Source organism: Panthera leo, chromosome B2, assembly GCF_018350215.1.
Source record: "Panthera leo isolate Ple1 chromosome B2, P.leo_Ple1_pat1.1, whole genome shotgun sequence".
Classification (NCBI taxonomy): Eukaryota; Metazoa; Chordata; class Mammalia; order Carnivora; family Felidae; genus Panthera; species Panthera leo.
Genome location: NC_056683.1, coordinates 40,127,474 through 40,415,831, shown reverse-complemented (window position 1 = coordinate 40,415,831; position 288,358 = coordinate 40,127,474). Strand labels below are relative to the sequence as shown.

The window sequence follows — 288,358 nt, the reverse complement described above, 5'->3', positions numbered from 1 at the left end:
AGAAAGAGAGAGCATGAGCAGAGGAGAGGCAGAGGGAGAGAGAGAGAATCCCAAGCAGGCTCCGTGCCCAGCACAGAGCCCGATGCAGGGCTTGATCCCACGACCCTGGGATCATGACCTGAGCTGAAATCAAGAGTCGGATGCTTAACTGACTGAACCACCCAGGCACCCCTTGCACAAGTGTACTATTTTAAAATGCAAAGGAGGTCGTAATGAACTGTTGAATTAAAAAAGCAGGTTAAGAGACAGGATTATGGTAAGAATTTTTAGGGGAAAAAAAGCACATATAGATATCTATGCATGGCTAAGGATCTGGAATATTAAAAATCTGGTTGATAGACCCGCTGCTACAGCATCATCCTTAATAGAAATTCATACCGGGGGCCCCACTCCAGACCTACTCAATCAGAATCTGCATTTTGTCGAGATCACCACAATTGGTGTGCACATTAAAGTCTGAGACTCACTGCTCTAGAGCTCTGGTTCTAATCTTGGGTGCTCATTAGAATTTACCTGGGGAGCATTTATTTATTTATTTAAGATTTTATTTTTAAGTAATCTCTACACCTAATGTGGGACTCGACCTTATAGTTCTGAGATCAAGAGTTGCATGTTCCACTGACTGAGCCAGCCAGGCGTCCCACCTGGGGAACACTTAAAAAAAGAATCCTGATGCCCTAGTGGCATCCAGTCCAATTAAATCACAGTCTCTGGGGGTGGGGCCAGGCATCATATAACTTAGAGTGCCCAGGTGATCCTTGATGAACAGCGTGGGGAGGGGGGGGGGGTGGTGGGCGGGGAGGGGGTGGTGGGCGGGGCGGGGAGGGGGGAGACCGGAATCACTGCTTCAAGGATCTACCCCAGGTATTATTGTGCTTATTCCGTGGATGGTGTGAATCTGGTGGTTCCAGTTTTGTCTTTTCTGCTTTTCTGTATTTTCCGATATTTGTTTTCGGAGCATATTATTTTTGTAATGATAAAGAAGCTATTTTAAATTTAAAAACCTTACACGAATGCAAGGCTGGTCTGAGGTTGAGACAGCAGCCTTGAAATGAGAACGATGTTTTAGAGCAGAATTTACAATAGGCAGAGAAGAGAGGGCGCATGCTTCTAGGCTGGAGGAGGGAGAGTGACAACAAAGCAATCTTTGTCCTATTGCTTTTATTTTTAGTCACGAAATTGAGTTTTTTAATTGTATTTTGAAATAAAAAAATATCACAAAAGGAAAGCATGAACTTTTTATGGTTAGCAAAAGGGAACATGGGTTAAGCATATTAAAAAAAAAAAAAATCAAAAAACCTCTTTTGGAGAGGAGTCATTCTATCTACCACCTAACCCAGTGCACCTCTTCCCCTTAGCACAAAAGAAACTAAACATTGTCAAGAGCTCACTAACCACCCAGTGCCGTAACAGGCATTTCATTGATCCTTGTAACAATGCCAAGGAACGGCACTACCGTATCCTCATTATAGGGGATGCTGAGCCCCAGTGAGGATACTTCCTTTGCATTTAACCCCTAGCCCTGGAATATCCAAAATGGCAGCCACTAGCCACATATGGCTCTTGAGTACTTCAAATGGCCGGTCTGAATTGATATGTGCTTGGAGTGTAAAAATGCAAAGACTTGATATGGAAAAAAAAATGCTAATTTTTTCAAGACTTAGTATGAAAAAAATGTAAAAAAGATCATTAATAATGTTGCATATTAATTACACTTTGAAGTGATGTTGGTTTGGATATGTTTGGGTTACATAAACTATTATTAAAATTATTTCACCTGTTTCTTTTTCCTTTGTTAAATGTGGCTAACTAGAAAATTTTAAATTACTTATGTGGCTCATGTTTGTGGCTCACACTTTATTTCTAGCCAGGTTGAGGCAACCAGAAGTTAGACCCTAGGGGGATTATTGACGCTTGTTGCTTATTCTTTTTGGAACTCTCCTAAGAGCAGAGGAATTGGTGAGAGAGGAAGCAATTTCTCTGTAGCCCCTCTGTTTGAGGAATGGATGGAAAAGAGGTTAAGATGGGGTACCTGGGTGGCTCAGTCGGTTGAGCGTCCAACTTGATTTCTGCTCAGGTCATGATCTCATGGTTCATGTTCTCATGGTTCATGAGATAGAGCCCCATGTAGGACTCTGCGCTGACAGTGAAGAGCCTGATTGGGATTCTCTCGCTCCCCCCCCCCCATCTCTGCCCATCCCCTGATCGCACTCTCTCTCTCAAAATAAATAAACACACTTAAAAAAAAAAGAGGTTAAGATGAATTTGAGGGCATCCTTGCCAACTGTCTCTAGCCTCAGCTGACTATTAGAGTTTCCTGGAGAGCCTTTTAAAATTCTGATACTCAGTCACACTACTGTCTGAGTAAATCAGAATCTCTGGAGAATCTCTACTATTCAGGATACTGAGGTTCAGCCAAGATTGAGAACCATTGCTTCAGCCAGATTTATTCTTCTTCACCAGGGACAAACCACAGCTATTTGGGAAAGTAGGCTAGTAACTTTCAGATCACACATCACGTGATCTTGAGGAGTGTTACTTGGGCCATTACAAATTTTCTATTTAAAAAAAAATTGAGGTTGTTGTATTTCCCTTTTGTGAATCAACCTTGAAAAGACAATGTTAGTTTAGTTATCTTGACAATTCAGTCTCTTGGCCACTAGGGGGACTGGATTAAAACAGGATAGGCTGATGTTCTTGGGGACATTGCTCAGTGTCATGCTGGTGGGCAAAGGACCAGCATGTATTGCTACTTTGTAACGTTTATTGGAGTTAAATCCTATCAGCTCCTTCAAAGGCCATGGCCTTTGTATCAGGGAAAATTGACAATATCTTTCTAGAGATCACTTTAGCAAAAGAACTATAGATCATATTCAGTGCTCACTCTATGTCAGATACTGTGCTAAGCACTTCATATACATTATCCCACTTAAATTCTCACAACAGCCCTGTGAAGTGGGTACAATTATTATCTTTTTAAAAAATGTTTATTTATTTTTGGGAGAGAGAGAGACCACGAGGTGAAAAACAGGATTGGAAAGATTAAAGAAGGGACTCACGGCCACAGAGCTGGAAAATAGAGGATTTGAACCCATGCCTCTGTCCCAAGGACTGACCTTTTAACCTGTAAATGATATTATATAAAATACACCTAGATTTTGTCCAGTGATTTTTAGTTCTAGGACTTTATTCTAGGAAATGAACAAAAGTAGGCCTAGAAAAATCTCAATGGTTCTATTGTTATAGGACACTAGTTAAATACATTAGTATATCACCATTAAGTGAAATACGTGACAGCTAAGAGTGCTGATATACAAGCAATTTATTGAAGTGGAAAAATCTTCATGAAGTATTATTAAGTTAGAGGGGCACCTGGGTGGCTCAGTCAGTTAAGCGTCAGACTTTGGCTCAGGTCACAACCTCACAGTTCGTGAGTTCAAGCCTCGTGTTGGGCTCTGTGCTGACAGCTCGAAGCCTAGGGCCTGCTTTGGATTCTGTCTCCCTCTCTCTCTCTGCTCCTCCCCCACTTGTGCTCAGTCTCTCTCTCAAAGAAATAAATAAACATTAAAAAAAATTTAAAAAGCAAGTTAGAAAACATATTCAGTTCAATATCCAGAAAGAAAAGGGTGGTGAAGGGGCGTGGGGGAAGGGGAGGGAACACAAAAACATTAATGGTGGCTATATTTAGAGGAAATACTGAAATTTTAACTTTCATCTTTACCTTTTTCTTTACATTCTAATTTTTCCATAGCGTGTTTTTCAGGTAGTAATTTTTAAAAAGGTAATCTCTAAACCCAACATGGGGCTGGAACCTGGAACCCCAAGATCAAGAGTCACATGCTCCACTGGCTGAGCCAGCCAGGTGCCCCTAAGGTAGTAATTTTTTTTTTTTTTTAAAGCAAAGCAAACTACAATATTTCAGGATGTGAAAGAACAATGCCTGACTAAAGGAAGTGGAGGGAGTAACTGAGAACTAGTTCTTACATTGTTCTGGGTACTAGATTTAACATTAAAACACGGAGTGCCAAAGGCAAAAGAGAAACAAATTGGTTGTATACATTTCATGTTATTTCACTTAGCATTTTACAAGAGAGCCTCTTAGGTGGTGTTCCTCATTTCCAGTTGTTCACTCTTGTGAGCTTTTTACGGTCTGCAACCGTAAACAGGTGCTCTGTGCATATCCCAGTTCTGTGTCACCAGGTCCATTGAACTCGGTTGAACTTGTGTTCATTGAGTACCTCCCTTGCATCAGGCTAGGCACCGAGTGCTCAGTTATCTCTTCCATGCAGAAGCACTCTGATTCTTGCATTCTGCTCACTCCCCAGCTGGAATCCCATCTAACACAACTGCTCTGGTTCTCAGGTCTAGTTCAAGCACCTCCAGCAGAGTCTCCAGTCCAAACTAGTCTTCCCCCTTTGAGAGCCCTATTGCATCACCAGTTCTCACGAAATACCCTAGTATATGCACACATTCCCTCATCATGTCATAGGCAAACACTATGTCTCTTCTGTTAGACTGAAAACACCTCGTGAACGTGGGTCTGTTCTGTCTCTAGCATTATAGCATTTTAGAGTTGGAAGGGGATGCCTGACAGCCGGGATGACCAATGCATCCTGGTTTGCTGGGACTTTTCAGGTGTTAGCACAGAAAGTAACACGTCCAGAAAAAAACCACTTAGTTTTGGCAAAATAGTTGGACACTTTGTTGGGTAATTATTTCTTGATTGGTTGGATTGTTCCATGTGGTAAAATCCTTCCTGGGGACATTCCCATTGTTAGTTATATATTGACAAAACGATAACCCTTGTATTAATATGGGTCTCTCTACTGCAGTGTTGGTATGATCCTGAGATCAATTCTGAAAGTAGGAAAAAATAATGGTTACTACTTCAGTTGAGGAAACTGATGGTGAGGAAAGCTTTGTGAATTTTTCCAAGTATTAAGTGACTAGCTAAAACCTATCTTTTAGGTCTTTTTTTTCCCTTAAGATTTAATTAATTAATTAATTGATTGATTAAGTAGGCTCCACACCCAACATGGGACTTGAACTCACAACTCTGAGGTCAAGAGTTGCATGTTCTAACGGATTGGGCCAGCCAGGTACCCCAAGATTTTGTTAAAGTAATGTCTATCTACACTCAATGTGGGTCCCAACTTAAAAACCTCCAGATCAAGAATTGCATGCTCTACTGACTGACCCAGTATCTTTTAGGTCTTTTGATTCCTAACCATGGCTCCCTGGAATTTGAAAATATCCACCATGGAGCTTTGACTTCCCGTGTTTTCCAGCAGTTAAAATAATTGTACAACAAGACTTCTGTGAAGAAAATACAAATTGTACTTTGCTATCCAAAGGGCCTGCATAAGTGGAACGTGTGAAGATAGGTTCTTCAAAATTACTTAATAAATTGAATGGAGTTTTAACTTAAAATTTCCATAAGATTTTTTTTGGAGGGGGGCGGAGAACAAGGCAAAAGTGATTCTAAAGTTCATCTGCTAGCATGCTCCTGGAATAAAAGTGTGAGAAATTTTTGAAAAAGAACAAGTATGAATGAAAGAGAGGGGCTTATACTACTAGCAACTAGGTATTAAAAGTTATTAAACCTCAGTACTTTAAGCAGTGAGGTGTTGGCACAGAATCAATCAATCAATGGACCAAAACAAAATCCGGAAAGAGAATCTAAAGTATACAAAAATTTGGCGTATGATAAAGGTGGTTCAGGTCAATTGGGGAATGGATGGTTTACTTAGAAAATGATACTAGGAGAATAGGCTGATCATTTGAACACAACTAAAACTAGGTCTCTATCTTTCCCAAAATAGTAAAATAAATTTCAGATGGCTCACAACCTTTAACATAAAAAAAAAATAAAGCTGCAAAAGAATTGGAAGAAGAACTAGTGATTATGTGATTTTTTTTGGGTGAAGAAAACCTTTCTAAATATAACACAAAAGGCAGACACCATAAAAGTAAAAACAGACTAAATTTGACTGCATGAAAAATCCATTTTAAAAAAGTACAAAGAAATGGCAACGTGGAAAAAACCTTCGCTGCATATATAACAAGTTAAGAGAATTCTTACAAATCGTTAAGAAAAAGTAAGCATGCTAACAGAAAAATGGGGAAGTCCATAATTTGCCACAGAAGTGCAAATGACAACAAAATTAGGAAAAGTTCTATCTTTTCAGTTAGCAAACAAAAATAAAGACCAAAAAGATCTCCTCCTCCATTTTTTTAACTTAATCATATTGGCAAAAAACTGTTAAACAATAATATCCTTTGTTGGTGGGAGACTAATTGGGAGCCTTTCTGGAGGGCCGGTTGTATTATAAATCAAAAGCCTTATCAACATGCATTCATTTTGATCCAGCAATTCCTTATCTAGAAATATATTTGAAAGAAATAATCAGAAGTATGTGCAGATATCTCTTTATAACTGTGTCCAGGTAATTTTCTTTTTTGTAGTTAAAAGGAAGAAACAACTTAAAATGTTTACTTCTAGGGAAACAGTTGCACAAATGACAGTATATTGTTCAGTAGAATGCAAGGCAGTTATAAAAAAGGTGCTATACAGGGGCGCCTGGGTGGCTCAGTTGGTTGAGCATCTGACTTTGGCTCAGGTCATGATCTCACGGTTCGTGGGTTCGAGCCCCGCATTGGGCTCTGTGCTGACAGCTCAGAACCTGGAGCCTGCTTTGGATTCTGTGTCTCCCTCTGTCTCTTCTCTCCCCTGCTTATGATCTGCCTCTCTCTGTCTCTCAAAAATGAATAAATGTTAAAAAAAATTTTTTTTAAAAGACAGGTACTACACAGCTGATACTGTAGAAGAGTATTCAATGACATGAGAAACATTCGTGACAATGTATACTGCAAAGTGGAAAATGTATGTTACTAGGTTATATTCACAATATGGTCCTGTGTTTGTTTATGCATACACACACACACACACACACACACATACACACACACACACACACACAGCATGAATCATGCATTACAAATGATTCTTTTCCTTTTCCTTTTCTGTATTTCCACAGAACATATTTATTGGTTTTCCAATAAGAAAAATGAATAGTTACTATTGTTATTAAATGAAACCTAACAAATCCTGGATCACTTGTTTTCTGAGGGCACAAAGTTACAGGGTTGTTCATGTCCTACAATATATACTTCTGTAATGCTTGAATTTTGTTAATCGAGTCTGGTCATTAAAAAAAATTTTTTTTTATGTTTATTTATTTTTGAGACAGAGACAGAGTGTGCACAGGGGAGGAGCAGAGAGAAGGGAGACACAGAATCCAAAGCAGGCTCCAGGCTCTGAGCTGTCAGCACAGAGCCTGATGTGGAGCTCAAACTCATTTACCTCAAGATCGTGACCTGAGCTGAAGTCGGAAGCCCAACCAACTGAGCCATCCAGGTGCCTTGAATCTGGTCATTTGTATAGTCAAAAAGAAATAATTAAAAAAAAAACAAAGGGTTGGGGAACAGAGAAGTTCGTGTTCTTCAATACAATAATTTCACTTTTAGAAATGCTCTTGACCCTGAAAATGAGCAAATATTTATGCAGAGACTGCTCACAATGGCAGTATTTATAACAGAAAAAGCAAAAAACAAGCAAACAAAAAAACCTGATGGCAAACATACAAACACCATTTAAATGTCTAATAATAGGGAGCTAGATAAATAAACTACACTAGGCCCATTAGATGGTCCTCTAGCTGCAGATGAAGTCAGCATGAATCCAGCCTGCCTGGATTCAACTCTAATCTGTCACTCACTCGCTACCTGACCAGGTTCAAGGTATGAGTTTCAGTGTCATCAGTAAAATGGGGATAGCAATAGTACCTACTTCATAGGAGAATTATGTGGATATTTATCAGTTAGAGTCCACACAGGAAACTGATGACACACTGAGATTGGGTAATTTGAGGAGAATTTAACAACGGGACTTTTTACAGATGTGGGGGCAGCTTGTAGGGAAATCACCAAGGATAGCGCGGTACCCTGGTCTAGTAAAGTAGGGAGTCATTGGGCAGTTATGGGAACCTGGAGAGAGAAAGAAGAGAGAGAAGGAGAGGGAGAAAGAGATCGATTCTAGGAGGGGCAGTGCCTTTTAATGAAAGCCCACCGAGCCTTCATAAATACCTTGACCTCACTCTCCAGGGTCCTTCTGACACACCTGGGATTAGTCTCCCATTGCTGCAATAGTGCTGCGTAAAAACAACTTGTAATCTCAGTGGCTACCAACTGTAAACATTTGTTTTTCTCACTCCCAGGTTGACTGGGTGGCTCTGCTTCAGGCTTTGGATTGGTTGGATTCTGGTTAGCTTTAAGGGCCTTTTATTCTGGGACCAGCAGTCAAGAGGCCAAACCAGACAGGCAAGTCCGTTTCAGGCCTCTGTTCACCCCACGTCTACAACCATTCCATTGGCTAAAGCATGTCACATGACCGAGCCTAAAATAAATGGAGTAGAAATATTTCTATTCCATATACTCTACTAGAAGGCACACTCACATGGCAAATGCTAACACAGGAAGAGAGAGAGAGAGAGGAGTTGGGAATGGCAATCCAATCTACCACAACGTGTCACTGGCCAAACCCAAGAGAAGTAAGAGGGTACCGAAGCTCATTGACATAGTCTCAGCAGATTGGCCTTCTGGGACACAGAGCAGATAGAAGAGGGTAGAGGTGTCTGGAGAGGCAAAGAAAGATATCTGTGCAGGATTACATGAGTTAGTATTTTTAATGAGTTTAGGATAGTGACTGGCATGTAGAAAATACTATGCAGTCGATTCTCGAACCATATGGGTTTGAACTGCCCGTGTCCACTTACATGCGGATTTTTTGTTTTGATAAATACAGTACTGTACTGTAAATGTATTTTCTCTTCCATATGAGTTTTTTAAATAACATTTTCTTTTCTCTAGCTTACTTGATAGTAAGAATACAGAATACAATACACATACAAAACATGTGTTGTTTATGTTGTTGGTAAGGATTCTTGTCAACAGTAGGCTATTAGTAGTTTTGGGGAAGTTTTTGGAAGTCAAAAGTTATATGTGGATTTTTGACTGCACAGGGGCGTTGGTGCCCCTAACCACCACGTTGTTCAAGGGTCAACTGTGTAAGCGTTGTTAAATGAAATAATAAAGTATGGTGCAATTGAGAATGATGTTTTTAGGAATATTTAAATTTAAAAGTTAATAATTAATTGTTAAGTGAAGGACGTTCATAAAGCAGGTGTACATTATAATATCACTTAAAAACACAATGTATCTAGAAGAAAGACTGGAAGGAAACTTAGAAAAATATTAATATTGTTGCTAAAAGGTAGAATCATGGGGAAGTTTTTCACTTAGGTACTATGTGTTCAGAAATAGGTTGCCATATACAGTCTCATAGGATGTACACTGTACAACTCTAGGGTGCCCCATTTGTCCCTCTTCACACCTCTGGCTTATACAACTTCCTTTATTGCCTATAGCTTCTAAAATGTACATGTGTTACTCTTGTGTAATCAAACAAATGCAGTTTTAATATATTGCAACTTTGCTTTTTCTCCCTAAAACATTTATTTTGTTTTAAGTTTATTTATTTTGACAGAGAAAGAGAGAGCAGGGGAGGTGTAGAAAGAGAGGGAGAGAGAGAATCTCAAGCAGACTCAGTGATACCAGTGTGGAGTCCTACAAGAGATTTGATCTCATAAACCATGAAATCATGACCTGAGTCGAAATCAAGAGTCAGATGCTTAACTGACTAAGCCACTGAGGTGCCCCCTCCCTAAAACATTTAAAAGGTAGCTGAAGTTGACCTAGTTTGGCATTTTTATTAGAGTGGGAAAGAAATGATCCCTATACTCCAAAATGATTGTCGTAAGGCATATTCACCAATGCTTGAGACAAACGGGGTGTTCAGTCACCACTGCAGAACCGAAAGTTTCTTCATGCACGTAGCATAAATAAAAGACACATATCTGGCCTGAGAGTGTTATTAAAATAATAAAAAATAAAAAATAAAAAATAAATAATGAATAAAATAATTTTTAAAACCCGTAATATATTTTAATCACTGGAGAAATCCAGAACTGCTGGATCAGAAATGATGAATATAAGAATGGAGGCTTCATATTAAATCCACAATGGAGAAGATTTAAAGTAAGCCAATGCTTCTTTTCCCACGGCCAGGACAAAAGGAACCTGGTTCTTAATGACATCCAGGCCTACCCTGCACTTTCTGGTCTCCATAGTTCTTGTCACATGAGATGATAAACATGTTTACTTAAAGAGTAAATACCACTGTCATTGGATATTGTATTCCTTGAAGCCAGAAAATAGATATATTCTCTTAGAAGCCCTTCCTTCCCTATGTAGAGTTAAAGATCCCCTCCTCTACGTGTCCACAACCCCTTGCATGTACTTCTGTCCCAGTCTTCAACGTGACTTGTTTGTGAGATCCTCCAAAGAATTCATGGGTTTTCTTTTATTTTGTAACCTCAATATCCCTCCTGGTATCTAACATAGAAAATATTTGTTTAGTAGGTATCAGGACTCTGTATATTCACTGTTCTGGGAGGTGTGGAGGGCACTTTTTCTTGAGAGTATGGAGAAGTGGCAGACCCAGCCCATGCACACACACACACACACACACACACACATGAGTAATCTCATAGTCTGGGTGAGGCTGTCGGTAAAGGCTGAGTCAGAAATACCCTCGTGTGCTCCTTGAAAACTAGATGGAAGCAAAAGCCACTCTAGATGCAGGGTGATGACAGAAGAGTACGTCTCTTCTTCCCACTTGAATTCTTAGGATAGTTTTTAGATATTATTTAAATTTTATTAAAGTAATTTTTGGAGATTAAAATGTTGGCTTCATTACAAAAGTGGATTGGAGAATGTGGTCTAGTTGTGATATCAAATGGGTTTGGTAATACTCTCCTATTTTGAACTTACCCTCCAAAATGCCACCCTCCACCCCTGGAGGGACAGAGGTGGTCCTGTTTGGCTTATATATGGCTGGGGGAACAGACCAGGACACACATCTGCACTCCACAGAGCAGGTTGCCAACCCCTGGCCCGGACAAAAGTGAATCCAGAAAGCCAGGCCTGCCTGGGAAGCGTGAACAGCAGTCTCCCTCATCGCAGTTTCCATTTCCATGGTTTCTATTACCTGATGTCAACCGTGGTCTAGAAAGAGGAGACCCTCCTCCTCACCTATGGTATCTTAAGGCTACATCACAATACCTATGTATCTATGTCACTCTCTTCATTTCTTTTCTTTTCTTTTCTTTTTAAGGTTTATTTATTTATTTAAGAAAGACAGAGACAGCACAAGTGCGGGAGGAGCGGAGAGAGAGAGGAACAGAGAGAAAAATCTGAAGCAGGCTCCACAATGCCAGCACAGAACTCAACGTGGGGCTCGAACTCACGACACCACGAGATCATGACCTGAGCTGAAACCAAGAGCCGGATGCCTAACCGACTGAGCCACCCAGGCGCCCCCTCTTCATTTCATCTCATATGTAGGCATTTTATCATCTCAAGTTATCACAAGAAGGAGAAAGGTGAGTACAATTCAATATTTAGAGAGAGAGAAAGAGTCCACATTCACATAACTTTTATTATAGTACATGGATATAATTATTCTATTTTATTATTAGTTATTGTTGTTAATCTCTTATTATGCTTAATTTAGAAACTAAACTTTACTATAGGTATGTGCATATAGAAGAAACCTCGTATGTATAGGGTTTGGAACTATCCAGTTTCAGGCATCCACTGGGGGTCTCGGAATGTTTCCCCCACAGGGAAGGGAGGGGGAGAACTACTATAGAAAGGCGTGAACTTCTTTATTGGTAATCTGCTAGTAAATCGGCTTCTTTGTAACCTCTCTCACTTTCCTTTCCTGGTTTGGATCGTTGGGAGGTCACAGGGTATGAACATTTCCCCCCAATGTTGGTTTGGCTTTTGCCTTCTTACAACATGAAGAACGCGGCCACTGAACCAGCTGAGGAATGTGGGCTGCAAACGTGGTCTATTTCATGTTTGATGTCATCATAATTCCACACTTTCTACACACAGTTTCAACGCGGTGGCTGAAATTATCATTGGCAAACATATGCAGGATTCTGAATTCGAAAATTTGGGCTCTAAGCTGCCAGTAACCAGTCCAGAGTGCTATTTTCAAGGTTCAAAGGTCCCAGTGGGTAGATCTGATTAATGAATTTGAAAGGCATTAATGGCAAAGAATAGGTTTAGTTGTGAGACCACCCAAACCCCATTTGCTTTTTAGCAGCCAAATTCAATGCCTTAACTCAAAGGAGGGTGTTCTGTGGGAATGTTAAATCATGTGGCAGTTCTCCTTAAGGATTGGGGCTTTATCTAGCACCCTTAAATCTTGGCATATAGGAAGCTCCTACTTTATTCTCCCACATATGGGGCTGATGTTTGTATGAATGTGGTGGAAAAGGAGACACTTTCCAGGTTTAATTCAGAAGGAGCAAAACACAGTGGCCCAGAGCAGGGACCCTTCGAGCCCTGCCACATCACGATACACTTCACCAGTTTGAGCAGAAACAGGAAGTAGGTAAGGGCAACACAGAGGCCCGCCAATGTGACCAGGGCACCATTTCTGGGTTCTGTAGAGTAAGTTGACCTCATCAGGTTCCATCCAACCAGTCTGAGACTCAGCCTCTCCTTCCAGCCTCCTCAGCCTACTACTGCTCTGGGCCCCAAGGTCCATAGCCTGCCCGGCCCTTGGTTCCGCCCTCACGGTCACAGCCTCTGCATTGTTAATCCTGGCCAATTGTCAAGAAAATAATCTCCTGGATTCTTAAGGGCCTGGGGGAGAGTGTGGATGACTCAGTGTGGCCCATCCCCACTGTTAGGGAAGAAACTCAAAGCAGATTGTTTGTGGCAGTGAGTTACTAATGTCAGCTTCATCAGAGGTTATTCTGTGGAAGGTGCAATGGTGAATAGCAGTTGCAAACCTTTTAAGACTAATTTTTGTGCCATGAAAGAAAGGGGAAGTTAGAATAAATAGACTGAGACTCAGATGATTTATTTTTCAGTTTAGACTTGCGTGTTTCATTCATTCCTGGGATAGTCTCATCTATCTGCCTTTGGGGATCAGCATAGAAAGAGGAGTGAGTCATCGCTTGGCTATGTCTTTTTTGTCTTTAATCCCTTAATGTAAAGGAGAATTAGGCAAGAAGTTTAAGCAAGGTTAAACAAGATTGATTAATGAATTTTTAAAAATTAAGCTCGAGCTTAAAACAACATGAGAGATGTGTACAACAAGGTAAGGGACATAAAAACTCTTTATTCAAATATAAGATATGTCATCCATTTACTTCCTGAAAAAAGTCAATCATTAGTAATAAGAAGAAGAATATACTCAGAAGATATTATAATGTTTCTTCATCCATGCAGAGACCCTATTGACCCCCTCCTGGGAGAGTATAGACTTAGAAGAGTAGCTCTCTCTAGTCCTGAGATGGGTTATCTGGTATTTCTCCTCATCTGCCATAGGTCTGGGTCCCCTTATGCAGTGGGCACTCAGAGTTTCCAACTGCTACACCATCCAATAAATGCTTATAGGTTGGAAAGCCTCTAGATGATGCTCAGTTCAGGGCTTGAGCGAGATACCAAAAATTTGCAAAGTTCCCTTCCTCCTCTTAAATGATAGACTTGGCCTTCAAGTTCAGCTTCTCCATCTATTCCTGCCTTCTAGTCTGTATGTGGAAGAACAGAGAGTGAAGATCCAGGAAAGATTCTGGAAAAAATAAAATTGGGTTTTCCTCCAAGAACTTCTCAAAAAATTATTTAGATTGTCAAAAGATGAATACATTATTGAAGGTAACATGGTCCTGTGTTGCCTATTAAATTTTATTTCTCCCAAGATGTTTCTTAAAACCACAAAAGAGAGGGAAATTTCTGTAGAGCAGCTCAGTCTCAGAAGATTACACTTGCAGACGTCAGAGCTAGAGCGAGGTTCTCAAAGGCACAGTGCGTGTTCGCCTTCAGAGTTGCTATGGTTTTCACAAGAAGGAGTCACTTCCTTTTCTTTGTGGGCTTCTTGCTGTTGGGTTTAGTCTACAGCCAGACTTGAAACTCCTTAGTAGAACCACAGATGAGCAACTTGGGAGGGGGGTGTCTGTGAATCCTGTGAACTTACAGCAATATTTTCATTATATGAACACCGTTTGGGGGAATATGGAGGATCCAAAGCTCTCATTAGATTCTCAGAAGAGTCTGTGACTTTGTAAGTGAAGGTCCTGGTCCAAGCCTGGAGCACCTGCATGCCTTCTGAATCAGCTGCAGAACCCATACCTTAAACGTAGGTAATATTATTATCCCTATTATACAGATGAGAAAACAGGCTGACAGTTTAAATAACCCACCCAATAGTCATACAGCTGGTAAATAGTGAATCCAGGTGATAAACCCAGATCTGTCTGACTTCAGAAATGGAGCATTTCATTAGTGGGCAGTGCTTTGCCTACACTTAACAGGTTTAAAATAATAAGACCTGGAATTTGTTAGGGTTTTTCCAACTTCCCCAAATCCTTGCAACAGCCTTCCTGACAGGTGACCCAGCTCTGTATGAACGCTCCTGGGGATGAGTGCTTCCTACTTCTCCAGGAGTCAGCAGCACTGTTGAACAGCACTCAGTGTTGAATGAGTGCCTTTAAAATATTAAACTCCAACTTACCTTAGGATTGGGTGCTGGCAAGGTTCTTTCAAATGTAAAATGCGAAACATCTTCAGGTGTGTTTTCTAGGACTGGGGTCCAAAATTCTGCTGCATGGAGCCTCTACTTCTCTCTCTTCAAAGTGGGGCACATGGGAGAAGATGAACTGTGTTGGGAAATACAAACATACACATCCAGAAATAATACAACATGTGGAATGGTGGACAGACTCTTTCTATCTTTCAAAAGCATTAGAAGAAAGTGTGCTTTGAAAATGGGAATGACCCAACAATTTCCATACATGGAAAAACTTTTCTTAGCTGCCTTGGGGGTCTTTTTTTCTTTAGTTTCTTTTGCTTATTTATTTTGAGAGTGACAGAAAGAGAGAGAGAGAGTGCATGCATGTCGGGGAGGAGCAGAGAGAGAGGGAGAGAGAGAATCCTAAGTAGACTCTGCATTGTCAGTGCAGAGCCCAAGGTTGGGCTCGATCTTGCAAACTGTGAGGTCATGACCTGAGCTGAAATCAAGAGTTGGATGTGCAACTGACTGAGCCACCCAGGTGCCCCCTAGCTTCTAAGAATGATCCTTTTTAAAAAAATGTTTATTTATTTATTTTTGAGGAGGGGGGGTGGCTCATGCATGTGCATGAGTTGGGGAGGAGAAAGAGAGAGAGAGAGAATCCCAAGCAGGCTCCCTGCTGTCAGCATGGAGCCTGACTTGGGGCTTGATCTCACAAAACGTGAGATTGTGACCTGAGCTGAAATCAAGAGTCAGATGCTTAACTGACTGAGCCACCCAGGAGCCCCAAGAATGATCCTTTTTATATCTTCTTTACACTTGAGAAAACAAGAAATCTGGAGGGTGGGGTGGGGAGGATGTTTTCTTAGAGTATTGATGATTTCTTGTGAAACCAAGTTCTTTCCTGCTTCCCAAAAGGTCCTCAATGATAGATGCCTGCAATGTCTTAAAAATTGAAAGCATTTAACAGTAATATTAGTAAATTAGAAAATTTGTTGTTGTTATTTCCTGAGGAAACAATTATTTTTGCAGTAGTTAGACTCCAGAGATGGCCCCCAAGGGTCTCTCCTCTCAGGACCCATGCCTGGGAATCTAGTCTGGCCCAGATTGCCTTCAATCAGTATAGTATGGTGGAGGTGATGCTGTGCCAATTCTAGGCCCAAACTTTAGAAAAGTCTAAAAATTTCCACTTTGGACGTTTGGGAGCTCTGTGCTAACATGTATGAAGGCCAACTATTCTGCTAGAAATGGAATGTTCAGAGAGAAAGACTATGAGACAATGTGGAGAGAGAAAGAATCCCAGCTGCCCAAGTATCCCATCTGAGTCCATTCAGCCTGCCAGCCATCTCTGAGAAGGTGCCAGACATGTAGATGAGCTTATCTTGGATGTTCCTGTGCATTGGAGCCCCCAGGTACTGTAACACCAGCCGATATCACCAAGAGCAGAAGAATCACCCACCTGAGCCTAGTCAACCTACAGAATCATTAGAGATAATAAAATAATTGTTATTTATTTTTTTTAAGAGAGAGAGAGCACGAGCAGGGGAGAGGGGCAGAGAAAGAGAGAGAGAGAGAGAGAGAGACAGAGAGAGAGAGAGAGAGACAGAGAGTGAGAGAATCTCAAGCAGGCTCCACGCTCAGCACGGAGCCCAATGCAGGGCTCAATCCCATGACCCCGGGATCATGACCTGGGCTGAAATCAAGAGTCAGACTCTCTACCAACTGACCCACCCAGGTGCCCCAAAATGGTTGTTATTTTAAGTCCCTAAGTTGTGGGGTGGTTTGTCACATAATAATAGATAACCAAACACTTTCCATTTTCATATGTCAAACCTGACTATTTTTTGTGGGTAAACAAGGTTACCAACAATGCATATTATAGCAAAATAATTAACAACATTTATTTATCTTGCAGAATACCCAATCATAAATAAGTCTCAGACCACAGTGAAATAGCACTTTACACCCATTATGATGGCTAGAATCACAAAGACAGATAATAGCAGGTGTTGACAGGTATGTGGAGAAATCGAAACCCTTCTGCACTCCTGGTGGAATGCAAAATGGTGCAGCTGCTTCGGAACATAGTCTGGCAGTCCCTCACAGAGTTAGCATATGATCCAGCAATTCCATTACCATATACTCAGGAGCAGTGAAAACATATGTCCCCACAAAAACTTGTACAGGATTGTTCATAGCAACATTAATCATAATAGCTGAAAAGCAGAATCAACCCAACTGTCCATCAAGTGATGAATGGATAAATAACATGTGGTATTATCTATACAGTGGAGTGTTATTTGGCAATAAAAAGGAATGAAGTACTGATACGTGCTACAACATGAATAAACCTTGAAAATGTTATGGTAAATGAAAGAAGGCAGTCACAAAGACCACAAATTGTAGGATTCTATTTATATGAAATGTCCAGAAGAGGCAAATCTATAGAGGCAGGGAGTAGATTAGTGGTAGCTTAGGGCTGGAGAACAATGAAAAACGACGGCTAGTGGGTACAGAATTTGTTTTTGTGGTAATGAAAATATTCCAAAATCGCTTAGATGATTTCAAACTGTGAATAGACTAAAAACATTGAATTATACAGTTTAAATGGGTGAAGTGTATGGTATGAATTATATCTCAATAAAGGGGGAGTTTTAAAATTTTATTTTTTAAGATTTTATGTCTAAGTAATCTCTCTACACCCAATGTGGGGTTCGAACTCACTACACTGACATCAAGAGTCGCAAACTCTACCAACTGAGCCAACCAGGCACCCCAAAGGTGCTTTTTTTAAAGACAGTATTCTATAAGACTGATGTCTATTTTGTTTTGACCACTTTGGGCACCAGACTCCTGACTATCATAAGATAAGGCTAAATCAACGCAGATAGCTAACTATGATGACACTTTAATGGGCTTCTGGTTGGGGGAGTTTATAGGACCAATGTACAAAATGCAAACGGAATGTCAGTTTATTATACAATTAATATAGACTAATATTATGGTAACTATTATTTTTAATAATATTTTATTTTATTTTATTTTATTTATTATTTATTTTTTTACTTTAAAGAGAACAAGTGGGGTAGAGGGACTGATGGGGAAAGAGAGAGAATCTTAAGCAGGCTCCACACTCAGCACAGAGCCCAATGCAAGGCTTGATCCCAAGATCCTGGGATCATCACCTGAGGTGAACTCAAGAATCAGACGCTCAACTGACTGAGCCACCCAGATGCCCCTAGAGTTAATATTCTTATATTCCTCTTATCAATAAGGTGACGATCAGCATAGACACTTGATCTGAATTCTTATTTTCTCTCATGAGGTTTAACCCACTTCTTAGGATCTGTGTTCTGATTAAAAAGTGATAGTAGTTTGTCAGCATGAAGAAAGGGGAGAGGGAAATATAGCCCCCTCCTCAACTTCCCAGAAAACAAAACAGTGTTCATAACTATATTTCCAAGAACCATCAAAAGTATCTGAATTCATTATTTACATGGCCAGAAAACAGTTTGACTCTCCTGCAATAGCATGATAGCACAGTGTTCATTGTCTAATGGTTACTCTGTGGTTGACTTTCACACAGTGAAATGCTTCATATGGTTTTGAAAAAAGCATGCATGTTCTATTTGCTGTTACGTGCAGTTTTGTATATATCCATTAATTCAAGCTAAATGTTTTAGCTACTTTATTCATTTGTTTATTTTTTAAAGTGTTGTTTATTTACTTTGAGAGAGAGAGAGAGAGAGAGGAGAGAGAGAGAAAGCATGAGCAGGAGAGGGGCAGAGAGAGGAAAAGAGAGAGAGAGAGAATCCAAGCAGGCTCTTTACTGTTAGCATAGAGTCCAGTATGGGGCTCCAACTCATGAACCATGAGATCATTGCCTGAGCCAAAACCAGGAATCAGAGGCTTAACTGACTGAGCCACCCAGGTACCCCTTAGCTACTTTATTTAGAATTAAAATAATAGAATAATAAATATTTATGTATTGATAAACTGAAATCTATCAGGCCCCATGCTAGGCCCTGAGAAGCCAATCCTGAATCCTACCCCTCAGGGAACTTACAGATGACAGGTGCCTCAATACATGAGAATATATGACCTGCAATGCCAATTTGTTTTTACTTTGAATATATATTTTTAATTTATACTTTGCTATTGTTTTAATTTAAAGCTTTGCCAGGGCGCCTGGGTGGCGCAGTCGGTTAAGCGTCCGACTTCAGCCAGGTCACGATCTCGCGGTCCGTGAGTTCGAGCCCCGCGTCAGGCTCTGGGCTGATGGCTCGGAGCCTGGAGCCTGTTTCCGATTCTGTGTCTCCCTCTCTCTGACCCTCCCCCGTTCATGCTCTGTCTCTCTCTGTCCCAAAAATAAATAAAAAACGTTGAAAAAAAAATTTTTAATTTAAAGCTTTGCCTATCAGGTTTTGATAAAGCAATGTTAAACTCTCTCACCATGGTCATGAAGTCATCAAATCCTCCTTTAGATCTGTCAATTTTTGTTTAATATGCTTCGAGTTTCCATTGTTAGGTGCATAGTTGTTCAGGATTTTTATAACCTCCTAATGAACTCTCCTCTATCTCCTACAGGGGCCAATCTATTTTTCACACCATGTAGTGAAATTTATCCCAGATACTATAGATTTCATCTCTAGAGGTTCAATTTGGGTCTTTTTAATAACACTCATGTCTCTACTTAACATTCTCAATCTTTCCTCCACCTTCTGGAACTTATGGGATATAGTTACAGTAGCTTAGTGTCCTTATCTGCTAATTCTGTCATCTGTGCTGTTTCTGGATGATGTGTTTCTATTAATTGACTTTTCTCCTCATTATGGATCGTTGTTTCCTGCTTCTTTGTGAGTTGAGTAAGTTTTGATTAGTTTCCAGACATTGTGTAGTTTACTTTGTTAGATGCTGGATGTTTTGTGTTTCTGTAAGTGTTCTCAAGCTTTGTTCTGGGACACAGTTAAATTACTAGGAAACAGTTGATCCTTTTAAGTATTTTTTATTTTTAAGCTTTGTTTTGTGGGATTCCAGTAGTCTTCAGTCTAGGGCTGGTTTTTCTCCACTGAGAAAAGTGCAGTATCCTGATTACTCAATGTCCCGTGAATTACAAGGTTTTCCACTTTGTCCATGGGAACCCAACTATTCCTAGCCCTGTGTCATCTCCTTGGATTGCTCTCTCTGCTCCTTTTGGGTCATTTCTACTCTGGCTTTGGGTAGCTTCCCCATACTCCTGTGCTGATGAGCACTCAGCTGAAGACCTGAGGGGGATTCTGTGCAGATCTCTGAAACTGTCTTTCTGTGTGCAATTCTCTCCTGTCCAGTACTGTGCCTGCAAATTGCAGCAGCTTTTCCTCCCTCCTTCAGACTCCCAGACTTACCACTTCAACTCAGGGAGACCACAGGTCTTCCTGGTTTCCACCTGCCTGTGCTGTGTCCCGGGAACTCTCCAGGCTCTCGAGCGAAGCAACCGTACAGCTCACCAAATTTGTTTCCTCTTTCAGGGATCCCTATCCGTGCTGCTTGATGTCCAGAGTGTGAAAAAATCACTGTTTCAAGTAGTTTTTTGGTTGTTTCAGGTGAGAGGGTCAATCTGGGTCTTGTTACTCCATCTTTGCTGGAAGCTGACGTCTAATTAATTTCTAGTAATGTTTTTTGCCTGATATTGGTATTGCCACACCAGCCATCCTCCCTATAGTATTTGCCTCCCTTGTACACTGCCATCCATTTACTTTGAACATCTTATATCTTTATGTCTCATATTTGTCTCTTTAAAAAGAACATAGTGGTTGGATTTTATCTCCTTGTCTGAGAATGTTTGTCTTTTAACAGCTGGGTTTGTTTAAATTTATTGGGACTAGTAATCTATTTGGATTTATGTCTCTGTCCTCTTTTTGTGCTTTTCCTTTATTGAGCTTTTTCTTTCTCTACATTGTTTTTATTGTATTAATAAAGTTTTTCTTACGGTCCCCTTTTTATTTCTACAAGTTTGGAAATTATGTATTCTATTTTTTACTCTTTTAAGAGTTACACTTAGCATTTTAATATGCATTTTTGACATAATAAATTACAAAATTAATTGGTATCACTATCTTCCAAAAAAATGCAAGGTCTTATAATGATTTAATTCCTTTCTCTCCTCCCCTGCATTCCACATTACTGTTGCCTAAAATGTATTTCCATCTTGTTTCTAAACCTCCCCACACAAATTAGTAATTTTTTTAAAAGTTTATTTATTTTGAGAGAGAGAGAGAGAGGGAGACAGAAGGGGCAGAGAGACAGGGAAGGGAGAGAATCCCAAAGAGGTTACACACTGTCAGCATAAAGCCTGACATAGGGCTTGATCATGGTTGAGCTGAAATCAAGAGGAGGACGCTTAACGGACTGAGCCACCCAGGCACCCCCTCCAAATTAGTAACTTTTAATGGTCAATGTTTGTTACAGTTTAGATTACCAGTCTACCTGTTTGTTCACCACTGCTTCTCCTCCTTCTTCTTCTTCTTTTTTTTTTTTTTAAGAAAATTAATTATTTTAATGTGATGCCCTTTTTGGTTTGTTTTGTTTCAGGAGAATTTAGTGATTCGTTACTTACATATAACACCCAATGCTCATCACAACGAGTGCCCTCTTCAATACCCATCACCCATCTAACCCATCCCCCGTGCACATCCCTCCATCAATCCTCAGTTTATTCTCTACGGTTAAGAATCTCTTATTCACCACTACTTTTTGCATCCCATCCCTTCAACTACCATCTTACTGGAGAATGTTCTTTAGGAGTTCTTTCACTGAGGGGCCGTGAGACGTGAACTCTGTCAAATGAAGTCCTTTTGCCTGTCTGAAAATGTCTTTATTTTATTTTGTACTCCGTCTAGAAACATGATTTAGCTAAATATAGACTTCTGGGTTGACAATTACTTTCCTTCTCTACACTGAAGATATTGTTTCGTTTTCTTTTCGCATTTGTCATTGCTGATGAGAAGTCTGCTCTCAGTAGTTATTGTTCTTTTGTAGACAATCTGTCTTTCCAATTTGGTTGGATTTATCTCTTCTTTGTCTATATTGTTCTGCAGGTGTGATGATGTGTCTAGGTATGGATTTGTATTTATTTATTCTGTCCAAGACCCAGTGTGCTACTCAGTTAGAAAGACTTACTGTGTTTGACACTGTCCTGTATCACCTGGATCCCTCTTCAGGACTGAAGGATCTAATCCTCCGGATACTAGAAGCTGGAGGTGCTTCTAACAGACAACATTCAGTGTCAGCCTCTCTCTGGGAATTGCTCTCAGCTGAATAGTGCTGCTTCACCCACAACTTCACACCCCTTCCTGAGTACAGCATGCATCCGATGATTGGTTGATGCAGGGGTATAAAGAGGCAGCCCTCTTGTCTCAACATGGAACAATTCTAAAGGTTCATCTCAGTTTCCCTGTTCCCATGGTAGAATGATCAACTCATCCAGGTTTGCCAGGGACTCGTGTATCTGAAACCCCTCAAGTTTACATCCTGGGAAATTCCTTGATCCCGGACAAACCAGGACCGTTGGTCATCCTTCCCATGAAGCTGAGTGAAGTCTTTGTTGAGACTGCATTGCAGTTTCTCTCTCTTCCGGGTCCTGTTTTCATGCCTTCCACTGGTATTGATCCCAAAAGTAGTCCATCATAAGCCTCCTGCCTCACCAATCTCTGTCCCAATCTTCCTCCCTGGGAACATGATCTGTAACACCAATGTCTCTCTAAATTTAATTATAGAAAATTCTTAGATATTTTCTTTAAATATTGCCTTTTTGCATTCTCTATTCTTTCCTTCAGGTACATTCACTAAATACATGTTGAATGTCTTCACTCTATCCTCCATTTCTCGTAGTCACCCTTTTTAATTTTCCATCTTTCTATCTCTCTGTTACTTTCATCTTCATGTGAATCTAAACTTCTGTTTAACCCATCTATGGACTTTTCATACCTTAATAACTTCCTTCAGTTGGCTTTGAAGACACAAGCTCATCTGGTTTTCTTCCTGTATTTTGGGCTGCTCTGTTTCAGTCTTGTTTGCTGGTTCCTCTTCATCGTCCCTGCTTCTAAATGATGAAATCCCTGGGGCTCAGTTCTTAAACCTCTTCTCTTTTTTTACAATCTAAACCACTTTCCAGATGAAGTCATCAGCCTTGTGACTTTAAATACCATAGATAGGCTGATAACTTCCAAATTTATATCTCCAGCTCAGATGTCTCCCCTAAACTCCTGACCCATATATCCAGCTGCCTATGAGACATCTCCACTTGGAAGTTTGGAACTGGAGTGCCTGATCCTCATTCCCCAATCCTGCAGTTTTTTCTCAGTAATGGTAACTGTTATTATAGGTGTTCAGGCTAAAATCTTTGGATCATCTTTATCTCCTCTCTTTGTCTCACACTGTAAATACTACAAATCTTCGGGATTTTGTGTAAAAATAGATCCCGAATTTGATGACTTTTTACAATTCTCACTGTGGCCCCTGTTGGCCCCTGTTGGTCCAAGTCACTGTCATTTCTTGCCTGCATTATTACAATAGCCTCCTGATGGGTCTGCCTACACTCTCTTTTCAACATGGCAGCCTCAGTGATCCTGCCAAAATGTTAGCCCGATCCTTACCTCCCTCTGCTGACAACCCACCAATTGTCACTCAAAGTAACACCAAAGTCCTTACTGTGATCTGCAAGTCCCTGCATGATCCAACCCCTGTTACTTCCTGGGCTTACCTCCCACTGCGCTCTCTCTCTCTCTCTCTCTCTCTCTCTCTCTCTCTCTCTGTCTCTTTCTCCACTGTCACCTACACTGGGCTCCTTGCTGTTGCTTAAAAACATCGGGTATATTCCCCCTTCTTGGGCTTTTGCTCTGGCTGTTCCTTCTGTCTGGAAATTTCTTCCCTACATATCTATATGATTTGCTCTCTCACTTCTTCAGATCTTGAATAAAACTCATTTATTTGCTCAGAGAGCCTTTCCCTGATACCTTATCTAAAATGTCACCCACTCTCCTTGATGTTTTATCCCCTTCTTCCCTACTTTATTTTTTCTCCTTAGCACCTATTATCCCTACTTCATATGCTATATTTATTATCTATCTTCACAATTAAGATGTAGGCTCTGTTAGGACTAAGCTTTTTGTCTATTTTTTCACTGCAATGTTCCCAGAGCCCATGTCTGCCATATAATATGAGCTCAATAAATATCTGGTAAATGAATGAATGAGTGACTCTATTTCTCATTTCTAGAAAGTTTATTTAGTTCTTTCTTCAAATCTGCCTGTTCTTATTTAATAGTGTCCTGTTGCTTTCCATTTATAGCGACGAATAGCATGTGTTCTGGCACGAGACTGCTTGGATGCAGATCCCCACACATAGTTGTGTGAGCATTGGTAAATTCCCTAACATCTCATCTGTAAAATGGAGAAAATAATAGTATCTACTTCACAGGGATTTTGTGAAGATCGAATGAATTAACATTCTGCAAACCCTCTGAACAGTGTTATGTAAGCATCAGCTATCTTTACTTTCGTCTTCATCATTTAAAATCGACTTATAATTTATGGTACCTTTCAGATTTTCTATTACTTTGACTTTTGAGGAGGGGCCAATTTTTCTGTGTCTTGCATATGCAAACTCTCTACTGATAAAGCCTAATCAGCTACTGATCACCAGGAGCAGGTCTGTAGTCTGACCACATAAGTTACCGATTCAGGTCTGCAAGGGAGGGCACTCTGGGGAAACTGGAATGTCACTCCATAAGAAGGAGGTGGGGGACATCTTTTGTAAGGTTCAGATCCCACTAAAGGATCCTGAGGATGCTAAGGGAAGTGGGCATCATTTCTGGATTGGTTGCTGTTACTGACGGGGTATTAGGAGAAGTGCAGATTAAGGATTAGGTGCTCTCATGAGGAGGAAGTGGCTTAGCAATTGGGTGCCCCAGCAATAGAAGGGTATGGCACAGTGATCGGGGGGTTAGTAGGAAAGCAGTAGTCACTCAAAGAGTCATTATGGTATTTTATAGAAGCTGCCTGACCTTGGGAGTAACAATGTTTTCTGTTAATTGCATTTGGCTATATTAGTGCCTGTCCCCTTGCCCTTCCTTCCTAATTTGGCAGAGCTGCTGTTTTTGTTTTTTCCCCCATTCCAGCCAATTTGCACTCTTTAAATCCCAGACAAGATTTTGATCTTTCACCAAAATGGCAGGGTGTTTGCAATTTCTCGTTGTGAACTTATCTTCAGCAGGGGGTGTTTCTTCCTATGGGAATCTCTGAAGCTCTGGATAGTGGCTTATCTCCATGGAGCAGATTCAGATTTGTGTTTACAAGAATGCAAAGCATCTCAATGGCCCTAAGCCAGTTTTTATGTCAAATTTTCATGTTGGAATTTGCACCATGCAGTTAGATCAATTTAGACCTCCAGTCCTGCACATGGCCTAGGCCTAGGGTTTAGACATTTTTGCTCTGCATCTAAGAACTTTGACAAATGGTGAGCTTCTTGGCCAATTTCCAGGGACTGTGTGCAATTTTTCTATCTCCATTTCAGAGGTAAGAGTTCTTCAAGGTCTTAGATTTTATGCAGAGAGTGCAATCATGGCTTGCCACCTTCTTCTTGCCCTTTACAGGCATTAACCCCTGCCTAACTCCAGATCCAAATTCTTGTGGGCGGACTGCTGTGACATTAGTTGACCTGATGGATGCTCTATTTGATGCTTGCTTTATTTGATGGCTTGCTTTATTCCTAGCATGTGGGCATTTCCCTTTTACTTTTTTCAAGCTTTTTTACTTAAATATAAATTTCAATTGTATTTTATTCAGCATCTTTTATGTATTTGTAATAGAACTGAGCCCACCTCCATATTAGCTCAGCTCACTCTAACGATGCTAAGATGTCAGTGTTTGTCTGGAGTTACACTTGGCTCTAAATCTCAGAGTCTATGCTTATTTTTTGTATGACTGTGGTAAACTCTCTAAGCTTCCATATTTTATGTATAAAATGGGAATAATAATAAGACATGCCTATACATGAGGTGATAGACACAAAATACATACATAAGAATTCAGATAACACTGTTAATACTATCAATATAGAAAATTTTAAAAATAGGCACTCCTGGGTGGCTCAGTTGGTTGTGTCCAACTCCTGATTTTGGCTCAGGTCATGCTCTTATGGTCATGAGATTGAGCTCCACACTGGGCATGGAACCTGCTTAAGATTCTCTCTTCTCCCTCTGCCCCTCTCCCCCTGCTCACACACAGTCTCTCTCTCTCTCTCAAAAAAAAAAAAAAAAAAAAAGGAAAGGAAATAAAGAAAACTAAAAAAATAAAAGGACAAGAAAGAAAATGGTGTGTGCCTTTCTATGGCAAGGCCTACCTCTCATCAACTATATTTCAATAATAAAAAATTCTTTAAAAAGATCTACCTCCTAAAACCAAAAAGCCTACCTCTGTCCATTTTTTGACATATTTACGTATTTTGAGCATAGAACATTTGCTTTTTTTTTCCTTTTTGACAAAAAGCTTTTGATTTCCTCGAGGGTTCTAGAAAATGCCTCCCTATAGTTATTCTGCCCAGGATATGGCTTACGTCTTTGGCTGCTGGTGGTGGTAGCAGACATCCCTTTTAATACGAGAGCTCTGTCCAACTACCTCTGTGTTTTGTGTTTTATGACTTGTGCCCATGGGTTAGTGGTTTTCTGCTTCTTCAGTGGAAGAAAAATGTTCTCTTTGGTGTCTTTTGAAGCAGAAACCTTTCCCCTCACCCCCCACCACATACGCCCACTCCAACCAGGCAGAAACACCAAGGCCATAACACTTCTTTTGCAACACCATTGGTTTAAAGTTAGGATTAACTTCAGCAGTCCAAGGCCATGAGAGTTAGATGTATATTTAAATTTCCTTACACATTTCTGCTTTGGGAAATCTGACATTTTTACTAAATAGTTGTACCTGGCTTTCAACTCTCATTTCTCTAGCAAAGATAAACGAGTTGTCTCTATACCTACTGTTTTTACCACCACCTTGCCCTTTCCAGGAAGTTCAATAACTGTTTGATGTATGTAATATACCCTGTACCTCAGGAATTCTGGATTCATGTATTATGATTAGATGAAAAAGCAATATGAAGGTGTTTCTTGGTATTTGGTAGGCTCGCAATGAGTAAGTGGTATGCATTGAATGCATCTCCAGCTTCTATATCCTGATGTCATCTAAGGTAGACTTTTTAAAAAGCAAATTATAATTCCCTATTATATTTGTTTTTAGAGGCTGTCATATACATAATGTATACTATATATACATATAGTACTGGCCTGCCAGTCTGAGTGTGTGTTCCTATTTTTCAGATGAGACAGTGTAAGCTCTAGGCAGCCTGGAGTGATTTATATTCTACACTCGTGGCCCTTCCCTACCAGAAGGCCGCCTGCTCTGTGTGGCTTCTTCTTATACCCATGATGATGTTCATGACTGGCCTTGTGCATGAGAATGAAGTTCCAGGGGCCTTGGAGAAAATTGCACTGTTCCCCCTCCTCCTTTCATGTCAAATATTGCAGATAGACCCACTCAGTTCCATTTCAACTCCCTCGTAATATGCCTTGCTAAATGCTTCAGCTACAAAATGAAAGGCTCCATATTTTCCAGAGTCCTGGGCAAGCGGAGTTCCAAGCCTGTCAAGGAAACACACCGGGGTGTTTGAAAGTCAGGAACAGGTAGAGGCCATGCCTCTGCGGGTTTGGTCATTTCTGCCGGCTTGCGTGCAGTAGAGATGAGTTGGGTTCTTCCGGGAAAGTGACAGAAGTCCCAGTGTCTGGTTTTTAGCTTTGTGGGTGCCCGTATGTGGTGGTGCTGATGACACCGGCTTCATCTTTGGCCCTCCATGGTGTTCATGCCCACACAACGACCTCCCTCAGAGCTCAGCTACCAGGCCCCGTGGAGGTTAATGCGTGCCCGGCCAGAATGCGAGGGGGTTGCTCTGATCTTCCCTAACGGGGCACACACAGGCATCACTGTAGATGACCAGTGGGGAGAACTGGTTTACAGAGGGCCCACCGTAGATGACTAGTGGGGAGCCTCTGGTGCACAGATGGAACCACTTTAGATAACTACCTTTCGCCTCCCCACAGTGATCCCCTCGCCCTATAAAACCTGTGGGTTAAGGTCCAGGTGGGGGTGGAGAAATTGCTGCATGGCACCTGGATCTTCTGTCTGCCCGACCTCCACCCCGCCACCATCAGTAAGTTACTCTGAATAAAACTGTGTAAATGGTGTGGCGTGCCTTACCTCGTTTTACTATCTGGAAGGGCCTTCTCAGTCTGGAGGGTTCTTTACTGTCCCTCTTCCACCTTCTTTCCTTCTTTCTTTCTATCTATTTACTTATTTACTTATTTATTTATTTATTTTGGAGAGAGAGAGACAGAAACAGAGTGCGAGTGGGAGAAGGGGAGAGGGAGAGGGAGACACAGAATCCAAAGCAGACTCCAGTCTCTGAGCTGTTAGCACAGAGCCCATTGCGGGGCTTGAACCCACGAACCCCGAGATCATGACCCGATCCAAAGGCAGATGCTCAACTGACTGAGCCACCCAGGCACCCCATCCCTCTTCCACCTTCTAACACAGGAGCAAAGTGGTCCTAGAGCTTCTGAATTCTCTAAATTACTAGGATTGACAGTAACAGCTCCCTTGTGGGCCACTTCTACCATCGTGTTCTTGGGAATCATTCCTGGAAGGTCTTCTGACACCCTTCAAGCAATTTTGCAAGCACCTAACTCCCTTGTTAAAGGGTTGTTTAAACTAGCCAAAGTAGTTTCTGTTATTTGCAGATGGACCCTGACTGATAGACCCTATAAATGTCTCCTCCTTTCACACCCCCACATTCCCTCAGCCAAGGCTGGTGGCTATAGTTCTTGCTGGAAAGTGTACTCCATTTGTTTCAGTCTTTGAATCTTATAAAAGCTTACCGAGCCTGGGAATATACAATCCACCGCAGGATATTCTCAACCAAATATAGCTCAGAAGAAGATATGCAGAAGATTTCTCCTGGTAGAAGATTTTGAATGGAGGAAAAGAAAGAAAAAAAAAGTAGGGAAAGAAGGGAGAAAGATAGAGAAAGAAAGTGGGAGGGGAGGGAAGGAGGGAGAGAGAGATAGAGAAAGGAAGGAAGGAAGTGAGGGCGGAAGAAAGGAAGGAAGAAAGAAAGGAAGGAAGAAAAATAAAGAAGGAAAGAAGTGGGGGGAGCAAGGAAAAAAGGAAGGAAGGAAGGACGAGACTACAGGTATGTAAGGCACCTTTGGAGAGGAGTTGCCACTGAGTGCAGAGAACCAGATGCTGAGCCAGAAGATAAATTTGCCCCCTTCACACTTTCACCCCATCCACCCCCAACCCAGCTTCTCCTGATGATGAGGGGCTTGTTTTTAGCAGTGTGACCATCAGGAAAACCAAGGAACTGAGAAAGGGCTGGAGAAATCCCCATATCCCCACATCCCCCTTGCCTGAGTCTGTATTCATGATGCAAATTTCCCAAAATGCTCTGTTTACCAAATAAAGAGTTGGTTGTGAGATCTAAAGAGAAATCCATGACATTACATTTGTACCCATCCTAAGTACTCTTTCAGGAGAAGATTTTTTTTTTTTAATTTAAAAGTAAAATGTAGTTATTTTTATTTAGGACAGTTCCCCATTTTGAACACATTTACTTTTTTTTTTCTTCCCCCATTTACAGCCTATTTCCTGAAAAATGTTGAGCAGATTTAAGTGTCTAATATCTCCCAAGGCTGCCTTATGATTCATCCATTTATTGTTTGTTAAAATATCAGCCTCAAGAAACTGGTTTCGATGGGAATGTTCATCTGGATTTTCTCTCCTGATTTACTTCAAGGATGACACTAGACTGAATTAAAAGATTAAAAAGTCAACATTGTGCTGAATCCCTCGAATGACAAAGAGGCCCTGTAAGAACCACGAGACCACAGCTAGCGTCACTTGTCCTACGAAACAGGGTCATATATTAATAGAATTTGTAACCATAAGGGGCCTTAGATCTGTCACCTCATTTCACAGAGGAAGAAACTGGGCCTCCAGAAGGGAAATGACTAACCCAAGCTCACACCTTCAGCCAGTGCCAGAGCAAGTACTAGAATTCACGTCTCCTGAGATTCACCCTTGGCTGTCCTCCCACTCCAGGCTGATTTTCAAGTGCATTCTTTTGATCTGTCTTCCCCTTCCGGCTCTCCAATGTCCTTCCCGGCACATACAGTAGGTGGCCTGGTGGCGAATGCACAGGGCTTTTGTTTTAAGAAGTATATAGGAAGAAGAATTTGATCTAATTAAAGGTCATCCCAGGGAGATTAATGAGGTACAAAAATGGCCTCATCCAAAGGAGCTGTCCTCTAAAAGGTCAATGGCAATTACCTTTCCAAAGTGATCATCAGGAAGCAGCGCCCGTATAATTTTTCAATCATGTACCTTTAAGATTTGTACCAGGAGGGGCACCTGAGTGGCTCAGTTGGTTGAGGGGTTGAGTGTCTGACTTTGGCTCAGGTCCTGGTCTCATGGTTCATGGGTTCGAGCCCTGCCTCGAGCTCTGTGCTGATAGCTGAGAGCCTGGAGCCTGCTTCAGATTCTGTGTGTGTGTCTCTCTCTGCCCCTCCCCTGCTTGTGCTCTCTCTCTCTCTCTCTCAGAAATAATAAATGAATAAACTTAAAAAAAAAAAAGCTTTATATCTATAGAGTATGTATGGGTCTGCATGATGACCCGAATCATGGTTGACTTGAACAGCGAGTTGCTAAAGGTCCATGATCACACGCTAGTACCCTTCTTCTTGTGTAATTATTTAAATTATGAAAGTAACATAAGCACATTACAGGTCTTTGGAAAATTTAGGAAAGAAAAAAATATAATTGCAATTCCACCATCCATCACGTTATCATTATTATTTTGAATATTTCCTTTCTGTCTTTTTTATAGAAGTGTTTTTGTACAGTTTTACACTTTTCCTCGTTTCTGTAGTGTACTTACAAACTTGTACGCTGCTTTCCCCCGTGGCATTATATCCCAAATACTTTTTGTGTTAATACATCATCTTTGTGAGCATCATGTTCAATGGCTATAAAACATTCCACCTTGCGAAGGTCCCATAAAGTGTCTGTGATCTGCTGCAAGATCCACGGACATTATTCCAGGGAATCCCAGAGAATGTGGAACGTTATTCCACTTTCAAAGACAGCGATGGCATTTGTTTGAATTCCAAAAGGTAGAAAGCATCTCAATTAGTTATGCAAACATTTGTCCTTTAACACTGAGCGGTGAGAGAATGTCTGGGCGTGTGTGGGGATAGGGTGCACAGACAGGGTTAGTGGAGACCATGCAGCAGTCCCCCAGTCCTTATCTCGCTCCATACAACACCATGGTCTCCATACAACACCATCCCGCTCCATACAACACCATGGGCTCTAATACCTAAGAAACCTATTGGGCAGGCAATTATAAATTGTTTTTATTCCTATTGCATTATTCAATCTATGCTCGTAATGGATTACAGGCCAACAGAAAGAATAAAGAATACTGTTATTACAATACAATAAGTGAATGAGAAGCATTAAAAATATAATTCTATCCTGGGGGCAGTTGGTTAAGTTTCCAACTTTGGCTCAGGTCATGATCTCGTGGTCCGCGAGTTCGAGCCCTGCGTGGGGCTCTGTGCTGACAGCTCAGAGCCTGGAGCCTGCTTCGGATTCTGTGTCTCCCTGTCTCTCTGCCCCTCCCCTGCCATGCTCTGTCTCTCTCTTGCTCTCAAAAATAAATAAATATAAAATTAAAAAATATATATATAATTCTATACTGATACATGCTACCTTTTCAAGGTGCACCTCGAAAACATACTAACCGAAAGAGGCCACGTGCAAAAGGCCACATACTGTCTGATTCCATTTATGTGAGATATTCAGAATAAGCAAATCAGATCAGTGGCTGCAGGGGCCAGGAGGGAGGAGAATGAGGGGTGACTGCTTGATGGGGTGGGGTTTCCTTTTGGGATGATGAAACTATTCTGAAATCAGATAGTGGTGGTTGTGGTGATGGTAGCACAACATTGTGAATGTACTAAACGTCATTAAGGGTATATTTTGTTACATGTATTTTGCTGAAATAAGAGATTATAATTCTAAAATTTTTTCCGTGAAATAGCTCTTGCCAGATATGCAAGTTGTATTTACTTCATAAGTCTAATAACATGAATTTAAACATCAAAATATACCTGAGACTTTAAAGTCTGTGTTAAAAGTGGGAAGGACGTCTGGCTGGTTCTTTCAGGGGGAGTGTGTGACTCTTGATATCGGGGTTGTTGAGTTTGTGCCCCACTTTGGGTGTAGAGATTACTTAAAAATGAAATCTCAAATAAAATAAAAGTGAGGAGTAATTATTTACTAGCAATAATGACTATCTGCATTCAACTTCCATTTCCAAATGTGTTTGTAGACAAATACTTGCAAATGAGAGTTTAAAGTGTCCCTCACCTCTTCATGGAAACAGAATATGAAAATTATAAAAAGAAAAGAGTTTATATTTTAAGTTAAAATGCAAGAATTCTCAACACTAGGTGATGAAAACAATTTTTACCCATTTTAATGCCATGCCATGTAGATTCTTTCAAGCTATGTGAAATATAGATTTTGTCCATAAACATATTTAGCAATTCCATTTCAAAATATATAACAAAAATTATGCTTTTTAATATAATTTAAAATGTAACTATGTAATTATTTTAAAGTATGTGTCACATGTTAATAGGAAGTTACATTTTGTCTTAACATGGATATTAAAGACCCTTGTATTAAAACAATCTTTATCATCGGTTTTAATATTATTTCATTAAAAAGAAAATATTTTACAAAAAGCTTTTAAACTACATCAATGAGCTTATATTTATAAATGTAACATTTTATTTATTTTTTTATATTCTATTTTTAAGCCATCTCTACACCCAAAGTGGGGCTCAAATTCATGCCCCCAAGGTCAAGAGTCAGATGCTTCACTGACTGAGCCAGCCAGGCGCCCCTAAATGTAATATTTTAAAATACTTTTGAAGTTCTTAGAACTGGCTCATTTTAAGCACTATGTGTGCTTATTAAATAAAAATAATACAATTACAAAATGATTTTTTAAATGCTATGAATTCTATGAGATTATTGTATGAGTGGACAAAGGAGACTTACAAAGTAAAATGTATAGAAATATATATCCATATATTTAAATCTAAATATATAAGTTGATATAAATATATGTATTTAAAAATTTTTAATGTTTATTTTTGAGAAAGGGAGAGCTACAGAGTGTGAGTGAGGGAGGGTCAGAGAGAGAGAGAGGGGGAGACACAGAATCCGAAGCAGGCTCAGACATCAGCATAGATCCCGACGTGGGGCTAGAACTCACAAACCGTGAGATCATGACCTGAGCTGAAGTCAGAAGCTTTAACCCACTGAGCCACCCAGGTGCCCCTAAATCTATATAAATATAGGTGTATCTACAGGAAAAGGCAGATTTATGTAATGATTTCCTCATTGTTGGCTGTTTGAGTTCCTGCCGATGTCTTGCTTTAACAAGAATTACTATGATGAACATTTTTCAAGCATAAAGTTCTATAGTTTGTTATTTTCTTGAGGTATATTTACAGAATTAGGGTTATTAGCCCACATGTCAGGATAACATGTATTACTTTTTTTTTTTTTAAACGTTTATTTTATTTTTGAGAGAGAGAGAGACAGAGCATGAAAAGGGGAGGGGCAGAGAGAGAGGGAGACACAGAATCTGAAACAGGCTCCAGGCTCTGAGCTGTCAGCACAGAGCCCGACACGGGGCTCGAACTCACGGACTGTGAGATCATGACCTGAGCCGAAGTTGGACGCTTAACCGACCAAGCCACCCAGGCACCCCTATTACTTTTGACATATGTCATCGTTGCTAACCTTCTCTGTGTGGCACTTACCATAAGGAAAAATAAAATGTCCCAACTCATTCAGTCCTTTGTACCAACCTTATTTTTTTTGGTCCTCATAATAACTCTGTAGGGTAGGAGGTATTATCATTCCCATTTTCTAGATGAGTAAACTGAGACTTGAAAAGTTAAATCATTACTATTTGATATCTAAGAGGTCATACTGAATTTCAACTGCAGGGTAAATTTCTTGTCTTGTGTGGTAAATTTCTTTCTCTTGGCTGAAGAGGGCAGGGAGGGGGTGGTGGTCAACTTATTGTCATCTACAAAGGAAATGGAAAAGTCTTCTATCATGGAACTGACCATGGAAAGATGGAAAATGGGTTGGAGAGGGGACCAAGGATGATTGGTAAGGTTACACGGTATATTCATTTCCTAGCACTGCTGGAATGAATGGCCATGAATGGGGTGCCTTAAAACAACAACAATTTTTTCTTGCAGAGTTCTGGAGGCTACAAGTCTGAAATCAAGGTCATGCTCCCTCTGAAGCCTCGGGGTGAGGAATCTTTCCTTGACGCTTAGTTTCTGGTAATTGCTGGCAATCTTTGCTATTCCTTGGCTTATAGATATATCCCTCTAATCTTGGTGCCTGCCTTCACATGGCCTTCTCCATGGGTTTGTGTCTTTGCATCCAAATTTTCCTTTTCTTAAAGGATACCAGTCGTATTGGATTTATTTACCCTAACCAGGGATGGCCTCATTTTATCTTGACTACATCTACATTTGGGCCCTATTTCCAAACAAGGTCATATTCACAGGTTTGGGGTAAACGTGGATTTGGCGGGGGGGTGGGGGACACTACTCAATCCAGTACTCAATCCAGGTAGGAGGAGACTGATAGTTCTGTCCCTCACCGCTTCCCACTTTGTGTCACATAGCAGTTAGCAGACCTATCTGCCCCTGAATACTGGAAAGAGACCTTTGGGTATAAGGGACAAGGTAGCATCTTGGGAGGCTGCTGATACACAGAAATCGACAGCAGCTCCACACACAGAAGGTCAGACACAGGTGCATCCCCATTTTTCTCCTTAGCAGTTGCTGAAAGTGGGTTTCAGTAAACAGCTCCCATAGTCAGGATAACAGTGAATCTCAAAGGAAAAGATGTGCACAAGGCATACATTACTAACACATCATCAAAGAGAAGTACAAAACGCAACACATGACTGATACCTAGGAAACAGTTACTAGAAGTCACAGAGGCGATTTTAAGGGAAATAGAATTAAAGTCTTCACAGGGGTATGAGACGTAATTGAATCCATGAGACATAAAGGAAGTTATGAAAAGGGACCAAGTATCAAGGACCCAAGGGCCAAGAATCAAGACCCTGGAAATGAAATGTATTCAGAAGAAGGGGAAATAGCAGAATGAATACAGACGAAGTGCTATTTAGTGAGCTAGGAATGACAGCCAACGGATTCTCCCAGAGCTCAGTAGAAGGGATGAAAAGTATGAAAGTAATGTTTAGAAACATGGAGAATAGAGCCAGAACCTCCAAAACCTGGTCATATATGTTCCAGAAGGAAAAAAAAAGAGAGAGAGAAGATGAAAAGGAAGAAAAACTCAAAATATAATAAAAGAAAATTTTCCAGAGTTGAATAAAGACACAAGTCTTCAGGTTGGGAACTGAGTAGGATGAATAAGAAATGACTACACCTTTAAAAAAAAAAAAAGAAGGAAGAGAGGGAGGAAGGAAGGAAGGAAGGAAGAAAGAAAGAAAAAGAAAGAAAGAAGAAAGCAAGCAATGACTACATCTAGATATACAGAGTGAAATTTTAAAGCAATAAGCATAAAGAGAATCCCTAAAAACATCCAAAGATTCTTTACTTGTTTATTTAAAATTTTTTAAAGGGTTGGGGCACCAGCGTAGCTCAGTGGATTAAGCATCTGACTCTTGATATTGGCTCAGGTCATGATCTCACAGTTTGTGAGTTCCAACCCCACATTGGGCTCAGGGCTGACAGTGCAGAGCCTGCTTGGGATTCTCTCTCTCTTCCCCTCCCTGCTCGTGCTGTCTCTCTCTCTCTCTCTTTCTCTCAGAATAAATTAATAAACATAAAAAATTTTAAGGTTTATTTATTTTTGAGAGAGAGCAAGAGAACGTGCATGCATATGCAAACAGGCTTGAACCTACGAACTGTGAGATCATGACCTGAGCCGAAATCAAGAGTTGGATGCTCTAGTGACTCAGCCACCCAGGCACTCTTTCTTTCTTTCTTTCTTTCTTTCTTTCTTTCTTTCTTTCTTTCTTTCTTTCTTTTTTTTTCGAGAGAGAGTATGAGCGAGGAAGAAAGGTAGAGGGAGAGAGAGACAGAATCAATCTTAAGCTGAGTGTGGAGCCCAACTCAGTGCTTGATCTCACGACCCTGGGATCATGACCTGAACCAAAATCAAGAGTTGGATGCTCAACTGGCTGAGCCACCCAGTCACCCCCAAAGATTCTTAAAAAGCATTTCTACAAAGACTGATGTCAGAAATTTCAGTGGAAGCATGTTGAAAACAAGAAGACAATAGAAACACATCTTCAAATTTTTGAGAGGAAAATGATTACAAATCTAGAATCCTATACTTACCTATTATTCAGGTGTGAATGTAAAATAAATACATTTATAGATATTCAAGGACTCAGAAAAATTACCATCCACAAACAATTAATAGAGGATGTACTTACCTAGCAAAAAATTTTAATTTAAATGTAATCCCACAGAGACGCTTATTGTAAAATCCATATAACTGAGGGTAACCACTGGAAGAAATAAGCAGATACAAATTCCAAAATTTAAAGGCAAAATAGGAAAAAGAAAATTCAATAAATTTTACAAAAGACAAAAGGAAACAACAAAAACCAGAGTAAGTAGAAAAGGCAAAATGAGATGGGAGCTCAGATGTGTCACTATCACATTCAATGTGATTGGGTGAAGTTCATGGATGAAAAGAGAATCTTATATTGGATTTTTAAAAATCTAGTTATTACAAGAGATACCTGTAAAATAAAATCACCTATGCATGTTGAAAACAAAGTGATGGAAAAAAATATTCAAAGAATTGAATGGAAATAAACTCTGTGTGAGTACGTTTAAAGTAAATAAAATAGGGGTGCCTGAGTGGCTCAGTTGGTTAAAGAGTCAGACTTTGGCTCAGGTCATGGTCTCACAGCTTGTGGGTTTGAGCCCTGTGCCCAGTTCTGTGCTGACAGTTCAGAGCCTAGAGCCTGCTTCAGATTCTGTCTCCCTCTCTCTCTCTCTCTGCCCCTCCCCGACTCATGCTCTTTCTCTCCTTCAAAAATAAATGAGCATTGGGGCGCCTGGGTGGCTCAGTCGGTTAAGCGGCCGACTTCCTCTCAGGTCATGATCTCGCGGTCCGTGAGTTCGAGCCCCGCGTCGGGCTCTGTGCTGACAGCTCAGAGCCTGGAGCCTGTTTCAGATTCTGTGTCTCCCTCTCTCTCTCTGACCTTCCCCCATTCATGCTCTGTCTCTCTCTGTCTCAAAAATGAATAAACGCTAAAAAAAAAATAAAAAAAAATAAATGAGCATAAAAAAAACTTTAAAGCAAATAAAATAGAATTCACAGAAAGCCTAGAAAACGGATCCACCCACTAGAAGTGAGCATCCCTGGTACCCCAATAGTGGTCTCTAAACATCATTTCCCAATAAAAGAAATCAGGGATCGCTTGAGAAAAGGCTGATTCCAGGTCAGGGGCAGGAAATGTACAAGATGAACCTGGAACAAGTTGTCCAATCAGAGGCAAGAAAGCTAAAAACTAAAGTGTCAAAACCACTTAGGTTTTGACTTAAAGGGGCTCCTACTGGCAAATCTGCATTAATAAAAATAATATGTGCACTGGATTAAAACACTTCAAATATAAGTTTATCAGTATGTGATAATTAAAGTAAACAATTCTTATTGGCTGCTTTCTACAAGAAATAGGAGACGATGAAGAAATTAAACAACACCATAGGGATAAAATGAACAAAATCCAAATGGTAGGAGCTTCTACAGAACCAATGACTCAGTTCTTTCAACAAATAAATTCTTAGGCAAAAAGAAAAGTGTGGGTGGGGTGGGGATAGGGGTATCTATAGATGAAAAGAGACCTAAGGGACAGATCGCCCAACTACATTTTTGGACTTAGATGGATCTTAATACAAACAAATATACTTTTAAAATATTTATGAGACATGCAGGGAAACTTGAGCCTTGGTTAGATATTTAATGATATTATCATGGTAATGTTTTAAAAAGTGTTCTGGGGTACCTGGGTGGCTCAGTTAAGCGTCCTACTCTTGATTTGTCTCAGGTTATGATCTCTCAGTTGGTGGGATTGAGCCTCGCATTGGGCTCTGTGCTGACAGCATGGAGTCTGCTTGAGATTCTCTCTCTCTGTCCTCTCCCCACTCATTCTTTCTCTCTCTCTCAAAAGAAATAAACTTTAAAAAAATATATAAAAAGAATTCTTATATTTTATTTTATATTACAAATTTTTTTAATGTTTATTTTTGAGAGAGAGAGAGAGACAGAGCGTGAGTGGAGGAGGGGCAGAGAGAGGGAGACACAAAATCCGAAGCAGGCTTCAGGCTCTGAGCTGTCGGCACAGAGCCTGATGCGGGGCTTCAACCCATGAACTGTGAGATCATGACCTGAACTGAAGTCGGACGCTCAACCAACTGAGCCACACAAGCGCCCTAAGAATTCTTATATTTTAGAGACACATGCTGAAATATTTACAGATGGAATGTTATATCAGGGATTTGCTTCAAAATGATTATTGCTACGAGTCATTTTTAGCTATGAGTTGGTAAGTGGGGGGTTATGTTATCTCTTGCATTTTCAAAAAACTTTTTAAAGTTAAAAAAAAACAAGACAATAAGCCTGAAAGTTTTATGAGTACTATAAAACTTTCCAACAAAAAAGATAATTTCTATGTTATAGACTTTATTCTAGTGTTGGAAAGGTATCCAACTCATTCTGTAAGACCAGCAAAGCATGGATGCCAAAACTGTAAAAAATGAACTGCTCTTGGAACATAGATGCAAAAATCCTATCTAAATTTCAGCAAAACAAATACAACAGTGTATCAAGGGAATCTATCATGACAATAGGTTAATTGCAGAAGTCCACAAATCTAATTTCAACTTGGAAAGTTTATATAACTGACTACATTTACAGATGAAAGCATCTGATTTATATCAATAAATGCAAAATAATTGATCACATTTCACATCTGTTAAGGATTGAAAAAAATCCTCTAGGCAGCTAGCACTATAGGTGGGAATTTTCTTATCTTAATAAAAGGACCTACCCAAAACCTACAGCTGTCATAATACTTAGAGGTGATGTTAGAGGTCATCCTGTTAAGTCAGGGATAGGACAGGGATGCTGGCTTTCATGCTACCATAAAATGTTACACCGGGAGAGCTAGTCAATGCAATAAAATAAGAAAAATGAATAGGAAACCTATAAATGAGGATGTTTTCATCTACAAATACTAACAGAAAACCTAATTTGAAATAACTTATAAAACAAATTTTATTATCTCACGTAATAAGAAATACTGAAGTAGGCAGTCTCCAGAGTTGGCTAATTCAGTGGCATACTGACATCATGAGGGACCCAGGCTCTTTCTATTTTTAACTCTACCATATCCAGGAGATCAGATATATAAGTCTCTCAAACCTGCCCCTCCCAACGCAACAACATGGCTCCCATACTACCAAGCCTCCTATGTAGAAGTGATGTCTTCCTGCTTGTGTCTTCTCAAGAGTGAGGAAATGTGGGCCAGAAGTGCTTCAGGATGTTTTGTCGCATCTCATTGGTGAGAACGAGCTCATCTACCCATCCCAGAACTGTGGAATAGAGCTCCCAGTCTGCCCATGATGGGCATGTAGTGGGAGAAAGAAAGAAAACCTTCAGGTGCCTGGGTGGCTCAATTGATTGAGCTTCTGACTCTTGATTGCAGCGCAGGTCATGATCCCAGAGTTGTGGGAGGGAGCCCCATGTTGGGCCGTGCACTGCGTGTGGAGCCTGCTTGGGATTCTCTCTCTTTCCTTCTGCTCCTCTCTCCCACTCGCACGTGAGCTCTTTCTCTCTCAAAACAAGCAGACAGACAGACAGGCAGGCAGGCAGACAATCCGGGCAGTTAGACCACTGAGATTCTGGTGTGTTTGTTACTGCAACATAACCAAACCCATCCTGACTTGATTAATGAAATCGTGTTAATCAGCATCTCTATCCTCCTCTTTAACAGTAAGTCTAGTCACTTCCTTCCAGACTGATATGCTGACCTCCATGCCCTCCTTCTCTCTGTAGTTGAGCACTTTTACTCATTTCTTTTAAATATTTCCCATATTCTTTAAGCAGATCCAAACAAATAGGAATATATACATATTTACCCCCTTTCTTGCAAATAAAGCAGAAAATTATAAATAAAGCTCGGTACCTTCCTTTTGTGACTTAAAGTAGATCTTAAAGATCTTTCCCATCTGTACATAAAAAAATTCCTATTTTTTTTGTAGCCATATTGTGTTCCATTGTGTGAAGAGGGCATAGTTTAGTTAAGCTGTTCCTTATTGATAGGCACTTGTTTCCCTTCCTTTATCATTGCAGACAATCACGCAGCAATGAATTACCCTGTACATACATCATTTTGTCAGTGAGTAGGAGAACATATAAAATCTCCAGAAGTGAAACTGCCAGGTCAAAGGGTAAATGCATTGTAAATTTGGGAAATAGTGCCAGTTGCCTTCTATTAGGGTTGTACTGTTTTTCACAACTACTGCTAACATAGGAGATGAGCTGGTTCCCTGCAGCCTTGCTAACAGAAACTGCAGTACAATTTTGGGGTTTTTCCTAATTTAATAATTACCTCAATTTAGTTTCAATTTGCATTTTTCTTATTATGAGTTCTAAGGAAAGTTTACTTTCTTTTTATATGCGTAAGGGCCATTTGTCTACCTTGTTCTGTGAACTTTCGGTTTCCTGTACTTTGCTCATTTCTCTTTGAAAGTATCGAGCTTTATTGGTCTTTTCTGCATTGATTTACTGTTATTCCTTACATATTTGGATAATTTACTCTTTGGCTATGATGTAAATTACAAATACATTTTCCCAGTTTACCTTGGTCTTTCAATATTGCTTATGGTATATTTTCCCATGCACTTATGTAGTCAAAATTACTAGCCTTTTTGTATGTGTTTTCGGTATTTTAAGTCATGTTAGCACTTAATGAATTTCACTCATGTTTTCTTCTGATAGTTCTATGGTTTCTTTCTTTTTTTTTTTTTTTTAACGTTTAATTATTTTTGAGAAGAGAGAGACAGAGCATGAGCGGGGGAGGAGATAGAAAGAGGGAGACACAGAATCCGAAACAGGCTCCAGGCTCCGAGCTGTCAGCACAGAGCCTGATGCAGGGCTCGAACTCACGGACTGCGAGATCACAACCTAAGCCAAAGTCGGATGCTTAGCCGACTGAGCCACCCAGGTGCCCCTCGTTTTTTAACGTTAAGATTTTTTAAAGTATTTGTTTGTTTGTTTGTTTTGTTTTAGTAATCTGCACACCCAATGTGAGGCTTGAACTCCCAAACCCGAGGTCAAGAGTTGTATGCCCTTCCAACTGAGCCCACCAGGCACCTGTTTTAATATTAACATTTTAGATATTTGCCTTTTTTCCTGGTAGGTGATGAGAGCTCTTGATTCAACATTATTTTTTCCAAGTGGCTACCCAGTTATTTATTTAAAATTCTTTCTTGTCACTCTGATTTGAGTTGCCATCTTTTTTTTTTTAAGTTTGTTTATTTTGAAAGAGCAAGAGAGTGAGAGGGAGGGAGGGGCAGAGAGAGAGGGAGAGAGAATCCCAAATAGGCTCCATGCTGTCAGCACAGAGCCTGACTTGGGGCTCTAACTCAAGAAGCCTCGAGATCATGACCTGAGCCAAAATCAAGAGTCAGATGCTTAACTGAGCCACCCAGGTGCCCCTGCCAGCTTTTCATATACTAAATTTTTGGAGATACTGTATTTGGTTCTATTTCTGCACCTTATATTTTTCTCTTTTATCCTGTCTAGTCATGCACCATTATCACACTGTTTGGGGGATCTATTAGTATGGTTTAATACCTGTTTGGGATAAATCTATCATATCTTCATTTCCAGAGTATTTCTAGTAACTTTTTTTTTTAAACTAAGTTTTTTAATTCCAATGTAGTTAACATACTCTTTTTTTGTTTTGTTTTGTTTTAAGTTTTTGATTTAGGTAAGTAATCTCTATACCCAGCATGGGGCTCAAACTCACAACCCGGAGATCAAGAGTCACCTGCTCTTCGGACTGAGCCAGCTCAGGTCCCCTGGTTACCCTTGCTTATTTATTTTTTGAATCAATTGAAAACCAACCTATCCATTTCCTGGAAATAAGGTTAAATTTATAAATTGACTCAGAGAATACACTTTTTTGCCAAGTTGGCGTTTTCTACTGAAGAACATGGTGTATATCTCTACTGTTCAGCTCTGTTTTAGTGTCCAACAGTGGGGTCTTGAAAGTTTCTTCACAAAGGTGCATATTTCTTATTAAGTTTATTATTAAGTAGTTTATTCTTTTGTCATTGTTTTTACTATTGCAGATGTGGTCTTCTTGCCACTCTAATTTTTAACTGGTATTGTTTCATATAGCTTTATATTAATTTTATATCCTGTAACTTACTGCATTCTTTTATTATTTATAGCAATTTTTCAGTTGATCTTCTTAAATATAAAATCAAATCATTTGAGGGGCACCTGGGTGGCTCTGTCGGCTAAGTGTCCTACTTTGGCTGGGGTCATGATCTCGTGGTTCATGGATTCAAGACCTGCGTCAGGCTCTGTGCTGACAGCTCAGAGCCTGGAGCCTGTTTCAGATTCTATGTCTCCCTTTGTCTGCCCCTCCCCCCCCTCTCAAAAATAAAAATTTTAAAAATAAAATAAAATCATTTGAAAATAGTGACATTTCTACTATCTCTTTTAAAGTTCCTTACTTTCTCTCATCTAATTTTATTTGTCAATATCTTCAGGACAATAGTAAATAACAAGGGTGATAGTGGGCATTTTTGTTCTGTTTCTGACTTCAGCATGTATTCCTCCAGTGCTCTCCATTTGGACTGATTCTGGTTTCTGAATAAATCATGTTAATCATGTTAAATAAATCATCTACTTATATTTTGAGTAATGTTTTTAAAAACCACGAACGGGTATTTACTTTTTGTAAATCCTTATTAGTAACAGTTGAGATGATCATATAATTTTTCTCCTCATATGTACTTATACACATAGATTCCTAATATGGGAGTCTTTTCATTCATGCAATTGGCATCATTTGATTATTTAAAACAATTTTTTAATGTTTATTTATTTTTGAGAGAGAGAGAGAGAGAGAGAGCATGAGTGGAGGACGAGCAGACAAGAGGGAGACACAGAATCTGAATCTGAGCTGTCAGCACAGAGCCTGACGCGGGGCTGGAACTCAGAAACTGTGAGATCATGACCTGAGCTGAAGTTGCACGCTCAACCGACTGAGTCCCCTAGGCACCCCAATTATTATTTTTAATGTACCCTTTGCTTCTGCTTGTTAACATTTTATTCCATGTTTTTATACCGATATTTACAAGTGAGGTTGGTCTGTAGCTTTCTTCTTTGTGCAGTCTTTGTCAAGGTTTGGTATCCATGTAATATTTGCCCTCAAACTATTTAAAAATACATTATCAGATTGAGGTTTCTCAGGAAACATAGGCCATGTGAATTTGAGTCCCACACCAATGGAAAAGCTAGCTGTAGTTCTAGATTTTCAGAGGATATTTTTATTTCCCCTCCCACCCACTACTAAGATTGAAGCAGATCCGTTTTCTTACTGTACTTTTCTGTAGGCTTGATTTTTCTAACTCATCTTTTAGATTCTAGCTTTATACGTGGGTCTTCTATCCCATTTTCCTCACTTTGGAAGAATTTCAATGCTCTAGGCCTCGAGAGGATGTCAAAATGGAAGCTTGAGGTCATAAAAGAGGACAATAGTGCACTTGGTATTCCACTGGGATTTCTCCTTTCACTCATTTAGCCTGTGTAACTCTTTGTAATTTTCCTGCTAACTTATTTTTAAAATTGAAAACAAATCTAATTTGTTCAGAATTTTTACTTGTCTTGCAGCAAGAAGCTGGTCAGGGTATCTGATCTACTAAACTGCTAGAAATAGACATTAGGACTTGCCATATCAAATATGGAAATATTTTATAATACTAAAGCAATTAAAATTGTGTGGTTTTGGCATAGACATACATAAATAGATTAATGGGGCAGAATGGAGACTATAGAAATAAATTTGTCTGTATGAAGAACTTAGTAGTATATGATACGAGTGTTATTTTAGATTCAATAGTGTTGGAATAATTGGGGGGAAAAGCTACATTTTTGCCATATACCATTCTCAAAATTAAATTCCAAATGGATTAAAAGGCTAAACTTAACAAAACCCATAAGCTATGAAAGTATTAGATGAAAACACAGACAAATATATACAACTACTGAGAAGGAAAGATAGTTTAAATCAAACATACGCAGACACACATAATCATAGGAAGATATGGGCAAATATTTGCAACCCATGGGGTAGGGAAAATTCTCTAAAGCAAGAAAGACTCACAAACAAAAAGCTTTACAGGACAGAGTGATAAATTTGATTACTTCAAAGTAAACTCGTGTTCTTATAAAACACACCATAACCAAGTAAAATAAAAAGCAAGGCTAGAAAAAGATTTACAGCATACCTACAGTAACAAAAATTAATATCACAAATATGTTAGACAGTCAATAAGAAAGAAAAAAGAAATTTAATAAGAAAAATGATCAAAGGCTACAAAGAGGCAAAACAAAAAGCCAGTGAAGGCATTGAAAGATACCCCACTTTTACAGGCAATTGGGGATATGCAAATCTTAATAATGAGATACTATTTTATATCAAGTGCAGGCAAATATGTAGAAAACTGATATCTAATATTCAGTTGTTGGGAATTTAAAAGAATATAATCTTTTGGAAGATAATCTAGTGATATCAAAATTCTAAAAATGCATGCCCTTTTATGTAAGAATCTTACTTACACAGAATTTGCTAGAGGAATATATGCACATATGACAAAAAGATCTATAATAATAAAAATTTTAAACAAACTAAATGTCCATCAATGGTGATATGGTTAAATAATTTATGGATTGTACAGGTACACAAGGAGACATGTACAATAACATTCATTGTATCACTGTTTGTGATAGCAAATAGTTGAAAATGACCTAAATGACAGTCATGGGGGGATATGGATAGATAAAATGTGGTCTAATCATATGAGAGTTGATTGCACAGCAGTTAGAAGGAGTAAACAAGCCTATTTATCAATGTAGATGGATCTCAAACATAATTTACATGATAAAAGCAAGTTAGTTGTAGAGACATACAGTGTGATACCATTCTTATATAAAAAAAAATTAAGCTTATTGGGGCTCCTGGGTATCTCAGTGGGTTAAGAGTCCCACTTTTGATTTTAGCTCTGGTCATGATCTCATGGTTCATGAACTTGAGTCTGGAGATGGGTTTTACCACTGACAGCACAGAGCCTACTTGGGATTCTCTCTCTCCCTCTCTCTCTGCTTCTCCCCTGCTTGCAAGCTCTCTCATGCTTGCTCTCTCTCTCCCTCTCTCTCTCAAAATAAACAAATACACTTAAAAAATTAAACTGATTATGGGGCGCCTGGGTGGCGCAGTCGGTTAAGCGTCCGACTTCAGCCAGGTCACGATCTCGCGGTCCGTGAGTTCGAGCCCCGCGTCAGGCTCTGGGCTGATGGCTCGGAGCCTGGAGCCTGTTTCCGATTCTGTGTCTCCCTCTCTCTCTGCCCCTCCCCCGTTCATGCTCTGTCTCTCTCTGTCCCAAAAATAAATAAAAAAAAAACGTTGAAAAAAAAAAAATTAAACTGATTAAATAATGCTATATATTATGTAATAAAAATATGGCAGGTGGTTTGGAAATATAGACATTGGATATCCAGGAGTAGATGTCTATGGTGATGGGAGAAGAGTGGGAGTAAAGGAGTAAAACCCCAAATTGGCTATAAATAAATAATCAGATCATGTCAATCCATTTGTACACCTGGGATCTAACACAGTTAGAAAAACAAAAACCAAACAAATGAACAGAACTGTGATACAAGCATACCAATACTTAGATGAGAATTAAAAGAAAATAATTGAGCTATATTTCTTTGACATGTAAAGATCCCCAAGCCATATTGTTAGGTGAAAAAAGTATGTCAAAAACTATATGTACAATGTTATAACACTTATGTAAAACCACACACACACACACACACACACGTATACAAATGCATAGAGAAAGTTTTGGAAAAGATAACTATGGAAAAAGTATAAACAGTGATGTGGGAAAATTTCCTGCGTTAGTTATATAAATTGATAAGTAGTTTAAAAAATTTTTAAACATTTATTTATTTTTGAGAGGCAGACACAGACAGAGTGTCAATGCGGGAGGGGCAGAGAGAGAGGGAGATACAGAATCCGAAGCAGGCTCCAGGCTCTGAGCTGTCAGCACAGAGCCCAACGAAGGGATCAAACTCATGGACCGTGAGATCATGACCTGAGCTGAAATCGGACACTTAACTGACTAAGCCACCCAGGTGCCCCAGTAAGTAGTTTTAAATAAAAATAAAGGCTGACAGAAATTTTAAGAAAAACAAAAAGCAGTAAGAAAGGAAATGTAACTCTAATGATCAGTGATTCTGCAATGAACAATATTTTCACAGTCCAAATAACGTAGAGGTTTTTATTTCTGTTTTTATATGCTCTCTCATTCTAAACAGGTATGTATGAATGGTGTATATGTGTGTTTACATGTATATGGGTATGTTAACTTCCACAACTACTTCATGCTCACAAATATTAGTGCCATGATAAAATTTTGTTCATTTGTGGGATGAAATACCTCCCTGCCCCTCCCCTGCTTGCTCACTCCCTCTCTCTCTCAAAATTGAATAAATGTTAAAACGAATTTTTAAAATTGATCCAATCCAGTATCTCTAGCTTTGTTTCCCTGTACTTCTTTGGGCTCCGAACTTATTTATCGGTTGTCTTCATCCTATTGGTATCAAAATGGCTGGTATTCCAGGTCTTTCCACATTTACAAGTCCTGGGAAAACTGATCTCTAGTCCCCAAAAGGAAAATAAAATTTCCCTTTATCTCTCTCATTTAATAGTTTTCTAACTTTAAAAAAATTTTTTTTAGAGAGAGAGAAAGAGAGAGCGAGTGGGGGAGATGGGCAGAGGGAGAGAGAGAGAGAATCTTAAGCAGGCTCTACACTCAGCGCAGAACTGCATCCCATGGCCCTGGGATCACGTCCTGAGCCAAAATCAAGGGTTGGATGCTCAACTGACTGAGCCAACCAGGCGCCCCAAGAGTTTTCTAACATTTTTATATTCTAACTGAAAATGAACCTATTTACAACATGATTGATGGTGGGAACATCCATTCTTCATAGAAAGGAAAGACTTGAAGCACTTTTGGGGTAGAGAGTGAGCTGCCTGAAGTCAGGCCAGAAGAATGGCCTGGGAGCCACCTGGGCTTAGAAAGTAATAGGGGCACCTGGTTAGCTCAGTTGGCTAAGCACCTGACTCTTGATATTAGCTCAGGCCATTATTTCACAGTTCATGCGTTCGAACCCAGCATCAGTTTCTGCACTGACAGCACAAATCCTGCTTGGGATTCCCTCTCTCTCTCTCTGTCTCTCTCTCTCTCTGTGTCTCTCTGTCTATCCCTCCCACTCACACACTCTCTCTCCCAAAATAAATAAGTAAACTTCAAAAAAATGTGGGGGCACCTGGGTGGCTCAGTCAGTTAAGCATATGACTTCTGCTCCGATCATAATTTCATGGTTTGTGGGTTCGAGGCCTGTGTGGGGCTCTATGCTGACAGCTCAGAGCCTGGAGCCTGCTTCGGATTCTGTGTCTCCCTCTCTCTCTGCCCCTCTCCCACTCGCACTCTGTCTCTCTCAAAAATAAATAAACATTAAAGAAAAAAAAGAAAATAAGTATAAGTTGTGTTTGAATGGAACACCCTGCCTCTACTCTCAACCTCTCTTACAACCTTCGGGAGGTGTTATTAATGTCCCATCTCAGTCTCAGTGCTGGTGGGGGAAATTAGGAAAGAGATAGTACTCAGGCTTGGCACAAAGAATTAGAAGGAAAAGTGGAAACCCTAACTTCTGGCAGAGATTGTTAGCAATATCAGTCAACAAAAGAAAGCCGTGTCCAGGAAAATGCTGAGCCTCAAGGTATGGACTGAGGAAGAGCTTCTCAAACACACTGGGGGATGTGTGTGGTGATATATAGCAAGTAGTCTGCTAAGGGTTTGGGTCATAATTATTTGGGTGTAATTGTTTGGGTATAAAGCGAATGAATGAACTAATTGTATATATGGGTTTCAAATAAATTGGATTTTAGCCTAATTTCTCATTAATCCTTTTCTCTTTTGGGGGATATTTTCCTAGGAAAAATGTTCCCTTATTTTACAGAAAAGTCACTCCCCTCTATAAATGAGTTTCCAGGGCACAATTCATGACCTGGCTAAGGAAGAGAAGGCTGCTTATGTAAGACATGGACGCTTCTTTGTCCGCTTAGCTATTGATTTGTTTTTGTTTTGTTTTGTTTGTAACTCAACTATTTGTGTGTCCTGTGTGTAGATGTGCCTGTTTACGTTCAAAGATTATAGCAAGTCAGAAACTGAGCCCATGGAATTCTCCTTCTGCAATGCCTGCCATTTCACTGTGTGTAATAGGACACACATGTGTAATAAAAGATTCCATGTATTGGTGACCTTCTTCTAGGAGAACTATTTTTCTAGGGCACTTGTGGGGCTGGAGATGTAGCTATTCTGGTCAAATATGAAAGAGAACTTGAAAATGCTAGACAAGGCTCTCTGGCAAAACAAAGGATTTCCTGATTCCTAGAGACCTTTATGAATGGAGTGGACTGAAACTTATCCTTGATAATTTCACTGTTCATCTCTCTGAAGGAAGAAGAACTATCGGATACTCTTTCAAGGTCTTTCTTTTTCCTTTTAGGTTTATTTATTTATTTTGAGAGAGAGTTCAAGTGGAGGAGGGGCAGAGAGAGAGGGAGAAAGGAATCCCAAGCAGGCTGTTAGCACAGAGCCTGACTCAGGGCTCGATCCCATGAACTGTGAGATCATGACCTGAGCCGAAATCAAGAGTGGGACGCTTAACTGGTGGAGCCACCCAGGTGTCTCTTGAGGGTCTTTTCCTAGTTTTGAATTTTTACATTTTAGAAATTTAAGAGCACAAAGTTTAAGCTTCCCATTTTGTTTTGCTCTCAAGGTACATAAATTTGATATTGACCATGGAAATAGTGAATGGAAAGAAAAAATATAAAGTTGAACTTAAACTTATTTTTCCTTCAAATAACAAAGCTTATGATCTGCCACATACGCTCTACAGCTTTGGAACACAATTCTCCCTCCATTTATTCCTAAGAATTATTACAGGCAAGAGAAAGATATAGGGAAGAGTGTTGCTTTCTAAATAAGATTTTATTCAAGGTTGGCAGCCATCAATGTTCTAGGAAATGATAATAGGGCAATAATAATTTTTTCTGCCGGCAAAATGCTTTTCCATGGAAGGACCATTAAGAGCATCTAGAAACGGTGACCTCATTAATCCTAACCACATTTGTGGGGGAGAACTGGTACACGTGTATATGACAATGTTATAGACGGCCAGGGGCTGCAAAGGAGAGCTAAATGATTTGTCAAAGGTCAACTTACAGATAGATCCCTAGGAACAGTTCAACAACCATTTTCATATATTTTACAGTTCAAAATCTTTGTGGTTCAAAATCTACAGTCGTACTTCTTATTGATTGATGACTAGGATTCATATCACAGGTCACAGATGTTGACTCAGGGAGGTCAGCATTGGAAGGTCAAGTTAATGAAAGAAGACACGGCTACAAAGAATTGTACAGGTACACAAATGCCTTGTTTCTCCTTTGCCTGAAATGGAGCAAAGTTAACCAGATGACTTTAACCTTCCCCCAGGATACCTTTCACTTGGGCCCCTCTGGATCACACGGCGGTCAACTTCTCTCAGTCCACTTGTGACCTAATGATGGCCTTCTTTCTTTTTTTCTTGCAATCTCTTCTATTTCTCAAATGAACAATGACTTCATCTGTGAGGTTAAAAATTTTATGCAGTGGGAACAATATCAACTTTTGAAATCGGAGCAGGAGATCAATAGGCGTGGTTTTAAAGAGAGCCATTCTATTATTAATGAGGATGAGAATTGTTATGGGTCAAAAGGAAAATATTTTCCAGTTTCAACAAATAGCTGTTTAGAATGTGTCACGTACTGTGTTAGGCACTGCTCACGGTACAGTGATTAAAAAGCCGATCTGCCCTTAAGAAGCTGGGCTAGAGAAGAAGTGTATTTGACTGTGTGGAACATCAACGGCTTAAACATAAAAGGTTTATTCTTTCCCAGAAAAGAAGTCTAGAGGAGATAAGCCAGGGATGGAATAGTGGCTCCACAAAGTCATTGGACATTGTCTGGTTCTATTTTTTACTCCATTATCCTTGGCCATGGCATCTATCCTGAAGGTCTCCTCATGGTCCAAGGTGACTTTCTTAGCTCTAGCCATCCCCCTCTTCATCTCAGGCAGTGAGAAGGTAGAAGGAGGAAAGGACAAAAGGTCCAGTCTTCCACCTGAATCTCTTCTCCTTTTGCGGTCTTTCTGTAAGTTCCAGAAAACATTTCTCCTTATGTCCCATTGATCAGAATTGAGTCACATGACCATGCTTGGCACAGTAGGCCAGAGAGGGTAGTTTCTGTGTGGGTTTATTGCCACCCCGAATAACTGGGGCCGTGTTACTAAAAAGTGGGGCAGAATGGATATTGGGTGGCAACTTCCTAAGGCAGTTCCTGCCTTAGGATGTTAAAATCTACCTGGAGAAATATGAACCTTAGGCTTGAAAAGACAGTCAGTAGTATACTGAGAGGGGCCAAGCAATGGGTTGCCAAAATTTGGAGGAGAGAGAGAAGATGTCAAGGTAGCCTGGGAAAGCTGCTTGGAAGAACAAGGATTTGAGCTCCTCTTTGAGGATGGGAAGGAATCAATAGACACAAAGGCTTGGCAAAGACTTCCCAGCAGTAGGCACTAACCTGAGCAGAAGCCTAGAAGCTGGACAGTGCAGATCAGCCTTGGGCAGGAGCAGTGGCAACCGCTTGTTACACTGCAATGTAACAGAGTATTTTGCTGGAAGAGAAGGAATACTGACTGATTTTAAAAATTACCCAAGGCAGGGGCACCTAGGTGGCTCAGTCAGTTAAGTGTCCGACTTCGGCTCAGGTCATGATCTCGCGGTTCGTGGGTTCGAGCCTTGCATCAGGCTCTGTGTTGACAGCTCAGAGCCTGGAGCCTGCTTTGGATTCTGCGTCTCCCTCTCTCTCTGCCCCTCCTCCGCCCTCTCAAAATAAACATTAAAAAATAATAATAATAAAATAAAAATTGCCCAAGACAACAGTTCCAAAACCACTTTGCCAGGATAAAATGTAAATGCTGAATTTGCTCTCCTGTTACTGGAACGGACAGTCATATATTCTATATATGACTCATGCCAGCAGAAATCATGGTATTATTTACTCCAATGAATTCCCCTAATTTCGGATTGTCCAAAATAGCACAAAGAGTGTAACCGCTGAATATGTGACAACAGTAATAGAAATAAATGGGACGCCTAAGACCACGGCTATTATTCATTAAATGGGGAGAAGAAAAAGCCTACAAAAAGGGTTCCGGGCCCCTTTCCTAAATATTAATTGTTTATTTCATGATTCTTCTCCGCTCTAAACAGACCTTAAACTGTCCCTCCTCAATATGCTCCCGTAAAGGATTATAAACTAGAGAGGAGGTTGGTTTAAACAAAGTAATCAGAAAGTAAGCAATCTTTCTCTTTCTTTCTGGCTCAAAGCTTGTTTTGTCTGTTAGGGAACTTTTCAGCGCACAGACCTCAAGGTCAAACAGAGGTCACTCTTCTGCTTTTTGAGGGATGGGTGCTTTCACGTTATTTGCTCATTTTTATTGCTGAGAATAACCATCCATTTGCCCCCATAACTGGGGCCTCCCCAACACAAAGACTTGGGAGTGGGCACTGGCAGGGGGTTAAGCCCATTCAACACAAAGCAAACAAGTTCAAATCTCATTAAATGTCGGACTTTGCGGCAAGAATACACGCATTTCCAATTTAGAAAAGGAAGATAGAAATGTGACAGAAGTATTCTAATCATTTAGCAGAATAAATTGTGCCAACACGATACTAAAGCTGTCAACTGGGTGGAAAAAAAGGATAAACTCCATTAATAATACGACAGCAGTGCTTACTTTTTCACATGAGGAAAATTCCATTACAACAAACAGCCCCGGGGCTTTTGAATTGCTTTTGTTCTAGATCAGTGGAATATTGTTATAAAGAATATATTGCTGGCAATGATAGTTTGGATCTGAGGATGAAACCTAGCTGATGTTTTAGAGTGAATCAGCAAAGACCTTGGTGGATGCACACGGGGCCGTGTGTGAATAACCCACCTTTGTGCACATTTTACAAGGTAGACCCTGGGGCGCCTGGGTGGCTCAGTCGGTTGTGCGTCCGGCTTCGGCTCAGGTCATGATCTCGCGGTCTGTGAGTTCAAGCCCCGTGTCGGGCTCTGTGCTGACGGCTCAGAGCCTGGAGCCTGCTTCGGATTCTGTGTCTCCCTCTCTCTCCGCCCCTCCCCCACTCATGCTCTATCTCTCTCTGTCTCAGAAATAAATAAGCATTAATTAAAAAAAAAAGTCTCATAAAAGGTAGACCCTTCACACGGGCGCGCGGCTTGGTGACCAGAATGCAGGCTGGAATTTGACTCCCCTCTCTCCCTCAGCCAGGACACAACCTTCTGCAGAGGGCCTGGTTGCACAAGATTGTTCTTTGAAGGCTTATTTATAAGTTGCCTCTCTGAAATTTTCTGCTTTAAATCTATCCCGGGATAGGCCCCACTACATGCAGCCGTTTTAGTTACAAGGTCCTCCGTGATAGAATTTCTCATTTAAGGATTTGAACGAATGCTTCCCACCCCCCGCCCGGTTTTGGAGCGCTTTAGATTCATCCCACAAGGGTCCTGTGAGCACCCCATCCCCAACCGGGCCATGCTCTTGGTGCATCTGGCAAGATAGGCGCCAAAGTCTGCCAGAGGCCCTGCTTGTTTAGCAACACTTCTTGGCTGACACCCGATCTCTAAGGGGACTGACTGTCTTAGCTTGGGTTCCCCTAAAAGCAGACCTTAAGACAAGGATTTGGATGGAGTTTATTTTGGAGTTGGTCCCAGGAAGCCCAGTGTGTGGTTGGGAAATTGAGACACGAGGTATGGAAAATGTCAATAAAGGATGCATCAGTGAGCAGGCGACTGCTGTGGGCAGCTGGAAGGTGGGGCGGGGGGTGGGGCGGGCATCCCACTGGGGATGCTCTGAAAGGCTGTGTAAAACACACCTCAGGATTGTCCCACTGAGGGTGGGAACGCCGAGGCACTTATTCACTAACTCCCGTCCTCAGTGAGGGTTAGCCCTGGCAGTGTGAACTGATGTGATACTGGGGCCAGAGAAAGCTCAGAGGCAGACAAGAAGCAAGTGTCTGGGATGTGAAATTGTTGGTGTGTATACAGGGACTTCTACCAAAGCTGGAGGTGGCCTCCTGGGTGGGCTCGGGTGACGGAGCATTGAGGAGCATTGACAATATCAACCTTGGAAGCTGTTACTCGCACATCAGATCGTGATATGGCCCCTGGTGGTTTGTGCCCTCTCTATGTCCTCTGAGGTGTTGGGGCAGAAAAAGCTTGGGAGCCATTTGGATACTGAACGGCTCTTTCCACCTCACTTGTGCTTTTTTTTTTTTTTTTAATGTTTATTTATTTTTGAGAGACAGACAGAGTGCAAGCAGGGGAGGAGCACAGAGAGAGGGAGACAGGCTCCAGGCTCTGAGCTGTCAGCACAGAGCCAGACGTGGGGCTCGAACCCACGAGACGTGAGACCATGATCTGAGCTAAAGTCGAATGCTTAACCAACTGAGCCACCCAGGCGCCCCTCCACCTCACTTGTGCTCTTAAAATATGGTTCTTTCTCCCCCTTTCCTCTAAATCAGTGCCTTCCGATCTTTTGTGTGTAACCGAACATACAGAAAGGATCTTATTTGTGTAGCGTGCCGACTTTCTCAGGGTTTGCTTTTGGGGTAAACAGAAATTGAGAGGTTGCTCCTAGATGGAGATGCCCAAGAATGGAGAAGTTCTAGCAAAAGGAGTTTCTGTCCCAGCATTCAACCTGTCCCTGCACACCAGTGTTGTTGGGAATGTCTGTGCCTACATCCTCCTGCTTACCAAGTCCTGCTGATACTTCTTTATCCCAGTGGTTCTAACTTTTCTGTGGCCAAGAACTGCTTTCAGAATCAAATGAGAACCATGAACTTGCTCACTAAAATAATGTGCCAACACGCACACAGATATACATCGTTTTCTTTTTTTTTTTTAAACGTTTATTTATTTTTGAGACAGAGAGAGACAGAGCATGAACGAGGGAGGGGAAGAGAGAGAGGGAGACACAGAATCGGAAGCAGGCTCCAGGCCCTGAGCCATCGGCCCAGAGCCCGACGCAGGGCTCGAACTCACGGACCGTGAGATCATGACCTGAGCTGAAGTTGGACGCTTAACCGACTGAGCCACCCAGGCGCCCCGAGATACATCGTTTTCATACAGTGTCAGGGGATCCACAAAAACTCCAAAGCTCTTCCGGAGACATTCTATGACTTGAGCTATGGCATTGCTTGCGTGTGTCTATTTCCCTCCATTTCTACAGCCCAAATGCCTCAGTTGGGTTTGCCCACCTTCCTGACCCTGTTTTTGAAACGACACGGCGAAGGGATGAGGAGCCAGGGAGCCAGGGATCATCTTAGCTGTGTTGCACATTAGCTGTGTGCCTTTGTGAAGATCTCTTAACCTCTCTGTGCACTGATTGGTTTCCTCATCTGCACAACAAAGAATGGTGCCTACCTGAGAGGGTTGTTGTGAGGGTCAGAGAGTTAGCAAACATAAAACCCTTAGGAACCATGTCTGGCACATACCAGGTGCCGTGAAGTGTAAGGTATTTTAATTGTTGTTACTTGCATGGAGGCCATGGCTTTGGAAGGTAGAGTGGCTTAATGGAAAGAGTCTAGATTTGGTGCCAGTCAGCAATTGTGTATAGCTGTCCTCTCTCAATTACCCCCTGTGCCATCTTTTTTTTTTAATTTTTTTTTTTTTAACGTTTATTTATTTGTTTTGAGACAGAGAGAGACAGAGCATGAACGGGGGAGGGTCTGAGAGAGAGGGAGACACAGAATCGGAAACAGGCTCCAGGCTCTGAGCCGTCAGCACAGAGCCCAATGCGGGGCTTGAACTACGGACCGCGAGATCATGACCTGAGCTGAAGTCAGAGGCTTAACCGACTGAGCCACCCAGGTGCCCCCCCCCCCCGCCCCCGCCCCCGCCCCCGTGCCATCTTAAGCTAAGGGAAGGTTTGTGGGTTTTTTCCCTCTCTTAGCCTAAGTTTCCTTATTAAGGTGGCAATGAGTTCACCGGTTGTCCATAAACATTTTGTAGTGTCCTTTTTAAAAAAGACATTTTGGGGGCGCCTGGGTGGCTTGGTCGGTTAAGCGTCCGACTTCAGCTCAGGTCATGATCTCACGGTCCGTGGGTTCGAGCCCCGCGTCGGGCTCTGTGCTGACAGCTCAGAGCCTGGAGCCTGTTTCAGATTCTGTGTCTCCCTCTCTCTGTGACCCTCCCCCGTTCATGCTCTGTCTCTCTCTGTCTCAAAAATAAATAAACGTTAAAAAAAAAATTTAAAAAAGACATTTGGTATTTTTTAATTTTTTAAAGGTTTATTTATTTTTGAGAGAGAGAGAGTGTGTGTGTGAGCAAGATGGGGCAGAGAGAAGGAGACGCAGAATCCGAAGCAGGCTCCAGGCTCCGAGCTGCCAGCCTAGAGCCCGACGCGGGGCTCGAACTCACGAACCGCAATACCATGAGTTGAAGTCAGACGCTTAACCCGCTGAGCCACCCGGGTGCCCCCGTAATGTCCTTTTTTAATAGCAAAGTGAAATTCACAGGTAATGTGATCATTCTACACACAAAATTTGAAAATAATTATGATGCCCGAATATAAAGGAGAAATAGAAGAAGAGAAGTTTATCATAAAACTACATAAAATGTGTAGGCCTATCATAGAAAGCATAATGAAATGGTCAGACGTTTGCATCTCTACATAGAGTCACCACGAAGGGGGTAACCTCAATCGGAGACTGATACCAGTGCGCACTGTCTTGGTGGCTTAAACACCGTGATCAGTGCTGTCAGGTGACAGACTTTTGGGGGGATTATCTTGGTAAAGCTCTGAACCAACCAAAATCAGAATCTTCTCTCGGTTTAAGTAGTGGTTTGCATTCTTGGGACAGTCAGTGTAAACCCACGACAAAACACTTTGTGATGACATGGAAAACAGAGACAGGTACTAGGCTTGACCATTCTGGACAGGTCTAATATCCAGATAAATGTCCAGTAGGGCTTTTGAAAGGTGTGTGTGGGGGGTTGGTGGGGAGGCGGTCATGGGAATTCTTTGTCGGGTAGGACTGATCCATACATGGAAGGAAAATATAGCACTTTGGTTTCCATCCGCTAATGCCAATAATGCCAATCCCCTGATTATTGTGATAATCAAAAATCCCCCCAAATTTCCCAAACACACCCTAGTAGCGATGTACATCTTTCATTGAAAAAAAGTGGATTAACTAGTCCTGAATCAAAAAAGGCTACAAAGCTCAGGACCAGAAAAAGCCTTCCTCAGTGAAGATTTGACTACACCTTCCTCTCTCCCTCAGCCTCTCCCAGGCCTTAGGACTCCACTCTGGGGGACTGAAATGGAACTGAAGTGACAGTTGGCCAGGCCAGTCCTGGGCCTGCCAGCTCCCCTCACCTCATCTCCTCCTATCTCTACAGGGCTTTTTCCACTCCTCAGGCTTTCTCCCTATCAAAACTCTCAGGAGTGGAGATGATGTTAAGGATTTATAATGGTGTGAATATGTGTTAGCTAATATCTCTCAAATGCAAATGGCCTATGAGCATATAAAAAGATGCTCAACCTCACTAGAATTTAAGGTGGTCGCGATTTAAAACAACGATGAGATGCTATTTCATACTCATCACATTGGAAAAAATCCAAAAGTCCATCAATACCAAACATTGGAAGAAAGGTGGAGAAATTGGTACAACCAGTTTGAGGAGCACTGATTTTATCTATTAAGATTGGAAATGTTGCGGTGCCTGGGTGGCTCAGTCAGTTAAACGCCTGCCTCTAGATCTCGGCTCAGGTCATGATCTCACAGTTCATGGGTTCGAGCCCAGTGTCAGGCTCTGCACCGACGATGCGGAACCTGCTTGGGATTCTCTCTCCTTCCCTCGCTAGCCCTCCCCTGCATGCTCTCTCTCAAAACAGATGAATAAAGTTTTTTAAAAAAAGATTAGAAATGCTCATATTCCTATATCTCAGCAAGTCTATTCTCTGGGCTACACCTTAGGGAAACACTACTTGGTTGCACTAGAAGATGTGTATGTTTGTGGCGGCATTACTTTTAACAATGACAAACTAAATCAACTGGAGACATATAAATGTCATTAATAGAAGTTCAGATCCATCTATCATCACATGTTCATACGAGGGAATATTATACAGCAGTTGCAATGATGAATCACAGCTTTGTGTCTGCACCGTGATAAATCTTAAAAACAATACAGAAAAGCGAATTGCAGGGTATGTAGAATGTGACACCATTCAAATAGTTTAAAAACTTGCAAAACGGTACCATATATTGTTTGTAGATACATGAATATGTAGTAAAAGCATAAAATATGTACAAGAATGATTACTGCTAACTTCACGATCTTGGTTATTTCTAAAGAAGGAGAAAGAAGAATGAAGGTGGGAAAAGGATGCACAGAAAGCCTCCAGTTGCAGCTGCAATGTTTTTGTTCTAGAAAAAATACCTGAAGGAAATGTGTCAAGCTGTTAAGATTTAATTTGCTATAAATAGTGCCGGGATAGACTAGGTACTCGTTATAGATTTATGTATTTCTATGAGAAATATACCATAATAAAAATAATTAAAAAAAATTTTTTTAACGTTTATTTATTTTTGAGACAGAGAGAGACAGAGCATGAACGGGGGAGGGTCAGAGAGAGAGGGAGACACAGAATCTGAAACAGGCCCCAGGCTCTGAGCGGTCAGCACAGAGCCCGACGCGGGGCTCGAACGCACGGACCGTGAGATCATGACCTGAGCCGAAGTCAGACGCTCAACCGACTGAGCCACCCAGGTGCCCCTAAAAATAATTTTTTAAATTGATGCATCTCTAAGGGGTGGTTTGTATTCTTGATTTAACACATTCTTTTTGACCCTCTAGGCACCGGGAGCTGAGACAGAGAATTCAGCAATGAATAAGATTCAATCGTATTCTTTAGTTGGTGGTCTTCAATTTTGTTGTGCATCTGAATCAGCTGGAGGGCTTATTAAAACACAGATGGTGGGGGTGCTTGGGTAGCTCAGTTGGTTAAGTGTCTAACTTCAGCTCAGGTCATGATCTTACGGTTCATGGGTTCGAGCTCCACGTCGGGCTCTGTGCTGACAGCTCAGAGCCTGGAGCCTGCTTCAGATTCTGTGTCTCCCTCCCTCTCTGCCCCTACCCCACTGTCACTCTGTCTCTCAAAAATAAATAAACATTAAAACACACACTCAAAGATTGCTAGGCCCACCCCCAGAGTTTGCGATTCAGTAGATCTAGGATAGGGCTGAGAATCTGCATTTCTGATAAGTTCCCAGGTGATGCTGATGGTGCTGGTTCCAGGACTTCTCAAGTCCTGTGTCTCCCTCTCTCTCTGTCCCTCCCCTGCTCACACTCTGTCTCTCAAAAATAAATAAACACTAAAAAATAAATAAAAATAAAAGCCCACTTATGATGCCCACCCTGGGCCACAAGGAACACATCTTCATCCACTTACCCCTTCTTACTTGTGTATATTTCAATTCATTCCATTAAAATTTTAGCTCCCTCGAGACAAATATACATCCTGCTTAGGGTACACCTTATACAAAATGTTAACGGTACTTATTTGTGGATGGTAGAATTATAGGTAATTTAAAAACCTTTTTGCTTGTCTGCATTATCTCTCATTCCCCTAATGAACGTCTCCAATGTGAACAAGTGTTAATTATATGATAAGGATATAATAGGGGCACCTGGCTGGCTTAGTCGGTAAAACATGCGACTCTTGATCTCGGGGTTGTGAGTTCAAGCCCCACGTTGGAGGTAGAGTTTACTTAAAAAGAAAGAGAGAAAGGATATAATAGGAAAATAAATATATATCAACTTGCATTAGGCTCTGTGATGAGGACAGAGATACTAAGAAGTCGTATGAATATGTAATTGCCTTTAAGAGATTTATGATCTCATTCATAAGACTACATAGACTGGAATAATATTTCATAATATGACAAGATATTCAGGAAAGAGTGTTCATTAAGAACTAACTATAGTTGGCAAGCACTTTGGAAGGAAATAAGAACGGGACTGGGTGGCCCTGGAAGGGGCATGTGGGCCCAGCCTTGGATGACAAAGCAGTTTGGCACCTGCCAGAGCCTCGGCAGAGGGTGAGGGAGGATACAAGCATCTTTGCAAATCCCCGCAGTGACTCTGTTCCATAGCACCGTGAGTGTTCAGTGAACACTGTTGATGAAGTGAAGAATTGAACAATTATTGAATTCATATAGAAACTTCGACGGGGCACAAGTACACACTCAGCACAAACGGAAACCAAAATCAATTTCATTATGGATTTATGCCAAGTCAAGTAGGGGAGAAAAGTCTGTCATATTCTTTGTTCACATGATTCTGTACTGATGACCACATCCCAAAGTGCATCCATGAGTTTGCCGAGAAAGACCCCTTTGGACTGGACATAATTCTTAGGCGTGTTCTTTACCTTTGCTCTTAAGATCAGAGACTTCTCTTGGATTGTCTGTCTTCTAGATTCTCTGTTCAAGGGGCACCTGGGTGGCTCAGTCGGTTAAGCGTCTGACTTGGGCTCAGGTCATGATCTCGTGGTTCTTGGGTTCGAGCCCCCTGTCAGGCTCTGTGTTGACAGCTCAGAGCCCAGAGCCTGCTTTGGATTCTGTGTCTCCCTCCCTCTCTCTCCCAAAAATAAATAAAACATTAAAAAAAAAATTACATTCTCTGTTCAAAACCATACTTACTCTGAAGAAGCATCTCCTCACCCCTTCATATTTGGATTAACATTTTTCTCTCTGTTAAAAAAAAGCCTGGAGATGTCTACTCTGAACAAGATAAAATAACAGGGACCAAATGTATCCTTCTGCCTTAAACAACTAAGAAAGTAGATTAAAATATATGAAAAAAATGAGGCAGAGGAGGGGCTGGATGGTAGAATTACAAAGGGGCACAAAGAAACTTTTGAGGGTAATGGATATATTCATTACCTTGATGCTTTCATAGGTATATGCATATTTGAAAAGTTAGATTGTATGCTTCAGGTATGAGCAGTTTATTGCATGTCAACTAGATCTCAGTAAAACTGTTTAAAAATTACTGGGGAGGGAAAAAAAAAACAGCCTGGAAGCACAGGTACTATTTAAAAAAATAATCTATGAATTAATTGGCTGTTAATAGGATAGTTTCTTTTAGCAGTTAAAAATAATTTTTTTTTGACATTTATTCATTTTTGAGAGACAGAGAGAAAGAGCACGAGCAGGAGAGGGGCAGAGAGAGAGAGAGAGAGACAGAATCCGAAGCAGGCTCCAGGCTCCGAGCTGTCAGCACAGAGCCCGATGTGGGGCTCCAATTCATGGACCTTGAGATCATGACCTGAGCTCAAGTTGGATGCTTAACAGACTGAGCCACTCAGGCTCCCCTCTTTTAGCTGATTTTTAAAATTACAGTCAAGCAGAGGTGAATATACAGTGAAAAATACTTCGGTGTTATTTAGTTGAATAATTTCTCCTCCTTTTATAAGATCTGTCACTACTGTTAAGCACAGGTATGTATACAGTTGACCCTTAAACAACACGGGTTTAAATCCGAGAGTCCACATAATACGTGCATGTTTTTACAGTACAGTAAGTGTATTTTCTCTTCCTTAGGATTTTCTTAACATTTTATTTTCCCTAGCTTACTTTATTACAAGGTTACAGTACACAATACATGTAACATACAAAATACGGGTTAATTGACAATTTATGTCATCAATAACACCTCTTGTCCAGAATAGGCTATTAGTAGGTACGTTTTGGGGGATTCGAAAGTTACACGTGGATTTTCAGCCAACCCCTGTATTGTTCAAGGCCAGCTGCACTGTGAAGCTGATGAAGTTAAGGCTTCTGGACTCTCACAGAGCTCTTTCCAAAGTCCTGTATCTAATTTTTTATTAGGCACCCAAAGAACTGTAGGGCTACGGTTGCCATGTTTAGATGTAGAACACCATTCCTGCCTTGGATAAGCCTTGTGGACTTGGCAAAGTAGCTGAGGAGCTGCGAATAATATTTAAGACTTCTTCACCTTCTATTCAAGGATTGAGAAAGCAATGTAATAGAGGAGAGGTCCACCCAAGAGCCCTCTGTGACCAAACCTTGGGGACGTTCAGTTCCAGTACCGCCAGAGAAGGAGTCTTGAAAGGTTAGTGCAAATGGGATATTTTACTACATTTGGGCCACGTTTCACACATGCTGAGTAAGAGAACCTTGCTGTTCTCTGCTTACCGGATGCACCGGTCCCTCAGCACGCAGCACAGTACCTCCTTCCTGCAATTGCTTTCCTAGATGTACCCAGCCCGGTGTGAAATCTTCCTCCCTCCAACTGGGCACTGAAGACATTTCTCTTTCTTGGGTCGCCTGGGTGGCTCAGTGGGTTAAGCGTCTGCTTTCGGTTCAGGTCATGATTTCATGGTTTCTGAGTTCGAGCCCCCATGTAGGTCTCTCCCCTCTCAGTGCCAAGCCCTCTTCGGATCTTCTGTCCACTTCTCTCTCTCCTCCTCTTTCTCTCCCCTTCTCCCCCCTCACTTATGGGCTCTGTCTTTCTCAAAAATAAAGAAACATTTGGAAAAAAAAAAGACATGTATCATTCTCAGAGCTGTGAGAGATTTAGACTCTAACTCCTATAACCATGTGATTTGGATAAGTGATCATCTTTCTGAGCCTACAGTTCCCCAATAGTAATCCATTTGCCACACTAATCATGTGTTAATTTTATCATTAAGATGTTTTCTGATGGTCATAGTACTTCCTTACTGATCTCTGAGTTAGCATGAAGCTTAACTCAGACAATATATGTAAACATCTTTAGTAAACTCTAAAATGCTGTACAAATATAAGGTACCAGTGGAGGTGATATTCCAAATATTTAATGACCTGTAGGCATTGCTGTTGGCTAACCAGAACACTCTTCAACCACAGCCCTGGAACAGAGGTGGGTAGGCTAGATAAAAGACAGGTTTGGGGTTTCCTGAAGGAGAAGCTGTGGTAACATGGGCCTAGTGGAAAGGGGCTCAGCTATCAAAATATATTTTAGGGGTGCCTGGATGGTTCAGTAGGTTAAGGGTGGGAATCTTGATTTCAGCTTAGGTCATGATCACATGGTCGTGAGATGGGGCCCTCTATGGGGCTCTGTGCTAACAGCTCGGAGCCTGCTTGAGATTCTCTCTCTCTCCCTCTCTCTGCCTCTTCCTCACTCCTTCTCTCTCTCTCTCTCTCAAAATAAATAAACATTAAAAGACATCTAAATATTTTAACCAGTATTTTAACTTGCATATCAGTACAATAATTATTGCCTAAAAAAAAGCAATACTCTTACTAATTTGCTAAAAAGCAAGAGTTCAACATGAACCTTTGTGTGCATGTGTAGTGTATGTGTGGTTGTTATTCTTTTTTTAAGTATGCCCAATCCTCTCTTATATTCTACTGGTTTATAATGATATTACAGAATTCAGTTAAGCCTGAAAGGCATACTAATCAATCCTAATTTTTGAGGCCTCCTGTTTTTTAGTCTTAGAAATGTCCCAGATATAATCCAACATCAATTAGCATACAAAGAACGAGGAAAATCTCAACTAATAAGGGGAAAAAACAATCAACAGACACCAACTCTAGGGAGATATAGATGTAACGATGAGACAAAGACTTTTCTTAATGTTTATTTTTGAGAGAGAGAGAGCAGGAGAGGGGCAGAGAGAGAAGGAGACAGAGAATCTCAAGCAGGCTCCGCTCTGTTAGCACAGAGTCTGATGTGGAGCTCAGACTCATGAAGCGTGAGACTATGACCTGAGCCAAGATCAAGTGTGGGACGTTTAATGAGGGGCGCCTGGGTGGCTTAGTCGGTTAAGCATCCAACTTTGGCTCAGGTCATGATCTCATGGTTCATGGGTTCGAGCCCCACATCCGGCTCTGTGCTGACAGCTCAGAGCCTAGAGCCTGCTTTGGATCCTCTGTTTCCCTGTTTCCCTCTCTCTCTGCCCCTCCCCTGCTTGCATTCTGTCTCTGTCTCTAAGATAAAAAAAAAAAAAAAAAAGTCAGATGCTTAATCTACCGATCCACCCAGGTGCTCCAAGGCTTTTAAACAGCTATTATAACAGTGCTCAAAGAAGCACAGATGAACATTCTTGAAACAAATGGTACAAAGAACATCTCAGCAAAGATATAAAGAAGAAATGAATGGAAAGATTTTTAATGAAAAATATAATAACTAAAATAAAAATTTATCAGATGACCTCAATAGAAGAATAGAGATGACAGAGGAAAGAGTCTACAAACTTAAAGATAAATCAATAAAATGATTCAATCTTAACAACAGAGAGAAAAAAAGAAAAAAATGAACAGAACCTCAGGGATTCATGAAGGCATATCTAAAGTTCTAATATATATTTCATCAGATGATTCACATAATCAAAAAGAAATAAGGAAGGGGAAACAGAAGAACAAAAATCAGAAAACAAACAGTAAAATGGTAAATATACGTTCAAATATATAAAAAGTTAGAAAAAGTAGGCTTTAAAGCAAGAAAAATTAACAAGTATAAAGAGGGACATTATGTAATAATAAATGGGTCAAATTGTCAAGAAGACATAATAATCCTAAGTGTATATGCATCAAACCACTGAGCTTCAAGACACATGAAGCAAAAATACAAACAAATGTACAATTGTAACTGGAGATTTCACTACTCCTCTCTCATGTATTTATTTATTTATTTATTTATTTATTTATTTATTTATGTATTTAAAAAATTTTTTTTAAACATTTATTCATTTTTGAGAGAGAGAGACAGAGCATGAGCAGGGGAGGAACAGAGAGAGAGGGAGACACAGAATCCACAGCAGGCTCCAGGCTCCGAACCGTCAGCACAGGGCCGGATGCGGGGTTCGAACTCATGGACCGCGAGATCATGACCTGAGCCGAAGCTGGACGCTCAACCGACTGAGCCACCCTACTAGGGGTGACAGGCGCCCCTACTCCTCTCTCATTAATAAATGATACAGCTAGACAGAAAATCAGCAGGGATATAGAGGAGTTGAGTTACACTATCAAACAACTGGATCTAATAGACATTTATAAAGTATTCCACCTGATAATAGCAGAATACACGTTCTTTGTAAGTACTTCATCAAGACAGACCGCATCCTGGGTCATAAAACAAAATTCAACAAGTTTGGAAGAATTTAAATCATATAAAGTATGTTCTCTTTATAGAACCATAATGAAATTGAACTAGAAATCAACAACAGAAAGATAACCAGTAAATCTCCACACTCTTGGAAATTAACATACACCTAAGTATACCTACGGATTGAAGAGAAAGTCCCAAAAGATATTTTAAAGTATCTTTGACTGAACAAAAAGGAAAACACAGCACATAAAAATTTGTGGGATGAGGTTAAAGCAGTGCCTAAAGGGGAATGTATAATGTTTATAAATGCTTATAATGTTTATAAATTTAAAAAGCTTGTATTAGAAAAGAAAAAAGGTCTCAAATCAACAGAATGAACTTCCATCTTAAGAAAGTAAGAAGAGTGCAATAAACACAATGTAAGCAGAAGGAAGGAAATCATAAAGATGAGAAATCAATGACATTGAAAACAGAAAACAACAGAAAAATCAATGAAATCAAAGCCTGGGTCTATGAAGAGATGAATTCAATTAATAAGCTCTAGCCGTACTGACAATTTAAAAAAAAGACACAAATTGATAATATCAGTAATGGAAGAGGGAATATTACTATAGCCCCACAGATAGTAAAAAGAAATATCATGAACGGCTCTACCTACATAAATTCAGTAACTTAGATGAAATGGACCATTTCCTTAAAAGCCACAAACTTCTGGGGTGCCTGGCTGGCTCAGTCAGTAGAGCATGTGACTCTTGATCTTGGGGTTGTGGGTTCAAGCTTCCTGTTGTTGTTAGGGATTACTTAAAAATAAAATATTTTTTAGGGTGCCTGGGTGGCTCAGTTGGTTGAGTCATGATCTCATGATTCATGAGACAGAGCCCCATGTTGGGCTCTGTGCTGACAGTGTAGAGCCTGCTTGGGATTCTCTCTCTCCCTCTCTCTCTCTCTCAAAATAAATAAACATTAAAAAATGAAATTTTTTCATTTCAAAAAATTTTTAACATTAGGTTTTAATTTTTTTTTATTTTTGAGAGACAGAGAGAGACAGAGTGTGAGCAAGTGAGGGGCAGAGAGAGAGGGAGACACAAGATCCAAAGCAGGCTCCAGGCTCTGAGTCTGACGCGGGGCTCAAACCCACAAACTGTGAGCTCATGACCTGAGCCGAAGTCAGATGCTTAACCGACTGAGCCACCCAGGCACCCCTAAAATCTTTTTTAAAAGAAAGGGTTGTGGGTCAAAGCTCCATGTTAGGTGTAGAGATTACTTAAAAATAAAATCTACTTTGGGGTGCCTGGGTGGCTCAGTCGGTTAAGCGTCCGACTTCAGCTCAGGTCACGATCTCACGTTCCGTGAGTTCGAGCCCTCGTTGGGCTCTGGGCTGATGGCTCAGAGCCTGGAGCCTGCTTCCGGTTCTGTGTCTCCCTCTCTCTCTGCCCCTCCCCCATTCATGCTCTGTCTCTGTCTCAAAATAAATAAACGTTAAAAAAAAAAATTAAAAAAAAATAAATAAAATCTGTTTTGTTTTTTTTTATAAAGCCACAGACTTCCAAAACTCACCTAAGAAGAAATGGGTAACATATATATTAAAGAAATTGAATCCATAAGTTAAAATCTTAAAACAAACAAATGGGGCACTTGGGTGGGTCAGTCAGTTAAGTGACCAACTCTATTTCGGCTCAGGTCATGATCTCAGGGTTTGTGGGATCTCAGGGTTTGTGGGATCAAGCCCCATGTTGGGCTCTGGGCTGAGAGTATGGAGTCTGCTTGGGATTCTCTCTCTTCCTCTCTCTCTGCCCCTCCCCTGCTCATACTCTGTCACTCTCTCTCTCAAAATAAATAAACTTTAAACAGACAAACAAAAAACCCCTTCAGGCCCAGATGTTTTCACTGGTGAATTCTATCCAACTTTGAAAGTACAAATAACACCAATTTTATGCAATCTTTTCCAGAAAATGGGAGAGTAGGGAACACTTCCTAACTTATTTTATGATGCTAGAATTGCCTTGATACCAAAACTAGACCAAGACAGTGCAAGAAAACTATAGACCAATATCCCTCATGAAAAGTACACAAAAATCCTCATGAAAATAGTAGATAATCAAATCCAGTAATATATACAAACAGTAATACTGCATGACCAGGTAGGGTTTATCCTGGGAATGCAAGGCTGGTTCCAAATTTAAAAATCAATCAATGTAATTCACTATATTAAAAAGAGAAAAATTGACAAAAGCATATCAAATAATGCAGAAAAAGTATTTGAAAACATCCAGCATCTATTCATGATAAAAACTCTCAGCAATCTAGAAATAAAAGGGAATTTTAACTTGATAAAGGAAATCTACAGAATATCTATAGCTAACATCGTGCCTAATGGTGAAAGACTAAATGCTTTCCTTTAAGATCTGGAACAAAGCAAGGACGTCCTCTCTCATTATTCCTATTTGATATAGTACTGAAAGTCCTAGTCAGTAAAATAAGACAGAGGAAGAAAATAAAATGAATGTTAATTAGAAAGAAAGGATATGTGCCTATATGCAAGTGACATGATGTCCTGTAGAGAATCCCAAGGAATCTACAAAAATATGTCCTGATAAACAAATTAAGCACAACCACAGGATATGAAGTCAACTCACACACACAAAAAAGGATATTTCTATGTATTACAATGAATAATCTGGAAACCAAAATTTTAAAAATATATATCATTTAAAAAATTAAAAAAAAATTTTAATGTTTATTTTTGTGTGTGTGAGAGAGAGAGACAGAGCACGAGCGGGGGAGGGACAGAGAAAGAGGGAGACACAGAATCCCAAGCAGGCTCCAGGCTCTGAGCTGCCAGCACAGAGCCTCATGCGGGGCTTGAACTCATGAACCATGAGATTATGACCTGAGCTGAAGTCGGACACTTAACCAATTGAGCCACCCAGGCACTCCTCATTTAAAATTTTTAAAAAAATATTTAGGTATAAATCTAACAAAACTTATACAGGATCTGTATGCTGACAATTATAAACACTGAGGAAAGAAACGAAAGGACATAATAAATGGAGACATACTGTGTTCATGGGTTAGAATACTTGATTTAGTTAAACAGGTAAACCTATAGATGTAATGTAATTCCAATAAATATTCCAATAGGATTTCTGCAGATACAGACAAGCTGATTCTAAAATTTGTTTGGAAAGGCAAAGGGGCCGGAATAGCCAAAACAAATTTTTTTATTGAAGTATAATTGACATGTAATATCATATTATTTTCAGGTGCACGTCATGGTGATTCGATATTTTTATACGTTATGAAATGATCCCCATGATAAATCTAGTGACCAACTGTCAAAAAGTTATTACAATATATTTTTTAAATTTTTTAAATGTTTTATTTATTTTTGAGAGAGAGAGAGAGAGACAGCATGAGTGGGAGAGGGACAGGGAGAGAGGGAGACATAGAATCCGAAGCAGGCTCCAGGCTCTGAGCTGTCAGCACAGAGCCTGACGCGGGGCTCGAACTCATGAATTGTCATATCATGACCTGAGCTGAGGTCGAACACCCAACCAAGCTGAAGTCGAACCCCCAACCGAGCCATCCAGTTGCCCCAGTTATCACAATATTATTGACTATATTTCCTATGCTGTACATTAGCCAAAACAATTTTGAAAAAAATGATAAAGTGGGAAGAATCAGTGTACCTGATTTTAGGACTTACTGTAAAGCAACAGTAATTAAGACAATGTGGTGTCAGTGGAGGGATGAAGGCCTAGATCAATGGAACAGAATAGGATGTCCAGCAATTGACAAAATGTGGATTGTTGACAAAGGTACAAAAGCAATTCAATGGACAAGGGAGAGTCTTCAATATATGGTATTGGGACAACTGAACACCCATATGCAAAAGTATCCCACAAAAAAGCCCTAAGAAATCTTGACCTCAAGAGCTTGTCTGGCTCAGTTGGTAGAACATACGACTCTTGATCTCGGGGTTGCAAGTTTGAGCCACGTGTTGGGCATGGAGCCTACTTAAAATTTAAAAAAATCGACTTCAATCTCATACTTGATATAGAAATTAACTAAAAAATGGGGAACCTGAATGACTCAGTCAGTTAAGTGTCCGACTTCAGCTCAGGTCATGATCTTATGGTTTGTGGGTTCAAGCCCCGCCTTGGGCTCTGTGCTGACAGCTTGGAGCCTAGACCCTGTTTGGGATTGTGTGTCTCCTTCTCTCTCTCTGCCCCTCTCCACTTGTGCGTTCTCTCTCTCTCTCTCTCTCTCAAAAATAAATAAACATTAAAAATAAAAGAAATTAACTCAAAAATGGATCATAGATGTAAAAGTGAAAACTATAAAACTTTTAGAAGAAAATATAGTGGAAATGTTCTTGACTTGAAATTAGGGGCAGCTTTCTTAGATGTGACACCAAAACCCTAAAAGAAAAATTGTTAAATTGGACTTTATTAAAATGAAAAGCTTTTGCTTTGCTAAAGAAACTAGAAGAATGAAAAGGTATAGACAGGGGGAAAATATTTTCAAATCACATATCCAACAAAACTCTCAAAATTCAATGGTAGGAAAACAAAAAACCCAACTAAAAAAAAAAAAAAAAAAAAAAAGCTCGAGGAAACCATCTTGTTAGAGTTGAGATCTTATGATCCTTAAAGTAAGGTACCTACCGTAATAGGAAACAATGACAACGCCTTTTGATTGTTTCCAATGTCTATTTAAAATATGGTCCTTCCAGGGGGCGCCTGGGTGGCTCAGTTGTTAAGGGTCTGACTTCTGCCCAGATTCATGATTCACGGTTAGTGGGGTTCGAGGCCTGCGTGGGGCTCTGTGCTGACAGCTCAGAGCCTGGAGCCTGCTTCAGGTTCTGTGTCTCCCTCTCTCTCTGCCCCTCCCCTGTTTGTGTTTTGTTTGCCCCTCTCTCAAAAATAAATAAACATTAAATTAAAAAAAAAAAAAGTGCTTCCATTCCAGGGCACCTGGGTGGCTCCATCAGTTGAGCGACCGAGTTCCGCGCAAGTAATGATCTCACACAGCTCGTGAGTTTGAGCCCCGCGGCTGTCAGCGCAGAACTTGCTTTGGATCTTCTGTTCCCCTCTCTCTTTACCCCTTCCCAGCTTGCGCTCTCTCTCAGAAATAAATATAACTGAAAAAAAAAGTATAGTGCTTCCTGGATAATTTATATCACTATAAGTGGGAGCAAAACTAATTTTACAATTTAAGTCTGCTTAATAGTATGGGATAAGTATAAGCCAAGCATTTTATTTGCTTAAGATTATTCAAGTGATCAGCTCTTCCAGAAAGCTCTCCTTGAGCCTTACATCTGATTTTGGTTTTCCTCCCCGGTGCTTTGACAGGTTCCTGTGCATATATATCTTTATCACAGTGCCTTCCTTACCTTACAATATCAACCTGTCTCTTAATGGTAGCTTTCGCTTTATCCCTAAATCCTAGCACAGTAACTGACACAACATATAGTAACCACTTGGTGTGTTTGTTGAACAAGACTTGCAAAGAAGAAATAAAAATTATTAATAAAGTAATTAAATGACAACAAAAACAACAGATCTGATAGCATTATGATGTTTCTGGAATGCCACTTGACACTCAGTAAATACTCAACAAGTGTTAGTTCGTTCATTCAATAGATATTCGTTAGATATCTACTATGTGTGAAGCACTGTTACAGGGGATAAGATACTGCAAGTTACAAGCACCTTAAGTTATAGCTGTTAGAGCGATGAACAGCACAGACCACAATGCCTGCTCTCATGGAACTTACATATTTTTGAGGGTTTTTTTTTTGTTTGTTTTAGAGAGAGAGCGCATGAGTCAGGGAGAGGCAGAGAGAGAGAGACAGAGAGAGGGAGAATTTCAAGCAGGCTCTGTGTTGATCTAGCACAGAGCCCAAAGCAGGGTTTGAACTCAGGAACTGTGTAATCATGACCTGAGCAAAAATCAAGAGTTGGACGCTTAACCAACTGAGCCACCCAGGCACCCCTGGAATTTACATTTTAATAGAGGAGACAGACAGTAAGTAAAATAAATAGGTAAAATATGTAGTTTGTTAGATGTTTAAAAAGGCAGGAGGCAAAAGCCTTAAACATGTAGCCACTTTACCAAAGTGAATTTGTATGAGGAAAATAAACACATGAAAACATGGTCAACATCATTAGCCATTAAGAAAAAGCTAATTAAAACATGATGAGATACTATTTAAAACTTTTTTTTTTTTATTTTAGAGAGGGAATACGTGGTGAGTGGGGGAGAAGGACAGAGGGAGAGAGAGAGAAAGAGAGAGAGGGAGGGTCTCAAGCAGGCTCCATGCTCAGTGCAGAATCGAACATGGGGCTCGTGACCTGAGATCAACCCTGGGATCATGACCTGAGCCAAAATCAAGAGTGAGACACTCAACGAAACTGAGCCACCCAGGTGCCCCTATACCATGATGAGATACTATCATATACCTATTAAGAATGGGAAAAAACAGTAACTACAGCTAAAACTCTCATTCATTGCTGGCGGGAATATATTTGGTACTTAGGAAAACAATTTACCTGTTTCTTATAAAGTTAAACACATAGTTACCATATGGTCCAATGATCCCTCTCCTAAATATTTACCTTAGACAAATGAATCTTATGTTTACCCAAAAACCTGCACAGCAATGTTTATATCAGCTTTATTCCAAACCATTGCCAAACACAGGAGACAACCCAAAGGTCCTTCAATGGGTGTATTAACTGTGTACATTCATACTCCTTAGCATTAAAATACTATATAGTGATATTTACTTTTGCTAGTATAATATGAATACTATTTAGCAATAAAAAGGAGCTATTATATGCAGCAGCATGAATGAGTCTCAAAGACATTATGTGGCATGAAAGAAGTCAGCCTCAAAAGATTATGTACTATGTGATTCCATTTATATGACATTTGGGAAAAAGGCAAAGTAAAGGAGTGATAGAGAACAGATCAGTGATTGCCAGGGGTTAGGGATGGGGGGGGGGTGGAGAATGTGACTCACGGAATAGCACGGAGCGGGGAGATTTTGGCGTGGATAACGGAACTGTCTGTACCCTGATCTCTCTCTTTCTCTCTCTCTGTCTGTCTGTCTCTCTCTCTCTCTCTCACACACACACACGTCAATTTTGCTATCTGGTTTTTTTTTTAATGTTTTATTTTATTATTTTTGAGAGAGACAGAGACAGAATGCGAGTGGGTTAGGGGCAGAGAGAGAGGGAGACACAGAATCGGAAGCAGGCTGCAGGCTCTGAGCCGTCAGCACAGAACCCGATGCAGGGCTCGAACTCACAGAGCTGGGAGATCACGACCTGAGCCAAAGTCGGATGCTCAACCGACTGAGACACCCAGGCGCCCCAAGCTATCTGTTAATTTAAAAAAGAAAAGAAAGCCTACACCTAGGGGCCTCTTGGTGTTTTTTAAAAATGTCTCACAAGCACATATTATTACTTTTTTAAACTAATAACTTAAATACACTATAAGAACTCAAGTCAATTTCTAACTACAGGATCTCCCAAATAGAGATTTTGTTTGGACCGTATTTTATTTTGTAGACAAGAATGGACTTCGCTGCTCTAAGTATGATTTCAAGCGATTGTAAATGAGTGCTTCTAAAGGGATTTCCAGCAGTGAGTTCCCTTAAAAAGATTTAGTGTAAACAGTTTGGCAACTCCTCAAAGAGTTAAACATAGAATTCCCATATGACCCATCGATCCCACTTTAACGTGTGTACCCTAAAGAATTGAAAACAGGTATTCAAAGAAGTACACGCACCCTCATGTTCATAGCAGCACTATTCACAATTGCCAAAAGGTGGAAACAACCTAAATGTCCACCAACTGATGAATGCATAAACAAAATGTTGTATATCCATGCAATGGGATTGTATCCAGCTATAAAAAAGGAATAGAGGACTGACATATACTACCATACGGATGAGGCTCAAAAACATTATGCTAAGTGAAAGAACCAGACAGATAAAGGTCACATAGTGTATGATTCCATTTACGTGAAAAATGCACAGTAGATAAATCTAGAGACAGAAGGCAGATTAGTGGTTGCCAGGGGCTGGGGGAGGGGAGACTAGGGACTGACTACTTACTGGTTACTGTGGGTCTCCTTGGGGTGATAAAAATGTTTTGGAACTAGACAGAGGTGATGATGATCCAATATAGTGAATGTATTAAATGCCATTGAATCGTACACTTCAAGATGATTGATTTTATATTCTGTGACTTTTGCCTCAAATTTGGAAAAAGATGAAGCGTGTCCCTGTAATCTTACTCGCATTTGTAGCAGAATCTTGGTTTTTCATGGAAATTATAATGGAGGAATTAAGTTTAGTCCATTTCTGAATAGCTAGGAACTCTGAATGGGATTCAAATTAATCTGTGATATGTACTTTTTTTGAAAGTGACCCAGATACTCTAAAATGTTCAGAGGAATTAAGTATTTGCAAGAGATACGAATCAACATAATGCACTCCCTTTGCCCTTTGTAGGAGTTTTTCGATGTTCCTCATAGGTAAAAGGTATCTACGAATACTTAATTATACCAAAATCCTTTTTTGGATTATATTCTCTTCGGTTGCCCTAGTGGCTCTAGCAACTTGCGAGATGCTTTGCCTGTCAAAGGACCTTTCTGTTGTGATGTTGACCTAAGGGCGGAGGAGAAAAAGAGTAAAGGGAGTGAGGCGTCAGCGGCAAAATTTGAATTTTGGCCCCCAGTTCTTCTCAAAAATTTTGAAATCTCAGGTTTGATGATGGTTAATGATGCTTCCTTTAACCACCCAAGCCTCTTTTCTCGAAAATTCTTAAATATCTTGTTTTTCTTTTGAGAGCTTGTAAAAACCTGTGCATAATGCATACCAAATGACCATCCTTTAAAAATTTAAATTCCTTCACTGAAGTTCATTGTTTGTGATATTTCCCTTTTGTTGACTCTTAACCCTGATCTTGTAGATTTCAGGTAAAAGTCCTGAGCTGGATATTCTTGGCCCTTTCCAGACTAGCTCTTATTTTTTCCCCAGTGTTCCTCGTGCCCTGGCAGGCCAACATTCACTGATTTTGTCAATGGGCTCCCAGAACCTCTGGTTTCCCGTAGGGTTCAACCAAAGGGAGGCACACGCAAGAGATCAGAGGGGAGGAGCAGAGGGAAGTCGGGGTGTCTATTCACCTGCCTCCTTCTCTGCAGGTTATGGGTTGACTATGGCTGTTCTTCTACCAAAGGTCTTCGCTTCTATTGTGTGATCTTCTCCTACAGCTACAGCCACAGCCACAACTTCACTAACAGCTCTTTCTCTATGCCAGATAGTTCTCTTTTTTGCCCTGTCTTAAGGATGGTTAAAGGCTCCACACGCTTTTAGTCCTCTGGTACAATACCTTCCCTTGCTGGTTTCCCTTAACCTTGCACACAGGACTGGCTACATAATTTGTGAGGCCCAGCGCAAAAATGAAAATGTAGGACGCTTTGTTTAAAAATTACTAAGAATTTCAGGGGCTCCTGGATGGCTCAGTCAGTTGAGAGTCCGACTTCTGCTCAGGTCACGATCTCGCAGTTTGTTGAGTTCGAGCCCCTGTGTTTCCTGCCAGGACTCATGGGTTCTTGCTCTCCCTCTTAAAATTGTGGTTCCTATAGGGGTTCTGGAAAAGTAGCTGTTATCTATACTTACATTTAAATTGCCCCGTGGTGCAATGTAAAACTTTTTAATAGATTTGCATCCCCCTAGGAAATTCAGTTAATCTCTCTCTCCCTTCCTTGCCCTCAACAGCTAACAAAGCCACCCATTTGGGAAGCATCCTGGGCCACCACAGCCCTTGAGCACCACCCATGTACTAACACCAGAGCTGAAATGTGTGACTCCTCAGCATGACTTCTGGGCAGGGGCGGGGATTTTTAGCAGTGGTTTCCAGAGTTAGTCCCTCTTTGTTTTTTGTATTGTATTCAGAATCTACTAAATATACTAGCTTTTTTTTTTTTCCTTCTCTTGGAACTAGGACTTAAACTGAGGACCTTCTCATAGCCTGGAACGTATTTTCTCTCTCTGGCCAGAAAGTTGCCTGAGATAGCAATCTCTTAGCATTACTACACAAACACCAGTTAGCCTCCTGTCTTGAGTAAGGTCTGCTCTGTCAACACCATCCTTAACAGACTTGGGGGTTGAAGTGACTTATGCTATCTTATTGGTTTTCAAATGGGAGCCCCATAAGCCCTTCTGTGCCATGATTTTTTGCTTTCACTGCTTGGGTTGTTACAGATTTAAGGAGGATAAAGAAATGAGCCTGAGTAACAGCCTACAACCGTATTGTTTCATTGCTTTAACTTGCCTTCACCACTGAGCCTCCGTCAACAACTGCATTAGTTACAACCTTACATCCTTCACTCATCCCTAGAGCACACATGGTCCCTTGACTTGGTCATGTTGCCTCCAGAGACTTCACCCTGCAGCCTTGGATAGAGCAGGAAGCATAGTGGTATATGCTTCTCTCCTATTTATCCATACCTCCAGTTTTTCCAGCTTTTAAGAAGTTTTCCTCACCAGCTACCTTTAATATAAAGGAACATATTATCCAGAAGGGTTCCCTTCTTCAAAGAGTTACCACATATATTGTCTCATCTTTTCTCTGAAATGCAAATTTTCTCTCAAAGAAGACAAACTTTTATTTCAAAACGGGGTCACATGTAAACATAATTCCAGCTGTTTGAAATCCGGAGCACGCACACATCCACACACACACACACACACACAAAAGACTCCTAGAACAATAAACAAATGTTCGCTGGGCCTAAAACATTTTATTTGGTTATGAGTTGGATACATTTCCATTTCTATTGAGTTCTGATCTGTTCTTGAGATAGGCAACTAAGCAGCGTGGCCTCAGATATGATCCTTTTCTTGTGGAAGCCAATAGCATTCCCTAGACTTTCAGTCTGGACAGTGGAAGGGGCAGGAGAGGTCTTGCACCCAAACTGCAAAGGAGAGAACTTAGATCCACAGTTCCGCGCGGGGTAACAGAACTGGTAAGTAGGGAGTTGAGGATTTTGCCTAGTGCATCTGATTCCTAATCCATTCAATTTTGAAGTGGCTCTGTGCAGATGTGTATTTTAGGGGAAAATCTACCCCCAATTTAAATTTGCCTGTTCCTCTGTTACCCATTCCTCTGCCCATTTACCTTCCTGTACATTGTCTTCTGTATGGTTGAATGGGTCCTGAACAATTACTTGTTCACCTCGCCCTCTGCAGTATTTATTCCATTCCCATCATCCTACCCCCCGCCAGCTTACCTCCCAAAGGCAGGTAAGACCGGTCCCGAATGTCTCACAGTACTAAAATTGCCATTTTGCATGTACTATACTCCAAGCCGGTACTGTATTTCCATAGCTTAGAACATTTTATAATTATTAACAATTCATAGTAATTGACTATGTCTGATAATCTTAAATTTTTAATGTTTTAGAAGACAATGATTTCACTTTTAAATTTATTTCAAATCGATTTGAAATATTTCAAGCATTCAACAGAAGTAGGGAAAACAGTATAATAAAGAGCTTCAACAATTATCCATATTTCACTAATTTTGTTTTTAAAAAAAAATTTTTTTTTTAACATTTATTTATTTTTGAGACAGAGAGAGAGCATGAACAGGGGAGGGTCAGAGAAAGAGGGAGACACAGAATCTGAAACAGGCTCCAGGCTCTGAGCTGTTAGCACAGAGCCCGACGCGGGGCTCGAACCCACGGACCTGATCATGACCTGAGCCGAAGTCGGACGCTTAACCGACTGAGCCACCCAGGCGCCCCAATATTTATCCCCTCTTTTTGGGGTGAGGGGGCTGGAGTGTTTGAAAATAAGTCCTCAACTTACACTCACCCCAAATCCTTCATTATGCATCTCTAATAGATAAGAACTAAAGGAGAAACATAACCACATTGCCATTATCACATCTATAATATCTATTTCACATATGTATGATACCTACATATATCATATCACCTTGATAATCTCTTAACATTTATATCAAGTCCACATTTTAATCCCCCATCTCAACAATGTCTTTTTAACTACTGGTTTATTCACATCAGAGCCACACAAGATCTAAACACTGCATTTGGTTTACTAGGCATTTTAAAAGCCATTATCTACATGCATTTGATCTTCACATTAAACCGATGAAACACGTTTGTTTCTGGTTCACAGATGGGTGAACTGGGGCTCAGAGACGTTAAGAAACCTCCTCGAGGTCTCACTGCTGATAGAGCCAGACCCAAAATTTGAATTAAGGGCTGACAAAGTCCAAAAAAGAGTCCATTCCACTCCTTCCCTTTCAGGCTACCAGAACTTTCCCTGTGCTGCAGAGAGGCAAGAGGCCTAGTGGTTAAGAGAGAGGGTTTGGGCTAGGCTGGCCTGGCTGCGAATTGGAGCAGGTTATGTAACCTGAACCTTCATTTCTGTCTGCATTTGTAAAGTAAGGATAATGACGGTTTGGGGCTGATTAAATAGGCTTGTACATGTCTAGTACTTAGCACAGCACTTGGCACATAGAAAGCCCTCAGTAAACCTCGGTGATTATTATTAGTGTACAGGAGGAGAAAGAACCAGAGTGTTTGTTTTTTTGTTGGTAGCTCAGGAAACGTAGTTCATCACTATTAACACAAATTGTTTAGGATTGAAGTTGAAGTGGGGGTTGGCGTAGGATGGGAGTGGGGTAGCCATTCTGCCTGGATTGGAGAAGGGAGCCCTGGACACAAAGACTTCAATAGGCATCCAAAGGGTTCTCTGAAGGCCTCAGCTGGAAAACAGTTAAACATGTCTTCTGAAGGCTAACCCTGGCTACCTCCACAGAGGGAAAAACAGTGGGTGTCAGACAGGGTGGGAGGGAGACTTCTCAATGTTTATTTGAATTTGGAACCATGTGAATGCATTAAAAAACAATCTCTTATTATAGGGGTAAACACGGAGAATGGTAAGACTAGGATCTGATGAGAATAAGAATGCGCTCACATTTTTTTTGCAGCCCTAGGAGGCCTTAGGTCATACAAGGTGGGCTTTGCACCAGGATTAGGACTATTTCAGCCTGACTCTGATTTCAAAGATCCAAGGTGACATTTTGATTTTAGTTATCCTCCCTCAGATACTCACTCTAAGAGTCCAGGACCACAGTTTACAGATTTGGGGTTATCCACCCCGTGGATTGTCTTCAAGCATATGCATTGTTGTGGGTTGAGCCTATCGGCTAAATAACGTCTTTGCATGTGTCATCCGTGCATCTAGCAGTGTTTTCGAGTTCCTTGAGCCATAGATTATTTTTGATGGTTAAATAAGTGAAGATTCTGGGAACCTGATTTTCTAGACTCCTTGGGAAGGGAAGAGGCACATAATCCCACCCATAATCAAGAACTTGTCTAGCCATTGTTCTAAGGCCTTTACATATATTAACTCATTTAAAACTCACAGCACTACACCGTAGACACCATTATCCCAATGCTATAGGCAAAGAAACGGAATCAAGTGAAGTTAAGTAACTTGTTCAAGGTCAGAGCCTGCTGGACTAACCATGAGGCAATACTACCTCTCTGTTGGTAGTGGCCAAAGCATGCAGGGGTCTTTGAAGGTGACTCAAGCATGGCTGGTTGTGTAGCAGCAATTCCTTGGGTCCCAAATTCCAAACCCTTCCTTTTCTGCATCTTCCGGTTTAGGAGCAGGAAAGGCCAGAGTGTGAATTTCTGACCCTGGGCAATTAATTTACTTACTCTCTCTTAGCTTCAGGTTTGTCTGTGGGGGCGGGGGCGGAGGTGGGAGGGACAGGGGAGTTTTAGATGGAAAGACCTCTCCTTGCATTACATGTACGGGTGTGTGCTGGGGTTGGGGTGTCGAGGTGCGCTGCTTTTTCCAGGTCTCTTAAGGTTAACAGGTAATGTTTGGAGGTTCTGTCCCAGCTAACTCCGTCCAAGATGTCAGGCCCCCAGGCAGTGATGGCGCTCAAGCTTAGCTATTCTTCCTCCACTAGGAAAAGGGCTGTCACTGGGGCCAGCTCCGGCTGCAGCTGGGCTGGAGGGAGAGGGAGGGGTGTCCTAGGGAGCGTCTTTCTCCCTTGAGGGTGTTAGAGATGAGACTGTGTGCTCAACAAGGCTTCTTGGAGGTAGTGACAGTGCAGTGGAGTCCTAAAGGTCTAGCAGGAGTTAGTAATAAGCAATGGAGGGGTAAGGGTTAGAAATCGCCCCCCCTCCCCCGCCCCAGGCAGAACAAAGAAGCACCACCCGGCTTACAGTACAGAGGAGGGGCTGGGAGAGTGGAGAGGTCCGTAGAGGCGAAATCACGCAGGGGCTTCAGAGCTTGCCTTTATTCTAAGAGCAATTGGGAAGGTTTTGAAGGAGTGTAGATAGGAGTTTTAGAGACTCCTCTGGCCGCTAGAGAATGGGTGGGAGGGGAGAAGCAGGCTATCACAGAAAGCAGTCGGGTTGGTTGTAAGAGACCGAGGACCGAAGTAAGGGCGGGGGGCGGGGGGGGGGGGTGGGGAGCAGCGACCGAGCATCTGAAGCCTTTCTCCGTCCCCGCGACACTGCGCTGTCCGTCAGCTTTCTTTGCTTCTATGGAAGGACCCCATAAAGGAGGGCTGGGCACCGGCCCAAAGCTTATCGAGTGAAATAGCCCAGAGCCCCCTCTTCTTGCGGGGGTTCTCTGGTCCAGGAGCCTCAGAACTGGTAGGGTTAGGCGGGAGAGCTTACCATTGCTGAAGAACCGTTACCCCTGAAAATACACACAAACCTCGGCCGCTTTTGGCAGCAGCCTCCTCCGCCCATGACCTCATGCTTTAAGCTCCCATATAGCCTTCCCCCGCCCTGTCCCCACCCAGCGCCCGAGTGGGGGTGGGGGGTGGGGGACAGTGGTGAAGGTCCGGGTAGCGGGAGCACCTTACTTATGCTGCGCGAGATTTTAAGGGGAAGGGACGCAACAATTTCCCCACACTGAAAAAAAGCATGGTTTAACTTTCCCTTGAGCAAAAACTACTCTCTTGTGTTGTGGGCCCTTCAAGAGACAGATGTCTCAGACCCGACTCGAGGTGGTCTGTTTAGCCGGCCACCTTTGGTTCACGTTCCCTCGGACCGGGAGAGAAGCCTGGAAACGCTGGGGTCCCGCGCCGGACCGACGGGCGGCCGCGCCTTTGCGGGACCCGGGGGCCGTCCCGCTCTCGCCCCCCCTGGCGCCGCCGAGGTTTGAACCCTAGGCTCGCCTTTCAGCCCGCGCCCTGCCCCCTGCTCGCAGCTGCTCTCGGTTTGGGTGCAGCGGTTTCCCCCGCAGAGGAGGAGGAGGAGACAGCGCGAGGAGCGACTCCCGGCTCGGGTTTCCGCACCAATGCCGAGCAGCCCCGGGCGGCCCCCGGCGACCGTCCCTCCTCCCCGGCACCACGTTCCACAGTCATGGCGCGCGAGGAGGGGCGAGCGCGCGCAGCCGAGGCACCCGCGCCCCCTCCCCTCCCCTCTCGGCCCCGGCTCCTCTCCTAGGCAACCTCCCTCCCCGGCCTGCAGCGCCGCGGAGATGGAGACCCCTCCCCAGAGAGCTGCGTTTCCAGCGCCGTCTGCAGCACCCCCTCCCCGCCCCCATCGGGGCGGAGGGATGGAGCCGCGCGCTTCGCGAACCTCCAGCCCCTTCCCGGGAGCCCCAGCCCCTCTCCCAGCCCCGCCGAGCCTGGGTGTAGTGGGGGTCGGCACGGGCCCTCTCCCCGCACTCCACCTAAACCTTAGTATCTTTGCAACCCCTTAAAAAATTAAGTGAACCCTCCCCCCCCCCCCAACCCCCGTCGTTAAATTGCAAAGCGCGTTACAATAACCGGGACGGCTACGCAGGAAGCAATCCTGCACTGGTCCGGGTCTAAGGCGGCAGCTTCCCGGCCACGCCGCCTTCTCCCGGGCCTCGATTTTCCGGTCACGCCGGAGAGTCCGCCACACCCCGGGGCTGACAGGTCCCGCGCGGGGCCGCAACTCGGTCCGCGTCCCCCGCCCCATCCTCGCCCAGAGTCTCGCCAGCCTACAAAAGGTGCAACCTCACGCAAATGCAGAGCACACAAATAAGGTCGGCTGCGCATCGCCGGGGAGGTTGCGAACAATGCGCCAGGCTGCCCGCGCCCGCCGAAGCGCGGCGCCCGGAGGGACAGGGGGCGCGGGTGGGGGCCGCGGCGGAGGACCCGCCGGCCGCGGCGCTGGACACCTTACTTCCTGCTTCCCCGCCCGCGGCCAGACCCAGCTCTGCGGAGGGATATCTCTCCCCTCCTCTGTCCCTCGCTCCCTTCCCCCGCCCTCCCCCTTTTTGCTTCTGCTCCCCCCCCCCCCCCCCCACCCCCGCCTTTCTCCTTTTGCAAGAAAATAATTTGACAGTCGATTTGCTGACAGGGGAGGAATTTGCATCCTGGATTAAAAAAAAAAAAAAGGCCGAGAGGAGCTTGGGAACGGTTGCTAGGGGTGGGTAATGGGTGAAAAAAGGGGGGCGCCGGGGAGCGGATAAGGAAGGTTAAGGGAGGGGGCGAGGGTGGGGAGCAATGCAAAAGGTAAGGCCAGGTTACCGCGGCTCGGCCCCGAGTGGGCTGCGGCCGGGGGAGGGGCGAGAGATACATATGTATTTCTGTCTCCCTAGCACACCCCCTTCCCTCTAAGCGATGGCTGAGAGGCGGTGCATGCAGATGGGGAGTAAGTTTCCTGAAGGGGAGGGTGGATGCACGCGCGCGGCCCCGCGCTGCAAATTTCCACCGGGGAGGGAGAGTGGCTGGATGCGGAGAGTTTGGAGTTGCTTGCCGCGGAGGGCTGGAAGGGGAGCAGGGCCGGGAAAGGGGGCTGGCGGGCGCTATATCTGGGAGTAAGTTTCCAGGATCAGGAGAGCCTGCACGCTTGCACGCTAGTAAGTTTCTGGTTGGGGAGGGCGCGTGGGGAGGAGGAGAGGGAGGGGTGCATGTATATAGAAGGGGGGAGGGGGGAGCAGATTTCCTGCGGGGAGGCTGAATGCATATGGAGAGTAGATTTCCTGAAGGGAGGGTGGAGGCGTAGACGGACCGAGTAAGTTTCTTGCTGGGGTGGTGGCGGAGGTGGTGGGTTGGTGCTTTGGGAACCCGGAGCTTCCTCCCCGGGGTGAGGGAGCATGCTGTTGGGGGTGGGGTGGGGGCGGCGCAGGGCCCTGTTCCCTGCTGGGGAAGGGGCTTGCATCTGGGGAGTATGTTTCCTGGCGGAGCGATATTTGTTTACAGGCTGAGGGCAGTACTGTAAGTGAGTAGCGCTTCGAGAAGGCGGCTCTGACATAAATTAATATTGAAATTACTCCATCAGCTCTGCTCGCCCCCCATCTCATCCCCCAAGCGGAGTCTGGTCTTGTCGGATTGCCCATGCACTTGTTGCAGAAACAGCCAAGGTAGGCAAGAAGCTTATTAAGTTTCATTTAAAAAAATTAGTTGGGGGATGCTCCGTGAGAAGACGGGGGAGGGGAGGGAAAAGTCTCCCCCCCCCCCCCCCGCCCCACTTCTTTACTTTCAGTATGTTAGCAGGGCCTTCTTTCTGCTTCCCTTCTTCGCTCTTCCCTCTGCGGGCTGTCCAGCATCCCAGCCAAGGGGGAGGGCTGAGGTGGGCGTTATAATTGGCAGCCCCCGCTTAAAGGGTGGTGGTGGTGGGGCTCGCAGTTGGAGGTTGTGATGTTATAAAGCCTTCATTCTTCCAGCCAAGAAACCGCAGGACCCTAGGGATGTGCCTTTGGGGGTTTTTGACATGATGCATATATGTATGTATATGCGCTTGTAGGCTCTTTGGGGGCTGGGTACTCCCCCAAGTTACAGTGGCCACCAGGACGAAAGAAATGTGTAAAGGGGTAGACTTGCCCCTTCACTCCCTAACTTCAGTTTGGGAGACTGGGAAGTTACTCCTGGTGGGCTGAAGAAATAGATATTGAAGAACAACACAAAACCACGTATTCACTGGCGGAGGCCAAGAGCACCTGGCGGGCAGCGTCCAGCATTGGGCTGGATGGAGCATGTGCGCCTGCCATCCTTAGGTTAAAGAAAATGACTTCTGGTTCCTCCGTGTGCCTTGGACTCGTCTGTTAGAGCCAGCTTGTGGAAACTCTTCCCCAGACTAGACACGGCTTTGGCAAGTGAAGTGTTGAAGCGGGTTTGCTAACAGCCTGGCCTGGGCTGTCTTGTGAAGTACATGGATGGAGGTGATGCTTAGGAATGATGGATCCAGGGATGGCCGAAGAGTTTTTTCAAAAATGCCTCCCAAAAGCCGGCTGGGTTCACTTTTTAGCAGGCCATGGAGGAGAGCTTTGAGAAAGGAGTTTTAAGTTGTCTCAGTTGGTACCGACCTTCTGCATCATTTACCGTTTCAAGAAAGCAATCTGGTGATGGAAAATGTGGTTTTTTGATGCCCACTGTAAGACTAACAGGCACAACTCTGCGCTTAACCAGTTAACCATCAGTCTGGGCTTCTCCTTGCTTCTCTTTTCCTGATTTTCAGCCTGCTGGTTTCTGCAGAGAAGTTGTAGGTTTTGGCTGTCAGGTACCTTGATTATGCTGGGAATTTTCACTTCGCCAGGGTAATTTTAGCACCAGGGATTCAAACCCAGGCATGTTTAGTAGGGTCAGGGAGTAAATGCTAGGTGTGTGGTTGACTAAAGTTGGTTAAGCTTTGTGCAGTTCTGTAGACAGGCTCAATTGTAGCAGGGGAAAAAGTGAGTTTAAAAAAAAAAAAAGTCCTCTCCGTGTTACTGATGTCCTGGACAGTGCTTTTCTTCTTTCCTTCTCGTCATCCGATTTCCAGATTGAGAATTTTATTTTTGGCAGCTTGAGAGCTGAGTTCGTTGGGAATTAGGTATTATTGCCACTTACCAAATATTCCTAACTGGGCATTAGTTGAACAAATTTGCTGTTAGTTTTCTCTGCTGAAAATCTTAGCCGGAATGGTGTATATGCTGGAAGGGTAAACAAAATCTTTATGTGTATTTATCCCAGGGTAGTAGAATTATTTACATGCCTACCCTTGAAGCCTAGAGCACTCATTCAGGTTTTTTTTTTCCCCCTACGTTTATGAGATTTATTTTATTGTCTTGCTTTGGCCATTAATCAAGTCTCAGTAGCTTTTTTTCCCCTCTTTTGCTGAGAATGTTCTCCTGGTAATAAAGGTTTGAAGGCCCATGAATCATAATTCATTCTTTTTAAAATATTGTGGTGATTGTCACGATTTGATTTATAGGAATTGATACTGAGAGTGACACGCCTCTTTGGGCCCCGCCCTTTTAGGCATGTCCATTTTCGCCAAAGGATTGTTTAGAAGCCAGCTTGACATCTCAAAAAAAAAAAAAAAAAAAAAAAAAACACCCAACATTTCCCTTCTGCTTTATGGGCATTGAGAATATTAATTTTGCAGGTTCCATAGTGAACATGGGTCTTTTCACAGCTTGGTAAGCAGGCTTCCACATAGCAGGCATGTGTTAATATCACATAGCATTTATGTGAGCTTGCTGTGAAAACAGTTGTTCTATGAACTGTGTGGAAAGTACTCAGTTTTGCCTCCTTTAACTCGCTTGGGCCTGTGGTTTTTATTGAGGTAAGAGCTTTCATTGTAAAAGAGGGGGCTGCTGCTTATATAATAAAATGTGTGGCCACAGAAACAAAGCTTATTTAGAAGATTCTTTTTCTCCTCCTTTGATAGTTGGTCAGAATGACCAAAAGCATTGATTTTTTTTGGAAAGTATAAGGTTCTCCTTCAAGTTGATTGATCAGAAAGTGTTAAAATTGTCTTGCATTCGGTAGTTGGCCCAGTTTACAATATTTGTAAAGTGACGAAGAACTTTTCAGGTGGGGGGGGGGGATGTCACTATAAAGAAAAGTGGGGAGGGTATCAGTTTCTAGCCATTTCTGGGTTTCGGACTTTTTGTCTTAAAAATGCAGATTCTGTCCATGAGTTTCTTCCATCTCTGAAATTTCTGTGACTTGGATCTTGTGGAGAGAGGTCTCAAGAGGTCTCGACAGGCTCTTCCTGGGCCAACGGCCAAATTGCTTCACGGACTAGGACGAGTTGATTAACTTCTGTTTTTGTCTTCTCATGGAGAGAGTGGATTTGTACCTTGGCATTCCAAAAAGGACTCTTGAGTAGCCTGGTAATTTTGACCACCAAACACAAGGAAATACTTTCACGAAAAAGTCTGCCACTGTCTTCAGAAAAAAAAAAAAAAGTGCACGGTTGTTTCCCAATTATATGTGCTAATAGAGCGTGGGGCACATAATCCCAGGCACCCAAAATAATTTCAGTTAATCTTGGAAGTTTCCCCTCCAGCCAGCTGGTTTACCTGTCTAATTATGCTTGGTCAAGTCCAAGGTTAATTGAACTGTTATTCCCAGGCCACAGGAGGAGGTAGGCTTGGGGAAGAGTGGGACACCAGGAAGCTGAGTGTGGCTTTATCCACTTTCTGTGGAGAATTCACATGTGGGTAATTGGGATTTGGTCATATGTTTGTGATAGAGTTCATGATGATGATATTGTAATACTGTCATTTCTAGGATATTCTGTATTTCACCATGGGCATTTTTTTTGGGGGGGGGGAAGCTCTTGATGTTTTTATTGACTTTGAACATTGACATGAAAAGTGAGGATCCAGACACGTGGCTCAGACCCCAGGCAGTACAAATGGATGCTGGTTGTTCTCTAAAAGCCGTTGAATTCAGCTCATTTTATTTATGACCTCATAAAACTGTGTGATTTAGGGAGAAGGGAGGATTAGAATCAGCTGGGATCTTGTGGATTAATAATATTTCTGAATTTGCATGTTGGAGGGGAACCAGAGAAATAAAGGGGAAAGTAAAACATAGTTGATTTTTTTTGTGGGGAGAGGGCGACAAGAGTAGCTGACAAGAGTGGTTATTGGCATAAGCTTGTCAATGAAGATGCTGTGGCATTTTAAGGAATAGTACGGTCCTGGTAACAGAAGTGTGATCCCCGTGGCTCTCTTAATAAATCTTTTCATCTGGGTTAAAGAAAATGCATAACAAAAAGACCTTGTGATTTTTTTTTTTTAAAGAATTTCTAAGTACTTATGGTATCTGCTTGTAAGGTCGTCTGGTTAATCTGGGTTTGCTGAGGAAAAGGATGCTTTTTGTTTTTTCCTCCTCGAAGACAACAAGCTGGGGATGGGTGGGTATGGCCAGCTATTGGGCTCTTGGTGCAGCGACACTAAAAAAAAATTTTTTTTTTTGATGGAGAGGAAGGGGAAAAAGAACCTGTGGGCCTAAATGGCAGTGATAACTCTGGGCTTCTAGAAGATAACAATTACGTATTTTCATGCCGTAACCGGATCTAGTTTAGTACATTCAGCAGCTACTTACTGAGCACGTCCTATGTGCTAGGCACTGGCTTAAGGTTCTGGGAATAGGTTGATAATTAAAACAGACGTCATCAACTCCCTCTTCCCTTCCCCCACCCCACCCCTAGCTTACAGCCCAGAGGGGGTGGCAGACGTGTACAGAAATATATATTGCAAAATGTGATAAGTGCTTTGATGAAATCCCAGGGAACAGTGACCTGGACTTACTCAGCTAAAGTAGCCTAGAACAGGCACTCTTAGGTTTGTCAGAGAGCACCAGGCGGTGGGGAGCCTATGTGGAAGGATTTTGGTTTTGGAGGGGGGAGGGGAACTAAAAAGAGGCACAGGCAGACAAGGGGGATGGAGAGAAGGCAGCGTGAGGCGAATGTGCGGGACTCTGGAGGCCTTGAGAAGGTTGGGTTTCATTTGAAGTGTAGTGGGAAACCACTGAAAGTTTCCAGTGGGAAGTGACACCCTCAAGTCTTGATAAAGGGGCTTGCGGTGGTGGAGGGGGCAGGTGTGGGGTCGGAGAGCCGGCCAGGTGAGGAGGAGGAGGAGGTGACAGGGAGTGGAGGGAGCAGGTGGGTGGAGATGCACTTTGTAGGTAGAATGGGCAGGATGGGCAGGGTTGCTGGTGGGTTTGATGGTGGCTGGGGAGGAGGAATCCAGGATGGCTCTGGGGGGTTCTGGCTTGAGCGTTTGGGTAGATGGGTGGTGCTGTTTGCCCAGATGGGGAAGATTGGGAGCGGGAGGGGGATGGAATCAAGCTATTTCCGTTTGGGCCCTGCTAGGTTTGAAATGCCTGTTAAACTCAAGGTGGAGATGACAGGCTGGCAGTCTGACAGTGGTGTCCAGCACCAAAGGAGTGGCCAGGCGAGAGATAAAAATGTGGAAGCCATCAGCCAGGGGGTGGTATTTAAATCCAGGGGACTGGGTGAGATGTCCTAAGAAACCTAGAGAGAGAGAGAAGGAAAGGCTCTGTGTGTGTGTGTGTGTGTGTGTGTGTGTGTGTGTGTGTGTGTTTGTTGGGGAAGGGGTGGTGGTTGAATGTTTCATGAGGTTAATAAGGCCAGAAAAGTCACCCCTGGATTTGGCAAAATGGAAGCCACCGGGGACTTTTCAAAGAACAGCCTCAGTGGAATGCAGGGAATGGGGGGTGGGGAGCAAGATTGGAGGGGGTGGGCAGGGCACTAGAAGGTAAGGAACTGGTCAGCATGTGTAGACAATTTTTTGGCAAAGGTTGATGGTGAAAGGGGGGCAGAGAAATGGAGTGGGGGCTGGAAGGACGTGTGCATAACGGGAAGCGGTTTTTCGGGTGCCGGTGTTACAAATTTTGAGCAAATGGGAGAGATCCTGGAGAGGGGGGTGATTGATGAGAGCAATGGGTGAGGTCAGGACAGCTGACGAGAGCCCTTGAGAAGGTTTCAGGAAGATTTGGCCTTTCCCTGGGGGGAGGAGGGTGGGGGGAGGGCCTTCCATCCTGACCAGAGGGATAAGACAGGTGTAGGTGAGCAGGAGGTGAGGGAGCTGTACTCTGTCATGGGGTGCTCTGGGCTGAGGCTGCACCCTCCTTGGGAAGGGGTCTGGACTCAGGACTTGACACCAGCCAGAGACTTTCAAGGGTTAAGACTGCATCAGAAAATTGTACTGCATATTTCTCAACATTTGACTGCATTACTGAGCAGTACAGAGGCAAGCGCGGATTCTTTCGCTTGGGGAAGAGTCTTCAGTGAAAGTAATTTGGGCCTCACGTAAGATTTATTTGAAAACTATCATTGGAAAAAGACATCTGTGATTTTCAGCCCTGTTCAAAAGTTGGTGGGCACTGTGTCATATGTTTTGGGCAAGAAGCTCCAAGAAAGGAAAAAAAAAAAAAAAAAAAAAAGAGGCCTCTCCTTCAGGCTGCCTTTCACAAAAATATGCCACAGACTGCCAGCCCGGGTGGTCCCCAACCATGGTGCCTGCATGGGAGGTGGGTGGGCAAGGAGGGACTCAGAAGACCTGGGTTGGGGTCTTCTGGTTCAGCACCGTCCTATGGCTCTGGACAAGGCGGCCTCTGGGGCTGTCTCAGCATCTGTAAAAAGAGGGTGACCCCAAGTGCCACCTCTCCTCTCAGGAGTTGCAAGGAAGCAGCCAGATAATGTATGGAAAGTGCTAAGTAAACTGTAAGAGGCCTCCTCCGTAGGAAGACAGCAGCGAGGTGAATTGATCTTCGGTCAGATCTCCTTTTCAGATAAAAAAAACTGACGCCTGGGAGGGGCAGAGACAGAGGGAGAGAGAAGATCCCAAGCAGGCTCTGCACTGACAGCCGAGAGCCCGACGTGGGGCTCGAACTCACAGAACCGTGAGATCATGACCTGAGCCGAAACCAAGAATCTGTCGCTTAACTGACTGAGCCACCCAGGTTGCCCCAGTCATTTCCAGTTTTTAAAAAATATTTCATGCTTTTCATGTAATCAGACCTCTGGCCTCTGAGCCCCGGAGGGTGATGCTTTATTTATTTATTTATTTATTTATTTTTGAATTGCTTCGTATTATGGAAAAACGTGAAACGTAACAAAAGCAGACAGACTAGGGTAATGGAGCAGTTACTGAGGGGTTTGCTCACCTGTGGATAATGGGACTTCTTGTATTTGTATAACAAATACAACTTGTCAGTTTTGAGAGATCAGTGGAACTGATATCAATTTGGTTTCATAGAGAGGGGGAAATAATCAACGAAAAATCAGAGAGAGAGGAAATGGATGCCATCGTTGAAATGACTAGTGTTTACCCAGCTTTTTATTGGTCCAAAGCCTCTTCGGCGTGTCTTAGTTTATCTGACAACAGAAACATCAGCCATCGGAGGTGGATACTCTCATTTTACAGCCGAAGAAAGTGAGGCTCAAGAAGCAGGATTGAAAAAATACAAATAAGTGATTAACCCAGAATCACATGTCCAGCTAGCATCCAAAGCCCTGTTTTAATGCCAGAATTTGAATGTTCTCCAAATATTGTGCACCTTCAAATAGATATTGCTATGAAGTATTAAATAAGAGTATCGTACAGAATATATGCAGAGGACTGTGGACACCAAGATCACCTGGGAATTTCGGGCTTATAAGTCCCAGTGACCTTAGTTGGAAACACTCAGATGATTTAAGCATGTTTTGGGCATTACATTTTTTAGAGCTCGAATCGTCTGGCTCATTCTGGAGCACACAGCTTTAAGGCTGCCTCATAATTAAAGCCAAAACTTGACTTTAACAAATTGCATGGCTGTTCTCCATCAGCCTCCTACCCTTAGCCCCGTCCTTTCTGCAGGGCCCCTCAGTGGAGGAACCTGGACAATCGGTATTCGTTTCTAGATAGCCTGGCCTCCAGTTTCCAGGCTCCAGCTTTGGACACACTGGGCTCTGAGCAGGTTGTGATCTCAGCTTCCTGAGGGCCCCTGGTCATCACAGAAGCTACGCTGAGGGCCTCTCCTTGTCTTGGGAAACCACCTTCAATCTAACTTATTTGAAAGATGTTTTAAAAAAGACAAGAAAAAAAGTTGGGAGTTGATGCCCAAAGAGTTTTAATAGGGGTGTCTTTTGAGCTCCCTCTGATGTTCTCACAATGGGAGACATCAAACTCCCTTAAAATTCAACTCAAGGATACCCGTAATGAGGCTGATTATCAAGTACTGGGGCTTGTTCACTTTTCTTTTTTAATTGGGTGAGCACAAGTGAGCCGAGGGGGTTTTCTGGGGAGCCACAGTAGGTAAGGATGTTTAGAGGCCTCTCTCCTTTGGGAGTCTCAGCTTCTTTAGAAACCAGTATGGAATTCAAACAATTTCACTGTGCGTATGCTCATTCCTTAACTCTTCCTTGAGGGCCCTGTGTGCCTGGTCCCGGGCCAGGGCTGTGGGCTGGGCTAGAGAGGGGACTCACTTGGGCTGCCTCAGCCCTTGCTATTGTCATACTTACCACCAGGTGTCTTTCACCCCTTCTAGGCTGCCTTGGGGAGGGCCGAACTGGGTCATCACTCATTTTTTGTACCCCCAGCACCTGGCACAGAGGCTGGCACTAGTTAATGCAGTATAGATGCTTATGTATTTAAGAATCAACCGGGTTTTTTTTTGTTTTTCTTTTACTTCTGGTTCCCCCCCTCCCCAGGTCCCCCATTGGTTCTTATTGGAGGGAGAAATCCAGGCCTCTCTGCCCGCCAGGGTCAACCCTTGCAGCCACTGAAGGAGACGAGGCTAGAGAATGTTTCCTCCCCCCGCCCCTTGCCTCTCGTGGCCTGGCAGCCTTTGGCTGGGGTGGTTTAACTGAGCTCTCAAATTCAAGTGCAGCCCCATCCCCCATCCTTTTTAATAAGTGACATTTTGTTAAATCAGTTATTCGAGGCCTTATCTATATTTCTGTCTGTGCTGCCTTAGTCAAAATAGGAAAGAGAGCGAATATTAGATTTCTTTACCCGTCCCCCCCCCCCCCCCCCCAGTTGGAGCAACTCTACGTAAGATTTCTGATGGGGCGGGGGTGATGTGTCCTTGAAGAAGTAAATGCTGCGTGCAGAAAAAATGTGGAGGGCTTTGACTTGTAGCGAATGCTGTTTTTCAGCAGCTGTGATTTTTCCATTTTTCTTTTTCTTTCTGTTTTGATTAGCGGAACTCATTGTGCTCCAGGGTTGGGATTGCGTTGGGGGAGGGCGCGGAGGGAACAACATTTACTGGGAGAGCCGGAGTTGGGGAGGAGGAAGGAGAGAAGGGATTTATTGAAAATATATGTCTACTTCTGCTATGATAAAGCGGCAGGCATGTAAAAATGCAACGGGGAAATCATTATTGTGGTAATGTAGGCAGAGCTCCGCTTTCTCATTAACAGAGCTTAGCTCACGTGGAGGAGGGGGCGGCCAGGCTGCTTTGAGAGTTGGGGTATTCAATAATAGCAGAAACTCAGGGGATTGTCTCCACCCCCCCCCCTTGCCCACCCCCTTTGGCTGCCTTCTCCTTTCTTTCTCCCAACAGTTTGTAACCTTTTTAAAGCTGCTTGTCGGATTGCATGGTCTCCATTGTCACCCGCCACCCCAAAACGCTGTAAGGACTGTTTAATTTTTAAAGTTGGAGGGAATGAAAATAAATTTTCTCTTGGGAACCCAAGGAGAATTTTGGCAACACACTGTGAGTCAGAGATTGGATTATATCCCTTGCATCCCGGAGAGCACCAAGAAGAGCCTATTTAGGGGCTCAGGAATTTGCATATGCTGTGGGGTATCCAAATGAGGGTTTCAAATTGCTTCAGGAGTAGTTGCTGCTGTTTATATAGAGACCTTACTGTGTGCCTGGCCCTGTGCAGATGTGTTAGTCACTTCAGCCTTATAGCAGCTGTAAGAGGCAGATGTGGTGCCCACTTTATACTTGAGGAACCTGAGTCTCGGGCGGGGGTGGGGGGGGGTGCGGTGTCAGCACCTTGCTTAAGGACACACAGGTGCCGAGTTGCCAAGCTGGTCTCCAGACCCGCCATTGACAGCTAAGGGGTAGAATGTTCAGATGTTCGTGAGAACCTTTCCCAAGCCCCTGGACAGAGCTGAGGAAAAGATCAATGTTAGTGGCTCACATCTTTGATAGAAGAAGTGAGAGAGTGCCCTCTTCCCCATTCCTGCCAGGCTACAGTGACTGTGTCGGTGCTGACAACTTGGTCATCAAGCATTATCGAGTGCCTCCCATGTGCCAGTGGCTGGAAATAACCAGGGCAAGTAAGAGAAGGAGTTCAGAATCTGGTAGGGACAGCTATGAGAACATATAAATCTGATACACAGGGCTGCCTGCCTAGAAAAAGACCACATTTCAGAAGTAGTAAGTGGGAGAGACTGTGTAGAGCAGCCAGGGAAGTCTTCAGAGAGAGGTGGTACAGGGTGGGGTTGTATGGGTTCTCCGGGGGATTGCCAGGTAGGTAGGGGGAGGGGGAGCGACTAGCAGATAGTATGGTGAGTATAGGAAGCTACATGTAATCTGGCCTTACCCATCTCCCCTTATTTTCCATTACCTTCAGTTTAATGCTCTAGAACTGTGCTATCCAATATGGTAGCCACTAGCCATGCATGGCCATTTAAGTGTAAGTTAATGAAAAATCAAATCAAATAAAAATTCAGTTCCGCAGTTGCACTAGCCACATGTCAAGTGCTCAATGGCTACATGTGGCTGGTGGCTACCATATTGGAAAATGTACGTGTAGAACGTTTCCGTTAGTGTAGAAAGTTCTTTTAGGTAGTGCTGCTCATGAACTTTGCTCTGAGGCTTCTTCTTCATGGAAGGGTTCCTCCTTTGACCCTTAGCTGGCTCACTCCTACTTCTCCAGAGGCCTTCCCCAAGCACTCCAGGCTGGGGTGCCATCCCACTGTCTATCTGGATTGCAGTGATCCCTTTCTCTGGCTGTCTGCCCAAGGGGACTTTCAGCTTCTTAAGGGCATGAGCTAGGTCGTGTTCATCTTTGTGCCACGTGGTGTTTATCATTGTGTCCCCAGCACCCAGCCAGGGTCTGGCACCTATGAAGTTGTCAGTGACAGTTGCAGGGGATGAGGCTGGAGAGGTAAGAAGGGATTGGGCTGAAATGGGATCTGATACCATGATATGAAGCTTAGCCTTGACCTGGTAGGCAGTAGGGGAGTCACAGAGGGTTTGGAGTGAGGAGAGGTGTGTGGGGAATAGGGACAAGTCAGATTTATGTATTAGGTCACTCAGAGAGGTATGGAGGACAAGCTGAACCCGTAGGCCAAGAGATCAGTTAGGAAAGTATTGGAAGTACAGGAGCAGGAAGGTAAGGATATGCACTCTTAAGCTGTACCCGTGAGTTGGAAAGAGTAGCATCGCTGTCTTGCCAAGTCAGGGTTTCCTACCATTTCTGTTTCCATTTTGGATGCTCTCATCGGTTTCTAAGGCAAATTGCAGAAAGCCTTCCCTTTCACTTGTTAGCAGGTGTTAGCAGCTTGTTAGAAAATATTAGCAGGTATGAGGAAGAAAATCACAATTGTCTTTAATTCCTCCCTGTTAACATTTTAATAATTTCCTTCCAGTACTTTTTCTAGGCAGCATAGTCTGCTGATTAGTAGTTTTAAGTTCTGGAGTTAGTCTGCCTGGGTTTGGATCCAGGACCCTTCACTCCATGGAAATAATGGGTCTGGGTGAGATGAAATGAGGTGATACATGTAAACATTTGGGGTGGTGCCTGGCAGTTAGTAAGTTCTCAAAAGGGTCCCTCCGTCCCTTTCTACTTGGAGGCCCCCAGCCTTGTTCACTTTTGTAGATGGGTTGCCACCCCCCCCCCCCATTCGTGCCCTGTGCTCACCTGTTCATTTCTTTTCAGGGTACATTTTACTCTATGTGGTCCCATGTCTGAACCCTTGTAGCAAATCAGAAGCTCAGAGCACAGAGGCTGGGGTTTCAGCTTTCTGTCGTCTTTGCTCCATGACTGATTCTCCTCTGAGGACACTTTTGGGGGCTTAAATTTAAGAAGCTTGTAGAGAGTTTTGCAAAGGAGTCTGGGAAGTAACTGCGATCCATGTAGGCTCTTTTGAGATGGTTAAAAGGAACCAGAATGGCAGGGTTAGAGAGGCCTAAGAGGATTATTTTCTTTAGGAAGGTGACGCATCGTGCTCTGGCCATGGTGACCTCACATGGTGCACGTTCGGGGATGGGATACATTTAAAAATATGACAGCTACCTACTAAGCGCAGATGCATGTCGTCATTTTACATCTATGACCTCACAGCAACTCCCTGAGGAAGGCGTTATTATACTCATTACACAGGAGAGGAAATGGGGGCACAAAGGGATGGAACCGGCTTGTTCAAGGTCTCGTGGCTAGTAAATTGCAGAGCAGGGATTCAAACCCAAGAATCCCAGATCTGTGTGACTGTAAAAGTGAGTGCCTCCCATTTAGCTTTACCAGTCAGTGTGGACCGAGTTTTATTCAGAAATGTGTCTGGTGTGATACAGAGGAAGGGGCACCACACCGACCCTGGGAGGGTATTCCCGGATAGCGGCGTGACGCTCAGAGCCTCATTTCCTTTATTCTCAGTACCTTCGCTTTACTGGTTGACAAGGTTTATTGTAAGAATCAAAGGAGATAAAGGATGCAAAAGTGCTATGGCAGATAATAAAGCCATATACTTCACTCTTCTGCATAATTGTTTTCTGGAAGAACGAAGCCCTGTGGTGGCTGGGTCCCAGTGCGATATCGGGGTTTTGGGCACCAAGTATGTGTGTGTCTCGCAAATCCCCCATTATTAGCTTCCAGGCACGCTTGAACCTGAACATGCTCTTGATTTGGGCGAATGGTTGGTGGCTGGGCACATGATGGATGGATCTTTGACCAGAGCTGGAGTGCTCTACATAATCTTGGGAAAGTCACTTCACCTTCCTAAACCTCCCTCTTCTGAGATGGTCACATCTACTCAGATGGGTCGTTGGGAAGATTAATGGCAGAATGTGTGTATAAATCAGTGCCTTGTCAACCAGATGGCGACATGTATTTGTGCAGTGGAAGTTATGGACTCATGGTCTGTTGAGTAGACTCTTGGCCCATCCCCTTTCACGGTCAGAATGTCATGGCTCACATTTACACAGTGTTCTCCTGCCGTTAAGACCTGGAGAAGACACGATTCAAAATTCCTCTGGAGCTAAGACTTTTCCACTGAGATTGTGTAAATGACAAGTGAAAGTTCATAAAACTTTTTAGTTTGGATGGGAAGGCTACAAATAGTGCGTGGTGATTATAGAGAATTTGGAAAATATTAGCAGGTGTAAGGAAGAAAATCACAATTGTCTTTAATTCCTTCCTGTTAACATTTTAATAATTTCCTTCCAGTATTTTTTCCAGGCAGCATAGTCTGGTGATTAATAGTTTAAGTTCTGGAGTCAGACTGCCTGGGTTTGGATCCAGGACCCTTCACTCCATGGAAATAATGGGGCTGGGTAGGAGAATTGAAACAATACATGTAAAACATTTGGGGCTGTGCCTGGCAGTTAGTAAGTTCTTTTTCTTTTTTTTTAATTTTTTTAAATGTTTATTTATTTTTGAGAGAGAGAGAGAGAGACAGAGCATGAGCAGGGAAGGGGCAGGGAGAGAGGGAGACACACAATCCAAAGCAGGCTCCAGGCTCTGAGCTGTCAGCACAGAACCTGATGCGGGGCTTGAACTCACAAACCGTGAGATCATGACCTGAGTCGAAGTCGGACCCTCAACCAACTGAGCCACCCAGGTGCCCCGAGTAAGTTCTCAAAAGGCATAAGCTATGCTTTAAAAAAAGCACTGAGCTGGGGCACCTGGGTGGCTCAGTCGGTTAAGCGTCCACCTTCAGCTCAGGTCGTGATCTCACAGCTTGTGAGTTCGAGCTCCACATCACGCTCTGTGCTGACAGCTTAGAGCCTGGAGCCTGCTTCGGACTGACTCCCTCTCTTTCTACCCCTCCCCCACTCATGCTCTGTCTCCCAGAAATAAATTAAAAAAAAATGGTATTGAGCTAACTTTGAATGAGACTTTTTCTTACAGTTTATTTTGAGAGAGAGAGTGAGAGAGACAGCATGAGTGGGGGAGGGGCAGAGAGAGAAGGAGAAAGAGAATCCCAAGCAGAGTCTGTGCCCCTTGAGTGAGATTTAATATTAATATCTTGCTCATTAAATATTGTTTGAATTTTTTCATAGTTTTTTTAGTATATTCTCATATGGATTCTATGTTAAACAAATATTTATGGAGTACCTACTGTGTACCAGGCACTGGGTCCCATAATTTATTTAACTAATTCCTATTATTAGAAATTCAGCTTGAGTAACCTGGGTGGCTCAGTCATTTAAGAGTCTGACTGTTGGTTTTGGCTCAGGTCATGATCTCACAGTCCGTGAGTTTGAGCCCCTTGTCGGGCTTTGCACCGACAGTGCAGAGCCTCCTTGGGATCCTCTCTGTCTCTGTCTCTGTCTCTCTCAAATAAATAAATAAACTAAAAAAAAAAAATTGGGGGCGCCTGGGTGACTCAGTCATTTAAGCATCTGACTTCAGCTCAGGTCATGGTCTCATGGGTTCGTGAGTTCAAGCCCCGCCTTGGGCTCTGTGCTGACAGCTCAGAACCTGGAGCCTGCTTCAGATTCTGTCTCCCCCTCTTTTTGCCCCTCCCCTGCTCACACTCTGTCTCTCTCAAAAATAAATAAACATTAAAAAAAATTAAAAAAAATTTTAACTTGTTTATCATTTTGACTATTGTAAATAATGCTTCCGTGAACATCCTTGTTTATAAATCTTTGATCACATCTCAGATAATTTTCTTAGGATAAATTCCTGGAAAGAAGAATTACTATGTTAAAGATAGTGGGTGTTTTCAGGTTCTCAGTAATGTTTCCTAATTGTTTTTCAAAACACTTTTCATTTTTTAAAATATTTTACTGTTTCAAGAAGATTTTAAAAATTTATTTTAGAGAGAGAGAGCGAGCGAGCAGGGAAGGGGCAGAAAGAAAGGGAGGGAGGGAATCCCAAGCAGGCTCTGTGCTCGGTGCAGACCCCCACAAGGGGCTCGATCTCATCACCCTGAGATCCTGACCTGAGCTGAAATCAAGAGTTAGCAGCTCAACCAACTGAGCCACCCAGGTGCCCCAGGGGAATCTGAATTCGAACTCACAACCCTGAGAGCAAGAATTATATACTCTACCAACAGAGCCAGCCAGGTGATCTCAAGTTTATTTTGAGAGAGAGAGAGAGAGGGAGAGAGAGAGAGAGAGAACGCTCACCTCCGTGCATGAGTCAGGGAGGGGCAGAGAGAGGGGGAGAGAATCCCAAGCAGACTCTGTGCTGACACACAGAGCATAGAGCCAACTCGGGGCTCAAACCCACAAACCTCGAGATATGACCTGAACTGAAATCAAGAGTCAGATGCTTAGCTGACTGAGCCACCCAGTTCCCCCTCTTGAAAACATTTTTAAAGATTAATTTTCATTCATACTGCTAGTGTGTGGGAGTACCGGCCTCACTTCATCCGGTCTAATAGTATTGTTTTTCAAAAAAGGGTAATTCTTGTGTAGCACGTATTACCCTTTAAACCATACGCCACATTACTTCTCTGGGGCTCAGTTTTTTTCTTGCTGTAAGGTGGAGTACAAATGTCTCTTGCATGATAACCACTATTAATTAATTTAGCAAAATCTTTGGATTTTTGTTGTGGAAAGACTGGGCAAATGACCTGAATTATTATCAAAAGTACTTCTTTCCATCGAGGTAGAATTTCTTCATGCTTATCAAAAGACTTTAGGAGTGCTTTTGTCTCAGTACGCATAGAGTGTGCGAACAGTCATTCCCTGCCCAGGGCACAGATTCTGGTTTGTACTGGCAGGTGAACAGCGTTCTCCGTATGAGTAATTGTTGCTAATAATTGACTGTGGAATTATGGGGTCTCTGTTCCAGTGTTTTAGGAATTTTTCTTTTTGAAACTTTATAAGTTTCATAAGTTTTATAAGAAGCTACTTTCACCTGCCACAAGGGTAAGAAAATAGTGTACTAGTTTTGTGTGAAATCAAACATCGAGAAAAGAGTTGTTCTACTGAAAACACTGAAAAGCATGAAGACAGTCAAAACCAGTCAGCATTCCCTCATCTAGATTGAACTTCCATTTAAAAAAAATAGTGTGTTTCTTTCTTCTTTCTGGTATTTTTTCAACATACATATCTTTGCATAGTTGGACCCATTCTGTGTGTGGGTTTTTTTTTTTTTTTTTTTTTTTTTTTTTTTTTTTAAGAGCTGACCCTAGATTAATCCTTTAACCATTTCCTGGACAGTTCAAGCTCCTTACAACCCTTAGACTCCCTTTACCTCCTTTATGCCTTTGGAAGTCTTGTGATTTTATTATTTATCTATTTATTATTTAGAGTCAAGTTAGTTAACATATAGCATAGTATTGGTTTCAGGAATAGAATTTAGTGATTCATTACTTATGTGTGACACCCAGTGCTCATCCCAGCAAGTGCCCTCGTTAATGCCCATCACCCATTTAGCCCATCCCCCCACCCATCTGCCCTCCATCAACCCTGAGGTCTTGTGATTTTAATTCTCTCTGTATATTAAACCCCACAAGACATGGACTTCAAAAGTAAATAATAATTTAGATTAATCCACTTGTTTACTCTTTTTGCTATTCTTCATTTCTTCCTGTATGACTATGCTCATGCTCCCCTCTCAGATTAATTTCCTACTTTCTGAAGAAACACGCCCTTAGTTTTGTGTGTGTGTGTGTGTGTGTGTGTGTGTGTGTGTGTGTGTGGTGAAGGATGCCTGCTGGTGTCACATTCTTTCAATTTTTGTCTGAAAATGTCTTTTTCACCTTCATATTTGGAGGATATTTTCACTGGGTATAGAATTGTAGCTTGCCTTTTTTTTAATCCTTTAAGGATAGCATGCCATTGTCTTCTAGCTTCCTTTATTTATGTTAAAAAGTTATCTGTCAGTTTTATTGTGTTTCTTTTGAAAGTAGTATTTTTTTTCTCTTTAGATTTTTTTCCTAAAGATTTTATTTTTTTAAAGTAATCTCTATGCCCAATGTGGGACTTGAACTTACAACCCGAAAATCAAGAGTCACATTCTCCACCAATTTAGCCAGCCAGGTGCCCCTTTAGCTTTTTTTTTTTTTTTTTAGCAACTTTATTATGATGTGCTTAAGTGTGATTCTCTTTGTATGTATCCCCCGTGGAGTTTGGAGTTCTAGAATTCATGGCTTGATTTTTTTTTGTCCGTTTTAGAATATCTGGGGGGAGTTACCTTCAAATATTGTTTAAAAAAATTTTTTTTTAATGTTTATTTATTTTTGAGAGAGACAGAGACAGAATGTGAGTGGGTTAGGGGCAGAGAGAGAGGGAGATACAGAATCGGAAGCCAGCTCCAGGCTCTGAGCTGTTAGCACAGAGCCTGACACAGAGCTCGAACTCATGAGCAGTGAGGTGAGATCATGACTTGAGCCGAAGTCGGATGCTCAACCGACTGAGCCACCCAGGTGTCCCTTTGAATATTGCTTTTGCCCCATTATTTTCTCCTCTTCTTAGACTCTGCATAATGTTAGACTCTTTTGTGGTATCCTACGTGTCCCTGAAGCTTGTTTTTGTATTTTCTGTGCTTTAATATGAGTATTTTTTTCTACTGACCTATCTTCCAGTTCACTAGTCATCTCTTTACTGTTTATTTGTTGTCAAACCCATCCAGTCAGTTCTTAATTTATTTGGTTTTATTGTTCATAAATATCTTATTTATAAAATGATATTTTTAAATTGTTGTTAATGATTGTATTTTTCTCTTGGTTTGGTCGTATTTCTTGATGTTCTTGGTAATTTTTGTTCAAATACTGGGCATTTTAATTTTTAATGTTTTATTTATCTTTGAGAGAGAGCGAGTGTGTGAGTGGGGGAAGGGCAGAGAGAGAGAGGGAGACACAGAATCCGAAGCACGCTCCAGGCTCTGAGTTGTCAGCACAGAGTCCAATGTGGGGCTTGAGCTTGTTTACTGCAAGATCATGACCTGAGCCGAAGTTGGAAGCCCAACTGACTGAGCCACCCAGGCGCCCCAAATACAGGGCATTTTAAATGGAAAATGGAGTGGATCAGGATGTTGTATCAGCTTAGTTCTTTTAAGGCTGGTCTGTTTGTGGTCTGCCCTTGCTTTTAGAGCAGGTGTTTTTTAAGGTCCCTCTTCCTTGGTAGGCCCTGAAAGTCATGATTTGTTTCTCTACCACTGTGAAACTAACAAAATCTCTGCTTAGCTTTTCCAGTCTTTTAACAGCTTTTTTATAATTTTTTTTAACGTTTATTTATTTTTTGAGAGACAGAGACAGAGCATGAGCTGGGGAGGGGACAGAGAGAGAGGGGGAGTCACAGATTCTGAAGCAGGCTCCAGGCTCCGAGCTGTCAGCACAGAGCCCGATGTGGGGCTCTAACTCATGAACCATGAGATCATGACCTGAGCCGAAGTCGGCCGCCTAACCGACTGAGCCACCCAGGCGCTCCTTAATAGCTTTTTTTCTGCCTGGATTTCTAGGGTGTAGCCCTGAACACACATGGCTTAGGTGTCAACAAATGCTTTGAGGGGAAATTGCTGCAGAGTATTGGGCTCACTTAAGAGCGCGTCACTTTTCCCCAGGATCTTGGCTCTCAAAGCCTGGATGTCTTTATAGTCTTGAACTCCAGCTTTTGACTACTTGGTACAGAGGGAAAGCTACTGCAAACTTTAACTTGCTGCTTTTTACCTCACTGTTGGTTATAGCAGATCAGCAAATGTTCTGGGTAGAAATACCAGCTGCTGATAGACACCTCACTGAGCTTCCCTTTCTTCTAGGGACATGGTTCTTCTGTCCTAGCCGCCTTGTAGTCCCACATCTTCGAACAGTTATTATTGTTATTATTCTTATTTTGTATTTTACTTACCTTTTACAATTGTTCTTTCTATACAGGAGGGTTGACTTAATAGCAGTTATATCATGATAGTTGAAAGTGAAGTCTAGTTTTTTAATCCTTTATCATTTGACATTTTAGGTACTTTGTATGTCCTTAAAAATTCTTCATTAGGTGATTTTTAATATCTGCACATAACTGTTTCTTATGGCTCCTAGGATCTGCTCAACTGTATTTCTGTTGTTGGATAGTTAGGTCATTTACCATCATTTGCTTTTTATTTTTTATTTTATTTTATTTTATTTAAAAAAATTTTTTTTTAACATTTATTTATTTTTGAGACAGAGAGAGACAGAGCATGAACGGGGGAGGGTCAGAGAGAGGGAGACACAGAATCTGAAACAGGCTCCAGGCTCTGAGCTGTCAGCACAGAGCCCGACGCGGGGCTCAAACTCACGGACCGCGAGATCATGACCTGAGCCGAAGTCGGACACTTAACCGACTGAGCCACCCAGGCGCCCCCATCATTTGCTTTTTAAAATAATGCTGCAATAGAGGCATGTGGGTGGCTCAGTCGGTTAAGCGTCCAACTTCAGCTCAGGCCACGATCTCGTGGTCCATGAGTTTGAGCCCTGCATGGGACTCTTTGCTGACAGCTCAGTGCCTGGAGCCTGCTTCGGATTCTGTGTCTCCCTTTCTCTCTGCCCCTCCCCACTCATGTTCTGTCTTTCTCTGTCTCTCAAAAATGAATAAATGTTAAAAATTTTTTAAAATAGTGCTGCAATAAATGTCTTTGTGCCAAAGCATTTTATCATATTTTATTTTATTTTTTGTTTATTAAAAAAATTTTTTTAATGTTTATTTATTTTTGAGAGACAGTGAGCAGAAGCCAGGAAGCCACCCAGGCACCCCAGCATTTTATTATATTTTAAAAGTATGGAATTGGAATTATCAAGAGTTGAAAATATTAATTAGTAGTGATTGTTTTCATGGATAGGTCGTGTACAAAAATAAACATAGACCTGTTCTCTCTCAGATTTTTTTTTTTTTTTTTTTTTTTTTAGTTTATTTGTTTCTGAGAGAGAGAGAGAAAATGCAAGCAGGGGAGGGGCAGAGAGGGAGAGAGGGAGAGAGAATCCCAAGCAGGCCTCAAACTCACAAACCATATCATGACCTGAGCTGAAATCAAGAGTCGAACACTTAACTGAGCCACCCAGGTGCCCCCCTCTCAGAAGGTTCTGAGAGAAGCTTTCCTTTATCAAAAGTGTTTTTATTTCTTTTTTTTTAAAAAAAAATTTTTTTTGGTAATGTTTATTTTTGAGAGAGAGAGAGAGAGAGGCAGAGCACAAGTGGGGGAGAGGCAGAGAGAGAGGAAGACAGAATCTGAAGCGAGCTCCAGGCTCTGAGCTGTCAGCACAGAGCCCAACGCGGGGCTCAAGCCCACAAACCGTGAGATCATGACCTGAGCCGAAAGTGTTTTTATTACTTTAATGGGGCGCCTGGGTGGCTCAGTCGGTTAAGCATCCGACTTTGGCTCAGGTCATGATCTCGCGGTTTGTGGGTTTGAGCCCCGCGTCGGGCTCTGTGCTGACCGCTCAGAGACTGGGGCCCCTTCAGATTCTGTCTCCCTCTCTCTCTGCCCCTCCCCCACTCGCATTTGTGTGTGTGTGTGTGTCTCTCTCTTAAAAATACTCATATAGGGATGGGGAGCCTGCTTGGGATTCTCTCTCTCCCTGTCTCTCTGCCCCACCCCCCACCCACCCTCCCCACATACATGTTGGCTGTCTCTCAAAAGAAAGAAATAAACTTAAAAAATTTTATCTCTATCTGCCTTATTAAAAGACAAGTAAAAGTATTCATATAGTGCTTACCATGCCGCAGACATTTTTTTACATGCTTTATAATACTAATTTTCATTCTCCTGAGAGCCTTAGGACACAGGTACTAATAAAGATAGTGGTTTTAAAGATGAAGAATCTGAGGCCTGAAAGGGTAGATAACTTGCCCAGGGTCACACAGATAACTTGTCCAAGGTCACACAGCCTGTCAGTGGCAGAGCTGAACCACGAGTTCCTGCTCTAGAGCCCATGCTGTTAGCTTCTAGAACCCTCTACTACCTGGAGCTGATTGTTCTAACTTATTCCTTCCTTCCTTTCTACCCATTTTAGCTTATTCCAGAGCTTCCCTGAGCCTTTTCTTAATTGGCCAGTTTTTTTTTCCCCCCTCTGCAGTGTGGTTGCTGGGGGATGAGTGTGAACATGGGGGCATTGTGGGAGGAGAGGTGCCGTGGACAGAAGGTGCTGTGGGGACCGGGTCTGTGCCGTGGCAGCTCACTTTATAGGTTTTGACCAGGTAGACTCGCCTGGTGGCTCACCGCGAGTCTGCTGGGGATCCTAGTGTGGAGGTAATGACGGGGAATTCTGCTGCCTCTGGTTTCTCTGGCTCGTGTTAGCTGGGCCACTGCTTTCGCAGTTTACAGAGGAAGAGTAAGGTAATCCTTTTCTTCTCTCCCTTCTTCCAGTGCCACTTAACATCGGGGTAAGGAGTAAAGAGGTGCAGGGAGGGCTCCCTGCTGATGAGAGTATCAGGGCAGCTCCAGGGCTGCAGGGATTGGAAAGATAAAGTGCTGATGCTTTGGACCTTAGGAACTGCAGGGTGTGGATGCTGCCTCTCTCTGGAGCTTTCTCCCTTTTCCCCCTATGGCTCCTTGCCCCTCTCTGCTTGTCCTTGTGTTTTCCTGGTACCCATTCCCCTCTTTGGTCTTTCTACTCATTATCTCCCCTTTTGGGTCTCTTATGGATTTGGGAGAGAGGTGGGTGTGGGGCTGGGCTGGTTTCCTTAAGGTTGTTGGCTTTGTAAGTTGCAGTGGTTGGTTAGTCAGAGAAAGCTTTGCAGGAGAGGTGGCTTTGAGCATATTTATTAAGTGGTATCAAAGGACGTCTCTAGGAAGAATGACCAAGTGGCAGGGAATTGAAGGGGAACTTGCCCCTTCCCTGCTCACAGCCCTTCAGTGGCCACTTCCTTTGTCAGGGAAAAGCAATGTCCTTGAGGTGGTCTGGTGACACTCTGCTCCCTCCCCCACCTTGCTTATGTGACACTATCTTCTGTTCTCTTTTTCTCTCACTGTGCTCTAGCCACTCCTGGTTTCTTAGCTATTCCCTGGACATACCTGGCGTGTTCTTGCCTCAGGGCCTTTGCATAAGCTGTCCTCTATGCTTGGAATCCTCTTCCAGAACGTAGATACCACCTGCATTGTGTACTGTCTCCCCTGTCAAGTCTTTCCTCAGATTTGTCTCATGGAGGCTTTCCTCACCACTGTATTCAACACCACACCCCAAATTTCCCATCCCCTTTAACATATTTTGCCTGAATTCTCCATCCCTTTTACCTGCTCTTTTTTTTTTCTTAAAAAAATTTTTTTTCACGTTTATTCATTTTTTTGAGAGACAGAGAGACAGAACATGAGCAGGGGAGGGTCAGAGAGAGAGAGGGAGAAACACAATTGAAAGCAGGCTCCAGGCTCTGAGCTGTCAGCACAGAGCCTGACGTGGGGGCTCGAACCCATGAACCGTGAGATCATGACCTGAGCTGAAGTCAGACATTTAACCGACTGAGCCACCCAGGCAGAGGGAGAGGGAAAGAGAATCTCCAGCAGGCCCCACACCCAGCACAGAGCCTGACACAGGGCTCAGTCCCACGACTGTGAGATCACGACCTGAGCCGAAATCAAGAGTCAGATGCCGAAATCAAGAGTCAGACACTTAACCCTCTGAGCCCCTCAGGCGCCCTGAGTTTACTTGTTCTTTATTTTTACCTCCTCCCTCCTAGAATATGAGCCCCTAGAATATGTGTGTGTGTTCAGTGCAGCCCCTTAGCACCCAGCATAGCACCAGGCACATAGTAGGCACCCAGGAAATGTATATTGCATGCTGGGTCCTTCAGGGCTCTGTAGGGCCCCCAGCTCAGGAGACTTTTTATCACATCTTAGGATCTGGAAAGTCTTTGCCTGTAGGAATTTTTTTAATTAAGATTTTTATCATTGTCATCCCCTTCCCCCTTCTAGTTCATTTAAGACTGTTATGAAACAGAACTCATTATGCTTCAAAATCTGACAGAGCGAAGGCCCCAGGGAAAGCGAGAGGAGGCGGCAGTGGCGGGCATTTCCTTCCATTTTCCCCCTCCTTGGTTGTCTTGTGTGGTTGGTTCACTTCGGACGGCCTAAAGCCCACCGGGTCGAGGTGAGCAGGGGTTCCCACACCTCCCAGGGTCCAACCAACGGACGGTGTCTTGTCAGCCAGAGAAGAGAACGCTGCCTTCCTGCACTGAAGGGTTTCTCCAGTCTCCAGTCCTCAGGATGGAAGGGGAAAAGGTGGCAGGCTGGAGAGGAGGAGGGAGAGGAAGAAGTGAGGTGTATTTTGTATGGTTCCGTTGGAGAAAAAATGTCACAAGGAGAAAGTCGGAGTGTGGTCCTCCGTGGGTGTGACTTTTAGTTTTTACCTAAAATAATGAGGAGATCCCGTTCATTTGTTCAGCGGAGGTTATGACAGGCTTTGAAGGGTCCATGGGCCTGGGCTCTCCGTCACTCACTACTCATTCGGCTGCAGGAGGGACCCTACCAGGAGGCCTTGTGTGTAACCCTATGGCTCAGAGCCAGCGTGTTGAACTTCTCCTGGATCTGTGGGTTCCTGGGAAGTGGGAACACCTGCTGGGAATAATTAATGTGTGTGGGGGATGGGGAAGGGGCTTAGACTCCTCCCAGCATTCTTTTGGAGACATTTCCCTAAATGAATCCACACTCCAACTTTTCAGTTGGGGAGGCCGTGTCCTCCCGACTTCAGCAGGCCAAGGCTTTGTTTGAGAGCCTCAACCCTGAATCCCCTTTTGACTTTTGTTTTTTCTCCTATGAACAAAGGAAGGGAGCTCAGAGAATATGGTTAGTTGACCCTTGAACAGTGGGGGGCGGGGGGGGGGTGTTTAGGGGCAGTCGAAAATCTGTGTGTAACTTTTGGCTCCCCCAAAACTTAACTCTTATAGCCTGCTGTTGTCAGGAAGCTTTACCAATAACGTAAACAGTTAACACATATTTTGAATGTTCTATGTATTGTATACTGTATTCTTAGAATAAAGTAAGCTAGAGAAAAGAAAATGTTGTGAAGAAAATCATAAAGAGAACATACATTTATAGGCCTGTACCGTATTTATCAGAAAACATCTGTGCGTAAGCAGACCTGCACAGTTCAAACCTGTGTTGCTCAAGGGTTAACTGTAATGTTCTTGGATCATCATAGGGATGGGCCCGTATAACAATTATTAATAGGTTGTCAGCATGCAGTGATGGAAGTTAAGATGTGGGGATCTGATAAAGGAGGCCCGGGGAGAGCTTCGGCTCTGGAGACCTGGGGTTTCACCCTCTACTACCCCCTCCACCCCAATCTTGGCATTTCATCTGCTAATAAAATACTAACACCCACTGATGTGAGTTTCACCTCCTTTCATTTCCTTTCTCCTGTCTTCTGCACTGGGGCCATAACAAGCTTCAAAAAGCCACCAGCCTAAGTATCAGCCTCTGAATAATCAAGTCTGCAGACCTAAAAATACGCGGTTGCATTATAATGCAGATGTACTGATAAATTAAGGGGAAAATAATTGTGCCTACAGTTGTTTACTGATGCATTGTCCCGACCAGAAGTTACATAGGAAGTAAATGAGATGATTTCACCCTCGTTGGTTCTGTAGCTTAGCTGTTTCAAATATAAGATTAAGGAGGTCAAAATCCTTCTTTGAGCCCCGCACGGGGATTATTACAGCATCTTGACTAGTTACCCAGACTTGACTCCTACTTCTGGCCTCAGATGGCCTGCCAAGCCCTTAGCGGCTGTCCTTCGCTGTAGCTCTGCTGTGTACATGGTTTGGTGTAATCCGTCTCCGCTGTGGAAGAAACTGCTCAAGGCATATACCACCTACTGAGGGTGTCAGCAGCCCCGTTTTGATTTAAATATTGAAGAGTACATTTTCTGGGTACCTGGGTGGTTCAGTTGGTTAAGCATGCAGCTTCAGCTCAGGTCACGATCTCACGGTTTGTGGGTTCAAGCCCCACATCGGCTCTGTGCTGACAGCTCAGAGCCTGGAGCCTGCTTCAGGTTCTGTGTCTCCCTCTCTCTCTGCCCCTCCTCCCCGCTCATGCGCGCGCGAGCGCACACACACACGCTCTGTCTCTGTCTCTCAAAAATAAATGTTAAGAAACAAAAGTATGTTTTCCATTTGTTGGCATCTGATATTATGTGCCCTGGGTAAATAAGGTCTTTGTTCTCATCTATGAGCTTGATTTGGACTTATTTGAAATCATTAATTCAACAAATATTGAATCTTCACTATATGTAGACACCAGGGTAGGCATTAAATCAAGGACTGGCAAGCTTTCTATAGAAGGTCAAGGAGTAAATATTTTCAGCTCTGTGGACCATGTCTCTGTCCCCTGTACTAAGTACACAGCCTTGCCATTGTAGCATAAAAGCAACCATAGACCACATGTAAATGGATGGGTGACTGTGTTCCTATCAGACTTAATTTACAAAACCAGGTGGTGGGATTTAGCAGCAGGCCATTTACTGACCCCTCATCTGACCCCTTCACTAAAGATGCAGCCATGAACAAAACAGACATGATCATGACCCTCAGGGAACTTTCATTTTTGCTGGGGATAATTCTTTGCTACTGTTAGTAGCTTGCTTTGAAACCACACCTGTTATAAAGAGTTGGCAAGTAGCTTTCAGGGGGCAATGGAAACCTAAGTAACTTTACTGAAAAACGGTTCTAGTGAACACTCAGTTCTATTTATATTGCCCTCCTGTGTCTGAGGGTACTGCGTGTACTTAATTTGGCATGTAGATACTATTTTTGAGTTGCCTTTTTTTCACTTAACATAATTTCACATGCATATTTCCATGGATCGGGCTGGGATTGTATAATTGTAGTGGCTACATAGTATTTCTTGCTGAGTTAAGGCATGCCATGTGCCTGGGTATAGTAGGTATTTGTGAGGTGTTTGTTTCCAGTTGCAGTAAAAACCCTTTCCAAGTTGAGAAGGAGCTAGTTTCTGCAGAGCCCCGGCTGGTGGGAAGTGTTGACTTGGGAGAACTCTGGGAGACTCGGCTATGGATGATGTCCTCATGCCAGCCTGCTGGGTGACGCTAAGCATCTTGTAGCCAGGGACCTGCCAGGTAAGTGTGCTGTCAGGGAAATGATGGATATAGCAGGGTGATCTTTTACTCAAGCACTGCACCCCCACTGCAGGGAAAGCATTTGTGTGCGGGGGGAACAGAACTTGGAATCGGTATAGCTTTGTGGGGGCAGTTGTGGAGGCAGAGGAGCTCTGTGCAGAGAAGACAAAAAGCCCAGGGGGCAAGGGTGGCAACAGGTGTCTGGAAAGGGCATGGGTTCTGGGGCCAGACCGTCCTTGATTTGCCTCTGACTCTTCATTTGCCCCTGTTTACGTCCTGTGGCTGGGCACTTCTTAGCCTTTCTGAGCCTCAGTTTTCTTTGCTATAAAATGGGGCTATAATATCCATTCCATAGAGATGTGAGGATCAGAGGAATACTCTAGTAAGCATGTAACCATGGTGCTTGGCGTGTGAGCATGCTATGTAAAGAAAGAAAGGATGGCTGGTGTTGTTTGGCGTGAAGCGAGTGGCTCACGTTAGGGTTGCAATTCACAGCAGTAGTCGTAGTTTTATTTATTATCATTATTGAGGAGGTACTGCGAATGATGCTGGACCAAGACTGGATTTCTCCTCCCTTCCCTCCCACCTCATCACTTCTACCCCCACCCCCTTGATAACTCAGCTGGGGAGGTCAGACCCCGACTCGCGAGCCCAGGCTTTTAATAAAATCAGATTGGAGCCTGACGATCAACTGGATAGTCCCAGTTACTCAGCTGTTCATGCATTCATTCATTCGGCCCATACACAGAGGCCCCACTTTGTTGTACAGTGCGCCGTGGTGAAGAAAGCGGGCATGGCGATGGGCTTTAATCAAATAATCCCACAAATGTTTAATTATAGGCTGTGATAAGAGCCGTGAAAGAAAAGCACAGGGCTTTAGGTTGGGAGAGGATCTTTCTCGCTTTTTATGAGGCACTTAATTTCATTAGTAAGCGGGGAATACAACTCACAATGAGATTCCATTTTATCCCCACTTGATGGGCAAACGCTAAGGAGCGGTGCAGTGGCAAGCCCTGGAGAGAACATAGAGCTCTGGGGCCTCCTGTGCACTGGTGGTCGGAGCGTGAGCCGATGCAGCCACTTTGGAAAATAGTTTGGGACTGTCCTGTGAAGTTGTATGTGTACAGACCGTGTGGCCTGACGTGTCTCCCCTAGGTGTGTAATAATCATGCGAGCACCAGGAGACGTGGACTAAGAATGTTCCTGGTAGCGCTGTTGATACTAGCCAAAAAAAGACCCTCGAAATTCAAATGCTCGTCAGCTGGAAAAGGAGTTTGTGGTCCTATGATGGGTTGTCATGCAGTGGCGACATAAACGAACAGCATCTTTGTACGACACGAGTGAATCTTAGTCATCTGAGGTTGAAGTTTGAAAAAAAAAAAAAAAAGACTCTGGGGGCGCCTGGGTGGCTCAGTCGGTTAAGCGTCCGACTTTGGCTTAGGTCATGATCTCATTCATGGTCCGTGGGTTCAAGCCCCGCGTCGAGCTCTGTGCTGACAGCTCAGAGCCTGGAGCCTGGATCCAGTGTCTCCCTTTCTCTCTGCACCTTCCCAACTCGCACTCTGTCTCTCTCTCTCTGAAAAATAAACATTAAAAAAGAAAAAGACTCTAGGAGCACCTGGGTGGGTTAGTTGGTTAAGTGTCCAACTCTTACGCTCAGGCCATGATCTCCCGATTTGTGAGTTTGAGCCCCATGTCGGGCTCTGTGCCAACAGCACAGAACCTGCTTGAGATTCTCGCTCTCTCCCTCTCTCTCTGCCCCTCCCCAGCTCGTGCTCGTGTGCTCTCTCAAAATGAATAAATAAACTTAAAAAAAAAATTAAAAAAAGACACCAAACATCCCATACAGCACGATACCTTTTGAATAAATTTTATTTTATTCTATTTAAAACAATTTTTTAATGTTGATTTATTTTTGATAGAACACAAGGGAGAGAGGAGAAGAGAGAGAGGGAGACAGAATCTGAAGCAGGCTCCAGGCTCTGAGCTGTCGGCACAGAGCCCGATGTGGGTCTCAAACCCACGGACCATGAGATCATGACCGAGCTGAAGTCGGTCGCCCAACCGGCTGAGCCACCCAGGTGCCCCTCTTTTGAATAAATTTTAAAGTCAACAAAATTTGAAAATACATTGTTTCGGGATGCAGATATATCTAACGAAATAATAAATGTAGGGTGGTGGGTTCGTGAAGGTTCCTAGGGTGGGGGAGACTCTCTTGAATGTGTTTGCCACAAGATCTGAGATCTACCTGAAGTGCAGTGAGGAGAGAGGAGTGAGGGGCAGCCAGTGTGTGTTTTGAAGGCATAGTAGACTAAAATTTGTTACTGTTTTGGAAACCTTTTTTTTTTAAACCCAAATTATAAAATGTTGCCCGTCAGAGTAGTGACATTAGGTGCATGTGTGTGCATTTTATTTATTTATTTTTTATTACCACAAACGCCTTTTTTTGATGACCATAAAGGCAGATAGGATATGGGAAACTGTGGCTGTGATATCTGCCGTTTCCTGCCTGTGCAAGTGGTGCCCGTGGATCTCAGCTCTGAAGGGGGCTGTGTTTGCAGCCAGCTGTGAGATTCCTTGTCACAGGGCCCCCCTTCACCAGGAAGGGACAGATGTGGCTGGGTGATGAGGCCTCAGTTGGGTTCCAGGTCTAACAGGCAGAACTAATTCAGAGATGAGTAAGAAGGGAACACTTTCTGGTTGTAGATTCAGACTCCGGTATGCATATTGAAACTCTTCCTCGCTTTCGCTTTTCTCAGTGATGGGCCCTGAGGCACCCTAATCTCATTGTGGAAGGACAGAGGAGTGGGTAGAGAGGACACCTTTTTGTATGAAAGTACCGGAGTTGGGGATGGGCTGGAAGAAGCCAAGATGTGTTCCTCCGGGGATGAATAGCTCATCTGGTGGGAAGGTTGGAAAAGATGCTCATGTCAGGCTGCCTGACCCGAGGTGACAGTGGCGTAAGCACCTGCTAAATGAGCATGGCCCTCCCGGGCAGCAGGGATTAAAGGGGAAAGCTTGCAGAGGGAAGAGGAGTCCAGAGGATGGGACGTGGACGAAGGGGGATCGGGAAGCCAGATGGCATACAGTGACTGCTTGAGAGAACAGGGAGTGTCAAGTGCCTGAAAGGTTAACAGGCAGGGTTGTTCTGTGTGCTTCCAGAAAGTAAAGCTAGAGGTAGACGCTCCAGGAGGAGATACTTGGTCTTAGTGTAAGTCAGTGTTTTTCAAACTGCAATTTGCAACCCATGAGTGGGTTGGGCACTCAATTAAATGATTAAGACCAACAATTTAAAAAGATGAAGTAGGGGGCACCTGGGTGGCTCAGTTGGTTGAGTCTGACTGTGGCTCAGGTCATGATCTCACCGTTTGTGAGTTCGAGACCCACCTCGGGATCGCTGCTGTCGGTGCAGATCCTGCTTCAGATCCTCTGTCCACTGTGCCCCCCCCATCCCCTCCCTCAAAAATAAATAAACATTTTTTACAAAAGTATAATTTCTTTTTAGGGGTAAGGTGGAAAAGTGTGAAAGCCTTTGTCATGAGCTACAAGTTATTAATAGTCCTTACTATTTATGGAGCACTTACACTGTGCTAGGCACTTTGCTAAGTGCTTTACATACGTTTTCCCACTTAAATCTCAGGACAACTCTTTCAAGCAGATATTATTATTCACATCTTAGAGATGAGGCAGTCAAGTTCAGAGAAAGGAAGTGACTTTCCCAGGGTCATGAAGCATGTAAGAGGCTGAGTCTGGAATTGAACCCAGGTACAGGTCTTTCTCTGCATATAATGACTGCCATCTACTGTAGGAAGAAGCATTTTTGGAGCTTCCCCAAAGCTTGGAAAAGGACTGGAATGTGGGAAGTATTCGAGCAGAGGCTGGGAGGCCGCCTGTCAGGATCAGTGGAGATAGGGGGATTGGATTGGATCATTACCATGGATCCCTGACTGTTTCCTCAGACCTTAAGTGGCGTAGCCCCCAGAATGCAACCTGTATCTAAGACCAGTTCCAACTCTTAGGTTTCTTTGATTCTTGATTGGAATGTGATTTAATTAATTTAGGTATAGACTTGTTTACAGGTGGGATTTTCTTTTAACAAGCTTTCTGATTTTTCTGTAATGAATGTACATTTATTTTATGATGTTAAAAGCTATTAAAAATAAAATGTTTTCTGGTTTTCTGTAATAAGCACAAATTGGTTTTATAAATTTAAAAAGTCATTAAAAAGAAAATACTGCAATGCAACACAAACTTTAATTAAGAATTCTTCCTGGCAGGGTGCCTGGGTGGCTCAGTCGGTTAAGCGTCCGACTTTGGCTCAGGTCATGATCTCACGGTTTGTGGGTTCGGGCCCCGCGTTGGGCTCTGTGCTGACAGCTCAGAGCCTGGAGCCTGCTTCGGATTCCGTGTCTCCCCCTCTCTCTCTGCCCCTCCCCCACTTTCACTTTGTCTCACTCTGTCTCTCAAAACTAAATAAATGTAAAAAAAAATATTTCAAAGAAGAATTCTTCCTGGCAAGTTTGTGAAGATATCTGGCAGCTGGCCGTTCATCTTCTAATGTGGGCTGGAGAAGCTGTGTGTGGACCATGGGAGGAGATTGGTGGACAGGTTCTTTGCAAACTGTAGCTTCTTGTCAGTTGCCTGGACCAGCCCATGCTCCCCACACAAAACAGAATGACACAGGGACCATGGCTTGGGTCCCCTGTTTTCTCCTGATTGCACAGTGAAGCTTCCACTGATTTTACTTAAAGCTGGAAAGGATCTTAGAAGTCATTTCTGCTAACCTCCTCATTTTACAGAAAAGGAAACTAATGAGGGGATGTGAATTTGCTTTGCTCTTGACCCATCCCATGGAGAGCAGAATGGGACCAGCTTTCAGATGGGTTAAAGTATGTTGCTTCTTCAGGAAAGGGTGTCTTAGAGACTGGGTGAGGTTGGAGGGAGTAAAAAGCAAAGAAGTGGCTAACTTCAAACTCTGATTTCATAGGGGAGTTCCAAAGCAGAGGTGAAAGGAGTGGGATTTAGTTGAAAGAGCCTTGGTCTGGAAATTCAGGGACCTGAATTCTACTCCTAGCTTTAAAACTCTCAGTGTAATCTTGGGTGAGTCACTTGCCCATGGCCATTGGAGGACATTAATTCTTGTTCTTCATGTATTGCTTAGTCAACTCATGGTGGAAGTACTACCCCCAAGCAGAGCCAAGTCCTCAGGCTTATTTCCTTCCATAGTCAATGGCCTAGTCTTCATGGAGTTGTCATTAGACATGGTCTGTAGACTTTAGGCCACAAGTATAGGAAACTCTTCAGCTTGGTGGGTGCCAGCCATTGGCGAACTTACAGTACAGTTGCTGCATGAGCATGGAGAACTATATCTCCTCTTTGAACAACTCCTCAAGTTCAGGGATTCTCGTTTTCTGAATCCCCATAGTACTAAGTAGGATGCTGAGGTTCTGTATATGTGTGTGTATATCTTGTGGGTAACATGGAGGTGGCGGCCAGGTCTCCCTTAAACAGTTTCTGTTACTCTTGCTCTGTTCATCGACCAGTCCCCTCATCTCCAAGTGGCACAGGCATGCAGGTTGAAACACGGCCATCTGATTGAAGAATTGATCTGTGTCGAGGAGCTCTGCGTTGGTGATGGGGTTGATTTGAAGTGGGTCACTGTGTGCCTAAGTAGGTGACCCGAGGGGAGGGGATGCCACCAGAAGGATGGGGAGTAGCAGAAGCTTCTTCCAGGCTTCCAGATTACCGAAGGAGATGGGGACAGTAAAGAAATCGCTCGGATCGTGGTGGATCGTGATCAGTTTCCAGAAACTTCTCAGAGGATCAGAAAGGAGCTGATAAATTTCTCTTGCGTGGTCCATCCAGGATAGGAGAGTCTCACTGGTTAGATGCGTTTTTTCCTTGACCTGGGATGTAATGCCGATGCAGTCAGGTAGCCTGACTGATGGCCTCAGCTGGGAGGAAAGGCAATTGTTGTGTTTGTTTTACTCTGTGTTATCAAGGCTAATAATATGAGCTTTAAGGCTTTATGACTTGATTAGCGGCATCAGCACTTGAAAGAGCTGGCTTAGGGCTGCTGTGGAAGGTTACAGGGAGAGTAATTAGATGGTAGTTGTGAAATGCACGGTGGTTTCCACTTACTAATGGCTTTGAGGAGGCCCTGTTGGCACTGAACCCCCATGGTGAATTTTTCAAAAAGAAAATGAGTTGGTTAGTTTGGGTGCTCTGCCGTAGACCCCAGGCAGCTCTCAGCTTTCCCTCTGCCTGTGGTTAATGCCCATAATCTGCAGCCCGGGAGCCCCCTAGAGCCTCACTCTCATCTAGCCCTTTGCTACTCAAAGCACGGTCCCTGGATCAGGGTCATCTTGCATCACCCGGGAGCTTCTTAGATGTACATGCAGAACCCACCATTGCAGAATCGGGATCTGTATTTTTAACAAGATTCTCAGGTGATCTGGATGTCTTATAACGTTTGAGAAGCACTGGGCTAGCACAGATGCCCCCTGAGGCTAGAGATTTGTGGCAATGTGGTTTTTATTGTGTAGTGCAGTAAACTGTTTAAACCCTAGTGCCACAGAATGATTCCAGCCTGGTGTCTTTAATTAGAACCTGGACTTGTGTGTGTGTGTGTGTGTGTGTGTGTGTGTGTGTGTCCCCGTCTGTGTATGTCCATTGTCACTTGTGGCATCAGCATAGGGTTGTGGTTTACGCCTCCCCGTGCTCCCACCCCCCTCAGCTCACCAAGTTCTTGGCACAGCTAGTCATTTCTTTGAATGTAAGTCTGGCATCATAGAATGTGGGGGGGGGGGGTGGGGATGACCCAAACACCACTTTCTTCCTGTTACTCCCCTGCACAGGAGCCTGTGGTACCTCCTGTTACCTGCTGTGTCATATCTAAACCTCTCTCTGGGGTTCCTGCACCCCGGGGCCCAGGTTTATCTGTCCTCTTCCCTGGTCAGGCAGCATCCCACCCAATCCCATCAGTGCCCTGTGCTGATCCTCCTTGAGCCTGGCTTTGGGCCCCTTGTTTGAAGGGTCTTCCCAATCTTCTCCTGGTGGCCCAGTTATTTCTCTGTTCTCTGCACTCTTGGTTTGCTCTGCTGCAGTTTTGTGCTTGGTTATTCTGGGCTGCTTATTCTGGCCTTATTACTTGTGGGCTTGTCTGAACCCCTCACTCAGAAAACATACTTTTAGAGTGCAGGATCCTTGTATGCCAGGTGCCCCAGGCATCCAGCAGGTGCCTGATGAATGGACGCCTGTGGATTCCCTAATGCTATCTGCCAGGAGGCCGAGGATTTGGTGGATGGGTGGGGGGGGGGGTGGGAGTGGTTAGCTGGGCTGCTGGCTTCACAGATGGGGTAGGGATGGGTGCCGGCTCTGAAAAGAAGCCTAGAAGGGATTGGAAGGGACTCCACTGAGGGGAGGTGGGGATTGGGCCCTTTGTCTACAGCCTTTCCCTGATGGTACTGGAGGTAGGCCGTGAGTACCTTGTGCTTCTGGATGGTTTATTGCAAACCTGTCCATTCTCTTTTTGCATGAATCTAGTGGTGAAGAAGATGATATGTTGAGGAGGGGTGAGGAGGACAGGTGCAGAAATTAGGAACCAGGCCACTTGGGTGTTGTTGTGCTAAGGTTTGGGGTGGAGGCTATATTTACTTCTTACAGTGATGGCGGTAGGATTTTTTCTATGTTTAGAAGCAGTTTATGGAATATGAGAGTATATATCCTTAAAAAACACACACACAACAAACTGACGCGAGAACAGAATAAAATTTCAACAGATCAATTACCATAGAAGAAATAGAGAAAGTTATCAAAGAGCTGTGCCTTAAAATAGTCATAGGACCAGATGGGTTTCACAGGTGACATTTTTCAAATATTGAACGTGCAGGTGATTCCAATGCTGTTTAAATGGTTCTAGAGCAAAGAAATAAGGAAGGCTGAAATTCCTTTTGTGAACCCACTGTAGTAAAAGGTGGCAAAAGAACAGTATGTGCACACGCAAGTACCAGGTGGTCTCAGTTTTGAATATCAATGCAAAATTCTCATATCAATTAGCAAATAGAATCTAGCAGCCCCCTGAAAGAGCTCCATAGGCATGTGGGTTTCAGACCAGGAATGCAAGGATAGGTTAATTTTAGGATTTCTGTGAATAAAATTCGCCACATTCAAGGGTCTAAGATGCCACGAAGGTTTATGAAAAATTAAGCACCTATTTCCAATAAAAACTTATAATGTAGGAGTAATTAAGTATCTATCTCCTCATTGTAAGAAAATACATCTTTTTCAAACTGGTAGCCACATTTTGTTTAGCATTGAAATGGTGGGTAATAGATGCACAGCACCATAATTATATAACCTTGTTTTGGGAGGATAAGCTGGTAAAATCAGATAAGAGAAGGAAATAAGAGGTATAAAAACAAGGAGGAGGAAGCAAGACTACAGACAATTAGAGAATTTGTTAAGGTTGAGTGCATAATTAATGCACAAAAATCAGTAGCTCTCCCTTAAAAACAATATCCTACAACAAAACGTGACGGAAGAAAATCTCCATTTATGTAAGCAACCAAAGAGATGAAATGTCTAGTTATAAGGTTAAAAAATTATATTTATATGTAACTTCAGTTATACATAGGGACATAAAATACTTAAACAGAAAGTTTTTATAGTCCTGGATAGAAAGAGTCAGGGTTATAATAAAAATATCATTCCTCCTATATATTTAAAATGGGATCACAATAGGGGTACCTGGGTGGCTCAGTCGGTTAAGCATCTGACTTCAGCTCAGGTCATGATCTGACGGTTTGTGAGTTCGAGACCTGCGTTGGGCTCTGTGCTGACAGCCCAGAGCCTGGAGCCTGCTTCAGATTCTGTGTCTCCCTCTCTCTCTGCCCCTCCCCCGCTTTCTCTCTCTCTCTCTCTCAAAAATAAATAAATGTTAAAAATTTTTTTAAAAATGTGATCATAATAAAAATTACCAATAGGATTATTTTGGTAGTAGAAAATGTTATCCTAAATTTGCATGGAAAAATTAACATGCATGAAAATATGACAGTGAAAAAGAGAAGGATCTAGCTGCAGTGGGCATTAAACATTTTAAAAGCTTCAGTAATTAAGATAACTTGGCACTCAATAGACTGAACAAGCGATGGAACAGAATAGAGAGCCCCTAAATAAATAGGTGTGTGTGTGTGTGTGTGTGTGTGTGTGTGCATGTGTGTGTGTGTGTGTGTGTGTGTGTGTGATTTGTTATAAAGGGAGCATTTCAGGTGTATGGGGAAAGGTAGTATCTAGATAGCTGTCTGTGGCAGGGGGAAGTGCAGAAAGTAGAATCCCTACTTTGTGCCTTAGATCAAAGTAAGTCTATCAAAAATAGGTCAGAGATTTTAATAATCAAAGTGTAAAAGCACTAGAAGAATCTTTCTATAGTCTTGAAGTAGAGACCTTCCCAAGTTTGACACCCATCCCAGACGACATAAAAGATTGCTAAAGTTGACAAAATAAAAACGAGAATTTTTGCATGAGGAAAACCTCATAAACAAAGTCAAAAGATAGCTGATAGTCTGAGGGAAAAAATGTTTGCAACATATATGATAAAAAGAGCTAGTTTTCTTAATATGTAAAGAGCTCTTAGAAATAAAGAAGAGCCGCTGACTTAATTGAATGGGCAAAGGACAGGAGCAGAAATTCACAGAAAGAGAAGGGTAGGTGACGCTTTTTAAAAATTATTTATTTATTTTGAGAGAGAGAGAGAGAGAGAGAGGAGGGACAGAGAGAGAAGGAGGGAGAGAATCCCGAGCAGGCTCTTGTCATTGCAGAGCCCAACACGGGGCTCCATCTACAAACTTCGGTCCAAAACCAAGAGTCGGACCCTTAACTGACTGAGCCACCCAGGTGCCCCGAAGGGTAGATGACTCTTAAAAAAGAAAAGGTGCAGAAACTCTTGTAATTAAACCTGTAAATCAGAACGACAGTAAAATGACATTTTTCATCTATCAGATTGGAAAAGATGAAAGTGTTTGATAATGTACTGAGTTGGCCAGGGTGTGGGTACAACTGCTTTGGAACGCAGTTGGTGATGTTTATCTAAATTATCAATGCCCATATCTCAGGGCCCTGCGGTTCCACTCCTAGGTATCTGCCCTAGAGAAACATTCACATACATGCACAGTGTTTATTGAACATTGTTGTCATTGTGGGAAAGTGGAGACAACAAGGTGAACATCCATCAGTAAGATGGATAAATAAATATTTATTTATTTAGTGAGGGCTAAATAGAACTTGGGCTGTTCAGACCCTTAGAGGGCCAGTAAACGAACTTAGCAGTTGTGAGACCATGTGAAACAGTAGAAAATAGAGCATTGTACACAGTGTGGGCCAATATTTGGTGAGGCTTTTGTTTCAGTTTTACCTATTCACCAAGGGTGAACTGAGTCACAATATAATAATTTCATTTTGTGGGACTCAGTCCAGAAAGTTGGAAAAACACTGCAGGAGTGGTTAAAATCCCATATGATGAGAATAGTCCTTGGAAATGTAATGTGGAGTAAAAAAAGAGAGTTGCAGGGTGATACGTGCAAGGTGATGCCATTTTTGAAAAAGAGAACAGTATCATCTTTTTGACATTATCATGTTTTTGGTGGAATCGTATATATATATAAAATGGGCCTGAAAGATACGCAATGGGCTCCTGTCAGAGGTACCCTCTGGGGACTGGAGTCCAATTTGAAAGGCCTCAGCTTTAAGTTGCATGCTTGAATTTGTCCAAAGGAAAGTATGAATGCTTTAGCTGTTTACTTGAGTGATCAAAAATGTTTACATAGCAGAAGGATTTTCCAACTGAGCCATTAAATGCACAGGCACTTTTTCCCTTGGTTGTTTCTGCCTTTCTGTGACCCAACTTTGGTTTCTGATCAGTTTGCTTATCTTTCCTTTTGCTTTAATTTGGGTATCTTATACATTTGTCAGCATGATCTTAATCTTTTCAGTTATTAGCTTAAGATTGCCTAAAATCCTTTAAAGAGTGTATCAGTGGCTCATATATCGGGTTGGGTTTCTTTTCTAACCTTTCCAATTTATTCTTTTTGAAATTAATTGTGCCCATGTTTTGGAACTTCCTTTTTTTTTTTTTTTGGAAGATTTTATTTTTAAGTAATCGCTACACCCAACCTGGGGCTTGAACTCACAACCCTGAGGTTAAGAGTCGCATATGCTTTTCCGACTGAGCCAGCCAGGCGCCTGGCATTATTTTTTTTCTAAGAGCCAACTTTTGGCTTTTTGTTCTCTTCCCAGATGTTTGCTCACACTCTTATTTGTTAATTCTGTTTTCACTTTTGTGTTTTTATCCTTCATTTCTTTTTTCCTCCCATGAATTTCTGTTAACACAAGGGCAGCAGTTCCTCTTAAGCTTTAAGGTGCACACGAATCACTTGGGGTCTGGAACCTTCATTAAATGTAGATTCTGATCCAGCAGGCCTGGCCCCAGGTTCTGCATTTCTTTTCTTTTCTTTTCTTTTCTTTTCTTTTCTTTTCTTTTCTTTTCTTTTCTTTTCTTTTCTTTTAAAATTATTTTTCTAATGTTTATTTATTTTTGAGAGACAAAGAGACAGAGCACAAGCAGGGGAGGGGCAGAGAGAGAGGGAGACACAGAATCCGAAGCAGGCTCCAGGCTCCGAGCTATCGCACAGAGCCGGACACGAGGCTCGAACTCACTAACTGTGAGATCGTGACCTGAGCTGACTGAAGTTGGATGCTTAACCAACTGAGCCCTCCAGGTGCCCCCCAGATTCTGCATTTCTAACCAGTTCTAGGTGGGGCGGACCAAGAAAGAAGAAATGGCACCTGTTCCTTCTCTGACCTTTGGGCACTAAATCTCCCAAGTGTATCCAGGGAAGCCATCAACTGTATAAAGACGATACTTCTATTGTGATAAAATCCGTACTGCTCTCATTAAAAGTAGTGAAGGTGGGATGCCCTGACCGGTCACTTTCCCTGGCTTCCTTAGTGACCACACCTTTTCTAGATGGTCTGAGATGGTAGAAGAGAGCTTATGTAGCTACAGGACTTCTTCAGCTGTCCTTGGTTGGTGAGCTGATCGCCTTAGCTCAACACTACTGTTTAGCCTCTACTGGTGTAGCTGACCTTTTAGGTACATTTGGATCCGTTGTTCCGTACCTTTTTGGTGGTCCGTGGACCCCTTTGGGAATGTGTTGGAAGCTATAGACTTCTCCAGAAATACGCTGTCCCCTACTCACGCACATTGAAACCCTTCATTCTTCTTTTGCACGAATGGGCTTCAAGCGTTCTGAAGTTTGGGTGTAGATCCTAAGACCCTTGATTTAAATGGTCCTGCTAAGGTGAGGAATCCCAAAACGAGGGACAGAACCCGCAGTGCAGAACGTACCTGGTCCAGCCCTGTTCACTTCGCAAATAAGGAAACCAAAGGCCAGGATTTTTCAGGCATTTATTCAGTCAGATTCTCTGTGTTCCATGAGCTCCCATTGCACACACAGGTGGTGTGGCCCGTGCTAGTGGAGGCCTGCTTGGCCGGACACCGGTTCGTAGCCCTTGCAGTCTGTGGAGCTGAGAGGGGCATGCCCACCCAGACCCAGTCTGCATCATCTCAGGAGAAGGCAGCCCCATGGGTTATTTCCTGAAGCTCAGGCCTACCCTCGGCTCTCAGAGTCACGTCTGGTCTGAGGAAGTGGAGACTCAAATCCCTTCCGGCCGGGATTCTGGACTCAGACACTGTTCTGGCTCTGACATGGCAGGGCCTCCCGTCTTGTTCCTATGTCCCGTTTCCTTCTCTGAGTCTCAGTTCTTCTAAGAGGCTTCTGGGTTGGTTCCTGTTCTGCTAATGTACCCCATATCTGGGTCCTAGGCTGGGACCAAGACCCTGACCTGGCCCTTTGCTGGAGATAGCAAGGTGTGGTGGGAATCCCAGTCTGAATGGCAGCTCATCGATTTACTGGCCCTGTGACTCTGGGTAAATTACATAACCTGCCTGGCCTCAGTTTCTGTCTGTGTGATGGGAACTATTGAGTATACCTCAGAGGGTGGTTGGAGAGATAATTGTGTAAGATGTCTGGTGCGTGATAAGTGTTGATAACAATAACAAACATGACTTGTCCTCCCCGCTGGGGGTTGGAATCTTGCCTTATCCAGCCAGCTGGGGCCTTGGTAACCTTTCCATAGATGTCCTGATGCCTGTGTTGTGGAGGGTCATTGTCGGGGCTCCCTCATCACAGGGCTTTGCCCTTTTTCCTTTTCTTTTTTTTTTAATGTTTATTTATTTTTGAGAAAGAGCACAAGCAGGGGAGGGGCGGGAGAGAGGGGGACAGAGGATCCAAAGCAGGCTCCGCACTGACAGCAGTAAGCCTGATGCGGGGTTTGAACTCACGAACCTATGAGGTCGTGACCTGAACCAAAGTGAGACGCTCAACCGACTGAGCCACCCAGTTGCCCCAGGCTTTGCCCTCTTGTAGAGACTGTTCACAACCTCATCTTATGCTGTTCCCCATCCCCGAAGCCACTGTGAGCCCAACGTCTAGCTGGAGATCCCCAGTATCTCCTTGGACAGGAGGGCTGCCCAGTAGACCACAGCTTTTCTGTGGAATTCGGCTGGCTTGTCAATGTCCTGCTGATCCCAAGAAGGAATTTATGTATCAGTTTCACTTAAAAATACAGCTGCAAAAAATCATCAGGGAAAATAAACAAATAGATGAATGACCTAACTACTCCGGGAAATACTTACTGAGTAGCATTCATCCACCAGTCATGGTGCTTAGCACCAATGATATACCCCTGCTTCTGTCCTCAGGGCAGTGATGGAGCCCTGAGGTGGGGTAGACAGGTGGACATTTGATTGTATGACAGTCCCTACAATAAATGAAGTAATGGAGGGAGGGAGGGCTGTAGTGCCTGGAGGAAGGAGCTGGGAACTTTACTCCAAAAAGGTGAGGGTTGGGAAGGCTTCTTGGAATGGGTGATATTGGAACTGCTTCTTGGAGTTTGATCTCTCAAAATTCTCATCTGTTAATTTTTCGGGATGAATTTTACAGGCACTTAGGTTCTTGGAAAATGAGTCTTGAAAAATTACCAAGTAGGGCTCATCCCAGGAATATACGCATGGTTTAGTACAAAAAGACTACTGTTAATAGAAATAAGCCATAAAAATCAGAACACCCAATATTTACCACAATGCCTGGAATATAGTCAGCGTTCAACAAATATTCAATGAATGAATGAATTAGCGCTCAGTAGATGCAGCAAAATACATAACTATATGTGCATTATAAAGCATCATAAACCTAAAGGCAGGATCATTGGGGGATTTACTCCTAAACATGATAAAGAGCCTGCTTGTATATAATCGTGTACCAGGTCTTCTACCGAGACTGCCGATACCAAGTGGAGAAATACTAGAAGCGTGCCCTGAAAAACAGGAACTAAGCCAGAATGTCCCTTATCGTTACTTTTATTTAACCTAGTTTAACAGATGCTTGTCATAACAATATAGGAACAAAAAGAAACTAGAGGGATTGGTATAGGGAAGGAAGAGATAAAAATATCACTGTTTGCAAATGACACAATTTCTATTCAAAGAAAATTACAAAATCCGACATGGCTGTTTTCTGATCAGAAGTTAAAAGTACTGAGAAGTCAGTATCCCAAGGTTTTTGCCTCGATGTCATGCCCTGGCAGTTAAAATCCCAATGAAATACTTTCTAAAGCATGCAAAGCGATAATAACAGCAATAATCAGGAAAAATTGGTGGGTGAGCGTACCGAAATATCTTTTGAAAATCTTTTAGCAGCAGGTTCCTCTTGGCAAACAGGGCAGGCGAGCAGTGTTTACTAAAACTGTACGGTATTACAGAAAAATGGGAGATTGGCGCAAGAAAATAGATCTAAATAAACGGAAGACATACATATATGGCAAATTTGGAAAGGTGAACGATCGTGAAGGAAATTATTTTAAAAATGTTAGTGGCTTTTGGGAACAACTACGTAACAAAACGGAGAAAATGAACTCAGAGGTCCGTCCCATCATAGGTTATGAAATCTCGATAAATGAAAAATGTAGTTTTAAAAACTCTTTTTAAAACTCAGAGGAAGCAGATGGAATATTTAGCCTCGCTGTGGAGAGCAGATGTGTTTGTGGAAATTTCATACAGATGATCATTGACGAAACGGGATGCTGTCAACTTGTCAAGGAACGAAATCTGTGAAATAAAATAGCCACGTACTCCGTCATTTCGTGGTGGACTGTGTGGCCTGGGGGGTTGGGGCGGAGCTCTCACAGTGACATGTTTACACTAGGTGTGACTCAGTAAAGTGTTTTGTTTTCTTTTGTTTTGTTTTTTTAAATAAAAAATAATAGGGGCGCTTGGGTGGCTCCGACGGTTAAGCGGCCGACTTCGGCTCAGGTCATGATCTCACAGTCCGTGAGTTCGAGCCCCGCGTCGGGCTCTGTGCTGACAGCTCAGAGCCTGGAGCCTGCTTCAGATTCTGTGTCTCCCTCTCTCTCTGACCCTCCCTCCTTCATGCTCTGTCTCTCTCTGTCTCAAAAATAAATAAACATTAAAAAAATAAATAAATAAAAAATAATAAAATTGTGCTAAGAGAGAAAGGGAAGAGGGCAACAGGTGCCATGAACTGATGGAGACAAACTTGTTGTCAAAGGTATACACAGAACTGGCAAAGATTTTTAAGGCAGCTATTGAGACTGTTGGTAATATTATAACCGGGTCATTTCGTAGTATGAAGCCCAGCTACTACGCGGAGGTGTGGAAGAGCGTTCAGTTTCCTCAACGCAAAAGATCAGTGCATTGAAACAGCTCAGTTGGTCTCTAAAATCAGGAGCAAATAGACGAGCTTTATAAAACCCGCTGCTGAGGCCCGTGGGAAGGAAAACGGCCTGCCGCTAGTGTTACTGAAAGGTGGAGCTGTTTTTCTGGACATCACGAGGACTTTGGGCTCCAGCAGCACTGGCACGCTTCATTCCTTGGGACCAGTATTTTTTACTTCTGGGAATAAGTCGCACAGAAATGGTCCCAAGGGGGCAGAAAACCAACTTGGCCACAGATGGGAAAAACATTGGAAAGAATCCAAATGCAGGTAATTAGGGGCTGGTTAAGTAAACTCTGTGACAGCAGTACTGTGGCATTACCCACGTGTAGATCCATGGCATGGTTACGTGGAACAAAGATAACGTGGGGCAGCTTACCTGTGCTGGGGACAAAGCAGGGAAAGATCAATGTCCAGGTATCGATAAGAATCCGGAAAAGTGCAGACCATAGTTGATGTGCTTTTTGATCAGCTTCCCCCTCCACCCCCCGTAAGATTGTTGATATGTAATGCAGGTTTTTAAAAGAAGAAAGAAGGGGGAAAATTCTGGTAGTAAAAAGAGGAAACGTGGGCACCGTGTTGTGGTGGAGAGACAGCAGTGGGCAAAGGCGTCCGCATGGGCTGGGTTTGAGTCACTACAATGCCATGTGGTTTTGGGCAAGTCACATATCTTCTCCAGCCCCCTTGTCTCCACCCAGAAGGAGGTAATGGTGACACCCACAAATGAGATCCCAGGAACTCTTGGCGCTTGTGAGCACTCTTTTCATTAACAGCTTTGCAGGGTGCTGGGAGCCCTTGCCTACTCTCCCTCATTTTGTCCCCGTGTCTGCAGAAATGGCACTTCTAGCGTGGCAGCAGAGAGGGGGAGGCAGACAAATACACCCCCAAACAAGGCAGCCAACAGAGCCATTGAAGTACTCCTGGGAAGGCACTGCCGTCCCAGGAAACGTTACACAGAGATACGTGCCCCTTCCATTTTGGAATGGGAGATGTACCCCAAGAGGAAAGGACAGGGACTTACAGAGAATATTCTGGTGAGCAGATTCAGATTTACCATGCAGTTGAATCTTTTGAGAAGGCTGGCCTGTGGACAAAGCAGGAAGGGAAGGAGGTCAGCCCCTTTTTTGGCCTGTCTGGGACACTTTGGGGCCTTACTAATACACTCTAGTGTCAGACTCCTCCACTTGGGAGCCGGATGACCTTGAATTTCTTAACCTGAGCTCCCAGTTTCCTTACTGTGAAGTCAGGGTAACCTCTCTGTCTCCCTAGCTGGTTGTGAGAATGACTTAGGATTTCTTTGTGCTTTCAGTTACTGTTGGTCAACGTGTTCCCTGAATGCATGCCAAAAAACGCACGATGCTACATCCCATAGGGATACAGAGCCGTCTGATTTATTGTTTCTGCCTTTGGGGAGCTTGTATAGCTCAGAGGGGCTGATTACACAGATTTCTAAAAAGGGGCAAGTTCGTGAAAAGGCAGCAAGGGCAGGGATGGTGTTTTAGGATGAGGGAAACTGGGACTATTCAGGGCAAGGGGCTAGTGACAAGTCAAGAGGCAGAGTGTGGGGATGCTCGAGAGAGGGGTGGGTATTTTCTAGAGAAGGTTCCAGAAAGCCTGAGATGGATTTGTGCAGCCCTGTAGGATGTACTGAACACATCCGTGTCACATGGAGGTAGTCTTAGAGCAACTTGGGAGGTGAGAGGAGTGAAGCTCCTTCGTCTGTGCCACACGTCCTCCGAAGATGAGTCGTGGGCACCCACCGACGAGAGTTGAGCTTCTTCCTCTGAGTGAGGAGAGGAGTAGAGGAGAAGAGGACGAAGGGCAGGGAATTTCTGAGGTGGAGAAAATGGAAGGTAAGGGTCATGATGGCGGCCGGGGGGTGGGGGGGAGTGGCGGGCCTGACTGATTTTAGCGAGGCGGTGATAAGGATATGGGACCTGGACTCAGTCACCTGGGGGTCAGCCCCAGCTTTACAACTGCCAGCCTGCGTGACTGTAACCAAGTTGATCGACATCACTGAGCCTCTGTCCCTCCCTCTGTAGAGTGGGAAAACCAATTTCCCGCCGAGAGGTGTGAGAGGACGAACGCATTCTAGAGTTATCTGTGGAAAGCGTTTGCACAAAATGCAAGTCTTCCATGCACGGTAGCTACCGATATTATTTTGTGATCACGAAGGATTGGAACCTCCAGGAAATGATGGTGTTTCTGTGTCATTGGCTTTGCCGCCTAGGGGGTCAGTAACACAATGCGTCTCTCTTTCTGCCTGCCTCTCTCCCTCTTTTTTTCCTTTCTCTCCGATTTAAAGCAACTAAGCTTTTTTTTTTTTTTTTAAGTTTATTTATTTATTTTGAAAGAGAGAATGAGCCGGGGAGGGGCAGAGAGAGACAGAGACAGAGACAGAGGGAGAGAGAGAATCCAAGCAGGCTGACAGTGCTCTGGAGCCCAGCTCAGGGCTCAGTCCCACAAGCCGTGAGATCATGACCTGAGCTGAAATCAAGAGTCTGATGTTTAACCGACTGAGCCACCCGGGCGCCCTTAAAGCAGCTAAGCTTAATGAAGCACCTTTTATGTGTTAGGCATTTTGTTCTGTAATTTTACATACATCACCTCATTTAAATACTCTCAATAACTGTTGGAGGCGGGGTTAATCATTCTGGTTTCTCAGATATGGAAGTTGAGGCTCCAAGAGTCCCACAGGCCCGGGAGGGGATCCAACCTGTGTCAGTCCCTGGGGACATACAGTGGGCACTGTGTGCTGGGCCCCTGCCTAGCCTGTGAGCTGGGACAGAACTGGGCTGTCCAGGATTGCTGGAAGATTTAGAGTCAAGGTGCTTAACCCCTCAGTGCCTCATTCTGGTGTCTGTATGGCGGCGTTATTAGGAAGATTCAATAAGATAATACCCAAAGCTTTGGAGCACAGCTGTAAGGGGTGGTGGCTGTTACCCCTGTCTGCAGCCTCAGGCACTGTCCAGCTCAGCGAGAAAGGGACCTATCTGCTGGCCTTAGCTGGGGAATGGGTACATTAGCCTTGACTGAACGGGTGAACACTTCAGCAGCTCTCCAGCCCTCCCTGTTTGTGCCCTCAGGCAAGGGGAGTTCTCAGAGCACGGCAAGTGTGAATTTAGCTCCGCTCTGGAGAATACAAAGACAACTCAGTGCGAGAGTTTCCTAGCAGGCAGTCCCAAGGTGTGGACTTCTTGGGGCCTTTGACTCTTCAGTTGCTTAGCTAGGACAGGAAGGAGGAATTAGCAGAGAGAACAGTTGGAGGGTAGGATCAAGAGGTGGGAGGAGAGTATCTTGGCAGCTTGGAGGACAGGAAAATGAGTTTGGGTGGGGCTCCTGCCTGGGCAAAGGCCCTTGAATCAGCCAGAGGCCTTCAGGCTGGGTGCAGTAGGGCCAGAGGTTAGGTGTTGTGGGAGCTGTGCCTCTCTGAGTTAGCCTTGGCTATGGTATTCAGGACAGCTGGGTTGGGGTGGGGGCTGGTCAGGAAAGGGGGAGTCCTCCCAGAGGAATGAAAACCCATGATGTGGCCACAGAGCAATCCAGGAGGCAGCAAGTGTGCTCCAGCGAGAGGGGTGAAAAAGTGGGAGTGGAGTGGACGCTTAGTGGCTCCCTGGATGTGGAGGTGAGCAGGAAAGTCTAGGGTGAGCCGCCAACTTGAGGTAGGTAGTACCACCGACAAAGGTAGGAAAGAACCCAACTAAAACATGGCGGACCCAACACCTTGGGTGTGTTGAGTTTGAGAAATCTGTGAGGACAACAGGTGGAGGCCTCTGTTCAGAAGAATGTTCTGGCTGAAGTCAGGTGCCATCTGCAAGTACATTCTGGCACTTGAAGCCACATGTGTGGCCGGGACCAGCGAGCAGCATGTGGGCACGAAAAGCAGATGGCCTGTGGGAATCCTGGCTGTCACTAACAGGTACAGGACTGGAGTCCACAGCTTTGAAGGGCGTAAGCCCCAGGCTGGTTAAACACGCCCCCGAATGTACCCCTAACTCCAAACTCCTTATTCCAATGTGTAAGGCCTGTCCAGAGCAGGCCTTATGTTAGCCGGGTGACCTAAGGCAACAGAAACGTGTTCTCTCCCAGTCCTGGAGGCTGGAAGTTGGAAAACAAGGTGCTGGCTGGGTTAGCTCCCTCCAGAGGCTCAGAGGGAGAATGCGTTCCCTGCCATTCTCTTGGCCAGCAATGCTCCGTACTCCTTGGCTTGTAGACACATCCCTCCAGTCTCTGCCTTCATTGTCATATGACCTTCTCCCTGTGTGTGTTTCTGTGTCTCTGTTTTCTCTCCTTCTGAGGGCCTCGGTGGGCTGAAGATGTGTATGACCTCATTTTAACGAACTACACCTGCAAAGACCTATTCCCTCGTAAGGCCGTATTCCGAGGTTGCCAGTGGTCATCAATTTGGAGGAGGGGGTGGTATTATCCAATCCAGTATAGGCCTTGCCTCTCATTGCTTTTTTCCTTGATTTATTTATTTAAATTCAAGTTAGTTAACACACAGGGTAGTCTTGGTTTCAGGAGTAGAACCCAGTGATTCATCACTTAGGTAAGACACCCAGTGCTCCTCCCAACAAGTGCCCTCCTCAATGCCCATCACCCATTTGGCCCATCCGCCCACCCATCGCCTCTGCTTGCTTTTTTGGCCTTATTCTCACCTCTCCCGACCAGGGCTTCCTTTGGGGAAGATGTCCAGAATCCACCCCAGCTGAGGCTTATTGTCTCTGTCTTGTGAGCCTCTCTCTCTGCGAGCACCCCGGCGCCCCGTTTATTGTGCATCTCCTCCGCCAGGCTTGAGTTCCTTGAGACAGGAGCCAGACCTTGGTCCTCTCTTTTCATAGCACGGTAACGTGGTGGTTGAGAGCCCAGCCCCAGGGCGCCAAGAATTTAATAAATTCAGTGCACAAACGTATGTAAAGAAGCTAGTGCAGGACTCGGGATCTTCGTGAGGGTAGTTCCGACGTATTTGTATTTGCTCCCGTGTCTCTGGCCCTCGGCCCAGTGTCTGACATAGTAGATGCTCCACAAATATTTGTTGACTAAGTGATTGCATGAGGAGACTTAGTCTGATGAGAAGTGACATCTCCGTGTTTATGGATGTGACCCTTCTTCCTTAGAAAAACCCCCTTCCTCCGGCCCTTGGTCCCCAAGAGCCGGGTAATTACAGTTTTGAGTTTCAGCTAAATGCTGACGAGTGGCGGTGACTAGGGGTCACAGATTGAGTCAGGCTCACAGCCCTGCACCCAGTGTTTCTCTTTCATGTGGATGGAACAAACTTTGGCTTATTACATTAGCAGTACCTATGGTGGCTGCAATAGATGAGTCACCATTTACTGTAAAGCTTTCAGATGCCCGGCAGGCACATGCCAGTTGGGAGTGACAGGGCCTTCTGCGATCAGGCAACCCAGCCATCGGTATCTAAAAAGAGAACATACTTTTTGTGGTCCCAGGTAGTAGGAAGGTCTTGGGCGCCAGGGTCCATAGCCTTCTTAGCTTCCTCCTTCCCAAACCCAAATTTCCTACTGGAGTTTTATTTTGATCCATAAAACGGTGGTAGGCGTATTTCGAAGTCAAATAAGTCTGCGCACATTTGTGTTGGCCTGCTTCTGAACTGGAGGTTTGTGCTTGTGTCTGGTTTTGGTTTCGTGTGGAATATTAATTTTTTTTTAAGGGATCCACTCTTGCTTCTTGATTATCGGCCCCTGAGCGCAATACGTCAGAGCCCGAGACCTTTTTTCCTTGCAAGTAGAAATGTCTTTGGTTCCTCTCTGCCTGCAGGTGATGGGTTCCTTTTCCTTTCAAGAGGTGAACCTGTGATACTCCATTTGGTCTCCAACGGTAGGCAGGGCTTGGGGCATTTTTCGTCTTTGAGGATGAACTTGGTTGTGAAGAACTGAAGAGATTCACAGGGCAGCGTGTTCCCTCTTGCAGGTGGGGCTGAGTGGGCCAGGGCGTGGGGAGTCGTGAGTGGCTGGAGAGGCACCCACAGAGTGCCCTATGCGTGCCTGGCGCCATTCTGGGAACCAGGTTCCCCGCAGGCAGGCTCTGCGGCAGGGCCTGGGGCTCTGATGGAATTTGAAATCTGATTGAACAGATAAAATGTTTCTGTGCATGTCTGTGTGCATATCTGTGCCACGGGGCCTTGGGTAAGTTATATAACCTCTCAGCCATAGTTTACTCATCTGTAAAATGGGAATACTGCCACTTTCCTCCATTGAGTGGTTTCAAGGATGTGATGGGGTAATTAAGGCACTTACCACAGGCCTAGTACAGAAAAAGTGGTAGTTATAATTACCAGAAGTGCTGTGAAGTTTCCATTTGGAAAGCATGGATGATGGAGGGAGCCCTGTGGTGAGAAGAGAGGAGGTAACATGGTCCTTCCAGGTAATTACTGGTCAGCTCCCTGGTTTTTGGTGGTAACTGAATCAATATCTTAAATTGGCCTCTGTGTTCACTTGACTAGTTTCTGCCTCTCCACTTTGGATTTGCTGGGGGCCCATGTAGAACACCCCCTTTCCCTTCCTCCTGGGCCCGTCCTCTTCTCCTGGGCTTCTGGGATTGGCTGGACTGTGCTTTTCTGGTGCACTCAGAGGATGGCCATGAGCCCCTGCAGTTTAATTCACATCCTCCCTCCTTGCTCTGGCCACTCAGGCCCCAGATCTCCCAGAGATCTTTGCAGCTTCCCCGGGAACAGGAGGCGGTGAAGGACATCTTTTTGGACCTCTCTGGGAGATAACCAGAGTTTATGGGGGCAGTCGTGACAGACCGTTTGAAATCGGAACTTCAGGACATTCAGGGTAACCGTTGCCCTGGCTGACGTTACCCTCAGTGGAGGGCTGTGGGAGGAAGGGGCCATTCCTTGCCTCTGCCTCCTCCTGCATTTGTTCCTCCTTGAGTCCCTCTCTTCTGTCATCCTCAGCTTTCAGAGAGGGAGGTTGTTTTCCTAGAGCAGAATGCCCTTGCTTCCTAAATTTGTCAGTCGTCCGGTGATATTGCTGCCTCTTCCAACCCTCTGTTTGCTGCCCTCCAGAGGACATGGCCCTGGGTCGGGGGGCTGTGCGTCTTACTTGGGGCATGTACCCTGGACATTCCCTCAGTAAGCCAGTGTTGAGAGAGGGGGTGAATGAACGAAGGGCCAAATGAAAGCCCCTCACAATGAGAAAAAACCCAGACAGGGTGAAATTACCACCCCACAGGCCCACGGGAAGGACAGACAGTCTGTTATTTTTTCTTCTTTCTGTGTGTTCATGTGCTGGATCATATAGATGTCATTTGGATTGTACCACACTGAGCCATACAGATGCCTTTGCTTGGTTCTCCCTGGTGTGGTCATGGTGCAGCACTTAGGCTATGGCTGGCTGGGGTTGGAGTACCGTCCGTAACTGGGACCAGGAATATTTTTCTCCGCACAGCAGATGTGGGTCCTGTGACCTCGGTTTCCTGACGGCCGGATCCAGCGGAGGAAGAAAACCTACTCACATCAAGTTGGTTAGGGGAGGTCGAGTGACCTCCTGTATGTAACAATCAGGAGACTAGCACAGTTCAGACTCCAAAGGCAGGTGTTCCTTCTGCAGCATCACATTGACTCCTGGAATACTAGAATGCTCTAATACTGGAATCCAGTGCACCTGTTTCCCCCCAGGTCCAGTGGGCCCTGCTTGGAGAACAGAAAAAGAATGCGAATCAGTGGTGGTCGCCCAAAGTAGCTTTCTCCATTTCCTGCCGCACTGTAGAGGGATAGGAAACATGTCCCTGTCTGACATGAGGGATAGGAAATCAGAAATTAGGGCAGAGACGCTGGCTTCTGTTCCCGGAGCCCTCAGTTACCACCCAACGTGTTTGGCACTCCATACTTGCGGTGTCAGTGACCTGCTGGAGCTCTCCTCCCCGTGTCCCTTCTGTCCCTAGCGTCGGTCTCTGGTTCCTTCATAGCAACATCAGGCCTGGTGCTGTATACAGCAATGCACATTCCTTCCCTAAGCCTTCCATTTGGAAGAACTCTCTTGTCCAGGATCCCCAGCATTGGAACCACTCAGAGGGTGTAGTTTCTTTTCTGGTTACGCGTTGGCATTTGGGTGCCCGCTTCTGCCCAGCCAGTATTTCTTCCCTGCCTTCTCTGCAGGCAGGTGCACGAGGAAACCCAAGGTCCCCAGCTGGTGGTAGAAAAAAAAAAAAAAAAGACCTCGCTGTCAGGGCAGCTCTGGGGGTGGAATCTGGTTGCTGTGGGGCCTGTACTTTCTCTGATCATTTTAGGTTTTAATATGCTCTGATCTGTAATGGAAATCATAACACAAGCTGATTACTAAAATTTGACTATTGGTGTAATGAGAAACCTGTGAGAGGGACCCACTTCCTCTTGATTTTTTGTTTTATTTTTAAAAATTCTGTACATTCTGTTTCATTTCTCTTCCTCTGGACTTTTCTTGCAGAAAAGTCACAAACAGCGTACCATAAAAACCCAAACCATTTAGAAAACACAACTGCACCCTGGGGAATGCACAACACTTTCCCTCCATGGTGCCGTCCTTTCCACCATCTGGTTGAGTTTATTTGTCTAACGGTAGAGCAGGTGGGAGTTGACATGGAGAAACTGAGCCCCCATGGAAGCAATGGTAATCGGTTGAAGTCCACACTGGAGAAAGACTAGATTCAGGTCTACACTGCTGAAGTTCCAGTGTTGGTGTTATTTGTGAAATGTTCTCCCTGTCTCTGTATGTCCTTAGCCCTTCTTCCTTATAGTTTCCTGGTTTATGTAACATGGGCTCTTCCTAAATGCATAATAATACCTTTTTATGTGGTGTCAGGACCCTTTCAAATGGATTCCTTCCCCATCCATCCATCTGAAATATTTCTTTCTTGTGTTTTTTTAATGCTTATTTATTTTTGAGAGAGAGACTGCAAGCAGGGGAGGGGCAGAGAGAGAGGGAGACACAGAATCCGAAGCGGACTCCAGGCTCTAAGCTGTCAGTACAGAGCCTGATGTGGGGCTCGAACTCATGAACCGTGAGATCAAGAACTGAGCCGAAGTCGGACGCCTAACCGACTGAGCCACCCAGGTGCTCCAGTCTGAAATATTTCTTGACCTGCTCTGCACAAGGCAATGTACCAGGCCCAGAAGATGTGAAGGATGAGGGAACCAAAACCACATTTCTGAGTAATCTCTTCTTTGGCGTTGGGGCACAGAACCCTCACACAACTGTAATACCAAGCAGAACAATTAAGGCTGTCAGAAATATATAAGCAAGATGGAGTGGTGGAAGGAAGAGGGGTTAATTTTTGTTGGAAGACAGTAAAGACAGCATCGGAGTGGGATTTTGAAGGATGAATAGAATTTTGGTGCTGGGTGGACTATGAAAAGGCACTTGCAGAAATAGGAAATAAGGACTAAGGGCATGCCATGGTCGTGATTCCTTAATGCGCGCGCGCATACACACACACACACACACACACACACACACACACACACACACACACACACACACACACACAGAGGTGATCCTGGGTTTAAGGGCATTTGCCCAGTAATGGTTTTTGCAAAATGCTTGGACCTACTTCACTTTGGATTAGGGTTGGAGGTGGCAGGTTGGCATTAGGAGAGAGCTAGTGTTTATTGAGTATTTTATTTAGCTTTATCGTGTCTGCATTCATCAGCGAATCAAAGGCACACAGCTAGCAAGTGGCGGAGCTGGGATTCGAACACAGAATTCTGTGACTCCTGGTCCCCTGATCTTCCCCTTGTACTGCCTTCTCACCTTCTCCCGGGAAGTTGCTGACTCCAAGCAGTCATTCCCCAGCAGTAGGGGTTCAGGTTGCAAAGCAGAGTTGGCAGGGATGCTGTGAAAATATTCTGCCGTCTCAACTCACGTCATTCAGACTTTCTGTGATTGGTGGAAGGACTAGTCTCATTGCAGCCCAGCTTTCTGGAAGCCCCTCCATGGTGCCGCTCTTTTGTAATGCTGTTTGGTTGCTTTCTCGGACAATTTGCTGTATATACTATTTTCTGATAAGCAGGTGTCTTCTGACCTTGCGACCTGCCCAAACTGGCAAGTCTCATTCAGTGCTTGAATGGCTTGTTTATGCATTTCTAATGGAGACAAGCTTTTGAGCTGGCAGAACTGGCCCGATAATCTTTGTGTTTGCTGGGGGCAAGGTTTTTATCGGACAAACGAATGCCATGTCATGAAATCTGAAAGGGCTGCCAGTGAGAGTGAGTGGGCCAAGGAGCAGCGGCTGAGTGGAAGGTGGTACTTCCTGGGGCAAAGGCTGAGGTTGGCATTGGGAATTCTGGACCCCTTTTTCCCAAGAGCTGCTTTGAGGCATGAGGAGTGTCAGGAAGGTGAATGTCGTACAGGGGTTAGGGTGGGTGTTTTGAGTCTTAATAAACATTTGGCAATAATGAAACAATATTGTGATTTTAGAGCACAGCTCAGGGGTGCTTCTGTCTTGCCATTTTGACCCTCTTGAGAAGGAGTTTGTGGAGCAAATTACTGGCTGCGGAAGGTGCCCGAGGCTGTCGGTTTTGTCAGGCAGATGGGTACAGTCTCCTCGAGCTCCCAGTCCTGTGGCACAGCTGACACCCTCTTCTGATGACCCGTTCTCCTTCCCCTCATCACTTTCCCCTCTTGGTTACAGTGCAGTTTTAGTTTGCAGGATTCTTTCAGGGCTGCAGATCAGTTAATCTTAGAATCTGCTTCTCCGAGAGCATCTTGCCTTTTATCTCTGTTCTCTATATTAGGGTCTGGGATTCTGCTGCTAAAAAAAAAGTTAGAAAACCAGATGCCTAGGGCGTATCTGCAGTGCTCGTTGTCTGCAAGGGCGAGGGGGTTTGTGAGTGAGGGCCACACCTCCTGCTGCACAGTGTGTGTTGGGGGGAGGGGACCCGTGTGCCTGTCCTGCTGCTCTTACTCCACCTCTTGATTCTGGGTCCTTCTAGTTCGTAGGGGACTCGTTATCTCCTCCTTTCACCCCAGGCCGCTGAGGAGAACAACTTGTGAGTTTCACAGTGGAAACTAATGAATAAATCCCAAGTTATATAATATATTCTCTGTACTATGTACTGTCTCCAAGTTGTATTTACTCTCTCCTCCATATACTCTCTCCAGGATGTATATACTCCCATTTCATAGATGAGGAAGCTCAGAGAGGTCGAGTAACTTGCTTGAGGTCACACAGCTTTTAAATGAAAAGGCCTAGATTTGAAACCAGATCTGATTCTAGAGTTCATGGTTTTCACTACTGTATGCGTCACCCATGCTTTTACTTACAATCAAAAATATTTATTATTCTCTGTCATTTCTCCCTCTTGGGGATGTGGGCTGGGTAAATTTAGCACCATGTAAAATAGCATAGCATGTATATTTCACTTTTACTCACCTTGAAAGTACTGTCTTTGAGGGTGGGGCATTCTGGGCTGTGAGGATGGCTATGGTGGGAGTGTAAGGGGAGGGGGCTCAGGTTCAGAGTCCCCGGTTCAGCAGATGCAGGGTGAGGGGAGAGGTCTAAGAGGCTTGCCTCCCAGATCCTGAAGCTGAATAGTTAAGTCATTTGTCTGAGAGCTTCAGAGCCTTGAGGCCACTGGTTGCCCCTCTGTGTCCTCTAAATCTCTTGCCTCTGACTCTTTCTGGTCACCTACTGGATTTCTGTAGAGCATGACTCAGCAGGTGAGGAGTCAGTGACAACCTGCTTGGAAGCGTCCAGCTGCGAAGGGGGCAGGGTCTGAGGAGGACTGGAATTGCTTGTGTGTGTGTGTGTGTATGAGAGAGAGAGAACCCATTGATGAGATTTGACTGCCCATCCACTGATTGCAGAGGTTGGAGTCCTTGATTGGCTGGACAGTGCTGTCAATCCATGGGGCTCAGTGCGCACATAGTAGTTCAATGTCGTCTCCAATATGGAGCTTGACTTACACTTTACGAAGATTATGCCTTGAGTTAGGAATATTTTTATCCCCCTTTCCCATGTGCCTCATACCTCTGCTTGAGGGAGTGGGTATAGACCCACAGATGAGGGCTTAGACACACTCATGAAACACTAAGGGGAAACTTTGAAAAGGTATTTATGGACTGGGTTGCTAGAAGAGAGCTCCAGCTAGCCTGTGGGCCCCCAGAGCCTCCCAGATGCATCCAGAAAACCAGAGAGATTTTTCATTTGCTAGTAATAGAAAGTCCCCTTTTCTGGCCAGATCCCATTTAGAAAGTCAGGTGTGGGGAGAGGGATCAGAGGCTAGGAGTTTGTTGAGTCCCAGTGGGCAAAATCCCTTCCAGTGTTGCCTGGACAGGACCAGAGGGCCTCAAAGAGCCTGCCTTGCTGAAGCCTTCCTGGCAATTCAGTCCTGCCTCTCTGAGAAAACGAATACTCTCCAAAGCCAGAGCTTAAGAACTATGGCAGCTCCAGGTCTGGCCAACTCATTTAGCTCCCATCACCCACATCTTGGGTTGCTGTTCATTCATTCTGGGTGTTGGGAGATGGAGTGGGGCCTGCAGGCCTTGCCCAGAATGGCTGCTCTCTGCACACCAGGGTTTAGGAACCCTAGAGCTGTACATCGAGGTGGGCCTTCGAGATCCCTTCTGTCCAGCCATCCAAGACTGTAGACGGGTGACTGAGACCCAGAGAGGGGAAGTTGGCTGCCACAAGGTCACACAGCACCATTCCCACAGAGCTGGTCATGGAACTCGCTCTTTTCAAAGGGTCATCCGAGGCACAGCCCCAGATGCTCCCCAGAATGCCGGCCCTGCGTGCCCTGCCCCGTTTTTCTTGGAACGAGTGCTGGTGTTCCAGATGAGGGCTTTATGACTTCATTTCAGATAATGCAGTTGGGTACAGTTTGCCTGGTGGTTGCCTAAATTTAAACGAAGTGGGCTGGGGTGGGTGGTAGTGAAGAAGATTGGCTTGGTGCTTTCATTAAAGCACAATGTGTTGGGGGAAGGTTCAATTTTTATTTTTACTTCACTGAATGAGGGATGAGCACAGAGCTGAGGGTTTTTTTCCCTTTCGTTTTCTTTCTTCCTTTTTTAAAATTATTAAATATCTGTATATTCTCAATTCAGGACTGGTGTTGCATTTCACTTCCAGCCTGGATATACGCCAAAGTAGGTTGAATTGGAGTATTACTATTTTGGATTTCATGATGGTCAAGTACAGTTCTCAGGCAAGCCTCTTAAGCACCTAGAGACCAGTTTTGGTTAGATGTGGGTTTCATTCCCCATTCTGGGCACTTGCTGGCTGTGTGACCCTGGATACAATTCCTGAACTTCCCTTTCCTCGTTTCATTTATTTATTTTTTAAAGATAATTGTTTTTATTATTGTTTATTTTTGAGAGAGAGAACGTGAGCGGGAGAGGGCAGAGAGAGAGAGAGAGAGAGAGAGAGAGAGAGACTGACTCTGAGGTAGGCTCCAGACTCTGAACTGTCAGCACAGAGCCTGATGCGGGGCTCGAACTCATGAACCATGAGATCATGACCTGAGCTGAAGTCAGATGCTTAACCGACTGAGCCACCCAGGCGCCCCCCCCCCTTCCTTGTTTTAAAAGGTTGGTATCAGTACCTACATTTTAGAATTGCCATACATCTGAATTCACACATGTGACTTCACACGTGTGACTTCAGCAGCACGTGGGGAGTACTCATGAATTGTTAGTGGCTGTCTATCCTCCTCTGTGCCTTCCAGGTTGGGAGTAGATCAGAGAATGAGATTGAGAGGATGGTCTCTTGAAGGAGAAGGTGAGGGGATGGGATGGAGGTGAAGCATGTGTTGGTGAGTGTGTGTGTATGTGTGTGTGTAGGGGATTCGGAGCTCGGGGAGGGGGCTTTTCTCCTTGGGGGCTATGAGGAAAGTATTAGAGGCCTGAACACCTGGACCTTTGCTCCAGAGGAATGCCTTCCTGGGGTTTGTTTCACTGATTCTTGGAAGTTCTTTTTCTCAGCCTTCTAAAATCCACATTGAAATTCGTGGTCCACTTATTATTTCTCCGGTTATAAAAACGACGTGTTTTGGAAAAGTTGGAACACACAGAAGATCACACAGAAGAAAGTAAAAATCATCCATAATCTCCCCTTGCTTAGAAGAACCCAGTGTGGGGATTTGAAATCTGCGTCCCCAGTCTTTTTTTTCCTGCGTCTATACATAGGGTGCGTTTGCCTGTTTGTTCATTTGTATAAAACTGGAATCACATTGCACATATTGTTATGTAACACGCTCTTCGAACAATATTCTGTGAGCATTTCCTCGTTGTAGACTGTTCTTCTAAAACGTGACTTTGGCATTCTGTGATGCGGACGCTCCATAACTTTTTAACCAGCCCCGCGTCGTTTGGCATGTAAATTGCTTTCCGTTTTCTTGTGTTCCTTCACCTTAGGCTGCGGTGAATTTGGGAATGCGGATTTTAATAACTGGATCGCTGTTTTGGGAAAGCAGTGCTCTGGTGAAGCATGCTGAACACATGGTTTCATTAGTTTCAAGGTTTTTTTCGTACCTTCCGTGCTCCCTAGACCTTTTGGGCTCCGCTAGTGAAGTCACCATCTAGGTTAAGCACTGGCCCTCTCCTGCATTTCTGCCCTGTTCTCCACATACTGCTCACCCTTCAACGACTTCTCCTCCGGGAAGCCCTAGTTATCCGGGGCAGTGGGTGCCAGGAGAGGTCACAGCTACCCCAGAAGATCTTGGTTCAAGCCCTGACAATGTCATTCACTTGGCAGAATGACCCTGAAAGTTTTTGGTGCTGTTTTGACACTTTGTTTCCCGATCTGCAAGATGAGGGCAATATACCCCGCTGACCAAATGGTGACGGTGAGGTGCCGGCCATGGCTGTACTCGATGTGTTTTTATAACTTGAAGGACATGAAGATGTTAGTTGTTAGCATTGACCTCGAGGAATAATTCTAGGGCCTAGTCCGGTGGTATCGTGTAGCTGGCTCATACCAGCTCTTGAGAGTCGATTGTGGACGCCTCTTCCCAAATGCGTGTCCTCTGGCCCTCACTCTGGTCGCTTGAGGTTGGCCATAGTGAGAGCATTTACATCACGGAAGTAGACAAATGCTACAGTCAAGGCCTTCTTTTTCCTTTTTCAGAGGTGATTAGTAAACGTTCCCCAGCACTTTACAGTCCTACTGTCCGGAGCTCTTCTTTGACATTTGACGTACATTGTTTAGGTTTGAGTTTATAGTTTTTTCATATGTTAATGTCCCATTTTCGCCAGCTGGACTATTAGCTCTTAAGAGCAGGCATTAGATACTTTAAGATGTTTAACAATAGGGCCCTGTAAGGCAGCATTTACACAAATGAGCTCATGATTTTAAACTCCATGAAAAAAAATTTATGCTAAGATTTAGCTCTGAGGGGTTCCTCATAGCTATGCAGGCCCATGGCTCAGTTCTCTTAATGATCCTTTATGACGGGTCTTAGATACACAGAATTTTAGTTATTTAGCCTTAAAACTTCCCAGGGTATAATTAAGAGGCTTTATTTCCCTGTGTTTCCATCAGTGACTGTAATAATAATGGCTAAGAAGTAATAGCTAGCATTTATTGATGGCTTGCTCTGTGCTAGGTACATCCTCAGTGCTTTTACAATCATTTTCTTGTTTAATCCTCACTCCAGTTATCTAAAGAATACATTAATATTATCCTTGTTTCAGAAATGAGGAAAAATTTGAAATGTAGAGATGTCCATTACCTTGGTCATGATTGAGGAAGACCTCCAGGTCTGACCTCTCATTCATTCAGCGGACTCTGACCCCTGCCGTGTGCTGAGTGAGGCACTGGCTGCCTGGATGAACAAAACCAGACTTACCCTCATGGAACATTCCTTCTAGTGAGCAAGACAGGTAAAGAATAAACGTATGCTACAAAGTCAGGTGTTGCAGACGGCTGCAAGATAATCAGGGGAGGGAGATAGAGGCTGATGGGGCAGGGCTGAGGTTTGGCCATTTAGATCACAATCCCAGATGTCTGTCTCACTGCCTTGAAACACAGTCCTCCACCCTGTAGGTAGCCAGGCACCTCGAGCACAGTAGCCCCTTGTCACAAATTTATTGGTCGGGTGATTGGAGCCTTACTGCATACAGGAAGACATACTGAGAGCTTACGGTAAGCTCACATCAGGTGCAAATGCACACGGAACCCTCTGGTGTACTGATCTCTGTTCTGAGGGGTCCCGGGGGTTCGGGGCAGGTAGAAGGAGCAGGAAGGCTGAGCAGTGAAGGTAGGAGGAGGAGATTGGGCTCGGTGGTAGTCCGGGGCGGTCGGGAGAGAGAATATGCAGGTTTAGGACCCACAGGGGTAGCAGCTTTTTGGAGGTCAACGTTCTCATGGGACACAGGAACACAGAAGGTGAGGAGGACCGGATGACTCCCCCGAGGCCACCCAGTGAGACCAAGTTTCACCAAAGGGTGGAGCCCAGTTTTCCATTCCCAGTCTCGTGCCTCATGCAACACCATCCTTCTCCCAGGTTTTGTTTTATTTTATTTTATTTTATTTTATTTTATTTTATTTTATTTTATTTCGTATCGTATCGTATCGTATCGTATCGTATCGTATCGTATCGTATCGTAGTATCGTATTGTATCGTATCGTATCGTATCTTATCTTTCCTGGCTGGGGAATAATGGAAGATGGATGCAGTAAGCTAGTTTAGGGACCCACTAAAGGACAGCCCCTAACTCCAAGGCATTCGGGAGTCCGAGTGGATTCTGAAGACCCCGCAAAACTTACTTCTAGAAGATGACACCTTCTGGTGTGTAACAGACAGTGTTTCAGAGTCACCCTCCCTGCCCCTCATGTGTTGTGGACCGGCCAGTGTCCACGGTGGCTGAGCCAACATCAACTGAGCACCTCTTCCATGTCCAGTTGACAGGGTATTGAAAAACCCTGCCCCGCGAGACCGACAACTGGGATCCAGTACCTGCTGTGGTATTAATAAATGAGCCGCGTGATACAGGTCTCATTGTTGGTTTCTTCCTCCGTACTGGGAGGGGCTGGTCAAATGGTCTCGACGTCTCTTTTTGCTCTGATCTCTCCTCTCAGGTGGAGGGTTAGACAGGGTCCCACTCACAAAGCATCTCAGTCTTTCCGTTCCTCTCACAAGTGCCATGTGCCGCGTGCTGCCCGGAGTGCCGGGTTTGGGAAAGGATTTAAGGGCTGGAATGTATCTCCTCCAGGGTATTTCTTGGTCTGAGGGTACCGAGTATTTTCCGCCTTGGTTCCCAGTTCTAAGCCACCTGGGCCTCGCTGGTGGTTAGGTGGCCGTTGCCCACACAGGACCTTCCCCACAAAGTAAAGCTCGCCCACAAGAGTTTTCCTAGCACGCCCACTGTTGACGGGAGGGGGGTGAAATTCGGGGTGTACTTTCCTAATGGTCAGGCGGTGGTGATTTCACGGGCTCAGAACGTCACAGTCCTCATCCCGGTGGCTCCGATGGCCTCCCACTGAAACCGTGCAGTGACACCAGAGCGAACACACACGCTTCAGAGCTAAAAAGTGATGAGGTGAGGAGGCAACAGGAAGTGGGGAAGTGAGCAGAACAAAGCCTGCGATGTGTATGTGTACTCAGTTCTGTTGACCTTTTTGCTCTCTCTCTCTCTCTCTCTCTCTCTCAAATCCTATAGTTCTGCTAGATGGTGGAGGTAGAGGTTCTTGTTTGTTTAAAAGGTTCAGCCTCTGCAGAGACCTATGGAGAGAGAGCGTGTGGTGGGTGTAAAACAAGTTGAGGGAAGAAGCAAAGCGCCCTCCTCCCTGGCTTGGCAAAAGTTATGCAAATTCATGTCAGTCGGTGTTGTGGAGGCTGTTTGATCCTCTCCCTCCACTTCTTTACTCAGGGCTGGGGAAAGTTATTTAAATTGTTCCTCTTTTAGACCTTCCTTTGGCGGACTCAATTTAACTCTTCTTGTATTTGATTAAAGACGGCGGGGAAAGTGGAATTCTGCCCCCACAGGGTTTCTTTCTCGGCTTCTACCTCAGTTTCTCATTTCCTACTCATGACTTCAAAAGGGGGAGAGCGCAAATTTAACCATGGGTTTCCGGTATGGTGAGGGCCCCCGGGGGTTGACTCTAACAGGACCCCCTGGCAAAGCCTGTCACTCCCTACAGCGCCTCCCGCTGGGGAGGGCACACTTCACACCTATGGGGACAATTCACAGGCTGGCCAGATGGAGAGAGGGATGATCAGTTTCGACAAACAGCTTTTCATTTGAGGAGCGGATATGGTCCGAGGACTGAAGCTGCTGATAGGTGTCCCACTCTGTGGATGTTGGAGCTCAGTTAGCTCAGGTTGGATTAGCTGCGTTGGGGCTTGAGGTTGGGGGATTTGAACCGGCAGGTGAGCGATGAGAATCGTGTGTTTGCCCCTCGACCAAACTTATCAAGTCGGGGGGGAAGATACAGGGCGCTCAGTTGTTGGTGGCTGGATAATATTAATAATGTCATAACAGACACAGGAATGGTAAGCCAGTGCTTGCCGGGCACCTTCTTTGGGTCCAAAAGCCTGGCGCCGGGTCATAGGTATGATCTTATTTGATGCGGAGGGAATTCTCTGGACCATCCACGCAATGGGCCATGGAAGCCTGGAACGATAAACTCAGTGACCCGAAATAATGGAGCAGGCGTCCGGTCCCCTAGTTCACTTGCGTCACAGCTCGTGTCTCCTGTGCTGCCTTCTGCGTTCATTGGCATCGGTTTCTGAGACGGCTGGGTTGGGGGTGTGGTCGGTGGCCTGGCAATAGAATGGGCACGTCCCGACCCTGACTCCATCGGCTTTGCTGGTGGATGGGCATCCTTGCCGTTGCTACACAGCTGGTATGCTTCGCCACCCGCCGTGGCCTTGCAGACTTATGTCCGCTGAATTCCCCTGGAAACACACCGGGGCACAGGCCAATTCAAACAAAAATTAAGGCATTCTTTTTCTTCTTCTCATTTTTGTTCTATTTTATGTCTGTGGCATTTTGGCTTTGCCGTAATCAGAGTGTATATAAGGCCTCCTCTGAGGGTGTGAGTCCAAGTCCTGATGGAGAGGTTATACTCAGAGGCCCTTTTCACCGGTGAGATTTGGACGTGTGACTTGGGCACCTTCCTACCTTCTTACAGCTTCGTTTCTGTTTTGTTTGTTTTAAATCTTGTTGGAGTAGAGGCCTGGGGAGCAGAAGCAAACTGGATGGTGCCCTAATTTAGCAAACCTGTAGTCAGCAGATGGAATGAATAGGGCATAGGATGGAAACAGTTTTTAGAAACCCCGAACAAGTTCACCTCCAGTGGAAATTTGGCATTCATGGGCTAATTTGGGGGAGTTCTAAGCAACTTGCAGGGGTGCCTGGGTGGCTCAGTTGGTTGAGCATCCAACTTCAGCTCAGGTCATGATCTCACAGTCCGTGAGTTCGAGCCCTGCGTCAGGCTCTGTGCTGACTGCTCAGAGCCTGGAGACTGCTTCAGATTCTGTGTCTCCGTCTCTCTCTGCCCCTCCCCTACTTATGCCTCTCTCTCTGTCTCTCTCTCTCTCTCAAAAATGAGTAAACATTAAAAAGAAATTTTTAATTTCCCTTCCTGTTCCAGTACTACCTTAATAGAGTCAACTTTTTTTTTTTTAACTCCACAGTGAAATCAAAGCTGAATCTTTTAACATTTATCTGAGTTCAGCCCAGGTTCTGTTGACTCCCAGTAGGGTTTTAATGCCTGAGAAGATAGACCAGCTCCCTGGGTGGAATCTCACAGGTTAAATGTTGTCCCCTGCTCTGTTGACTGTAAAATTCTTGTGGGAAATGTGTCCTGGAATATGAACATATATGGACTTGCCCACCCCCCCTTTTTTTTAAATTTGAAAGTGGTTCTCTCTATCTTTGTTTGATTATTTGTGTAAGATCTATTAGGAGTTCAGTGTTCAGCACTGGGGAGGGATGACCTCCCCAGTTTTGCCCATGAACAGGGAGAGTAAATTCAGTTTAAAATTAATAGTGTTTGTGGCTTAGAAACCCACCTTGTCATTAACCACCAGTGAATGCCAACCTGAAACGTGTACTCGTGCCAGAGTAAACCGCAAGGTTGTGGAAAAACATAAAGGAAATGGGGGGGGGGTAAGTTGGTAGTAAAAGGTGAAGGCTGGTGGGTGGGGGATATGTGTGCGTGTGTGGCAGGGTGGGGGGAGGTTGGCAGGATAGATGAAAGAAAAAGGAAAGCACGGTCTGGCTAGGTACTCCAGGCCCTTAGCCAGGCTTAGACGTCCCTGGTGAGAGGAGGTTAGTATGTGCACACCCAGTGATGATGTTCTGATCTCTCCGTTTGTCTAGATTTGTATTTTGAAACTTCAGAGAAAAGGCAGGGTAAGGGAAACATTACATTTAGTGGAGTGAAGTGGATTCATCTCCCATCAGCCCCGCGTGGTCAAGTTAAGACTTAATTCCTCTAGGACAGTTTGCTCTGGTGGGACTGTTGACAATGTCTGGAGACATTTTTGGTTGTCAGGGCTGTTGCAGGGCAGGACGGGGAGGGCTGTTCCTGGCAACTAATGGTAGAAGCCTGGGATGCTGCGAAACAGCGTGCAGTGCACAAGACAACCCCACGAGAGATGAATTATCCGTCCAGGGTGTCAGTAGTGCCAAGGTCGAGAACCCTCGATCTCAAGGCTTGGTTGCTGTGCATTCATCCTGAGACCACAGCGTCTTGGCAACGGGCCATGGGAAGTACGTATTCCTACTGAAGAGGAACCGCCAGGTCCAGAAAGCTGATTACTGCTCCAAAGATCCGAAAGGGTCCCAGGAGTTGGCACCGTGGCCCAGCTGTACTACTTTTGCAGCTTCGGCATCCTTTTTTCACCCTTCTGACAGTTTCCCATCTTGTTGCTCTGCGGCCCTGGCCCCCCACATTAATTCTCTAACCTAGCACGTGTTACCCCCCCACCCCTTACAAAATGCCATGATTTGAGTTGTTTTGCTTTTCTGTCTGTACCACCTGCCTTAAGGCTGTGTGGGACAAGTCCTTGGTCCTCTTTGGGGAATCTGCTTTTCTCTAGCCCCAAATAAGTTAATGAATCTTCAAATGGCTGTTTTGCATAGGATGCGTCCTGTGTGCCATCCTCCCCCCGCCCCCCGCCATATAGAGAATTAAAAATATGAACTATTCAATAAACTATAGGCCTGCTGCCAGTCAACTGTAAAGCACATGCCTCTTTCAGGCCACTTTTTGACAAGTTTCAGGTAAGAATGATAGCATATTAAATTATTAGGCAGTTTTATGGCTGTGCAGGGCAGATTTATCCTTTGATGAATAAATATTGCTGTAGCCCAATTTAGAACTTGACAAATGCTGATTTACAGCTTAAAATATATATAAGGGTTTTTTTATGATGAAGTGGCAGTGGTAGTAGGGTAGGTTTAAAAGTGACGGCTGTGGCACTTTTGAGTAATGTGCCATTAAAACAGTGCCGCAGGGAGAGCTGCAGGGAGGATTTGGGGTGGCTGTTGGGGGTTCCTTCCGCTCCCAATGGGTATTGGGGTCCAGGTCACTTTGTGATGCACAATCCCAGCTGATAGTGCTTTGAGGCGCTATTAAAAATGTGGGTACCCCCCCCCGGTCCCTCGCAATTGGACATGGAGTACACTTTCTAAAGGATTCCGCTTGCCTACATGTGGAACCTTCAGGGTGGTGGTGTTTCCGTGTTAAGGACTGTCCATTTTTCAGATACGGAAGGTAGTTTTTTTAAAATTTTTTAATGTTTTTATTTTTGAGAGAGCGAGCGAGTGCTAACGGGAGGGGCAGAGAGAGAGAGGGAGAGAGAGAATCCCAAGCAGGTTCCATACTGTCAGCACAGAGCCGGGTGCGGGGATTGAACCCCCGAACTGTGAGATTACGACCTGAGCCGAAATCAAGTCGGACCCTTAACCGACTGAGCCACCCGGGTGCCCCAGGAAGGTAGTTTTGAGGAGGAATGCTTTCAAAACCGAATTGAGGGGGGAAGCTGATGAGTTTCTTGTGTGTTTTCGATGTGGTGATGATCATCCCACTTTTGGATCGAAGACACCTGGGACATTTGAACTGACAAATATGGATACATATAGGAGGAGAGCATTCATAATTGAAGTGGGCCTTTTATATCTGTTGCTTGTGTACATGCACATAGTAGAGCTAGACCAGTGACTTGAAGCCTTTTTCTATTTATTTGTTTATTTATTTATTAATATGTGCACATGGCATACAAGTTCAAAATTGCAAGGAGTCTAAGGTCGTGTATGGTAATTTTTCCTTCTCTTCGGCCTCCAGCCTCCCAGTTTCCTTCTCTAGGGATAACCTCTACACTAGCTTTTTGGTTATCTTTCCCAAAGCTTATCTTTTTCATAAACGTGTGTGCGAACACATAGTATTTTTCAGCAACTGCTGGCACACTATTCATGTCGTTCTGTGCCTTAACGCTTTTCCTGATTGCATACGTGGCAAATTATTCCATCTCATGACATAGGGAATGCCTTTATTTATTTATTTTTTTACAACTGCGTAGCATTCCATGTTGTGGAATAATTTATTAGACCCAATTCCCCGACAGTGGATATGGAGGCTGTTTCTAGTTTTTGTCACTTCACATCATACTGCTGTAGTATCCTGGTATACACATCATTTTGCATATGTAGGAGTATGTCTGCAGAATACATTCTTAGAAGCGGAATTGCTGGTAAAAGCATGTATACATCTGTGATATTGGTAGACATTGCAAGTATCCTTTCAAGGAGTTGGTGGCAATTTATACCAACACCCTCAATGAATGAGACGTCCTCGCCAACACAGTGAGTTATCAAAGTTCTTGATCTTTGCCAATCTGATAGATGAAAATTGGTATCTCGGTGTTAATTTGCATTTCTTTCATGAGTGCGGTTGAACATTTTCCACAAGTTTAAGATCCATTTGTATTTCCTTTTCTTTCAGTTCATATTCGTTGCCCATTTTTCTATCAGGTGGTTGATCTCTCATAGTCTTTTAGATTCAGTGTCTGTTTGACCCCTTTCTGTACTTGACGGAGCTCACTTCGCGGGGTGGCGGGGGGGGGGGGCCGGGGCAGACTATGCATGCATTCAAATGAGGCTTTGGGGAGTGGGATGGATCAACCACGCCAGTGATGAAATTAAGTCCATTGTCTTGGGTGTGGCCATTGCTGCGTCTGAGGCTGCTGGAGTCCCTGAGCCTAGCGGTTTCTGGTGTGGTCCCCGCAGCGTGCCTTCAGAGCTGGTAGCAGTGTGACTCAGGCAGACAGCAAGGGCCTCCTGCCGTGTTGAACATGTGAGATGGATTGGTTTGGGGGATGGACACGAATGAGGCACGGGAAGCCGGGGCTGGGAGGAGGAGGAGCCGAGCAGACTCGGGGGCGCTGAGTATTTGCATTGAGGGCCGATTCAGAGGTCAGAGGCATGGAAACAGCACTGAAAATGTTCAAGTGTGTGGTGTCTGAGAAGTCAGGAAAAATAGGATGCGCTTAGTTTTAAGGAGTGTGTCAGTTACGTTCTCAATACTGTGCATTTATATGGTTTTATTTTTCAACCTCCAGACACCTTTTCAGTTTGGTTTATCTCAACACGAAGCAGCGATTCTGAACCAAGAGCGATTTTTGCACCAACGTCCTTCCCCAGTCCCGGGGCAGTGTCTGGAGACATTTTTCGTTGTTGTAGTTGGGGACAGGGGGAAAGGAGAATGCCACCGGCATCGAGTGGGTGGAGGCTGGACATCCTGCTGTGCACAGCACGGCCCCCGCAGCGAAGAATTTTCAGCCCCAAATGCCAATAGTGTCCACACACGAAAAGCTCTTGTAAAGCTGCGGGGTCCAGTTGTAAATCTGAAAGATAAAAATACAGCTGATCCGCTGTTTCCTCAGTTTTTGGACATTTTGGACATTCTGTAGTGTCACATTTAGACGAACTTTCCGGAAAAGGTGTGGAGGTTGAAGAAAAACGTGGAGAGTCTTATTTGAAAATGTAACTAGCACACTGTTTAAAAATAAGCCAGTCCTATGTTTGCTGAGTTTGGGGACGCCATGTGGGATTCCGGGGGGTGCTGAGACCTGTCACTGCCATTGTCCCTCCTTAGTGCCGTCACCTTGCCGTCTGCATACCTGCACACAGATGGGGTGGGGGGTGGGGTATTTTTTAAACCCAAGACCCCTGAAAGGAGAGGGATATTGATATCAGCATGATGGCGTTTTCAGATATCCAGGCTCTTAGCACAGTGGGAAGGTGGCACTGGGACCGTGCTGGGCTCTGTCTGAGTCCCCAGTACCCCAGTCTCCCCACCCCTCAGGACGCCTGTTGCTGGGTGGCCTTCAACCCCAGAGGTTCAGGGGATCCAGCAGTAATACCCTAGTGGTTTCCTCTTTGTTTTCAGAGAGGGAGGTGGCTGAAAGCGCATGCTGGGGAGGCCACCTGCCCAGTTGAAATCTTCATTCCTCACCTCTGCACAACTTGGGGTGGGCCTCAGTTGACTCGTCTGTAAAAAGGGAGCAGTATTAGCATTACTGTGACCGGAGTTAGTATATGGAAAGTACTTAGCACAGTTAGCGATTATTATTATTATTATTGTTATTGCTGTTATTGGAACTGCCCTTGGAAGTTCCAGCCCTCTTGCCCCTCCTCTGCAGTTCTGTGGAAACTCTTCCCTGGGATGAGCTGGTGTACTTGATTCCAGGGGAGCCTCCGGTGGCCTCCCTGAGTCCACAGGAACACAAGTGCCCTTCCCCATGTCTGGAGAGGGCTCTGCTTCTGCCATGAGGCACTAGGACTGGGCTGAGCCAGCGCTGTGCTCTTGGTCCCCATCTCTGCCCACTCACCCCTGACCTCCTCCATCGAGGACGGCTTGGGCCTGCCTCCCTGAGATGGGTCCCCTTATTTCACGGAGCCCCTGACTGCAGTTCCCATAGCCAGTTTCCTGTTTCCCAGCACATCATCTGGTGTGACTGCCTTCGAAAAGCCCAAGCTGGAAGCTGGGAGGATGGTTGTGTGTGGGCCGTGGGCTTCCTGCCCACGAAGGACTCGGCTTCCGTCAGGCCTGGGCTAGTGAGCTCCCTGCTGTCGGTCCTCAAGGCGCATTGCAGCTTGGCCTCGGCCACGGTCACCAGAAATGGGGACAGTCTTTGGCCAGAACCTATAAACAGTCTACCGAAATGTTGTTGGGGGAAGCCAAGTTCTCGTTTTGTTTGCTTTTCATTCACTTTGAAGGTTCATATCCAGATAGTTTTCACGGATCATTTAATGGCTGGAGATCACAGGGATTTGTGCCTGGGTGGGTGGTTTCAGTCTAAGTGCCTCAACCAGCACCTTCTTTCAAGAACACACAGAACATACAGAAGACTTCTGGGATGCAGTGGGGTAATAGAGGTAAAAGGGGCACATAAACCCTGTCCCCAGGGAGCTTCCAGTCCAGTGGGGGTGGCTCAGCCCCTGACATTGGGTGCTCTCAGTCTCTTGGGGGAAATACAGTGCCAACCTTCATGGAGTCCCCAGTCTAATGGAGGAGACCTAGGATGAATTCACAGTCTGATGGGTGAGATAGTTCATATTCTTGGGGAGCTCCCAGTCTGATGGAGCGGGGGAGACAAACCCTGCTTATCCAGCCTGGTGGAGGAGACCTGAGTCTTGCTTTCTGACCCAGTTTGATGATGTGTGACACAGACAGAACCCTCAAAGACATGGAAAGGACAGAGCAGTTCTTAACTCCATAGCCTTCTTTCTCGGTCCGTGAGAGAAGTGGGGGGAGATAGGAGAGTCCGTGGTAGCCGGGGCAGAGGCAGATTCAGCAGCACCCTTTGACTGGGCTGCAGCAGCCGCTTTTACCGGCCTCTGCCCGCCCAGCCCCACCCCGAAACATGTGGAGGCTGCGCTATCTTTAGTGGTCACCCTTTGTAATCTTTAGAGGCCGTTGCTGACGTTGCTGCTTCCTGGGCTGGACCTTTCTCCCTAGAGAGCTGTGCTTTTTGTGGGGCGAGAATTCGGCTTGGGGCAGGGGAGGCAGTGTGGAATGACTGGGGGCTTCCAAAACTTGGCCACAAGTCCCTAAGTCCCTAGGCTTCTCCAGATTCACAGGGTGAGACTTTGGGACCCTGTTTTAAGATCAGAAAATAAGAATATCGTAGACAGGACACGAGGCATCATCTAGTCTTATCTTTCCATTTTCACAGAGGAGACTGTGGAGGCCCAGAGAAGGGAGAAGTGTTCTTCTCACTGTTGCTTAGAGTTTGTGCTGGGCTGATGGCCTAGCCCCTGAATTGGTCCCTAGTGAAGAATCCTGGCAATAACAACAATCAGGGAGATCCTGGTAAAGCCTGTGCCAGGTTAGTTACTCCTCCTGCTCAGAGCCTGCATATTCCCATCCCACTTGGAGTAAAACCAAAGGTATTTCTGTGGCTTCAGGACCAGCCTGATCTGGCTCCCATCCCCCCTCCCTCTCTGTCTGCCACTTTGTTTCTCATTCATGCCACACAGGACTTCTTACTGTTCTTTAAACATACCAGGACATTTCCACCTCAGGGCCTTTGCACTGGCTCGTCCTTTCACTTGGAATATTTTCCCCGGATATCTGTATGGCTCACTCAATCACTTCCTTCAGAGAGCCCTAAACTGACCATCCTAGATAAAATGCCTTCCTTTCCTGCCATTCTCTCTCCTTTTTATCCTGCTTTACTTTGCCTCCAGAGCATTTGTCATCGTCTTAAACGGTATATATTCATTTATTTCTTTAAAAAAATTTTTTTTAAAGTTTGTTTATTTTGAGAGACAGAACAAGCAGGGGAGGGGCAGAGAGAGAAAGGGAGAGAGAGAATCCCAAGCAGTCTCCGCACTGTCAGCATGGTGCCCCATGTGGGGCTTGAACCCATGAACTGTGAGATCATGACCCAAGAGGAAACCAAGAGTCAGATGCTTAACGGACTAAGCCATCCAGGAGGCCCATATTCATTTATTTCTTAACTCTTCTTTGTTTCCTCCCTTTAGAATGTAAATAGGGGTGCCTGGGTGGCTCAGTAGGTTGAGCATCTGACTTCGTCACAGGTCAGAATCTTGCAGTTCCTGAGTTCGAGCCCTAAGTTGGGCTCTGTGCTGACAGCTCAGAGCCTGGAGCCTGTTTCGGATTCTGTGTCTCCCTCTCTCTGCCCCTTCCCCGCTCATGCTCTGTCTCTCTCTGTCTCTCAAAAATGAATGAACATTTTTTAAAAATTTTTAAAAAAAGAATGTAAATAGTGTGGGGCCTCTGGCTGGCTCACTTCGTAGAGCATGAGACTCTTGATGTCAGGGTTGACTCTTGATCCCAGGGTTGTGAGTTCGAGCCCTACATTAAGCATGGAGCCTACTTAAAGAAAAAAAAAGTGTAAACAGGGAAACATGGTCTATTTTCTTCAGCCTATGTGCCCAGAACGTGGGTGACACATAGTAAGTGCTTTGTATCTATTTGTTCAGAGAAGGAAAGGAGGAAAGGAGGGAGTATAGTACACAAATTGAAATCACTTGATGTTAAGGATGGTTTGATTTGGTTAGGTTAAAAAAAAAAAAAGAAAAAAAAAAGACTTGCTGGGTGGCAGAAATCCTATCACTTTCCAGTGGCCATCTGGACCTACATCTTGGGTGTGGTGGGCTGGTAGTATTTCTCTGTGTGCCCCCTCATTCCATCTGTCTTGTGTTACCCTTGTACCTGTTAACTAGCAAAAACTAGGTTAAGTTTCACCCTTCCCAGAAACAAATGGGTTTATAAATGCCTTGGACTGGAAAGACTCTGAACCCTGCACTGGAGCTCTTCCCACCTTTTGCCAAACGATGGAACAGAGATTGTATTGATGGAAGGAAGCCATCTTCTCCCTTGGGGTTTATAAGTGTTAAACCTATCTGCATGACCAGACTCCCTTACCCCAAAGGCAAAGACAAGTACCCAGAGATTTGTGTTGAGGATCTAGGGGCTGATTGAGGGGGGGGGGGGGGGCATACACCCAATGTATCAATTTTGGTTGAACTCATGAAGTTGGGAGGTTGGAAGGGGAAGCTGAAAGCTCCCAGGGTCTGGTCCTGCCTCTTTTTGTGGGTGGCCTTGGCTGGCTACTTCCCCTCACACAGCCTAGCTTCCTCATCTATAAAATAAAAGCGATGAGTTGAACCTGCAGGTCAGGGCTCCTGGGGATTCATGTGGATGGGTTGTTCCTAAAACCCCCTCCATTCTGACATCAGCACGGTGCCGCTCTTTGGATCAAATACCAGGTTTCTGACTTCCTTGATAATGCTGGAAATAGAGGTGACAGTTAAAAAAAAAAAAAGTAAATGTTTAAAAAGTTTTCTCTGTGCCAGTTACTTTAGTAAGTGTGGGGTTTTTTTGTTTTTTGTTTTTTGTTTTTCCTTTCTTCTTCTTGGTCTTAACCTGTAAGCGATTACGAGATCAAACAAGTTTCGGTTTGAGTCCCCCTGCTTTACAGTCTGAGTCTGTACCGCGTTGACTTTACCAAATTTGCTTTCAGCTAGTCCGGCTGTTCCGGGGAGGCCTTATCAGCCGACTCTTCAGCCGTCGGGGTTGGAAGACTTGGTCTTGGGCAGCGTGGAGGCTGGGTTTTCAGCATCAGCAGCGTAGACCTGGCGCCTCTTCCGCGTGGTTCTGCAGTCCCCCTCCCCAGCCCCCCAGCCTGGCTCAGTGACCTTCTGTCACACAGCCGTCTCTTTGCCTAGACTGTCCGGTTTCAACCGCTTCCCAAACCCCGGCCTCTTGCCCAGGATCAGCTACAAAAATTTGCTGGGCCCAGCCCACGGTGAAAACGCGGGACCCCTTGTTTAAAAATTGAGGCTTTCAAGATGGCGACAGGGCATTAAAGCAGGGGCGGGCGCTGTAAACCTACCCAGGTCACACGCTGCCCTTGCAGCCGGCTCTGCTCTTCCATCTTCCATTACCGGAATTTATAAAACACATTGGAAGAGTCATGACAAATTTTCTCAGAAGGAATTTGAGGTGTTTCTGCCATGGCCTGTGTGAGGCAGGGCTTCTGGCCTGAGCCACTGGGGGTGGCTTCATGTCTGTGCAGGGGGTAGGGTTTGGACAGTGTCCTTGGGTGCCGGTGGGAGGCTCAGAGGAGGGTGGCTTACAAATGGTTGCTTCGCCCAAGCCAGCCCCGAGGACACTGGCATCTCCTTCCTGCGAAAGCATCATTTGCTTTGCGATTTTTAAAGACTTTTGATGGGGTATCTGGGTGGCTCAGTCAGGTAAGCGCCTGACTCTTTGATTTTGGCTCAGGTCATGATCTCTCGGTTCAGAGCCCTGTGTCGGGTCCTGTGCTGACAGCATAGAACCTGCTTGGGATTCTCTGCCCCTCCCCCACTCGCGCTGGTGTTGTCTCTCTCTCCCTCCCTCCCTCTCTCTCTCTCTCTCAAAATAAATAAAAAACAGTTTAAAAAATCTTTAAAAAGCCTTTTAATGGACAAAACAAAGCGTGGTATATCTCTATGGTGGAGTATTATTTAGCCACAAACAGGAATAAAGGGCTGCTGTGTGCTACAACATGGATGTAACATGATGAAAACATGATGTTAAGTCAAAGAGGCTGGACACAAAAGACCACATATTTTATGGTTCCATTTATATGAAATGTCCAGTATGGGCGAGTCCATAGAAACAGAAAGCGGTTGCCAGGGGAAGAGGGAAATGGGGAGTGACTGCTAGTGGGTATGGGGTTTTTTGGGGGGGTGATGAAAATATCCTGAAGTTAGTGGTGATGGTTGTACAACCTTGTGAATATGCTAAAAGGCCACTGAACTGTTCAGTTTAAAGAGTAAATTTTACGGTTCACCAATTTCATCTCAGTTTTTAAAAAGGTGAAAATAAAAGTCTTTGGAAGGCTTAGACTTTAACTCTCTACCCTCTGCACTTGGCGGGTGTTGTTGGTTCAGGGCAAGGTGGGCCTTCTCTCCTTCCAGGAGCCCCTCCGCCTTCTTCTTGCCTCACCTTCAGTCACAGATAATCTCTTGAGCATCCCTCATGCAAAAGCCTGTTTTCCAGGAACGATCTTCTGGAAGCTTTCATGCTAAGAGGCTACGCGGCTACTAAGACTTAGCTTCATCCAAGGCATTTGCATATTTGCTTATAAAGGGAGAAAACTTTTAGGTGAGACAAATGAACGTTCAATTTTAGAATTCCAAGTAAGAGCAAGTGAGTATGGAAGGTTGTTAGTTTACATGGGGTCCAGGGGGTGGCTAGGTGCCCTTTCTGCCCACCCAGCGGGGGGACCCCCAAAAGGCAGGGCCAGGCTGGCAGTGGGTATCAGGCTGAGAAGCATCCCTTCAGGACAAGCAGGCCTCGCCAGCTTCCTTTATTCTTTTCCCAGCTAGGGGATGGTGGGGGTGGGGGAGGGGTGGTGGGGGCAGTTTGACTGCGGAGGACTGCTGGGGCGGGGGGCATCTTTCCAGTCAGGTCTCATTTCTGCTGTGTTAACGTGCTTCGTTCTTGAATCAGGTAGCCCCAATGTGAGACAAACCCCTAGCCTACCTCTTCTGCTCCTGTCCCCATCAATTCAGTCCTGCTCATCCTTGCTCAGGGCTGCGCCTCCTCCCCTGTCCCTCTCTCATGCCCTGCTGCCTTCCCCTCTGTCCCCACTGTCACAGCCCCATCCTTCAACACCCAGTGTAACTCAAGCTTTAGCTTTTTAAGAATCCCCTTTAGACAGCATTAAGCGCTTTTTCTTCCTATTTTTGTGGCTCTTGAATTCCGAGATCATTATTTTAATCAACTTTGGTTCTTCAATGCCTAACACAGTGTTTGGACACAGTAAGCACTTAATAAATGCTCTGAGCATGACCTGAGCTGAAATCAAGAGTTGGATGCTCCACCGACTAAGCCACTCAGGCGCCCCATGCACTGATCTAGATTCTGTCACTTTGTTGGAGCTCTATTGTGTGATGGAATTGGTGGGGCACGAGGCCTTTGAATATATCCTGCCTGGCCTGCGAGAGTTGCTTTTCCCTGAGCCTCTTGGGTTTTACCTAGATCCCTAGGGACGTTAAATTCCCATATGATTGCTCATGGGTAAAAGGCACCTGCTTACATCCTAAACACTGCCCTTACATTCTGCCTCTGTGGGGAGGAGGGGAGTGAGCATAAGACAGGGCTGTACAAAAGCCCTGTGCATCTGATGATGGACAGAGGCCCTGGCTCTGTTGGTTAGGGACCCAGCATGAGATGGCTAGCACCTGCAAAGCATTTAGTTGGAGAGACTTTAATGACGAGTATTTAGAGAAGTGTAGTCAGAGTTAGGCAAGCCAGAGTATAAGAGGCACCTGAGGGCTGGCGAGAGAGGGAAACTGTTACCTCCCTTAGGCTGGGAAGAGGGAGCTCTAGAGTTGGGGAGCAGGGGCCCCCAACAATAGCTGTGATGCCGTAGGGATACAACCACTGCCGCGCTGTGGTGCGGTGGAAGGAAGAGGGAAATGCTTTCCCTTCAGCCAAATCCATCTGGAAGCCTGGGGAGCCCAGTTGATGCAGTCGGTGGTCCAATAAGAGCAGAGAACAGTGTGTTTGTGTCAGGTTCAGAATACCCACCCCTGGCTGCCTGGGCATTCTAATGCTCAGCTGGCTCTTACATTTCTTAGGTTATTCAGCATGTGACCAGTCAGCTAGTGTCTACTTCTTCCTAGAATCATGGCTGTTCTAAAGAAGAAAGTCCCTGTCTACATCAGCAGGATGGGCATTGGGTGGTTTTGATAACAGCAAGAAAAACAGATAATATTCATTGATGGCAGGCCCTGAGCATCCTAAGCATTTATGTGCATCCTCATTAAATCTTTGCAATAACCCCAGCAGGCAGATACTGTTATTATCCTCGTCTCCACCATGCTACTCGTAAAGTACAGAGGGCTGGGAGAGCCAGTAGGTTTGCCTAGTTGCGTAACTAACGAGAGGCAGAATTGGGCTCTGAGCAATTCTGTCTGACTCCCGAATGCATACTTGTGACCCCTCACTGCCTCATCGTCTCATCCCTCTGCAGTGGGGCCCTACCCACCCTGTGGTCAGTGCCACATGTGTGCTGGCCTCACTGCCTGGGATGGTCTTCCTACTTCCTCCCCACTTGACCCAGTTGAACCCATTGTCAGGACCCACTTCCAATCTCACTTCCTCCATGAGACCGTCTCCAACCGGTGCGGGCCCCCACGCCTCTCATTCGGCAGTCAGTGGCAGATAACTCTCCACCATTCCTTCAAGGGATTATCCGGCTGTTTTGAGTGTGTACCTCTCCTCAATCTCTAAGAAGACTCCAATTTTCGTTGATACAGATCTTAGGTCCTGAGTCTTTTTTTGGACCCTTCACTCACTCAACAGGTTGAATTGAAGAGACTTTAATAATGTATTTATCTGAAGAGCTATAGGGTTAAAGGAAACAACAGTGATGGTCTAGTGTCCATGGACCAATTGCAGGGAATGGGGACGTGGGGAAGAAGCAAGCCATTACCACTCCAGAGCCTGAAAGGATGTCTTCAGAGGGAGCCGTCATGGAGCCCAGGGATGGCTGTGGCCCTGGGAGAGGATCCACATGGTTAGAACTGATGGATCTGAGGATTGCTTTTCTACTTAGTTGATAAATGCCCACTGGAAGCCAACAGGGAGGACTTTTTGAAAGGAAAGGAAATAAGCTAGAGCAGAGTCCAGTAGGAGCTTACAGTCTAGTTGAGTGTTTGAGGGAGAGAAGACAGGCACATACCCCTACCTAAAACAGCACAACACTTCTGCAGAGTGGTATTTCTCTCTGGACAGTTGAGTGTACCATTAGTCAAGACTCAAGCCCAGTGGAGGTGGACATTTGAGGGACCAAAATTGTTGAAGGCTTCCTTCTTACAGGATAGGAGGTGGTGCCAGTCCTGGGGCCTCCACGAGTATTTCCCAAAAGGCCTCACATAGGCCATAGAGGCTTCTGGGTGGAGCATTGGCCAGTTGGTGTTTGAGCAGTCTTGAAGTCTCAACGTTCTTAAAAAATGTCCCTTGATGAGCACTGGGTGTTGTATGGAAACGAATTTGACAAAAATTTCATATATTGAAAAAAAAAAAAATGTCCCTTGAGGGTCCTGGAAGTTTGAAGAGTTGGCAAACATCCTTCACCTTCAGGGCCTCAGGAGAGGCTTAAACACCAGCCATGTTCCCCACACGCCTCAGGAATTGCCCAGAACCACTTAGGAAGATTCGATGTTTCACTGGAAGGACCTCAGCCTTCCTCCCTGTGGTGTTGCTTAATCTCATTTCTTTTTTCTCTATTCCTGTTTTTTCCACCCACTCCTGTTGGCCTAGACCCAACTAAACACTGGAAGGGTAGAGTGAATTGTGGGCAAGCAGAAGGATGAAAACTCTTTGCTTGGGCCTCTCTTTGCTACATTTTGGTGTCAAGTTTCTCCAGATTTTTCTCTCTGCTGGGTCTTGGATGTGCTAGGAGATGCCCCAGACATCCCAAATGCCCCTTCTCCTCTGAGCACATCACACATCCTCTGGCCTCCAGATGTTTAAGCTCATGGTTCTTGCTGCCTGGAAGACTCTCTCACCCCTCTTCACTGCCTCGTTAGACAGTAGGGAGCAGTGGGGACTGTGTGTGGAGAATTCCGTAGAGTATACTCCATCTTAAGAGTTTCTAGACTCCCGATCTACAAGTTGTGGGTTTGATTGCTCCTTGGAGCAGGCCTGGCTGCTTGCCTTGGCAGACACTCAGGAAGAAAACAAGTAAGGATGGGTGGCACAGCCTCGATAGAAACTTAGAGACAGGGACCAGAAGAGACCCTCAGGAGAGACCGCTGATCCATGTGGCTCAAACTCGGGGAGAAGGGCGAGATGAAGCTGAGGCGGCCAGACAGGTCCCAGAAGGGGCTTGACAGCTGGGCTAAGGCACCTCTTCTGCCGCTATTCCTGGGGACTGGCGGGGCTTGGGCGTGGCTCGGGGTCAGTTGCAGTGGTAGACTCGGTCCCAGAGAGACCTCTTTCGTTTTACAAAAAGGAGATTTCTCGATACGTATCACCAGACTGGCCCTGCTCTGGCACCTTTGCTTCTCAAGGCTATGTAGGTTTCAGAGATCAGATAATGCTTTAGGTCCAGGTTTTAACCTTTCATTATTCCCTTATAATGTAAACAGAACATAATAAAGATAAGCAAAGAAGAAAGGGAAGTGAAATTAATGTCACCCATAATCCTGCCGCCTAGATATCATTTACATTTAGAACTTGGGGATGGAGACTTCCCAGGTGATTTTCTGTATTTACAGAATGGAAGCAAACTATTTAGACGGTGTTTGTAGATATATTTTGTAACCTCTTTTGTGTGTGTGTGTGTGTGCGCGTGCGTGCACGTGCCTGCGCTCGTGTGAGAAAGAGAGAAAGAGAGGAGGAGAGATTTGTTTTGTCCCATTAAAAAAATGCTTGCCCCAAATTAAAACGGAAAGAGTATAAAGAGAACGCCCCCTGCCCTCCCGTTACCCCTGATCCTATTCCTCAGAGGTGGTCCTCTTTAAAAGTTTCCAGTATATCCTTGATGAGGGAAAAATGTAGAAGGGATAACGTGCATGGAACAACAACCTGGAAATACTGGTTGTTGTAAGTTGTGCAAATTCACTTGTCACTTGTCAGTCTGGAGGAAGGTGAAGGGTGGGTTTGGAGAGACTGGGAAGTAGTTTGCAGTCAGTGAAGGGGCTTTCAGAAACAGATACTGTGGAGGAGCGCCTGGGGGGCTCAGTCCATTAAGCATCCGACTCTTGATTTCGCCTCAGGTCATGATCTCACAGTTTGTGGGATTGAGCCCAGCATCGGGCTGTGCCCTGAAAGCACGGAGCCTGCTTGGGATTCTTTCTTCCCCTCTCTCTCTTGCCCCTCCCCACCTGCACACGCACGCTCTCTCTCAAAATAAATAAACTCAAAACAAAAAAAAAGATATTGTGGAGTTAGGGAAAGGAGGAGATGGCGAATTTTTGAGGCCTGGCTTTTGTTTGGGTTTGTCACCTGGATGTTGTGAGGAGCCGGGTGAGTAGAGGTGTGGGAGACTGTGGGCAGGGGCCAGATACTATTAAATCTTACCTCCTGGACGAGGATTGAGGTAGGGCCAGCAGCAGGTATGCAAATGAGCAAGAGACCTGTCTGGAAGCAGTGACAGTAATTGGTAGATATTTATAAAAATACCCTTGCTTGACAAAACCAGAAGTTGGTAACTCTCTGTTAGTGCCCCAAACTAAAAGAGAGAGAGAGAGAGAGAGAGAGAGAGAGAGAAGTTTCAAACAAATCTCTGAATGCTAAGAATCTGAGTTGAGACTGCAGAACTGGATGGGGAGTCCCTACATGTCAGATTTGGGTTCTGGTTTTGTCTCTGGCTATGCAGTCTTGGACCGTGCCTTAATTTGCTGAGATCTCCATTTTCCTAACTACAACAGATCCACGGTTCTTAATCCTGGATGCACATTAAAATCACTAGGAAACTTAAAAAAAAATACCCAATGCCGGATCCCCACTCCAGCCCAGAGGTGTCCGACGAATCTCTGGGGATGAGGCCTGGGAATGTTTTTTAATGCAAGCCAATGTTCAGAACCCCTAGGTCAGGTTTCTCCTAATTGCTCATTTTAGCCCGAACACATTACAATTCTGCGTGTTGTATTACATAATTTTGTTCCTTTCAAATACGGTGCACAAAATGTTATAAACTTGTTACAGACCAAGAAGTTTTACTTTTGATGAAAAACTCCTCTTAATTCTCAGTTGGCCAATGATATAAGGCCAGCGTCCTCTGTCGTTAGTCAGAATCCTAAACAGAATGAAACATCAAATAATTAATTTTTGCTCCGGGAGTTGAGAGCCCGGACTTTAATTTCTCATTCTCTCATTTTGAAGAAGCTACTGACTGGAGGCCTGAGTCCACCTCCATTTAAAAGAAGACCCTGAAAGGTTCAGAGAGGAGACATTACCGGAAATGTCTTCTGCTAGAAGAATCATAGGTACCGTAAGTTCCAAAATAAGAGGTCCAGTTGGGGGAGTCTTTATCAGATCTAAATTCTACATGGAGTAGGGGATGTTTAAAGAGATTGGGTGTTGTTTTATCTTTACCATAGAAGTTTTTGGTTTTGTCTCTTCCTAAATGAGTCATTTTTTTTTTAAAGGAACCTAACTTGGGGAGGTGGGGAAAACACGGCTGGAGGGTGCCAAGGAGGCAGTGGGTGGGCAGTGAGGCTGACAGGGGACTGAGCTTGCACTTGGGCCTTTCACCCGGGAGGGCAGGAACCAGGGACCTGTCTGCTGAAGGTGCATCATGAAGAGCGACACCACCCAGTAGGGGATAAGGTCGTAGAAATCATATTGACGTGGTTTATTCATTCATCAAGCACGCTTAGCAACCGTATGGTCTGGTCTCAAGGCTCATTCCGCAGGTGCTGAGAGAGTGTGCACAGAGGGGAGGAGATCTAGTTTTCACTCTGGGGGAGATGGGACACAGATGATGGACGTTAGGTGTGTCGCCGTTTGCCTCCACTTAACATGATCTGAAGTTACGGTGCCCATGCCAGCGTGAACAGTACAAGTAACATGAAAATGTTAGTGCCAGGCAGCATTTCAGAGGGAGGAAAAAATGGCAGCCTGGTGACCCCATTGTGGAGCGGGGGGGGGGGGGGAGGGGGCTGGTGAAACACACATTGGCCAGACATCTCCACACATCACTTCCTCTTTCTGTGCTGAGTTCTCCCAGCTGAGAAGTGATCCCACACACCTAAGTCACCCAGGCCCCTGGTTGCTGTTCGGGGAGGGGGGTGGTGTTCACTGCTGTCCTTGATGCCTAAGGAGGTACAGGAAGGACAGAGGGTGGGGAGGAGTTGACAGACCCTGCCTTTGGAAAACCAGAGCAGCTCGTGTGATTTGGCCCACGTGCTTGTGGTGAGGAGGAGCACAAGGCAGGGTGCTCCCTGAGGCCCAGGAAGAGTTTTGTGCATTTGGAACGCTGGGGGCGGGCACGCTCCTTTTAATCCACCCTGACCCCCGAGAGGTGCTGGTTTTCATCTTTTCTGAGTGGTGTACAACCTCCCGCAGTTGTGCCTGCGTATTTGCTAAGTTTGTCACAAACTTCCTGTTTGGGTCCGGTGTGAGGCCTGAAGCTTTGTTGTGTTTTGAAACCCGGGTGTTCACAGAGGTCCAGCGCCTTCTCTCTTAGAGGCCATGGGGTGGCCCTTTTGTTCTCCTTCCCTTTGCTGACTTTGGCCATCTTTCTTTGCAAACCTTCTCTCTGAGAAGTGCCCTGTAGCTTCTGTACTTGTTCTCATTATACAGGTTTGAGAGTTCTGAGATTTGAAGGCTGGAAGGAGGGAGGGGGGCAGCATTTATTGGGCCCCTTATATAAAGCCAGGCACTGTGCTAGATGGTTTTATACATTTGTTTTATTTAGGCTTCACATTAGCTCCTGCAGAAACAGGCTCAGAGAGGTTGAGTGACGAGCCTAAGATTGGACAGCCACTGGGTGACAAGGTCAGGACTGGATCCCAGGGCTGACTGCAGAGCTCTTTATTTCAACTATGTCATGAGGACCATACTGTGCCTTCAGTTCCGCTGGTTTCAGGAGACTCGGATTTCTTATCGGGCCTCTTCACAGACGGCATCACCTTGACCCCTATAGTGTTCTCCCAGACCTTTTTATTCAGGTATGGGGTGTGATTTGATGGCCTTTACTGACTTTCATCTTCCCCACTCATCCTCCTCCTGTGGCCTCACGAACCCCAGAATTACTGTGTGGTCCCTGACTAATGACTGAAGTAGGTTAAGGCCAACTCCCAATTCCCCAGAAATGGAGTATCCTTTTTCCTACTTCTGGGCGTCCAGGACTGACCATTCTGCTCATCACCACGAACCCTGTTGAGCTGGATTTCTCACATCTCAAGCTCTTCGCTTTAACAAGGAAGAAGACAGGACATCTATGTCTATGAGAGCATGTGAAGGGGTAGCGAAGGAAGGATGCCAAGACCTTGAATATGTAGGAGCAGAAAGAGGACGGGGAGCTAAATCTATCTAGCACCCTCCTTCTCACTGGGATAGCTCTTATAGAATGCCAGACTCCAGGTGCTCCTGTGGAGGAACCAGAAGTATGCTTCCGGATACTTCAAGATGGCCTTGTGTCCCTTCCCTGACCCATCCCAGTTCTGTATTTTCTGAAAAACTCCTACAAGTATATCATCTGAGCTACATGAGAATTGTTCTGTAGATCAAGTCACGATTGCCATTCAAGAGACCCTGTGTTGAGCAGTGGGGAATTCTAAGTATTTTCAACACGAATACTAGTCACCCTCACGGGGTTTGCAGTGTACATGGAAGGTAAATGCAATGTACATGGGAGGTAAATGCATGGAAGGTAAATCTCAGAGGAGCCAGAGAGCTATGAGGCTGGGGTGGTGTGGCTCAGTGGGCTGCATGAGAGGGCCAAGAGCAGGGGCTCAGAGGGGTGGAGCTGCAGGGGGAGGGGAACACCGGAGGAGGTGGAGCAGGCGGTGCATGTGGGAAACAAGATTGAAGAAGCTAATATGGGGGGCGCCTGGGTGGCCCAGTCGGTTGGGTGTCTGACTCTTGATTTCAGCTCGGGTCACGATCTCAAGGTTTGTGGAATCGAACCCCACGTCGGGCTGTGCGCTGACAGTGTGGAGCCTGCTTGGGATTCTTTCACTCTCCGCCCCTCCCCGACTCGTGCAGGTGCGCGCGCTCTCTCTTGCTCTCTCTCCTCTATTAAAAAAAAAAAAAAAAAAAAAAAGAAGCTGATGTGCATCCTTCATGAAGGGTCCCAAGGACTGGCTGTCGAGTTTGAAATTTTCCTGTTATCAGGAGCTGCCGAGGCCAACTGAACCGGACGGGGTTAGGTAAAAACAGTGCTGTGGGAAGACTCCTCTGGCTCGGTGCCCTGTAAATGGGGACTGCCGGGAGGTAAGAACGCATGGATCCTGTTGAATTCTAGGAGTGAAACTCTGAGGGCTGGGACGAGGGTGGTGACATGAATACAGAAAGGAAGACGGAGACATGGAAGATTTCAAACCCCGGCTCTGCGCCTTGCTGCCCATGTGACCTCCTCGAGCAGGTTACTGAATTTCTTGAATCTCAGTTTCATCGACTATGCATGGAAGCTAAAACCACTTCACAGGACTGTCGTGTGAGGGTTTAACTTGTGTCGCACCCAGCACGCAGCTGTGGGTGCCCGGGCAGAGTAGGAATCCTCTTGTGGTGTACGAGACTCGATGTGTGACTAAGAGGGAGGAATCGGGAGTGCAGGGTGAGGGCTCGGAGGGCTCTCCAGGGGCTGACTCTGGGAGCCTGGGACAGTCACGCAGCATTGGCAGAGGTGGACGGAGCTGTTTGGGCCTCCGGATTCGGTTTGGGGAAGACTCTTAACCCAGGCTGCCCAGGGCCTCTCCAGAACCCCACAGCCCCGAGGATTGGGTCTCTGAAACCAAGGCTTCTAGTTTCCGCTGGGCCCTCTGTGTTGCTGGCCAGCAGTAGGCTCTCTCTCTCTGACCGCTGTCACCGCTGGGTGAGGCCAGTGAAGCACTGAGGGCACAAAATTTAAGGAGGCTTCCGGTTTTAGGGCCACCCCTACACCTACACGACTCCTCTCGGTGAGGCGTTTCACACCGCATCCCCTATCAAGCTCCTGTCTGCCCATATTCATTCAGGAGACAGCCTGGCTTCATTTATTCATTGACAGGTTCTAGCAGCTCAGCTTTGAGCCCTCAGGTTCCTGTCTTCGCTCCCTTGTGGGTACTGACATTGGGGCTCATCCAACCTGATTTCCTTCCACTCAGAGATGGACGCATCCCCCCTCCCGGCCAGAGAGAACCTTCTTCCTGTTGTACGCGAATCCCCCGCCTCTCCTGTCACTCCTGGGACCTCACCCCCTTAAGGAACCTGGTTCAAGCCGAACCTCAAACCTTCACCGTCTCTAGTTCTCATTCCCTTTTCTCCTCCCCTCACAGACAGATGTCTGGAAAGAATCTGCCCTCAGGTTTTGCTTCTTAGTTGACACAGCCCACTCGGGCTGGTTTCTGCCTATGGGAGGTGTGCCTGGCACAAGGGAGGGACCTGATTGGATTTGCTGCAGAGGACTTCTGCCTCCCACAGGAATTGCCCTCTGTCAGCTCACCTGTGGCCTCCATATTACCACACCGAGCGGACGCTCCACTCCTTATCTTTCTGGACTCTTCGCTACTTTTGACATTGGACAACTTCCCCCTTTCTGCACCTCTCTTGGCTTTTTTCATTCCATAAATAAATCTCTCAACAATTATTTCTGGAGTACCTACTAGGTACCAGTATCCGGGACAAACCATAATACCATGCCCCTGCTTTCAAGGAGTTTACAGACTGGTGTGAGGGAGGAAGGTAAAAATACAAACAAATGTCAGGTGCTGATAAATGCTACGAAGAAAAATACAACCGGGGAGGGGCATAGGATGGGTGCTGGGGTTATAGGGGAGAGTCTCACTGAGAAAGTGACATTGTCACAGGAGCCTGAAGAAAGTAAAGGACGCCTGGGAGAAGAATGTTCCAGGCAGAGGGAAGAGCAAGTGTAAAGGCTTTGAGGGAGGGGCCTGCTTGGGGATGTTTGAGGAGGCCATCCTGGCTGGAGGAGATTGAAGAAAGGCAGGGTAGGAGAAGAAAACGTCAAGGAAGAGGCCAGGCCAGGTCATGTGGGCCTTAAAGGTCATTTCAAGGACTTTGCCTTCTATTTTGAGAGAAATGAAACACTATAGGAGTGTTTTGAGCAGAAGAGTGATTTGTTGTTGTTGTTGTTGATTCATTTTGAGAAAGAGCATGGGCATGAGCATGGGGGAGGGGCAGAGAGAGAGAGGGGGAGAGAATCCCAAGCAGAGGCTGCACTGTCAGCACAGAGCCCAGTGCGGGGGTCCATCTCGTGAACCATGAGGTCATGACCTGAGCTGAAATCAAGAGTCGGCGCTTAGGTTAAGTGCCACCCAGGCGCCCCAAGAACAGTGATTTAAATGATCACTGAGGCTGCCGTGGGACCATGGTGTATTAGTTTGCTAAGGCTGCCATGACAAAGTACCACAAACTGGGTGGCTAAAGTCACAGAAGTATATTTTGTCACAGTTCTGGAGGCCAGAAGTCTGAGATCAGGGTGTTAGCAGGGCCTCGTTCCCTCTGAAGATACTAGGGAAGGATCTGTTCCAGGCCCCTTTCTCACCTTCTGGTAGTTTCTGGGCTTGTGACAGCAGAACAGCAACCCTCTCACACATCGGCGTTCTCCCTGTGTGAGGGCCTGTGTCCTAATTTCCCCTTTTTGTAAGGATACCAGTCAAGACTGGATGAGAGACCCACCCTACTCCAGGATGACCACCTCTTCACAGCTAATTACATCTGCAGTGACCCCATTTCTACAAAAAGCCCTCATCTGAGGTACTGGGGTTAGGACTTCAACCTAGGAATGTGGGGGACACGCAATCCAACCCATGGCACAATTCAACCCACAGAATAGATGGATTATGGAAAGGCAAGGGCGGAAGTAGGGAGACCAGTTAGGAAGTTATCACAATAGCCCAACAAGAGAAGCCGCTGGCTTGGACCAACGTGGTAGCCATGGAGGTGGTGAGAAAGTGGCGAGTCTGGAGATATTTTGAAGAATCACGTTGCCATCATTTGCTGGTGGATTGGATGCGGAGTGTGAAGGAAAGAGAGGAGTCGCCGTGACTCCTGGGTTGCAGGCCTCAGTAACTACAAGGGAGTTGGGGGTCTTTCTTTCCTAAATTCTCCTCTCCCTTGGGGACCCTCCTCAGCAGCTTTTGCAGGGCCCTCCTCCAGGGCAGGCCTATCAACTGTTGGATTCTTCAGGGCTCCATCCTGGACTGCCTCTCTGGTCTCTCCTGATCGATAGGATCTTTCTCATGTTGAGGGCAAATATCCTGAATGTGCTTTTTGGGTCCTTCCCACAGGCCCCGGCTCTGGAGGATGCTGAAGGAGGAAGACATGGGAGCAGGACGACCCTGAAAGATTAAGTCTCCCAATCCTGCAACAGGTATAGCTGCTCTGAAATGCTTTGTGATGAAGGAGTCCTAAAAGTGTTTCTTTGCTATCTGCGGTGTGGAAAATGCCTTGCGAAGGGGAGGGGGGCTGCTGTGGGCCTGGACAACCCTAGATTTCTGGAAAAGGTCTCTCTGGGAAATGGTTGGCGATTATGGATTCACGCGCTGGAATTCAGCATCCCTTGGAATGGGGCTGAGGGCACCGTGCCGTGTCTCTCTTGACTTTTGCAGTTGTTGTGAATAGCAGAGGAGCCAAAGGACCCTCATGGATGGTAGCTCTATCTGCGTTCAGGGGGAATTAGACATCTCTGGAGAGCTGCAGTACAGAAGGCTGCGCTGAGAACCCCCACAGGGCCTGCCAGAGGCAGATTTCTGACCCCCCGTTCTCTTCCAAGCTCAGTTTGTCCCTCTAGAAAATGGGCGCATAGCCGTGATTCTTCTGCCAGGTCCCACGCAGACGGCGTCTGAAGGGTCAATAAATTTGTGTATAAACAGATTTTTTTTCTGTATGTTTAAACCCCGGCATAGCAAGAGATGGCTATTTTCCACAAATTCTCGGTGACGGCGGGGAAGGAGGGTGGCGGGTGTCTAATGTGATATGTGCAGGTTGTTTTTCTTGGCACCCGCCACACTTTTCATCTCTCTTATGTGGGACTCAAAGCTGATTGCTTCTGTTTCTCTTTTGTTGTGCTTGATTTTGATTTAATTTTTAAGCCATTGTGTCTTGGGGTTCCAGTAAGAAACAGATGGCTCACTCAAATGGAGTAATCTAAGAGCTTTTCCTGAAGGGGCTGTTTATAGTGGCGTAGGCAGGGTTAAGAGAACCGAGCACAGGATGTGGAAGCATCCCAGGGCTAGTGACGTCAGGGAGCTGTTACCATACCTAGTCCTGAAAGAAAGAGGGAAGGACTGGTTATTAGAACTGGAAAGAGAAGCTACATGGAAAGGTTATCTCTGGTAGAAGGGTGCAGTCAACCTTCAGCAACTCTGCTGGGGAAGAGCCAGGGGAATAAATCTCCTCACTGAACTCACTTGTCAGTTCTCCCGTCTCCTGATGATGCCTCCCGTTAGGCACACTCAGCCAGAAGCTAGAAGGCGGGGAGCCATACCGATGCTGTCCAAAGAGATCAGATCCTCTGGGGAAGCAGAGCTGAGTGGAGAAGGGTGAATGTAGAGGTGCGAAAGGGAAATATCTGACCAAGCAAGAGATACAGGTTGCTTAGGTTGTATTGCAGAGGATGTCTCCATCCAAAGAGGGGTTTTGTTTGGTGGAGTGAGTGAAACGTTGCATTATTAGGTCAGCCACATAGATCTGTTGGACTGTGAGGGCTGGAAGGAGCAACAGAAATCCTCTAATCAAACTTCACCCTTTTTTAGTTGAAAAGACCCAGGAAAGTCAAGTGACTTGCCCAAGGCCACGCATGAATTCATGAAAGTGTTTCTGGGAAGCCTGTGACATTTTTAGGAGAAAACCAACACAAAACCACTTGAAACAGTTATGAAACAGTGTAAAGCAAAATCCAGGTACTTGCAGGAGAAAGGTGTGAATTAGTGTTTGTTTTTTTCTCACGTGTCAGTTGGGATTCTTTGGGGTTGTGACTGTCATAAAACCTAACTCAAAAGTGCTCCCACAGCACAGGGAATTAACTAATCAGCTCATGTACTTGCAAAGTTAGGGATGGGGTGGGCTGTATTGTGGATGTGAACTAGCAGCTCAGCATGATGTCAACCATTATTTCTTTCCATCTCTCTGTCACTCTTCCGTGATGTCAGTTCATCCTCAGGCTGGCTTTCCTCAGGGAGGCAGAATGGCTGCAGGAGTTCCTGGGCTCATAGTTGCATCCCTCTGGTCAGGAGGAAAGAAGCATTCCTTCTGGTAAAGAAAGTCCTTAGAAGATTGAGAAAGTGTCTTTTCCAGAATTCCATCCCCAGGAAACCAACCCTGGCATTTCATTGGCCCAAATTGAGCCATGTGCTTATTCCTCAGCCAATCCCAGTGCCCTCTGTTGATTGGCAGGGATGGGAAGTTTTTCTGGTTGGTCTATCCCTCTACTGGAGGAGTGTGTCAGCTTTCCCTAAAGCACCAGGACTGGCAGGAAGAGGACGAGACAAAGCCGGGGGTGAGGGTGGGGGTGGGGGTGGGGGTGGGGTGGGGGGGGGAGGAGATGGGTACCAGGAAAGTGGGAGCTGACATCCACTATACTGTATCATGCATAGAAAGCTATAGAAATTCCACTGATCTAGACCCATTGTTGGAAGTAACAGTGAGACAAAATCTGTTTTTAACTAGTGAAAGTCTGCATTTTAAAATATCTTACCATAGCATAGTTTCAGACAGAATCTTCCCAAACAGTTCCCAGACAGGCTTGCAATTAGCATCTGCTTCTCACTACGTCTTAAAACATAGGACCTTCTAGTAGATTGATCGTGCCTTCTACTATTCTGTTTAATTTCTCATATGCTTATTCAACCTTTTTATAGCCAGAGTAAACGCTGAACTCAAATTCTGGGTTAGTGGAGATTAAATTACATTAATGAAGTTCCTCATTTAAACCTTATCTATAAAATGGGAGTAGAATAGCACCTACTTTATAGGTCCGTTGTAAGGATTAACTGAGATAATCCAAGTAAAATGCCCAGTGTCCCAGTGGCTGGCCCAATAAATGTTATCTTTATTTGCTTCATATATCTCCAAATATTGTCACATTTATGTGTTTATGTGTGCATTTAGTCTAGGAAATTAACTCTCTTCACTACAAATTTATTGTTTGCCACTGATTAGTTCAGTTAGAGATGAGGTAAATAAAGGTGCTAAAAAATTTAGTGTTTATGGATTTTTTTCCACTGGAATGGTTTTTATTTTAGAATTCAGTTCGGGGAAAATCTAAAAAAAAGAAAATTTTAGTAGCATACAGTTAAGTTAAATGTAGGTATAATCCCTGGAAGTGAGGGAATTTTTATTTTGCAGTAACTTATTAATATATTCTTAGTTGAAAAGTTTTATAAGTAGTTGAAGGCCTGGAGCACCTGGGTGGCTCAATTGGTCGAGTGTCTGACTCTTGATTTCGGCTCAGGTCTTGATCTCATGATTCTTGAGACTGGGCCCCATATCGGGCTCTGTGCCAACAGCAAGGAACCTGCTTGGGATTCACTCTCTCCCTCTCTCTCTGCCTCTCCCCTGCTCTCACCCTCTCTGTCTCTCAAAATAAATAAATAAACATCTAAAAAACATAGTTGAAGGCCTGTCATGATCTATCCCAACTGATTTTCTTGCCTTTGTTCTCAGTTTGGAGGCTCCAGAAGGGGCAAGTGACCCTCTTCAGCTTTGGCTTCCCAAACCAACCACACCATTTGGGGTTTTCTGAGTGGATGGATTTTAGGATCACCTGAATCAAGTGGGATGCTATAGAAGCTAGAATCTGGTCTTGGGCATTTATTTCAGTTGAAGTCTAGCTGACAAAATGCTGTGAATTGTTCTCTAAAGCTTTTAGTGTCATAAAGCTGACCTCTCAGAATCTCAGCAGAGCCACCTGTCTTGGTTCGGGGGTTCCCAGATTAGCGGTGGGAGAGCACAGGTTGATCCTGTGCTCCCTCGAGTACCCTCAAGCTTTATCACCTATGTTTCAAAACCAGGAAGAGATAACCTGATAATGCAGGGTGAATAGGGTACAGTGAGGGGTCTGCAGATAGAAGAAAAATTTCCAGAACAACCAGGAACTTATAGACCTGAGAAAAATTCATACTCTCGCCCTTGCATATTGACAAAGATCAGTCTTAAATTTTCTGTAGGTCATTTGCTGACCCTGGAGCTGGTCACCATTGTGATAACTAGATGGGAACCAGTGATAATTAGATGATTGACCCTAAATTACTTGGTCCAGACAAGTCGTTCTCATATGTAGATGACTTGGATGAAGAACTATCCAAAAAATTGGAAGGGATTAGCCTAGAGCTACCAGCTTCTTATCTTGCTTTGCCTTCCTTAGTGGAGGGATGTTTTAAAAAACCTAACATCTGTTAGCATAGAATTTCATAAAAGAGTTTCATTTAAGAAAAGGAGTATTTTTTCCTGACATTGCCTGTAAAAACTACCTCACGCAGTTGGATCCTTCATTGCGATCTGTGGGTAACAAGAATTGGGGAGATGGAGAGTTATTTACTTCATGTGCAAGTATAGGGGGGCAAATCCTACTTTTTAAAGTCTCTCTTAGAGCCTAGGAATTCTCTTAAGCCATATCTTTATTTGACTTAAAGGAGCCGGAGAAATTCACTTGAACGCAAGGCTTGATGAGTCCAATTCATTTTATAAAGAAGGAACAGTTTACTCTCGTCATTAACTTAGAATTGTTAGTTTGATTTTCTGCCAGTAGAAAGAAAGTCTTGCAAGACCTACATAGTTCAGATTAAAAGGTATGTCAACAGTTTTTCTTTTTCCACAGTTTCACTCTAAAAATGATAAATCTGTTCGGTTGGACTTGACCTCCAGTTGTGTGGTATGTGCTTCTATGTGTGGGAAAGCGTACACACACACACACACACACACACACACACACACACAGAGAGAGAGAGAGAGAGAGAGAGAGAGAGAGAGAGAATTTAAAGCTCCAGAAAGGAAAGGGTGCTTGTGAGAAATCAGTCACTGGTGTTAGGACTTGTAGTAACTGTTGCATCTTGTAGCTGCCAAAACAGTATGAGTTAAGATGTCTTTTGGAGTCCTTAAAAAAAAACCCAACATATACCCAGCCACCCTTGGCATCCCAAACAGTCATAAAACATTCCTCATTCTGCTTCACTTCACATGCCTGCTTGGCTTTGCCACAAGCATGTTTTGCCTTCCAGCCAGGGATTAAGCTTCTGTGTGAGGCCATGACTGGTGTGAAAGCAATTTCTCTGTCATTGTTGAGGGGGGAGAAAAAACCGCTTGCACGCTTGTGCGAAATCCTGAGTGGAATTATGGAATCCTAGCTCCGAAGAGGGTTTTGAGGTCTGTGCCTTCCTGCCGGGCTATTCTAACACTCATCACCTTGACTGACAAAAGGCGACCTAATCCCAACGCTTCGTTGACCTCTGACACTTCATGGATCCCCTGTGAACAAGGACACGAACTGAGATGTGTCTTTCTCAAGAAAAAGCAGACCATTGGCCAACATACCACATATGCAGTTACTGCCCTGTTCACATCCTTGTTCTTGGGCACGGTGTCACTGTTTGAGTCCTGGTTGTATTCTCACAGATGCTCATACAGCACAGTCCTCGCCTGTTCTAGGAGACCCTCCATCTTCATTCAGACTCCTTACTACTTGTTTCTCCTCAGGTGTATCTCTCTCCACAGCACGCTATTCAGTGTGCCTAGTTATGGCTCCGTGTTCTTTCGGACAGACATTACCACAGCCGCCTTGCTTTGGTCAACTTGGGCTGCCATAACAAAATACCACAGACTGGGTGGCTTAAAATAGAAATTTATTTCTCACAGTTCTGAAGGGGAAGTCTAAAGATCAAGGGGTTGGCAAGGCAGGTTTCATTCTGAGAGCTCTTAGGATAGTTTGTAGGCGGCCGCCATCTTGATGTGTGCTCATTTGACATCTTCTTTGTGTCCTTGCAAAAAAAGGAAGCTCTGGTGTCTCTTCTTCTTATAAGGACACTAATCCCATCATGGGGCTCCAGCCTTGTGAGTCTTCTTAATATAGTTGGTTCCCAAAGGCCCCATCTCCTAATACTATCAGATTGGGGGCTAGGGTTTCAACATATGAATTTGGGTTGGGGGATGGGGGGTGGGACACAGACTTTCAGTCCCTAACAATTCTGAATCGTTATTTGTGGTTCCCGTGAAGTGTTTGGAGGGTCGTTGATCCAGGAGCCCTGCAGTCAGTAGAGAAAGCCTTAGAATTACAAACTTTTGTTGCTCTGTAAGAAGTACAGTGTCCTACTGGTGGCTTACTGGACTACAAAATCGGAAGACCTTTACCACACACTTCAAGGTGACCTGTGGCAGACTGATGATCTCCTTTTCTTTTCAGATCTTAGGTTTCCTAGGTCCAGATGTCAGTGTTAAAAGGTGTGGATGCCAAACTTGCTCAGCCTCAATGAATTGTGGATGGTTCCGCATTCAATATTCCCTGACCACCATCTATAGCCTCCCTTATGGGCCTCTAAAAGGGAGGCTCTTAGAACAAAAACCTGGGAACATGGCTTATTTCTTAGCGCTTTATCTTCTTGGGCATTCACTCCCTTTCATGGGGGAAAGGAAGGCAGTAAATTATAATGCAACTGTTCCTTATTCCTTTAGAGATCAATATTTTACAGTGTCATTTTAAATGTATAAAAATATAAATATGGTAATGTCCACATGGGCGCGCGCGCGCGCGCGCACACACACACACACACACACACACACACACACACACACATACCTGGGCCAGGTGGAAGATTTTAAAATACAAAAAGGCCTTTGAAAATTATTTTAAACTTTCAAGGAACAGATAATTTCTGTGTTATATAAACTGTTCCAGGATTTAGAAAAAAGATGGAACACTTCCAGATTCTTTTTTCAAGCAAACATGACCCTGATAACAAATCTGGCAAGCCCCCAAAGGGAGGCTCTCTACCAGTCTCTCATAGGAATGTAAAAATTTTAGATGAAATTCTAGTGAGTAGATTTCGACAATAGATATATGAATGTTCCACTATACCCAAGAAGGTTATGGAATGCAGGAATGGCTTCATATATATATATATTTTTCATTTGCTTCACATAAATTATTTAAGTAAAAATATGCAATGATCTCATTAATTCCAGAAGTACATTCAGTCAGTTCAACTTCTAATTTTTACAAACCACTTAGAAACGAGTATATAAAATGACCATTCCTTCGTATAATAAGGAAGATTGAGTTCATACAGCCTACTGTCATTATACTTATCGGGGCCACAATAAAGGCATTATTGGATATGGCTGAGATCAAAACAAAAAGCCAGTGCAGAAAGTTATGAAAGTGGTAACATTAACTTTAGAGAATAAATATTGTAAAGAAAAGGATAAAATTATCATTACAGATTGCTTAGTTGTAGATCAAGGAGGCTTAAAGAGATTAAGTTAAAACCCTACTTCTAGGTGGTGAGATTACAATTAAGGATTTAGATATTTCTGAAATTAGTTCAAGAGTCTGATGCCATTCCTGTCAAAGTCCCATCAGGATTTTTAAAATTTCACAAGATGGTTATCAGTCTATATGGAAAAATATGTAGATGAGAACCTCATGGGGAATCTTGGAAATGGCTCGAGGAGAAGGGAGTTAGATCTATTGGATATTACAATATATAGCAATACTAGATATTAAAGTGTACCTTTGTAATTAAAACACCATGGTATTGACATAAAAAGAGGAAGTAGGTGAGTGAACTAGGATAGTTCAAAAGCAGACCCTCACATAAATAATTCGATAAATCATAAAGAAGTCATCACAGATCAGGGGGGGAAGGAAGAATTATTCAATAAATAATTTTGATGCATAGTTAGCAATTTGGAAAAAATCATTCTAACTTCACCACAATGAATTACATATTGATTAAACAATTAAGTGCAAAATGTAGAGGCATAGGGAAATCTATAGAATTGAATATTGCTTTAGAAACAAAAGAAAAACACTCAAAAATGAAAAGAACAGTCCATCAAACTACAGAAAAAAATCAAAGATTTCTTCATGTAAAAAACCAGTGGGGTAACAATAGGGAAAGATTTGCATTCATATGACAGAATTTGTATCTTTATTTTGTGACGTGCTCAAACAAATAAAAAAAAACTAATAAAAAAAAAACCCTAAAACCTTGGTTGGACACTTGAATAGATAACTACATATAGCACCATACACATATATGGAAAATGTTCAATTTTGTAATAAGAGATATGTAGATTGAAACAGCAGCAAAATACTATTTTAACATATTATTTGAAGAATACATTAAAAAATTAATGTTTATTTATTTTGAGAGAGAGAGAGAGAGAGAGAGAGAGAGAGAGACAGCGTAAGCAGGGGAGGGACAGAGAGAGAGGGAGACACGAATTCATGAACCACTCAGATCATGACCTGAGCCAAAGTCAGATGCTCCACCAACTAAGCCAGCCAGGCACCCCTCCAAAGAATGCATTTTTAATGGTAATCCCCAGTTCTGGAGGTATTGCGATATTCAGTGTATTAAAGAGCCATATTATTTATTCATACATTTTGATCCACTTCTGTAGACCATCTTCCACAGTAATACCACTTCTGTGGACCATCTTCCCACATTCCCTCCATGAGGGAAATAATACACAACATTTAATAACCTATTTAAACAAAGATGCTCCCTGAAGCATTATTTACAAAGTAGCCACATGCGCGTGCACGTGTCCGTGTGTGCGCACACACACACTCTCACACACACACACACACACACACACACACAATGTCCAACTGTTGAATAACTGTCAAATAAGATAGTTCCTCTATCAGCGTAATACTCTAGTATAATTAACAATTATTTTGAAGATATGCAGCAATGTGACATGATATTTACAATATAATTTTATGTATAGAAATTGCCAATAAATTGTGGTGTAGTTTCACTATGGAATACAACTATATAACTATGCAATTAAATTGAATGAACCATAGCTGTGTGCGACAACAGGGAAGGATCTCAGGAACATAGCTGTTAAGTAGAAAAGCAAGTTGCAATGTGATCCCAATTACACAAAGTTCAGATACATACAGAGCTAATGATACAGTGTTTAGACATCCACATGCATGGGGTGCCTGGGTGGCTCAGTCGGTTAAGCATCCCTCTTCAGCTCGGGTCATGATCTGGTGGTTCATGAATTGGAGCCCGGTATCAGGCTCTGTGCTGACAGCTCAGACCGTGGAGCCTGCTTCAGATTCTGTGTCTCCCTGTCTCTCTTTGCCCTTCCCCAGCTTGTGCTCTCTCTCTCTCTCAGAAATAATAAATGAATAAACTTAAAAAAAAAAGTTTAGATGTCCACATGCATGTGCAAACCCTATAAGAACAAGCGATCATAGACAAAAATTCAGGCTAGTCGTGGAAGGAGAGAAGAGAATGAGGGAGGAGCCCCTGGGGGCTACCTAGGGGATGGTAAAGTCTCTTTCTCAAGCTGAACTATGGACACGTGTGTGTATATATATATATATATATATATATATATATATATATATGTGTGTGTGTATATATAAATATATATATACACACATTTGTGTGTACATACATATGTATATATGCATAAGTGTGTATATATACACACGTATATACACACATATGTATACACACACATATATATATGTATATATATTATTGCTCTTTTTTATACCTTAACATAAGCAACAAATATTTTTAATGTCAAATACATTAAGTGTGTTAATTTCACAAAGGAGTATCAAAACCCATATTCACTGATTACAATTATGTTCAAAATATGTGTCCCTAAAAAAAGATGGTAAGAAAGTATATAGGTAACAGTGACTGTGTTAGTGACTGTGTTAGACTGGGTAGCTTATTCTTTCTTTTTCTCTCATTTCAAATAAAACAGGCATGCCTTGTTTTATTGTGCTTTGCAGAGTTTTGTGGCAACCCTGTGTTGAGCAAGTCTATCGGTGTCATTTTTCCAACAGCATCTGCTTAGTTTGTGTCTCTGTGTCACATTTTGGTAATTCTCACAATATTTCAGACATTTTCATGACTGTTTGCTTATATTTGTGATGGCGACCTGTGATCGGTGTTCTTTGATGTTACTATTGGAGCCTGAAGATGGGACTGAATTGCTGCAATCTCATGATCAAGCTTTAATAGATGAGGAGTTGCTTCCTGTGGATGAGCAAAGAAAGTGGTTTCTTGAGATGGAATCTACACCTGGTGAAGATGCTATGAAGATTGTTGAAATGACAACGAAGGATTTAGAATATTACATAAAGTTTGTCGATAAAGCAGTGGCAGGGTGTGAGAGGACTGACTCCAGTTTTGAAAGAAGTTCTGTTGTGGGTAAAATGCTATCAAACAGTATCACATGCTACAGAGAAATTATTTGTGAAAGGAAGAGTTAGATGATGTAGCAAACATCATTGTTGTCTTATTTTGAGAAGCTGCCATAGCCACCCTGATCAGTCGGCAGCCATCAAGTGGAGTCAGGTCCCTCCACCAGCAGAAAGATTATGATTTCACTGAAAGCTCAGATGATGGTTTGCATTTTTTAGCAATCAAATATTTTAAATTAAGTTGTTTTTTTAGACATAATGCTATTGAACATTTAATGGACTATAGTACAGTATAAACATAAATTTTATATGCACTGAGAAACCAAAAATTCACTTGAAACGCTTTACTGCCATATTCACTTTATATCAGTGGTCTGGAACTGAACCCACAGTATCTCTGAGGTATGCCTGTCTGTGCATATGTTACATTTTTTTAAACAAAGGAAAATTGAAGAATACTTCTGCAATTATAGGATGACTTAAGCTTCCAGTGGAGGGATTGCCGTTGTCCAGAGAGTAATAGACCTCACCAATGACGCAGAAGGGGAGGTGGATTTAAAATGTAAAAGGAAGATGGAAAAATATGTCCACGAATAGTCACTGAGCATCTTTCTTGTGTGAGAAAGCCTTGACCTGACCTGTGTTCTGAAAACATCTTTTGTATACTGAGTTTATTGAATTGCTGCAAGGGATGAATTTAAAAAGGCTGGCATTTCTTTGGGTTCCCTTAAAAACATTTTTTTAGCTTATTATTTTGTCTGGTTATAAAAATAATACAGTGATTTGAAATATTCTTACAAAAATGTAATGGAACCAGTAGCTGAGCGGACACTAGAACTAATTTGCAGTTGAAAGAAAATACAGGGGATAGAGGAACATGTTAGAAGACACCATGAGGATGCATTCAGGAAGTTCTTGGAACATATGACCCATACGCTGCTCATAAATAAAATGGCATGGAAAAGGAGGGGTAGCACTATGGAATAAATTTTAAAAGACTCAAGGGACATATCAGCCAAATTCCAGTGTAAATCTTGTTTGGACCCTGATTTAAACAACCCAACTGTGAAAAGGCATTTATGAGACCCATTAGGAAAATTGGGACACTAATTGGATATTTGATATTGAGAAATTATTGTTAATTTTTAGGTGTGATATTATTATTTATGGTTATATTTTAAAAATACATACTATAGTGTTTGTGAGCAAATGAAGTATCAAATACTTTAAAACAGTCCAGTGGAGAGTTTGAGTATATTAAACTCATATATAAGGTCATGAGGTCATATATAAGGTTATATATATATGACCTTATATAAACTCATATATAAGGTCATATATATATAAGGTATATATAAACTCATATATATAATATAAAAGGTCCAGATGTTTTTGGGGTATTTATGGATCAATGATATATCCAGGGTTTATGTTAAAATAATCCAGGGACAGGAGCCCTAGTGGGATATAGATGAAACAAGGTCAGCCATGTATGATAATTGAGGCCCAGCAGTGGGTACATATATTCTTGCCACATTTGTATATATGCTTAGAATTTTTCATAATAAAACATAAATAAGGGTAATACATGCTCACAGCTGAAAATGTAAAAAATATAGAAAAATATAAAGAAGAAAATGAAAGTCACCCATAATCCCACCCCTTGGAGATAACTACTATAACATTTTTATAAGAAAGAATCCTTCTATGCTCTCTTTATGCATTTACAATATATGTTCTTATACACCCACACTTTTAAACAAGAAATTATGCTATCTATATTGTTTTGTATTCTGCTTTTTTATATTGTGGGCACTATTGTGCTTTAGTGCCTTTAGATCTTCATCATAATTTAACATTATGGCTGTGTATTATTCTAATATGTGATAGCACATACAACATGCCATAATTTATTGATCTAAGCAGTCCTTTGCAAATGGGTATCTAAATTGTTTAATTTTTCCCCCCCTATTCAATCATTTCTTCTGTTACTCCTTCTGTCAAGTATCTAGAAAGTCAAAGTGTTTTTAAGGCTTTTTTTCTCTCTTGTGACAAACTGCTTGTTGGAAGTGAGATACTGTTTGAACTTCCTTCTGTAACATACATGATTACCCATTTCATCATCATCTCAGCAACATTTGGTGCTATAGTGACAATATTTTAAATGTTCATCAGTCTGATAGAGGGATAATGAATATCTTATTTTAATTTGTGTTTTTAAAATTACTAGTGAGATGAAAATCTTTTTGTAAGTGTATGTCAGTATTTATTTTATGCCTATGTGTTCATATCTTTCCCCCAATTCTTGTATTTATCCCCCCACTTACTGATTCATAAAGGTTCTTTACATAGTAAAGGATACTAATATTTCATGTATAAGTTGCCATTTTTCTCCCCAGTTTGTTGTCATTTAACTTTAGGTCATTTTTTTTTTTAAGTAGGCTCCATGCCCCACATGGGGCTTGATCTCATGACCCTGAGACCAAGAGTTGGATGCTCTATCGACTGAACCAGCCAGGCACCCCAACCTTACATCATTTTTGAACAGTCATTTGTCTGGAATTATTTTAGTCGATTTTTTAAAGTTGTAAGTCTGTATTTTTTTTCCTTTTAGCCTTTCCAATTTTCTACATTTTTATTTTTGTAATCTTATTTAATATTTTATATTTATACTTAACATTTTACTGTAGCATTGTCCTTCAAGGTTTGCTTTTTTATTTTAATACATTTATTGGTTATTAAAGAAGATGCTTATGGTAGAAAGAATACATTTTTAAAAAATTTACCTAGAATTTGTCTGTCATACAATGCATCAGATAAAATTTGGTAATTTATCTTTCTATGTGCATATATTAGTTAAAGTAACACTTGCTGACGGACAGTTAAAACCCCAACTTGTGATTTAACACAGTAGAGGTTTATTTCTTAGTCCAACATAGGTGTTTCTGATTAGTGGTCAGCCCTCCAGTGAGTAGATTCAGTGGCCCAGGGTCCTTCATCATATTATTCTTCCATTCCCTAGGGCTTTGGGCTCCTCTGCATTTAGTTGGCAGTTGGAAGAAGAGAGCATGGAGAAAGCATGTCACTTCCCAACCACCTCAGTTTGAAAGTGCTTCATGTCATTTCTGCCTATATTCCATTGGTGGGAATAGTCACATGGATATACCTAGGTAGAAGGGATGCTGGGAAATGTAGTCCCTGGCTGGGTACCAGCTTTCCAGTGAAAACCCTACACTCTGGAAAGAGCATGAATATTTGTTGGACGTTTAGCCGAACCTGTCACCATTTGTTATATTTATAACCTATGGTGACAGGGGCGCCTGGGTGGCTCAATCAGTTGAGCGTCGGACTTCAGCTCAGGTCATGATCTCATGGTTCATGAGTTTGAGCCCCACGTCGGGCTCTGTGCTGACAGTTCAGAGCCTGGAGCCTGCTTCCGATTCTGTGCCTCCCTCTTTCTCTGCTCCTCCCCTGCTCACTCTCTGTCTGTCTGTCTCTCTCAAAGATAAATAAGCATTAAAAAAAATTATAATGTATATGATGTATATTTTCTTTACAAAATGGAATCATCCTATTAAGAGTCTTTAATTTTAGTGCCATTTTGTGAGCATTTGTGTCTTTAAATCTCTTTCAAAAATAAGAGTTTTAATGTCTACATATTATTCCCTGTTTTGATGTATCATAATTGATTTAACACTTTTCTATTATGGTACAGTTAGGCTTTCCTAGATTTTTATTATTCTGAATAGTGCTGCTATTGTAAATGTCTTTGTGCATAAATCTTTGAGTATTCCTCTGATTATTTCCTCAGGGACAATTCTTGGGAGTGAACTTGCTCAGTGTTAAGGCTGGCGATGCATATTACCAGATGGCCCTTCAGAAATGTGGACATATTTATACTCTTATCAGTAGTGTCTGAGGATTCTTATTTCAGAGCACTCTTGACTATCCATGGGCATTATAGTTGTTTCAGTTTTTGCCAATTCGGTCATTGAAAACCGTACTGCACTGTTTTAATTTGCAAGCTTTCCTTACAGTGGGTTTGAACATTTTTTTTCATGAGGCCGTCAGTAATCTGTGTGTGTGTGTGTGTGTGTGTGTGTGTGTGTGTGTGTGTGTGTGAGAATTACCTCTTTGAATCCTTTTTCGTTTTTATTTTGAAGTGTTCCATCTTCTTTTCAATCATTTATAAGAGATTTGTATGCGGCATGTATTAACTTGTCATGTTATAAATATTTTTATCTGGCTTCTCCTTCCCTTGATTTTTCTTTGTGACCTAATTTTTTAAGATTAAACTCTACAGTTGGAGCCCTGATGTGTAATATCGTATGCATTGAATCTGCCCGGTTAGCGGTACTTCTGAGATTAATAACATTTTAAAAAGCAAAGCAGATTCTTTTTTCTGACCCATCATATGGTTTGAATGTTCTCAATGTGAAATTTTAGTTATCTTGAAGTGAGGGGATTTAAAGTAGTCATCAATAAAAAAATGGACTCGGGGCGCCTGGGTGGCTCAGTCGGTTGAGCGTCCGACTTCGGCTCAGGTCATGATCTCGCGGTTCGTGAGTTCAGGCCCCGCGTCGGGCTCTGTGCTGACAGCTCGAAGCCTGGAGCCTGCTTCGGATTCAGTGTCTCCCTCTCTCTCTGCCCCTTCCCTGCTCATGCTCTGTCTCTCTTTGTCTCTCAAAGATGTATAAATGTTAAAAAAAAATTTTTTTTAAATAATAAATTAAAAAAATGGACTCAAGAAGAATTTGGGGCACTGGTTTCTTACCTGTGGAGATAGTGAGATCGCCTTCTTTATCTTCCTGGGATAGTTAGGAACAGCAGGGAGACAGGCTGATAGATGGTATCTGAGGACTCCATGGTTTAGCTAAGTGAGGAGTAGTGGGGTCTCAGAGGCCCTCTGGCTGTTTTTCACGTTAGATCTTATTTAAAACCCACGTGGTAGAGTGGCAGGGAGCCAAATTAGGGGTCAGGGAGCTGAGATGTCATCTCAGCTCTACCATCGACTGCGACCCTGAGCAAGTCACTTGTCCACTTGAGCCCTTAGTTTACCCATCAGCAGAACTTGAGAGGTTGTTGTAGGCGATGTTGCGGGTACGTGAACCCCTGGGTTGTGCAGTGGAGTTCTCCACGATGCCTCCTTTATGTTCGCTACCTTTTCTGACCTGTGGCAGGTGGGTCTGCGGGGAGTGGGAAGAAGGTGAGTCCCTTTGGCCTCCTGAGTGATTGATGAAAGAAATCAATCCAGTATATATCTGTTCCAGATATAATGTGATCTAAATGTGATGTTCACCTAATAAGATTAGATGAATCTAATATGGTTTTCCTCTAAAACACAAATACTGCACCACTTTTAATTGTAGTAGCCAAATTAAATTACTCGTCCCAAATTAGATTTCCAGCAAACTTAATTTGAACATGAGCTCAGGACTGCAGGCCCTGAGTAATTTTTTCAGATATAAAATAAATCAGTAGGATACTGGCGCTGTTCCTCTGGGCTCTTCAGTGGTTACCATAAAAGAGAATAGGTAAACATCTGGAGGAAGCTTGCAGAAAGAGAGCTGAGACAGAAGCTCCAACCCTTTGGCTGATCACTGAGTGATTTTCCCTTTTCATCACTTCTACCCTCACTGGTCTTGGAAGACAGGAAGCAAATAAAGACAGGTCCGGTAGTCACTTGTATCTTACTGCTTATGGTTGCCTTTCTTCTTTTTGTTCCTTGAGTGAGCCCTTTAATGTCTTGCCTGCTCAGGAGGACACTTGGTGGGAAGTGGCTCCCTGGGTGGCCTATGGAGCCACAGGGATTTGGTGAGGGACTAGAGACATTTATAACCTTGTGTTAGCTATATTTTCTCTCATTTTATCAGATGACAGATTAAATGAAAACCAACCCAGACTGTTTTCAGTCTGGGAGTAGACGCTGACAGTAGGTGAGGCTTTATCCAGGGCTCAGATGAGGTGCCCAAGATCCAGTGTTTCTCCTTCAGTGTTGGTTCCTTTCCCAGGCATGATCTCCCTTTCTGGCCCCAGAATGACAGCCCACGGCTCCTGGGTCAGCCTGTTTTCTTGTTCACTTGTTTTTCTAAGGAAAAACCCTTAGTGGATCGACCAAAGGCGTGGAATTGAGTCTGGTTGCCCTTGGTTGACTCCATTTGGATTTTATGCTTCCCTAAATCAATACCACGTGGAGGGCATGGGACAGATTGACTGCCTGGGAGATTCAGGGGACTGTTGGAAAAATAGATGGGTTAGTGAAGCAGGGGAGGTACCTCCAAACCTCCATGACGCATTAATACAGATCCTTCTTTTCCAAGCACTGCAGGCTTCCATTCTCTCCTTTGAAGTGTGGCCTACATTCTCCCCTTTGAAGTGTAAATGACCCTGAGAGGTAGATGGATATGTTCATGGATGAAGAGGTGAAGTTCACCGTGGGATCAGCTTACCCAAGGCCTTTTCAATGATACAGCAAGGACCAGACTCGGTGTCTAATGAGTCTTCCATTTTTTTTTCCCCGGCATCATGCCTTCTTTCTACGAATCCCTCTCACCAACCCCTCCTTCTCACTCTCCCAACACCAGCACAGGGTTCTTCATTAAATAGACAGTCAGTCAATAGTTGTTAACTTGTTATTGACTGACTAGTGTACCATCAGACCAAATGTGACCTTTCTGCTCATACTTTGTGAATATCATTATAGCAAAAGCCAATGTGGTCGATTCTCAGTCATTAATTTGTAGATTGTCCCTGGTAATTCAGTTTTCTTTCCCTGAATTATGGGGTTCGTTTAACAGAAGGATGGAGATTGGATGGCTTAAGGATAGACATAAGAAAGGAGTCAAGGGGTGTGTGTGTGTGTGTGTGTGTGTGTGTGCACGCACGTGCAGCTATGCACATGGAACTGCAATTACAAAATTAAATATGTTTCCATTCAGCTGAAATTAGATTTGATGCCTATCTTTTCATTTCAATGTAAGTTACATTTGTGAAAGTTACCATTGGCAAGATCCTTATTTGCTCAAGCCAAAGACCTGTGAATAGGTGTGCCATTTAGAAACATTTTTAGTAGGAACCATACATTTGCTTTTCACTTTTGAGAAAAAAACCACCTATTGGCTTCTCCCTACTGGAAAAATCCTCCCTCATCAATATTTTGTCTCCGGTTTTACTTCTGCTGCCTCTGGGCAGCTTTATGGACTTTCTCCCGCTGTTTCTTTGTGCTGAAGGTCTGCATTCCACAGTTAACACTTCACCGTGGGTCCTGTGATACACTAATTGTTTCATATTTATGGGTTTTGTCTCCTTGATCACTTGGTTAACAGTTTGAAGTCAGTGCTTGGTCTTACCACTTTCTTTGTGGTTTTTTTTTTGTTTTTTGTTTTTGTTTTTGTTTGTTTTTTAATCCTCCACAGTACTCTCCTCCATGCTGAAGTCAAGTGGGTGATCATTTAGGGTTTGGTTCGGTGACTGGGGTAGGTGCCCCTCCTGAGCATTTCCATCTCACCCTCATTGTACTCACAGTGGCTTTGCAGTTGTCTGGTTATTATCTCTGTTCCTCCAGTACAGTTCATGGCACATATTAACGGCAAAGGAAATACGTGTTCATTAATTAAGTGATTCTTGCCTTCCTATACCACCCCCGCCTTCCCACCCCACCCCCAACACTCCCCCACCCGAACCATAAGTTCTTGGAAGGCAGAGCCTACATCTTATTGTTCTTTGTGTTCTCTATAGTCCTTAAGTGTGTCTGTCCATAGTAAATGCTCAATTAATTCTTGTTGAGTGAGCAGATTCCATGGGTGGGTAGAAGCCAAGGATCGGTAGGTCCTCTCTAGGGACCTGCCTGGGGGAGAAACCAGCTCTGAGAAGGAAGGGGGTGATGGAGGCTGGATGGGGATGGTTTCCAGAGCTGGGTGTGCCAACTCCTCCTTCTTCTGATTTCCAAGTACAGATAAGGCACTTCCCTAATGGCACAGTGCTGTGTCCCCTCCTCGCCGGTGCCTGGTAAGCTCAATGCCTGAGAAGTGGTCGAGTAAAGGATGGTGGCTGTAATTCTAGCTTTTATTTCAACAATAAAGAATTCCCTGTTCTACCTGTACCTGAGCTCCTTCAGAAATCTTCATGGTTGAGATGGGAGGACACAAGCCAGGAGGGGCACATGATCACCTCCCCGTGTTGACATTTTCATTCTTCCCGTTGCCCTAGAGTCTGCTAATGAGCAATGACAGAGCCACAAAGGAGAGGGCGGTGAGCACCAATGGGTCAGCACCCCCTCAGCCTCCCTGAATGGTGTTGGTTGGACCACTGGTTGGACCGACTCATCCCGGTTTGCCTGGGGCTGTCCCAGTATTAGTACTGGAAGTCCTGAGTCCCGGGACACCCCTCGGTCCCTGGCAAACCAGGACAGTGGGTCGCTCCCTTCCTGCCCTGGCCAGCTCTTTCCCTGTTCCTTTTCCCTTTGCAAGGTCCTTAATTGGGCCCATTTCTTCTTCTTTCTGCCTTCTCCACTAACCTCTCCTAGCTCTTTTCAGCCAAGCCCTGAGCCCTGCTTGCATTTCTGCTATTAGAGGCCCTTCCAGACCAGTGTTCTGAATCGCTGTGGGTTGACCAGAATTCTTGGAGTTAGATATCCTCCCAGGGGCTGCCTTCTCATCCTCTCTGGCACTGCTTGGCTCCAAAACTCAACGAAGATGTGAAAGCTTCTGTCACATAGAGTTGAAACTCATCTGCATTCAGGAAGAGCCTGCCCTCTCTGGGGGAGGCTTTCTGCACACATGTGGCACTCGGCGGGCACAGCACCACGCTGTGCCTGGAAGGTAGGGCAGGGGAAGTGGCAGTGCTGGGGTAGCTGTGCCCGCAGTTTCGTGTCGTTCACACCGAGGCCCGCCTCCCTCATCCCAGACCCAGCCCTCAGCACCTGTCCTCTGGGCACATTGTGGCTTACGGCTGTCAGCAAGGCCGACTGTAGCCTGCTGTCTTCTCTGAAGCTTCCTTCCCCACATTTACCTCTTTGTTCTCAGAATTCTTAATACACATAGAGTCAGTGCTACTCCATTAAGTGAGCCTAATTGTTTTCTTCCGCATTTCTCGCGTGTTAGTTCTTCCTTGAAGGCAGACGTCTTATCTTGTTTCCTTTCCTTCCGCCTCATGGCACCTGGCCTTGTGCTGGGCCCACAGCTGGCCCTCACTTGGTACATACCACTTTGATGGCACCTCGGTGATTTGTGGGTGACAGAGGGACGTGGAAGCTAGCAGGCTGGTGGTTCTCTGTGAGCTCCTGTATGCAGAGTAATGTCAGTAGCATGGAGCAGGAGGGTGGGAATACACGCTGCTCTGAGCCAGGCCCCGGGTCTTGGGTGGAATTCAGTTATCCCGACTTCCTCTTTAACACTGCCACAGGAGAATGAGGCTTCTTTAATGTGGAGTGAATTTTTAGTCACAAAACACTTCACTGTGTATTAGGTTTTGCCTCACATTTTCTGGAACATTCGACTGTAATTTAAAAATAATCACAGAGGATTAAACAATTCCGAGACTGCTTTACAGAGGCAGTCAAGTGGGTTTTGATTTTTATAGAGTTTTCCTTTTTTGAGTCATTCCCTTTTTGGAGGAGTTCAGAAGGAGGTGCTGTGCTGTCCCAGACCCTGTAGGCCTGATTCTGTTATTTGTCTCAGCATTGCTGATCCGTGAGTGAAAACGCAGCTCTGGCCCACCCCCATGAGGGTGGATATTTTGAACTTTTCACCAGTGCTGATAACCTCTTGCTTGGGTCTCCTGTAACCAACTGTGTGCTTCTGCGGTGTGTGTGTATGTGTGTGTGTATACGGTGTATTTGTTTTCAGATGTATGTAGCTTTAAAAATTTATAGGAATAATATGTGGTCTTGGTAAAACATTTAGTAGGAAGTTAAAGCTGTCTTTACTTCTCTTTTTTAATTTTTTAAAAAGTTTATTTATCTATTTAGAGAGAGAGAGACTGCACACAAGTGGGGAAGGGGGGCATAGAGAAGGAGAGACAGAATTCCAGGCAGGCTCTGTGCCATCAGCACAGAGCCCGATGCGGGGCTTGAACCCATAAACTGTGAGATCACGACCTGAACTGAGATCAAGAGTTGGACACTCAGGGCGCCTGGGTGGCTTAGTCAGTTAAGCGACTGGCTTCAGCTCAGGTCATGATCTTACAGTTCATAGGTTCAAGCCCTGCGTTGGGCTCTGTGCTGACAGCTCAGAGCCTGGAGACTGCTTCCGATTCTGTGTCTCCGTCTCTTTCTGCCCCTCCCCCATTTGTGCTCTGTCTCTCTGTCTCTCTCACTCTCTCTCAAAACCAAAAAACATTAAAAAAAAAAAAAAGAGTTGAACACTTAACTGACTGTGCCACCCAGGCACCCCTTTACTTCTTTTTTTTAAATGTTTATTTATTTTGAGAGAGAGAGAGAGCACACCCATATGTGCAAGCAGGGAAGAACAGAGAGACAGGGAGAGAAAGAATCCTAAGCAGGCTCTGTGCTATTAGCACAGAGCCTGATGCAGGGATCAATCCCACAAACCATGAGATCATGACCTGAGCCAAAATCAAGAGTCAGATATTTAACTGACTGAGCCACCCAGGCGCCCCAAGCTGTCTTTACTTCTTAGAAATAACCCCAGTGAACATTTTAATGTATATTTTTCCAGATTGTTTTTTGTGCACTCACACATATGTTCAGACACACACACATACACACAGTATGTATATTTACACAGATGGGATCATTTTATGTAAAATTTAGGGGCCTGTTTTCTTTTGCTTAACAATTTCTGAAAGACATTTTCTCTGTGTCCGTGAAGACTAATTTATCACTCATTCAGCAAACACTGAACTGAACGCCTACCATGTGTCCAGCATCGTGCAGGGTACTGGGGATATAACATTGAACAAAAGGGATAAAACTCCCTGCCCTTGGGGAACCAATAGTCTAGTGGGGTGGCTGGCAATAACAAAGTAATACAATATGTGGTGGGTTAGAAGGTGATAAATGCTATGGGAAAAAATGAGATCAGGAAGGTGAGTGGGAGTGAGGGGGATAAAGTGCATTTTGCAGTTTTAAACAGGGTGGTCGAGTGATGAGGAGGCCTTTGACCAAACCCTGGGGCTATAATGTTTAACACACAGCGTGCTCTACTCAGATGACTGCTGGGTTAGGTCTGCACTTGTGGCAGAAAGAGACATGCTGTCAGAGCCTTAGGAGCTCTGGGCAGGGGTCCCTCCGATCTCTTGTGGTAGGAGATACAGACTTGAGCACCCGTGCATGGTCTTGTGTTGCTCATTACGGACAACAGTGACATGTTATTATAACATGTTCTTGTTTCCAAAGTCGCTTTTTGTCTGTTCTCCTGGCCCCGTTGCTTACTTTAGCTACACAATTTTGGGCAAATAGCCCACCTGTTCTGGGCCTCATGAAGGAAGTATGAGGATTGTTGTACAGTTTAAATGAGTTAATCCCGGCACATAGAACAGTGCTGGAAAGAGCTCCTATGAGAAGTTCAGCTGTTGTTATTACTACCTTTCATTTATTACTTGGGACAGTCCCGTGAGGAGGATGTTAGGCTCAGTTTAGAGATGAGGAAGCTGAGGCCCGGGGAGGTCGGCGTCACTAGTGAACAAGTTCAGGGTGCTAGGAGGTTGGTGGAGGGAGGTCTCACATCTCGGGCTTCAGGCCCTAGGCCCAGCTCCTGCCTACCTACCTTACTCCAGGTGGGCACAGCTACTCCTGCTTTAGGCGGGTGCATAGAACACATGGCCGCAGATTCCATTCACTGCCTTCCTGATCGCTCTGTAGACTCCTTAGAAAAGAAGCAGCCTGGGTCCAGGGGGTGGGGGTGGAGGTCGGGTAGGGTTGGGAGAAGAGGGAGGAAGGATGGATATGGAGTTCCCACGGGGAGGAGCTTGAGGCTTGGCGGCTCTGCTCAGCATCCTCACCGTTGTCAATTTGGTGTCAACACACGTTCCCCGCCTTCTCCCCCGCCAGTCACCACACACACCAGCTTGTAAAGATCCCCCTTAAAGACTCAGGAACATGACAAATAGTGGCTTCTCTAGTTTTAATTTTCTGACTTTGAGAAACACCCCTATCCTTGTGTCTGCGGTAGTTTGTTGAAGAACGGTACCACCGCAGACACAACCCAGCTCTGTAACTGTTATCACTTGCCTCCTTCCAGAAGGTATCCTGGTGGCAACCTCCCACCTCACCTGGCCCTAACCGGCCCTCAGGTGGCCCTTAGGACAACACACTTTGAAGGACCTGTGAGTTCATAGAGTGGACTGGTGTCTAGAGTCATTTCTTCTCCGAGGTCAATACCCCCCCCCCCCCCATGACATAGACAACCCAGAGTAATGCAGCACTGGGCATATCTCCTGTCTACTTCTCTGAAATGGAATGCAGAGCTTGCGTTACCATGGAAACCATAATATAAATGGTGGCTACGTGTAGGTAAAATAGCTCTATTGGTTTTATGCTGCAGGTACATTGTGAGTTCAGAAGGCTTTTGTGAACCTGAGAGTCTGAGAGTCCATCCATCGTTTTAAATATGGTTTCTGTGGCTACATGCTGTCAGGATTCTTAAGAAATCACTTTTAAGCAAACCTTCAGAGCAAGTTGTTTCTAACAGGGAAAGTGGCAGTTGGTCATTTATAGGATATTTTCTTACCGTCTGGTGGGGTTTCTCATATCCCAGGACTCCAGATGGAGTGTAAGCTCCTGGGAAGTCCTGTGGCAGATGGGATGGAATTGTGGCTCAACAGTAGCACGTTCAGAAACGGCGTCAGGGAGCTGGTGGGAGTCAGTGCGTGGTGAAGCTGCCAGATGCTGTAACAGAGTGGAGAATCCAGCAGGGGTGTGGACACCGGGCATGAGGGGCATACCTGGGTACTGTACCACAGGAGGGGCTTCAACGGGGTGTTAGAGGATTGGGACAGCACTCCCAACTCGAAACCACATCATGTGGGTAACAGATGGAGAAACTGGGCCTGGAAAAGAGAAGACGAGGAAGGAATTTATAACTGTGTTTTATTATTTGAAGCACCATGATGTGGTCCCCCCCCCCCCAAAGAGAACTGATAAGAGAGACATTTCAGTAATTAAAGGAAGGAGTTTAACAGCCAAAACTTTTGAAGATAGGAAGGGTTACTTTAAAGGATAGAGAGTTCCCCGTCATTAGAGGTATGTAAGGAGAGGCTGGCTGGCTACTAGTGGAGGATACTATAGAGATTTAAGCTCTGGATGAAAAAAAAAAAAAAAAAAATAAGCTCTGGATGAGTGATGAGACTAGACCTTGAAGGCCTTTGCTAGCCTAGAGTTTTTATGATTGTAGGGGATAGATGGAAAATAAATTTAATTTTCTGGGCTTCTTATTCAAGACTATTAATAGTGGCTCCTGGGGGCACCTGGGTGGCTCAGTCGGTTAAGCGTCTGACTTTGGCTCAGGTCATGACCTTGCAGTCCGTGAGTTTGAGCCCGGTGTCGGGCTCTTTGCCGACAGATCAGAGCCTGGAGCCTGCTTCCGACTCTGTGACTCCCTCTCTCTCTGCTCCTCCCCTGCTCGCTCTCTCTCTCTCTCTCTCTCTCAAAAATAAATAAACATTAGAAAAAAAATAGTGGCTCCTGGAGCAAAGTTGAGAAGGATTTGGGCCTGGTTGAGTCTGGACTCCTTGATTGATCAGCAGTGTCTCCCATGACAGGATCCCAGGTTGCAGGATGGCCCAGTATTAGCCATCTCCTTTCCAGTGGAGATTGTCTAGTGGTGAACTTTGACCCAGGTCAAGCCAACCACCATGATTTGGTTGGGATTGGGGGTGGGGGGATTCTCAGGACCTGGACTTTGAGCTTTCAAACCAAGATGAATTGGTCACCTGAAGCGGAAGGGATAGTCATCAGCAACCGTGTCATTTGGCTTCCGTTTCTACTTGGTGCATCTTTATCTCCTCAGAGCACGAGTGTGGGACTCTGCCCTCAGTAGGAGCCCGGTAGACACATGGAGAATAAATGAGTTGGATGCAGTTCCTAGGAAATGGTTGCAGTATCCTTGCAATTAATTAATTTGTTTAATTAATTAAAGTGACTTCACTAATTATATGTGCAGGAGATTGCACATTTCATTAGGCTGAGCAGATGGCTTCACTAATAATTACCAAAGCCTGGGGTTGCAGGAGGGGGGATGTCAGCATAGGAATTGATATTGAACATTTTAAATGCTGTCCTTCCACAAATAAAGTTGAAACTCCTATCCCCATTGCATCCAAGATGGACTGAAGAACAGATCCTTAGTTTTCTTCTGGTACTGCCAACAGGTGTTGGTAACTCACTGTTTGTGTCTGGTGATCATTTTCTAAATGAAGCAGCTGACCTTGGAAGGGGCGTGGGCTCCACGGCTCTGGAAGAGGGAGCCATGTCAGGCTTAGACTTGAGGCTTTGGTGTTGTTCAGACAGTTTAGCTAACCCACCGAATTTTGATAGGAAGCCAGATCTCCCTCAAAAACAGCAGGTGCCTCGTCTCCAAAGGGAATGTGCCTTCCTCTGTGTATTGTTTAAACCTTGCCCTGCCCTCACTCCTGCCCCTCCGTGGGGCCTTAGACTCTAAGGCAGACCCACGGACATGCCACAGAATAAAGACCCTGAGTGGATGCACGCACAGACCAAGCAGTACCAATGATTGAGGTATCACATAAGTGCATGGGTGTATTTTTGGAGTGTTCTCACTACGGTGATAAGGATGATTATTGGTAATTGACCGGACTGAGCATCTCCTCTGGGCCGGAAACTTCCTGCACTATTTGTAATCCTTGAAAGAATCCCGCAGGGCAGGTGTTAATTTACAGATGAGAAAACAGAGGCTTGTAGGTGTTAAGCGGGTATGCCTGGAATCACACCAAGCTAGGTTCAGACTCAGAACTTTCTGTCTATAAAGCCCCTTGTTCTTTCCAGCGCCTGCTCTGCTGGTAAATGATTTGGGGTCATGAAAGTCCCACACCTAAATCTGGAAGGATGTGAGGGGAAGCCACCAGGCTGAGCTTACCACTTTCACTCAGGGAGCCAGTCACCAACTGATGGGCTCTCGGCATCTTAGAACTGGCAGGGCCTTGGAGGAACGGCTTCTGAACAGTTTCCCAGCATCCATGGTCAAGTGCTTAGTGCATAAAGATGAGCTCTAAAAGACCAGGAGGCTGGGCATGTTACGGAGGAGTGAGGTACTGGTTAGAGAAAGTTCCAGAAAGAAATCGATCATTTCAGGAGAATTTTCAGAATGTTAATTTGATGTGATCTGATAAGAGAGTTTTCTTTTTTGCTCATATATATGGTTGGGGAAGGGTGACCCTCCTGAAGCTTCATGCATGGTGTGTGAAGAAGAAACAAAGCCAAGAAAGGGGGGAAGAATGCCACTTGTAGAAGAACGGATAGATCAGTCTGTGTGCTGATGAATAGATGTTGACCATGACAGCAATATTCCTGTTTGGGGAAATTGAGCATTGCAGTTAGATTGCTTGACCTTCCGTAATGGTCCTGGTGAGCTCCCGTCCCTATCAAGGTCTGCCTCTCTGCCCCCCAGGGTAATCTTGGGGGTAATTATCCATTCCTTGATGCTTTCACTCCACACTCCTTATGAGCTAGAGCAGGAATGGGGTGGTGTGTCTGACTCACAAAAAATTGTGAATCATTCTTGAAATGAGGGAGCCCTGAAAACATGACTAATTTCTGTAGCATGTACAGGTAAGAAATGGCTGTTTGGTTGTGACTGGCAACTGCCATGTTATTTCTAATTTTGACTTGGTTACTGTTGTTTTGGGGATGGGATCAGACTTGGCCCTGGGGTGGGTGCAGTATGGAAGGACAAAGTGCCATTTGGACACAGTTCCTGCCTTTGAGCATTTCACAACCTGAAGGAGGCCAAGGCATGTCAATAGTTGCAGAAAACATGTCTGTTGAACATATATATTAAGGAGTCAGCTGAAAGAAAGAAATCTTAAACTTAATCAAGAGTAGAATATGTTTTGCCTGATCATATATCCAGTTAAGTGCTGGAGGGACACTCGGGGCCAGCCAGGTAGTGTCTGGATCATATCGGTCTAGGTTAAGAAGAGAACTAGGCTAGCTCGTAAATCGTGTTTCTGTTTACACATCTGTTCTCAGGAGTAGTTACTTATTCAAGGCCTTCTGTCTTTGTTGATCATGTCAGCCTGGATGAGTTAGCTGCGTCTTGTTACCTGCTATGAAATTCAAGATTTGTTAAAATATAAATACACCTGAGAAATACCCTTATACCCTTATTGGCTCATAATGATAACCCAAGATGTAAAGAAACATAATAATGGACTTTACTCCTTGTTCTTACAGCTTTGGGTAAAAATTTGTACCTCTGCTGAAGTTTCCAGAGAGAAGAGGCTACTGTGTGGGGATCGAGGATTGGACATTCAAGCTTGGTGTTTCAACAGCTGGCTTGTGCATTTGAGCCTGCTGTTTTCTACAATGAGTTGGGGGAAGAGGTTGTAACTTGGAAAATAATAAGGAAAATGGAGCAGTCCGGAGTCTGGTGTGGTGCAAAAACTAGATGGAAATAGTAAATAGACAAGGAGGGGAAGCTGATGAAAGGAGAGGAGCTTAGGATAGGAAAGACCACTGGTATGCTTCTGGCCATAAATAACAGTAACACATTTTCTCATAAAACAAGAAGTGAGGATGGAAGCAGTGGTTACCTGTTGTGTATCTGGCAGTTCAGTGGTGATATCAAGGGTAGGAGATTTTTCAGTCTGTCTACTTGGCCCTCCTTGGTGTTTTGGCTTTCTGTCTCTGTGCTTCTTGTCTTGTTGGTTCCGTGAGTCCCATGCGGTCACCCCTAGCTGCAAGGGAAGCTGCCGAAGGATTACTTAGTTCTTCCAGCCTTAGTAGTGGAGGTGGGCAAGAGGGATTAGGAATGGCTGGTGGGTTATCCAGCCAACTGTTGGGCATAGATCAGTTGAGAAAAATAAATAAAAACAGATGTGTGTTGAATCATCACCACAAAAAAACAGATGCTCCCGGGAGTTGGCTTTGTGTGGGCTGTGAATGGTATGGAAGGGTCTCTTTTAGGTCCCATTCCAGCAGTGGGGCTGATCACTTCCAAAGTCTGTGTGTGACATCGAAGACTAGATTCTGGGAAAGTCATCTTAAACCCTGCTGGGTGGGAATGGGGCATGGGGAGGGAGGAGACAAAGGGGCGCCATTTCCTAGCCCATGATACTCAGAAGCAAGATGGCTGCTTTTCAGAAGTTAATGGTTGGGCGCTTGTTAATTTTTCATAAATTCCATTTAACGAATGATGCATTTAATTTAGGACACTTGGCTTCTGGTAATAGTTCAAAGTCTGATAACATCTTTAGCACCATTTTGAATTTCATGCCTGTGTATGCACATACATGCACACATGCACTCTGAGTTCGCATTCCTATGGCCCAGATCACCTTTTCTTCTCAGTGCCTCAGAGAATCCTAGTCCTGTCAGAACCCAGGTTCCCCTGCCCCCCAACTTTTTAGTTCCCTCTTTTATATCTGTGCCATATAGTAACCTTCCTTTCCACACAGTGCTCAGCGGAGGGCAGCTCTCTGATACGTGGCTCTTGCTGCTTTGGGTCATTTGGGCATATCATTTTGGGCACAACCACTTCCCCATAGCAGTGAGCCAGATGCCTTTGAACAAAAAGATATGAGACTGCTGATGTAAATGCAACTCCTCACCCTTCCTCTAGTACTCTAGAGCAGGCCTTCGCAGAGTTTACCGTGCACACAGATCGCCCAGGGATCTTGTGACAATGCAGATTCTGACTTGGGAGGTCTGGGATGGGCCCTGAGATTCTTCTGTATTTGTATTGGTTGTTGTTGTTGCTGCTGCTGTTTTAAGTAGGCTCCATGCCCAGCGTGGAGCCCCAGTATGGGGCTTGAACTCACGACACTGAGATCAAGACCTGAGCTTGGATCAAGAGTCAGATGCTCGACCGACTGAGCCGCCCGGGGGGCCCTGAGACTGTATTAATGAGCTCCTAAGTGATGGTGGTGCAGCTGGTCCAGGTAGCAGGGATGTCAACCACCAACCCTGGGGAGTTCTTCATAAATACCAATGCTGGGACCCCACCCCAGATCGGTCACATTAGTATCTCCGGGTGGCAGGCCTTGGGCATCAGTCCCTTTTAAAAGCTCCATGGGTGATTTTAATATGCAGCCAGGTTGAGAACCACTGATCCGGCACTTGCCCATCTCCATCCTTTGGCTTGTGCTGTCCTTCCTGCTTACGCCTTTCCCTCTTTCCACCTGTGAGGGTTCTATACATCCTTCAAGGTTCAGCTCAGAGACGTGTCTCCTTAGAGCCATTCTCCATCCCCACCAGGACACCAGTCTCCCTTTCCTCTGTGCTCTCTATCACATATACCTGACAGTATAGACAGTCTGGCCTCTCCCAGCAGACCAGGCTGGCTTTGAGGATGGGGACCACAACCATTGGTCTACAAGTGGGGACTCCGTAAGCAGGAGCGAATCAGCTTGTTCCTGGGCCCAGAGACAAACCACAGGGGCTTCCAGCCTGCTACAGTGAGTTTCTCCTGTGTCTCTGTGAGGAGCAGTAGAATTACAGGTTGAACCCAGCTTTTCCAAGAGAAGTCTAAGTGGGAAGAGGTGCTTTGAATGTTGGAGATGGTCGCAGACATTGTAGTTCTTGGTTCACGGCCCTGGACTCTTGACCATCTTCCCACTGCCCTTCTCTGACCACCTCCCTCTCTGCTGGGCCTTGGGCAGCACCTCTACAGAAAGAGGAGAGACCAGGGCCCTTCCCAGGCTCTTCAGTGCTCACCATCCCACTGAGCAGCTCAGGATGCCTAAAGTGCGCATCAGTAGCTAGAGTTTCTCTGTCATCCTCCTACTTCCCTTACTTCTCCGAACCCCTTACCAGATACACACTCCATTGCCCCCAAGGCCCCACTGTCCCCAGCTCACCTCCTTCAAGAAAGGAAACCATCATGTATTTTTCTTTTTTGGCATTTGCTAGGGCCTGCGCACCACTGGGAAGGAAGCATGACCATCACCATACGCCCAGCCTACGTGCAGAAAGGGTTTAATAAATACGACCTGCGTGGGCATGGAATACCATCTGCTGAGACAGGCAGTGTGGCTTCTCCAAGCTGTGTGATACTTCGTGGCAGACCTGGAGTTTGACCCCTGGCTGCTGACCACCCGTCTGGGGTGCTGTGAATTTGCCCTGAGCCACACAAGCCACTATTTCCTTAGGTCATGCTTCTCAGGAAGGTGTTGGGGATGAGGGTCTGATAGGAGTCATTCGCCCTACTCAGTTCTGTGCAGGTGTGATGTGAACCCCCAAAGGCAGAGGAGACACAGAACTTAGAATGGGGAAGGAGTGAAGATTCCTCCTTTGGAATCAGCTTTCTTGCAGATGATGGCTTATTGACCCCAGCGCATCACCAGTAGGTAGAACAAGGCAGCTTACAGAAGATGTACTTCCTGGCAAGGGTGGGGAGGGATAGAAACGGGTGTTATGGCTCCAGATTCTGCTGGACCTCAGAGGCTATGGAAGGTGAAGGGCTCTGAAGGTGAAGGTGAAGGGCTCTGAAGATCCTCTCAAGACCCAGAGACAGGGCATGATGGTCAGGTTAGCAGGGAGGCTAGAGAGAATGGGAGGCAAGAATGTGGTGCCCCCTGGGATCCTGCTTCTTTCTTCCTCTCCAGCTTCCCTCTCCTGTGTTTGTGCATTCATTCATTTGTTCATTCCTCATTCATTCGTATAAACGTTACTGTTTCCTGACTCTGGGGATATTGCAATGCAAAAACAGGCCCTCGTGGGGATCAGGCCTCCACTGTTGAATATAGCAGCCACTGGTAACACGTGGATATTTAGATTTCAGTTAATTAAAATTAAATGAATTCTTCAACTCAGTCCCCCAGTCACATTAGCCAGATTTTAAGAGCTCAGTAGCCACGTGTGGCCCTGGCTACCACATTGGACAGCACAAATATAGAATACTTCTGCTATTGCACCAAGTCTTATGGGATGGTGCTGGCCTAGAATCTAGCCAGGGAGAAAAGCATTTATTAAGTTAGCAGACAAGCGAATAATGTGGAGCCGTGGAAAGCGATACGACTGACCAAGTAGAGGGAGCCATGTCAGCTCTCCCTAGTTGGGGAAGCCGGAGTTTCCCTGAGGAAGTGAAGGGTGCGTTGGAGTTGGAGAGGGGAAACCCAGCATTAATGCATGGGAAAGTGCCTAGACATAGCACATCACTGGCATTCAGTCAGTGACTTGCCCTGTGCTCACGCGTGGCGACTCTTCCATCCAGAACCGTGTGGAAGCACACAGGCCCTCGAGTGAGCACAGGTGAGCACAGACAGACTCTGGGTCCACATTGCCCGGGTTCAGATCTGCTTACGGGGACTCTCTAGCGCCATAGTTTCCCCATCTGTAAAATGGACAAAATAGTATGTGCATGACAGATAGAATTGTCTTGGAGATTAAATGGGTTAATACTTGTAAAGCACCTGGGGGCAGGCACACTGTAAGCGCTGTCGAGTGTTGTTGCTGTTTCCAGGACCCCTGACTTGTCAACAGAGGGATGCCCTACCTCCAGCTGCTTATGGAATCAAGGGGTATCTGGTGCTGGCCCCCCAGTACCTGGGAGCAGGGCTTCTGGGCTCTTGGCCCCCACTGCCAGGTGAACCAAGAGTTCTGGTTCCTAGTGTCCCCTCCCTGCCCTGCCCTGTTCTGTCCTCTGATGTTAACCCCCCCACAGCTGGCCCCATACAGGCTTGGTTTGCCTCTGCAGAAGTCACAGTAGTTGTACTCATTTCTGTGGCCCGTGTGCCACGTAGCCTAATAAACAATCCGGCGAGGTCAGTCCTGACACGAATGTGTCAGATTCACCTCATTATGAATGTCAGGACTCTAGAGAGGGAAGCATCTCGCCCGTGATGAAGCCGAATGAGCCAGCACCTTCCATCAGACCAGAGCCCCGGTGCCCATTCCTGTCCCCCACCGTGCATCACTCAGGGGCACGTGGGGCCGCTACCACGGCCGGACCGATTGCTCACAGCTTTGAAATATCAGAGGGAGCATTCTGCACCCCACCCCACCTCGCCACCGTTTCACCTCTTTGGTTCCAGTGCCAGCAGGCCTGTGATATGTGGTGGCCCTTACCTGAGTGGCATCTCAGAGTTCAATTCCCTTTTCCCCTCAAGGAGCTGAGACCCTAAGCAAAGCTGTGGTGTTCTCCCCCCACACACACCCCCGTCCCCTCCCTCTTCTCTGTGCTGCCGTCAGCTCAGAACCTGCTGTTTCAGCACGGAGAGTGACCACGCTAAGTGGTCGGGCCCAGAGAGAGGGCTTGCTGTATAGGATTAACTCCCAGAGAGACTCTTTTCTAACCAAATCAAAACATCACCATGACTCGGCCCATCCAAGCAATTCTTTCTTGTAATGAGATTTGTTACATGAGATTGGCCTGTATGATACCGTTAGGTAATAGAATTGTTGAGAACGTTAGAGCTGGGGCTTGAGTTGCTTTCCAATTTGAAAGAGGGTAGTGATGGTGGAATTCGCCAAGGAGGCCTAGCTGCCACTCACCCCGTGGAAAGGAGTGAGCGTGTCAGCAGCTGTTGCAGGCAGATCTGCTGGGCTTCCTGTCTTTAGCCTGCCGTAACCCCCGCGGCTCAACTACCTTCAAATCGCTGGGCTCCACTTGCCTTCCCAAAGCGTGCTTTGCTTTCTTTTTAGATTTCCACATTTATCCCTACAGGGCTTCTTGGCTTGGGACCCTTTCCAGTGCACACACGTACACACACACACACACACACACACACACACACACACCTTTGAACTACGTGTGTCAATATAGTTGTTTTGTTTATTTTTTTACTGGCCCCAGCTGAAAACCCACCTAGGATTGCCAACCTGAAAGAAAAAATCTCTTTGCTGTATCCTTGGACTTTTCCATCTATACGGCTGAGACGTGGTTGGATGTGGCCGTTGGGATTCGTCACTGCCCTTGGCCTCAGCGCCTCTGCATCCGTTGGTGGGTGTCTGGGGCAATTTCCTCTTCACATTAAGTAAGTGCGAGAGGGGCCCATGTGGCCCTTGGAGGCTCCTATACTTTCCTCGCGTGGAGGACGAAGTCAGTAACCGGGGCCCCCCTGGGATCTTGTGGTTATTCTCTGCCCCTCGTGCCAGTTGGAATTGGGGGGTAGGTCCCTTTACTTAATGGTGGTGGGAGCTCTACATTCTCGCTCTGGGGCCCAGGTCTGTTCATCTCAAGAAGAACCCTTTTCCCAGCTGCCCAGGGTGTAGGGAAGCTGCTGGCCTTGATGTGGCTGCTGAAGATTTGTGTCAGGCAAGTGAGCATCGGTAGGGAAAGAGCTTAAGTGACCAGTGAGTCAGGTGCCTGATGGAACCATGTTGCAGGACCTTCAGAAAACATCCCCTTAGATGGGCCCGGTTCACTCCTCATGAGGAGGATGGTAACTTCCTCATGCAAGCAGGGCCTTAAGCATTGACTGCAGTCATGAGCTCTCCAAAATGTTGCCTGGACCTAGCTCCCCAGTTTATTTCGAATTCAAGAAAGATACAAGCAGGAGGGGAAATAAGCCTAATCGGGCGCCGTCTGAGTTAAAACCAGCCAACACATGATTGGTCGTTATTAAGGAGCAAGCTGGTGACTGAGTGTAAATGAGCGTGTGGGCTATGGGAAGTCGGTTCATTCTGCTGGCTCACACATCAGACTTGTGTCTTAACTACAACCGAACCTCATCACTTCCGAAGATCTCCTTGGGAGCAAGGATTTTTTCCTTTTCTTTCCTTTCTTTTTTTTTTTTTATTTTCCATCCAACAGTCTCTGGAACATTATGGGTGTGCCCTCCCTATATATGTCTGTATATTTGTTGGAAACATGATGGAAGGCCAGATCCATAAAAACAAGCCAGTTTCCTGTCCTTGGCTGTCAGCTTAGCAGAAAGGCTGGCATTACCGAACTGGATGCCCCATAGGAGACCCTCATCTTACCCAACTAGAACCTACTTCCTTCTCGACCTAGGTCTTAATGGCCAGAACACAGACTTCTGGAATTCTTAGAAAGAATAAACACTGAGACAGGAAGATATATCCTGACTGTCTTGAAGAAGCCAGTGGAAGAAGCCTTCCTCAGACAGATCCTGAATAATTGGGAGAGCCCCTGGGCACATTCCCAGAGGTCAGGTTCACGGTGGAGGGGAGGAGGCCTAGGAAAGGAACAAGAGTTGTCCCTTCGTGTTTAGATGGGACTGTCCCACCCATCGGGGAGTTGAGACTGTTACCTGCTTAAAGGACTGGGAGAGATGCTTCTGCCCCCAACCCGCATCCATGTGAGTTCTTCCCTTTCAGCATCGCCCACAGCCCAAGGAAGGACGGTAGCTTTGCTGTGAGCTTCACCTCTGTGAGAGCCTTGACCATCCAAAGGAATCCTGTAATGGGCGCTGTTTTCCAAGCCGTTGTTCTCTCTCTAGAGATCTGAAGAAAAATCAGGGTGGATCCAACTTCCTTGGGCTCGGCCCCATGCACGACACCTCACCCCATCCCTTTCTGGGCCTCTTCTTCACAAGGATGTCACAAGGTTTAGAACATTTCCTGACTTTTCAGGAAAAGAATGGCTCATGACACACATTTTTCAGGATCTCCTGGAAACACATTCTCCATTCCCAGCTCTTTGGCAGAGTTCAGGGGAAGAGGGGAAGCTGAGGGCAGAAGGGCCCATCCGCAGGGCCTGCGCGGGCTGGGGTGCACATGCCTCTGGTAACATCGCTAGTGTGGCTAGACCCAGGCTCGGAGTGGCCCAGAATGTCAGGGCTGGGAGGAACGGTGGCAGCCAGCACCCAGCCCAGTGCCCCCTAAGGTTGGATCCTGCTCTGGGTTCTGAATCCCTTCCTTTCTCTTGCTTGGGGATCTGCAGCACTCAGTAGTCCTTCATTCCCCTGTGCCTTTGCCCTCTCTGACTTAGTGATTCGCAGCTGGGGGAGCTTTTTGGGGTGACCCACAGGGGACCTGACCACTACTTGGGGAGACCTGCTTGTCATTTAGTTAATCTGGGGAAGGAACCTCCAGTCTCCTACCTACAGGGTACATGCAGGTGGGCAGGGGGGAGTGATGAGAGTTTGTGGATGTGTTTGTCTTCTGTTCTCTGATTTGCCCTTAGTCCCCATTTCCAGCCTTCTCTCTCTCCACCCTTCCCCGTTCCTGACATCCTTGCTTTCCTGACTCTCTGGAGTCTACAGAGCAGACCCACCCTTCTGGTCCACATCCTTCTCTGGGATGGCAGAGGCGTTGTGCCCTGCTTTTTCTTTTCTTTTCTTTTAATTTTTTTTTATTGTTTTAATGTTTATTTGTTTTTGAGACAAAGAGAGTGAGTGGGGGAGGAGCATAGAGAGAGAGAGGGAGAGGGAGGGAGACACAGAACCTGAAGCAGGCTTCAGGCTCCGAGCTGTCAGCACAGAGCCCGACATGGGACTCGAACCCATGAACCATGAGATCATAACCCAAGCTAAAGTCGGACGCTTAACTGACTGAGCCACCCGAATGCCCCAGTCTTCCATTTTTAAACCAGAAGGCCTGTGGCATAATTTAATGGCTTCATAATATTGCATTCTCTGGCTGTACCTTCTATTTACCTGGCCTTGCATTTTGCCCATTTGTATTTTGACCCCCCTCCTGCCTCCCCATTAAAGACAGCACATGAGAATCCTTACACTAAATGTTTAGGCATATTCACGATGATTTCCTAAGGGTGAATTTCTGCAAGTAGAATCTTGAGGTCAAAAGCTACGTAAAACTTTAAGATGTTTCTGGCACCTGTTGTTATAATGTCTCTTCAGAAATAGGATACTGATTTTCATTCCCATCAGCCGTAGTGAAGGTGCCCACTTCTCCACATTCTTGTCAATACTGGAGAGCACATAATATATATTTTTGTGTATATATAATGTGAACATTCTACCAGGTAGATTCCTGGGTCAGACCACATGCACATTCAAGTTTTGATAGACATTGGTCAGTTCATCTTCATGGGTGAGCATGCTGCTTTCCTCTACTTCCTTGTCAACACTGCATTAGGATAGAAAAATATTTCCCAACTGGATAAGTTCTTTCAATCTGCATTCTATTGATTTCTCCTGGGGTTTACAATTTTTCATGTATTTGTGCCATTTGTATTTCTTCTTTCGTGGATGGCCTGTAGCCCATTTTTTTCTTTGGGTGGTTTGTCATTCTCTTGCTGATTTTTATGCTGTCTTTATATTTAAGGATATTCATTTACATGTGGAAAATTATTTTTTTATTTTGTTGGCATTTCATTTTGTTTACCCTTTTTTGTTTGCTTACACATAACAGCTGATACGTTTTGAACAGTGGAATTAATCAGTCTGTTGCCTTTTGGGTGTGCTTTCGGGATTACCTGAAATTTGAGCTTCTTGGGTTTCCTTTACTTCAATTGCTGGGGCCTGAGCAATGGGCTGGCTGCAAATGTCAATGCGGCTGAGGTGCAGGTGTGGTCCTCCGTTCCTTCAGAGGGAGGGCAAGTTCACTACTGACAGTTCTTCTGGGACTGCTTAGCCACACATAGGGGTGGGAGGTTGGTCCTGGGGAAGAGGCAGCCCTTGCCTGGGACTCAGCATTATTGCCCTGGGGAGTCCCTTTTAGCTGGAATGTTCCAGAACCCACCTCACATTGGGGTGATCCAAAGTCAGGGCGAATGTCATGAGGGGTATGGACACGATTCAGACGAGCGCGGCTCCCGATCTCTCCTGCCGCTAACAGCTGGCCTCAGGGGACAGCGTTGCGCACTAGGGCTGGTGGTTACAAGGAGGGGCTGTTCCTGTCGAAATCTGCTCTAAGCAGGATCCTGCACAAAGTCAGGATCCTGCACAAAGTCAGTCTAAGGCCAGTGGGACCATGGTTTTATTATTATTTTTTTAATGTTTATTTTTGACAGAGAGAGAGACAGAGCATGAGCAGGGGAGGGGCAGAGAGAGAGGGAGACACATGTCTGAAACAGGCTCCAGGCTCTGAGCTGCCAGCACAGAGCCCTACACGGGGCTCGAACCCACACACCGCGTGAGATCATGACCTGAGCCGACGTCGGACACTCAACCGACTGAGCCACCCAGGCGCCCCGGGACCATGGCTTTAAAGGGCTCATAGGAGTTGGTTCAGCTCAGGCTTCTTGTGATAATGGCATAGGATAGCATCAAATGACACGGAACAACGCTGTCCCAGGGTGCAGTGGCTTTACCTTGCAGTGTGTGTTTCTCCTCAGTGTTTACTGTATTGACTTGCCTCCTTCCTCCACATTTACACAGTTACTCCTGGTAAGACAGGCTCAGGGAGGAGGCCGACGGGGGTGGAGGCTGGCGAGTTGCTCTCAGCAGCTGTTGCGGAACAGAAGCCGGGGACTTCTAGGGTCCAGGTGGCTTGGAGCCTCGGTTTCCCCGGCCAGTGGTTCATGGGCTAGAATTAAGATTTGTTTTAGAAATCTGTGAACCGTGCTGAAGGGATTTTTTTTTTTTTTAAACTTTCAGCAAAGTGGGACCTTCAGACCTATTCAGGATACCTTGACCAAACCTTCAGAGTGGCCTTTATGACTTCGCCTACAATGGGGTGGCTATTCGGATAGGTGATTCCACATTTCCTCCTAAAAATTAGGGATAGGAATTGAGATGTAAAAACCATAAGAAAATGGACTGTGGCCTTTACAAAACTGGCACTTCCTTCTGCCCCTCAGGCACGCCGGGCTTACTCCCATCTTCAAGTCTTTGCCCCGCTGTACCCCCTGCCGCCTTGCCCTTCCCCTGATCTGCCTGCCCCACCCTTCCGTCCCACCCCTCCCGGCAGGGCTGACTCCTTTCCATCACTTAGGTCTTGCTCCAGTGTCCCATCCTAGAGGAGGTCCTTCCCCACAGCCCTAGCTAAGGTACCCTGTCCCCCCCCCACCCCCGCCGGATGTCACTCTCGCTCATGTCACCTTCCTCTCTTTTCTTCATAGAGTTACACTGTCAACAATAATAGTAACAGCTAATATTAAGGAGTACTAACCGCGTGCCAAGCAGTGTTGTAAAAGCTGTGCCTGTATGAATGTTTCTGATCCTCACATTTAACCCTATGAGAAGAATATTGCTATTCCCATTTTACAGACAAAGAGATCAAGTCCTGAGAGAGGCTAATGTAGTAGTTTGGCACCAGGAGTCATCTATTCGGTAAATGTTTTTTTTGAGCACTAATTAGGGACCAGGACCAGCCCTGTGCTAGGATTTGGAGATAGAAGGATCAGGAGGGCACTGTCCTTACAATGAAGTCATCAGGAGAATGGTGTTCCAGATCAGGCTGGGTCAGTGACTCCTCTCTGAGACCTTGGGGCAAGTTGCTTACACAGATATGCACTTTTTTTTTTTTATATTTTTTTTAATGTTTATTTATTTTGAGGGAGAGAGACACAGAGAACAAGCAGGGGAGGGGCAGAGAGAGCCAGAGGCACAGAATCCGAAGCAGGCCCTAGGGTCCGAGCTGCCAGCACAGAGCCCGACATGGGGCTCGAACTCACAGACTGTGAGATCATGACCTGAGCTGAAGCCGGACGCTTAACCGACTGAGCCACCCAGGCGCCCCTAGATTCATGCACTTTTATTTTCCCCATCTGTAAAATGTGAATAAAGGAAGCTGCCGCAGCTACTGCTCTGGGTTCATGGGAGATTTTGTTGTTGAACTCACTTGGGGACATACATAGGGCAGGAGAGATACAGGACATCATTGGGCATCCTCACTTTGATACCTGGATATAGGAGAGGTAGAGAATTAGCCTCCACTCATCTTTGTCGTGGCAGTCCTAAGTGTTTTTAATCAGATTCCACCCCCTTCCCTTACTTGTGGGCATTTTATAGTATCTCAAGGGGTTCTTAAATGTCTCAAAGATTCTACGTAGGATCTCAAAATCATTTTTTGGTCCACTGATGTAGGAATTGCTGCGCTTCTATAACTGGTCAACAGGATTATAGTATTTAGGGCAGCAGTCCCATCTGATTGGAACTGTTGAGTTTTATTGTCCAGGGACTCAAAAGCCCCTTGCATAGTGATGGCACTTTTTGAAGGAAGTTGTTCTTATTCATCATTGGGCTACCAGTCTGGCTGTTTAATTTCAACAGCTGGTGTTATTCTGGAACCTAATGTAAGGGCACTGTTTTGCTTTCTACGTTTTTTGCCAAGACCATTCGTTAAAAACAAGACTATGGTAATAGATGAGATGTTGGTGTGTGGTAGAGAAACAGCTCTCTGAAAACTGCCTTCTTGCTCCTTGTCATCCTCTTGACACGAACTATAAAAAAGGAAACAACCAAAACTTCAAAGTAAAGTGGGCCAGCATGTCTGACCTCATCCTCCTAAATGCTATGTAAGAGGGCGCTTTGGTCTCTGGTTCTTGCCCTGGGCCCCACCCACCTTTCTGTCATTCGTGGCTTGTTTCCTGTGTCCAATTTTTGCACAATCTGTTAATAACCAAACATGCCCTCACAAGCTGGTGAATATTTGCAGAATCATAAAGCAATTAAGTTATAATCTCCCACTTTCCAGAAGAGACAGGCATCAGGCCTGCATACTCTGAGAAGATCCACGTGCTATTCATTCTCCAGTTTCATTTATCTGCATTGTTACTATCCTGATGCAGGCCTGTCACCCCATCCATCCACCATCCATCCAGCATCCATCCATCCATCCAGCATCCATTCACCATCCACCATCCATCCACATCCAGCATCCACCCACCATCCACCATCCACCCACCATCCATCCACCCATCCACCATCCATCCATCCATCCATCCATCCATCCATCCATCCACTATCCATCCATCATCTACCCATCCACCATCTATCCATCCATCCACCCATCCACCAGCCATCCATCTGTCCATTCATCCATACGTCCACCATCCATCCATCCATCCATCCATCCACCATCCATCCACCATCCACCCACCATCCATCCATCCATCCACCATCCATCCATCCACCTATCCACCATCCATCCATCCATCTGCCATCCACCATCCATCCATCATCTACCCATCCACCATCCATCCATCTATCCACCCATCCACCATCCATCCACCATCCATCCACCAGCCATCCATCCATCCAGCCATCCATCCACTATCCATCCATCATCTACCCATCCACCATCTATCCATCCATCCACCCATCCACCAGCCATCCATCTGTCCATTCATCCATACGTCCACCATCCATCCATCCATCCATCCATCCACCATCCATCCACCATCCACCCACCATCCATCCATCCATCCACCATCCATCCATCCACCTATCCACCATCCATCCATCCATCTGCCATCCACCATCCATCCATCATCTACCCATCCACCATCCATCCATCTATCCACCCATCCACCATCCATCCACCAGCCATCCATCCATCCAGCCATCCATACGTCCACCATCCATCCATCCATCCACCATCCATCCATCTACCATCCATCCATCCATGTAGGGGTGCTCATTTTTGAGCACTTGTTATGGGCTGGGACATGAGCTAATATCTGGGGACATAAAGGTGAATAGTTACCATTCTTGCCTTCAAGAGATTTCACACAACAATAGCAGGAAACATGAGTTCAGAGAAGTGTTCCAAGCTCAGATGGTTGGGGCTTAATATTCCTACTACTGAGAAAAGGCAAGGTTTGGTGACAAAAAATTTAATAGAGGTTATGACCTTATAGTTGAGTCTTAAATGACAAGCTATGTGCTTACTTATATGCATCCTCTCTTCCTTCATAGCTCCTGGCCTCTGATCTTTCCACGAGTATTGAACATCTACTAGGAGCAGGTCCTTCATGTCCCCACCTTCTCTGTCTTTGACATTGTTTCACATTCTACCCGTGTAAGTTCTCTACAGCTTCAGGCATGTCACTTGGTCTGAACACTTTGGCAATGTCATGTCCCAGATGTAGAGTTTTAGCTCTGGAGCCTGATATTTGGATCCCTCTGCTAATATTGCCCCAGCCTCATGACCAGCTTGTTTCTCATTCCTCCAGTGGCCAAGCAGACCTACTCACCCACCCCCACCCCCAAACACATCTCCAATGCTGCCTTCTCATGCTTGTCTAATTTCACTTACCCTTCAAAGGCCGATCAAGCTTCTCCTGATTAGGAAAGCCTGGGGAAGTGTGTTGCTTCCTGGTTTGGGGATTGGAGAAGTATGGTTGCACGTTTCACTGGATGTTCATCAGACCACATTATATCATTACCTTTCTCTGTAGTTCTGCCTTCTTTTTTCACGTTGATGGGATTCTTGGTTCTCCTCTTTGACTAAATGCAGGGCCTACATATGGAAGTCATCCGTCTATATTTACTAATGAAAACCGGGCGGAAAATTACACATCCTTTATCACCTCTTCCTGGCAGACCCTTAGTTCTGCTACTGAACTAGAGAAGGTCAAAGTTACCACTCTGTGCACCTAATCTGTTCTTTTACCCTCAGGTAATGGAGAGTGTGAGAATATGTGCTGGTCGTTCTCTCTTTGCCCACCACTTTCCAGATCCATTCTCTGCCCTGCTGGGGTGGCTGGGGTGGCTGGCCTCTGTGGATTACATCCACTGGGCTCCTCTACTTTACCTTCTGCGTTTAATTGGGTTTAACTAATAGGAGATGCCAGCAGGAGATTCAAGAACAGGAGGAAAGAAAGATTGGAGTATTAATCCTCTTGCTCCCTCTCTGCTTTGTCTGATTTCTGGCAATGGCTGTTTTTTATAGCTTCAGCTCCTCTCCCAGAGCTCTCGCTTCGTTGGGCTCCAGGAACACGATTCCCTCCACTTGCCCTTCAAACGTAGGGGCAGTAAGGGCTTCTTGTTGGTGTTAGTCTCTGAGCACGGCACCATATCATGTTGGTTCCCATCGCCATAGCTCTGTAACTTGCCCATTTATTAAATTATTCACATTTAAACCCTTTGAGTGCCATCTACACTGTGTTACTCAGAGCATACTTGTAGGCTTACGTGATCTAACTCAGTAGTCAGCCCCATGAATCGATCTGTTTCATTTTCTTTCAAAAACTTTTTTTTTCCTGGGGTTTGGGGGGGCTCACGTTCAGAAGAATTTATAATAACAGTCTCCTGTCCCCTTCTCTCCCGAACCCAGTCCCACTTCCTTGGGGCAGTCACTTTTAACTCTTTCAATTGCTTCTTTCTGGCGCTTACCTCCATGTTTGAAAATGAGGTGCTATTTTAGAAATTATCAGCTTACTTCCTGTTGTGATAGGTGATGATTTAGCTCACTCATACCACCCTTCTACCTCCCTCCCCACATCCTCACAACATAGTTGTATTGTTATTTATAGTTCCTCTATTTGGTTAGCTTTACAAGTGAGGTTCTTGCTGTCGTATTTCTTGTTCATTAACAGTGTTTCTGTATTCTCTGCTCAGTGAGATGAAGATGTGTGTGTTCCTACCCCAGCTACCTTCCATTTTCCACCTTCTGTCGTCTTTATTTTTACCTTTAGAGTTGATAACGTTTACATTTTTATTTTGTAATTGCCATTAAATCCTCTACGCTTTGTCTGTAGGCTGATCCTAAAGACTGAAAAATCAGCAGATAGGAGTTGTTTTTCTATGAGTACGTAAATGATAAATTGTGTATTGACAGTCTACCCTTGGACATACTTTTTTGGTTTGCCTAGTGATTTTTTTTTTTTTTTTTTTTTTTGGTTTAAGCCAACATTTTAAAATAGAGTTTTCATAAAAGAGTTAGAGTTTGGGGTATTGTTTTAAAAGTTGGAAGCTCTGGGGCGCCTGGGTGGCTCAGTCGGTTGAGCATCTGACTTGGACTCAGGTCATGATCTCACGGTTCGTAGGTTCGAGCCCCGCGTCAGGCCCTCTGCTGTCAATGCAGAGCCTGCTTCAGATCCTCTGTCTCCCTCGCACTACTCTTCCTCCAGCCTCTGTCTCTCAAAAATAAATTAAACATTAAAAAATTAAAATAAAATAAAAGTGGGAAGCTCTGGCACTTGTGGTCTGACTTCCCAAATGGAAACCCTGCTTGAGGATGTCCCCTTTAGAATGGGCATGCCGACCCCAGTTTGCCACAGTCCCCACCACTCATTCAGTGTATGCATATGCTCAAATACCTAACCCCCTTTGATCATTAACTTACTTGCCTCACCATGAAGGCATTTAAGTGTATTAAATCCCGATCTGTTATCTTCTTTGGAGCCAAGTAATAACATATTAGGAGTTGTTTGTTTTTTTTTTTTTTTTTAACAGCTTTTTATTTTCCCAAGAGTATCTTATTGGCTTCCTTTTTTTTTTTTTTTTTTTAAAGCATTTTTTGTTATATTGTCATTTTTTTTCTTCCCCCCAAATTCTGTAGTTGGGTATTTTATATATCCTCCCTTCCTCCTAGAGCCTCTATTCTCCTCAAGTTTGACCTGGTTGTCCTCTAGGCCTGCTACACAACTGTCATCTGAGATTTACCTATATTGTTTTACTAGGTTTAGTTCCACTGCTTTCTGGATCTCATATCTTTTCTTTGGGCCCATTCAGTTTCTTCGAAGAAGAAAATGCCATTTTTTGCTTGGGAGAGTAGATACTTGGCTGCCCATGAGCCATCCATGGAGGATTCAGCTCCTCTGACTTCAGATTTCATGTAATCCCCCCCAGTTCAGCCTTACATCTGACTCCTGCCCTCCGTTGCCCTGAGTCATCAGCCTCTTGGCCATTCTGCCAGGCTGATAGATTCCCATAACATTCACACCCACTCCGGGCTCAGGCTTCCTGTGCCTGCGTCATCAGTTTCTAATCTTCCATAGTCTGTCTATTTTCCACAGAGTTGTTACAGAATCTTCCCCAGTAACCCTTACCTGTTCCCCTTTGTTATTTGAAATGATGTCTTCTTAAAAACTTTTTCTTTCACTCTCATCTTCGCAGTATCCAGATGGAAAAGCTATAAGTGAATGCAGTTAATGTGTTTGTCCTGGTTCCACCTAACAAAGATGGAATCTCAAACCTTCTTGAATCTGTTTAAAATTTTTGCCTGTATCACTTCAAAAGCTAACAGGCTAAACTTTCCCCCATCTAAGTAGGGGCTTTTAATCCTAAATTTACCTTCTTGGGGATTTAGGAGAGGTTCCCTGTTTATAATATTACATACCTATCCAGATTTTCAGGAGTTTAACATGATCAGGTGTTTCTTTCTTGCCCTTATAACAGTCAAATGCAAGTGTTCTGGTGTGCCTGGCATTCCTCCACAAGGTTATGGGGACCCAGGTATCTCTGTCTTGTGATTCTGCTATATTTTAGAGGATACATTCTCAGGGAGAGCAATCTCACCCTCAAAAATTAGTTCCCAGGGACAAAAGAAATCTTATATCCCCTTGCATAGATATCACAGATATATATATGTGGTACCTAAACAGATGCATGGTGTATCTGTGTTATTACAATCTCATGGAGGAAGGCCCTTAGGGAAGAAGTGTCCCAAAAGGCTCTTTTCTGGGGAATAATAATGAAGAAAGGATGGAAACGCTACCACAGGCCCAAGAGGCCCCTGGATTCAGGTGGAAGGGAGAAAAGAAGGTGGTGGAAGCTCACCCACCTGGTAACCAGCATGGCCCTGAGATGACATACATCCCTTGGCCCATGTTCCATTGATGAGAACTAGTCACAAGGTCCCATCTTGCATCAGGAGGAGCTGGCAGTTGGAGTCCCTGGCTGTGGGAAGCTGCTTCTAAGTGACAACTCTCAGCTAAATAACAGGAACATGGGTTTTGGAGGATGTTTGGCCTCTAAACACAGAGGTCAGCAAGCTCGGTCTTAAAGAGCCGAGTCCTGAATATTTTAGGCTTGTGGGCCATATGGTCTCTGACACAACCACTCTGCTTATTGTGGCCGAAGGCAGCCATAGACAAAATGTAAATGACGAGTGTGGCTGTGTTCCATTAAAGCTATTTTATAAATAGGTGGCTGGCCAGCCTACAGGCTGTGGTTGGCCGACTCTGATGCATGATGACCAGTCGGAGCTTTTCATTTGTCCCCATTGCCTCTACTTCTCAGACCTGGAGCTTCCCCTCCACTGAGGGAGGGTGAGGCCCTGGTTTTCCTGGGAGAAGAATGGAATGGGATGTGACCCTTAACCAAGTGAGGTGTGGAAGAAAGGGAATCAAGTTTGCGTGTGACGGTATGATATTACGCCGTCTCCGCATCTAACCTTCCCAGCCACCTGACGTGGCAGGAGGCAGTCCCTGACACAGGATAGTAAGTGCTCAAAGACTGGTGACTGTTGCTATATTCTGTGCTCGGGGGTCACTTACAAGTACCGGCTTTAGGTGAAGTAAGTCTGTGGAGGATATGGGCTCCTGCTTCTCATAACATTAAGGAATACACCGTAATGTTCAATGAATTATTACCCAACAGTTAAAGCTAATATTTACAAAGAGCTTTTAATAACATGACAAAAGGCTTATGTTAGAAACGGGATACAAAATTATACATACAATATGATCTCAACCATAGTTTCTTAAAAGTTTAGAAAAAAAGGAAGGAAGGAAGGAAGGAGGGAAGGAAAGAAGGAAGGAAGGAAGGAAGGAAGGAAGGAAGAAAAAGAAAGAAAGAAAAGGAGGAAGGAAGAAAGAGAAAGAAAGATAGGAAGGAAGGAAGGAAGAAGAAAAAGAAAGAAAGAAAGAAAGAAAGAAAGAGAAAAAGATTCCCACAAAGTGATGAGAGTATGAGGAGTTTTCCTTTTTATTTTGTATATATTAAAATATTTACACTCACGGTACCAGATATCCCACCCCTGGCACTTGACAGAGGCTTTGGGGCTTCAAGGGAACCCCTGTGTCAGAGGAGACAACCAGCTCCTCTGGATCCTGTCAGAGGTTACGAGGAAGGCTTAGATTTGGGGGTTAACAGTTGAAGGGGGAGGGATGGGAGAGTCAAAAGGTTGCAAGGAGACCCTCTCTCCTGCTTATGTAATTGCTCTAAGGAGAGAGGAGGGGAGAGAGAGAGAGAGAGAGGGATCGGGGCTCAGCAAGTGAGCTCCTGGCTGCTTGTCATGTGAAGAAAACTGATGTGAGCGACACTTTCCTCCTCTGCTTCCTGCCCTGCTTTTTTGTTCTTTGTGTCGTGAATAATGTGAATACAGGTTCCTCATACTTGGAGTTATTTTTACAAGGTCTCCTCTCTGCTTCAGATGACTCAGAGCTGGGGCCTTCTCTTGAAGATGTTCCTTGGGAAGCACTCGAGGAGATGCTGAACCTGGGCAATCTGGGGGTCAGGAGTGTGTGCCCTGCCCCAGACCTATCCTGGTCTTTTTTTTTTTTTTTCTTGGAGCCATGTCCACTGGAGGGAAGAAGTAGTGGCTGGAGGGAAAGGCCTTGCTGGAGGCAAGATGGCTGGGGTTTGCAGGTCCCAGAGGCCAGTGGCTCTAGTCTAAAGGCATGAAAGCTCTCTGAGCAGTGGTCCCCACGCACCCAGGGAAAAGGATTAGAGAGACCTGTTTTCCTGTCTCCTGCTGCCCCTGCTGGTCCTGTGTTCCTAGAGAGTAGATGCTGCGTCTTACTCTCCGTTTCTTCCGGTTACTACGTCCAGCACTGTGACCCAGTGAACGGGTGTTGGGTACATAAATTCATGCAAGAGAAGCCCTTTTGCATGGGTAAAGCTGAATTGCCTGGACATGCCCGTGGACGATGCTGGCTTCTCGATCCACTCCAGAAGACACGCGTGCCCAGACTCTGGCATGTGGACTGGAAGTTGTTACTCTCAGAACCAGCATCGTCTGACCTGACCCCTCGTAACTGCTCTGAGAGGCAGGGTCTTCTTTTCAGTTTTCCAGGGGGTCAGGGAGATCGCCCCGGTGTTGTGCAGTTAGTAAGAGGCCCGGCTGGATTCTTCTGCCCTAAATCTGCTGACTCCCTGGCTGTTTCCCTGACCCTGTGTTGCCCTGGGAAACCCCAGAAGTAGAGGCTTTGCTGCTTTTGGAACAGATTCCATGCCTTCCTTCGTTCACAGCTGTGGTGCCATCCTTCCAAAAGAACCGACCTTTTCCCTCTTGCCCTGACAAATACAGACATCTGTTTGCTTAGACAGTTGTTCTCAGGGTTCTGAATTTGACAAAGGACGGGCTTAGGGGCACTTTGGTCTTGTCAGTCTCTCAGTTTTACTCAGAATGGCTGTGTTTTCTTGAGTACTCTAGAGCAGAGTTTCTTACCTCAGCACTACTGACCTTTGGGACCAGGTCATTCTTGTTGTGGGGACTGCCTTGTGTGCTTTAGGATATTTAGCAGCACCTCTGGCCTCTGCCCATTAGATGCTAAGTAGAACCACCCCCCGCCAAAGCTCTGACAACCAAAAGCTGTCTCTGGACATTGCCAGGTGTTCCTTGCAGGGCAAAATCACCCAAGGTTGAGAACCACTGCTCTACCATATGCCGGAAGCCTCCTCCTCGCCCACAACAAAGAATTATCCCACCCCAAATGTCACTGGTGCCAAGGTAGAGATACTGCGCTCTAGAAGAATTCTGTCACACAAAACTCTTGGTTAGCAGCGATGGAAACTCTGTGTTCTGTGCCATCCAATATGGTAGCCACTAGCTCCATGAGGCTACCGAGTACTTAAAATGTGACTAGTAAGACTGAAGAACTGAGTTTTTGCATTCATTTCATTTTAATTAATGTAGATGGAGATAGCCACTTGTGGCCAGCGGCTACCATGTTGGACAGAGCAGCTGGAGAGACCAGGGCTGATCACACTTTAGTGTGCCCACCGATCACCGGGGGCAGTGAGGCTAATTCAGCAAGCCTGTCCTACTACGAAGTGGCTTTGAACTCTCTTGTTTTCGTGTAATTTAGTGTGAAATTTTGCATCCTGTTGCATTGTAGAGCTAGGGAATTTCATTCCCAATATTTAAGTGTATTTCAGGAACACATCAGGTTAATCCTGTGGCTCCGAGGGTAAAGGTGGTAAAAGCAGGGTGAGAGGACAGAGGTGTGTTGGTGAGGGAACACTACGGAGAGAACTTCATGAAAGAAATAGTATTCGTCTCTAACAATGAGGATTTTGTTTCCCTCTTTCGGAATTTCCTCAGATTTAATCTCTGGAATGGAAAACAACGTTTTAGATGCTACACTGTATACACAAGCAAAGGGAGCAGGGTCAGGGTCCTACTGTAACTCTCTGGGCCACTGCGAGGCTGCTCTGGGAAGTAAGCCCAGCACCCACGACCTCCTTAAGTAGCGGTTCTCAGCCTTGGCCACATATTACAACCACTTGGCAAGCTTTAAACACTATTGTTTAATAGGTTTGTGGTAGAACCCAGGCATCCGTGGTTTCTAAAGCTCCCCAGATAATTTTGATGTGCGATCAGGATTGAGAACTGCTGTGTGCTAGCCCACGGGACGCAATGGTGAAAAAAAAAACAAAAACAAGACATTGCCCATGCCATAGTAGGGCTTACAGTCTGACTGGGGACATCCAATTGTGAATCACATAATTAACTAATTGCAACTCTCTTAAGTGTGGCTGCACACCTTATATTTCGGGAGAGTCAAAGAAGTCTCACTGAAGCTGTAACCTGAAAGCTTGACTAGATGTTAATGAATGGGGAGCTAGGAAACAAGCATCTTAGCGGGATCGGTATGTGCAAAGGCCCTGGGGTAGGAAAGAGCTTGGGGTGTGTGAAACCCTAAAGACAAGCTGGCTGGAGCTGTGAGCAAGGAGATTGGAGAGTGGATAGTGGCCTGCTGTTCACTGTCAGTCTACAGTGAGTCCGTCTGATACATTCTCAGTGTTCGAGGTATCCTGATTTTGATGTGAATGGCCCAGCTTCTGTGTTCTGGATTAACCAGGTGCATGAAGGCTGGATTACATGAGCTACCCCGTCTCACAATGGTCTGGGCAGGATCCCCTCTTGCCAGACAGCTCTTTTCTCAGCCTCGGTGGGAGTGGGAGTGGGGCACCAAAAGAAGAGATGTTTGGAAAGAGAATGAGAATTCCCCCCCCCACCCCGTCTTCCAGGCCTCCCCTGGCTGTTGAGGGAATGTGTCTCACTTGAAAATCAGCCTTTCCATGCCACCACTGTCCCTGCAATGGGATTCATTTGACAGAATGGTGGGGTCTGAGAGTTCTCATTGCATCGATTACTCTTCGTACTGTTGCTTAGCTGTTCTTAAAGTTTTATTTTATTTATTTATTTTGAGAGAGACGGAGACAGAGTAAGCAGGGCAAGGGGTAGAAAGAGGGAGGGAGAGAATCTCAAGCAGGCTCTGCACTGTCCGTGCAGAGCCCAGTGCGGGGCTCGAACCCCCAAAACCATGAGATCATGACCTGAGCCAAAACTGAGAGTCGGACACTTAACCCAGGCACCCCTCTTAGCTGTTTTTAAATTAGAGCCACAGATTGAATCCTCCTCCTCCTCATTTTTCTTCTCCTCCCCCTCCTCCTCTTCCTTCATTTTAAAATCTGTGCCAATTTCTAATTTATTCTGGGTGGCATGGAGGGAATTCTTTGCACTTTGTTTTGTCCTGCTTCCCATTTCAGAAGTTCCCTCTTGGATATCCTGTGTCCTCTCTGCTCCCCCAGTGAAACCTTCCCTGACCAGGTCCAAGTGGGATGTGAGCTTTTCTTTTCATTTCAACTGCTTTGTGGCTGAGGAGAGCCCTTCCTCTTTGGTTTGAGCCTCTCAGTGCCCATTTAAAGTGTTTGTTTCTGTCCGTTAATTTTTTTCCCTTCCCCCCCAGATCTTTCAGTCTTTGTCTCCCCACCCCCCTTAACTCTAACAACAGTGTATAAGGGGGCATTTATCACCATGAGTGTGCAGAAGGGAAAATGAGGCCTAGACGGCAGTGTGGGGCGGGGGAAAGACTCTGGCCTTGCCTGGTGGCTTGCTCACTGCAGATCCCTGGAAACGCACACAACCTTCCAGGGCTGCGTCCTCATTGGTCATACAGGAAAGAGATCGTAAGATTTCTGTCCCCCCCGTAAGGTGGCGTGGCAACAGAGTAAAGAGGAAGGGCTTCCGGGCTTCGTGTTCTGGCTCTGCCACTCAAGTTTTGTGGTCTTGGGCAAGTCAGCAGACCTCAGTTTCCTACTTGTTCAATGGTCGTCCCCACAGTGACTCTGCAGGATGGTTGTAAATATCAGAGGTGATCGCTGGGAAGTCCCAGGACCATGCCTAGGCTTGTTGGGTCTTCAGGATCTGGTCGCTGTCCCATCCCCTCAGGCATCTGGGACTCAGATGTTTGTCTGAAGGAACTCTAGCTGTTAGTGGTGGGAGCCCAGAGCTCCTGGCTGGAGCTACCCATAAATCCTTGGAGGGGCATCTGGATTCCTCTGGTGCAGTTGAGCGTGGGGCAGATGAGGTGGGGCTCAGTGAGGGTTAACCCTGGTGTGGAGTGGGGACTCTCAGCAAGGTGGCCGGGGACCATTGAGGGCACACACCAAGAAACAGTGAGTCATCAGGGCAACTGGCCACTGCTGGGTGACCCCTGAGCCCTTGCAGAGCTGCCCTACAGCCCCAGTAGTGGCTGGGAGATCGTCTCGTGGACTCCTGTTCATGGTCCCATTGAGGGAGGGGCATGGCGGTCCCTGCTCCCCGCTAACTGGCGTGTAGTGATGCTATACCACCCCTTATGCAGGGCCTGTTGGGAGCCAGGCAGTGTGCTGGCTGATTTTGCCGATCTCCTTGAGACCCCTGCAAGGAGGCACTGCTAATCCCATTGTAATAGAAGAATAAGGCCAGGGGCGCCTGGGTGGCTCGCTCAGTCAGGTGTCCAACTTCAGCTCAGGTCATGATCTCACGGTTTGTGGGTTCGAGCCCCGCGTCGGGCTCTGTGCTGACAGCTCGGAGCCCGGAGCCTGCTTTGGAGTCTGTGTCTCCCTCTGCCTCTGCTCCTCCCCCACTCATGCTCTGTCTCTCTCTCTCTCTGTCTCTCAAAAATAAATAAACATTAAAAAAAATTTTTTTTTAAATAGAAGAATAAGGCCAAGTGGCCAGTGAGGGGACAGGGTCAGATTTGAACCCAACGCCCCAAAGCTCCTGTTCCATACATGAAATTGTATAAACTTCCTTAAAGTACCACCCCCCAGGATGTTTCTCTAGCAATAATCTTAATAATGGAATGCTTGTTCACATCCCAGAATGCACACACTGTCTGTCTTCTCAGCGTTCACCAACTAATTTTTACTACTGGCCAAATTGAATTTAGCCAAGTCACCCACTGCTGAAAAGAAAATAGGTAATAATGCCAACAACCTGGTCGGAAATTGGAGGTAGAGAGCAAGGTGGCCCCTATTTTGGATGCCTCATGCCGGTGTAGGAGGAGAGAGAATTGCACCTTATGTGTATCTCTGTGCACCCTTATTACACTCCTGGCTTGACATATGTAACTTCTTGGGTACTTTTTTAAAAAATATATTTATTTATTTATTTTATTAAAAAAATTTATTTAATGTTTATTTATTTTTGAGAGAGGGAGAGAGAGAGAGACAGAGTACGAGCCAGGGAGGGGCAGAGAGAGCCAGAGGCACAGAATCTGAAGCAGGCTCTAGGCTCTGAGCTGTCAGCACAGAACCCGACTCGGGGTTCGCACTCACGAATGTTGAGATCATGACCTGAGCCGAAGTCGGACGCTTAACCGACTGAGCCACCCAGGCGCCCCTTATTTTTTTTTATTTCTGAGAGAGGGAGTGCATGCAAGCAGAGGAGGGGCAGAGGGAAAGGAAGAGAGAATCCCAAGCAGGCTCCACGCTGTCAGCACAGAGCCCGACGTGGGGCTTGAACTCAACAAACCGTGAGATCATGATTTGAGCCGAAATCAGGAGTCGGACGCTTAACTAAACTGAGCTACCTAGGCTCCTCTTCTCGGGCACTTTTGAAAAACCTGCACATCTTGAATGCTTCCCTTGACTACCACAGTGATTGAAGCATGATGTGAGGCCAAGAACTGATGTGATTTACAAGCCTCCTTTCATAGCTAGAACATGCCACATGCTCCTTCCCACCATAGGACCTTTGCCCAGCCTGTTCATTGTGTCGGCAGCACCTTTTCTCTCTCTCTTTTCCCTCCTGCCCTCCCTATTTTGCTTCACTAATGTATTCTTAGGGCTCAGATTAAAGACTGATACTAGTGACCCTTTTCCATGCTAGGTCTATCCCCTGTCACATGTTCGTATAGCAGAGGCCATACTTCTTTAGAGCATATCACGATTACAGTTATTTCTAATTTGCTGATGTTTGTTTTTCCCGCTAGACTTTAAGCTCCACGAAGGCAAGGACCACGTTGGTCTCAACTGTTCTCTGCCTAGTGCCTTGCACTTGGCCTGGTACATACTAGTCATCAGTCACCATTGGATAGATGAATGAACGGTTGGAGAGATGGGTTGAGCTGGTTAACCTCACTTCCTCTCCCTTAGCTCCAGCCAATATGCTCTTCTTAACAGGGTAGGGAGGTTGTAATTACCTGCTTCTGTGTCTGTCTTGGGTCTCTCTGTAGGAGAACCCATCTTGAGACGTGGGAGGCTAGCCCAGCGCCTGACATAGAGTAGATGACCAATAACATTTGACTCTCTGGTTGTCTAAGCTTAGCTCTTGCCCATGAGACAGCCGGCTGCAGGGACTCAGGCTGCATCAGGGAAGTTAGCCATGGAAAGTCTTGGAAGTCCGTCCCTGCTTCCCACCCCACGCCGCGGGTTAGCTTCTGGCTAATGTCTACCTCTCCGGTTGCCAGCTACTATATTGACTTATTTGTGCATAAACAGTTATTCCCATAACCTTCCCAGCATACAGAGATGATGATATACAATCTTTATAACATCACAGACATCGCTTCAAAAGCATTCTGTTGCTATAGGACTGTTTATGATGTGCTTATCGCTAGAATTTCATGAGTGACAAACTCCCAAATTGCATATGATTGAGCATTTGAAGCAGGGAGTGAGGCTATATGGGTTGTTTGCATTAAAAAAAAAAAAAAGACTTTGAGAAGGGAAGTTTTTCTTCTATAGACTTATCTTCTAAAGTTTAAAATAAGAACTACTTAAAAGCTGAGAGTTTAGAAGAACGAACATTTTCTCTTAAACATTCAAATGGGTGAAAATGACTTGTAATCTCTCCCTCAAGTATTAAGGCAATAGGCATTTAAAGGCTTTTTTTGGAGCTGGCTGTCACAGACAAAGGATTTCTCAATTTAAAAAAAAAATCATTTTTATGGCATTAAATAATAGGAATGAACACCAGCAGCCCTCTTGACATTTCGGAACTGATTTATTTTCCGAAATGTCCCAGTCCGTTTTAATAGATGACACTTTGTCCTTCCTATTCAGGGCCGTGGCTTCGGCTGGGGTGGCCACAGTTAGGGTTGAGAAGTTGAGGCTAGAGCCCTTGCAGGGCACACAACTTTTGACCAGGTTCCATGAGCCTCGTGCTCTGTAACCTGAGCCCAGCGAGTTCCACCGCCTCTATCTCCTACGCTTTCCCAAAGTCCCTGCTGTGGCCCTCCTTCCCGGAGAGAGGCTCTCTGATCTGATGAATTTGACATCCGCTGTACTGTGAGCCGTTCCGTCTTACTTACCGGGCAAGTAAGCACTTGGAAACCTCTGTACCGACTGGACGGGGCAATCGGTCGAATCGAATAGTTTGAGAGGTGGTGCTCTGGAGGGGCAGTTTTTCGTTTCATTTTTCTACCAGTTCATTTTTATTACCTTTGATAAAAGTGTTTTTTCATCGGCGGTGGGTTGGAAATTAAAACAAAAACAGGGACACCTCGCCCTTCCTGACAAGCGTTTTGGGAAGTCTCGTGCGGAGTACGCTCGAGCTGCCTCTGCTCCCCTGTGGGACAGGTAGGCTGTTGAATGAATTTGGGGAAATCACAGCACTTACCAAATTATATTGTAATGAAATGTGCACCCCCCCCCCCACCTCTCTCTCTTGCTAAACCGTTTTTTGAGAACAGTGAATACATCTAATTCATCTTTGTCGCCTTGTTCCTCATACCCCCGCATGGCACATTATGGGGCACGGGAAATGTTTGTCTCATCCATGCCCGCTCCCCGAGGACATGAGAGTGAGTGAGGCCAGCTTCAGGAACTCCCTGGGCTTTTGGTTGGTATCCCCTGCAGGCTGGTGATGGAGAGCTAGGAGTGAACGATGAAGGAGTGATCTTTCCTGCTCTTTTCCCCCACAGAACCAGGCCTCCTCTTCCCACCTGCCCAGCAGCATGAGAGCAGCATGACTGGCCGGCCACAGGAGAAGCCCCCAGAGCCAAGCCCCCAACTCAACCATCTGCTGCGGAGGTCAAGGTGAGCTTGCTTCCCTTCTCCTGGAAGGTTCAGGCATTGTTATTCTAACTCATTCTCTATGCTCTTGTGATCTCGCACCTTGTGCTGGGAGAATGGGGTTTACTGGCACATGGGTAGGCTTAGAAAGTGCATGTCAGCCTGGCAGGGCAAAGCATGCCCATTGCAGGTAATAGACAGGACATTGGTGGAACAGAAACGACGCTGAATTGAGTACTTAGGGCCTTAAGCTCTCATTAGTCCTCTACGACCTCCTGACTCTGGGACCTTTGGCAGATCTCTTAGGACTTGTAGAGCCAGGGAAATTTGGGTGAAGGAATCTCTGGAAGAATGGCATTGGAAGGACCGTCACTCCATGGTCTGGGACTCCCAAGACATCCCAGACAGACTCCTGTCCCACATAGGGTCGTAAGGGGTCTTAGAAGATCACCCAGGCCAATTCCTAACCAGTGTTGAGCAGTGAATTATTGGAAAACTCTTCCTGGTTTGGGACAAATTCTTCTCTGTAATTCCTGTCTGCCCTTCTCTGCTCTGCCATTTGGAACCACAAAGACTGGACTTCCAGAAACTCTTCCATGTGACCCTCTTCACATTTGAAGATGGCTGTCATGAGTTTGCTTTCCTTGCTTGTATCCATTCCCCCTAGAGACTGGCACCACTCACCTTGTCCTCTTGTCCCTCTCCATGTTGGAAAGGGCTCCCGTGTTGGCCCTGCCACTCGCCAGCCTGTGCTGTACTCAACGGGGAAGCCTCCGTTCATCATTCTTTCTTCACTCCATTTAAAGAGCCTCCTTTGGGGGAAGGGAAGCAAAAATAATATGAAAATGGGGAGAGGGACAAAACAGAAGAGATCCTTAAATACAGAGAACAAACTGAGGGCTGCTGGAAGGGCTGTGGGTGGGGGGATGAGCTAAATTGGCAAGGGGCATTAAGGAAGACACTTGTTGGGATGAGCACTGGGTGTTACACATAGGGGATGAGTCACTGGAATCTACTCCTGAAATCATTATAACACTATATGCTAACTAACTTGGATGTAAATTTTAAAAATAAATAAAATAAAAATTAAAAAAAAAAGAGCCTCCTTTGGGACAGTCACTGTGCTAGACGTGAAGTACATCAAGACAGAATAGGTTTGGATCCTTGGAGAGAGTTTGAAATAAGCATTGAACCCCTTCTGTGTGCTCCTTTTTTATAGATTATCTCTTTTCAACTTTTTTCTCAAATGTTCCATGAGTGCTTGAAAAACCTGTGTATTCTATAATTAGTGGATATAGTTTTCTGTATATGATCATCAAAATAAATTGGTCTGTTATACTTTTCAGATCATCTATAATACGTCCTATTTTTGTCCAGTGACTCTATCGATTATCGATGTTATCTTAAAAATCTCCCATTGGATTTGTCAGTTTCTCCTTGTAGTGCTGAAATTTTTGTTTTACATGTTTTAAGGCAGTGCCGTTTAGAATCAGTGTGTGTTATTGGTGAATTCAGATACGTTTGTACCACCTTTATATACTTGCAACTTTTTCTGCTCTTCTAGATTGAGGTGTTTTTCTCCCTCATTCCATTTTCCATCGTCTTATTTGGAAGTTGTACACTCTGATCTTTCAGTATTTACTCCAGCTGTTATAACTGGCGTACTTACCGAAGGCTAAAATTAATCCGGGTCTTTATCTTCCTCCCCAACAATGCAAGAACCAGACAGTAGTTCAATTCTAGTTCAATGCCTCTCCCAATTTATATACAATTATTTTATTATTTTTTAACATTTTATATAGTTTTGAGAGACAGAACAAGACAGAGCATGAGACAGAGCACGAGTCGGGGAGGGGCAGAGAGAGGCAGAAACACAGAATCCAAAGCAGGCCCCAGAGGCTCTGAGTTGTCAGCACAGAGCCTGACACAGGCCTCGAACTCACGGACCGTAAGATCATGACCTGAGCCGAAGTCCGACGCTTAACTGACTGAGCCACCCAGGCTCCCCTACAATTATTTAAAAAAAAATTTTTTTTTAATGGTTATTTATTTTGGGGAGAGAGAGAGAGACAGAGTGTGAGCAGGGAGGGGCAGACAGAGGGAGACACAGAATCTGAAGCAGGCTCCAGGCGCTGAGCTGTCAGTGCAGAGCCCGAAGCACGGCTCGAACCCATGAACTGAAAAATCATGATCCGAGCCGAAGTTGGGTACTCAACCAACTAAGCCACCCAGGTGCCCCTATACAATTATTATGCTGTGTTTTCATCCTGTCCTGGTTTTTTCCCCTACCAGTCAGACATCGTTGTTTTATATAGTAAGTGTTGATACGGATGTACCTACATACTTATCATTATCTTTTCTTACCCTTATTTCATGAATCTGAGGTCATTTTCCTTCTGCATGAAATAAATACTTCAGCATCAGCCTTTAGTGAGAGCCTGTTGGTTGTAAATTCTCAAAGATTTTTTCCAGTTTGCTTTGGTTTTGGGGCTTTTGTTGGCTTGAAAATAAATGTCTTTATTTTGCTCTCCATTTTGAGAGGTAGCTTTACTGAATATATTCTCTTAGGTCATTGAGGCCGTTATTTCATTGCTTCTGGCCTTGAGATTGCTGTTGAGAAAGTCGGCCTTCAGTGTAATTGCTGTTCCTTTACAAGTGACCTGGCATTTCTTTCTGGCTGGGTTAAAAACAACGGTTTTTGTCTGTCTGTTTGGTTTTGGTTTTAATAGTCCTGGAAATTTCTCACCTTTCATTTATTTGAATATTGCCTCTTTTCTGTTCCCTCTGATACCTTTTTCTGACTCCTATTAGACTTATGTTAGGCCTTCTCACTCTGTTCTCTGTATCTTTTTTTTTTTTTTTAACATTTATTTATTTTTGAGAGAGAGAGCGTGAGTGGGGAGGGGCAGAGAGAGAGGGAGACCCGGAATCTGAAGCAGGCTCTGTGCTGACAGCTCAGAGGCAGACATCGGACTCACAAACCATAAGATCATGACCTGAGCCAAAGTTGGATGCCCAACTGACTTGAGCCACCCAGGCGCCCCTGCTCTCTGTATCTCTTAACCTCTCTTTTTCTCTGGGCTGAACTCAATAATTACTTCAAATCTGCCTTCCATCCAACTCCTGTATTCTGTGATTCAAATGCTGTTTAATCCACCCACTGATTGCATCCAGTTTCTTTTTGATACTTTCATTTATCGTTTCTAGAAGTTCTGGCTCATTATACTTCAGATCTGCTTGGTGATTTTTTTCCTAGTCTCCTATTTCCTGCTCATGTTTGCAAACTTCTTTTTTTATTTCTTTAATATATTCAGGTAGCTATTTGGACATCGTAACATTTCGTGTCTGGTAATTCCGGACTCTGAAATGCTTGCGGATCTAGTTCTGCTGATTAGTACTCATGGTGCCTTGTTTCCTGTGCACTGCTCGTTATCCTTGCAACTTGAAGAATTACTTGAGGTATTCGTTGATGTTGACTTTTCCAGAGAGAATTTGTATTAATTTCTGCTAATTGCTTGCAGGGCACTAACATCCAGAAATCACTTTAAATTGATTTTCTGCCGAAGACTTCTCTAGCTACATAAGAAGCATCAATTCAAACTCCAAACCTGTGTGAGGTCCAGCTTGTGGTTACAGATTTCCAGGAGAGATCTGTCTCCCATTCTACCAGCCCAAGGTCAGGTTTCCTTGCAGTCCCCTTCTGTGTTGTGCATTTATTTCTTATTCTCTGAGGGTGGGGCCTTCCACCCCAACTTTATGGAGGAACTAGGTTTTTTTCTTCTGGCCCCTGAGCCCTGTGCAGCTCTCCTGGCAAGCATAGAATCTCTAGGGTTCGACAGGAACCCTCAGGGCAAAAGTCAGCTTTGCTGCTACACTTCTGAGGGTTGCTGCTTTGGGTTTGTTTTTGGTCTTTGAAGAATCCTTCCATTAGCACAGCTCGGTGATGTGTATACATTTCTTCTGTTTTACATTTTATCCAGCATGTCAGTTGTTTCGACAGGGAAAGTCAAGAGGGCATCTGGACTGCCATATTGCCAGAAAGTATATCTTCTTTCTTCTCCACCATAGCTCTGAGGGGCAGCAGCTACTAGTCCTTGTTCACAGAAGAGTGAACCAAGGCTCAGAGAGGGCACGTAACTGGCTGCAGTCACAGGGCTAACAGGTGATGCACTGTGAGGTATGTCCTCTCCTGTCCCCCTTTCCCACTTTCCCTCTCCCCAAGGTAACTGTTGACCATTTTTGGTGGATGAACTTTATGCTCACAAGGGATAAGGAGTCCCTACCAGAATGCTTTAAATAGCTGAACAGCTTTGGGAAATTTGTTTACAAATCTATTGTTTATCTTCCTTGAGAGAGGAAATGGCTTCTGCATATTTTGTGGCCTATTTCTCCAGCAGTCACCAGCAACTTTCCCGCTTCACTCCCACTCCTCAAAGGCCTCCTGGCTCCAGTGCCAGACACATGTGCGTCTCCTCCAAATCTCAGCTTCCTCTCCTCTGCATGCCACTCTCTCCTTCCCAGTCTCCTCCCTCCTCTTCCCCTGCCCCCACCCTTTCTGCTGTCGGCTTTTCCGTCTCTTGGTATGTGCCGTTCGTTTGTTGGAGGAGAGGCCACAGAGCACAGTGGGTAGGCTTTTTGAGCTTTGGGGGTAGGGAGAAAGAGCTGAGTTTGAACCTCACTCTGCCACTTACTAGCTCGGGGTCTCTGAGCTTCAGTTTCTTCATCTGTAACAGGGGGACAATAGACCGACCTATTTAAGGACTAAGTAAGACTGTGCACGTTGAGCTGGTGACAGGAACTTGAAGCATCTCAGCACTGAGTCTGTGGTAGTCGATGCTATTATGACTGAGACAGACCCCTTCAAGGCCCGAGCTTTCGTTCAGTGATACTTTTAAGTTGACAAAAGCTGGTTTACGAAACATGATGAAAATGGAGGCAGAAATCTAGGGGCAGTGTGGGATTCCCAGCTTCACCATTATGTTCTTCAAACTGGGGTATTTTTTAAAGAAAGTTTGAGGGAAAACAGAGCCTACACTGGTCTGGCCAGTATTTGCAGAGGATATAAACCAAGGGTTCTGGAAGTGAGATACTCAAGAATCTCGGTCCTTCCTCCAAGATGTGCCCTCTGTCATGGAACCGTGAGGGGGCTGGGGCCTCATGACACTTTTCCCTTGTGGACTGGGGACTTTTCCTTTGTGGACCCCCCAGATCAAGGGATGGCACAACCAATCCACTGGACACATGTCCAGCGAGGGTGAGAGAGAGGTGGCCCTCACTGTCCATTTTACTTTCATCCTTATAGCCGGCGTGACGCTTTATTTCACACACGCCCTTCTATTAAGTGGCTTTATATCACTCTCAGATTTATATCGCTTCCTGATTTGAGATCTGTCAGGCAATGACTTTATTCAGCATCTGCTATTCATAGTGACCGTAGGCTTTATACAGTAGGCAAGTGGCATAAAAAAAAATGCATAGAGTTGGTGGGACCCTAAAACTACTCTAAAAAATAGAGTGTATTAATTTGAAAAGACTTTATGACCAAAAACAGACATAACGGATAAACCATCTTCATGAGATTAAGTGTTGGGTATACAGAATGGGTTGCCGTAGGGGGACAGCACTGTATCCTGTTGAGTGGCCAAGGAAGGCTGGAGCAGGCAGACTGGAGCTGGCCCGATGGGGCAGGTAGAGTGAGGCAGCTGGGTGTAGAAAAGGTGTGAACCAACGTGAACAGAGATGGGTGTTCTCACGAGCCAGTGAGACTCAGTGCGGTGCTTCTGGCTGGCTCCTCTCGGAGAGCCACGTCCACTAGCATATCAAAAGCCCTGAGAAGTCCTGCAGTTAACGTTTGACTGTGTTTCACCAAGCTTCCCAAGTGTGTTTGACCAGTCGTGGCCAGTGAACATGGTGGTCTTGGGGTGGATTAGCATTTGGCTTCTGTCTCACTAACAAATGCTTCAGTTGACTCTAGGTCCTCAGCTCACTGTTGTAAAACAGTGATTGGCAACTTTCTTTAAAAATGCAGTCTGTAAGTATCAGCGATTTACTTGGAGTCAACTACTTGTCTTCCTTTTCCAAGTGTTGCTCAACTATCTAGAAGGATGCAGGTTCTAGGAGCCTGAGCGCTGATGTTGCTATGGTTCTAGAGAGGGGCTTCTTTGTTCTCCACAACTCCCAAGATGATGTCCTAGATACGCTCCACCCAGCTGAGGGGCCAGGCCGAACCCCACCCCCGCCTGCAAACCTCAAAGTCTATTAACAGCTCTCTCCCCATGATGACTCATGCTTCCTGTCCCTCCTCCATTCGAGTTACTCAGAGCCGTGAGCCAAGATTGATTACTTATGCCATCCAACCGTCTTTGCCCCGGGAGAGCTCAACTGGTAGATGAAATATTCTTCATTGGGTGACAACCCAGCCCAAGTTCTGTTTGTCAGCCCCGCACAGGGAAACAAGGGGTTTATTCTAGGTGCAGTCGTGGAGGCCGTTTTCCAGAACCAAGAAGTTCAACACATTATGTCCAACACATTATGTCTGGGGCTGTCTAGGAGTTTGGGGGGAGTTTGGGGAGCCAGGATTATTATGGATACAGAGACCAGAGGAGCCCCAGGCATAGGACTCCTATGCTGGCAGGGGCACTAAAAGCCAATGGATAGATGATTTTTTTTTTTTAATGTTTATTTATTTCTGAGAGAGAGAGAGAGAGAGAGAGAGAGCAGAGGAGGGACAGAGAGAGAGAGGGAGACACAGAATCCGAAGCAGGCTCCAGGCTCCGAGCTGTTAGCACAGAGCCCGATACCAGGCTCAAACTCACAGACTGCAAGATCATGACCTGAGCTGAAGTCAGATTCTTAACCACTGAGCCACCCAGGCGCCCCCAATGGATAGACGTCTTAAACCGAGTCTTTAAGTGCTGCTCTGGAGATTGACATTAGTTCCTTCTCACTGTTGGGTGGGCTCCCCTTTAAAAATATTTTTAAAATCTTTATTATATTAGTTATATACATTCTGGGGTTTGTTTGTTTGTTTGTTGGGTTTTGTTTTTAATTAAAACCCTGAAGCTGGAGCTTAAGTCTGCTCAGGTACCCTCCCCCACTCACTCTCTTCCCTGTTCCTAAAGATGGCAGAACTGAGCCTGAAATCAGGCTCCCATCCTGGCTCCCATCGCTCTTTCCCCACCGTAGATTAGGATGCTTATGGGTAGTGTGAGGTGGTAGAAAACCCCACTGCCTCAGTATCCTGACTCAGGATTGTTGTGTGTCCCCGGGACCAGGCAGGGGCTAGCGAGGCTCAGCCATCTGAGCCTTCGCAGGTCAGAGCCGGAGGGACCTCCTTGCAGCCCATCAGGCCCAACCTCCTTGTTCTGCGGAAGCTGAGTCTGAGATGCAGGGAGGGGAAGTCATTTGCCCAACAAGGTCACAGGGCCAGTCTCCTTTTCTGTTTGGTCCGGGTTATCTTTATATTGGGTTTGCATTTCCTGAATACGCAGCAACCGAGTGGGGGGTGGGGGTGGAGGGCAGGGGAAGTGGGCTTAAAAGAACCCCGTCTGAGAATGTTTAAATTTCCTGTGAGTGTCCCATGAAGAGGGAGATAATCTATGTGCACATAATCAAACGGAGAGGGGAGACTTGGGTTAGGTCCAGAAGACCAACAATGGGGGGGAGGGGGGGAGGCGGGAAAGAAGGCAGACAAAATAGGAGCTATTGAGAGAAGGCTGGGACACTTATCGATGGAATAGAAATAAATAGGAATTTGGGTTTTTTGCACTTTCATGATGCCTTCTTGTTAGTGTTTTTGGAGGACGTTCAAGTCACGTGGGTGCCCTAGTCTCATTTTAGTGGCAGTGGTTTTGTGGTCTCTAGGGGGCCCTTTGGCCTGGGACCAGAGGCCTCCGCTTTCGAGTCCCTCGGGTTTTCTCATACTGGCATGGGGGATCCTTTGGAAATCTCTTCCTCCACAGCTTAGCTCAGAATGGGAATGCGGCCTCCTGCGGGGCCTGCCTCACAGAAAAATAATGGATGTGAGAGTGCCCTCCACACACTGAAGCTTAGGTTGGCCTCGTTTTTCCTTTGCGAACACCTGCCTTGGCATGAGCTCTGAGAGAGTTTGGTGCTTCCGCTGGGGAAGCTTTCATTTTCCCACCGGATCAGGTGGCAGATGTGGGCCACCGAAGCCACCCCGGGCCTGCTTCCCTGGGACAGCCCCGCCACACAGTGTGTCCCAACTTCCTTAAAGGGACCGTTGTTGAGGCTGGCCCAGAGGCTGTGACTAAAAGTAAGGAAACTGCAGCTAGGGACAGAGTTACTGACGGTTTCCAGGAATCTGAGAGCTGGGGGCCCTCTTGAAACAGGAAAGGAAGTAGACTGTCTCCTTATCTGGTATCATGGCAGGAATGAAATGACTCTTTATGGGTAACAGGTACACCCTTTCTTCTTTAATGATACCCACAAATATTGTTAAGCTTTAGATGGCCACTAAATAATTACTTCTCTTTTCTTCTTGGGGTCTTGAACTGCTTGAGGGCTAGACCCCAGAGAGCAGGGCACCTCCTTCATTACCAGTAACCACATGGGAGGACTTGGACTGAGTCAGAGTCCCTCTCAGGTACCTCCTGAGTTTCACTGACCCATGGGGGGCCGGAGGCCTGTCTTGCAGGGGCGCACCTGGCCCAGAAATCTTCCCTCAACAATGAGCAAGTCACGTGAGCAATTACATTCTTCGGTTTATTTCTCTGCCTAGTGCATGATGTGCTAAAACGCAAGGTGAGGCTTAGTTTGTGGATTCGAGCCCCGCGTCGGGCTCTGTGCTGACAGCTCAGAGCCTGGAGCCTGCTTCGGATTCTGTGTCTCCCTCTCTCTCTGCCCCTGCCCCGCTCACACTCTGTCTCTCTCTCTCTCTCAAAAATAAACAAACTTTTAAAAAAATTTTTTTTAAATGCAAGGTGAGGCTTTCCATGGTGTCTCCCCATCTTCATTAGGGATGAAGGTGAATGAACCCGGATGCAGTGGGTAGTGGGGTACATACGGTTGTTAGTCCCTGCACCAGAGGGCCCCAGACTGCGGAGGTTTTCCAGCGGACGGTTCATACAGTGTTTCTCTCTTCCTTATCGTGTCCACTTCTGGCAGCTTCTGCCCCTGAGCACCAATCTGCTAAGTGAAACAAAGGGAGGGCTCAGGGTTGCCCAGGAAACGAATAACCACACCAATTCAATCCTGACTGAGTCATTGGGCCCGATCTAAACTGTACCCAAGTCATAACAAAACAACAGGAACCCCACCCCAGGTGGTGAGCCTCCGTGAGTCCTCACTGGGTGCCATGCATGTCCTGTACGTTCTCTTGGTTTAATCTTCACCAAAAAACTGGAACGGTAGGTATTGTTATCCCTCTTTTACAGATGTCGAAACTGAACCTGCTCCTCACCCCCCACCCCCCGCCAAAAAAAAATAAAAAATTAAAAAAGACAAGATCAACCTGCTGGGTCTGGGTTCTTACTTTGCCAATGGGAGCTTAGGATTTGAACTCTGGTCTTCTGACTGCAGAACAGCGGTCTCGGCATTTCTGTGAGGAAACTGCCTGCCATTTGTGTCTCTCCAGGGAGAAGTTCCTGAGGAGTAAAAAAAAAAATTTCCGGATAGCTGGAGCTTATCCCTTTCGGACTCGAAATAGGTTTTTTTGTTGTAAAGTGCATCAGCTTCTTTTCCAGCGCTTCCAAGCTCATGGCTATGTGCTGGAGGGTTGAAGGTTGCTAAGTGCTGGTGGCCAGATTCCCAGGGCATGTCTGTACTGTGGTAAAACTGGCTTTGACCCTCGGGAAGTCAAAGAGAAAGCCGGACGGCTCCAACTAGGGAAGTAGCTTCATGCTAATCAGATCTGTGATGGGGAACCAGGGACACTGCAGAAGATCACAGGAAGCCTCATCCTTGGGCGTCAGAGGGCTGGAGGCCCAGACCTTTGTCACTAATTGTGTGACCTGGGGCAGATTATCCCCTCCATATTAATCCCCTCGTCTTTTAAATAGGGAAAACACTTCTAACCTCACAGGTTTGTTGTGAGGACAAAACAAAATTGTTGTGAGGACCAAACAAAATTGTGGACAAAAATACATGTCTGTGCTTTGTTCACTGCTTTCCAGAATGCACACCCTCCTGTGAACTCCTTGATGTCCCTGTCACAGACTCCACATTGGAGCCCAGATGATCTGTGGCTGTGGACCAGGGGACCTGTCTGCTCTGAGCTCTACAGATGCCTGCAAACACGCCCCATGGTCATCAGGCCAGGCCACTCTGTATCTCAGCATTGACCTCATCCCAGGGCTGTCAAAGAAATGGAACCACGAGCTTCTTATTTTATTTGGAGGGGGGGAAAAAAAAACAAGGAAAAGAGAAAAATTGATTTTCTTTAACCTGTAGCTTTTTTCCCTTTCTACCCTCCTTGCTGTGAGTGGAATTGCCACTTCATTTTTTTTTTTAATTTAAAAAAATGATGTTCTGGGTGATGGAGCATAATATTTAGACATGTTGAACTGACAGCTGATGGGTGTGTTATTAATACACTATCACCACAAATCATGTTGCAAGGGTTGGTGGGGAGGAGATTTGTGTATAAATGTGTGTGAGCTCACACGCTTGGATGATTTAACGTAACTGGGTGGGGGGGGCGGGTCCAGTGACCCTTATCAAAAGCAGCTCTTGGGAAGGTTAGCCGTGGGACATGGTCTGCTCTTCAGAGAAGGATTCCTTTGTGAATTGAGGGGGTCTTCTCCATGTTATCCTGTAGGAACAGAAGTTCTCCCCTTCTCCCCACCCTGTCTCCCTCTCTCATGTCCTTAGTGCCCATGGGTACGACATATTATGCTGGTCCCTGAAGATGGAGTTGATGAGGCACTCCTTAGGGGCACCTGGGTGACTCAGTTGGCTAAGCGTCCAACTTCCGCTCAGGCACGATTTCACGGTTTGTGAGTTCAAGCCCCGCTCTGCGCTCTCGCAGAACTCACAGACCTCCCAGCCTGGGAGCCGTCGGTCCGGCTGCCTCAGTGGCAGCTTCTGTTGTAGGTCTCAAAACAAAACTGAACTCTCACAGTACTCCCCGTCTTCACAGGTGCAAACCTGACATCTGGGCGCCATCCTGACACCTCCCCCTCTGGCCCCCCTGTACCCATCCACCACTAAGTTCTGTCACGTTCACCCCCAAATAACCCTCTGTCACTACTCACATCCGAGCAGCCTGGCCTGGACCACCATAGAACTAGGTCCCCCCTGTATCCCCACTCACCCATCTCCAGTCCACATCTGCTCCACAGATCCACAAACTGTGGTCCGTGGGCCAAATCCGCCGCTGCCTGATTTTGTATGGCCCATGAGCTCAAAATGCTTTATACACATGAACACTTGATGATACGGGAACACTGGCTTTGAACCCCAATTAAGCAAAATGTTATCCCTCCAAAAAATCTTTCTGTTCTCCCCATTAACAGATCTCTATTACAAAAAAAAAAGTACTCCATTATTAGTATGTTTTCAGCTTCCTTGAAAAATTTGTAGAAATTTATATATCCTTTATCACATAGGTGTCTACATCATAGCCTTGGTTTTGCCATCTGGCTGCAACACCAAGAATATCTTCTGTCTGGCCCTTTACTTTGAAAAACTCTCTTGACTTCTGGTCTACACTGTGTTCTTTTCAAGATGGAAATCTGGTGAGTCACACATGCTTGGACGACACACACACAAACACACACTGCTGAAACTACTTTTATGGTTCCCCATTACTTTTAGGATAAAGATAAAACTCCTTACCCTCAAGAACCTTGGGTGGTCTGGCCCTTGCCCCGCTTCCAGTTTTATCACCATGACCCTTGATCCCGCATTTCAGCCACCCTGGCCCTTTTGTTGTTGTTGTTCCTTCTGTCTGCCGTGTTCCCACCTGCCACAGGACCTTTGCCCATACTGCTCTTGACTGTATGGAACGTGGCAGTTCACATCATTTCCACACCCTTCTCGTCTTTCACATTGCAGCCTCACTGTGACGTCCTCAGAGGATCCTTCCCAGACCTCTCTGCTGAGGTCACGGCCCGTTATTATAGCCATCCATCACATCCATCACAGTCACAGAGTTACATTTTTCTGTGTCTGACACTGCCTCTCCAGACTGCAGGCCCCATGAGAGCTGACACCAAGTTGTGTTAGCCACCCCCTGTTCTGTATAGTATATAGTAGGCACTCAATAAATTTTTTGTTATAATGCATGGCTGAGAGTCAGGGGAAGTTTTCATAAAAGATGTTAAGTCTGAGCAGGAACTTGTAGCCTGAGAAGGTGGAAGATGAGAGAAAGTGATTTCAGGCAGAGGGACCAGTATTCTGGAAGCTCAGAGTAGCTCCATAGGTCTGGTGCTCAGGATGTGTATGAGTGAATGGATGGGCAAATCGTTGCACAGGTAGGTGAGCCCAAATTGTGAGGGCCCCGTGTGCCAGGCTGAGCTGTTGGGAATCTTCTCCTGTTGACCAGGGGGACGCTGGACGTTTCGGGCAGAGGGGTGGCGTGGACAGGACTCCTGGGGGGTAAGTGGGCTGGAGGGAGCGAGGCCAGCCATGACTTGGCAGGGGAGTGACAGGAGAAGATGGTCAGGCAAGGCCATGGAAGAGAGGCCGACAGGAATTGATAACCTATTGGAAGTAAGGGGATACTGGGCTCTTGGGGGTCCCAGGTTTCTGATTCGGGCCCTTCTGGTACTTAAGACGAGTAAAAAGAGTTGGGGCAAGGGTAGAGGGGTGAAAGTTCATGTGGGGCCCAGGAAGCAGAGGGAGTAAATGCCTCCAATCTCCATTTTCTCTGCAAAACAGAGTCAGAGTCAACTGCTGAGACAAAGGCCTTTTGGGTTCAGGTCACGGACCTTGGCGCTTTGCCCCTGTTGCCAGCGGGGGGTGCCACCTCTCCCCCAAAAGGGGATTCTCCTCAGCCAGGAGCAGCGGGGGGGGCGCTCAGACTGAGGATTTATGTCCCAAATAGCTTCTCTGCGGGTTAGTAGGGCACTCCAGGAGATTTTATAGACCTGCCTTTCCTCTACCTTCAAATGTGATGGCTACATGTCCTCTGTCAGAAATCCTACCTTGAAGGCCTTTGAAAAAGGCATCTGGCTTCCAGAAACTGTTCCCCGAGGGACTGCCTCACCCCTCTGAGCACCACGAGGACCAGCCCTCTGCCCCCAGAGAGTCTGTCTGACCCGTGGACAGAGCTGACATGTAAAATGCACAAAGAATAATGCACAAAGGTGTGGTTCAGCGACATACTGCATTTTTGTGGTTCACAAGGCACATTCACACACAGGTGATGCACTCTACAACAACCTTCACCTAATGATTGGCACCTGCCCTTCTCCCCTCGCCCCCCAGACCACCCACACGGGCACCTGCTTCCAACAGTTGTACTCAGTTCCGTAACCGCGTAGATGAAATGTGACGTGAGCTGATGACCTCTGAAAGCCAAAAAGAAATAGAAATGCGGTTTCTGTGAAAAGGCAAGTGAACGCTTTAGGAAGAATTTATAAAAGCAAGCCACCCAAAGAAAACCCCTGCTCAGGTGTGTGCACGACAACTGCTGGAGACCCGCGCTAGGTGGAGAAAGAAAACGCGTCTGTTAGAGGAGTCTGCGCCGTGGCTCCTTGACTGGCGTCCTCAGTTTTCAGCTCCTTTTTACAGACACCGGACTAGAAAGTGACAGGTTATGCACGCATCCCGGGGTGATTTATGCAGAAAAGACAAATGCAGAGCTCTCGCCCACAGATCCACACCCAAAGGCCTGGACCCCACCTCAAAAGATTAGTAAGATATTTGCATTTGAAGTTAACATAAAATTTTAAGGGGCACCTGGGTGGTTCGGTCGGTTGAGTGTCCGACTTCAGCTCAGGTCATGATCTCACACTCCGTGAGTTCGAGCCCCACATCAGGCTCTGTGCTGACAGCTCAGAGCCTGGAGCCCGCTTCAGATTCTGTGTCTCCCCCTTTCTCTGCCCCTCCCCTGCTCTGTCTCTCTCTGTCTCAAAAATAAATAAAAACATTAAATAATTTTTTTTAAAAACCATAAAATTTTAAGGCATGAATGTAGGGCTTTGTAAGTGTCCGTGCAGGTTTTTCAGTGTTTTATTGTCTGTTTGTTTTTGAAGAGGTAATAGCTTCCCATGGTTTAGTAATTGAGAGAAATATAAAAAGTTATAAAATGAAGTCTCCTTCCCACTCTCTTCCCATTCAGCCCGGACACAGCCCCTCCCGTCCCTACCCCACCCCAAGTACAATTCTTACCGGTTTCTTGGATCCTTGCAGATTGTCTTGATGCCCAACAACCAGCCGTGAATATAAGTCAGGCCTCATGATTCACGGATTCCATGTTTGCAAAGTCTCCTACTCTCTCAAATTTATTTGCAACCCCCAAGTCCATACTCGCGGCACTTTCGAAGTCATTGGCGGACGTGCACAGAGCAGTGGAACATTTGATTTGCCCCACACGCATCCCCGGCTGAGGTTGACCTGCGTGGTGCATTGCCTTCCTGTTTCGGCTCTTGTGCTGCAAACAGGTGTCCTTTTCCCAGTCTGTTTGGTGCCACGTTTTTCACATTCTTGTGCTTCCTGTTGATTTCACTGTTTAAAATGGCCCCCAGGTGTGGTGCCGATGTGCTGTCCAGCGCTCCGAAGTGCAAGGAGGTTGCGTGTGGCTTATGGGGAAAATACTTATGAGATAAGCTTTATTTAAATAAGAATGAAAGTGCTGCCGGCTGTGAGTTCATTGTTTATGAATCAGTAATATATATATTAAATAAGGTAGCTTTGAACGGAAACACATATAAAACAAGGTTGTGATCAGAGGCTCACGGGAACCTAACCTCATATTCTGGAAGCAGTGGTACACTGTTCGTGACTTCACAGGACATATTACTGCTAATAATGAGGATCAACTATTTACATATATATATGTATATTCCTTTTTCTAAAATTTTTTTAATGTGTATTTTTGAGAGAGAGACAGAGTGTGAGCGGGGGAGGGGCAGAGAGAGAGAGAGAGAGAGAGAGAGGGAGACACAGACTCTGAAGCAGGCTCCAGGCTCCGAAAGCCCGACACAGAGCTCGAACTCACGAACCGCGAGATCGTGACCTGAGCTGAAGTCAGACACTTAACCGAGTGAGCCACCCAGGCGCCCCTATATGTATATTCTATTTTAATTTTGGAAAGCTTTCCATATCAGTTCACAGAGAGTTTCTTCGCTCTTTTTAACAGCTGCATAGTATTCCATTGTGTGGTTATTCCTTAATTATCTTTAATCAGTCCCTTAGTGATTGGCATTTGAGATGATGTCGATCTTTGGCTATTCAATACAATGCCACAGTGTGTATGCTTGTGTCTAGGTTGTTTGGATGTGTCCATCTGTTGTCTGTAACCAGCTTACTAGAAGGGGAATTCTGAACTCCTGGGTGTATATCCTGAAGAGAGTCTTGGAGAGATTCATAGGGGGCACATCAATGCTGTCACAGGGTGTCAGTGGGAGATGGGTAGGGTAGTGAAGTGTGATGGGTGCAGGTTCCCACCTGGGGGGGTTGTGTGAGGGGCGTGTAAGGGACTTGGCACTGTGTGTGGCCCGAGGTCAGCATCACATGCGTGTTAGCTGTTATCTTTCTTTACCATTCTTCTTTATCTTTATCATTCTTCCTTCCCATCTGCCCGGTAGCGTTAGTCCAGCTCACCCGCATGGCATTGGGTGTCTGTCCTGCTGCCCTCCCATCAGCACCTCCCCGCAGTCGTCCTCCACCCGGGGCTGGAGGACACCTGGGCACTGTTGGGGACAATCTTATGCTGGCATCCGAGGCTTAACCCTGGGCCTCACCAGCTTCCTGGAAAGAGGAGTGTCTCCTTCACCTCCTGGTCCTTAGCCAGGCACACAGCACTCATGTTTGACAAACTTGTTTGCCGAATTCTGTGAACACTGAGTGGATCTGCTTTGGGCCCAACACTGGTCACGACACAGTGGAGAAGGGAGGGCGAGACATAAAAATAGAGCTATTAAGACACAATTCTGCGCCTTTAGAACTTAAATTCTGGCCTTGGTTGGAAAATAGAATATCTGAGGTGACTCCCTGATGGAGTGATATTTCCAACAAGCAGAAGGATGCATGTCTGGGCCTGTAAATCCTCCCTCTGCGGTTTGGTTCTCACTCTCCCCGAGGCCCCCAGCCTTTAGGGGCTCTATTTCCACCCTCTGATTTCAGCCACAGGGGCCCCTGGGGGATGCCTCACGGCAGCGCCCTGGTCTTAGAGCAGCAAAGGGAAGTTGTCTGGGCAAGAATTTGAGACAGAGAGATAATGGTGGCCAGTGACCAACTGGATATCGGACTTGGGCAAGTCCAGACAGGTTTGGGGGCTTCTCGGGGATATAAAGGATTACCAGAGGAGAGAGCAAATTCAGAAAAGGTAAGATACCCTCCTGATTCCCTGAGGCCTCTCAGTAGCCGTTTGGGTAGATGGAAACCAACCCTTGTGGCTTTCCACATCATCCACATTCCCACTGTTGACAGTGGGAATCTCGGGTGAGGGGGTTGTCGGGCATGTTCACTTCCAGCTTTATAATATTTGAATCCTTAGAAGCATCTATAAATTAAAGCACACAGGTTTTCTTTTCTTTTTTTTTTTTAATTTTGTTTTGTGTATTTATTTGTTTTGAGAGAGACAGAGACAGTATGCATGGGGGAGGGGCGGAGAGAGAGAATCCCAAGCAGGCTCCGTGCTGCCATCATAGAACCAGATTCGGGGCCCGAACGCGTGAACCATGAAGATCGTGACCTGAGCCAAAACCAAGAGTCAGGCGCTTAACCGGCTGAGCCACCCAGGCGCCCCTAAATCATAGTTTTTCTTCATCGTGGCATGCTGTGATTTGGAACGAAGGCCCTCCTGACAAAACTGGTCTCCACAGCTCTATCAGCTTGTCCCTTGCAGGATGTTCACCCCCGTGGTCTGTTTACTATTTGCTTCCCTGCACTCAGCAGCTTCCTGAGGGCCCTGGGACAAGGAGCCCCTGTCATCTGAGTGAGCAGGGCAACCTCCCTCAGCACAACAAAGAACAAAGGAGACATCTTGGGGCAGCAAGGCCACTGAGTCACATCTTGGTCAGGGGGCTACAGGGTGACAGGACGTTTGAGGTGGGCTCTGAGGCCCTGTGTCTGGCTTCACTGAGCAAACACCTACATGGTGCCAGGCGTGAGGCACAGGCTGGGTCCCAGGGCTGAGCAAGATGGGATTCCAGCTGCCCTCAGATCTGGAAAGGTGGGGGCATGCGCCATGATGATGGGCCCGAATCCAATCCACGGGGGCCTGGCGGAGGGAGCCACTCAGGAAGTGCCTCTGGGAAGGCCTCCAGCCCCTGACACAGAGGTCCCTCTAGCTTGTCCCACAATTCCCCCCAAAGTCTTAGAACTCCGAGCCAGAAAGGGCCGTGCGGATGCTTGACTTAGCCCCCTTATCTTCCAAGTGAAGAGCCTAGGGGCCATGGCATTGCCCCAGAGTGGGGCTGTGTTGCTGCTGTTTACAGAATGCCCAAACGTGGCACTGACGTCATAACCCATGGAACCTCCTGGAGACCAACAGACACCCCACGCACAAAGAACACTGAGGCGCAATTATTTTACATACAAGGGAGCATCACTTACTTTGTTTCCCAGTGAGCTGTAAGCTGTGTTCCACGAAGAAGTGTGTTTTCCCCAAGACCCCGACCCCATCTTTAAGACCTTGGGTGTCCAGGGACATTTGTTTCTTATATCCTGATGTCTTTGAAGACCTCAGACCAAAGCCAAGCCAGCTGCTCCATTTGGGAGCTGAACCCCTGTCCGACTGCGGCTCAGGTCATAATCTCATGATTCATGGGATTGAGCCCTGCATCAGACTCTGTGCTGACAGCTCAGAGCCCAGAGACTCCCTCGGATTCTGTGTCTTCCTCTCTCTCTGCTCCTCCCCCACTCGTGCTCTGTCTCTCCCTCTCTCAAAAATAAACAAACATTAAAAAATTTAAAAATGGTAATAATAATTCACCCTGAGGTCGGAGGCAAGGTAAAGGAGTCAGATCTACCCCCCAGATCTACCTACCTTCCAGCCCGTCTTCATCCCCTACACTCCCTACGGCTTCGTCAGAGCAGCTGGAGGGGAATCTTCCATTCTCCCAGCCCTGCCCTGCCCTACCCTACCCTGCCCTGCCCTGGACAGCTTCAGGGATGAGGATCCTTTCTTTGGCTGTAGTCCCAAGTGTTGATTCACAAAAGCGGTGTCCTCGGTCCTCGGGGGCAGGAGTGGTGGATCCTCCCTGTGGCCCCAGGCCCGGACCCCTCCAGATGGACACCCTACAGAGATACGCACCCCTGTCCCCAACAGCAAGGGTCTGCCCACTGTGCCTCATGGGCCCTGGTGGGAATGACCTCGCCCCTGCCCCCTTTGAGGTCCTCCTTTGCCTCCTCCTTGTGAAATTCCTTGGAGTCTTTAGGAAGCCCCGCCCCTGCCCCCTCCCCGCCCCAGACTGTGAGCTTAAAGTGCAGGTTTTCAGGTTTTGATCTCCCTTTAGCAGAGTCCTGGTGCAGGAGGTCCTTGGTGTGAGGTTGTCTGAAAGAACATAAAGGGTGGGCAGTGGCCATGAAGTCCCCAGTCCGCTCAGCTGTAGGCCTCTTGAGGCCAACGGCAATGACCTGGTCAAGTCTCCTGGCACAGGTAGGTCTTCAGTATGGTTGCTGGTTGATTCTGAAACTCTCCTAACAACTCCTTCTTAGGAGAACCTTGTAATTATGGAGTAGCCGGTGTTTGGGTCACTCAGCGACTCATGTGGGGATTGTTCAGGTGATTCCCCTGCCCCACCCTCTCTCTGCAGACCTCTTGGCTGCGTCATCTGTCAACCTCCCCGTCACCAGGAGGGACCAGCTGTAGTTGGGAGGAGCCTTCCTGGAGGATCAGGCAACCCGTGTGGACCTCGTCCCTGGCATACCCCACCCAGAGCCTATTGTATCTCTCCCTTAAGACCTAAGGTGCCCTAAGTGTGGGGTCATTGTTTCCTACGCTGCCTCCACGTGTCAGCTTCTCCCTGGGATGTAACTGACTTTATCTGTACTCATGTGAGGAATGTGGATCTCACTGGGTGCGAATAAGCAAGCCTCACTCTGGTCTCCCAGAGCAGCTACGTCCGGCGGTGCTGGGAGTCAGGAAGGGCTGGGCCACGTCAGTTCACATCAGCTGCCTCCTCCTCTCTTCACTTCTCTGTCCCAGAGGACATAGACACCAGTGGTATCCAAGCTGGGTGCATTTGCCCCTGAACCGTTGCCAGTTTCACACCTGGAATGCTAATTAGATGCCGAACAGTTAGCAGCCTCTACAAGTTGATAAAAGGTGAGGCAGGGATTTTACGCATCTTGTTTAGGCTTCCTCTAGAAAAACTTGGCTTAGTAGTAGTTCTGGATGTATAAACACATGGCCAAGGTCCAGGAAGGGCAAATGACTTGCCCACTTTCACACAGAGAGTCAGTGGAGCCAAAGCCCAGGTCTCCTTTTGGCTCCTCCTTTGCCCCTCTATCTAACTGCACCATATCATGTGGGGCTCCTGGCTGGCTCAGGCAGTAGAGCATGCGACTCTTGATCTTGGGGTTGTGAGTTCGAGCCCCACACTGGGTGGAGAGATTACTTAAAAAAATAAAAATAAAATCTTTAACTGTACCATATCATAGAGTCAATGCCCATATCCCTAATATCTCTACCCAGGCCTAGCCATTTGTGGAGGAGGGTGGTTTGAAAAACTATATACAGGAATATATCAACAAGGCATGCTCCAACCATAGCCGCCTCCTCCAGGAAGCCATCCTAGATTCCTTTGGTCCCTTATCTCCCCACATCCTCAGCATCCACATCCTCCATGCCAGCTGGGGTTGGACAGAAGGGGCCTGTGGCAGTCGCCACCAGGGGAGGACAGTGTTAATTCCCTGGTCGAGAACTACTGCTAGCCCAGAGGAGAGAGCAGTGACAGTGAGGACCAGAAACCCGCACATCAGAAAGTGAAATATCTCCAGTCACCATTTCCTGATGGAGAGCTGTCCGCAAGAAGCAAAATCCAGACTCCATTTTGCAGGTTCCCAGGCTGTGAGTCAGGTTTCTTCCTCGTTCCTGGGCTTATTAGAGTGACAGTTGATGCCACAAGATGAGTCTGAAAGAAGGAGGAATAAGTGTCCCTTGGAGCCCAAAGGAAGTCTTGGAAGTCCTCCCACAGTGGAGGGTCAGCAGAGACCCAGGGCAAGGAGCAGCGGGCCACCAAGGAACAAGAGCAGGCCAGTCACTCTGAGAGGGGGGACGTTTCAGTGCTAATCACTGTCGTTGGCAGAACTTGTCCGTGGTAATTGGGTTATAGGATTATAAAATACCCACCGGCTTTATTCAGAAGACTAATTAGAAAGTATTTAGAACAACAACGTTGCTGTAACGGAGACCATGAACCATGGGCCCACGTCTTGGAGAGCTGCCCTTGGCCTCTGCCTCCTTGGGGAGCTGGGGAGAGAGCTGGATTGAGGAGAATCCCAGGAGAATCCAAATGGAGCTCCTTTGACAGACCTGAGGGGAAGGGCTTGCCTAAAACCCAAGCCAAGTCATTTGGGGAATTGTGTATACAGTCTCTGAATGATGACCCAGTGTCGGAAGAAGGAAAATCTTTTTGGTTTTTCTTCCTCCAGCGAGCGGTGGTGGTCTGGCGGGAGCAGGGTGTTACCCCTGCTGAATTATAAGCAAACAAGTCCCGCTGGGTCCTCGGCCAAAGTCAACTTCCTCCCTCTCTCTCTTTCTGGTTCAAAGGGTAGTCCTTTTGGACACATATCCTCCTTGAAGATTGTGTTCTGTCTCCTGGTGCCCTGGGGGTGCAGAGGGAGTGGGGTGGGTGGGGGGGGAGACTTTGATGCACCAGAATAAGGGTCGGCAAACTTTGGCTGGGGCCAAAACCAGCCTACACCTAGCCTTGTACCACCTGTGAGCTAAGGGTTTTTACATTTTTTACACGGTTGAAGAAAAATCATAAGAAAAAACAGTAATATTTCCTGATACGTGAAAATTCTGCCCCGATTCCAATTTCCGTGTCCATAAATCAAGTTGTATTCGAATACAGCCACGCCCATTCATGGATATATGATTTTGTGGCTGCTTTCATGCTGCAGACCTGAAAATATTTACTAGCTGGCCCTGTGCAGAAAAACTCCTGTGCTGAGAAGTCTGCATAGAGCCTTATAATCTACCGTATTCCATGAATCGGGCGCTTTACAGAGCACTCGGCCTGAAACAGAAAATAATAGGTTCTGTCCCTGGGTCCATGTCAGGGGTGAAGTGCGCTACGTCTCATTTGTTTGGCTCAGCTTTTCAGTTCGCGGAGCGTTGATGGAGCATTTGCTGTGTCCCAGTCACTGGGACACACAAGATGGGTAGAATGCTGTCCCTACCTTGGAAATGACTGCACAGCCAGTGGGCAGATGGGCATGGATGCAGGTCGTGTGGCTGTAATGCTTCCGGGGGAACAGAGAGGGCACCTCAGTTTCCGAGTGAGCATTTTTTTGTTGATTCCACTCTGGAATCCCCGAGCCTGGCTCTAAGGAAAGAACTGATCACAGAAATGTGAAAGTAGTAAGTTCTGTTTCATTTGTTCGTGCATGAAAAAGCTCCTGGTGCCAGTTATCCAATAGGAAGTGTTTTACATACTGAGCAAGACATTATTAGAAAAATTATTAAGACTTGACTCCTGAGTTGGTATTATGACAATTCTAGGAGATTGACTAATCCACCAAGAAGAACAGTTTCTAGGTGGTAAATGGTATATTTAAAATACCCTTTGATGGGGCGCCTGGGTGGCTCGGTCGATTAAGCGGCCGACTTCGGCTCAGGTCATGATCTCACGGTCCGTGGGTTCGAGCCCCGCGTCGGGCTCTGTGCCGACAGTTCAGAGCCTGGAGCCTGCTTCGGATTCTGTGTCTCCCTCTTTCTCTGCCCCTCCCCTGTTCATGCTCTGTCTCTCTCTGTCTCAAAAATAAATAAAATAAAATAAAATAAAATAAAATAAAATACCCTTTGACAAGATGCCGAAATGTGGCATGCTACCGTCTTTGCAAAAGGCATGGAACGGAGGTGGGAGTGTGTACCAGCATTCTTGTGTGAGCATAAAATGTTTCTAGAATACACCGGAATCTGATTGTCCCAAAAGGACTGGGTTGCTCGGTTCTGGGGACAAGGATAGGAGGAGGACTTTTCATGTATACCCTTTTTAAAAATTTTGCTCTAACTTTTCACTTTATTTTCAAGCATTTATTTACTTGGGGTAGTTTTCACTCTTTTGTATACTGTTACACTTCTTGAATTTTGAACCCCTTAGATGCATTTCCTATTTAAAAATATATATATAAATTTGGGGGCCCTGGGTGACTCAGTCGGTTAAGCATCTGACTTCAACTCGGGTCATGATCTCACGGTTCATGAGTTCAAGCCCCACATCGGGCTCTCTGCTGTCAGCACGGAGCCCACTTCAGATCCTCTGTCCCTCTTTCTCTCTGCCCCTCTCCTTCTCATGTTCTCTCTCTCTCTCTCTCTCTCTCTCTCTCTCTCTCAAAAATAAACATTTAAAAAAATAAAATATATATATATTCAATGTAAAATAAATAGCACGTAGTTTTGCTATTACCTCCTTAGGTCTTCTTAGGGAAGTCATTTTCTTCTCTCTTCCATTCCATGTATGATTCTTAAATGCCTGCCGCTGTGAACCAGACACTATTCTGGGCCCGGTAGTAGTTACGTCTGTGGGCCTAAACTTCTCCATCTGTAATGTGGGCAGACTAGATGACCTTTACAGTGGTCTTCAGCTTGAGAGGGCATCAGACTCAACAGGAGGGCCCGTTGAAACACAGACTGCTCCCCCCGCCCCCCCACCAACCAAGTTTCTGATTCAGTGGTCTGGGTGGGGGCCAAGAATTAACGTTCATAACGAGTGCCCGTGTGATGCTTATACTGCTGACCCAGGAATCACAATTTGGGAGCCCACCTCTAACTTTGCAGGGTTCTATACTTGTAAATAAACTACCTTTCCAGTTTTGAAAATATGAGGGAATTAAGGAATAGAATCCTGTAGCTCAGAACACAAAGCAGACACATCAACAGAAGTAAAATTATCTAGCTTCCACCCACAGGGGCACGGTGGAGGGACATGAAATCAGGTCATGGTCAGAATCTGGTGAGTTTCGATAAGTAATTCTTCCTGTGGGAGGTAACGTGGTGCAAAGAAAGCCTTTTGAGGAGGGTTTAGTGGTGAGGTTTAAGCTAGGCAGGGCATTGTGTTATCACCAGGCCTAATGCCCACAGGATAACACTGCTGAAGGTCATTTTAAAGCCCCCACAGTTTATCCCTACCTTACAAATTCAGTCTGATCATTGGTGAGTTCCTGACATGGGCACCTGCACCTGACTTCGTGCTTTTGTGCACACCGTTCCCTTGGCTGGAGTACCTTCCTGGTCCTCTCGTCTCTGCATAAACCTTATTTGTCCCTCAAGACCCAGGTGACTCTTACTGTCCTCCAGAAGAACTTAACACACACTCAGCCTACACTGAGTGTCTTTTTCTGCCAGCACCAATTCAGTGGGACACTTGATCATTGTCGGGTTTTTTTTTCTTCATTCATTCAACACATATTACCTCTCCTTCAACAAATCCTTATTGGAGAGCCTACAGTATGCTGGACATTATGGTCGGTGTGGGGAGACATGGTTCCTGCCCTTATAAAGAAAGATCCAGTAATCAAATAATGACACTGGTGGAAGTATAATTACAGGCTGAGAAGAGTGGTTTGAAAGAAAGGAATGTGGTTTTATGAAAATGTATGAGAAATGACCCTGATATTGACTTGTGGTTGGGGTCAGGGTAGACTTCCTTAGGAAATGTAGTCTAAGCTGCGATCTGAAGGATGCTCAGGACATGACTGGATGAAGAGGTTGGGGAAAAGAACAGCTCTCCAAATTAGGGGATTGGGGGGACACCAGCATATGCAAAGACCCTGTGGTGGAAGGCAGCATGGCAGCGTCAAGAAACTGAGAGAAGAGGGGTGGGGGAGAGGGGGAAATGGGTGGTGGGCATTGAGGGGGGCATTTGTTGACTGGGTGTTGTATGTAAGCGATAAACCATGGGAATCTACCCCCTGTGTAAAGAGCACACTTTACACACTGTATGTTAGCCAATTTGACAATAAATTATATTTTAAAAAATAAATAAATAATAGGAAATTTACAATTAGAAAAAAAAAAGAAAGAAACTGAGAGAAGACCAGAATGGCTTGGAGTGGTGGGATGGGAAGGGGGTAAATAACAAAGAGAAGAGAGATACACCACCAGGTTGGGAGAAACTGCAGAGCCTGATCGGCCTTGTTCATGATTTTGATTTTTAACCTACGAGCACTAGGATATGCCATCAAAGGATTTTGAACAGTGATGGGATCAGAGTTATGTTTGAAACGCTTATTCTGCTGCCGCTGTCTGGAGCATGGGCAAGACTCAAGGCAGAGAGACCAGTAGAAAGGCTGTTGGGATAGTCTGGAAGACAGATGAGGTGTCTTGGATTAATGTGGTGGTAGGGGAACCAGAGAAAAATGGATACAGTTAAGAGAATATTAGGTAAACTGATAGGTCATGATGGTGATTGGTCAAGGGAGAGGGAGGAGTCAAGGGCAAGAGTTTGGAGGAGCATCCATTTGGGGGAACATGATGTTGACTTGGCATTTGAGCATGCAAGTAGAATTTGGGGCAGGCAGTGGGGCTGGGGGTAGTGATTGGGAGTCAGCAAGATATAGTGGTGAGTGAAGATGTCAAGGGAGAGAGCTTGCTTGAGAAAAGGGGAGGGTGTCTCCTCAGACTGGGCCATAAACCCCTGAAGGAGGGTCACTTCCTATTGGCAACACAGGGGGTGTTTCTCTCATTTCTCCCTCTGTTCTTCTGCTCACCATCTTAATTATGTCTCGCCTGGATGCAGCGAGAGCCTACTAATCCATGACTTCTCAAATTTTAATGTGCACACGAATCACTCGAGGGTCTTCATAAAATGCAGATCCTGATTCAGTAGATGTAGGCTGAAGCCTGAGACTGAATGTCTCATAAGCTTCCAGGTGATACGGACCACATTTTGAATGAAGGGAGCTGGTCTCCCTGCTTTAGAAGTTCAGCACCGTCACACCCAGCATCCTTGTGCCTCTCCTTGGAAGCCTTGGGCAGCCATTCCTGGCCACATCAGGATCTACTCCAGCTGTCTTTGGCCAACCATGGTTTCCTCCCACTGCTTCCCTTCATCCACCCTTCATTCTACCAAACCAAGCCAAATCCCTCCCTCTGAATTTATCCATCTCTCATCGTTCAGAACGGGACAGAGACCAACTCAGTCTAGCACCTGGTCGGAGGGGGAAACTGACATGGTCTTCCAACTTTTCTGCTTAAAATCCTTCATAAAAGGATGTGGTAGCCAGGGCGCCTGGGTGGCTCAGTCGGTTAAGTGTCCGACTTCAGCTCAGGTCACGATCTCATGGTCCATGAGTTCGGGCCCCGCGTCAGACTCTGGGCTGATGGCTCAGAGCCTGGAGCCTGCTTCCGATTCTGTGTCTCCCTCTCTCTCTGCCCCTCCCCCGTTCATGCTCTGTCTCTCTCTGTCCCAAAAATAAATAAACGTTTAAAAAAAGTTTAAAAAAAAAAAAAAAGGATGTGGTAGCCATTTGCAACAACATGGATGGAACCAGAGGGTATTATGCTAAGCGAAATTAGCCAGTCAGAGAAAGACAAATTATCATATGACTTCACTCATATGAAGAATTTAAGATACAAAACAGATGAACATAAGGGAAGGGAAGCAAAAGTAATATAAAAACAAGGAGGGGGACAAAACATAAGAGAGTCTTAAACACAGAGAACAAACAGGGTTGCCGGAGGGGTTGTGGGTAAGGGGATGAGCTAACATGGGCAATGGGTATTAAGGAGGGCACTTGTTGGGATGAGCACTGGGTATTAGACATAGGGCATGAATCACTGGAATCTACTCCTGAAATCATTATTTCACTATCTGCTAACTAACTTGGATGTAAACTAAAAAATAAATAAGTAAATTTTTAAAGAATATGGTAAATGTAAATAAACACCTCACACATTTCAGGTTTACATCTACATTTTTTCATCATACATTTGCAGAAGACGCAATTTCCACTATGTTGTACACATTGATTATTTTTAAGTAAAACTACTACGTCACTGTTTTAAATTTATCCAGTGGAATCTAAACACCATAGGAATTTGCTACCCACCATCATCCATTTTAAAAATGCATGAGCATGTTCTTCACTAACAGTCCGTGTTCCTTCTTGAAGGAAAATTTCTTCTTGAAATTTTATTTGTTTTACTTCCCCCGTGGCATTTTATCCTAATGGAATATATCTAATATATTTTTATGCTTAAAACTCTTTTGTTTGTTTCCCTATCATATTTCTCTGTGCCAATTGTATATGAAATTAAAACTTTTTTTAATTTCCTGAAATCGTCAAGCGCGACGTATTAAAGTTTTCTTCTGGTTTGAGTTATTGTTAACAGCTATTAATAGGACACAAATGATCAAAACGACATCAACGTATTGCTAACTCAGATAAATAATGAACAAACATAAGTAAAATGATACTAAGAATGGTAACACTGGATGACTTTTTAGAATACTTCTTTTTTTTTTTTTTTTTTATTGACTTACAGCAAACACACCTGTGTGTGAGCAGATCGGAGCACACAGCTTGAGTTGTCAGTGTGTGCACGCCCATAACAGCTATCACTCGGTCCAGAAATGAAATACGGCTGGCACTGGGTTATTTCTCCGATCTGTTTCCATATCCATGGAAGAATATTATATATTGTAGGAGACAGGGGCCAGCTTGATTACATTTCCGTTTTTCATTCATATAGATGTAAGCCCTGAAAACCCTCATTCACATGAACTGACAGAAATGGAAGTTTTGTTCTAAAGCAGGATCACTCAGTTCTTGATCTGCTTCTGAATTATATGCCAGAAATCACCTAGTGATCTATCGCGAACAATTAGATTTTAATTACTTCTATTAGGCCTTCCTAACAACAACAGCAACAGAAGAATTGGAAACCGTCCAGCTTCCAATAAATGATTCACTACTCATTTTAGAGTGGTTATTTTTTCCCCCTTAGCTTTCTAGGTGTCCTTTTGCGTGGGGGGAGGGGGGTTTACTGGGGCGATAATAAACCCAGTTAAGGTTTGGGGTGAGGTAAGAAGTTTGTCTTTCTTTTGTAGAGGAAGAGGGCTGTTGTGAGAGTGCAGGTATAAAGGTCATCTCGTACCTTCGTCACCGATCAGTTCTAGAAAACAGCTTCTGTGGAAGTTCAAGGATCTAGGAATTGAGTTTTCTCTTAAAACTTTGAGGGGTGCCTGACTGGCTCAGTCCATTGAGCGTCCTACTCTTGATTTCAGCTTAGGTCATGATCCCAGTGTCGTGGGATCAAGACCTATGCCATGGAGCCTGCTTAAGATTCTCTCTCTATCGGGGCTCCTGGGGGGCTCAGTCAGTTAAGGGTCTGACTTTGGCTCAGGTCATGATCTCACAGTTCGTGAGTTCAAGCCCCTCATCAGGCTCTGTGCTGACAGCTTGGAGCCTGAAACTGTTTCGGATTCTGTGTCTCCTTCTCTCTCTGTTCCTCCCCTGCTTGTGCTCTGTCTGTGTGTGTCTCTCTCTCTCTCTCTCTCTCTCTCTTTCTCTCTCTTTCTCTCTCTCTCTCAAAAATAAATAAAGATTAAAAAAAATTTTTTTAAGATGTTCTCTCTCTCTCTCTCTCTCTCTCTCTCTCTCTCTCTCCCCCCCCACCCCTCCCCCACTTGCACACACTCTCTCTCTCAAATAAAAGTTAAAAAACAAACAAACTTTGATTGCAGTGTAGTGCTTAAAGGTCTTCGTGTATTGCCAGGGGTTTACATATTCCAGCTAGAAGTCCCCTAAAACATTTTTTTAAAAAGGGCGGGGGGGCACCTGAGTGGCTCAGTCAGTTAAGCATCTGATTTCAGCTCAGGTCATGACTTCACAGGTCATGAGTTCGAGCCCCACATCGAGCTCCGCTGTCAGTCTGTCAGCGTAGAGCCCACTACGGATCCTCTGCACTTCCCCCCCCCGTTTGTGCTCTCCCCAAAATAATTATTTTGAAAAAAAAGAAAAAGAGAAGTCCCCTATAGAACCTGTGAGACTCACACCGGACTAGACCAGTCTCTCCAAATTCCCTAGTTCATGTTCCTAAGACTTGTCCCACCGTGGTTTTTTCGTGCCAGGTTATCACTGTGCATACATGTTTCCCTGAGCAGGAACCTCAGAAAGTGAGGAACTGTGTTGAGCTAACAGGCAGACTAGCATGTGCAGTACTCCTCCTTGGAAATTTATCCAGTTCTGTTTCATATCCAGCATAAGCTTTCTAGTCTATGTTCCCATATCTGTTATTTTTTTTTAATTTTTTTAAATGTTTATTTTTGAGAGAGAGACAGAGTGTGAGTGGGGCGCGGGGCAGAGAGAAAGGGAGACACAGAATCCGAAGCAGGCTCCAGGCTCCGAGCTGTCAGCACAGAGCCTGACGCGGGGCTCGAACTCGTGAACTGGGAGATCATGACCTGAGCTGAAGTCAGACGCTTAACCAACTGAGCCACCCAGGCGCCCCCCCCCCCATGTCTGTTATTTTTACCTTTTTATTACATGCATCTCTTTTCTCCTTGTATCATACTTATTCATGTGACCTATCATCACCTTTTCTAACTATAAGCGTCTCAAGAGCTGGCCCACGTCCTAATCATTTCTTGGCATTGTGCCTTACGCTTAGTAGGTGTCCAGTAAGTGTTTGCTGGGCGGAGGAGTTGATAAATGAAATGTCCTAAACTTCTTCCTATCCCCTGCAGGTCCTAGGATAGTGCTGGTCTTTCAATAGCCGAGTCCCAGAAGAATGGATGAATTAATCAGTGAGCAAAACAATGAATTAACAGATCAATAAGCTAATGAGCCATTGAGCAATGGCTTGAAAGGAAGAGAGTTCATGTCTCACATGAGGGTCCAGATCTGCAGAATCAGTGTAAAGGGTGTGCAGTGTATGAAACAGGCTATTTCTAATCAAGTCTCCTGTTTTGTATTTAATTCTGTAACTGGTCGTGGTAGATGTAATTGCTCGTGCAGAGCATCCAAGTAAATCCTGTCCTGTGCTTTGCATCTTGTCTTGCAGGTGTGAGCGTCATCTCTTCGCCACGGTGGTGTTTGGTCCATACCTCAGCCCGGGTGAGGATGTAAAACCCCCCGCTCTGCACATGAGTGGTACAGGCCAACAGGAACATCTGGCTGCAGCCACGTCCACAGACATGTCAGCCGTGGAATAGTGTGGACGCCTCCTCTCAGCTTCTCAGGGTTTCAGTCCTTTTGGGTTTGTCTCATTGACCTTTTTTTATGGTTTTGTGGCTGGACGTTCACGACCAAGGCAGGCGCCATGGGGGATCAGCAACTATACAAGACCAATCACGTGGCCCACAGTGGTGAGAACCTTTTCTACCAACAGCCACCACTTGGCATCCACGGCGGGCTGAACCACAACTATGGGAATACAGTCGCCGGGGCTGGAATGGATGCCCCTCAGGCATCGCCCATCTCCCCCCACTTCCCTCAAGATACTCGGGATGGTCTAGGCTTGCCTGTTGGTTCCAAAAACCTTGGCCAAGTAGATACCTCGAGGCAGGGAGGGTGGGGAAGTCATACAGGACCCGGAAACCACGTCCAGCTCCGTGGCGGCCTGACCAACTCAAACATGATGTGGGGGACACCGGCCCAGGCTGAGGCCACCGATGGCTACCAATATACCTACTCCCAGGCCAGCGAGATCCGGACCCAGAAACTCACCAGCGGTGTCCTGCACAAGCTAGACTCCTTCACCCAGGTGTTTGCCAACCAGAACCTGCGAATTCAGGTCAACAATATGGCCCAGGTGCTGCACACCCAGTCGGCAGTGATGGACGGAGCCCCTGACAGTGCCCTCCGCCAGTTGCTGGCCCAGAAACCCGTGGAGCCCCCAGCGCCGGCTATTCCTTCTCGCTACCAGCAGGTGCCCCAGCAGGCTCATCCTGGTTTCGCTGGCGGGCTGTCCAAATCAACTCTCCAGGTAGGGCCACACCCTAGCCAAGGGCATCTGTATTATGACTACCAGCAGCCACTGGCGCAGATGCCAGTGCAAGGCGGACAGCCACTGCAGGCCCCACAGATGCTGTCCCAGCACGTGCCACAGATGCAACAGCACCAGTATTACCCGCAGCCGCAACAGCAGCAAGCCGGGCAGCAGCAGATGGCCATGCAAGAAATGCAGCAGCAGCAGCAGCAGCAACAGCAGCAGCAGATTCGCCCACCACAGCCTCAGCAGCCGCAGCAGCAGCTGCAGCTACAGCAGCGGCAGGGTTCCATGCAGATACCTCAGTATTACCCATCCCAGCCCGTGATGCAGCACTTGCAAGAGCAGCAGCAACAGCAGCAGATGCACCTACAGCCCCCTTCTTATCACAGGGACCCCCACCCGTACGCCCCGGAGCAGGCGCACGCCGTCCAGCTGATTCAGCTGGGCTCCATGCCCCAGTACTACTACCAGGAGCCCCAGCAGCCCTACAGCCACCCCCTCTGCCCACAGAGCCACCTGCCCCAGCACCAGCAGCGCGACGACGGTCAGCCCAAGACTTACCCAAGCGACAGGCAGGCCCCGGCCATACTGAGCTCCCACAGCGACCTGGGGCCTCCTGAGGCAGGAATGGGAGACCCGGCCAGCTCGGACCTGAACCGGCTCAGCGGTGCCCTCCCTCATCGGCCACTCCTGTCCCCCGGAGGGATCCACCTCAACAACATGGGGCCTCAGCACCAGCAGCTGTCTCCCAGTGCCCTGTGGCCCCAGGTATTCCCATGGGGGGAGTTTCTCTTGGTATCTCGGGGTGCTGCAGGGCCAACCAGGGCTGAGTGTGTGCGGAGCCCCGTCCTCTCTGCTGCCCCTCCAGTGCTTTTTGTTCTGTTTTTACCCCACAAACGTTAACCTACGTGTGCCAGGCGAGATCCGGGCCAGGCATGTGGAATACAAAATCAATTTCAACTCAGTCCTTGTGACAGAGGTGGCCAAAATACCACGGGAGGTCCCGGATGATGTATGTAGCAGTCAAGGCCTGAGTCAAGGGTCCAGGGATAATCCAGCAGGAGTGTCTGGCCCCCTGCGATCTGAATCCTCAGGGAATTCCTTGTGAAATTGTTTCCCCTTTGGGAAGGAGACCACGTTATGACAGCATTGCTCAAAGTATATTGCTCTGAAGAGAACTACCATAGAACGTTTAATAGATACGGCTGGGGGGATGGGTTCTCCAGATGAATAAATGTGGCGGCAGGGGCGGGGCGGGGGGGGGGGGGGCGGTTCTTAAAGGGAGTCAAGTTGCAGTGCTGAGGGGCTTCTCAGAGCCTTTAATAGGCCCATGTGCGCTGTGAATCTCCCAGAGGGGATACCTCCTGTAGCTTCAGAGATGAAAATCTTAGCCGCCCTCAGGATCCAGGCAGTTCAACTGAGTAAGCAAAATGACTTGTCGGGAGACCATCAGGGATGGCACCAGCTGTGCTGGCCTGGAGGACAAATGCCCCATCTCTTGGCATTCTTACTCAGGACTTTTCAAATCGGTCTAGCCAAACAAAAACTGTCTGCAGGCCTGTGGGCCACTGTCGCTAACCTTTGATAGTTTCCCAAATGGATTTGCCACAAAACGGCCCCCTGTGTGCTGGGCACTACTCATGCCTTGGTATGTTCCAGGTGCTACACCCATGTGACAACAGGTTCACGGGAGAAGGGAGCCTTGAATGGGACTGGGATAGGTGGAGAGAGGGCTCTGATGGAGGTTGGAGGCTGGAGATGAACTTCCCTTGACCCTGTCTTGTTTGGCACTCAGGCCCAGTGGTAACTGAGAGCCTTTCTGAATATAAGAATAAGGTGACATGGCCAAAGCTGACCTGACCAGCGGGCGGCCTCCGGGCATGCTGCTGTGTCATCCAGCTCTCTGTTCCGTGTCTCTCTTGGGAATGGAGCCTGTCTGTGCGCAGAGTGGTGGACAGGGAGAACAGGAAGGAACAAGGTGGGGGACAGTCCTGGTGGGCTGGGGGCTGGTGGCGGCTCCCGGAATGGGCATGGTCCTGCGTTGGGGGGCTGGGGAAAGCAAGGGAAAGAAGTGTCCGGTGCACCCAGCACCCAGACATGAACTGCCGGCCCCAGTGAGCTCAGGAAGCATTCTAGAAGTGCAGGCCCTGGGGGTCCCTCAGCTCAAAGACTCCTTCCATCAGAAACACACTTTTTTCTCTTTCTTTTTTCTTCCGGTGTCGTGCATGGCTCAAAATTAGATGCATCTACCTGATGGCAGAGCCCAGCCAGGGTCCCCCGAGTCAAGGTAGGATTGATGCAACGAGGCATGTAGGCATTTGGGGAGACTGGGAGGTTTTCCAGGGTTGTCTCTCAAGATTCATTTTCAAAGTCAATTACTCAAAGAGGTTTGTAGGAATAATCATAGCAACTGTTATGTTTGAGCACTTACCATGTGCTAGGCACTCTATATTTTGTGTGATAAAGCCACTCAGTGAGGGTAGGTAGGATTACCATGTGCCTAGCGCATAGTAAGCACTCCGCCATTGTTAGCTTTATTACTATGACTTTACAGAAGAGAAAACAGGCTCAGAGAGCTTAGAGTTGTACAGCAAGTAAGCGGCAATGCTGGGATGGACTCCAAAGGCCATGTTCTGTCCGCTGTTCATTCGGTCAGTATTTAGTGAGTACCTACCATGTGCTGGGCATAGAGCTAAGCTTTGAGAACGCAGCAGTGAATAGTACAGACTTGCTCCCCTCATCATGGGCATGGTAAATACTGCGCCAGAACCTGAGAAACTGCTAAGTCTGGAGCCTGAACCAGAGGACTTAGACACGTGTCTCTAAGGGAAGGCTTCTGGAATAGGTGGCCCAAGCTGACCCTAGAAAGGTGATTGGTCAGAGGAGGAAAAAACCCAGCACTTGACGGCCTAGAACGAAGCAGGTTTTGTTCAACTCTTACACGGTTTTGAGCAAGCCCTTTCCCACTCTTGAGCCTCAGTTTTCCTTCTGTAAATTTGGCTTGGTTTGGGATAGTACACGTGGGGCCCTGGGAGCACTAGATAAATGAAATGGGTTCATTGTGGGGTGTGAGGTCTTGTGATAAGTCGTTCTTCCTCTTTCTCAACGTGTGTGTCCTCTTCGTTTGGCCCTACCCTTGAGCAGTGGCCAACCAAAAGGAGTGTTTGGGGAGCAGTTTGATGCCAAGAACAAATTGACGTGCTCCATCTGCCTGAAGGAATTCAAGAGCCTGCCTGCCCTGAATGGCCACATGCGGTCCCACGGGGGAATGAGAGCCTCCCCCAGCCTCAAACAGGTTAGCAGAAGCCAGCCCCCCAGCCCTTCCCAGGCCATGTGCTGCTTGCTTTGCTTTGCTGCTGTCAGACAGAGAGTGATGTGAACCCCAAGCGGGTACCTGGGGAGGCACAGTCCTTCCCTGACGGGAGTGCTTAAGCTTTGACGCTAGGAGCCGGCCAGGTCAAACAGACCCCGCTTGCACCAGTTCCATGAACAAGGGTCAAAATCAGAGGGACTAGAAGTCTTTTTTAGGAGATCCCAGTCTCCCCACCTCCTAGAAAAGACAGCAAAAGAAAACATGTAGATTTTTAACTTCTGCTGCTTGAAGCACCCAAGACCAGCGTTCTCTTGGGCCTTCCAAATTAGTAGCCAATGGCCCGGGAAAGCTAACGTGACCTTCAGGCTCTCAGCCAGCATTTTCTATTCATTAGTCCACACTAGCATTAGGCTGTAGCAATGGAAGGTCTTTAAATACGCTCAGGAGTATCCAGGGAGGATATCCATGTGGTGAACTATCCGTGCAGTTTTAGAGTTAGATTAAAATCCGACGAAGAATTTCTTAAATTCTTTGGATATTGTTGATCTGAATTTAAGTCTGTGGGATTAACTCTCTGTTCTCCAAAATTTTGGCTCACCCAGGTCACTTCCATTGCCTGAGTATACCAGATAAAAGAGCTTTGTCTTCCATTTGCCAGATGAGTAAACTGAGGCCCATAGAATTAAAAGGTCCTACACAAGAGCTTATGTGTTCTGTTTTGTGCCTGATCACCAGTCCATATCCTTTTCTTTAAAAGCAGTGACAACAGATGTTTAATATCTGTTTTAATTATGCGAGTGATAACAGTCTAGATTTTTTAAATGTAGAAAATAGAATTGCATGGCCTTGTCCACTGCCAACTGGCATCACTTAAGCAAGGGACTCAGAGCCTTGCATCCTGAGTGCACCACCCTGCAGTGGTTCTCTGTCACCCACGCATGATGTACTAAAACATTTCGAAAAAGGCAAAGTGCATCCCCCCACCCCTTTGGGAAGGCTGCTCTCAGCCCAGGATCAAAGCCTTTATTGTCTGTGTAGGAGGAAGGAGAGAAGGCCCTGCCGCCTCAGCCCCAGCCGCCACTGCCTCCGCCTCCGCCGCCACCGCAGCTCCCTCCCGAGGCAGAAAGCCTCACGCCTATGGTCATGCCCGTGTCTGTCCCTGTCAAGCTTCTCCCGCCCAAGCCAGGCTCTCAGGGCTTCGCCAACAGCATCGTTGCCGCCCCCTCCACCAGAGACAAGCCAGCCAGCTCGATGTCGGACGACGAGATGCCCGTGCTCGTGAGGATGACCCTTTCTCCCCCACACTCACCCCAAGGGGCTGCCCCCCACCCGCCTGCTGTGAGTTGCTGCCCTGCCCCGCCTGCCTGGGGTGGGAACATCCCTTTGCTTTCCTGGAGATGGGGCAGCTCTTCCAGGGTCACTTGCCTGAGCTCCAATGTGGCTTGGCCTCTCGGGTTGAGCACCACCCCCCCACAACCATGGCTGCCTTGGGAATCCCATCCTTGTCCACACTGGCTGCTACCCAGGCAAATTGTCTGTTACTCTACCAGGCGAATTGTCTGGGTTAGATTCTGAGAGACCCGAAAGGGTTCCAAGATTAAAACAAAGATGATAACTTAGCTGGTAATCACAGCTATTAAAATACAGAAATACTATCCCAAGTAATAAAAAGCTGTTGCCCAGGGCCCCGGCTCCTCCTACGAGATCTTCGAGCCTCCTCAAATTCAGAAGTCAAAGATGTAACCCCTGGCACAGCAGAACCTCCATACAGCAGCCCTGGCATCCGTTCTGATGGCCAGCCTAACCAGATGCTTGATATTTTCGGTATCACACCTGCATAAATATCCTGGGAAGATATTTACTAAGGTTCCCAAAATAATTCCACTGAAAGGCACCCACCCCCAATCCCAAGAAAGCAAAGAGATTTGTGTTTCTCGCTCACTGTTAAATTCTCCTTCTCTCTCAAATTCCAATTGCTTCACCCAAGCAGCTTAGCGTGGCTCTGGGGCAGAGATCTCTGTCTCCGTCTCTCTCTCTCTCTCTCTCTCTCTCTCATTTGATCTCTTCCCCCCCCCCCCACTTCCTTCCTTCCCTCCCTCCTTCGTTCTTTCTCTCTCCCTTCCTTCTTCCCTTTTTCCCTCCCCTAGGGAATCTGTAACCCACATGGTTGACGACCTCAGACTTGTTCCCTCCCCACAAAGTGTATGCTGGGTCACATTTGTCCTCAGAGAATAGGTGGCTGCTGGGATCCCAGGTGGCATGAGGGTGGAGGTTGGGCCATAATAGGGGTAGGGAGAATAATGAAGAGAACTAGAAAGGGCCAGAAAGAATATTCTTTGTTCTCTGTGTAATACCAAGGCCTCAGAAGAGGAGAAGCTAATGGGGAGCCTCTGGGGGTGAGAGCTCTCATAAACCAGAAGGACTTGGAGGCCAGCAACAGGCAGAAAGATGAAATGACAGAGCCGGGTTCCCCCTTTGCCCAGGGAAGTTCCTGATTTGGTAGGAGGGACACGGTTGCTACCCTAGAGAAGTGTCAGCCTGAAGCTGGACACAGTAAGACGCCTAGTCACATGGGGATCAGAGCCCCACGCAGCACCCCCTGCTCCAATTCAGACAGTGAGAGAAAAGCCAGGGCAGAAAAGAAACCGCGATCCCCTGCATGTGGCTGGACGGGAGCACCCCTGGGCAGCTAAAGTAACAGGGGGCTGGGGAGGTGCGAGGGAGTTTGGTATGAGTTTGCTCAGCAGATCACCATGAGGACAGTTCTGAGCAGGGTTTTAAAGGCATTGATGGAGCTGGCTGTGTGGAAAAGGTGAGAGAGAACTCATAAGTAAGGAGATACGCTGAAGAAGCATGTAGCTGGAATTGAGTGAACACAAGCAAGGTCCTGACACTTGGCTTAAAGAAATTAAAATATCTGGGGAGGACCCCTGAGTTCTAATCCCCACTCTGCTACTAGCCAGCTGGGGATGCAGGCAAGTGAAACCCTCCCCTCATGGAGCCTGGGTTTCCCCCCCGAGCTTGGGTTTGGATTCATCATCTCCCTGTTCTGGGGGAGCTTTTAAAACCTCTGTGAGTGGTCCCGCCTCCAGAGTCTGAATAGATTGGTGGAAGTGGAACCCTGCAAATGCTTCCTGTCAGGTGACATCCAGGTCTGACATTCTGGGTGGCTTCTCTTGCCCAGGTTCTCAGAGCCTTGCCTGGAGTTGAGAGTTGGAGTGACAGGACCAGAGGCTCAAGTAGAGGGAGCCCAAAAGGGACCTTTGACCCTGTGATCAGAGGTCTGGATTCCGGTGCAGGGTTGAAGTCATGCAAGGTCTGCATGTGCTCAGATGGCCTCATCAGTTACCCAGGAACAGGATATATAAAGCCTTAGGATTGCTTCCCAACTTGAGGGGCATAGATGTCCTCTCCCCATTCTCCTCAGACCTCTTTCTCCGCCTCAGCCTCAGATGGTGAGGAGCCCTCTGGTGGGGAGAGGAGACAGGTTGTGGCACTCTGGCCTAAGGAGAGCCCCCCCTGGGGGTGAGCTGGGAGCCTGAGCCGGAGGGGGGTGGGGCTCTGCCCCCTCTTCTTTCCTCACCTCTCAGTTTCTCTGGACTTCCTTCCCAGGGGCTGGGATAGCACTCCCGAAGACAATGAAACTAAGGGACAAACAGGAGGGGTGGCAGTGGGAGCCCAGAGCTGAGGGGTGACTGGAGCATGTCAATGGCCTGGAGGCAGCTGGTCACATGACCATGGCCAGCCCTTCCCATCACCCCTTGCTGCCTCCTACTCAGATGCTACCCTGGGCACAGGAATTGCCAGGAACTACAGCTGTGACAGGCACTGGCCTGCAGGGCCTGGGAGGGTGCCACAGACTGTCCAGAACTTTTCTGCAGGTATCCCCACTGCCTCTCCCAACCCCACTGCGTGGCCTCCCCAGCCACACCCAGCTCTGGGTTCTTCTGGGCTGATGCTGGCACACAACCCACGTCTGTTTCTGTTTGGCTTTGGCATGCCCTGCTTATCTATTTGTGTGCATATGTTTACTTATTAGTATATATGTATCCACGTGGCAGATCTTCCTTCCAGACTATGCTTGGTGCCGCTGCCATAAAATAAACGAACGCTGCTGACAGGAAGCAACACAGGAGAAAGGCTTGCTGCAAATGAGCTACCAGGCCTGGGAGCTAGTGAGGGGTGGTGAGGGGGGAGCTCGACCAAATCCATTTTTAGGAGAGCAGAGGGCCTTAAAGACCATAGATGGCTCGCCCTCAGCTCGTTACCTCGCAGGAGAGCCTGGTGTGTGGGTCACTGGCCCTGGGAGCCTTGGCTAGGCCTGTCCCCCTCGCCGCAGCCTCTGCCCAGCTTCCCTGAGTGGATTATTCTTGTCCCCTTCTCAGAACATGTGTTATCTGTCCCTGATGTCTGTCCCCTGGGAGCGGTGGGGAATTAAAGGGCCCACTCAGGCTGGACTCCGCTCACCAGATGGGAATGCAGTGATAAGCAATAAAGAATGTGAATTTATTCTTTCTTGCCCACCCACCATTCGTACCACCCCCATCTCTCCCCAGACATTAGGGATTTCCTCCCAACCCAGAGTTTTCTCCCCGGTCAAGCCACGGAACTCGCCCTGTAGGAAACGGATGGGGCTGCTTTTCAAGGGAGGGGATGCGGGGGAGGGGGGGCGGCGGACAAGTGGACAGGCGGCCCCCCGTTACCGCGGAGGGTCCCCTTCCCTCAGCCTGTGGAAACGGCCTGCGGGGAAGGCCTGAGTGTTCGAACGGGCCCATTCTTTCCCTTCCAGGAAATTCCCAAGAAGCATCAGCCGGCCCCGGCCAAAGCCGAGGAACCCCTCAGGACGTTGCAGGAGAAGAAGAAGTTCCGGCACCGGCCCGAGCCGCTCTTCATCCCGCCACCGCCCTCCTACCCCGCCAACCCCGCCGCCGCCTCCTACTCGGGCGCCACCCTCTACCAGAGCCAGCTGCGCTCCCCGCGCGTCCTCGGGGAGCACCTGCTCCTGGACCCCGCCCACGAGCTGCCCCCCTACACGCCCCCGCCCATGCTGAGCCCGGTGCGCCAGGGCTCGGGGCTCTTCAGCAACGTCCTCATCTCGGGCCACGGCCCCGGCGCCCACCCGCAGCTGCCCCTCACGCCCCTGACGCCCACGCCGCGGGTGCTGCTGTGCCGCTCCAGTGAGTCCCCGCCGCCCCTCGGGGCCTGGCCCTGCCGGGTCCCCGCCGCTGCAGGAGGGGCTCCCTTCCTGCCGTGGGGGCGCGTTTACCCCACCAGCTTCTGCTGTGGCCCCGCTCCATGCAGCACGCCCTGGGCCGGGTGCCAGAGGCAGAATAAGTGTGCAGTGCTTACCCTCAAGGCAATCCCAGTCCAGCTGGGGAGACCCCAAAGCCGTGATTACGGTCTCTTTGGCCTAAGCGGGTGGTTCAAGTGTGCACACGCTGCCTGAGCCTGTGCTGTGGATAATCGTCTGAGGCACCCCCGCATCAGTGTACTAAGTAGATCTACGAATGGGGTTAGGTAGTATTTGCAAGGCCAGGCTTCCGCATTTTCTGAACATGCTGTGTAAAGATCAAGCACCGAGAGCCCGGTAGCCAGTATCTCTTTCTAGGGTGTGAATGGCTTCCTAGAAACAGTGAGCTTGGCAGACCAGAGTGGGGCCGCTGGCTTCCTACCCTGTGTGAGAAATGAGTAACCCTAAGCCATTTAACACCACACACCAGCCAGTTCCTTGGAAACTGCAGGGGGTAACTCTGGCATGGGTTGGGCACGAGAGGGGTCCCAGTATGACTGTTCAGGTCGCTGCTCATTTGCTTTAGCCTCTTCGGTACCATTTCTTGTTGACCGTTAACCTCTGGTTTTGTGCTTCAGACAGCATTGATGGCAGCAACGTGACAGTCACCCCAGGGCCTGGAGAGCAGACCATTGATGTTGAACCGTAAGAAAAAGCCAATTTTATTTTTAATGCTTTTTTTTTTAATTTTTTTGACGTTTATTTATTTCTGAGACAGAGAGACAGAGCATGAGCAGGGGAGGGGCAGAGAGAGAGGGAGACACAGAATCTCAAATAGGCTCCAGGCTCTGAGCTGTCTGCACAGAGCCCGATGCGGCGCTCGAACCCACGGACCGCAGGATCATGACCTGAGGTGAAGTCGGAAGCTTAACCGACTGAGTCACCCAGGTGCCCCTTAATGTTTGTTTATTTTTGAGAGAAAGAGAGAGAGAGAGAGAGAGAGAGAGGGAGAGAGACAGGGTCCAATGATGTTGAACCGTAAGAAAAAGCCAATTTTATTTTTAATGTTTATTTATTTTTGAGAGAGAGAGAGACAGGGTGTGAGCAGGGGAAGGGCAGAGAGAGGACGACACAGAATCTGAAGCAGTCTCCAGACTCTGAGCTGTCAGCAGAGCCCAATGTGGGGCTCAAACCCATGAACCGCGAGATTATGACCCGAGCCGAAGTTGGACCTTTAACCGACTGAGCCACCCAGGCACCCCCCAGTTTTTTTATTTTTTATTTTTTGTTTTAGAGAGAGAGTGTGTGTGCGTGTGTGCACAAGCAGGAGGAGCAGAGTGAGAGAATCTTAAGCAGGCTCCATGATCAGCGAGAAGCCAGAAACAGGACTTGATCCCGTGACCCTGGGATCATGACCTGAGCTGAAATCAAGAATCAGATGCTCAACTGACTGAGGATGAGGAACTTTTTTTTTTTAAGTTTATTTATTTATTTATTTATTTATTGAGAGAGAGAGAGAGAGAGAGAGACGGGCAGAGAGAATCCCAGACAGGCTCTGCACTGTCAGCACAGAGCCCGATGCGGGCCTGGACCCACAAACCACGAGATCATGACCTGAGCTGTTTAACCAACTCAGCCACCCAGGCACCCCAAGGATAAGGAACTTTGAGAAGTACCACTTAATGAGAAGTTGTAGAAATTATAGGATCATGCTATTTCTCAAGTACTGGTGTTTCAAGGCTTTTGCCAAAGACTAGCTGCATAATAAAAGCATGAAGCCCTGTATTCACTAGCTCTGAACCTAGTGTCTCTATCTCTGGCTGTATGAGCCAGTTGGGTTGTGGCCACATGCTTGCACATCCCCAGTGACATTGAGGCAGCCCTCTCAGGGTGCCCAGCTCTCTACAAGGCTCCATCCAAATGCCCTTGCTTTCCCATCCCCTCCCTAAGATTCTTGGCTGGTCGTCCAAACAGGCTTGTTGAGTACTTAAGTTGTGGGGTGGGTGGTGGGGGGTATAATGGAAGAGAAAGGTGCTGTTTTCATAGATGAGCACAGAACATACCAGGCGGTGGCATGGTGAATACACTGAGTCAGGAATCAGAAAACCGGAGTTCCAGCCCCATTTTGTTACTTGACCTTGATCAAGTTAACCTTTCCAGGCTTTAGTTAACTCACCTATTAAATGGGAATAATTGTCCCTGCCTTGCTTACCTCACAGGTGTTTGTGAGATTCACATGGGATAATTTAGGTGAAAGTGGTATGAAAGGGATAACAGATATCACCAGCACATTGTATTTGTTCCATTTTTCCTGGTTAAATGGTGCCATCGGCCATACTCTGGGCAGCTGTTGCCTTGCAGTTAGCACCCTCCCTGTCTCGGTTACAGCATGCTGTGACGATCCAGGCGGGCTTCTCCCCTGCTCCCTGCAGTATCTCTTCCCGATCTTAAAGCTGTTCCTCATCCCAGTGAAAAGGCCATGCCTGGAATCTTAGGAGCACACAGTGAGGAAATGCCCCTGCATTCTTCCTGCAGAAGGAATTGGTTTCCTTCTTTTTCAAGTTCCTGACAGTTGCTCTTGAGCTCAGATTGAAGACCACTCTATTGTTTTCCTTCTTGTCATTAAAGACGCATCAACATTGGCTTGAGGTTCCAAGCAGAGATCCCAGAACTTCAGGATGTCTCCTCCTTGGCCCGGGACACACACAAGGCCACACTGGTATGGAAGCCCTGGCCAGAGCTGGAAAACCATGACCTCCAGCAAAGAGGTATTGGCCCATGGGAAGAAGTGGGTGGGAAAGGCTTGATCCTCTCGCCAGGGTCTCTGACTCCAGGATCGTTCTGTTTGTCCATGAGACTGAGCTCTCTCTGATGCAGTGACTTCTCATTGTTCCCATCAGTGGAGAATCTCCTGAATTTATGCTGTTCGAGTGCGTTGCCCGGTGGAGGGACCAATTCTGAATTTGCTTTGCACTCTCTCTTCGAGGCCAAAGGTGATGTGATGGTAAGGAACCGTGGAAAGAGGGTTCACAGTTAACATTCTTCGTGTCAGAATTCTGGAAAGTATTTTTCCTGAGTTTGTGTTGTTCCACATACCATAAAACCAGTTGTTAAGATCATGACCAGTCAACATGCCACCATATTCCTTAGCTCGTTGAGTAGGTGAGGATTTAAAGCCTTCGGGGGGGACCTGCGGTTGGACTTCTGCTTAGACATCTGTTCCTAAGTAATAATTATGGTCACATCTGTCTAGAGAAATGAGAATTTCGTTTCAGCAGTCTTATAATTCCCATCAGAAAACTGGCCTCCGGTGATGGGAGGTAGAAAGCCTTACTGAAACAAGACGTGACCTATTATGCCCTGCTGATTATTCTTCCCTCCTATGGAGTCAGCCAGTTTGGTGTTCATAGAACTGTTTTCTCCCCTAACCAAAGTGAAATGTCGCCTGTGCACCAACTGGTGTCATTCTTCCCCCTTTCACACAGGTCTTTGGTGTCCCCAAACCAGCACTTTGGTGCCATTTTTCTAGGATCCAGAGCTGTTTGCCTGCTCCCCGCCCTGGATTCCTGGCAAGAACACTCCATCACTAACCTCAGTTTCCCCTTTAGTAAACACAGGGTTTTCGTACCAGATCTAGCCTCCTCCTTCTTGATTTTATGAAAGTGTGCAAGTAAACAAATGTCCCAGTACTGTCTTCTCTTGAGATTATTGGTAGCCTTCGAGGATTTTCTAGAATGTTAGAGAACTCTCCTTAATCCTTTAAGCTAAGTGTGGCAGTAAAGCTCTACTCGAACTTTCCACGTGCACACAAATGACTTGGGTCATCTTGTTAAAATGCAGACTCTTATTCAGCAATTCTCAGGGCAGGGCCCAAGATTCTGCATTTGTGACCAGCTCCGAGGGGAGATGCCTGTGCTGCTGGTCCACGGACCACACTTAGAGAAGCAAGATTGTAGACCTTGGCTCTGCCCCTAACCCATCTACTGTCCAACTCGATGTGCGCCATTTTTTTAAAAAGTCAACGAGGCTAAAGGAGGCATATTTGAAAGGGTTATTTAGCTAGGCTTCTCTGGAAAGACAGTGTGTAGTACAGTTATTACTAATAAAACTGTTTATGTTAAGTTGTAATTGAAACATGATTTTTCTGCAAAAACAGTTCCAAACCACCCACTCATTTCTGTGGAGCCTTTCCCCCGAGATTCAGTCTCCATTCAGAGGAGGCCCCGCCACCTCTCAGAGGCCAGGGCCTTTGCCAAGGAGGGAGCGGGGTCTCGACCACCGCCTGTATTTTTTTCTGACATGACCAACTGGCTGCAGGCACGGGCTGGGGGAGATAGATGTTCGAGTGGTGAGCCCTGTGGGGCGCTGGCCTGAAAGGGAGCCTCAGTTAGGGGAGTCTCCCTCTGGGTTTCCTTCTGGCACCCCCAGCTCCTGCCTCTGCAATGCTCACTCCTTTTCCCTCTTAGGTAATGGCCTTCCTAGGACACACAGCCCTGTTACTGACTTTCGCCTTTTCTCTCCCATGGGTCTGCAGGCTGCTCTGGAAATGCTGCTGCTGCGGAAGCCAGTCAGGTTAAAATGTCATCCTTTAGCAAATTACCACTATGCCGGTAGGTCGCCAGGAGCCTTGTGCCCCATTGCTTCCTGAGAGCGGGCTCTTTGCATGTGTGGTGGTGTCGCTTTTTAATAATAAGATAGACCAGTCCTGTCCTAATCGCCACTTGTGAGCTCAAGGCCCCCTGGGACGCTGCTGGCGGGACAGCTGTGTCTGTTGGCTGTTTGTCTAGGCTTGGCCCCGCGTGGTTGTGCCAAGGGCTGGGTGATAGTGGTCAGTGCCTGCACGTGTGGCAGTACTGGGGACAGGAATCACAGAGGGGACAGCACGGAGACAACCACACTCAGCAGCCCCTCAGCTTTGGAATCTGTAGACGTGGGTTCACATCTTGCCTTCTGGAACCTTGGCTTCCTCGCCCATGAAATGGGGCTCCTACTGCATCCCTTGCAGCATTTTTTGTGACAGTTAGAGATAGTAGGTGTAGTGCAATGCATGGCACGTTCTAGTAGCTCTTGTTAGTCATCTAGTAATTATTGTTTGCTGTGTACGAGAAACTGTGCTAAGTGCTAAGATGAGACAGTGACTATGACAGACATAGACAGAGTCCTGCCTCATGCAGTTTGGGGGTCTGAGGAGGAAGCAGTCGTTCAATAACAGATCACACTCGGGGCAGGAGAAAGCTACTAGAAATATGCATATACGGTACATGTGCACATACGTGCGTGCATATGCACGTGTGTACGCGGGTACAGGTAATACGCACATTACAGGCACATATACAGAGTGTGTCCTCTGAGGGTATGGGTTAATGATGGCATCGCCAATAACAGGGGAAGGAGAAAACACGTTTGAGAGTTGAGTGTAGTGAGAATTGTGAGGAGAGAAGGCAACAGATGGCTGGGGAGCCTGTGGTGACAAAATGAAGTTGAAGTCCACATCTTAATTTCCGGTACCTGGTAGACCCATGCATTCTGGGTGTCTCCACGAACCCTACCTGGGTTCTCTATTTCAGAGGGGGCTGAATCCTCTAATACTCCCTTGATAATCATTTGAAGGTTCCTTTAGAGCTTTGGCCAGACATAGTTAGGTGCTAAGTCCTTAAGTGGGCTTGGGGACCTAGTCATACCTTTTCTAGTCCTTGGTCCCAATGGCCAGATGTGGCCTAAGGTGAGGGCTGCTTTACATACCAGCACATTCTTGATGGGCCTGCCCCTTCCCCCCCCCCAGCCACCCATGCCCACCACCTTTTGCCTCACTCAATGTGCTTCTCCCGTGAGCCGGCCTTCCTGCCTGTCATCACAGCGGGGAGTGGCCTCAGAAGCCACTCACCTGAGCACAGACAGCCCTGGATGTCTGCCTGTGGATCACTGTCAGCACACAGGCCGCTACTGGAACTAGACAAGCACAAAATGGACACACGGATAAGAAATCCATCGTTTAATTGGGGCCTAAATGAGCCAGTTTCTTAATATTGTCTCCATCATTTCCTGCTTGGTGTCTGCCCCGAGTGTGGGTAGGAAGATGTGGGAGTTGTCTCTAATCTGCCATGGAAACAATTCAATCCTCTTAATTCCCAGCGTCATCTGCTGCCCATTAAACCCTGACAGGCTGTCCAGCCTCCTGGAGCCTGTCTCAAGCTTCTTTATATAGTGGGCGAGATGGTTGATGACAGGGAGCTTCCCAACCATCTGCTGCCACTGCCCTCGGCTCTCGGGGTGACCGGGATGGCCATCGCCTCTGGGCTGGGGCAGCTCCAGCTGTGAGCAACCTCATCTGAGACCCAAATCCCCTCCAGTTCTCCCCAGCGTACCAAGCAAGCATTACATTGTTTTATGTGTGTCATGACATAATAAAATTTGGAAAGCTACAGACGAGAGGCCACCCCCACCCTTAAACAAAACAAAACAAAAACACTAAGATAATAGTAAGAATTTTGAAACTGGAAGCCCCTCAGCTCTGCTAAGATTACTGATCTTTTGGGGTCCCTAGCTAACGTGTTCCCCATCCACGGCCTTCTTCCCCCACAGGCAGACCAGGAAACCCTCTGTTGCCTCCTGGAATCTTTTGACAAGTAGGGGCAAGAGAGGTGGAGCTGAGGTATGAAGGGTTGGTATTCCACTAGCTGTATGTCCTCAAGAAAAAGGAACTCACCTGTATCTGCCAGACATCTGCCTTCTCCAGGAAGTGATCACAGACTGAGCCCCAGAGAATCTTGTAGAACTTATGAGCCAAAAGGTCAGAGGTCACCGGTCTCTAAAGTCTGGCCTGACTCCATCCCTTAATAGTTTCCTTCCAGGCTACAGAGGAGGCCCCAGAGGATACCCCTAGTTACCAGCCACTACCTCCTTCCTTCGATTCGGTTCCAGGGTGTGAGTGAATCCCATCCCCATGGCCCTGTCCTGCCTTGGCCTTTGTACCAAGCCCTGTAGGGTTGCTCTCTAGTAGGACTCTGTCAGGTCAAGTCAGCATCACTCAGATACTGTCTTCTGGATCGCCTTTCACTTCAGCTCCGTAGCTATGGCCAGTGTGACCCCACCCCAACTCCCCGCCCTGGAGGCAAGGCAGAACGACTGAGCTTGGGAACAGAGGCTACAAGTTTGGGGGAGACAGAGACCCAGGCCTGTGAAAATCACTTCCCTTACTTCACTCCTGACTTCTCCCATCCCATCTCAAGCCATTCAGTAAGAAAAGGAAAAAGTGACCAGTGCTGGGGCCCAGGAGAGACACCAGTGTGGGTGGGCAGCTCACCCGAATCGGGAGATTGCTTGCCGAGTCCAGAAGAGCCCTGTACAAGGTCCGTGGAGGAAGGTGCTGTTGCGGGGGCTCCCGGCACACTAATCCACACCCGAGCACTGGGCCCAGCCCTCTCTCAGCACCCTCCACCCATGTGTGGGTAGCAGTTTGCAGAGGCTCTCCCTGTCAGCAGTTGGATTGGGTGGGGACGGCTTGAGCATCGGGGAATCAGGGTGAGGAGGACGCCTGGTTGTGATTAAGGGGCTTGCTGCATCCTTGGTTTTTCCATCGAACTGGTCATTCTTGCAGATGGGTGTGGACACTGGCCTTAGGCTTCCTGGTAAGAGTGCAACAGAGGCCACTGTCTGGCTCCCACACAGCCCAGGTGGGCCCCAAACACCGACCCAACTCCTGACTCCAGACTTGCAGGATGCCTTGAGGAAACACCCACTCGGTTGGGGAAGGCCTGTTTGCAGTCTTGGAAGATGCCCAGTTTGACGAGAAGACAGAATTACGTACTCAAGAGAACACTTTGCAAGAAACACAGCTGTAATGTCATTTTCCAGGCATTCTTAGCTCATGTCTCTGGCTGGAGAGTGGTCACATCAAGGGCAGAACCTGATAATACTTGCCGGCTTTGCCTGATACGACTCTTACAAAGAAAGAGGCAGTGGACAAGCTTGAGGTCTGGATTCGGATGGAGGCCTCCCTTCCTTCTGCCTCCGGGGGGCTCTTTGGGGTCAGCCAACTACACCCTCCACCCCCGAAAAATCATTCATCCTTTTACCCACCGCGGAAAACCTTTCACAGAAATGAAGATCTGATTTAATTTAATTTTTAAAATTGTTTTAAGTTTATTTATTTATTTATTTTGAGGCGGGGGACAGAGAGCGAGAGAATCCCCAAGCAGGCCCCACGCTCTCAGCACAGAGCTGGACGTGGGGCTCGATCCCAGGAACCGTGAGATCATGACCTGAGCTGCAACCAAGAGTTGGACGCTCGACCGACTGAGCCACCCAAGCACCCCGAAGATCTGATTTAAAAACAATCCTTTTCCTGCAGTGAACATGTCTTCCTTGTGTATGTACAATAAGAGCACCATCACAAAAGTGTTTTAAGTCTCGGGAGGATGACAGAAGGGCCCTCTTTAGAAGATTCTGTGCCCGATGCTCTCATCCCTCCAGTTCTCCTTTTAATTGCCCGGGTTCGCTATAGATCGCCCCAAATTTAGCCACAGTCCAGAGCCTGTTTCCCAGCAACTGGAGTTCAGAATATTTTTCCTCTGGATACTGTTCAGCACCAGTTTCCTCAGTTAATTAGACCCCTTGTAATTAGCCTTAATCGGCTTGCTAGGGACCCCTGCTGATAACAGCCAGATAGCCAGGAATCCCCAGGTAGTGCAAATGTGCTGGGGGAATGTCAGCCCACTGACCCTGTGTGCATGCTGACTGGACAGCAGGGATCCTGAAGAGGAAGAAAGGGCAGAGCAAGGGGAGGCTTAGAGGCAGCTCCCTGCCTCGGTTTCACATTTTATCCTGGGCTTTGCCCAAGACGCGGTATCCAGCGAGGGCTGGCTTAGAACCTTGTCTAAAAATAAGAAAAGTGCTCCCGTCAGAGACTCCAGGAATGAGACGCCTGAGCCTTTCCTTGACAGGATTACAGAAGGAATTCAGGGACCGGGAGCGCCTGGCAGCCGAGTAAGGCTGTGGGATTACACATCCACAGAACAAAGAATACCAGCAAGGACCCGCAGTCTTCACCAGTGCCACTAATTCATGTCAGCAGGGGACAGTGCGTGTCCCGTAGCCATGAGCTGACTTGGAATCTCCTCTCCAAGTGGCCGGTGGCATTCATTCTGCACCTACTTAGGACCGGACGCTGCAGCCCCAGTCACAGAAGAGGAAACAGACCCAGAGAAGTTGAGTACGTTTGCCCGTGGCCGCAGGAGCCGTGAGTGGCAGAACCAGATTTGCAGCCTGTGGTCTCCTGACTAAAGCCACCCCTTTTTATCACACCACAGTGACCTTATCTGAGAAGAGCATACTCCGGTGTTCCCAGGCTTTGGCAAGGGTGGATTCCCGGCCCCATGGGCAGTCTCGTGATCAGGATGTCATGAAGACGGAGCCCGCTCTCGTGTGAGTGTGAGAATGGACTTGCTTGTCTGGCCCTGCCTCTGCCTCTCACTTCACAGACGCCCTTGCTGGACAGACACCCGTACACAGCGCTATGTTGCGCACTCAAGCGCAGCCCCGAGGACTACTTAGAGGAGCCGTCTCTTTCTGCCCAGCCCCTGCGGCCCTCAGAGTGGGAAAGTGCAGCCCGCTTCCAAGCCAGGGCTGGTGGAATAGAACGAGCGCTTGGGTGGGGGAGACCGAAGAGCCCATCACAGAGCAGCAGCCCTAAAAACCACCGAGGAGTCAGCAAGACTAATTCCCTTCCTCCATGAGGCTTGGGGTCCCCCATAACAGATGGGCCAGGAAACAACTTCATGTTCTGTGGAGTTGCAGCTGGCGAGCCATTTGGGGGCATGCAGGGATTTGCTTCCTAAAAGTAGATCTGGGCGGGGCACCTGGGTGGCTGAGTCTGTTAAGCGTCCAACAGGTCGGCTCAGGTTATGATCTCACGGTTCATGGGTTCAAGCCCTGCATCGGGCTCTGTGCTGGCAGCTCAGGGCCTGGAGCTTGCTTCGGATTCTGTGTCCCCCTCCCTGCCCCTCTCCTTCTCTCTCTCTCTCTCTCTCTCTCTCTCTCTCTCTCTCAAAAATGAACAGAACATTAAAAGTAGACCTGGTCATGTAACACTGCTGCTTGGGCAGTAATCACATGATGACTCCACTTGTGGTGTGGTGTGGTGTGGTGTGAAAGGAAGTGTGTCCACCATAGAGACTGGGTGCTGGCCTGAGAAGGCTGCGTGGCCCTGTCAGTATCCCACCAGGTCTTAGAGGCACTCTAACTCTAGGAGATGTATAGTCTGGCTGGGAGCAGAAAGGATTCTTCTTGATCTAGTTGGGTGATTCCCCATCCGAGCTGCAACTGAGAGCTGCACAGGCTCTGGACCTGCACAGGCTCTGGACCTGCAGTGGGGTAGCTTATCCAGGGACAGCTGCTGTGACATGTCCCCATCATGATCCTCTTCCACCATTATATATCTTTTAAGTTTATTGACTTTGAGAGAGAGAGAGAGAAAACCAGCAAAGGGGGGGGGGGGGGTGGAGGACAGAGGACCCTGTCCGTGCTGACAGCAGAGAGCCCGATATGGGGCTCAAACTCACAAACTGTGAGATCGTGACCTGAGCTGAAGTTGGACACTTAACCGACCAAGCTACTCAGGCACCCCCTCCATCATTGTGTTTCTGATTCCTATTACCTCTTGGCTATCTTGATGGATATCTAAAAAGAACCTTGACTGCTCTTTGGCCATTCAGCTAAACTGTTGGTTAATCCTTTCTGTCTCTTTCTACCTTTGCTCCTGAGCAAGGGGAGCGTATGGGAGCTGGGACCCCATGGCCTTGAATATTAGAATTTGAGGAACACTGATGGAACCATTCCAGAACCCCAAATCCCACTAACCTCCTCTGTTCATGTCCACTCCAGCAAAACTTCTCCAACACTCAAACTCTCTTCTCCTTCCTGTTGTGACGGTTGCACAACCAGAAATGTCCCAGCCTCCAGAACTTGTGGAAGATGCTTCTTTCTGCTGGGGATTAATCAAAAAGCTGCTTTCCTTCCGGAAGTAAAGATAACTTTGCAAACCAAAGAAATCAGGCAGTGGTGGCCCTGTGCTTTAGATGTCTGAGCCAGCCCAACCCTGCAGAGCATATTCTGAGTCTGGAGCCAGAGGCTCGTGGCTTGAGGACCTATCACCAAGTCACACAGGGAAGGTGTTTATTTCAGAAATCTGAGTTTCTGTCACTGACTCACACATTCTCTCCAGGAACCTGATTCACTAATTTTGGCTGAACCTTCCAAGGGAAGGAACAATTCAGATTTCCTGCAATTTCAGCTTCATCAGTCAACCATAGCAAAATGGAAATCCTGGGCTTATTCTGGTTAGGAGGGAAAGTACTGCAGTTTGGGGGATTATAGCTCTGAGAAGTGGAGGAATGTCAAAGTCAAAGGCCCAGCCATGCACCATCCAAAGAATCAGAGATGTGGCAAATTCAAAAAACCAGAAAAATGAAGCCAAGTGTTCTGCAAAGCAGCCACGGGGACGAGCCTTCCCTGGAGCCCCCAGAAATAGGACTTATCTTAGGAATAAGCCTCATTTCTTATGCAACACAAGCCAGTACCACTCGGCGTGATCATCTGCACATCCTGCTTTCTCATTTATGGAGGGAAAAAGATTGTGAAAATCAAGTTCAGCCCCCAAGGCAGATGCATCAGCTCAGCACTGCGGGGGCCTCTTCCTCATCGGTCTGCAGCTCTCTCAGGGGCTGGTCCCGCTCACCTCTCCAGCCCCATCTGCTTTCTCTTTGCCAGAAGCCTGTAGTTGAACCCTACTGGATTACTGCTCATTCTCTGAGCACCCCCGTTTCCTTATCTGTAAAATGGGTAACAGGGTTATTGATGGAGCCAAATAACTAATGTCTGTGAAGTACTTAGAACCTGGCACACAGTAAGCACTTAGAGATGCTAGGGTTTTTGTGCTTTGTTTTTTTTTTTCCTAGCTCAGCGTCTTGCATGTAGTAGACACCTAAAAATACCTGTTGAATGAATGAATGGATGCAACATCTTACTCTTGCCTCTCACTTTTGCCTCAGCCCCTTTTCCTCCCCAGAATTCCCTTCCATCTCCTCCTTGCCTGAATTGCTTCTTGGGGTCCTTTAAAACTCAGCTCAGGTGTTTTCTCTGCCTGGAAGCCTGGCCCTCACCCGAGCGTGATGCTGCTCCTTCTTTGTGCCCCGTTGGTACATGACCTCTACCTCAGCATCGCAGCCATCACTTTGAACACCGTGGCCTCCTGGTTTGTCTCCCCACTAGATGGTGAGCATCTTGAGGGTGGAGATGGCCAAAACTGCCACATTTCAAGGAGCACATGCTGCATGAATGCTTGCACCCGTGAACATCATAATTGCATAGAAACTGTAGCCACAACGTGTTGAGCACTCACTGTTTTCCAGTTACTAAGCTAAGCCTTCTTGTGGATTATCTTCTTTAACCTTCCCAAAGATCGCAAAAGCCGAGGGCAATTAGAACTGTTCCCATTCGTAGGTAACAAAACTGAGCCTTGGGTTCAGTAACTTGGCAAGGCCAAGGCCCTAGCTGGGATTTGAACCCAGGTGTCAGGGTTGCTAACCGTTACACTACGTTGATTTTCTTGTTCAAACGGGAGTTGGGAGTTGCATATGTATTAATATCACTTGCTAACCAGTTGTGTTTTGGAACTTAACGAAGTAAGCCAGCACCGACAAGTGAGGAGAACTGTGCTCTGTTCTTACATTTGTTTTGTTGTAGGCTCAGACAAGTGGACCTCCCTGGAAAGAAAACTGTTTAACAAAGCACTAGCCACTTACAGCAAAGACTTTATTTTTGTACAGAAGATGGTAAGTATGCCTTTTCCCTTCGCTCACTTGAAATTGAATTGGGGAAATTATACACCTTAAAGACACACAGAAATATTTGGCTGTTGGTTTAACTCTCAGGAAAAGAATGTCTTCCACTCATCTCTGGTGAAGGATGGTATTTGTTACAGGGGTGGCATCGCCCAGTGTCAGGGCTGTGGGGGAGAAGGAGGACCTAGATTATTTGGACATGGTGGGGAGTTATTTTTATCTTAATAAAAAATGTGTAATTTATACACCCTATCAGAATAAATAGAACTGAGGCTGTTGGTTTACAATGTACATGATTTATTTCGTGTATATATGACAGATTTATCATGTTCTTGACAATTCTTTTTCTGAGACATTAGAGAAGGGAAGATAACGTGCCTTCCCCCTAGCCAGTAGCAGAATTTCTGGAGTTGGGCCCCTAATCATAACGGCAGTCATAATAAAAATAATAATACTTTGTATATACAGCATCTCACAGCAAAATAGAACTCTTGTACACAGATGAAGTAGCACTTTTCAGCAGATAATGAACTTAACAGGCCTTAATTGGCTGAGAGGTGGTTGAGGCTAAAAGTGAAAATGATTCAGTGTTTCAGAAAATCAATGAACAATGGAGCCATATTGTGTCATTAAGGTCATTAAAATGTTCAGGTCCACTGAGAACGGAGTCTCGGGCAACACCTCCCACTGGCTCTGGGCTGGCCCGATGCTACCCACCGGGTCCATGTCTCCTGTCCTTAATCTAGGACTTTCCTTGGTGGGACAGGTAGACTTTTCTCTCCTTGCCCGCCCTCTCCAGATCTGTATTCACCCCTGCCTTTCCCTACCTTGGAGGCCACCATGCTCTTTGCTGCCCTGTAAGCTCAGTAGCCTCCATGCTCTCGTGCTGTCCTCTTTCTTGAGTCCCCATCCCCCAGGACTGACCTGCCCTGGGCCTCACCCCTTGCAGGCCTGCACCTTGTTGATTGGTGACAGACTCCTGTGTCGTGCTTGCCAGGCAACACAGCCTTTCCAGCAAGTACTCTCTGAGACAGTGTCCTCACTCCCTGAGCGACTAGTGTAGAAACTCAAATCAAGTGGTGGAAAGAGGGGCACTTTCAGAAGGAGACAGCTTCTGGCGGGACCTCTCTCATCTCACAGTTTGGGTGGCTGGTCTCCCACCTCCACAAGTATGGCCAGCCTTTTATCTGCCTCCAGAAGCCCACATTTTTGAACCCCACCTTGAGCTTGGAGATCTATGAACTACACAAAGGCATTTTTTTTTTCTCTTTAAAATACATGTACCTTTGCCCCCTTGAGGGAGGACAGGGCAAGGCTTGTTTCCTGCAGAAACTAAGCTCTTGTCATCCTAACTTTTGCCTTACATTCCTGTTCGATTACTAAGGAACATTTTTCATAAATAGATTCTGAAGGTCAACCAGTCGGAGAGCCAAATACGCTCAAGCACATTAAATGAAAAAGCATGCTGCTCTATGGGTTAAAAAAAAGGAATGAGCTCCCTGTGGGCTGACATGAAAAAAATCTCCAGGCTATATTGTGAAAAAAAAAAAAAAAAATCAAGTTGCAAAACAACGTATGCAGTGTGAGGAGAAATATATTATCGTGTTCTTTAGTATGTGCATAAAGAGATTCTGGAATGACACCCAAGAAATTAAGAAGAGGGTTTAGCTGTGTGACAGGGGTGGGGAGGGTGAGACCCAGATGGAGGGAGAACAAACCGCGTGGGAAGGAGGTTTTTCACTATATACTTTTTTTTTTTTTTTAATTGAATCGCATGCACCCATTCCCTATTACAAAATTAAATTTTCACAAAAGCTTGCGGCTTGGCACACTGCCCACTGCTGAGCTGATGTGGAGCTGGCTTTCCCGGCAGGTGAAGTCTAAGACAGTGGCTCAGTGTGTGGAGTACTACTACACGTGGAAAAAGATAATGCGCTTGGGGCGGAAACACCGGACACGCCTCGCAGAAATCGATGATTCTGTGGTGAGTGAAGCCGCTTCCGTGCGCCCCGCCCCCACCCTTCACCCAGGTTAGTAAGTGGCTGGTGTTTGGCTCTGCTTTGCTGCCGAGGTGACCACGGTGAGCGGGTGACAGGCTTCAACTTCCTGGCATAGAAATGCAGAAGGAAGGTGGCTCCGGGTTGGCCCCATAGCTCAGCACTCCGTTAAGGAGGTAAGGGCTGGCCTGGGTTCCAGGGCAGGCAGGGAGGGAAGCCAGAGTGGTCCCAGCCTTGACTTGATGGCTTATAAGTGGGCGCCCTCGGCCCCCTGGGATATCCTTTCTGATCCGTCCGTGTCACAGATGCTGCTGACCAGAGACCCGGAGCCCTCGGGTGTTACCACAGCTTCCGTTAAGCGTGACCATGGAGGAGCCTTGGCCTCTAGATGGTTCCAGGAACTCTCAATTATCGAGGAACAGTTAGCAGCGTGTGTATTAGTCTAATCCTCGATCACCATTTATCCCCGAGACTGATTTCCTTCATTGGCCGATGATCCAAAGTTGTCTGCGTGTCAAGTATGCACTAAAGATGCGACACGCTAAAGCTAAAGACATCGAAATCTCCAAATCCCTAGTGTGCGGCTTCAGTAATTACTATCATTTTGTCCTTGTGGTTAACTCTTTTTTTTTCCCTGAGTCTATAGCCAGGGAAAGTCTCCTTTCCACACATTGTGGAAAACGTTACCTGCTGTGCATGTGTATGTGAAAATGGCATGTCTTACAACAGATTGGTAAACTCTAGGCTGTCACCACTCGGGAAAATGTTTAGAATTCATGAATGTGATGAATGTCTGTAATATGCTTTCATTCCCGATTGTGCCACGGTTTTGTTAGCACCTGTGTGGGTGGTTTTCTTTAACTGACACGTACATGGCACTTTCTGTGTTCCGGGCATCGTGCTAGGCCCTTTACCGATATTGACTCATTTAATCCTCAGAGCCAATCTGTGAGGTAGAGAACTGAGGCACAGAGCCTAAGTAACTGAGCCACGGTCAAATGGTGAGTGTGTGGTCTGAGCCTGATTCCCTGTCTAGTATTTAAGAGCATTCAAATGCAAATCCTCTTAGAGAAGTATAAAAACACTTGGACTCATTAATGCCTCAGGGCCCAAGTTCCTACCTGGCCTTGGAGACCTAAGAATGATTCTAGGTGTGAAATATACGCACATATTTGAATTTACATTTAGACCCACAGGTCAGGAAAAAAATCGACATCTGTATCAGAGATGACGATGGCACTGTGTGTTTGGGGTCTCCTGTGACCCGGGCTTTCGTGTGAGTCGTTTAAGTAGCGCTGTCTCGTATCTGAATAGCATTGTTCTCACCCATGCCTGATGTTTAAAAGAAACAACGTGGCCTCTCCTGGTTTAGTCAGCTAAAAGCAGTCGAGTTGCCGTGATGTAAATATCAATATGCGTGTAGTGCTGTGGGGCGATCAGGGATGTTCACTGGCCTCTGTCCCCCCCACCAGGAGCATACACTAAAGTTGGGAAGATGTGGCACACACAAGTGGAAGCTTTAGCATGAACCCCAAGAGTGTTTACAAGCAGTGTAAGACGAGAACCAAGAAAGGCTTGGATAGGGCCTTAGGGCCTCTCCCTCATCCACCTCCATCATTTCACAGGCAGGAAGTTGAGGCCCAGAGAGGGGAAGGGCTTCCCAAGGTTACACATCTGGAAAGAGCATTGCTTTCCAGATGAGTGGATGGACAGTAAACAAGGAAGCATGAGGAATCCTGGCCTTGGAGACCTAGGACCTGTCTCCTAAAGCTTACTGACCTATAAAATGGGGCCGATGGTTTAGATGATTTGGAAAATCCCTTCCAGTTCTGAAATGTTCTGGGCTCTGTCAGAGTCATGTTTTGGAAAAGGGCAAAATCTGAGGATATGGCTTCCTGAGGCAAACTGATGCCTTTCCAGCTTGTGTGCTACCAAGTGCCTAGGACAGTGGCTGGCATAATATAGGCCTTCTAAATATTTGTTGAATTAATTGAGTGAACATCACTCCCAGATAGGAGTCACTGTGGGTCACAGCAACAATCCCTCTATGAACTCACTGCAGGGAGATGAAGTGCACAAGGGGATTCAGAGCAGGGATTGCTGCTAAGGAAGATGTTACTACGCAAGGAGGAGGTGCCATCTTGGGCCAGCAGGGCTTTGGAGATGCATAGAAAGACCTAGGCTGGGGCGCATGGCTGGCACAGTCTGTGGAGTGTACGACTCTTGGTCTTGGGGTTGTGAGTTCAAGCCCCACATTGGGTGTAGAGATTACTTAAAAAGAAAATCTTAAAAAAGGTAAGAAAGGCCCAGACCCGCATGTAGCCTCAGACTAAAGAGGAGAGGTTAAGACGATGCCCAAGGAACCACACCTTCTTGGGCTTACTCACCAGGAGCCAGTATTTAAGCTGGGTCAGGAGCATCCCCACCCTTGTTACCTTAAGGAGAACCAAAAGCAACATGCAGAGATGACTCAGGCCCACCAAAAAAAAAAAAAAAAAAAAAAAAGTCTTGATTTAAGGCCAGCATGTAGCTCAGTAACTCCCTTTTGGGCTCTGTGAAGGCACAGCCAGCCTCTTGAGGGAAATTTGTAGAGGAGAGATGAAAAACTGGGACTATGCAAGAAATGGGGAGGGTGCAGAAGGCACAGTCCTAGGACAGGAGTCCTGCCCTTTGTCCTCGGGCCTGCCTGGACACTTGGGACAACTCTCCCGATCATAGGTCCTCAGTGTTTTCATCCCAGATGGAACATGATGGAACACGCTCAGGTCGTTCAGGGACTTTTGTGGGGAGACGGGAAGAAGACAGTTGGTGAGGAATGGCTGTTCTTTAGGTAGCCACGAGGCCAACACAACACAATAGCCTCCTCTAATTTGGAGACTTCTGCCCTGAGGTCATCATAGGTCCTTCCACCTTGGAGGCAAAAGAAGGGGACCAAGGTGGACTCTGTTAAGGATATGGGAAGAAAGTGTGCTGATCACATCTTCCTGTCCCCTGCCCGTGCTCATGCTCCCACTCAGGACAGATCTGTGGATCTGGTTTTGCCCAAAATTCAGCACAGTTCAAGAAACCAAGTGACAAAAGTGACTGACGTTGGAAGACAGCAGTCAGGACTCCGAGGGCAAAGCTCACCCACGGTCTAAGCACCTAAGTTACTCTAACACGGTCCACCAATGGGGCGGTGGCAGGGCGGGGGGTGGTGGTGGTGGGAATAGCCTGCTGCTCCCTGACATTGACCGGCAGCTGTTTCCAATGGTTGTGAGGGGTTTAGGATCTCCTGTCTTTGGACTGAAAATCGAAACTATGTGCAGATGGGCACACATTCTCCTGTGGACATCTGCTACGGGGCCAGTAGATGAAGAAGGCTGAGGTGTTGAAATCAGACGGTTTAGGTTTCAAATCTCAATTCAACTTCTTTACCAGCCGCGTGACCTTGGGGAAAGTAGCTCGCTGGCCAGTTTCGTCGTTTGCTTAAAAAAGAAAAATTTGTACAGGGCTATCAGAGCACTAGAAATTATGTGTGTGTGTGTATGTGTCCACGTGTGTGTGTGTGCGTGTGGTACCTGATTCATAGCAGGCATTCAACATGCTTTCATCCCCATCCTCCTCCTCCTCATCATTAGTGATGGTGACACTCAGTTTTGTGTCTCTGAGTACATTTGGGCTGTTGAGAGTTTGTATTTTAACCTAACAAGTGTCTCACAATGTAAATTCCATTTGCATGCCTGAGAAATAAGAGTATCGTCCTCCTCAAGAAACCCTTATTGCAGACACTTAAGGCTTTAAGCACCATGTTAAATATATAACCACCTCCTCATCCCGTATTTGCCCACCTTCTACCAATTTTGGAATATTACTCAATGTTTCATTTCACAATACATCATGAAATGGCCAACTTGTTGATACAAAGTTGTACATCTTAAGATTTTTGTCCTCCTATCTTTGTATCTCTTAGTCACTTTGGTAAGCCCATATGGCTTGATGATACATCATCTTGTGAACGTGTATAGATTGCCAGTTGAAATAAAACCTATCTAAATTCCGGAGACACGTGTAATCACAGTGCAGTATAATTTAATCTGTGATTTTGTGGCTCTATGGCATGTCTCTTCTATGAGTTTTTAAGCCCCCCAAAAATGGTGTTGTGAGAAAAATTGTAATTATAAATGGTACTGTAAAACAAATGCCATTGCCATTGAAAGTTATTGTATAATCTAGTTTAAGTGCCACACTATAGGCCCTGACCTGCTTACTAAACTGATTCTTGAGTCCACAAAGTTCCATTTCTGTAAAGGAAGGGAGGGAACCATTAGAGTTCTACATACTGTGGTTTTACCTGAAACTCCTTGAGGTTGAAAGATGATGGATTCATATGGGAATGAGACCGTTTAAGGAAAATCCACCTGTGTGTTGTATGCGAATAAGAGACCTACACCTTATATATGATGAATCACTCTGTAAAATAAAGTGGGCCTACGTTTGTACTCATTGAAGTCTTTCAGCACATGTAATCATCACTACTTAATCGTAATTAACCCACTGGAAACTGAAGCCATTTCTCAGGTACACCTTGTTGCCACATCATCTCAAATATGCATGCATATGCTACCAAATGCAGACAACAATGAAACCATGATAGAGTGTTAAATGCCCCCTATTTACTGGCATTGACTTTCTCCCCTGCCCCCAATCCAAACTGGAGAGAGACAGCTTATTGTCTCTGGATCCCAGGATCCCACTATACTCTTAGAAATCTTCACCCTTAAGGCACCTTGGTGGCTCAGTCGGTTAAGCGTCCGACCTCAATTCAGGTTATGATCTCACGGTTTGTGAGTTCGAGCCCTGCATTAGGCTGTGTGCCAACAGCTCAGAGCCCAAATCCTGCTTCGGATTCTGTCTCCCCCTGTCTCTGCCCCCTCCCCCCTCTTAAAAATAAATAAACATTATTTTTTTTTTTTTTTTTTAAAGAAAGAAATCTTCATCCTTTTCAGAAATTCTCCCTTCTGGGCTCTGACAATCATAGGCTGACCCAGAGTTACATCACTGTCTGGGATCAACCAAACTGGAGCCCGTGTCGTGCTTTAAACAGAGCCTGGCAGACACAAATGACCTGCCAGGGTCAAGGGCAAGCAGGACATGCCATTTGTTTCCTCGTCTGTAAATGAGGGTGCTTCCGTGTCGTTCAGTGATCCAGCAAATACAAAAATGCTTTGTAAACTGTGAAGTGCTGTGAAATAGAAGCTGAAATGAGGTGGATGTAACCTAGAACTGGGTTCTAGCCCTTTCCCTGGTCCTCGGTCCTCTCTCAGCCTAGAGGAGCCAACATCTTTCCATGAGAACAGAAAGACCAGAGTAAGGTGGTTAAACAAGAAGTAGAATGAGGGCCTCCTCCGTCCCTGCCTTCCGTCCGTCCCAATCCACCCATAGTATGACACCAGGCTGTTCCAGTGACTTCCTGTCTTGGTAACCCTTGGGAAGGTGGGACCTTCTTTGTTCTCCACCTGCTGCTGTTCTGAAGGAGGGGGAGGGGACACAGTAGCCACAAGGATATTTAGTCACAGAAAATATTTTTCTTGGTCTTTTTCATAGAATGCCTGCGGAAGGCATTTCTCCAAGCACGTGATGACAGACCATAAATAAATAAATAAGGGAGGGGTCCAGGGGGATATCCCTTTCTCCTTTCTCTCCTCAAAGTCATTGCACTTCACTCTTCCATTCTGTTTTCTGTCAAGAGCAAACGGGGATGCATCGGAGCACTGTGGGTCACATGCTTTCCACAGGCCACGGGTCAGAGCAGACATCTGGGGCATCTCGTGTGGAAGCGTGTCATAAGGCCTGTAGACAAATCATTACGTAGGTCTTTAGTCCCTCTCCAGAGGGGTTTCCATAGTATCATTACTGCTGGAAAACCCTGCTCACTGCTCCGGGGAGACAGAGTGGCTCACAAGCGAGTTTTAATCCTTTTCAAGGTCTGCTGGTCTTGAATAAGGGGGAGAAAGTCTACACACAGAAATCTCTCCTCCCTGCTTTAGCATATTTTGTAGAAGTGGTGAGGGGATCCAAAGTGAGGCAGGGGGACTCTTTCGACCTCAGAGCCCCAAGCTCTGGTAGAGACCACCATAGCACTCCCCAGAGGACTCTGTGGGCCGTTCCTTAGACAGAACCCCCACCCCACCCCCACCCCCACCTCACGTCCAGCACCTTTCTCCTCTCCTGGCTGGTGACTCTGTTCATCACTAAAAATGCTATTTGGGGCTGTCCCCCCTTTTGCTTTTATTGCCTTAACACCAGACGAGTGAAGAAGAAGAGGAGTTAGAGGAAGAGGAGGAGGACCCAGAAGAAGATAGGAAATCCACGAGAGAAGAGGAGAGTGAAGTGCCCAAGTCTCCCGAGCCCCCCCCAGGCCCCGTGCTGGCTCCCGCGGAGGGGCCACCCCTGCAGGCCCTCGGCCAGCCCTCCGGCTCCTTCATCTGTGAGATGCCCAACTGCGGGGCCGTAAGTATCTCTGCATCCTCTGTCCTCCCCGGGGAACCTGCGACTAAGAGGGCAGTGGGCTGTGCCTGGCTTTAAGGACCACGCATTTTAGAAAGGGTGCACTTTCCGCAACGAAAGCTTCACAGAGGGGATTCCTTTTCGCAGGGATTTTCTTGCTTTGTTTTCATTTACTTACTCAGCTCGCACACACTGCTATGCTGTGTGCTCCGGGGACACAGAGAAGATCCCTGCTCTCAGGAAGCGTGTGATCCAGAGCTCTTAAATGCTGCCGCACATGGCTTCGCAGTGAGCCTTGGCCTCCAGAACTTATGCCCCATGTTTCTTGATGCCTCTCCACCCCTCCGGGCCCTGTAAGCATGCATTTTAAATGCCCCCGAGTGGGGAGCCCACTGAGAAGGCTTCGCATTTCCTATCACATAAAGTGTTACTCGTTCAAATGTCATTGATTTGAAATTTGAGAGAAGTGTTACAAAGATTTGGCTAAAGTTTACCTGGGTACTTTTTGGGGAGAACAAAAAGATCTTACTAAGCAAATTAATCATGTAAACAGGCTGAAAGGGAGTCTGTATAATTTTTTAACCTAGTGCTTTTCAAGTACATGGGAAATCACATTTAGCTAAAATAAAACAAATTCGTTTGATCATTCTTAGCCCTGTGGCAGGCCTTAGAGAGTCCGTGCTGGTCTGTTCTAAGGCTCCCAGTATATTTTAAAGGACGTATTTTTTTAAGTTGTTAGCTTTAGACTTTCAGTCCCTCGTTGATCCCCCTCGAGTCCGAATTGTTGAACTTTTCCTGAATCGGATTTCTTAAAGCCCGGCACACCTGTACAGGCAAATTCTAGAGGTGTTACAAAAGACGAGAATGTTGCTCCTTTACAAGAAGTCCTGTTTTTCCCAAGTTACTTGGGTTGATCTTTGCTTGTGCATTATATAGGACAATGGTGTCTTCCAGAGTGTATTGAATGCTGCTTAATGAGTCTGTCACGTAGGTGGAGAAGGCAATAGGCCTTATAATATTTAGATACTAACGCAGAAGTTCACTTGATTTACATTTGATGAAAAAAAATGAAAAAGTAAGAAAAAAAGGGATCTGCGTTTTGCATCAGCTTTGAAGAAAACATGAGAAATTGCTAGCTTGTTTCTGTCTTTGATGTTTAATGACCTGGAAGAGTCACTCCATTATTTCCATTTTGTATAGAGCGCTTCCATGCAGGGATGATTAAGATGTGACTTTAAATGACAGTATTTCTGGGTGAATTTGTTTAGAAATTGACTGTTGCCTCAATTCATAGTTTTGTGTACGGCAAATTCTTCACTGAGTGGGGAGTCCTCTTTCGCTTGTTTCCAATCAGAAATGCTCAGCAAGCTGGATATATTTTAATGATTTTTAAAACTCACAGAGAAAAAGCATATTGGTTTTATTCCTTGCCTAACTCTGAAGGTTTTGGTTACTAAATCAGCCATAGATTTTTTTTTTTTTTTTCTCCCTGTCAGACCATAAACAGAGCTCATGAACTTAACACAGAGCGAACCACCTGCAAAGCAGTGGGTACTGATGTGTTTCACAAGCTGGAAGTCGGGGCTCTTAGAACTCAAGGAGGTGGATTGCATCCCTTGTCAGCAGTGGTGCTCAGCTGGGAACGATTTTGCTCCTCAACATTTGGCAATGGTGTGGGGACAGTTAACGTCACAACTGGAGAGGTGCTGGTGGCTTCTCCTGGGTAGAGGCCAGGGATGCTGTTAAACATCCTACTCCACACAGCCCCCCTCCAACAAAAAGTATCCAGCCCCAAGTATCGGGAGTGCTGAGATGGGGAGAGCCTGCTTTATGGCAAGCTTCAGCTGTCATCCTGCAGTAAAATTTGGGAGTCTTCAACATTGCTTCAACAGTTGGCCACTGATGGAGGCTTGAACGTAATATACGGGATTTATCAGGTCAACGAATCAGTCTTTCCAACTGTGTTTCTTGGGGCTCTAGGACTTCCTGGGCGGGGAGATAGAGCTGAGCAAATGCACTCACTTCCGGGGTGCTGTCTGTATTTCAGCCAGAGCATCTCTGCTTTTAACTGAGAGCTTTTGAGCAAGACCCGATTTGTCATTTTTTTTTTTTTTTTTAAGTAAGGGGAGAAAAAAAGGAGAAAAGAAAAGGGAGAGGGTAAAAACACCTGGAAGCCGGTCAACTCCCTCATCTTACAGATGGAAAAAAAGTAAGGCGTACAGAGGGGAAGTGGCCCAATGGCCCTCCCTCTCAGAGGTGCTGGGTCTGGCCCCCCAGTCCCCTGCCTCCTGGACAGTTTCTCTGTCCTTAATACTGTGCATCTCGTCCTCGGGTTGTAACAACAATGTGTGTGTGTTGGGTTTTTTTTGTTGTTGTTGTTGTTTTTTATGGGCTCAGTGTTTGTGGTTGTAGTATCTGACCTCGGCTTTTAGCGCATACACCCAAAGTTTGCTTACGTAAAACCCCTGCGCCCCGTCATTAGACACTGTTTCAAATATCATGTGTTTTACCACTGAGTAACTAATAACCCTAATTTCCTTTTCAGGACTGTAGATGTCATGTCACTCCCTTTCTTCCCCAGGTGTTCAGCTCCCGACAGGCACTGAACGGCCACGCCCGTATCCACGGTGGCACCAACCAGGTGACCAAAGCTCGGGGTGCCATCCCCTCTGGAAAGCAGAAGCCTGGCAGCGCTCAGAGTGGATACTGCTCAGTGAAGAGCTCACCCTCTCACAGCACCACCAGCGGCGAGACAGACCCCACTACTATCTTCCCCTGCAAGGAGTGTGGCAAGTAGGTGAAAGGGGACCAGGGACTGAATCTAAGTCCAGGATGAACAACTGCTCCGTGGAGGCCAGGCCAAGATGGTCTGAGGTTTCTTGAGCGAGTAAAAGAACCCGGAGGTTCTAAAAACTCCCTCCTATCATCTTGGGGTCTGCATGGTGCCTCAGGGTGGGTGGACCTCGTCTCTGCTTCAGAATATGGTCATTCTGATACCCTAAAAGCCCTAATAAGGACAGACCTCTTCAGAGCAAACCTCTAGTGACAAAACTTGACTCTTTTTCGGAAATGGTGGATGGGACTCGGATTCCCACTTCATCCCTTCACACCCAAACCACATCCACTCGCGTCGCTCTCTTTGCATTCCTGCTGAGCGATTTGAGAATGGCTCCAAACACCTAACAGGAACTCTCCTATCCCTATGGTTCATTCCTGTGCCCGGGGCAGACATCACTAACCGATTGCTACACTCCTCTCTGTCATCTTAAAACCCTGACATCGGAATGCTTCAAGCAGGCACAATCAGTTGATCGGGGTGACCCAGGAGATAAAGCCTATCTGCCATCCCTGCCCTTTTAAGTATAATGTAAAACAACTAAGAGAAAAAAACTGACAGTAGGTAGTAATAATAGCCAACATTTACTGAGCGCAGAAAAGCCACGTGATGCCGATACTGCTTTTATCCTTGTGATACAAACAAAGATTGAATGTTAGGTAAAATCACCTGCCCCCTGGGGCGCCTGGGTGGCTCAGTCAGTTGAGCGTCCGACTTCAGCTCAGGTCACGATCTTGCGGTCCGTGAGTTCGAGCCCCGCGTCAGGCTCTGGGCTGATGGCCCAGAGCCTGGAGCCTGCTTCCGATTCTGTGAATCCCTCTCTCTCTGCCCCTCCCCCGTTCATGCTCTGTCTCTCTCTGTCTCAAAAATAAATAAATGTTAAAAAATTAAAAAAAATAAATAAATCACCTGCCCCAGGTCACATCCTCAATAAGAGCAGAGCTGAGATTTGAACCCATCTCAGCTCCTGACCACTGCTCCATCCTACTGGTTTGTTTATTTTAGGTCGAAAATATCACTGATGGTAAGATGTACAGGGTTCCCTCCCCCAGCCTCCTGTGTAGAATTTCACTCTGCTTCTCAGTGAGTCTGCCTGACTTTGGTTGTCAGGACTGACTTCCTTTAGCATCCCTAGTTGTGCGAATGAGGCCAAGTGGTTCCTCTGCTTATAATATGCATCCTCATTAGGATATTTTAGGCAACTTACTAGTACCTGCCATTTATCAGGGCCAATTTGCCTGGCACTGTTTTAAAGGATATTTACGTGTATTGATTAATTTAACCTTCAGTGAAATATGGTAGGCACTTTGAGTAGCTTCTTTTTTCCAAGCAGAGAAAATGAGGCACAGAAAGGGTAAAGTCTTTGTCACGGCGCCCATCCGAGTTTGGATTTGAGCCACGCAGGCTGACCTGGGCCGGCACTCTCAGCCTCTGAGCGAACCTAACTCCTTTTGGTGGCTCTCGCCGCAGGGAGCTGGAACTTAGCAGCAATTTTCCCTCTATGAAGCACAGAGATCGGGGAGATGGCTTTTTAGGTATAGCTCCCCTCTGTGTTCCGATACCCTTCAGAGCCAGGACAAGATATCCCCTTCATCTTACCACGGAAAAATGAGCCCCCAGATTGATCATGAGGCTCAGTGACTTGAAGTAATGAACCGTCCCACCTGTCCCCAGAGAGGAGCCAACACCTCCATTCACAGGGCTACAAGCAGGCCACGACTCCTTACTCCACCAGGTGGAGACAAAGAACATTTTAACAAACAAAAATTAGCATTTCGAGCTTTCTGGCTGTCTTTCAGTGACATCCATTGTTTTTCTTGTCTTGTTTTTATGTTGCTTGTGACCTTTTAATAACATAACTCCAGTTAAAATGAAGATATTTTCTGTGGTTTTCCGGAGTAGAAGTAATAGGCAAATGTTTGCAGAATGCCTGTTTTAGCGGCTGAAATCATGTTCATCACATTAAACAGTTTCAATATGTGCAATTGTGATTCATCAACTCTGCTTGTCTTAGGAATCAGAGTTGTTTTTTGTTTTATTTTGTTTTGTTTTCCCTTTATGGGCTCAGGAATGAATGCCAGATATTTGTATCACCCCATCTCTGGAAACAGGCAGTCTCACATCTGGGCAAACTGTTTCGGAAAAAGGTTCAGATAGAAATATTTTAGGCTTTGCAGGCCATACTGTCTGTGTCCCAACTACTCAGCTCTGCCATTGTGGCCATAGACAATACATAAACAAATAGACATAGCTGTGTTCCAGGAAAACTTTATTTACAAAAATTCAGTGGGCTGAATTTTGTCCACTGGCCATAGTTCATGGGCCCCTTATCCCAGAGTTTCTCAACCTCAGCAGTGACATTTGGGTCTGATAAGTCCTTGTTTGGGGAAGACGGGCCACCCTCTGCATTATAGGGTATGTAGCCACATCCCTAGGCTCTTCCCCAGTAGGTTGGAAAAATACCATGCCCCCCTCAAGTTGTGACGGTCAAAAATATCTCGCCAGTTGTCTCTGGGGAGGCAAAATCACCTGCAGCTGAAAACCATTCTTTCATTCTAAACCTAAAAGTAGGAAATTACGGTAATACGATCGCCAATAAGAAGGGGTCTTAGGTGAAAAGAAGTGATGGGTGCAGCTCAGAAGTCAAGTATAGTAAAGACAGAACGGGGCTGGCGGCATTGGATTTGGCCACAGAGTTACTGGTGACCTTGAGAAGAGGGTTTGGGCTGCAGGGGAGGGGACAGGCGTCCAGTTGGAGAGGGTGGAAAAGAGAGGAATTTACCAAGTGTGTGATATACCAAAGTGAGAAGGGTCAGGCAGAGCCTTCAAGAATTTTGACTGCAGAAGACAGAAACCACAGGCAGGTGATGGGTTTTGTTACGGGTACCATCAGAGCTCAGCAGCATGAGTGGGGGATTCTTGGGTTGTGCTGAGAGAGAGGAGTAAGCTAAAGGATGAGAAAGGGCATGAGCTGCAGACCACAGAGGGACAGGAAGGCCTTTGAGAATCCATCCTCCATTGCCACAGAGAGGAAGCCTGACACCCTGTACGTGTGTTCCTGTCCCCATCCCCTTTCCCTTGTAATGCTAGGAGAGGAGAGGCAACAGGTCACAGGGGCAGGAGGTCCTAGGTGACCAGGGACTCTGTCAAAGCCACCCAAACCAGACGTTAGGCCACACGGCCCCTGTTCCCTGTAGGATGCCCAGATTTCCAAGAACTCCGATCTCCTGAATTTCACAGTGCTTCTTTTTTCTTCATTCTCAGAGTCTTCTTCAAGATCAAAAGCCGAAATGCGCACATGAAAACGCACAGGCAGCAGGAGGAACAGCAGAGGCAAAAGGCTCAGAAAGCAGCTTTTGCTGCTGAAATGGCGGCCACGATCGAGAGGACTACGGGGCCCGCGGGGGCCCCGGGGCTGCTGCCCCTGGACCAGCTGAGCCTGATCAAACCCATCAAGGATGTGGACATCCTCGATGGCGACGTTGTCCAGCAGTTGGGAGGCGTCATGGAAGAGGCCGAGGTCGTGGACACGGATCTCCTCTTGGACGACCAAGATTCGGTTTTGCTTCAGGGTGATGCAGAACTATAAAGCCCCGCTTGTCATGCGGAGACCGCGAACACCCATGACCTCCGTCTTCGTTAATCAGGAAACCTGGACTCCCTGCTCGTTTTGTAACCATTTTAAACTACCTGTTTAAAAAAAAAGTGGTCGTTTCATTCAGGTTTAGAAGAATTTTTTTTTTCAGTTTCTTTTCCTTTTATTTAAAAAAAAAAAAGTTTTTGTGGGAGGTTGGAGGGAATAAATAATTGGCACAACTCTATTTAAGAGGTGTTTCTCATCTGGGCTACATTCCCACGAGCTCATTCCTGGCAGGGAATGAACCTGACCTTCATGTTCTTTGGCTTTCAGATGTCAACCATCCTTGTTGCCTTTTATCCCAAAGCTTGCCGTGAGCGTGTGTACGTGTATGTGTGGGTGAAGCAGGCTTACCTTCTTCGAGTGGGGGCCTTGGGCCATCCTTTCCCACTGAGAGTTATTTTTGTTCTGTTCTGACCTCATTGTGTAGTTTGCAGTGAACTCGGAGTCTTTGCCAGGAGATTCTGTGCTAAGGGGGTAACTTTTCCAGGGAGCGAAGCAAGCCCTCGTGTTAACACGGCTTTCCTCTAGCACACGCACCGTTTGAAAAGTTGACCGAATGTGAAAATAAGTTTTCTCCCTGCCTCGCCTGTCTCCGTTAGCCTGTTTCCAAAAGTACTGTATAATTCCAGGCTTTCACTCCCCGGCAGTGCTTTCCTGAGGACCTGGTTCAGAGAGGAAGTGCACCCTCTTCCGTGTTCCCGGGGGACCAGTGGCTCTGATTCGTGGATTGGCAGAGCCATATCTCGGCATGAGCCCACGCCGGCTGGAGGTAAATAACCCCCACTATTAAGTTGCCGGGGCTCTTTAGGGAGGGTGGTTGAGGGGCACCCATTCAGGAAAGCGCAGACGCATTCTTCGGCCCAAAAACTAGACTGGAGGAGCCCCTGCTCTTTTTGGCAACACTGTGAATGTTTTTGTGGAGTTCTGAAATTACTTTGTGCCACTTGGAAGTACCATGAAACCTCATTCACTGGGGTTTTGCTGTTAATTCACCTTTGCCAGACTGTTTCCCCACACATTGGATAGCAAATACAAGTGCAGTAGCATTCAAGGCCAACAGAAATGGTTTCAGATACCACTTTAGCTCCAATGTTTGCATTCAAACAAGGAATGTATTCATGCAAGTCATTTACCAAAGCACTTCTAGAATTCTCCAAGCTACATCACTCTGCTCTGCTTCCTCCTGTCTTTTGTAGCAGGGTTGCTGTTTGTACTTGAAGGTAATAAGCCTGTAATCCTTCAAAAATGGCATTTAGCTCAGGCTTTTGAACTGAGTCAGACTGCCCCATCCCCGTTAGGGCAAATGAGCACGCGTCTCCAGAGTCCGAGTCAGTCAGCCGGGGCAGAGAGGACAGCCCCTGGCAGCTCCCCCTTGAGCTTTAAAGCTGCCCGGCTGCTTCCAAAGCAAGGGCTTTGAGGACCCACCCCACCCCGGGGAGGCTGGTTCCCCAGCCTGTGTAGGTGTGGCCCATCCCCCCAGGCAACTTGGCTGGCCCACTAATTAATAGCTTGACATTAGAGAGAATATCAGCAGAAACCAGAGGACAGGTCCTGAGCGTCTTTTAAGTTTGACTCTGGCAGAAGCATTTAGCACCCACTCATGGCCCACAGCGGCCCCACCTATGGGCAATGTTCTCTGAATCTCAGGAAAGCCATGGGCAGAAGAGAAATAATAAAGGTTTCTTTCCATTTCCATCATTCTGTTTTCAGACAAAGAGGTCTTGGAGGTTTCATTTCATCTTTTCTATAGGCAAAAAGAAAGGTTTTATTTGCTGCCGTTTTAGGTTACTCTCATAGTTTTTGAGTTAGAACTGCCTAGGCAGTGTGCATCAACTTTGTGGCAGGACTGTTCCAGAACCATTCCAGCGGTCACATCAGCTGACTGCGTCTGTCCCGGTGACTGCTTCCCTCTGCGTGCTGGTGTCTGAGAGATTCTGGAATGGTTCTGCTATCGGGTCTATGAAGGCTTATCTATCAAAGGAGCAAACACCCAGAAACATGTTTATAAAGCAAATGTACTTGCTGCGTTTGGAGACTTGCCCAGCCGTTCCCGTTTTAAACATTAAAAATAAACCGAGTTGCCAAGGCAAAAATGTAATGCACAACTTAATTTTGATTTTTCATGCAGTATAACGTAAGCATTTTTGACTCGAAATAACCAAAGAACTCCTCCTTCCCGAGACAGTTCAAATTCCTGAAGTAGTATTTCTTGACAATATCAACTTAAAAGAATTGACTTCATGGTAAAATATTGCACTTACTTGTTTCTGAAATGATTCTGCCTGCATGTGTGTGTTGTGTTTTTGCTTCCCTCACCCCTCCCCACCCCAAGAACTTCTCTTCCTTAAGATTGATGTCTTCAACACCATTACTGTTTACTATCAGATGGTTTTTCATTAGTGAATTTAGACCTCTTTGAGAAAGCTTGTATATAAAAAGTTAACAGATATATTTTATGGAAAAACCCATCTTATTTTCAAATATATTTAACTGCTGTTCTATTTTATTAGAGGAAGGTTGTAAATATTTTCTAGGAGTTCTATTGTAAAGAAAAGTATTTTTGAAAAAAAAAAGTAATGTAATAAAAACGAAAACATTTTTAAATAGTGATTGCTTCCTGTTCTGGCTTCGTTATGTTCTATTCTCAGCAAATGATTTGCATGCCTTCCCATTTCAGGATGTAATTTATTCAGGTTTGCACTATTATAAGTTGACATCATAATATTTAGCGTACTTAACTGTATTTTCCCCGGAATGCAGGTCCCTTGGTCCATATCAGAAGCACTATGTATAGCATCTTCATAATTGTTCTTTTGTAATGTGTGTATTTTTAATAAGGATTTTATGTAACATTTTGGCCAAAAGAGGACAGTATTTTCTAGTGAATTTTATAATACATTTTGCTAAAAATGTTTCTTCCTAGGTCAGTTTTTGTTAAGGTGAACCAAAAGTCTTATTTTACCAGGGGTTTAAAAAAAAGTTTGAAGCTTGAAAGCAAAGTTATATTTAAACATCATATGTAACAAATAAATAAAGATGTTTTATAGACTTGTCCTAAAAAGGTGCATTCCTTCAAAACAAAACTGAGG

General features: G+C 45.5%; 1 protein-coding gene across 14 annotated transcripts; it reads left to right on the top strand.

Annotated features, from left to right (window-relative positions):
* The first annotated feature begins 61,519 nt into the window (after nt 1–61,519).
* On the top strand, nt 61,520–287,794 carry TRERF1 (transcriptional regulating factor 1). 14 transcript variants are annotated; one of them, XM_042938763.1, is made up of 18 exons: nt 80,997–81,031; nt 81,887–81,968; nt 165,232–165,314; nt 218,597–218,711; nt 247,996–249,693; nt 251,166–251,212; nt 252,070–252,220; nt 253,277–253,576; nt 257,028–257,415; nt 258,107–258,173; nt 260,097–260,236; nt 260,369–260,472; nt 262,003–262,078; nt 270,210–270,298; nt 272,181–272,291; nt 278,593–278,796; nt 281,339–281,586; nt 284,894–287,794. In XM_042938763.1, the coding sequence occupies exons 5-18, from the start codon at nt 248,254–248,256 to the stop codon at nt 285,216–285,218; spliced, it is 3,690 nt and encodes a 1,229-aa protein (XP_042794697.1). In that variant the 5' UTR covers nt 80,997–81,031; nt 81,887–81,968; nt 165,232–165,314; nt 218,597–218,711; nt 247,996–248,253; the 3' UTR covers nt 285,219–287,794. The 14 variants fall into 14 exon arrangements, with proteins under 14 accessions (XP_042794700.1, XP_042794697.1, XP_042794695.1 ...); XM_042938761.1 differs by lacking the exon at nt 80,997–81,031 and adding an exon at nt 81,133–81,256; XM_042938772.1 differs by lacking the exon at nt 80,997–81,031 and adding an exon at nt 81,316–81,464 and having other exon boundaries at nt 253,277–253,516; nt 281,375–281,586.
* The last annotated feature ends 564 nt before the right edge of the window (nt 287,795–288,358 follow it).

Coding starts and splice junctions, on each gene's coding strand:
- TRERF1 (XM_042938766.1), top strand. CDS start 248,254: ATGGGGGATCAGCAACTATACAAGACCAATCACGTGGCCCACAGTGGT. Junction 260,237..260,368: donor CCATGACCTCCAGCAAAGAG/GTATTGGCCCAT, acceptor TGTTCCCATCAG/TGGAGAATCTCCTGAATTTA. Junction 270,299..272,180: donor TTATTTTTGTACAGAAGATG/GTAAGTATGCCT, acceptor CTTTCCCGGCAG/GTGAAGTCTAAGACAGTGGC.